The 288,358-nt window shown below is 42.0% G+C and overlaps 1 protein-coding gene across 1 annotated transcript; it reads left to right on the forward strand.

Annotated features, from left to right (window-relative positions):
• Window positions 1–12,613: 12,613 nt before the first annotated feature.
• On the forward strand, window positions 12,614–242,695 carry IQCA1 (IQ motif containing with AAA domain 1; the record flags this gene model as incomplete). Its single annotated transcript, XM_070933352.1, has 18 exons — window positions 12,614–12,949; window positions 19,744–19,863; window positions 22,853–23,044; window positions 59,327–59,398; window positions 65,674–65,879; window positions 112,229–112,313; window positions 114,600–114,740; window positions 119,492–119,567; window positions 121,882–121,988; window positions 130,405–130,497; window positions 130,975–131,045; window positions 136,371–136,453; window positions 142,681–142,788; window positions 145,628–145,827; window positions 171,863–171,949; window positions 173,497–173,674; window positions 222,227–222,465; window positions 242,540–242,695. Coding segments are annotated over 18 exons (2,550 nt in total), but the record flags the coding sequence as incomplete, so codon positions are not given.
• Between the last annotated feature and the right edge of the window lie 45,663 nt (window positions 242,696–288,358).

Here is a 288,358-nt window from a genome sequence, read left to right on the forward strand (position 1 = left end):
CCTGCTGGGTAATCTCAGACTGAGGTATCTAATTCACCAATAAGTGCAGGGAGTTCCTGAAATTGGTTGGGTCTACTCAGGGACTTAACTCTGCTTTCCATCTGATTACAAAAGGAACCGCAGAACGAGCAAAGGCAATAATGAAGCAATATATAAGATGTTACGTGGATTATCAGCAAGAGAACTGGGCGGACCTTCTGCCGTTTGCAGAAGTAGTTTACAACAATGCAGTACACCGCAGCACTGGCTTGACCCCCTTTCAGGTCACCAGTGGCATTGATTTTGTCCCCATGCCCAAGCTGCCAAAAGAACCACCTTCATCCATGACTCTAACTGAGTGGATGGAGTTGCTAAAGAAGGGATAGGAAAACAAAAAAGCACTGGCAGAAGCCGCTGAGGTGTATAAAAAACAAGGCGGGGGCACCGAGGGAGTCATCTTGTTGCAGCTGCCACTGTATAAGACCTGCTGACAGTGGCCACCATGAGAGGGTGACCGGGTCATTGCCCTCTGGGATAGCTGCCTGAGACTCCTCTCCACTGTCATGGGAGGACAGTGGAGTCCGGTTTGACCCCCGGCCGAAATGGTGGACTCTCTCCCCTGGACTTTTTTTAAACCATCATTAAGAATCCTTGGCCTCTTTCCATCTTCCCCAGACAGACTTTTGGAACCTTAAGATGTATTCATCCGCTGATCTCTTCGCACTGCGAGACTCCCCCCTCTCGCAGGCCTGGCCCTCCATGTTATCGAGGGCCTATCTTGATGACGGGTCTTGGAACCCCGAGAGATGGCATGCAGCGAAGAGGGGGTTGAGGGGTTTTCTACGTAAATTTTTAATGAAATTTTTAAGGGGTGGGAATAATGATTTTTTAAGGGGAACCAGGAGGAAGACCAAGGGGTTTGGGGGGACGAACCCACTAGGGTCAGAGCCGAGCCCGGCACAGGGGGACGGTTTGGAGGGTGCAGGTCGAGGGATTGGGGAGGGGCTGGAGGACTATCCGGAGGAGGAATTTTCCATCAGAACGTGAATGGGAGGGGCAGATATGGCGGGAGCAGGGGACCATATCATGTGTCGGGGGCTTGCACTTGCTATCTGAGAGCAATTGCTTGCCCCGGTCCCCAAGGCTCCGCTCGGACACTAGGTGGCTTAGATACTCAGGATCTGGGCCTTCGGCTGATGCTGTGCAATGCCAGGTCCGTGGTAAATAAGGCCCCCCTCATTCACGATCTTATTCAAGAGGGAGGAGTGGACCTGGCGGGCATTACGGAGACCTGGTTGGGCCCAGAGGGCGGCGTCCCTCTGGTCGAAATGTGCCCACCAGGCTTCAGAGCATTCCATCAGCCGAGGGCCCAGGGGAGGGGCGGGGGGGGTGGCGGTTATTATTAACGAGGATCTGGGTCCGAGGGAGACCACTGTGTCTCAGATAGCCGGATGTGAGTCCCTCCTTGTGAGGTGGGGTCATGGGGTTCAGATGGGCTTGTTGCTTATGTACCTGGCTCCCTGCCGCGTGGCAACAGCCCTACCTGAGCTACTCGACGTGATAGCCACGGTGGCAGTAGATACACCCAGGCTTTTAGTCATGGGTGATTTCAACTTGCCATCCGTTGGTGAAACGTCTGAGGTGGCTCGGGAGTTCATGGCTTCCATGACGGCCATGGACCTGACCCAGTTAGTTCATGGCCCTATTCACAGGGGAGGTCACACTCTGGACCTGATTTTTGTCTCTGGCCAGTGGTTGAGTGGTCTTGTTATTGGGGATATAGACATGGAACCCTTGTCATGGACAGACCACTCACTCCTTCGCCTAGATCTTCGAACTGCTGCCCCCCGCCGCAGGGAGGCGGATCCAATTAGATGGATCCGCCCCAGGCGCCTGATGGATCCTGAGAGGTTCCAGATGGAGCTTGGGCCATTTCCTGAGGTTCTAGCACATGACTCGGCCGAGGACCTGGTAGCCGCCTGGGATTGGGCGGCTGGTGGGGCCTTGGACCGAGTCGTGCCTTTGCGGCCTCTGACCCGGTGCTGATCCCGTGCGGCTCCTTGGTTCACCGAGGACCTGAGGGAAATGCGCCAGAAAAGACGCCTGGAGAGCGGTTGGAGGGCCAGTCTCGCTGAATCTGATCGAACACTGGTAAGGTCGCATATTTTTTATTTTTTTTTTTAATTTGATTTATATGCCGCCCTTCTCCGGAGACTCAGGGGTGGCTTACAGTGCGCTAAGCAATAGCCTTCATTCTTTTGTATATTTATACAAAGTCAGCTTATTGCCCCCACAAACTGGGTCCTCAATTTACCTACCTTAGAAAGGATGGAAGGCTGAGTCAACCTTGAGCCTTAGCGAGATTCGAACCTGCAGTAATTGCAGGCAGCTGTTCTTAATAACAGGGTGCTTTAGACCACTGTACTACCAAGGCTCATCCATATTAAGACCTATCTAGTGGCGATAAAGATGGCAAAGTTTAATTACTTTTCCGCCTCTATTGCATCATCAGGGAATCGTCCGGCCGCCCTGTTTAGGGTGACCCGCTCCCTGCTCCATCCGGGAGTGCGGGAGGATCCCTTGGAAGGCAGGGCAGAGGATTTTGGACAATACCTGTATGACAAAATCGCTCAGATCCGGGGGGATTTGGACTCTGACTGGGTAGATCAGGGCAGAGTGACGAGGAATAGTCTTGAGAATGTTATCTGGGAGAAGTTTGACGCTGTGACTCCCGATGATGTGGACAGGATTTTGGGGAGACTTAGTGCGGCCACATGTTTACTGGACCCATGTCCCTCCTGGTTGGTACTGGCCTCCCAGGAGGTTACACGAGGCTGGCTCCAGGGTGTTATCAACGCTTCATTGAGTGAGGGTCACTTCCCCGCCGCCTTGAAGGAGGCGGTGGTGAGGCCTCTCCTCAAGAAGCCGTCCCTGGATCCGGCAATATTGGCCAACTACCGTCCTGTCTCCAACCTTTGCTTCATGGCGAAGGTTGTGGAGAGTGTGGTCGCGCGACAGTTTCCACTGTCCTGTTCCTGGAGGAAACATCTTATCTAGATCCGTTCCAGTCAGGTTTCAGGTCTGGGCACAGCACGGAAATGGCATTGGTCGCGTTGGTTGATGATCTCTGGAGGGCTCGGGACAGGGGTTGCTCCTCTGTTCTGGTCCTGTTAGATCTCTCAGCGGCTTTTGATACCATCAACCATGGTATCATGCTGCACCGGCTGGAAGAGTTGGGGGTGAGAGGCACCGTGTTGCGGTGGTTCTCCTTTCTCTCCGACTGGTCGCAGTTTGTGTTGGCAGGGGGGCAGAGGTCGACCTCGAGGCCTCTCATCTGTGGAGTGCCGCAGGGATCGGTCCTCTCGCCCCTTCTGTTCAACATTTATGTAAAGCCGCTGGGCGAGATCATCCGTGGCTTCGGGGTGAGATACCACCAGTACGCTGATGACACCCAGCTGTACATCTCTACCCCAGGCCACCCCAACGATGCCCTTGAAGTGATGTCCCAGTGCCTGGAGGCTGTACGGATCTGGATGGGGAGGAACAGGCTCAAGCTCAACCCTTCCAAGACTGAGTGGCTGTGGCTCCCGGCATCCCGATATAGTCAGTTGACTCCATCACTGACTATTGGGGGCGAGTCTTTGGCCCCCACAGAAAGGGCTCGCAATCTGGGAGTCCTCCTGGATATGCAGCTGTCCTTGGAGGAACATCTGACTGCTGTAACCAGGGGGACCTTTTGTCAGGTTCACCTGATTCGCCAGTTGCGGCCCTTTCTTGATCGGGATTCCCTGTGCACAGTCACTCATGTCCTCGTCACCTCTCGCCTTGACTACTGCAACGCTCTCTACATGGGGCTCCCCTTGAAGAGCACCCGGAGGCTCCAACTGGTCCAGAATGCAGCAGCGCGGGTAGTGACGGGAGCAGCATGGCGCTCCCATGTAACACCGCTCCTGCGCGAGCTGCACTGGCTCCCAGTGGTCTTCCGGGTGCGCTTCAAGGTGCTGGTTATCACCTTTAAAGCGCTCCATGACATCGGGCCTAGCTATCTTCGAGACCGCCTGCTTCTACCGACGACCTCCCATCGTCCCGTGCGCTCCCACAGAGAGGGCCTCCTCAGGGTGCCATCAGCCAATCAATGTAGGCTGGTGATCCCCAGGGGGAGGGCCTTCTCTGTGGGGGCACCTACCCTCTGGAATCAGTTGCCCCAAGAGATAAGGAGAATCCAAGACCTTAGCGCCTTCCGCCGTGCCTTTAAAACCCACTTTTTCCAGCAAGCCGGGCTGGCTTAAGAAGAAATTTTAAATGTTTTAATTGGTTTGTATTTTTAATTTTGGGCCAAATTTATATATATTTTAATTGTTTTTTAATATTTGTATTTTATGTTTTTTAATTCTGGCTGTACACCGCCCTGAGTCCTCAGGGAGAAGGGCGGTATATAAATTTAAAATAATAATAATAATAATAATAATAATAATAATAATAATAATAATAATAATAATAATAATAACCTCCCACACATACTAGAGAAAGTGCATTCTGTCTTTCACTTAGCAAACTTAGCAGTTTGCTAAATCCAGTGGTCGGGTCAAGATTAAGGCTACAAACCTGACCGGCACCCAAGTGGTGCAAGGGGAGACCGATTATGAGGTTAAGAAAATTCTAGACTCTAGATTGTATAGAGATTGATTACAGTATTTAGTTCATTGGAAAGGGTACCCTTTGTCTGGAGCTACTTGGATTAAAAGATGGGATGGAAAGGCAAAGATATTAGTGAAACAATTCCATGATAAATTCCCTGATAAGACAAAGGGTCCCCCTGGGGGGGGGGAGAGGTGGTTAAGGAATATTAAATTAACCCCCTATGTTCCTCTCATTGCAGGACACAGTCATTGGTTGACTGGCAGCCTATTAGCCCTGGGGCCCATCTTTTTCTTTGGATCTTCAGCTGCCACACTTAGTGCTGTGGGAAACTGGGAGGGGGGGGATTGCATGGAGTTGCAGAGATATCTACCCATAATAACATTCCTTTCTCTGAGAGTCAAGGACATTTGACCTTGCACCTGGAGTGGCATTACTAGGAGGCATCTCCAGTTGGGATGGTGCATTGATTGGACCATGTGATGGATATGTGGGTGCAGGGGAAGGGATTTTCTTTTGGGTGGGGAAAACCTGGAAGCTTTCAGATTCGGGTTTTCCCAGATGTGCCAATATGACATCTCTAATAGAGTGGAACTTTGAGGAACTTTTAGCCTCGGGGTCTTCTTTTCTTGGGGGTGTTACTTGGAACCCTGACACTGTCAGCTCCAGGTGATTTGGGGCAACTTACATTAAAAAAGTAGGAACAATTTAAAAAAGAAACAGATCATGAATATCCAGAAGACAAGTTTTATTTAACAATTCAGATAGTCCTTGACTTAGAACCAGTCACTTAGTGACCATTTAAAGTTATGATGAATCCCTAAAAAAGGGACTTATGATCTGGAACCAACCGTCAGGTCCCTCTCCCATAATTATTTTGGGCCCATGCCAACTGGCCTGTATTCCAGTCATGTGACTATGTTTCTGCAGGAAACTGACATTTACTGCCAGTTTCTAGCAAAAATTGGCCATTGTGGACAATAGGTTTGCATCACGATCACATTTTCTCTATAACTGCCACATTTGCTTAATGGCTACCACAAAAGTCATAATATTGGGTGAGATCTTGTGATGATCTCTTTAATGACCTCCATGGCCGTAATTCTGATCTCAGTTACCATCATAAATCAAGAATTACCTATAAACCTGCCAATAAGCACCATTCTGCCCCAAAGCCTGGAAAAAGTAATGTTTTCGGTGACTTTCTGGATGTCTTCAGACTGGGAACCATATGGATTACGGGGGAGATGCTGCAAATAACAAGGCATGTGGGTTGTAGAAGATGACACCTATTTTACTAAAGGGATCTGAAGCACACAACTCTGCTTGATTTCTCTAAATAAACAAAAATTAGAAACATGTGGCTCCTCAAATTGCCAGGCCCTGTGCTATAGAGGTTTTATAGGTTTTGTTTTGTTTATCTATTTATTTATTTTCCTGCCTTTACTACTTTAAAAGTACATCAAGGCAGCAAATATGCATAATACAGGTAGTCCTCAATTTATGACCAGTTGCTTAGCAATGGCTCAAAGTGACAACAGATCCGCCACAAACTACTTACATCTTGATTTTGAATGTGTGATAGATAGACAGATACACATACACACACACACACACACACAATCATGTAATATCATTTCGGGTGCTTGCCAACTCAACTTCGCGACTGCAGCAACCTGCAACCATGTGGCCATGATTTTTGACAGTTTTTTTGCACTTCCAGTGTTTACCTCCTTTTTCTGTCAAAAAACGCCTATTGGATAAAATTGATTTTCTTAATAATTGCCACAAAAGTCATAAAACTGGGTATGATCACATGGTAACTCGCTTAACTATAACAACTTACAACTGCTGCACACTGTTGGCTCATATTTAGCTCGTTGTCCACTAAGACTCCAAGATCCCTCTCACAGTCACTGCTATTAAGCTTGGTTTCACCAAGTTTATATGTGTTCTTTTGGTTTTTCTTACCTAAGTGTAGGACTTTACTTTTCTCTACATTGAATTTCATTTTGTTAGATACGGCCTAGTGTTCAAGTTTGTCAAGATCCATCTGGATCTTAAGCCTATCTTCTAGGACAGTGATGGCTAACCTTTTTGCCATCGCATGCCAGGATGGGGAGGCGGGGGTCGCACGCGCCTGTGCCCACACCCATAATTCTATACATCCAACCCCCGTGCATGCATGTGCGACCCCCCCTACCTCTGCTCCTGGCATGCGATGGCCCGGTAGGCCCATTTTTCTTTCTCACCTGGCTCCAGGGTCTCTCTAGGAGTCTGGGGAAGGCAAAAACAGCCTTCCCCTACCACCCCAGAGGTCCTCCGGAGGCCGAAAACTGCCCATTTAATAACTTCCGTTGGGACCGGAACGCCCATTATTTGCTGTCCCCAGCTTCCAGGGCATCTCTAGGAGTCTGGGAAGGAGGAAAATGTCCTTCCCCACCTCCCCCGGAGGTCCTTCAGAGGCCAAAAATGGCCAGTTTGACAACTTCTGATGCCAGAAGGAGCTAAGTTTACATGCCCACTGATACGGCTATGCGTGCCACCTGTGACACATGTGTCATAGGTTCGCCATCACTGTTCTAGAGTGTTAGCTATTCCCGCCAGTTTAGTAGCATCTGCAAATTTGGTAAATTCCCCTTCTATTCCTTCATCTAAGTCGTTTATGAAGATATTGAAGATTACTGGGCCTAATATGGAACCTTGTGGCACCCCACTGCTTACTTTTCTCCATGTAGACCTAGGTCCAATAAGGACTACTTGTTGAGTACAGTTTGTCAGCCAGTTGCGAATCCATCTGGTGATGAAACTATCCCAGTTTTTTCTAGCTTAGAAAGTAGGTTGTGGTCTACTTTGTCGAATGCCTTGCTAAAGTCTATTATGTCCACAATATTTCACTGGTCTACTAATTTAGTCACTGTGTTGAAGAATACAATAAGATTGGTTTGGCATGATCTGTTTTTAACAAACCCGTGCTGGCTGCTAGTTATTACTTTACTCATTTCTAGGTGTTGGCAGATCTGTTTTTTTATTATCTTTTCCAGTATCTTCCCAGGTATTGATGTTAGGCTGGTTGGTCTGTAGTTTCCTGGGTCTTTCTTTAAATCCTTAAACTAGGCATTTTTTAAATGTTAGAATCTTAAAACTTTAGCTAAACTTGAGCCCCCAAATTTTAAATTTTAAACAATCTGTTAGAACATCTGTATCCCAAACTGGACGTTTTTCCCTTTTAAAAATCTCTGGTAAAACCCTCTACACTTTCATTCTCAATTTTTTGTAAACCTACTCATGGAAGAAGAAACTGATACTATTGTGATATGCAGAACATGTTCCATGTATATACTTATGTCCATAGAATACCCAAACTACATATGTACCAAATGTAAATTAATCAAGTTACTAGAAGAAAAAGTAAAGGGTCTAGAGGAAACTAACCACTCTGAAACTTGACCTACAAAATGAGAAACCCCAAACCTTGCATAAAGAATATGGCCAAACTGAACATAATAATGACCAAATAACTTTTAAAAGAGTTGACCCCTTAGAGGAAAAAGACAGATGGAAACATGTTACTCATAGAAAGAACACAAACCTAAATGTTGGAGATGTGACTGTGATGATGCAACTTATTATCATATATGATGGACTTGTAAAAAAAAATCAAAGCATTTTGGATAAAGATTTGGTGGGTGATGCAGAATATTTTAAAAAAAAAGATTGAAATTTACTCCGCATTTGTTTCTACTGGGTATAACTACGGACTGTACAGTTGTAGAGACTAAACTGATTTTGAACTTGATAACAGCAGCAAGATTGTTGATAGCACAACATTGGAAGAAGGACTTTTTGCCTATTATTGATGACTGGATATTGAAAGTAACTAATTTAGCTGAAATGGCTAAAATTTCAGCATATTTGAAGGATCACACACAAGAAAGGTATATACAGGACTGGAGAAGATGGATTGATTATATTCAAAATAAGTATCAGACTAAAAAATATCAAATAGCTTATGAATGATTTTTTTAACTGTATAAGCGCTATATGAGTGATATTAGAAGTATTATGTCTAAGAAGTAGGATTTTATCTATGGGGGGTTAAGAATTTTTTTTAGGGGGTGTTAGTTTAATGGTTGGTTAAGCAATTTAGTTTATTGTTAAAAGTTAATAGAAATACCTTGTGTTCTGCTCTGGGAAGTCGGGGAGGGGGAGGGGTGGTTGGGTGGGAGGGTTGTGGGAAAACTGTGTTTTTTTTTTCAACAATAAAACTTTTTCAATAAAAAAAAAAGAAAGAACACAAACCTAGTACAAAACCCCTGTCCAAACTAACCCACTCTGAAGCAGCCCCACTGGTGCTAAGCAATCGATATCATGGACTCTCACTAGAAGAAAACATGCATAGAGAAGAAGCACCATCAAATGTCCCTAAAAAAGTAGCACCACCAAATGTGATAGATAGAAAAACACCACAAACCTCCCTAGAAAAAAAAAAGGCAAGTGTTGGTAATAGGAGATTCAATTCTGAAGGGAACAGAACCTGCCGTCTGTAGACCAGACCAGAGAGCTATGTTGTCTCCCTGGAGCTAAAATCAAAGATGTGGCTGAGAACCTAACCAAAATAATAAAACCAACAGACTATTACCCCTTTCTACTACTACATGTAGGGACGAATGACACAAAAAAGGACTTGAAAACAATATTGAATGATTATGAGCAGCTAGGCAAGAAAGTCAAGGACTTAGGTGCAGAAGTAGTTTTTTCATCTGTACTGCCAATGAAAGGATAACATCCGGCAAGAGAACAAAGAATTCTAGAAGTGAACCACTGGTTAAAGGCTTGGTGTTGCCAAAAAACCTTTGGATTCCTGGACCATGGTCTGCACTACATCCATGATGGGCTTTTGGCAAGGGATGGGTTGCACCTCACAAAGAGGTGCAGTCGTTTTTTGAAAATGACTGGCTCAACATATCAGGAGGGTTTTAAACTAAAATTGAGGGGGGAGGGTAACCAGTCTTTAGGATCTCCAGGACTTAATTCCAAACAAAAACCCCTAGAAAGCAAGACAAATAACAAAGTAAGGAGGGATGGGAAGGAAGACAAACTCAAATACCAAATAGGAGACATAGGAAGCATACCCAGAGTCAGGCATAAAGACCTCAAGTGCCTATATACAAATGCACAAAGTTTGGGGAACAAACTGTGAACTTGAACTATTAATACACGAAGGTAGATATGACATAGTAGGAATAAGAGAAACTTGTTGGAACGAAACCCAGGACTGGAACATGCTGATAGAAGGATACAAACTCTTCAAAAAAACCCAGACTCCATAAAAGGAGGTGGAGTTGCACTGTATGCAAAGGACCACTATATTGCTATAGAATTGCACAAAACCAAAGACGAAAACCTCCTAGAATTCATATGGGTCAACATAAAAGACAGAAAGAATAACGTGACCATAGGTGTATACTGTAGGCCCGTGATGGTGAACCTATGGCACGTGTACCACAGGTGGCATGTAGCGCTCTCTCTGTGGGCATGCAAGCCATTGCCCCAGTTCAGCATGCCGGGGATGGGGGTCCTTCAGGCATTCTCCCTCCTCTCTCTCTCTCTCTCTCTCTCTCTCCCCTCTCTCTTTCTCTTTCTCTCTCTCTCTCTCTCCCTCCCTCCCACTCTTTCTCTCTCATTCTCTTTCTCCCCCTCTCTCTTTCTCTCTCTCTCCCACTCATTCTCTATCATTCTCTCTCTCTCATCTCTCTTTCTCTCCCCCCATTGTCTCTCTCATTCTGATTCTCTCTCTGATTCTCTTTCATTTTGTCTCTCTCTCTCTGATTATTTCATTCTCTGTCTCTTTCTCTCATTCTGATTCTCTCTCATCCTGATTCTGTCTCCCCCCATTCTCTCTCTCTCTCGTTCTGATTCTCTCTCTGATTCTCTTTCATTCTGTCTCTCTCTCTCTGTGATTCTTTCATTCTCTGTCTCTTTCTCATTCTGATTCTCTCATTCTGATTTTCTCTCATTCTCTCTGATTCTCTGTCTCTTTCTCTCTCATTCTCTGTCTTTCATTCTGTCTCTCTCTCTCTCACACACACACCCTCTCTTTCTCTCTCATTCTCTTTGATTCTCTTTGATTCTCTCATCTCTCTCCCACTCATTCTCTCTCTCATTCTTTCTCTTTCATTCTGTCTTTCTCATTCTGATTCTCATTTTCTCTCTGATTCTCTTTCTCTCTTTCTCTCCCACTTTCTCTCATTGTCTCTCTCTCACACTTTCATTCTCTCTTTCATTCCCTTTCTCTCCCCTCTCTCTTTCTCTCATCTCTCCCCCCTTTCTTTCTCTCTCTCACACTCTTTCTCATTCTCTCTCTTTTTCATTCTCTCTCTGTCTCTCTCTGTCTCTCTGTCTCTGTCTCTGTCTCTGTCTCTCTCTCTCTCTCTCTCTCTCTCTCTCTCTCTCTCATTCTCTCATTCTCTTTCATTTCATGGACCAGCCAGTGTCTTGGGGCTGAGAGGAAGTCAAGCATGGAGCAACAACAAGGGCCAGAAGAAATGGCTGTGAGATCCAACAAGAGATGAAGCTTTGCTCCCACTCTGGAATATGGAGCGAATTTCCATCCCCCCCACCTTCCCTTGCCAGGCCAGGCGAGGACTGACTGGGAAGGGAGGGTGAGGGGTGGGGACAGCCACTGGTGGGTTCAACAAACAGGAAGCTACAGCAGGGAAAAGAAACAGCCCAGGGTTCCCACCACCTGTTGCTTCTGCCCACCTACAGCGCCACCACCCCCCTCCTTGCACCATTACATCATTCTGGCCGGTGAGAGCTGCACTGCAAAGTTGCAAGTTGCATGAACCTCCCTCTACAGTGGAGATTTACAGCCCCACTGTGAGCTGCCTGGCCATATTCCCATATTCCAGAGATCTAGTCACAGGACTAGCCATTGCTTATCCCGGAGCAGCTCCTCCACCCGAGTGCGCCGCAGACCATCAAAATTTTCTTGCAGACCACCGGTGGCTTAAAACAATGCTGTGCATAGCTGCACCGGTTGACCCTTTTCCAAATTACCAGTGGCATGGAATTTGTCCTCATGCCTGAACTGCCCAGAGAACCCCCCTCTTCTGTGTCTTTGACAGAATGGATGGAGTCTCTGAAAAAGGGGTAGGAGAATACTAAAAAACCGCTGGCAGACGCTGCAGATGAATATAAAAAGCAGGCAGACAAACACCGTTCTCTTCAACCCTCCTTCCCTGTGGGAGAGAAAGTAATTTTTAGGTCCCTTTCCAATAGTTTAGAATGTTTTATATAATTCTGCGGATAGTCCATCTGGGCCTGGTGTTTTTCCATTTTTTTTTTAATTGCCTCTGTCAATTACATTATTGATACTCTTTCTTCTAATATTTCCTTATATAGTTCAGGTATTTTAGGTAAATCAGATTTCTCTAAAAATTGTTTTATCTTTCCATCAGGTTTTCCCAGATGTGTCAATATCTCTAATAAAATGGAACTTTGAGGAAACTCAAGCCTTTGAGTATTCTTTTGTTGGGGTTGTTACTTGGAACCTTGAGACTTAATCCTGAAAGAGATTAAAATGGGTTCAGATAATTGCTTTCCTCCAGGATCCCCTGGAGTTGTTGACCACCTTCTTAATTCTTTTTTTTTTAAAAAAAATAATGTTGGAGGCTGGACCATAATTTTCCAGAATCATTGGATTCAGTGACTACTTCTTGAAGAGGGGGTGTATGACTGTCTCCTTTGAAGCCAAATGGAACTATCTCCTCTGTCAAAGAATTAATCAAAAGATAGTATCAGATTTAATAGCCATAGTTCCATAAATCATGAATTCATGAAGTGTAGAATTTTATATAATCTGATAAGTACATTTAATTGAATTGAACTGAATTAGAATGGGATTTACTTCAAACTGACATCTATAAGATTTTGTTGTTAATTGTATGTTTAATGCATTAAATGCTTTAAGAACTAACATGTTTTTCCTCTTCCTGTTAGCACTTACAATAAAATATGGGCAGAAGCCCAAGAATCTCTCAACTGCTTGTTGCAAAAGGAGATTGAAGAGAAGTCCCCAAAGCCACTGAAAGACCGCCTGTTAATTTTTCAGATGCTTGCTACTTTCTACATCAAATATGTGCAGATATTTCACAACTTAGAATCAGCTTATGACCAGATTGTTCACCCACAAAAGCGCTTAATTATTCGTCAAGTGCTGGATGGTGTAATGGGTCGTATCTTGGAATTGAAGAATGAAATGGTAGAATTGGAATACTCAGAATACCATTACTTTGATGACATTTTACAGGATCTTAAATTATCCCCTGTAAGTATATTTCAGAAATGCCTATTTTCTTGCGTCCATCCAGTCCCAATATAGTGCAGCTTTTGTTTTTTTACTGTTTTGTTTTGTTTATTTATTTAAATTTATTTAAAAATCAGAGTTTTTTTATCAATGTTCAATTTCACTTGAGAAGATCATATAGAAAAACATCAGAATCTCACAGTTCTATAGTTGTTTGTGCTTCCAATTCTTGCAGTGCAAAATTTATATGATTTTCACCTCAGAAATACAGAGACCTAGATCAATATTTTTGTTATGATAAACGATAATTTCCAGAGGTTTTTTTTTTTAGAAATTCAGATTATAGTATTACTCTAAATATATATATAGAGTATGTACTCTGGTATATAGTGTAGAATATATGCTCTAGTATATAGAGTATATACTCTAGTATATATTCTATTATATAAACAGACATAGTACCATATAGAAAAATAATTATCAGAGGAGGCATATGCTCTTTCCATTTTTATTTCCACTTATCTTTTTAATAGAACAATTGTTGGTCTGTTCTGATACAGCTGTTTTAAGCTACTTTCATTTTGAAGTAATTTTGGAGCAGATGTTTGTTTAGCTGTTTGAAATCTAAATATGATTGTATCCCCGTTTGGGTGGAGGGATCACCAAAAAAGATTTTGGGAAGTTAGAATGAAATAAAACTTTCAGATGGTTGTGCAAGCATTCCATATTGTTTAAAAGTTAGACCCTCAGAATAGTTCTAACATCTTCCACTCAGCAGCTTAGAGATGAAAATTGGATTTAGATTGTGGTTTCCTGCATGAGTCAGCCCAGAGATACCTGGGACAAATCCATGGTTTTCCTAGAGCCCATGAATTTTTGAATTCTCCTGCCATGCAGTCAGACGCCAAACTAACAGACATGTCTTTGTTCACACATCAACATAGTCACAGCTGTCATCAGTTCTCCACTCTTAGTCCTGCTTTTTTAATCATCCTGCCAGGGTTTCTTCTAACATCTCTTCCTTGTTATTGCAGTTCAGCGTTGACACTGCCTTCAATTTTTAGCCACCCTTTTTTGTTTTCTGCTTGCTTAATCATTGTCTCAGCCTTTCCTTCCTAATTTTTCAGTACATCAGTGTCCGCTCTCAGTCTTCATGGATCAGCAAGACTGTGAATGAACATAAACATAGACATAGAACAGGGGTGTCAAACTCAATTTCATTGAAGGCCGCATCAGGATTCTGCTTGACTTCAGGCGGTCATGGCTGATTGGGTGAGCATGGCTTGGGTGGGTGCAGCCAGCTCATTTCTCGTGTTGGGAGGCACCTGTGTCCATTGTCTCCAGCAGAGGAAAGCAAGATCAGGACGAACACCAAGCCCTTGTCCACCAGAGGAGCCTCGCTATTCTTCTCAGGCCACGTGGAGGATCCCGGACTGTGGTGTGGGTTGCTGGAGTCCTGGGCTGTGGAGGGCAAGCTCCCAGTCCAGCCCTCGAGATCCCAGGGCATGGGACCACACAGCCCAGCCCAGCCCCACTTCCCCAAGGGGGGCACCTGGCTGTGCTTACCTCCTCCTTGATGCTGCTGCTGTTGTGCTCACTTTACTTGGCCAGGTTGTTCATGGTGTGTGTGTGATAGGGCATGGTGTGTGGGTCAAAGAGAGGCCTACTCCCTCTCCTTGCAAGGAGACCCTGCTTTGTAACCTCAGCTAGGATGGGAGACTACCAGGAAAGGAGGGCATAGCAAAAGGGCAGCAGGACTGCTGGTGGCCAAGTGCTAAGACACAACTTCCCTCAGACCCTCCTCCCTCCCCTCCTTCCTTTCTTCCTATCTTCCTTCCTTTTTTTCTTCCCTCCTTCTCATTCCCATCTTCCTTCCTTCCTTCTGGGCATTCAATGCAAGATCCCCGGATCATACAGCCAAAGATATTTGAAAGAAATATGCATTACGACACCCCCGAAGTTAGAAGATTTGATCCTGTTCCTGCACAGTTCATCAGAGTCTACCCAGAAAGATGGTCTCCAGCAGGGAATGGGATGCGATTAGAAGTCCTTGGGTGTGACTGGACTGATGTGAAGTCCACTGTGGAGACACTGAAGCCCACATTGAAGAGGGAGGAGATGAGCACTCAGTTTTTCACTGATGAAGAACCATCACAGATTGTGGTGATGGTTGTGTGGAGAATGGAGATTTCCAGGTCCCAATAGGATTTAATTGCAACTTTGATCTTCCTGAAGAGTTTTGTAGTTGGACACATGACACATCTACAGGATTTACATGGGCTTTTCATTCTAGAAATACCTGGACTAGCCATTTAGAACCAGGCAACGGGGCCTACCCAGATGGCAAGAGTTATTTGAGGTTGCAAAGTAGCGCAAGAAGAGAAGGACAACATGCTTGGCTGATCAGTCCCACTGTGTTCTTGCCCAAGAGTGCTGTGTGCCTGATGTTTTGGTACCAGCTCTCTGGATGTAGTGGGACTATGCTACAGATGCTGCGGGAGGCAACGCATGAAAACAAACCACTGTGGATCATCAGGGAAGACCAAGGGGAGGAGTGGAGAGAAGGCCAGATTCTTCTGCCTAGTTACGATACAGAATATCAGATTGTATTTGAAGGCACCATAAACAATGGGCATTCAGGAGACATTGCCATTGATGACATCCAAATAGGCACTGATACTTCTTTGGAGAACTGCATGGAACCTATTGCAGCTTTCCCTGGAGAACATACATTTGAAATTTCAGGGGGCACCCTTCTGCCAGGGAGCGAGTCCACAGTGGACCTAGTGTCAGTGCAGCCCATTCCATCCTACTGGTATTATGTTATGGCCGCAGGAGGTGCTGTTCTGGTGCTGGTCTCTGTTGCGCTGGCCCTTGTGCTCCACTACCACTGGTTCCACTATGTGGCCAAGAAGAGTGATCACTCCATCACCTCCAAGACCTTCCACTATGCCAACGGGGCCCTTCTGGCTGTGGAGCCGACTTTAACAATAAAACTAGAGCAAGATCGCAGCTCACATTGCTGAGAATGGAACAGGAACGCAATCATTTTAAACCAAACCAAACCAAACCAGACTTCAGATATGTTGCCTCAATTTTGCACTTTTCTCCTTGCCCAGCATATATCTGAACTCAAGATATCTCTTCCGCTTGGTGCCACAGGGATCCAGACGGGGAAATGGCGAGCTCCGCAAAGCTCTGCCAAAACCCCGTCTGCCAAGCTGCCGCCGACAGGTCTTCGGACCTCCCCTGTCTTGAAGGGACAGGGGGACAAGAAGGGACCCCTTAGGCGGCTGAGAGGAACGGGCAGGTTCCTCAGGGCTGGAGGGTTTCCCTTCACGCCGGTGGCAGTGGAACGACAGCCATGGCTGTCCCGAAACCGCGGCAACCGGGAACAAAGATCGTGCTGGAGGAGAGGAGGAGAAGCGGAGAACGGAGCAGGGAGTTTGAAAGCCAGGTGAGTTGACTTCTGCCCAGGTGAGAACTGCCCATAAATGCTGGACTACAAAAAGTGTGCCCCAGCCTTAACAGCGGCTGAGAAACATCGGGGCAAAAAGACTCAAATGAATGGTGGAGAAAAGACCTGTTGACAGATAGCGTTAATTATAGACTTTTTGGAAATGATTTTATTACAGATTTGGTTTTCTTTTTTTATTTTTCTGGCTATTTTTTGTGGCTAAACGAGATTGGATTACGTTTGAGAGAGAGGCAGGAGAAGAGGAAATAAATATGTTTTTAAAAGAAAAGATGGCTGCCAGCTGAAAAATGAAAATGTAAATTCCAGACTGCTTGTTACTTGAAAGAAAAACTTTGTTGCTTGTTACTTAAAGTGGATTATTTTGAGAAAAATTTCAAGAGGCTGGAGTTTGGACATATAATTTGTGTATTGGAGGATATTGAAGACCAGAAAGAAAAAACTAAATGGAATAATGAAAACTGATTTATTAAGCATGGCAACAAGAGAAAAAGGGTGTGGCAACAGAAGAAGAACATGATGATACCATATATGGAATAGTCAATTCAGAATTAACTCTATAGAATTTACAATTTTGAGGACATTGAAATGGAAAATAAATATACTCAGATAGATTGGAGAAGGAAAAAAATGGAATATAAAGTAACAAGATAACAAAATACTATAGTTTGAATTAAATGGATGTAATGGTGTCTGGGAGTTTGATCTTTGAATAATTTTAGGAGATACCTTCCTTCTTCTCTGGGCTCTCTCTCAATTCTATTTTATTTTTTTTATTTTTTTATTTATTTTTTTTGTCCCTTTCCCCCTCTCTATTTTTCCAAATTCTCTTTTCAATTTCTTTTCTTATATTTCTATTCTCTTTCCTATTTTTATTCTTGTTTTTTTCTTTTGTTTTTATTTTAACTATTATTAATATTGTTACTATCTCTCTCTTTTTTCACTATTATTTTTATCTAAGTTGATTTTATGAATATACAACAATTTGACTTGGAAAAAATGAGTATAAATGATTGAAAATTATGATTTTTGGATGTTTTAATACTTTTTTAAACTTGGAATTTTTAAGCTCTATTTACAGATCCAATAATTTAGAAGAAAATGTTCTCTAAGGTGCTGGATATTAAGAAGAATGAATTACTGACTTAATAATTACAGAAAATTGATTTTAAAGTGATTTAAAATGTTGATATTCACTGGAAATAAATATGGCACGGGAGAAAGTCTAGGAGAGAATAGGAGCTAAGATATTTGTCGATATACTTTTTTATTTTTAACCAGTTAAAGACATGGAGGAGAATAGATTTAAAAATGAATATGAGTAATATATTGTGAATTAATTTAAAGTTAAATAATTGAATAAGAGATGTAGAAATGGAGGAAAACATAAAGCTGGACAATAATTAAAATAAAATGTTATGAATTAGTTAATCAAATGAAGTTAGGAGTGGAGGAAACATGATTCTGGAGAACAGTGAAAGTAAAGCTGTGATCTAGTATTACAAATAAGGTAGGAGTGGAGGAAAGCATCATACTGGAGAACAGTTAAGGTAAAAACCCAAAGTGGCCCCCTAGGTGAGAGTCATGACTTCTCTTCAGTACTAGGAGCTGCAGGCTGCGGGGCACATAAAGTTTATTCCCCTTCCACCCCAACCCGTCCCTTAGGGTGAGGTCCGCCTGGTGTTCTTTAAACCAGGGATCATTAGAGAGCGCCACTTTTAGCTCTGCTGTCAACTTGTCTTCGGGGAGGTTGGAACCCTGGCGCGTTTGCGCTCTGGTGCAGGCTTGGGCGGCTGGCTGAGACTCTGAAATCATGGTGTGAACTATCTCTTCCCGTCGGCTGTCAAATTGGGGTTTGCGGGAGAGAGTGTCAGCCAGAATGTTCTTGCCCCCAGGGATATATTTCAGGTTAAAGTTAAAACGCTTGAAATATTGAGCCCAACGAACCTGCTTTGGAGAAAGCTTCCTCGGGGTCTTCAGTGCCTCGAGATTCTTATGATCAGTCCAAACCTGAAAAGGCTCCTCCACCCCCTCCAGGAAATGTCTCCAGGACAGGAGAGCTTTCTCCTGTTTGTCCAATCCACTCCAACTTAAAGCTTTATTATTGTCCACCTCCTTTAGAAGTCGAGACCAAGCAATTTAAAACAAAACAAATACTCCTTAAAATTTCTCACAGTTCTTGTAGTGATCAAGGTCATTGTTGTAATTTCCTTGAATTTTCAAGTCCGTCGTTGTAGTGCTTTCTTTCCACCAGCAGATGTCTCTCTCCAATCCATATTTCTCAGAATAACAAAGTATCCAGTTTACAAAAGTATTTTAAATCCACATAGAAAATACTTTCTCTCAAATTGCTTTTCCTTTTATTGTTTTTAATTTCTCCAAATTCAGTTTTAAATCCAGTTGTAAAATTTCCTTTCTTGGGCTTTAATATGTTAACCTCCTCTTTGTTCTTACTTCATACTTCAAAACTGTCAAAATTCTTTCAAATCTTCATTAAAAAATACTTTCCCGTGGGTTTCCTTTTCTTATATTGGTTTTAATTTCTCCAAGTCCAATTTTAAATCCAAATATAAGATTTTCTTTTCTGGGCTTTAATGCTTTGACTTCCTCTTTGTTCTTTTCCCTCCATTAAAATTCCCAAATGCCAATTAACCGCTTGCTTCCTTGCTAGGATCTTTTAAAGTTTTTTAAAAAAGAAATTCCCTTTTTTACCTGTGAGTTGGCCAATCACTCACTCGGTACCAGTACTCTGTCCTGCACAAAATCTTATTCCAGTTGCCGTAGCTTCAAAGCGGTTGTTTTTAATGGCCGTCGTCCCCGCCGCCAGATCGAAGAGCTGCCTCTGATCTTCTGAGGAATTGGCCTGTTCCTCTTGGTCGTCCGAGGCACCTCTCCTTCTTCACCGTCTGTACAAGATGGTTCCGGTCCAAAGACTCCCCAACAGCGGTTTGTCTGGCTTGATTTTTGCCGGGCTCATTGGAGCCTGCTAATTTCCAGCCAGTCTCACCACAACGCTTCCGGTTTCTCCTCAGAGGCTTCCCATTTTGACACCTCTCCCCTGTCGCTGCCTCTGTTGTCTCCCCCCTTGTAGCCCTGTGCTTTGACATATATTTTTTCCAGGGGCTATATATTATTATATACTCTCAAACAATTACAGAATAAAAGAAATAGTAGAATAATAATAGAAAGAATAATAGAAAACATTTGTTATTTAGCAATGACAAATTAGTATTAGCAATACTAATCCAAACACTGAGCCCTTTGTTTATAAGTTAGGAAGGAAGGCAATTACTATATGCATAACCAACAAAGTTTGTAAAAATATGTTTCTCTTCAACAGGATAACATTGAAATCCCTATCCCAAGGTACTTTATCAAGGAGAAAATTAAAGTATTAAAAGAGAGAGAGGGAATCCTTGCTCAGATCATGTTAGATGCCGGAATGTATGAAGATGAACCTGTAAGTATATCTATATAATAAAGTGAGGGATACAGGCAATCCTCATTTAGCAACCATTTGTTCAGTGACCATTCATATTCATCATCACAGTGATGATGAACACGGGGACTTTATGAGCAATCCTCAAAGTTGCAATCATCACAGTGTCTTGGTAGTCACATGATTGCAATTTTGGCACTTTGCAACTGGCTTGAACTTACAACAATTGCAGCAACTTCCTTGCCAGTTTTTATCAAGCAAAGTCAGTGGGGAAGCCAGTAGAGCAGGTCACAAATTGCTCCTCTGCTTTTTCTCCTAGGGAGCCCCCACGCAGCAGAGTAAGTGCAGATCCTAAAAGACAGGCAGTTGCCTTCTTGGCTACACTTGGACCACAGTACCCACCATTCCACAGCACCTGCCCACCTATACTATGGGGCCCATCCCCACTCACTAATGCCATCTACCTGCATTCATACTGCAGCACCCAGCTGCATTGCAGCTCCCACTCCCCACACAGCTGATTCTCACTTAACAATTGCAATGAGAACTGCTAGAATTGATTGCTAAGCAATGCAGTTATGTGATATCACACTTTATAATATCTTTGGTTGGGAGGGGGAAGTCTGAATACCATAATGATTTAATTAAAGATAATATGTCATGATGATCATAATTATGGGACTAGGCAGAAATTATTTCCTTAATATTTGTAATGCCCTTATACCATATGTGTGTACATATCCATACCAGTACCAAGCTTTAACTAGTGTCTTTTGTTCTTTAAACTTCTCAACTTTTTCTTTGATGGGAGCTCCATTCAATCATAAATTGTTTGGTCTTCCTGTGAATTTACTCATTCCTCTTTCATGTTTATTTCCAGTGCGATCCTCATTATTTCTATATAATCAAATCACTTCAGTTCATACCAGTCACTCGCTTCTGTGTTCAGTAACCATACATTCTTGATCCTTTCATTTCTTTTACTACCTATACTCCAAGTAAAACATTCTTACTCCATACAACTTTTATGTTTCTCTTGACAGCTATCATCCCATGTAAAAAGTGGGACAGAAGCACAAGTTTATGCAGGTATTTTTGTTTCTTTGAAAATAATACATTTCTCATACCAGTCCACATATAGCCTTGTCCACATACATCTTTGTACATTTTAGCATTTCTTCATGCATTTTTCCACTTTTAGAAAACATTCTTCCAAGGTGTACAAATTCATCTACGTTCTAATTATTACCAGGGACTTGATGAAAAACAGAAACATCTTGTTTTGCACACATGCTTATTATACATGGATTTCCCAAATGTTGTTCAGGTTTCCCTGTTGACCTTATCTCTTTGTTTTTACATTCACTAACTTTCCTTTTGTATAGGAGAACAGTAACAGCATTCTTCTGATCAGCAGGCATAGATACAGTTTTCACATACATATTACATGAATCACACAGCAGTTTCATAACTAAGCCACATCTATTTTTCCTGTTTTCATCATCCATGCCTATGTCCTTATCACAGAATTTATGCCATCATTTTCATCTATTGTTTCCTGGGCATTAACATTTATTAGTTTCAGTTCTATTTTCATCATATCACTGTCGTTTCCATACAGTCTCGAAAATACTCCTTTCATCATTTCCTCACTTATTCCAGATCTTTCCATTCAATCTGCATAGGCTCTTTTTCTTTCACTTTCACTTTCACTTTCACTTTTACTTTATTTCCATCTAAATTACTCTGCATTTCCTTTGCATCTTTCAGAATTAACTATTTCTTGTTCTCTTTAACTATATTCTTGGCAATAATCTTTTTTTCTCCATACAAATTATTAAGGATGTACAACTATTTGGATCTGCAGTGGGAAAGGGGCTTCATAGGGATATGGGCACACTTTGCTAATTCTGTTAGCAGCTCCTTAAATAAGTCTTGACTTTTCATGGACTTTTCCTTCATGGAGATAACTAGGGGATAAGTGGCAATGCTGTAATGTAAGAAGAAGTGTGTGTGTTTAAGAAAGCACCAACATGAGCAGCAAGTATGCCCAGGTGCCCTTTGAAGCATTTTCTACTTTACATCCAAATAGCTGTGCATCATTATACACTATACAGTATCTAGAATGGGAGATCCTGTTCATAGTTACTTATGTCTTAGTTATTCTAGGTTGCATTATTGCAATACACACAACATAGGATTGTCATTGAAGACCATCCAGAAACTACAAGTAGTCCAGAATGTAGCTGAGCCAGTAGTTTGGGGCATTCCTGGGCATGGCCATATGACACATTATTCTGTGACCTGTGCTGGCTTCCTACAGGGTTCTGAATATAATTCAAGGTATTGATTATCACCTAAAAAGACTTATATGGTACAGAGTCAGATTATTTCCAGGAACGCCTTGTTCAGTGTTGTTTGCCCATCCTGCATGCTCTAATAAGGTGGGCATACTCTAGATTCCTCCGTAAAACAATGTAATCTTATGGGACTTTGGAGGAATGGTCTTTACTATGATAGCATCTGCCCTTTGGAATAATCTCCTGACATATAGTTGGTCCTATGCACGCCTTTTAAAAGGTAGTGAAAACATGCCTTTTTTCCTCAGGCATTCAAATCAGGATGATAAATAACCTTGTCTGCAAAGGGCCTAATACATTTTAGTATCCAGTTGCCAAATAATTGTTAAATTTGGTTTTAGCTGGTATTATTTACTTTGGTTTTGGTTTTTTTGTTCTTTGGTCTACTATATACCATCCGGAATCATGTTGTTCAAGTTGGGTAGCCATACAAGAGCTCAGTCAATCTATTCCTTCAAGGACAGAACATTGAGAGTATAAAGAAGCATTCTAGACCCATTCCCCCCCCCCCCCCCACAAAGTAGGAAGAGGTAAATAATATATTTGGAATTATTCTGAGGTCAAAATGATACCTGTCAACAGGATTGATGTGGTGCGCTTACTTGAAATAACGATTGAGTTTTCTCTTAAACTTCCTTTTTATATTACAGAAAAAACCTGTGAAGGTCATGCTTTTAGAAGAAGCTGTTAGAGTAATTCAGATAGCTGAGCGAGCTCGACAGGGCCGACTCAGGGCTACATTCATGAAGCAAATCTTTCTTGAAGAAAAGAGAGAACGATTAGCCAGGCTTCAGGGTTCAAAAGGTCCAGATGTTGAAACTGCTGCAATGTGCATTCAAAGGGTAAAGCATACATACAAATATGTTCCATTGAAAAGTGGCTTTTTATTCAATTTCGTTTGAATGTGCTATCTATGGAGAATGTTCATATCTGTTTTTATATTATTGTTTGCCTTCATTTAATTAAACAAAGAAAAGAAAAAACAAAACATACGTATTTACTTCTCATACATATGTGTGTAAAATATGATACAATGGTTTCAGGAAAGGATTATTGTATTTCATTGTAATAATTGATAGATACATATTTTAAGCAGTTTGTTCTTAAGTTGTAATGTCAGGTCTTTAATCCTCTAAATCAGTGGTCCCCAACCTTTTTGGCTGTACAGACTGGTGGGGAGGGGAGGGGACGGGTTCACGCTCTCAATCTAATCCCTGTGCATGCACAAATGAAGCTTCATGCGCTGACCCATCATTTCTGCAGCCCTTATCCCAACGGGCCATGGACCAGGAGTTGGGGACCCTTGCTCTAAGTAATTGGAAACTTTAAGTTATCTTTTCCAAACTGAAGCATTATTAGCAATAAAAAGGGTACTGGCCATCCATTTCAATAGTCTAAGTGACATTTTCCATATAACAGGTAAGTAGTTAAAAGACTGTGAACTATGTTTGTGGTCTGCCAGCAGCCTGTGGAGCTGGCAGCAGAGTTGGACAGTGGGGAGGCTGGGGAGGAACATGGGCCAGTCCTGGTATCTGGAGAAGGCTCAGACGAGGGCTCTGCATCAGAGGCAGAGATGGGGCCAGGGCCATCTGGGAGTTATGTGCGGACTCCAGAGCCTCCAGAGTAGGACATCAGAGAGGCAGAGGAACAGGGGGAGCCTGTTCCTAGTGCGCACATGCGCAGAGTTGCCAGAAGGCAAGAACAGTTAAAACAAAAGGGACGACTCGGGAGTAAGGCTTGGAGATGATTGGCCCCTCCCATAAGACATAAAGGAAGAGCAAAGGCACGTGGGCCTTTGCAAGAAGCAACATTGTGGATGGTGTCGGTTTGTACTTTGAAGCTCCATTTTTGACTCTGTTTCCGTGTGGCCTTGCCAAGATAATTCCCAATTAGGTCTTTGGCAGTGTGTCAAAGAAGATAAAGGTGGGTGTTTACCAGCCTTATCCGAAAGACTGTGGCAGATTCTTGGTGATTCAGGACGTGCTGTGAATGAAAGGAATTCACAGCCGTTAAAGTAAAAAAAGGGGGTTTTGGGACTAGTTGTGTGCTTTTTACAATATCAGGAAGCCTAGGTCAGAACAAACTATTTACCTTACTGTGTTTCCCCCAAAATAAGATCTACCTCCAAAATAAGCCCTAGTTTGATTTTTAAGTGTGCGCCTAATATAAACTCTACCCCAAAAATAAGCCCTAGTGAAGGGTGGTGGGCATGGCCAGTACAGGAGGTGGTGAGTGCACGCGGGCTGTTGGTGTCTGGCAGCCTACAACAGCACAGGTGAGTTGATTACCTGTCCAAGGAGCAGGCAGAGGCGAGGTGGAGGCACGCAATCTGGACGTGCTGTGCGGGCCTCGGGGAAACGAAGAGTCAGTGGGCCAGAGTGGCGGGTGGCCATGGGAGACTCGTCTTCGCATGGCGGCACCGGCAGCAGATGGAGGCAGAGGCACGGGGGAAGGCAGATGATCCAGACGCGTTGCTTGGGCTGCAGGAAAGCTAAGAGTTGGTGGGCCAGAGCAGGTGGGCGGCCATGGGAGACTCATCTTTGCTTCTCTCCCCTTGCCTGCGGTCCATGCAACAGGTTGGAATTGTCTGCCTTCTGCCTCGCGCATGAAGACAAGCCTCCTGCGGCTGCATGCCCACTGCAGCCCACTGACTTTCAGCTTTCATGTAGCACATCCAGATTGTCTGCCTCCACCCCCCCTCCATGCCTCCGTAAGCCTCCCAGAGTGCACCAACCAAGAGACCAGTGGGCTGCAGCTGCTGCTGAATACCATCGGTCCCTGCACGCTTGCCGCCTCTTGTGCGCACGCCAGGGCAGGACGCCCAACTGGGCTGATCACCCTGAAATCATGTTTCCCCAAAAATAAGCCTTAGTGTTTATTTTGGAGCCCAAAAAATATAAGACCAGGTCTTATTTTCGGGGAAACACAGTACCTGTTATACCTGGGTGGGGGGGAATTAAACAATAGTTTTAATGAAGCATTATTCTCACTGCACTTGCAGTAACACAGTGAATTACACATTCCTTTTCTACTTTTTGAATATACACCCAAAATTTAGTACCTCAAAATATATCCATAATTCAAGATTGAGAAAACCAAAATTGACAAATGTATAATTGTGTTTTCAGAGCTGTCTTCAGAATTGAAGAATCCCGTAAAAATTAATAGAGTAATGTTCTGAGTTTTTTCCAAAAATATTTATGAGAATTCCACACAAAATCTAAACTAACCTGGAAATTACACTAATTTTTAGAATATTTTGTCAGAGCGCAATCAGCCCCGTTACCTTCCTGGGGTAATTGCCTGGATCGTGGCATTTTCCTTGTGTATACTTTGAAAAATAAAACCGGAATACATCTTCTAATTAAACTCATATTTATTTGTTATAAAGAAAATAAAATATCTAACTGATCTAATTAGTTACATTTTGAAAAAGTTTGTGCCGGCTATTTCTCAGCCGGACCTTTCTGGGCAAGAGAACAAAGGAAAAAATGTGAAGAAGGAATGTGGGTGGACATGCTCAGTTATAGCTTACTGATAAGGATTCTTGGCAAACTACGGAAAGTCTGACAGTCCAGAAATAATGAGCTCAGCTGGTAAATAAAAAAAAACGCAGTGACATGTTTACTATATCTCTCAAAAGGAAACCTATTATTACTGGTTCGTTGCACAGTCAACCAGATGTTTAAACTGGATTTGAAATTTTTATCAACCTGTTGAGTCCTTTCCAAGGTCCTGGGATAGGCAGATGTTGATGTTTGATGGTGTTAAAGGTATCATTGCAGGATGTTCTGATTAAAGTTGCCTTTTGCAATTGAGGAATGGTAATTTTGTCAATGCCGATGGTGTTCAAATGGTGCTCCAATTGTTTTGGGCCAAAGGGTACTATTACTATTGATACTACCTTTGCTTTCTTTTGCCACAGACATTCTATTTCTATTTGCAGATCTTTGTATTTTGTTATCTTCTCCTTTCTCTTCTGTTCTCTTATCTCTAGGTACTGCCATGTCCACTATCCAGACATTTTTATCTGTCTTATTGATAGTTGTTAAGTCTGGGATATTATGTGGCAGGTGCTTGTCATAACTTTTTGAATTCTAAAATCTTAAGGCACTTTACCTTCTTCATTTTCTACTACTCTCTCTTATTTTAATAGTTGTTCACCTGGTTAGCTGGTACAAGAAGATCGCACTATGAACAATGGCATGACAAACAAGCAATAATGGTCCATTGGAAGATCTACAAGAAATACCATTTGCCTGCAAGCAAGAGCAGTTTTTGCTTGCAGGCAAATGGTATTTCTTGTAGATCTTCCAATACACCATTATTGCTAATTTGTCATGCCATTGTCTAGTCAGTTAGTGCAATCTTCTTGTAACAGCTGATCAGGTGAAGAACTGTTTCTTTAGCTTCTTTGCAGAAGAATCACTTGCTGTCTGTTGCTATCTTCTCAGTTCCAGCTTTGTGTGCATTTGTTCTAATGGCCTGGTGTGTAGCCAGAATTAGCCGCTTTGTCTAATTCCTTCAACTTACCTGCTCTTAGTCATTGACAGGTCTTGTTATCTATATTCCCTGCTTTTTCTAAATATACATGTAATGTAATAGTTTGTGTTCCCATGCCTTTTTTCTGTTCTTCATTTAGTCTTTCTTGTAGGCCAGTTTGGTCTCTCCATTACTCAGTAGGCTTAATTTTCAAGAGGAAAAGAGTTGCAGTTGAGTTAAGTCAATTGCAAGCTAAGGGTGAAATTCTTCAGAGTAATTGGAGTCATGCCATAAACAGCTTGTAATTAATTTAAATGAGTTCAGGAAGTAGATCTCAATAACCATTAATGGAGCCAATAATCAGAACAAGATTTCTAACACAATGTCTTCAAATGTGATTGAATATGAAAATATTTTTGAAAAATGTTTAATAATTCAAATAATTCCATTTATCAGATATACTCGAGTATAAGCCGACCCGAATATAAGCCAAGGCACCCAATTTTACCACAAAAAACTGGGAAAACTTATTGACTCGAGTATAAGCCTAAGGTGGGAAATGCAGCAGCTCCTGGTAAATTTCAAAAATAAAAATAGATACCAATAAAATTACATTAATTGAGGCATCAGTAGGTTAAATGTTTTTGAATATTTATTTCACAGAAAAACAGTAAACTATCTCTGTAAGTGGAAAAGAGGGTAAACAAAAACAATATGGTATCAAAGTGTCTTTTGAAGCTACATCTAGTGCCAGGGTTTGTGTTCCTTCCTTCTTTCCTTCTTTCTTTCTTTCTTTCTTTCTTTCTTTCTTTCTTTCTTTCTTTCTTTCTTTCTTTCTTTCTTTCTTTCTTTCTCTCCCTCTCTCTCTCTCTCCCTTCCTCTTCCTTCTTTCTTTCTCTTTCTTGTCTCTCCCTCTCTTTTTTCTTTCTCTTTCTCTTTTTCTTTCTTTCTTTCTTCTCTTGCCCTTTTAGCATTTCTCTTGACACTTCTCCAAAATGCACTCCCAAGAAGCCACATCTCTCTCCCTCTCCCTCTCTCTCTCTCTCTCACACACACAGAGGTTGGATTGGATATCTCTCTCCCACCCTCCTTCCCTCTCTGCTTTAGGCTTAGAAATTCTGCCAGTGCTGTTCCTCATTTGGCAATGCCACCCCCCCCCATTCCCCCATTGCCTTCCCCAAACACCTCCCCCGCTTGCAAATGCGGCATGCCGTCCGGGTGGGAAATGCCTGGAACGCAATAAAGCCCACCAATTCACCTCCTGCTGGCAGGCTGGCTAATGGGATGAGAGGAGAGGCTCGCCCTTTGCCTGGCTTCCCTCCTGCTGCAGTCTCCTCAGTGCTCGCTCGTGTTCCCCCTCCCCAGTCTAGCATGATTGCAGGCGGAGCCACATTGCCTTTTGCAAGCCCGCTGTCGGAGAAGCCAGTGAGGGCTGGCTTTTTGCATAGTTTTGTCCAGCTGTCGGGAGCATGACTTCCTCCCCAGGCCCCCATCCGTTTCCCCCCCCCAACAGCCGGACAGTGGCCTTGGAAAGGGAAATGTGAGCTTCTGCATGCATCAACCTAGACAGGAGGGAGAGAGCGTAAGTGAGCCAGAGGCCCTTCCCTTCAGCCTTTGGCCAAAGCCCTGCGCCGCATCAGGAGGCTGAAGTTTGAATTTCTTCCCCCCTCCACCAAAAGGAAAGAGACGCCTGGGGTGTGTAATATGTGTGATTGCACATATGAACGAGCCCGTCTTCTTCGCAAATTCTCTCTCTCTCTCTCTCTCTCTCTCTCTCTCTCTCTCTCTCTCTCTCTCTCTCTCTCTCCCTCCCTCTCTCTCTTTCTCTCTCTCTCTCTCTCTCTCTCTGCTGGCTCCCTGAGCGGAATTGCCATAGCTGCCTGGAGCGGGTCCGGTTCCGACCCGGCAACCTCACTCGAGTATAAGCCGAGGGGGACTTTTTCAGCATAAACAAATGTGCTGAAAAACTCGGCTTATACACGAGTATATACAGTATATTTTTATCAATTCTTTTACTATTCTCTTTTTTTAATTCAGTATATTATAGTTTAAAGAAAAAGGAAATGGCTTCTGAACTAATGTTCTTTTCTTTACACATTATAAGAATCAGAATCAAAATAGAGCTGCAAGGGACCTTGGAGGTCTTCTAGTCCAGCCCCCTGCTCAAGCAGGAGATCCTATACCAGTGATGGCTAACCTATTGCCATCGCGTACCAGGAGGGGGGAGGCTCTGGAGGCTGGGGACAGCAAAAAACGTCGCTTCCTGTCAAACCGGAAGTTGGGAAACGGGCCGTTTCTGCCCTCCGGAGGGCCTTCAGGGGGGTGGAAAAGGCCATTTTCACCCTTCCCAGACTCATAGAGAGGCTCTGGAGCCAGGTGAGAGAGAAAAACGGGCCTTCTCACCACCTCCCAGACCCTCCAGAGGCAGGAAGCAGGCCTGTTTCCCTACTTCTGGGGGGCCCAGAAGGCCTGAAAATCAGCTGGCTAGCGCACGCTGAGCTCATGTGCCCACTGATATGGTGGCACATGTGCCATAAGTTCATCATCACGGTCCTATACCATTTCAGACAAGTGACTGTAGAGTCTCTTAAAAACTTCCAGTGATGAAGCACCCACAAAGTTTGAAGACAAGCTGTTCTACTGGTTAATTGTCCTTGCTGTTAGGAAGTTTCTCCTTAATTCCAGGTTTCTTCTCTCCTTGATTAGTTTCCATCCTTGTTTCTTGTCCTGCCCTCTGGTTCTTTGGAAAATAAATTGACCCCCTCCTCTTTGTGGCAGCCTCTCACATACTGGAATACTGCTATTATGTCCCCCCTAGTCCTTCTTTTCTCTAGACTAGCCAAATCCAAATTCTGTAACCATTCTTAATATGTTTTAGTCTCAAGGCCTTAAATCATATTAATTGCTCTTCTTTGCACTTTTTCCAAAGTCTCAACATCTTTTTTGTAATGTGGTGACCAAAACTGAATGCAGTATACCAGGTGTGGTCTTACTAAGGCTTTATAAAGCAGTACTAATACTTCACGTGGTTTTGATTATATGCCTCTGTTTATACAATCAAGGATTGTATTAGCTTTTTTGGTTGCTGCTGCACACTGCTGACTCATGTTTAAGTGATCACCCACTATGACTCCAAGGTCCCTCTTACAGTTATTGTTTTTGAGCTTGGTTCCACCTAATCTGTACTTGTACCTTTGGTTTTTCCTGCCCAGGTATAAAACCTTGGTTTTTTCCAATTAAATTTCATGTTGGATAGGGCCCATTGTTCAAGTCTGTCAAGATCTTTTTGGATCCTGAGCTTGTCTTCTAGGGTATTGGCTATTCCTGCCAGCTTACCATTATCTGCAAATCTGATGAGTTACCCTTCTATTTCCTCATCTAAGTCATCTATGAAGATATTGAAAAGGGACTAAGACAGAACCTTGTGGTACCCCACTGCATACTTCTCTATATAGATGTTTAGTTTAGTTCAGTTTATTGATTAGCCCATAGGCTGTATAAAAAAAAAAGAGTTCCAAACACCAATTATTATTAAAATCCTATAAAAACAATTTAAAATGAAATTGGAATAAAATACAATATTTTAATATATAGATAAATAAAATAAAATAACATTATATTCCAGTATCACCCCTACAATCTTCCCCAATTAGTCCAGCATATGCCGATCTCAACTGAACCATTTTACTCAAGTACTGTGCTGTATTAAATGTTGTTTTCAAATTCTGGTCTCACATAAGGTAAGTTGTTTTAATATGGGGTTCCCAATGGATCATTCATTTAGTATATGAACTAAGATACTTGTTTCTCATTCTCTTATACAGGCAACAATCAAATAGTATGTGAGCCAGGTCTTCTACCTCTGCTGCTCTGCAAATGCAGATGCATTCATTATATGGTATAGAATGGAATCTCCCATATCTGACCATTGTGTCAAGCTGTTCTAATCTCGCTTGCTTAAATATCTCCCTAAAATGTTTTGGCAATTGTAACTTTAAATAGCTGTCTATTTGAAAAGTACGTTTATATTTACTCAGCCATTTCAAGTTACCAGCATTACTAAGGATAGCTATATCATTTTGTGCTTCTATATCCATGATTCTTTGAGCAACTCTTTTTAGCTTGTTCTCCTGTTACACTAGAGACAGGAAGGCCACATCTTCTTACAAAATTTGTCAGTTTAGTAATCCAAGAGGTTTGTAGTTGTGAATTTATCTGCTCTAATAAACATAACTTGGGGAGTCTATCTTAGACTTAGACTTACACTTAGACTAACTTTATTGTCACTTTGAGTGTACATTAATCGGCATACATTAAAATGAAATGTCGTTGCATACAGCTCTCAAAGGTCTCCACCTCCAATATACACTACATAAACATGACAAAATAAGTAGGTAAATAAAAACAGAAGTATGCATATACCCCAGTGGTGGGTTTCAAATTTTTTACTACCGGTTCTGTGGGTGTGGCTTGGTGAGCGTGGCAGGGGAAGGTTACTGCAAAATCCCCATTTCTTCCTGATCAGCTGGAACTTGGGAGGCAGAGAATAGATGGGGGCGGAGCCAGTCAGAATTTTTACTACTGGTTCTCTGAACTACTTAAAATTTCCACTACCAGTTCTCCAGAACTGGTCAGAACCTGCTGGAACCTTCTCAGCTGTCCTTACCATTCTCTGAATGGACTAGGATGCGGAGTGGGTCATAAGTGGGATGATTCAGCCCGTCTGGCCAGTCACTGAGTCGGATAAACTTGGCCATGCCTACTCAGGCCTCCCTTCCTTCCAGTTTATTCGACTCAGTGGTTCTGACCAGTCGCTTTGCTGAGTCTCTCACTTCTAACCAAACTGAGATCGTGTTTCTACTGTTGGGGTTTTTTTTCAATTCACCACTGCTACGTTGCCTTCTAATCTTCAGAGGAACGTGAGTGCCTTATTTTTTTCTTCAGCCCCCATTCCTTCTAGTGCTGTGCGAGCGGGCCATTTCAGTCTAGGCTGGAAACGCCGCCGCCGCCTCAGCGCTCATCAGCTGAGGGGTGAAAAGCTTGGAATTCACCTTCGGGGGACAGGCGCCTTTCTCTACAGCTTCAGACTTCGCCGTCCCGCTCTGCTGTCAGTTCCACCTCAGCGCTAATCAGCTGGAGGTCGGAAAAGCCGAAAAGCACCTGGCAGCGTCCAGGGCTTCGTTCCGGCACTGCTTGTGGCCGCCGTTCTTCCCAGAGCTCAGGGAAGACGGCATTGTTATTATTATTGCTGTTGGCTTGGCGTGGGAGGTTTGTGGATACTTCCCCGCCATTTCAGTTGCCGCCATTTTGCAGCCGTTACTGTAGCCGCCATTTTGCGCGCCCTTGTCAATCGGCTGTTCAGACCTGCCTGAACTTTTTAATGGTAAGATTCTGTTCACTTATAATGCTGACTATTATCTGAATTTAAAAAAAAAAAAAAAGAACAAGAGGAAAATGGGATACGGAAAGCAGCAGGCCTGGGTCAAATGAAATTAAATTCAAAACCTTGGCGGCCATTTTGTCTGTCTCTGGAGTTTTTTCCCGGGCAGCCATTTTATCTTATTTATTTATTTATTTTTATTCATTTTATATTTTAAATTACTAACATTACAAACAACATATACAATATTTCACCCTGTGCTATACATAAGAAAAGAAGATTTGGTTCTTCGGATATATCCTCATGATCGCCAAAATCCACGTTCTCGGGGTACAGGTACTGAAGCATCCAATTTTCCCAGCGCATAGTCCACAAATGGTTTCCAAATTTTCCAGAAAATATCTTCTTTATAGTCACCATTTCTAATTTTAATATCACATGTCATTTTATCATTTAAAGCTAATTTCCACATTTCACAATACCATTCTTCTATTCTAAAATTCACATCTAATTTCCAATATCCAATTCTACTCATTATAATCATAATTCTAATCAATTCTTTCTCATATTTTGTTGGTTCTATTTCCTTAATTATCAACAGTAATATAGTTTCTGGTCTCAATATTATTGCTTTCCCCATCATTTCAAATATCATTTCCTCCAATTGTTGCCAAAACTCTTTAACTTTATCACATTTGTACCACATATGTTCATAAGTCCCTAATTCCATGTCACATCTCCAACATGGTTTACTAATTTTTTTATCCATCAATGACAATCTTAATGGAGTCAAATACCATTTCCAAACAACCTTATAATTATGCTCTTTAATCCTTACAGATAAAATCTTCATAATTCTACTCTTCCAATTCACGAGCCATTTTATCTTAAACATGAAAATAAATTTGACTTGGCTGGCTTATTTACTACAGCAGTCTCCTGGATGGACTTTGGACTATGTATATTCCTTTGTGGAACTAAAACTTGGGAATTATTGTCTAACCTTTTCACTAATTTCCCTTTGAATATTATTGGATATCATGATAATTAATGATGCCTTTGTCATTGTCCATTTATGTGCAGATCTCCTGCTGTAATACTGCCTGACCATCGCGATGGCAGACCAGTCATCTTGCAAGACTGATTCTGGCCGTAAGGCCTCTTCAAAATCAAAACATACAAAAAAGTCTCATCAGCATACTTCTGATCTGACTACACATACTCATAGAGATAAGACAAACCCGGAATCCGGTCTCGATTCAGGGGTTGCTGAGGAGGTTGATTTGACCAGAGCCTTCTCTCCAGAACGACAGGACAGCCTTCATGGCTCTCCAATTAGACAAGAGGAGGACCCCTTTGATTGCTCTATTCCTGTTCAGGATCCTCCACCAAGTAATCAACCTAAGTCAGATCTGGAGAATCTTCCTCAATCAGTACAGATGTTAATTGCCAGGGCCATCTCTCATGGCATTCAAGCAGGCATCAGGGAGCATCGCTCTGTCTCTCTTGTCTCTGAGAGCCTTCATTCCAGAAAATCAAGGGTTTCTCCTGATGCCAGCCTTACAGGGTCCCCTGATCATTCTCCTGTTAGATCTAGGGGCAGTGCTGATATAGATCTAGAGGATGAACCTCAAAGGGAGGTGGATTTATCGGATGACGAATCCACTGCTCCAGATGTGCCAGCCTTTACGGGTCTTTTCCCCCAGGGACTTTTTAAATCACTGCTTCACAAGGCCAAAGTCACCTCGGGCCTAATTGACACTGATTGTGTCCCATCAACTTCTACCGCTTCCACCAGTCAGGGCATATTTTCTGAACCAGTAGCTGAGCAACTGTTTGTCCCGGCGCCAAAACTTTTCACTGATGTGGTTCGTAAACAATGGACTAATCCAACTTCTCTCCCTATTCCTAGTGGCTATGATCGTAGAAATTACAACATGGATCCTGGCCTGACTAGTCTTTTGCAGGTTCCCGAGGTCGATGGCCCTGTGGCAGCGCTTTCGTCGTCGTCTCCTTTCATCTCGGGGGACACTTCTGAGGGACTTAAGCCGGAAGACCGTAAGTTCGATTCATCTTTCAAGAAAGCCCACCAGGCCTCAGCTTGGGCAATTCAGGCCGCTACTGCGGCCTCATTCTTTTCACGGTCATCACTATTGTGGCTCCAACAACTTCAGTCCCGCTTACCAGCTCAGGATGCCAGAGTCCATCAGGACTTGAATAAGATAATAGCTGCCACACAATTCACCTCGGATGCCACGCTAAATGTGGCCAAATTTGCCTCGCGGGCTATGGCGTCTTCAGTCACTTCCTGTCGCCTCTTGTGGCTCAAACCTTGGCACGCTGACCTCAAGGCCAAATGGCGCCTAGCATCTACACCATATTCTGGGCCTAAATTATTTGGTGATTCCCTTGAACTGTTGTTAGTGGAGGATAGGGATAAAAGGAAGGTCCTACCTTCCATTGCTAGACGAGCTGATCGCAGGGCTACCCCCTACTACCGCAGGCAACCGGCTCGTAATTTCTTCCAGGAGGGCCCCAGTCAGAGGCCTTACTCACAGGGTTCCTTTCGTTCCCAAGATAGAGGTTCCTACAGGGATAAACCCAAACCCTTCGCCCCTCAGAAACGGCCCTTTCGTGGAACTGGCGGACGTCAGTTCCGCCGCCAAAAATGACTCCCGCTTGATAGCTCCCATTAGGGGGAGGTTGAGCCTGTTTCTCCCCAAATGGGCTCGCAGTACGACAGACCAATGGGTTCTTCATACCATCGAATTCGGCCTCCCATTGGAGTTCCTCTCCCGCCCTCCGAGCCGCTTCATACCTTGCCCTGTCTCCAGCTCCCTCAACAAACGCCATCTGATGGAGCTCGCCATTCAGCATCTCCTGGACATAAATGCTGTGGAGGACGTTCCTCGAGAGCAATGGAGACAGGGGTTTTACTCGATCCTGTTCGTGATACCAAAGCGCTTGGGGGGATGGAGGGCGATTCTAAATCTAAAATCCCTAAACACTCATTTAGTCTACCGCAAATTCAAAATGAGTACGCTGAAATCTATCCTGGAGGGAATAAGACCCGGAGACTTCCTAGCCTCCATCAATCTCTCAGAGGCGTACCTTCATATTCCCATAGACCCAGCTCACCGAAGGTACCTCCGATTCAGCTACGCGGGGCGTCATTTACAATACCGGGCCCTTCCATTCGGCCTGGCATCAGCCCCGCGCAGCTTCACCAAGATCCTGGCAGCCTTGGTAGCACACCTGAGGTCCATTCCGATTCAAATTCAGGATTATCTGGACGATATTTTAATACAAGCCTCGTCCCTCGACAAAGCCAGAACCAATGTGTATCTCACATTGCAAATATTACAGAATCATGGGTTCCTAGTCAACAAGCCCAAGAGTCAGTTGGACCCACAAACTCGCCTAACTCATTTAGGAGCAGTTATAGACACGCAGGTAGGGCAGGTATTCCTTTTTCAGGAGAGGAAAGACAGCCTCAGATCCCTGATTCGGCATCTGTTACAAGACCCGACAGCTCCCACGCTAGACCTATCTCGCCTGCTGGGGAAACTAGTTTCATGCACAGACATAGTTCCCTGGGCTTGGCTTCACACCCGCGGTCTTCAATGGCTGCTGCTCCCTCATCAACGGGCATGGTCAGCGGCCTCCAAATCCAAGATCAGGGTTCCCCTATCAGTACGCTGATCTTTGCACTGGTGGCTATCCCCGGCTCTGAATAAAGGATGCGTCTTCTTGGACATACATCCACTGATTATGACTACAGACGCCAGTCTGACTGGCTGGGGCGTGCACCTGGGCTCTCAGGTCGCTCAGGGGCGATGGTCCATGGCAGAGGCAAGGTCAAGTATCAATCTTCTAGAACTCAGGGCCATTCGCCTGGCCCTTCTGGCCTTTCATCGGACTGTGCAGGGACAACACTTGCTAGTGCTTACAGACAATGTGTCGGCGAAGGCACACGTCAATCGCCAAGGGGGGACAAGGTCCAAGACCTTGATGCAGGAGGCTCTTCTTCTCGGGAGGTGGGTGGAATCTCACCTTCAGTCCCTCAGGGCGGATCACATCGCGGGGAAGGACAACCTCCAGGCGGACTTTCTCAGCCGCACCACGATAGACGCATCAGAATGGCGCCTCAGTCCCGCTCTGTTTCAGGACATCTGTCTCCGGTTCGGCCAGCCACAGGTAGACCTTCTCGCATCACCAGAGAACGCACAGCTACGACGATTCTTCACCCGCTACCCATCGCAGGGGGCAGAGGACACAAATGCTCTCTGTTGCCCCTGGCCTCGGGAGCTACTTTATGCGTTCCCGCCGATCCCATTGATTCCGCGGGTCCTTCGCAGGATTGTAGCCGAGAAAGCGGACGTCGTCTTCATCGCCCTTTATTGGCCAAGGAGGCCATGGTTCTCCGACCTCATAGCCCTCTCACCGATGGACCCTTGGCGTCTCCCTCCGGAGAAAGTGTCCCTCAGTCAGGAACAATCCTGCATCCAGAGCCCCAGTGGCTCAGCCTAACCGCTTGGCGCTTGAAGGGCTGCTCTTGAGGGAGGCGAGATACTCAGAACATGTCATCCGGGTGATGCAGGATGACAAGAGGGAGTCCACCATCAGACTCTACAACATCACGTGGAAGGTATTTATTTCGTGGTGCTCTGCGCGCGAAATTAACCCGTTGTCAGCTTCTGTTCCACAGGTGTTGGAGTTTCTCCATGATGGCTACAGCAAGGGTCTGGCGCATAATACCCTCAAGCGGCATGTTGCAGCTCTCGCCATGGTGTTGTCTCCCAGGGACGGCGTACCTCTGTCTCATCACCTTTCCATCCGGAGATTCCTGCGTGGGGTATGGAATCTGCGTCCACCCGTGGTACACCGATATCCCACATGGGACTTGCCACATGTATTGTCAGCCTTGACGGGTCCACCCTTCGAACCTCTCCGGACTGCCTCCCTTAGATTTCTAACCATGAAAGTGGCCTTCCTGGTGGCCGTAACTTCGGCTCGCCGCATTTCTGAGCTGGCAGCTCTATCTGTCAGACCAGACTTATGTGTGATACACCCAGATAGGGTAATTCTTAGACTGGACCCGGCATTCGTGCCAAAAATTAACTCACGGTTCCACCGTGAGCAGGAAGTTATCCTGCCTAACTTTTGTCCAAATCCATCTCACCCCCCTGGAACGCAAATGGCGGACCCTTGATGTTCGCAGGGCTTTAAAAATATATATCTCTCGGACCGCATCCTCAAGACGCTCAGAAGCCCTATTTATTTCCTTTCAACCCTCATCTTTGGGATCCAAGGTTTCTTCAGTCACCATAGGGCGTTGGATCCGAGCTTGCATTTCCAAAGCTTATGACTCACGATCTCTCCCCATTCCACGTCATATTACAGCTCACTCAACACGGAGTGCAGCTACTACCGCTGCTTGGGCCACGCAGGCCTCCCTCGAGGAAATTTGCCGGGCAGCTACCTGGGCCTCTCCTGTTCCATTCATCAAGCATTACCGTTTGGACACCTTTGCCTCTGCCGAGGCAGCCTTCGGAAGGAGGGTCCTCCAACAGGTTCACCTGGCACCTCGACATCGACCTTCGCAGACTTCCCGCCCGACGAATTAACAAGCTTGGGTATGTCCCACTTATGATCCACTCCACATCCTAGTGGGAGAAGAGGCGTTGGACTTACCGTGAACGCTCTTTCTCTAGGACATGCGGAGTGGGTCAGCCCCTCCCGTCTGTGATTTCTCTTGTATTTCTAGGCTTGAGACTGTTTTGCAGATCTGCCTTCGTCGAACAAACTGGAAGGAAGGGAGGCCTGAGTAGGCGTGGCCAAGTTTATCCGACTCAGTGATTGGCCAGATGGGCTGGATCATCCCACTTATGACCCACTCCGCATCCCCTGGAGAAAGAGCGTTCATGGTAAGTCCAACGCCTCTTCTCTCTGAGGCACTGCAGCCACCAAACCAAACATTGATGCAGTTTGTTAAAGCGCTCTCAATCATGCTTCTGTAAAAAATGGCCAGGACAGAAGGAGAAAGATGTGCTCTCCTCATCCGATGCAGGAAATGCAGACGCTGATTTGCTTACTTCACTAAGGATGATGTGTGGAGAGACCAGTTCAGATTGTTAGTTATCTACACTCCCAGATACTTAATACTGTTGATCACCTCTACAGCTGCATACTTGATATTGAGTAGAATATGACCATGCTGACTCTTTCTAAAAACTATGATGATTTTTATTAACATTTAGAACTAGGTTACTCAGTCTCCATTTCAGTGATTTTGTGCCAGTAGTTAAATGCTCTGATTTTAGGTGCATGAATTGTATAAATTCCCAATTCAGTTCTAACTGCTGCAGCAGATGTCCTTAGAGCTACACCCAAAATACATGTCAGGTGCTGGGACTGTGTTTGTTCTAATACTGTGATTGAGTATAGACCCCAAACGTCTGCTCCATAACATAGGGGTAACCTTAGCTTTATATAGCAATAGCACTTAGACCTACCATATTTTTCGGACTATAAGACGCACTGGTATATAAGATGCACAAAGATTTTGAAGAGGTAAGTAAGAATAAAAAGTTTTTGCTCTCCCCAGCCCCCAGGAGCACTTTGTCCCAAACCCTCTGGGCAACCCGTTTTTCACAAAAACAGGGTGTGCAGAGCAGTGGTGAAATGTAAAATTTGTTACTACCGGTTCTGTGGGTGTGGCTTGGTGGTGGTGGTGGTAATATGACTGAGTGGGCGTGGCCAACTTTTTTTTAAAATTTATTTTTAAAACCATTTTTTCTACAACCTCTTCGGCTGAAAAAGTTGTAAAAAAAATGCTTTTAAAGTCTCTGACGATCCCAGCTAACTTGCCTGATTGGCAGAAGCTTTTTTTTTTAAAGCCTCTGACGATCCCAGCTGACTTGCCTGATCGGCGAAGGCTTTTTTTCCTTTTAAAAACATTTTTTCTATAACCTCTTCGGCCAAAGAGGTTGTAGAAAAAATGCTTTTTAAAGCCTCTGATGATCCCAGCTGAGCCACGTGATCATCAGAGGCTTTTTTTTTTTTTTTACTTTTAAAAGCATTTTTTCGGCCAAAGAGGTTGTAGAAAAAAATGCTCTTAAAAATTAAAAAAAAGCCTCTGATGATTGCGCAGCTCAGCTGAGCAATGAAGGGGGGCAGGGATTTTTGCTACCGGTTCTCCAGACCACCCGCCTCCATCGCTATCGGATCGGGCGATCCGGTCCGAACTGGGAGCATTTCACCCCTGGTGCAGAGGGTTTGGGAGGTCTGCATAGTGCTCTTGGGGACTGGAAAGGGCAAAAACACGATGCGTGGAGGGTTTGGGAGGCCAAAAATGGGCCTGTTTTTTCCAAAAACAGCATTTTTCCCTCCCCAGCCCCCAGGAGCACTATGCAGGCCTCCCAAATCCTCTGTGTGCCCCGTTTTTCAAAAGAACGAGACACGCGGGGTGGGGCTTCGGGAGGCCAAAAATGGCTGTATTCAGTGTATAAGACGCAACAACATTTTCCCCGTCTTTTAGGGGAATATATATATATATATATATACATACATACACACACACACACACACACACACACACACACACACACACACACACACACTGCTCAAACAAATAAAGGGAACACAAGCAGAAGACATCCGAGTTCTGAATGAATGAAATAGCCTTATTAAATACTTTGTTCTTTACATACAGTAGTTTGTACACTGCTCAAACAACTAAAGGGAACACAAAACTACTGTATGTAACGAAGAAAATTGATACTGTACCTTTACAGGGAGGATACATAAGATATGGGTGTGGCCTACTGATGAAAGCAAATGAGCTAGAAATGGATCTATTTAGGTCTCCCACTTAGCAGTTAGAGCTTGCTAGCTTTTAGAAAGGAAAAAAAGCCCAGAATCGAGTAGATGTGATTCTACTGAGCTGGAGCTACAAAAAACCTTGGTTACGTAGGGAAAACCTGGCTAGAAGAAATATATATATATATGTGTGTGTGTGTGTGTGTGTGTATGTGTATGTGTATGTGTATGTGTATGTGTATATATATATGTTTTCTGAGGTTTTCGTGGGTGTTTGTATGTAGGTCTTTGGTTATTCGGGTTTTCTCCCGCGTAAAATTGGAGGTTTCTTGGCAACGTTTCGACGAAGTCTCATTCGTCATCTTCAGGCTGGTGTTCTCGGCTTCATGCTTCTAGTCTCCCAATGGGCAGCAGAGTGTTTGCTGGCTGCCAGAAAAAAAGCCTAGAAACTAGTGGATTGTGATTTCACTGAACTAGGGCTGCATAAAAATCTTGGTTTATGTAGGAAGAACCTGGCTAAAGAGAAATACATATATACATACATACATACATACATACATACATACATACATTGCAGTATATACTGCATTACAGTGCTTTACATTCCTCTCTAAGCAGTTTACAGAGTCAGCATTTGGGTCCTCATTTTACCCACCTTGGAAGGATGGAAGGCTGAGTCAACCTTGAGCCTGGTGAGATTCAAACTGCCAAATTGCGGGCAGCCGGCAGTCAGCAGAAGTAGCCTGCATTGCTGCACTCTAACCACTGCTCCACTATGGTTTAATTAATGGGGATAGGAACCCTGGGTACCTGTGATTCTTTAAGCAGTAAATTCAAACGAGCTTTTGCTCTTAAGTGTACTCCGTTGATGAGTGCAAAACAAAGATCCAGTCTTGGAAAAAGTTACGCCTAAATATACAAAGGTTCAATTATATATAAATAATAAAATATAAATTAAATATAATTCAATTAAATATACCTGTTCAATTGGTTCACCATCTAATTGCCATTGTCTCTGATGATGTTTTTCAAACACCATATTTTTTAATTTAGATTTACTAATAGTTAGAGAGTTATCCTGGAAGTAGGAGCTAAATCTTCTTAATAGCCTATACAGCCCCACCTGTGAATATGATAATAAAATATCATCAGCATAGAGCAAGATGTTACAATATGTATTTAGGATCATCAGCATATGTTCCATGGGATCCTTCATTAACCTTGGCAAATCATTGATGTATAAACTAAATAAGTTTAGTTTATACATCCAGCTGATGTGCAACGCCAGGTCCGTGGTAAATAAAGTCCCCCTCATTTACGACCTTATCCAGGAGGGGGGAGTGGACCTGGCGGGTATTACGGAGACCTGGCTGGGTCCGGAGAGGGCTGCCCCTTGTTGAAATGTGCCCACTGGGTTTCCGTGCATTCCATCAGCCGAGGGCCCAGGGTAGGGGCGGAGGGGTGGCGGCTATTATTAAAGAAGGTCTTGGTCCAAGGAAGGCCACTGTACCTCAGATAGCAGGATGTGAGTCCCTCCTTGTGAAGTGGGGTCGTGGGGTGCAGATGAGCTTGCTGATTGCGAACCTGGCTCCCTGCCATGTAGCAGCGGCCCTGCCCAAGCTGCTCAACGTGATAGCCAGAGTGGTGGTGGATACCCCCAGACTTATGGTCATGGGGGATTTCAACCTGCCATCCAACAGTGAAATGTAAGAGACAGCCCGGGAGTTCATGACTTCCATGATGGCCATGGACCTGACCCAGTTAGTTCAAGGCCCTACTCACACGGGGGGACACACTCTGGACCTGATTTTTGTCTCTGGTCAGTAGTTGAATGATCTAGAAACGGGATACAGTCACCAAGCCCTTGTCATGGTCAGATCATTCACTCCTTCGACTAGACTTTCGAGCCGCTACCCTCTGCCTCAGGGAGACGGAACTGACCAGGTGATTCCGTCCCAGACGTCTGATGGATCCGGATAAGTTCCTGACAGAGCTTGGGCCATTCCCTGAGGCTCTGGCTCACAACTCAACTGAAGAACTGGTGGCCGCCTGGGATAGGGCAGCCGCTGGAGCATTGGACCGTGTCGTGCCTTTGCGGCCTCTGACCCGGTGCCGATCTCAATTGGCTCCCTGGTTTTCCGAGGAGCTGAGGGAGATGAAGCGCCGGAAAAGACGCCTGGAGAGCGACTGGAGGGCCAGCCACTCCGAATCTGACCGAACACTGGTGAGGTCTCATATTAAGATCTACCTAGTGGCGATAAGAGCGGCAAAATCAAACTATTTTTCTGCTCTTATTGCGTCTGCAGAGAACCGCCCAGCAGCCCTGTTTAGGGTGACCCACTCCCTTCTCCATTTGGGAGCGAGGGAAGACCCCTTGCAGGGTAGGGCTGAGGATTTTGTGCAATTCCTGCATGACAAAGTCACTCAGATTTGGGAAGGCCAGCACTCCGATTGGGTAGATTCAGATGGGGTGACGGAGGTGGGTCTTGAGAGTGTTATCTGGGACGGGTTTGACCTTGTGACTCCCGAGGACGTGGACAGGATTCTGGGTAGGCTTAGCGCTGCCACATGTTTATTGGACCCGTGTCCCTCCTGGTTGGTGCTGGCCTCCCGGGCGATTACACGAGGCTGGCTCCAGGGGATTATTAACGCTTCTTTGAGTGAGGGTTTTTTTTTTTTTTTAATTTGATTTATATGCCGCCCTTCTCCGGAGACTCAGGGCGGCTTACAATGCGTTAAGCAATAGCTTTCATACTTTTGTTTATCCCTCTTTCAGGGAGGGAGGGTTTCTTCCCTCCCTCTCTGAAAGAGGTGGTGGTGAGGCCCCTCCTCAAGAAACCTTCCCTGGACCCGGCTGTATTAGCGAACTATCGTCCAGTCTCCAACCTTCGCTTTGTGGCGAAGGTTCTTGAGAGTGTGGTGGCGCAACAACTCCCCCAGTACCTGGATGAAGCTGTCTATCTAGATCCGTACCAGTCGGGCTTCAGGCCTGGGTACAGCATGGAAACGGCATTGGTCGCATTGGTTGATGATCTCTGGAGGGCTCAGGACAGGGGTTGTTCCTCTGTCCTAGTCCTATTAGACTTTTCAGCGGCTTTTGATACCATCGACCATGGTATCATGCTGCACCGATTGGAGGGGTTGGGAGTAGGGGGCACCGTGTTGCAGTGGTTCTCCTCCTTCCTCTCTGACCATACGCAGTTTGTGTTGGCAGGGGGACAGAGGTCGACCTCGAGGCGCCTTGTTTGTGGGGTGCCACAAGGGTCAGTCCTCTCGCCCCTTCTGTTCAACATTTATGTGAAGCCGCTGGGTGAGATCATCCGTGGTTTTGGGGTGAAGTTACATCAGTATGCTGATGATACTCAGCTGTACATCTCCACCCCGGACCACCCCAATAATGTCCTTGACATGATGTCCCGGTACCTGGAGGACGTGTGGATCTGGATGGGGAGAAACAAGCTCAGACTCAACCCTTCCAAGACCGAGTGGCTGTGGTTTCCGGCGTCCTGATATAGCCAGTTAGCTCCATCACTGACTATTGGGGGCGAGATCTTGGCCCCCTCAGAGAGGGCTCGCAACTTGGGTGTTCTCCTGGATGCACGGCTGTCTTTAGAAGACCATATGACGGCTGTGGCCAGGGGAGCTTTTTATCAGGTTCACCTGATTCACCAGTTGCGTCCCTTTCTGGACCGGGACGCCTTGCGCACGGTCACTCACACCCTTGTCATCTCCCGACTGGACTACTGTAATGCTCTCTACATGGGGCTCCCCTTGAAGAGCACTCGGAAGTTCCAACTGGTCCAGAATGCGGCCGCGCGGGTGATTATGGGGGTGACACGGCGTACCCATGTAACACCTCCTGCGCGAGCTGTACTGGCTCCCGGTGATCTTCCGGGTGCGATTCAAGGTGTTGGTTACCGCCTTTAAAGCGCTCCATGGCTTAGGACCTAGGTATGTACGAGATCGTCTTCTGCCACCGATAGCCTCCCACTGGCCAATACGCTCCCACAGAGAGGGACTCCTCAGGGTGCCGTTGGCCAAACAATGTCGACTGGCGACACCCAGCAGGAGAGCCTTCTCTGTGGGGGCACCTGCCCTCTGGAATGAACTGCCCCCGGAAATTCACATGATCCCCGACCTGCGTACCTTTCGCCGTGCCCTTAAGACTCTTTTGTTCCAACAGTCCGGGCTGGCTTAGAAAATGAATTTTAATTGGGTGTTTGTAGCTTTTAACATAAGGGCCAAATTTTATATATTTTAAATTGTTTTTAAATTTTATGGGTATATGTTTGTTTTAATATGGCTGTACACTGCCCTGAGTCCTTCGGGAGAAGGGCGGTATAAAAATTTAAATAATAATAATAATAATAATAATAATAATAATAATAATAATAATAATAATAATAATAATAATAACGAAGTTGAAATTAAACAAGGCATTTTCCAGGGCGATTCCCTTTCACCTCTACTTTTTATACTCTCAATACTACCATTGACAATCATTTTGAAGAAGATGAACTGTGGATACGAACTTGCGAAGAAAAGAATGAAAAACTCGCACTTGATGTACATGGATGATTTGAAGCTGTTAGGTAAAACAAAAGCTGATGTGAATTTATTAATTGAAAACACAAAAGAATTCAGCCAAGACATCGGTATGCAGTTTGGAATTGACAAATGTGCAACAATAGCAACCAAAGCAGGCAAGATCATAGAAGAGGATGGAATAAAACTAGAGAATGAAGAAATGATAAAGGCAGTAAAATCAGAAGAAGGCTACAAGTACTTGGGGATTTTAGAAGCCTCTGACTTAATGCATAATAAAGTCAAGGAATCAACTTCAGCCAAGTACATTCGGCGAATTCGTAAGATATTAATGTCCAAATTGAGTGGAGGAAACATCATAAAAGCCATAAATACCTGGGCTATACCTGTGATTAGATACTCTGCAGGAATAATTGACTGGACCCAGATGGAGTTAGACAATTTGGACAGAAAAACAAGGAAGCTTATGACAATGAATCATGCCTTGCACCCTAAAAGTGATATTTACCAAGAACAGAGGGTGGTCGAGGACTCCTACAAGTAAAGCAGACTGTGGAAGAAGAAAAACGCAGCTTGAATGATTACATCCAGAAAAGTGAAGAACCAATGATTAAGGAAGTAAATAAAGGAGGCTTTTTAAAGACAACTAAAACAAAAGCAGAATATAAGAAAGAAGTAATTGAGCAGCGAGCTGAAAATTGGAAAAGCAAAGCTCTGCATGGCCAATACTTGAAAACTATTGAAGGCAAAGCTGACTAGAAACTAACTTGGAACTGGTTAAGATCAGGAGTACTGAAAAAAGAAACAGAAAGCTTTATTTTGGCAGCTCAAGAACAAGCCCTAGCTACAAACTGCATGAAGGCAAAAATTCAACATGTTACCACTAACAGCAAATGCCGCCTCTGCAATGAGAAAGATGAGTCAGTCGACCACCTGATCAGTAGATACAGCAAAATTTCACAAACTGACTACCTACAACGCCATGACCGTGTTGCTAAGATCATTCACTGGAAATTGTTCCAGAAGTTTGGATTTGAGTACAGCAAAAACCACTGGGAACATCAGGTTGAGAAAGTTTTAGAGAATGAGAAACTCAAAATCTTGTGGGACTTTAGGATTCAGACTGACAGGCACTTGGTCCACAACACACCTGACATAACAATAGTTGAAAAGAAAAAAGTATGGTTCATTGACATTGCAATACCTAGTGATGCACGGATTGAAGATAAGCAGCAAGAAAAAAATCACAAAGTACCTTGCAAATTGAAGTTGAGCGACCATGGAAAAAGAAATCGTGTGTTGTCCCGCTTGTAATTGGAGTCCTTGGAGCAATACCCAAAGGGCTACCCCGCTATTTAGAAATTCTAAATTTGCCGGACTTGAACATTTTGACTCTACAAAAAACCACCTTACTCGGAACAGCTTACATCCTCCGACGATACCTTAACAGTTCCTAGGTCCTTGGTTAGGACTCGAGCTGCTGAGCTATTAACCAGCCTCAAAGGCTGTGAATCTCACTAAAGATTAACCAATAATAATAATATTGGAGCTGAGATATACCCTTGTCTTACCCCTTTATTTGTATGAATATTGTTAGTCAGAGCCCTATTAACCCCATACCACACTTTCAAACAGGTATTTGTGTAAAGGTCTTTAGTCTAGGTTCTATTTTAAGAGATGCCAATTTACTCCATAGTACTTTTCTGTTTAGAATATCAAATGCTGTTGTGAGGTCTGTAAAAGCAGCAAACGGGTCTCCTCTTATAGGCAAATTTGGCAATTAGATAGTTCAAGACAAAGCAGTTATCGATAGTAGGTTGGCTTTGTCTAAAATCTGATTGTCCTTCTGCGAAGATATGATTTTCCTCTACCCAGATTTCAATTCTATTCAAAAGGAATCTAGCATATATTTTTGGTATAATGTCAATCAGATTGATGGGCCTCTAATTATTAGGATCCTTTTTATTCCCTTTTTTGTATATGGGGACTATTGCCATCTTCCACCCATCTGGTATATGCCAGGTGTTATTTATATATGTAAAAAGACTTGCCAGTACTGGGCCCCACCAATCAGGGAATTTCTTAAATAATTCTGCTAGTAGAAAATCCTCAACTGGGGCTTTATTACTCTTCAGACTTTTAATGATGGATTGTATTTCTTTTACCGAAACTGGTGGCCAAGGGAAGGAGTTCTGGGGAATGCTAAACCACTGCTTAAAGACAATTTCTCTACAGGTTCCATGGAAGCAAACAAATATTGATAGTAATTCTCCCAGTCCTCAGCAGAGATTGGTATATCAAATGCAAACCTCTGTTCCTTTAGGACTCCTGCTACACAGTGCCAAAATATTACTGATATTTTAAAAAGAGATATTCTCTTTTTATATACAGCATCTCAGCTTGTATATGAGTGGTAGGACTCCTCTGAGCAAGTCTCATGGCTCCCTTCAATTTATTTTTCAACAACCGGCATTCAAAATCAAACCAGTGAGATCTACCTGCTTGAAAACTTTTGGCGGGGGTTTAGTTATTAAATGTTTCTTCAGCATATTGTAGAAATTAAAGAATGCTTTGGAGGCTGACAGCCAGTCAGCAGTAGATGACTGGATTGTTCTGGGCCAGTTTACAGAATTCTCTGTTTTAAGCCTGTCTGATACTGCCTTTGTATCAACTCTAGCCCAAATTAATCTTTTATTTTGGGTCACCTCTAAGTTTTTAGTGAGCCATCCGTCAGTAGTGTTATATGATCATAGATCTGAACGACCTTGTAACGTCACCTTACAGGCTGATGATCACTAAATATACTCTTTTGATACACAAAGAGATCTAGCACACTACTTGAGTGGGCTGAGTGGTATGTGTAAGGGTATATGTAGTTATTATCCTTACCTCCCAAAATTTGAAGATTACCTTTAAAAATTAAAGAGACTAGGAGCAGACCAGCAGTGTTACTTTTGTTATCTATCGAAAACCACTGAGGATGATTATCAAGATATTCCTTTGGGAATCCTTTCTTTTGAGCAAACTCATGCAGAGATGGACCTAATTTAGCATTAAAATCCCCAAGCAATATAATTACGGCTTGAGGATACAGTATGGATATATAATCTAGTATGACTGTCAGGTCCCCATAGATCCCTATGGGGACATTGCCATTCTGGCGAGGAGGGCCAGGATGCTCCTTTACAATCTTTTCCTGTTTCTGGTCTTTCTGTCACTTTGATATGCCTTCTTGGGAAAGGGAGGGGGAGGGATAGGCCTGGGACCATCTGTTTTGTCTCAGCTCTGAAGGAACGGGCAAAGAAGTGCCTTAGAACAACTTCTTATTGCCTTCTCAGCTTGAGTTCTCACACCAATCTCAAACCTGTGAATTGGCTTGCCTCGGATTGGACATAGGGGAGGGGTTTCTGCAACCTTTAATGATTCTGAGTGGGAATTTCAGATCCTGCCTTACTCTTCATGCTATCACTATCATCCAATACAAGTTTCCTTTTGAAATGTTACTTGTTTCAAGAGTTCTGCTTTCTTGAGTAGAGACAAGAGGCAAGTCCTTACAATGACTTCTAAACATGTCGAATAGTCAGAATTCTAGTATAGGGATGTGTTTGGAAGAATGTATACATTTATCAATATTAATTCAAACTCCTCATTAAATAGTTTCTCCCCCTGTCATTGCAATTCTTGCTTAATAAAAATACATAGTCCACCCAGAGGGTCACCCCTTATTTTTTATTTTTCAGGCGGGGGAAGCCCATCTGCTACACTGCTACACCCCACCGCGGGGAAGCGGAGCCTACAAGATGGGTCCGCCCCAGGCGCCTGATGGATTCTGATAGATTCCAGATGGAGCTTGGGGCATTTCCTGAGGATCTAGCACATGACTCGGTCGAGGACCTGGTGGCGGCCTGGGATCGGGCCGCTATTGGGGCCTTAGATCGAGTCGTGCCTTTGCGGCCTCTGACCCGGTGCCGATCCCTCGTGGCTCCTTGGTTCATTGAGGAACTGAGGGAGATGAAGCGCCGAAAAAGACACCTGGAGAGTGGTTGGGGGGTCAGTCTCGCTGAATCTGATTGAACACTGTAAGGTCGCATATTAAGACCTACCTAGTGGCGATAAAAGCGGCAAAGTTTAACTACTTTTCCGCTCTTATTGCGTCATCAGAGAATTGTCCGGCGGCCCTGTTCAGGGTGACCCACTCCCTGCTTCAACCGGGAGTGTGAGGACCCCCTGGAGGGCAGGGCTGAGGATTTCGGACGATATCTGTATGACAAAATCACTCAGATCTGGGGGGATTTGGACTCTGACTGGGTAGATCCAGGCAGGGTGATGAGGAACAGTCTTGAGAACGTCATCTGGGAAGAGTTTGACTCTGTGACTCCGGATGACGTGGACAGGATGTTGGGGAGACTCAATGCGACCACATGTTTACTGGACCCGTGTCCCTCCTGGTTAGTACTGGCTTCCTGGGAGGTTAAGCGAGGCTGGCTCCAGGGAATTATCAACGTTTCGTTGAGTGAGGGTCACTTCCCCCTGCCTTGAAAGAGGCGGTGGTGAGGCCTCTCCTCAAGAAGCCCTCCCTGGAACCGGCAGTATTGGCCAACTATCGTCCTGTCTCCAACCGAAGATTGTTGAGAGTGTGGTCTCACGACAGTTTCCACAATTCCTGGAGGAAACGTCGTATCTAGATCCATTCCAGTCGGGTTTCAGGCCTGGGCACAGCACGGAAACAGCATTGGTCGCGTTGGTTGATGATCTCTGGAGGGCTTGGGACAGGGGTTGCTCCTCTGTTCTAGCCCTGTTAGACCTCTCAGCGGCTTTTGATACCATCAACCATGGTATCATGCTGCACCGGTTGGAAGAGTTGGCAGGGGGGCAGAGGTCGACCTCGAGGCCTCTCATTTGTGGAGTACCTCAGGGGTCGGTCCTCTCGCCCCTTCTGTTCAACATTTATGTGAAGCCGCTGGGTGAGATCATCCGTGGCTTTGGGGTGAGATACCACCAGTACGCTGATGACACCCAGCTGTACATCTCCACCCCAGGCCACCCCAACGATGCCCTTGAAGTGATGTCTCAGTGCCTGGAGGCTGTGCGGATCTGGATGGGGAGGAACAGGCTCAAGCTCAACCCTTCCAAGACTGAGTGGCTGTGGTTCCCGGCATCCCGATATAGTCAGCTGACTCCATCGCTGACTATTGGGGGCGAGTCTTTGGCCCCCGCGGAGACGGCGCGCAATCTGGGTGTCCTCCTGGATACGCAGCTGTCTTTGGAGGAACATCTGACGGCTGTGGCCAGGGGAACCTTTTGTCAGGTTCGCCTGATTCACCAGTTGCGCCCCTTTCTTGATCGGGATTCCGTGTGCACAGACACTCACGCCCTCGTCACCTCTCGCCTGGACTACTGTAACGCTCTCTACTTGGGGCTCCCCTTGAGGAGCACCTGGAGGCTCCAACTGGTCTAGAATGCGGCCGCGTGGGTAGTTACGGGAGCTGCATGGCGCTCCCACATAACACCGCTCCTGCGTGAGCTGCACTGGCTCCCAGTGGTCTTCCGGGTGCGCTTCAAGGTGTTGGTTACCACCTTTAAAGCGCTCCATGGCATAGGACCTAGTTACCTTTGAGACCGCCTGCTGCCACCGACGACCTCCCATTGACCCGTACGCTCCCACAGAGAGGGCCTCCTCAGGATGCCATCAGCCAAACAATGTAGGCTGGTGACCCCCAGGGGGAGGGCCTTCTCTGTGGGGGCACCTACCCTCTGGAATCAGCTGCCCCCAGAGATAAGGAAAATCCAAGACCTCGGTGCCTTCTGCCACGCCCTTAAAACTTTCTTATTTCAGCAAGCCGTGCTGGCTTAACAAATTCTTTTAATAATTTTAATTGGTTTTGTCTTTTTAAATTTGGGGCCAAACAGAGATATTTTTTTTAATTGTTTTTAATGTTTGTATTACATGTTTTTATCTGGCTGTACACCGCCCTGAGTCCTCAGGGAGAAGGGCGGTATATAAATTTGAAATTAAAAAAAAAAAAAATCTCTGAAAGCCCTGAAGTTGTACTAATTCATCCTCTTCAGTTAACCAGGTTTCCTGGATGACTATTACATCAAATTTAGATAAGAAACTCACTAGTTCACTAGTAGTGAACCACTTCTTTCCAGCCACCTATGTTCCAAGTCAAATTTCTAAAGGATTCCCGTAAGCAAGCTATTCTGACTGGGTTGGTTGACTAGGGAATAAGAGTACTAAATGCCAACTTGCTTTTGGAGCTGGATTAATATTGACTATACTTCAGTGGTGAAATCTAAAATTTGTTACTACCAGTTCTGTGGGCGTGGTTTGGTGGGGGGGGTGTAATGTGACTGGATCAGCCAAAGAGGTTGTTAAAAAATGCTTTTAAAAGCCTCTGACGATCCCAGCTGACTTGCCTGATCGGCAGAGGCTTTTTTTCTTTTAAAAACCTCTGACGATCTCAGCTGAGCCACGCAATCATCAGAGGCTTTTTTTTTTACTTTTAAAAGCATTTTTTCGGCCAGAAGGGTTGTAGAAAAAATGTTTTTAAAAATTAAAAAAAAGCCTCTGATGATTGCGCGGCTCAGCTGGGCATGGGGGGGGGGGCAGTGATTTTTGCTACCGGTTCTCTGAACCACCCGCCTCCGGTCCGAACCGGGAGCATTTTCACCCGTGCTATACTTCCTGTGTAAACACAGTTATTATAAAATTCAATATTCCTCCTCATAAGTTGTAGTTGGTGCTCTTCTTTATCTTCTTTGATTGCTAGTATTACCCTGATTTTGGTCTGAGATTGGCCTTTCTACTAATGAATGAGGACTCTGACCATCCTTCTCATTATCTAGTTGTTGTAGTGGATGGTTAATTCAGACTTGTACTGTTATATCGTGCTGAGTATCCTTTTCCTTTACTTTTTGCTTTGGGCTGATATACCTTCTCTTTTTATTTGTTGGGGATTTTCAGAAAAAAGCTTGGTAACAATTCCACATAAGAGCAGCAAGAGAGAAGCAGTGTGTTCAGACTTTCTGTTTCATTAGTTACCGATTTCAACACTGAATTAATTTTTCCAATTTTTTTTAGAATCAGCTGTTGGTCTCCTGGGCAAAGGGTGGCAAACTGATGGATTAATTCTTTCTTATCATCCATAAACTGTAGCTGTCCATTAAATAGATCTGAGTTCTCTTTTTTATTATCCTTATTTTGTTCTATCCTTGGGTTAGGATGGGTTCTTTGCTTAGATGGGTTCTTTGCTTAGCCATTAATATTTTAGAATTTTCAGGATTGAAATCAGCCTCCCTTGCTGTCTTGGTTCTCTGTCCAGGCTTTAACAGAGGCTGGATTTTGATGGTATAAAACACCCATATTGGCCAAATAGCATATTTCCTTAAAAAGGTTTCAAGCCTGAATAACATTGAAGGAAGAACAATCTGCCCAAAGATTAACAATATTCTTTTCCAACCATGTATGCCGGAGAGCCAAGAAATCTCTGTTAATTCGTTAAGAGTATATCCTACAGCAGGGGTCACCAACCTTTTGGACCTCAGAGACCACTAAATTCATAATTTTAAATCCCGCAGACCACTAATATGATCTGCCTAATGACTGGTTGGGTGGTCATGGCTAGGTGGTCATGTGACTGGGTGGGCATGGGCAACTTGATGTCACTTGCATCGAGGAGTGCTTGCTGGCCTCTACTCGCCCCTCCCCTCCCAGCCACTCCTCGCCTGCCTGCTAGGGCTCCTTAGGGCCCCAACAGGAAGCAGTTGTTGGAGCTAAGCAGCCACCACAAGAAAAAGTTGGCAAAACAGCTGGCTCAGTTCAAATTGGATCTGGCCGAGAAGGAGGCTCAGCAGAAGCACCTCACTGAGGACTATGAGCATAGGCTTTCCAAGCAAAGGGAAGACCTGCTGGAGTGCGATGTCAGGTACTGGCGCCTTGGAGGCTCAGCAGGCTGAGATCGTCAGCCAGTTCCAGGCCATGAGACAATCCCACTGGAACAAGGGTCTCTGGCTCTTCGCCACCAGCAGCGCTTCCCTCTAGCCTTTGCCCAAAGCCCCGCACCAGGAGGCTGAAACAGACCCTGAATCGGAATTCCTACCCGCCCTCCGATCCACACAAAAAGATGCCAAAGAGTGAGACACTCTGCAGCAACACAAATGTTCATTGCACATATTCTGCCCAGGGGCCGTAGTTTGAGGACCCCTGATTTAGTGCAATATAAAAAATGCAAATAATTTTTCTGCGGACCACCAAAATTTTCTCACGGACCACCAGTAGTCCATGGACCACCAGTTGGTGACCACTGCCCTACAGTGTAAAAGGTGGGAGAGTTCAGTATTACTTGTCTCTTATGCCACCTGCCCCTGTTCAAAGAAATATCAGCAACTTGGAGTAGAATCCTGTGTCTCCGTAGAATTAGCCTTTCCTCCTTGTCTTCTCCATCTTGAAGCCCCCAATCCATGTAACTATCCGTGAATTAAGAGTAATTTTTGGAGCATGGGCTTTGCTATTTGCTTCCTTATCTAATTTAGAGATATAGTTTCCTATTAGAGACTTTAATTCTTTGTTTGCTTCCAAGAGCTGATCAAATATGATAATAACTGTGTGTGCTGTCAGGAGGCAATTCTTGGCAACCAAATCCAAGACTCCTTTAAAATTGCTCTTAGTATTATCTTTGTTCTCCCCACTGTCTCCTCATTTTCCAGAGAAAGGCAGTTATCCTCCTCCCACTCCAGTAAGGAACAGGGCTTATTTACAGAGGTTATGAAGAGGGAAAAGCAAAATAAGAAAACTTACTTGAAGTGTCCATTATCTGAAATAAGTCCTTTATCTTTGGTTGTCTTGGTTGCCACCATGTTGTGTTTAGGGTTTCCTCCCGACTATATTTCCAATTTATGCCTCCTTTTATTTTATTTTTTTTCAAGTCCCTTTTTGCTTTTACTGTTAGATTTTGTTTCTGCATTGTTGGATGGTTTAATTTTTTAAAAAACATACTCCCACTTCATCAGTGAATGTTTGAAGCTGATAAGTTCCGGAAGTCGTAGTTTAAAACCTAATCCTATCTAATCTTAAATCTAAAAACCTAATAAAAGAAAAATAACTTTAGATTAGTTTATAGTTAATATTAGATAAAAAATAAAGTATTTTACAACCATATAAAAGCAGCTAAAATAAGAGGATAGGGAGCTCACTAAAAAGCCTGTCACACCCATGTAGATGTAGTACTATTAAAGATTACTTGTTGAGTACGGTTTGTCAACAAGTTACAAATCTATCTGATGGTGATGGTGTCTATCCCACATTTTTCTAGTTTACCAAGAAGTAGGTTGTGGTCTACTTTGTTGAATGCTTTGCTGAAGTCTAAGTCCACAACATTTTGCTGGTCTACTAATTTAGTCACTTTGTCAAAGAATAAAATAAGATTGGTTTGGCATCATCGGTTTTTAACAAACTCGTGTTAGTTTTTAGTTATACCTTTATTTGTTTTCAGATGTTCACAGATCTGTTTTTTTATTATTTTTTCCAGTATCCTCTCAGGTATTGATGTTAGGCTAAGTTTCCTGGGTGAGTTTTTTTCCCCTTCTTTGAAGATGGGAACTAAGTCAGCTACTTTCCAATCCTCTGATAGTTCCCCAGTACTCCAAGATGTTTTGATATAATGGTTCTGAGATAACATCTGCCAGCTCCTTCAGAACTCAGGGATATAATCCATCAGACCCTGGTGATTTATACTCATCAAGATCAGACAGGCGTTCTCTTACCATTTTCTTGTTTATTTTAATTTTTATTTCTAGTCTATCTTTTACATTTATGTTTTTGGTAGGTTGAGCTATAGCAGTGTTGAAATCTAAAATTTGTTACTACTGGTTCTGTAGGCGTGGCTTGGTGGTGGGGGTAATGTGACTGGGTGGGCGTGTCCAATTTTTTTTTCTTTTAAAACCATTTTTTCTACAACCTCTTTGGCGAAGAGGTTGTAAAAAAATGCTTTCAAAAGGCTCTGACGATCCCAGCTGAGTTGCCTGATCGGCAGAGGCTTTTTTTCTTTTAAAAGCCTCTGCCGATCAGGCAACTCAGCTTGGATCGTCAGAGGCATTTAAAAGAAAAAAAGCCTCTGCTGATTAGGCAACTCAGCTGGGATCATCAGCTGACGATCCCTTTGACTATCCCAGCTGAGCCACACAATCATCAGAGGCTTTTTTTTTTTAACTTTTAAAAGCATTTTTTCAGCCGAAGAGGTTGTAGAAAAAATGCTTTTAAAAATTAAAAGAAAAAGCCTCTGATGATTGTGCAGCTCAGCTGAGAATGGGGGGGGGGGGGGAGGCAGGGATTTTTGCTACCGGTTCTCCGAACCACCCACCTCCATCGCTACCGGATCAGGCGATCCGGTCCAAACCTGGAGCATTTCACCCCTGGGCTATAGTTTCTTTTTGTGTGATGAGTTAAGCAGCTCTGCTTTCTCTCTACTGTCTGTTACTTCCTTGCCATCTTCTCTCTTTAGTGTACCAACTATTTCCTTGACTTTTTTCTTTTATATGTTAAAATAAACCTTTTTATTATCTTTGACTTTTTTGTAACTCTTTGTTCATTGTGAGCCTTTGCTTTCATGACTTATTTTTGCAGATTTGGGGTATCTGCTGATATTCTGCTTTAGTTACGTGTCTTTCTTTCCATTTTTTTGTACTTATCCTTTTTGTGTTTCAGTTTATCAGAGAGATCTTTGTGCAACCATGCTGGTTTCTTCTTGGATTTCTTGTTTTTGTTTTTTAGTGGTATTATGTGGGACTGGGCTTTATGAACATATTTTTCAGAATTTCCCACGTTTCTTGAGTTGTTTTCCCCTTAGAATTTTTATCCATGACAATCAGCTTTTTAAAGTTTAAAACACTGGTTGGATTATATTCTATTGCTTGTTTTTGCATTATATTGAATTCCAGTATGATGTGTTCACTGTCACCCAAGGTTCTGGCAAGGTTCTATCACTTCTTCCCTATTTGTAAGAATTAGGACCAGTATAGTTTTTCCTCTAGTTCCTTCCTCTATCTTTTGGATGACAAAGTTGTCAGCTAAGTTGGTTAGGAATCTGTTCGATCTCCCACTTGCTGCAGAATTTGTCTCCCAGTTGATATCAGGGTAGTTAAAAGTCTCCCATTACTGCTGTGATATGTTTCCTACGTACATCTCTTAATAGATTGAGAAAGAGTTCATCTATTTCTTCAGCTTGGTTGGGTGGCCTGTAGTATACGCCTATAGGAATGTCATTTTTTCCCCTTTCATATTTACCCATATGGATTCTAAGAGGTTTTCATCCTTGGTTTTGTGTATTTCAGTAGAGATGTAGTAATCTTTTATATATAATGCAACTCCTCCTCTTTTGTTAGGCCTGTTTCTTTTGAATAGTTTGTATCCTTCCATCAGTACATTCCAGTCATGAGTTTCATCCCACCATGTTTCAGTAATGGAAACTATATCATATCTGCCTTCATGTACTAATACTTCAAGTTCACCTGGTTTGTTCCCTAAACTTTGAGTGTTAGTTTATAGGCATTTGAGTCCTTTACTGGTCTTTTGTATGTTTCTTATATCTTTTACTTTGTAACTAGAATTTACATTCCTTTCCATCACCCTCTACTTCATTATGTTTTTCTTTTTTTCTTTCTTCTTTCTCTTTACTTTTTTCCTCCTTATGTGATTGGTTATTTAGTGTGTTTGGGGGGGGATTAGGTTGTATAGGTTGTGAAGATTGCTCCCCTCCCCCCTCAATTTTAATTTAAAGACATTTTGATAAGATGAGCCAGTCATTTTCCAAATATATTCTTTCCAGTTCTTATGAGGTGCAGTTCATCCCTTGCCAGTAGCCCTTCATCTAGGTCAGGGGTGTCAAACTCTGTTGTAAATCAGAGGTCCAGGCTTTTGCTCTGTTCCAAGATATCTCTCCCACCTTCGTAGAGAGCTTTATTTTTATACAGTTTTACACAATCAGATAAAAGACTGGACAGTAACAGTATTCTAATTGGATAGAAAATATTCACCCCCCTCTCAAGATGCCATCCTCTCTAGGTAAAATGATCTCATCCAAATCTGAGCCAAAAATGAAGTAAGCAGGCAAGATTCATGGAGCATGAGCCAGCAGTGTGCTGCTAAAGCCTGGCACTGTGACCTTTGACCTACTGACCTACAAAACTCGATTTCATTGAGGGTCACATCAGGGTTGTGTTTGACCTTGGAGGGTCAGGGTGGGTGTGGCCATTGTGGGTATGGGCGTGGCCATGGTGGCATTTGACACAGGCTCAAGGTGCATTTTTTCCCCTTTGTATTCAAAACAGCTATTCCAGACAAAGGGAGATTTACTTTCTGGCACAAATTCAATAATGTAGAGATTAAAGACATGTAGAGTCCCCAGCTGATATGGCTTGACTCTTTTGTATAGGAGCAGATCTGAATATGTGCATAATATTGTCAGAACAGAGATGTTCAAAAGCCTAATGTGAGTTAAGACAACCTAAACAACATCCAGGGTATTATATTTATACTTACTGGGTTAAATGATAAATTAACATTTAGAACCTTAAAATATTTTTAAACAAAACAGTTCATTTCTCTTTAATTCATCCATATCTCCTTTTTTGTCTTCTTCATGTATTAATCCTTCTGCCTTATTTATTGTACACTCTTTGTTATTGCTTGGGAAATATCAACTCAGGTTTCCCTTTTCCCTGTTGAATCTGTCCTTTGAAATATTAACTAACTCTATGTAGAATACTTTAGCTGATCCTCCCATTTTTAATTTTAATAGAGTTCTTTGAAAAATATTAAAATTTTATTCCAGATATCCATTGTAAAGAGGAACAGTGTACAACACAACAAAATCATCATAATATATTGGTAAATGTCTAGAAAGATTCAGAAAATATGCATGCTGTGTGGAAACATTTCCAGGTCCATTTGGACTACAACTGGATGCACAATTAAATCTCACTGACTTCAATGAGTTTTATGCATACCTGACAAAAGCTGCCTTCTATCTGCCAGATTTGCACACTATCCAGTCATAATATGATTTGATTTTGACTCTGTGTGTTCTGTAAATTCAGCCATTTGTGCTTTACACAGTAAATCACAATTTAGAAATAACTACTGGACATTTTCACATGACATATTGCATTTAAAAAAAATCTTATGGTTTGTGCATACTACCATATCCTACATCCAATCATGTTCTATATTTTAAGTTTTTAGGCTCACTATATTGTTTACAAACCATTATGGCAGAGATAACACAATCCAGTTGTAAGTCAAAACCAAGCAAATTACATTACAGCCAGAGATAAGTGAGCAAACTCTTTGGATTAGGCCTGTTCCATATTTTTAATTGGATGATACCAGGAATCGTGTAAAGCAGCTAATCAGAAGGAAGATAGAGTGCATGGGGCTGAGAAAGAAACATAAAACGCGTCCCCTGTGGCCCGTTTTCAGTCACCAGACTGCTGTAGGAGGCAATGGGGGCCAAAAATGGATCAAAAACGGCCCCCCTGCGACCCATTTTTGGCCGCCAGACTACTGTAGGGGACCAAAACAGCCCCCCGTGGCCCATTTTTGGCTGCCAGAGTGCTGTAGGAGGACATGGGGGGGCGAAAATGGGCCAAAAATGCCCCCCGTGATCCATTTTCCGCTGGCAGACTGCTATAGTAGACTGTGGGGCCTGAAAACGGGCTGAAAACGCCTCCCTGTGATCTATTTTTGGCCGCCAGAAGGCAGTGGGGGCCAAAAATGGCCCCACGGTCCCTTCATGTGGACCCCCCGCAACCCGTTTTGGCCAGCAGAGGCACCGCGAACCAGTCCTTTGTTATTTCCAGACCAGATTTAAGCTCCGAATCCAGCCTGCGGGCCTTGAGTTTGACACCCCTGATCTAGGTAATGCTGATCGTGGTATAGGAAGCTGAAGTTCTGTTGACAACACCAGTTTTTAAGCCAGTAGTTTGTTTCTAAAATCCTTTGCTCCCTCATTGGATGTTGGTCTTTTGTTGGAACTATAGATGAAAACGCCACTTCTGCTCCTAATTCTTTAACTTTCTTCCCTAGCTGTTATCTCTTGTTATTGTTTTCAGATTCATTGTTGTGTCATTGGTCCCCACATGTAGGAGAAGACAGGGGTAGTAATCCATGGGGTTGATTATTTTAGTAAGGTACTCAGTTACATCTTCTATTTTTGCTCCAGAGACACTATATACCTCCCTAGATTGTCTGCGTAGTCTGCAGTCAATAGTTTCTGTTCCCCTAAGAATTGAATCTACTATCACCAATATTCACCTTTTTTTTTCCTAGGGAAGTCTGAAATACTTTTCTTCCTATTGCAGGAATGCTGGGTTGTGCCTCTTTTTTTGGAACTATTGATGAAATGCTCTTTTGTGAATGTCTATATATTTTCATCCAGGAGGAGGCTATGAAAGCGATTGTTGAGTTCCAGAGGGGCTTCACTGGAGTGGGCTAGAATAGATAGTAGGGACTTTGGTCTTGGTTGTTTTCTTATAAGAATGACATATTTCCATTGGTCTTGCTCTTTAGGTACATATTTATGCTTATTTTTTATGGAAGGGAAGTTTGTTCCCTATTGTGTTCAATTTGGGTGTATACGTCTATAAAATTGTATGAAAGGAAATAGAAATGCTATAATAGGAATGGTTTAAAAATAAGTCTGCAAATGTCAAAAGAATCAACTTAGGATAGTCTCCAAATTATTTTATACCATATACTGAGAAAGAAAGAGGGATATTAGTCCTATTCTGTTTACATAATTTATACAATCTATTTTCAATTTCTTGTTTATTGTTTTCCCTTGTTGCAGTAAAAGAAACTAAGAAGGGCAATTAAAAACCTTTTGATTTTACACTACAGATTTGGCGTGGACACACCCAGTGGAAGAAAACTTTGAAAATTAGAGAAGAAGAAATGGTATTTCTAGGCATGGTAAATCTTTAAATGTTTTTTTATTTGAATAATAATTAAATTTAACTCTTTTGATTAATATAAAATGAATGTTGAAAAGGTATACTATGCAAGACAGTTGTTAAGAGCAAATCTTTATGCAAAAAAAGACAACATGTTGATACTGGAAATTTCTGCATCTGAATCAAATAAGAGTGGGACCCAGAAAACAGAGTGGCAGTAATGAATCTGGCAAGGTTCTTGGCCCATCTGGCTTTAAAAAAAACCCTGACATATTAAGTGCCCTTATTTATATAATAAATCATCTTCATGTGAATCCACATAGGCTTCCTTAAAAGCCATAAATGTTGGCTGACTTAACACTTTATTTCAAATGTGCCCAACCACCTAGGAAAAAAGACAGTATGGTGGTATATGGTGAAGGTGCTAGACTAGGATTAGGAAAACCCAAACTCTTGTGTATTCTTAGCTTCAGGGATTAACTTTGTGACAGAGCCAATTGTGCTTTCTCAGCCAAAATCTACTTTACAGGGATATTGTTGTGAGGAAAACTGGAAGGAGAAAGTATAATGTAGGCTACCTTAAACAAAACATAGGATATTAACCAAATAAATACACAGACAAATGCGGTAGGGCATTTATATGGGAATTAGAAAGAGTAAGAAGAAGCAACATTATCTATTTGCCTTCTGCTAAGCAGATGTTGCATCTACCAAGGCAGCCATTTTATGAAAAAAAACCATTGTTGATCAGGAATCTGATGAATTTGATGATTGCTCTTAAGTTAAGATGTGAGGCTAAAGTTCAGGCCTCAATAGTCCTTTGAGGTCACGGAAAGTCCCTAAGGAAACCACAGGCATGTGATCAGAATCACAGAAGATGTGCTTGACTATTTTTATAATTTCTATATTTCTACACCTTATCTGTTGTGTGCCAGCTTCCTCATATGTAACTAAGTGCAAGCAAAGAAATGTATAAATATCTGCCTCACACTGTGTTCAGCGTTCCTTCTTAGGAAGGATCCATCTTTATTCAGCTGAATAAGCACATTGGCTTATCAATACACATACCTGGACTCTTATCTGGACTCTGTCTTTTATTTTATTGAACCACATCTGTCAATCTGCATAACACCATGGCATGCTGTCAAAATTTTAAATAATGCCCCCTAACCCAGAAAAAAATACAGGAGATGGATTTAAAAGACATACTACTTCTACTACTAAAAGGTAGCTGAAGGGAGAGCAGAAGATGGTCAACTGTATATAAATATCTTCTATCAACATGCAGGAGTAGTTTCTATGCATGAAGTTTGATTTTTTTTTCATCCTCAACCCTAGAAAGTGTGATGACCTTAAATAAAGGAATATAATAATCAGCACTGCTTTGTTAAGTCTTTGTAAGTTACCTAATGTTATGCACTATACAACTATAAATAAAAGAGAAGTGGAGTTGTATTATATATGAAAAATAATTACACCTCTATAGAATGCAAAAATGAAAACGTTCTTCAATGCATTTTGGTTAATATAAAAGGAAAAAAGAATGATATTGCCATACGTGTATACTACAGACCACCAAATCAGAATAAATAGATAAAATTTTGCTAATCAGCTAGCTAAAGTGTTCAGGAAGAGCACTACGATAGTAATAGAAACTTTCACTTGCCATCAACTGGGAGACAAACTGCACCAAGTGAGAGATCAAACAGATTCCTGATGAACCTAGCAGAAAACTTTATCATCCAAAAAGTAGAGGAAGGAACTAGAGGGTCAGCTGTACTTCATTTAATTCTTACTAATATGGATGAAATGATAAAAGATGTCTATGCCCAGTCTAGCACAATACCATTGAGAAACAAAAACCAAGAATCAAATGTCAAAAATAATGTAAAAAGTTTCTTTCAAGTTTCTTTCAAAATATAAAAAATAAGATGAAAGTCAAGGAAACAATCAGTCTACTGAAGGGAGAAGTGGCATGGAAGTAACGGGCAGCAGAAAGGGGAACTGCTTTCTGCTGCCCATTACCTCCATGCCACCTTTCAACATATAAAAACAAGATTAAAATCAAGGAAACAATCAGTCCACTAAAGGGAGAAGGTGGCAATGGGCAACAGAAATGGGAACTGCTTAATTCATTCTTTGTATCTGTCTTTACACAAAATGAAAATATAATCCAACCTCACAAAAATAGTACTGTAAAAGACAGATTTGTGATGACTCCCTCAGATGCTTCCTCAGATACCTCTCCACATGTCAGCTCGGAGGAAGATGAAGCAGTTCCAGGAACATCAAGAGGGGAGTTGGTCAGTGGCTCCAAGCAGCCGGCTGAGAGTGATTTGGCTGAAGCACAGCTGCAGCAGGACAGCCCTGAGGCTTCAGGTGGGGAAAGCATGCAGCTGCAGCCTGTCAGCGATGAGGAAGAGGAACTGCCTTCTGCACTGATCCAAGAACACGTAGGGCAGAGAAAAGGCAGGAGCAACAAAGGTCAGCCAGATTACTCACAAGGAGGCAGCCTCACCCTTCTTGATGGGCTACACAAGAAATTGGCTATTTAGCACAGCAGGAGATGATGTTGATGTTGGGAACAACGTGTTTGTTTTCTTGCTGTGTGTTCTTGCCTTGAACTTTGGATCATGTCTTTTCAGCTGTTTGCCTTGCCTTGCCTTTGCCTGTGGATTTGCCTTTGCCTTGAGGACAAGTGTTGGCTTCATTTGAATAGTTTGTGAAACTCATTGAGGTTGAGCTGGTGCCATCTAGGGAATACCAATTCAGGCTCAGAAGCCTTAATAAAAATGCCTTGAACCCATGGTGTGTGAGGGAAGGACAGCACAAGATTAGGAATGCAAGTGAAAATTAGGAATACAAGTCAAAATAGGCAAGAAAATAGTAAGAAACCACCTAACCCCATTTCTCTTCTGCTTTTCTTAATGCTGTGGTGCTGCAATGTTTCCTGACCCTTCTGAACAAAGTCTGGATGCAGCTTCTTTTGTGTGCAGTGGGGAGGTTGCTTATGAAGCTGAGGATCTGGTCTGTGTGGGTAGGTTTGTACTAGACACAGGTTTCCAGTTCTCCATTTCTAGTCTCCTAATGTCAATGTCGCGGAATGGGAATTTTTGCCCATTTCCTCTTCATGTGTGAATTTAATCCCCGGGGGTATGTTGTTGAGTAGGTGGTGTGTTTCTTTAACGTGGGACCATTTGATGATGAGGAAGATGTCATTGATGTAGCGTATTCAGAATTTTAGTTAAATGGTGGATAGGGCTTTGAGTTTTTGCATGACTACTTCTGCTATTAGGCCTGATATGGGTGATCCCACTGGGTGCCTTGAACTTGCTTATAGATTTTCCAATTGAAATATGTATTGAGAGGCATAGGTCCAGAGATTTCATGGTGGTTTCTGTGAACATGGGATGTTCAATGTCAATTGAGCTGAAGAGTGCAGTGACATTGAAGGAGACCACAATTTCTTCCTTGTTGATCTTGGTGTGCTTGATGAGTTGGAGAAATTGTTCTGGGGAATTTATTGAGTAGGCTGAGTTGTTGACTAAGTGTCTGAGTTTCCTCTGCAGGGTTTTTGTTAATTTGTATGTTGGTGTACAAACTAGCAAAAACCTTGCAGAGGAAACTCAGACTCTTAGTTAATGCAGCACACAACAGCATCAAGAAAAGCAAAAGAGAAACAGCTGCTTGACATCTTTCTATTCAACGGCTATCCAAAGAACTTTATATTCAGACAAAGCACCCAAACCACAATGCACCACACAGCCAACCCACATGCAAAAACTAACCCTATCATACACAAAAGGGGTGTCGGAAATGACAGCCAGAATTCTCCAGCCCCTAGGAATAGTAATAGCCCACAAACCCACAGCACATTCCTCTAGAAACCAAAGACAAGATACAGAAGGATGAAAGACACAATGTAATTTATGATATTAACTGTAACAGTTGCAACCAATTCTATGTGGTACAAATATCACGATTAAAAATCAAAATACATGAACACCAGCTGTCAGTCAAATGCCAGGATCCCAAATCCCTAATCTCTACCCACACTGACACCAAACAGCATCAATTTGATTAGAACAACACTAGAATCATTGGCCATGCTATCACCCGCCACACGTATGAGTTCATTGAAGCCTGGAATTTCACAGGCAATTCCATCAACAGACACATAGACCTATAACCAGCCTATGAACTCCTCAGAATTCAACTGAGGAGTCAACCAGCAACAGCACCAACCCTCAACCAATTCATGCAACCAGCACTTCACCTCCCAGTGACCCTCACCTGACATGACCTCCCCATCATCATAACAAGACACTCACCTGATGTAAACCACACCTGACCCAGCACAAGACCCTCACCTGATGTGACCTCCCCATCACAAGATTTACCACACAAAGCCTTTATAAGCAGAAGAACACCAACACAAACATCCCCTAACTCTGCTGAAGATGTTACTTAGCCTGGCAATAAAACATTTGGAAACCAACCCACAAGCTCGGAGAATCAATCTCCACCCTCAACTCTATAATATACATTGGAAAACTTAGATGGTACGGGCACATTGTACACAGTAAAGAAAACTTGGTAGCAAGAACAGCCAGGCATCTGGACCCCGATGGCCAGCAATCCCATAGAAGAAGTGGATGGATCATATCAAGGAGAACATGAAATATGTGGCCATTGCTTCTGATGGAGATAACTTTGCCAACAAGCGGTCCCTGCCATAACGTGGGAATAATTCTAGGAAGAAGAAGCCTCTATAGTATACATTAAAATAGTACTGACTAATTTGAATAGTTTATCAACACCTAATATCTCCCAAATGTTCTCCCAGACCTACATTTTTACTTCTTCACGGAAGCTACTAGAAAAGAGGGAGGCAAGTTATTTCATAAGAGAAGGCCCTGCTATAGGATCTCTGTAAATGGAACTTTCTTGGAAATGGGACCTTCAGCAGGGTCTCTCTTCCAGATTTTGTTGGATGGGCAGATTATTAAATATAATCTAATCTCTTAGACAGTTTCAATATAAGAAAGATGGGTTTTTATAAGAAATATCAGAAATTTTGTGTTAGAGGTGGCAGATCCCCAAAACAAAATTAGAAATTAAGACGCTTCGCTTGAAATAAACCCAGACTCGCCACAGTGACATTGAAATTATCAGAAAGGGAAAGATAATACTGTGCCTGATTTATAAATCAGCATTGGAAGGTACACATGTAGTTCCAACCATCCTGATGGAATCAGTTATAAAATATCACCATGATTGAAGGATATAGATAAAATGTACCGGTGTTGAATCCTCTTTTTTGCATGAGAATTGTCTATTAAATGACAATATGGAAAAGGAGGAAAATGAAGATGATGTATAAATTGCTTGGTTTATGTCTGCTGAGCATATGAAGCTGTTTTACACAGAATCAGCCATATGAGGCTGTCTGCGTTAACTGACAACAATTTATTAAAGTCTCAGATAAAAATATTTCCTAGCCTTGAAATAGATACTACTAATTGAATGTATGATTCTTTGTGTGCAAACCTATCTTCTACTATTGATCTATGAATGCCATATGAATAGAAAGGCAGATCTAAATCAAAGTAATGTATAAGGAACTATGATGGCACAATGATTAGAATGCAGTATTGCAGACTGACACTGCTCACTGCCAGGAGTTCATTTCTGACTGGCTCAAGGTTGACTCAGCCTTCCATCATTCCAAGATCGGTAAAATGAGCCAGATTGTTGGGGGCTCTATGTTGACTGTAAACCCCTTAGATAGTGCTATAAAGCACTATGAAGTGGTATATAAGTCTAAATGCTATTGATATAGTAGTAAAAGAATTCTGCTATATATTATAGTAACTAACTTTGATTTGAGTTCTGTCACATGCAGTATACTGTATGAGTTATCAGTATAGCCGCCCTGAGTCTTCGGAGAGGGGCGGCATATAAATTAAAGTAAAGTAAAGTATTATTTTCAGAATCTTAATATAAAGAGTTCCCAAGTGAGAAACTAATGTAGAATATGAAATCATTCCTAATTGAAACACTGAAGGTAAAACAAGAAATGGAATAGGAGAAATAAAACCAGCAATCTTCTAAGTATTTGTCATCTATTATCCTGATCAAGACACCTAAATAGTCACATTAAAGCAAGTTGTTATATCCACTTCAGGCTGGATATAGCATCAACAAAGCTGAATTAGTTTCCTCTGATGTTAATAATAAAATAATTATGTTAATAAAACTGGAAATACAACATATGCAATATCTGTTTTTCAGATCCCACCGCCCCATTTCCAGAGACCTAGTGCTTCGTTATTACGTGCCCAGAAAGTTGATACTTTAAGGTGTGAAATTCAGGAGAAATATGAATCAGACTTCCAGAAAGCTCTAGTAAGCATCAAAGAGCGAGTGAAAGAAATTGAAGGACCAGACATCAAAGAAACCCTCCAAGACCAGATCCGCCAGTGGTTTATTGAATGCCGGTGAGATACCATTCTTTCTTTCCTTAACCTCTCCCTATCTGTAACCACACTTATCATAAGAGTCTGTAAACATCATTTCTTCAAGACAGTTGGAATCAAGACTGCTTCAGTACAGAGAACAGTTTTAAACAAACCAAAAAAATATGGAAATCACAAGTTGAATCATTATCATTTCTGTTATCACTGTTACCACAGATTCATGGATTTGGAGTATAATATCATATATTGTTGGAGTTCTTATGCAGAAATGTGTAACAGCTTATCCTTACTTATAAATAGAGTTGTCTTGCACAAAACTTTTTGTAAAGAGGTCAGTGCAGTAATCTGTTTCCTTCAGTATGTTGATAATTGTCATTGATACTGATATTTACCAACAAATATTAATTTGTAGATTAGCTTACAATATAGCTAGAACTGACTAAATAATAATTTCAGAATATTTTCAGGGAATTGTGTTTAATTAAAAAGGAAAATAAACAGACCCAAGAAACTATAGACTGATTAGCCTAACATCAATACCTGGGAAGATACTGGAAAAAATAATTAAAAAACAGATATTTGAACATCTAGAAACAAATAAAGTTATAACTAGAAGCCAGCACGGGTTTGTTAAAAACAGATCATGCCAAACCAATCTTATTTCATTCTTTGACAAAGTGACTAAATCAGTAGACCAGCAAAATACTGTGGACATAGTATAATTAGAATTCAGCAAGGCATTTGACAAAGTAGACCACAATCTACATCTTGATTTAGAAAAATGTGAGATAGACAGCATCACCACCAGATGGATTTATAACTGGCTGACTGGCTACTCATTCAATGAGTAGTTCTTAATGGTACTACATCTCCCTCATTGTAACCTAAGATGTATACTACCTGTGATCTTCTTGCACTGTGAGATTCCCCCCTCTCGCAGATCTGGCCCTCCACATTATCGAGGGCCTACCTCAAGGACGGGTTTTGGGACCCAGAGAGGTGGCATGTGAAAACCAGGGGGTTGAGGGTTTTTTTATCAAATTTTTTAGTTAAACTTTTAAGGGGTCCCAGGGAGGGGGAGGGTCGAATTAGAACTCGGGTTGTGGGTTTGGGGGAAAACCCACAAGGGGGAGGGTCGGGTCTGGCCTCGAAGTGCGGTGAGGGGGGTGGGGGACCTGGGGTCGAGGGGGGGTCAGAGCTCATCTGGATAGTGTTTCAAACATCAATACTGTGGGTGGGAGGGGTAGATATGGCGGGAGCAGGGGGCCATATCGTGTTAGGGAAGCGCGCACTCGCTGTTTACGAGCGATGGCGTGCTCCGGCCCCCAAGGCTCCACCCGTTCCCCAGGTTGCATAGACCCTCAGGGCCCAGGCCTTCGGCTGATGTTATGCAATGCCAGGTCCGTAGTAAATAAAGCCCCCTTCATTTGTGATCTTATTCAGGAGGGGGGTGCGGACCTGGCAGGTATTACGGAGACCTGGTTGGGTCAGGAGGGGGGCGTTCCCCTCATTGAAATGTGCCCACCAGGTTTCCGCGCATTCCATCAGCCAAGGTCACGGGAGGGGTGGGGGGGGTAGCGGTTATCATTAAAGATGGTCTGAGACCGAGGGAGGCCACTGTTCCTCAGACGGCCGGCTGTGAATCCCACCTTGTGAAATGGGGTCACGGGGTTCAGAGGGGTTTGCTGATCACGTACCTGGCTCCCTGCCACGTGGCAGCACCCTGCCTGAACTACTCAACGTCATTGCCGCGGTGGCGGTTGATACCCCTAGGTTTATGGTCATGGGGGATTTCAACCTGCCGTCCGTGGGTGAGGCGTCTGAGGTGGCTCAGGAGTTCATGGCTTCCATGACGGCCATGGACCTGACCCAGTTAATTCATGGCCCTACCCACACGGGGGGAAACATGCTGGATCTGGTTTTTGTCTCTGGACAGTGGTTGAGTGATCTTGAGATAGGGGATATAGTCATCAAGCCCTTGTCATGGTCTGATCACTCTCTCCTTCATCTCGACCTTCGAACCGCTGCACCCCATCGCAGGGAGGCAGAGCCGGTAAGATGGTTCCGCCCCAGGCGCCTGATGGAGCCTGATAGGTTCCAGATGGAGCTTGGGCCATTTCCTGAGGCTCTGGCACACGCCTCGACTGGAGACCTAGTGGCCCCCTGGGATAGGGCAGCCGCTGGAGCTCTGGACCGGGTCGTGCCTTTGCGGCCTCTGACCCGGCGCCAATCTCATTTGGCTCCTTGGTTCACTGAGGAGCTGAGGGAGTTGAAGCGCCAGAAAAGACGCCTAGAGAGTAGTTGGAAGGCCAGTCTTTCTGAATCAGACCGGACACTGGTAAGATCTCATATTAGGAATTACCTAGTGGCGATAAAAGCAGCGAAATATAGCTATTTTGCTGCTCTTGTTGCATCATCAGATAACCGCCCGGCCACCCTATTTAGGGTGACCCGCTCCCTGCTCCACCAGGAAGCGCGGGAGGACCCCTTGGAGGGTAGAGCCGAGGATTTTGTTCAGTATCTGTATGACAAAATCACTCAGATCCGGGAAGATCTGGACTCCGACTGGGTAGTCTCAAGGGGAGGGACTGGGGCAGGTCTTGAGAATGTTATCTGGGATGAGTTTGATCCTGTGACCCCTGAGGACGTGGACAGGATTCTGGGCAGATTGAACGCGACCACTTGTTTATTGGACCCGTGTCCCTCCTGGTTAGTGCTGGCTTCCCGGGAGGTGACGCAAGGCTGGCTCCAGGAGATTATAAATGCTTCGATGGGTGAGGGTGACTTCCCCGCCGCCTTGAAAGAGGCAGTGGTGAGGCCTCTCCTCAAGAAGCCTTCCCTGGACCCGGCAATGTTGGTTAATTATCGTCCGGTCTCCAACCTTCGTTTTGTGGCGAAGGTTGTCGAGAGTGTGGTTGCACAACAGCTCCCCCAGCACCTGGATGAAACAACGTATCTGGATCCGTTCCAGTCGGGCTTCAGGCCTGGGTACAGCACGGAAACGGCATTGGTCGCATTGGTAGATGATCTCTGGAGGGCTCGGGACAGGGGGTGCTCCTCTGTCCTGGTTCTGTTTGACCTCTCAGCGGCTTTTGATACCATCAACCATGGTATCATGCTGCACCGGTTGGAAGAGTTAGGGGTGGGGGGCACTGTACTGCGGTGGTTCTCCTCCTTTCTCTCTGACCGGTTGCAGTCTGTGTTGGCAGGGGGGCAGAGGTCGACCCCAAGGCCCCTTATATGTGGGGTGCCACAAGGGTTGGTCCCCTTTTGTTCAACATTTATGTAAAGCCGCTGGGTGAGACCATCCGTGGTTTCGGGGTGAAGTACCACCAGTACGCTGATGACACCCAGCTGTACATCTCCACTCCAGACCACCCCAACGATGCCCTTGAAGTGATGTCCCGGTGTCTGGAGGCCATGCGGATCTGGATGGGGAGGAACAGGCTCAGACTCAACCCATCCAAGACCGAGTGGCTGTGGTTTCCGACGTCCAGATATAGTCAGTTGACGCCATCGCTGACTATTGGGGGCGAATCGCTGGCCCCCACGGAGAGGGCTCGCAACTTGGACGTCCTCCTGGATTCACAGCTGTCATTAGAAGAGCATTTGACGGCCGTGACCGGGAGGATTTTTCATCAGGTTCGCCTGATTTGCCAGTTGCGTCCCTTTCTGGATCGGGACTCCCTACACACAGTCACTCATGCCCTCGTCACTTCCCGCCTGGACTATTGTAACGCTCTCTACATGGGGCTCCCCTTGAGGAGCACCTGGAGGCTCCAACTGGCGCAGAGTGCGGCCGCGCGGGAGGTTATGGGAGCAACATGGCGCTCCCAAGTGACACCTCTCCTGCGCGAGCTGCACTGGCTCCCGGTGGTCTTCTGGGTGCGCTTCAAGGTTTTGGTTACCACCTTTAGAGCGCTCCATGGCTTAGGACCTGGTTATTTATGGGACCGCCTACTACCACAAACAGCCTCCCACCAGCCGGTATGCTCTCATAGAGAGGGACTCCTCCAGGTGCCGTCAGCCAAACGATGTCGACTGGCGGCCCCTAGGGGGAGGGCCTTCTCTGTGGGGGCACCTACTATCTGGAATGAGCTCCCCCCGGAGATACGAAGGATCCTGGACCTGCGCACCTTCCGCACCTTTTTATTCCACCAGGCGGGCTTGGCCTAATCCTTTCCGTCTTTTTTATTATGTAAATTTTAATTTGTTTTAAATTATTGGGGTGTTTTAATTTGTCAGGGCCAAAACTATTTAATTCGATTTTATCTGGTTTTTTAAATTTTTTGTATCTATGTATTTTATTGTTTGGCTGTTCACCGCCCTGAGTCCTTCGATACAAATCAAATAAATAATAATAAATAATAATAATTGAGGGAAGTAAGCAGTGGGTTGCCATAAGGTTCTGTCTTAGGCCCAGTACCGTTCAATATCTTCATAAATGACTTAAATAAGGGAATAGAAGGGGAACTCATCAAATTTTCAGATGACACTAACCTGGCAGGAATAGCCAACACCCCAGAAGACAAGCTCAGAATCCAAAAAGATCTTGACAGACTAGAACAATGGGCCCTATCCAACGAAGTGAAATTTAATGTAGAAAAAAGTAATGTTTTACACCGGGACAGAAAAAACCAAAAATACAAGTACAGATTAGGCAAAACCTGCCTCAAAAACAGTAACTGTGAGTGGTACCTTGGAGTCCTAGTGTACAATTAGTTAAACATGAGTCAGCAGTGTGTGGCGGCAGCCAAAAAAGCTAATACAATCCTTGGTTATATAAACAGAGGCATAGAATCAAAATCACGTGAAGTATTATTGCTGCTTTATAAAGCCTTAGTAAGATCACTGTCAGGTCTCTATTAGTAAGCTGCCATTCTGAATTGGGGGGAGAACGGTGGGTGGAATGGTTTGCATGCTTTCACTTTTGCTGTAACTGCTTGGGAATTGAGGGGGGAGAAGTGGCCAACTGCAGTGACTCCCTCTCTGCTGGTTCCAACCAGGTATTCAAAGTCACAACATGCCGAGGACAACTTCTTCTCACCATCCAGTATCAGAGTTTCTCATAATACGTTTGTGGTAATTTATTGGCTACAGATGGACATGGGCTATTGGGGAGGGGGTTGAGGGGGGAAATTAGCCTAATGCTTTATGCCTGAATTTTAGACTCTGCCTGACTCTTCTGCCATCACTAATTCTCAGTCAAATTTCCTTTTGAAATATAAACTGTTTCAAGAGTTTTACTTTCTTGAGAAGGTAGCTGAGGCAGGTCTTTACATTAGGCAGAGTCTGAAATCTGATACTGCATCCAGTTTTGGTCACCACATTACAAAAAAGATGTTGAGACTCTGGAAAAAGGACAAAGAAGAGCAACTAAGATTATTAAAGACCTGGAGACTAAAACATATGAAGAACAGTTGCAGGATTTGGGTTTGGCTCGTCTAGAGAAAAGAAGGATTAGGGAGGACATGATAGCAGCATTCTAGTATTTGAGAAGCTGCCACAAAGAGGAGCGGGCCAGATTATTTTCCAAAGAACCCCAGAGGGCAGGACAAAAAACAGTGGCTGGAAAACTAATCAAGGAAAGAAGCAACTTGGAATTAAGGAGAAACTTCTTAACAGTGAGGACAACTAACCAGTGGAACAGTTTGCCTTCAGAAGTTGTCGGTGCTTCATCACTGGAGATTTTTAAGAAGAGACTGGACAGTCACTTGTCTGAAATGGTATAGGATCTCCTTCTTGAGCAGGAGGCTGAACTAGAAGACCTCCAAGGTCCCTCCCAACTCTGTTCTGTTCTGATTCTGATTCATTGTATTTGATACTAATTGAGAATAATGAGATACAGATACTAATTGAGAATAATGAGATACAGATTTTTTTTGTATTTTCAATTAAACTTCACTTTGGCCCTCTTGGGAAAACTTTGTCCATCATCAGGTTAGGTTGTCTGGCTTTCACTAAGGCGACCTTTTCCTTCTATTCGTTCATGAGAGAGTTTAGTTTCCCACAATAGCAATAGCACTTAGATTTATTTACTGCTCCATAGTGCTTTACAGCGCTGTCTGGGTGGTTTACAAATGTCAAGATATTGCCTCCAACAATCTGGGTCCTCATTTTACCAGCCTTGGAAGGATATAGATGATATAGTACTCTATCCATAGTCTGTGTGCATGTGTGCATATAATCTTACATTATTTCTTGCACAGTCTAACTTGACAAAACTATTTTTTTTCTTTTTTTTTTCTTTAAAAAGTTTTAACAATCATTACAACAATTTCCCCCCTCCGACCCAGCCCTGTCCCCCCGCTCCCCTCTCCCTCCAACCCCCCAACACCTACCCCCCCGGACTTCCCAGAGCAAAAACAGGGTATAACATAACAAACTTAAGCTAAAATAAGCTAACTTTCTGTGGTCTCCAAACTCCCCCTTACTCTTTAACTCCCCTTTCAATTAAATAAACATATTCAAAAAGGAAATATAGATTTCATTCATAAGCTATTTGAAACTTTTTAGTCCGATATTTGTTTGAATATAGTCAATCCATCTTCTCCATTCGAATATATATCTTTCATTTGAATGCTCCTTCAAATTCGCTGAAATTTTAGCCACCTCTGCTAAATTCACTACTTTTAGTGTCCATTCTTCAATAGTAGGCAAGTCTTCCTTCTTCCAGTACTATGCTACCAAGAGTCTGGCTGCTGTTATTAAATTTAAAAACAACTTAGTCTCTATAACAGTACAATCTGTAATTATGCCTAACAAAAAGAACTGTGGAGTAAATTTTATCTTCTTTTTGAGAATATTTTGAATAATCCACCATATTTTTATCCAAAATGCCTTAATTTTTTTACATGTCCACCATATATGATAATACGTGGCATCATCACATTCACATCTCCAACACTTAGGTTGCACACTTGGATACATACAGGCTAGCTTTTTAGGATCCAGATGCCATATATAAAACATTTTATAAAAATTCTCTCTTAAATTTTGGGCTTGCGTGAACTTCACATTTCTAACCCATTTTTTTCCCCATGTTTCCATCATTATTGGTTCTTCAATATTTTGTGTCCACTTTATCATACAGTCCTTAACTAACTCCGTTTCTGAATCTATTTCTACCAAAGCATTATACAACCTTTTTATGTGCATTTGACTTTGATTTCTAATCTGTTTTACCAAATTCTTCTCATTTTGCAGAAAACCAATTTTCTGATCTTCTCTCCATCTAGCTTGCAACTGTACATATTGAAACCATGTTCAAATTGTCCTTTCTTCTCTTAGTTGAGTCAAAGATTTTAATTGTAGTATACCTCTTTCCTTGTTAAGAAGCTCTTTATATGTACATCTCCACCCCAGGCCACCCCAACAATGCCCTTGAAGTGATGTCCCAGTGCCTGGAGGCTGTGCGGATCTGGATGGGGAGGAACAGGCTCAGGCTCAACCCTTCCAAGACTGAGTGGCTGTGGCTCCCGGCATCCCGATATAGTCAGTTGACTCCATCACTGACTATTGGGGGCGAGTCGTTGGCCCCCACAGAGAGGGCTCGCAATCTGGGAGTCCTCCTGGATAGGCAGCTGTCCTTGGAGGAACATCTGACGGCTGTAACCAGGGGGACCTTTTGTCAGGTTCGCCTGATCCGCCAGTTGCGGCCCTTTCTTGATCGGGATTCCCTGTGCACAGTCACTCATGCCCTCGTCACCTCTCGCCTTGACTACTGCAACGCTCTCTACATGGGGCTCCCCTTGAGGAGCACCCGGAGGCTCCAACTGGTCCAGAATGCAGCAGCGCGGGTAGTGACGGGAGCAGCCTGGCGCTCCCATGTAACACCGCTCCTGCGCGAGCTGCACTGGCTCCCAGTGGTCTTCCGGGTGCGCTTCAAGGTGTTGGTTATCACCTTTAAAGCGCTCCATGGCATAGGGCCTAGCTATCTTCGAGACCGCCTGCTGCCACCGACGATCTCCCATCGACCCGTGCGCTCCCACAGAGAGGGCCTCCTCGGGGTGCCATCAGCCAAACAGTGCAGGCTGGTGACCCCCAGGGGGAGGGCCTTCTCTGTGGGGGCAGCTACCCTCTGGAATCAATTGCCTCCAGAGATAAGGAGAATCCAAGACCTCGGTGCCTTCCGCCGTTCCCTTAAAACTTTCCTTTTCCAGCAAGCCGGGCTGGCCTAATTTTTTAAGTGTTTTTAAGTGTTTTGTTTATTGTTTTTAATTAATGGGGCCAAATTTATATATGTATATTTTAACTGTATTTTAATATTTGTACTTGATGTTTTTACTTGGCTGTTCACCGCCCTGAGTCCTCAGGGAGAAGGGCGGTATACAAATTCAAAATAAAATAAAAATAAATAAAATAAATGTAATCACATCCTGCCTTTGCTCTACACTTATATTCTCTATCGTGTGTCTGGGTATTGCCCACAATGGTAACTTCTCGTTTAGTTTATACTTATACTTTTTCCAGACATGCAATAGAGCATTCCTTAATATATGACTTTTAAAAGTTTTATCCACTTTCTTATCATATAATAAATAAACATGCCACCCATAAACCAAATCATATCCCTCAATATTCAATATTCTTTCTTCTGTTAAATTCATCCAATCACTCATTGCTGATAGGACAGCTGCCTCATAATATAGTCTTAAGTTAGGCATTTTGAGACCTCCTCTTTCACGTATATCCTGCATTATTTTTTGTTTTATTCTCGGTCTCTTCCCTGCCCAAACAATACCCTTCTGCCATACCTTCAAATTCTCATCTTTTTTAAGTATTGGTATCATTTGAAAAAGAAACAAAAACTTAGGCAAAACATTCATTTTTACTGCTGCTATTCTTCCTAACAAGGATAACTGTAATTTTTTCCAACTTTCCATCTCTCTCTGTATTTTTTGAAACAAAGGATCATAGTTATGCGTGAATAGTTTCGCATTTGATGTCATAATATAAACCCCCAAATACTTAACTTTTTTAACTATTTCAAATCCTGTTAATCTTTCTAATTCCTCTTTTTGATTTGTAGTCATGTTTTTAGTTATTATCTTCATTTTCCCTGCATTTATTTTAAATCCATATACTTGTCCATATTGATTAATTATATCCATTAGACCTACAACCGACTGTAATGGTTGGGTTAAAGTAACAACCAAATCGTCTGCGAATGCTCGTAATCTATAGTCATACTGCCTAATCTTAATTCCACTTATTTTGTCCGACCCACGTATCTTACTTAACAAAAATTCCAAAGTCAAGATAAACAATAATGGAGACAAAGGACATCCTTGTCTTGTTCATTTTTCTATGTTAAAAGTATCTGTTAAACTAGAATTAATTATTATTTGCACTGTTTGTTTCTGATACATTTGTGAAATGTTCTCCAAACTGCATCTTTTCTATTATTTTCAATAAAAATTGCCAATTCAATCGATCAAATGCTTTCTCCGCATCAAGAAATATCAGCACTGCAGGGATTTGGTTGTTCTTCCCCAAATACTCCAATAGGTTAACAACTTGCCTTACATTACTCTTCATTTGTCTACCATTTATAAAACCAGTTTGATCATTATGAATCATTTGTTGCATGATTGTCATTAACCTATTTGCTAATATTTTAGCAAAAATCTTGTAATCTGTATTTAAAAGTGATATAGGCCTATAATTTTTTGGCTGGGTGTGGTCTTGCTCCTCCTTTGGAATCAGAGAAATAAAAGCTGTTCTCCAGGATGGGGGTACATCTCCTCCAGATTGTATATTAGTAAATAATTCTTTGAGTGGTCCCACCATTTCTAACTGCAAATGTTTATAATAAGCAGCTGTCAAGCCATCCGTCCCAGGAGCTTTACCCACTTTCAACTGCTTAATTGCAAACATAATCTCCTCAGTGGTTATTGGTTGATTTAAACCCTCCCTTTGCTCTTTTGTAATTGTAGGAATATTCTCTTTCTGTAAATATCTATCTATTTCTGTACCTTGAATTTTATCACTAGCATACAACCTCGTATAAAATTCTAAAAATGCTTTTTTAATCATATTTTGCTGATAAACCTCTTTACCTTTATATTCTATTTTCTCTATAGTCCGTGACTTTTGTTTTTTCCTTAACAAATATGCTAACCACCTCCCTGGTTTATTAGCATTACAAAAAATATTATGTTTAGCATATTGCAAATTAGTTGCGACCTGATCTTCCATTAACATATTAAATTGCCCTTGCAATAAATTTATTTATTTTATTTTTATCTGCTGGATTCAATATCAAAGCTTGTTCTTTTTTTCTAATTTCCTCTTCTAAGTCCTTCCTTTTTTTTCCTGTTTGCGTCTATATTTATTATTCAAATATATCAAAATACCTCTCATATATGCTTTACTTGCATCCCAAACCATTTCCATAGATGTACCCTTATGCATATTTATAATAAAGAATTCTTTCATAAATTTTTTACATTCTTTTACATTTTCCTCATATCTAAACAGATTTTCATTTAACCTCCAAGACCTCTTAGATCCCCTTCCATACTCTAATTCCATCCAAACTGGACTATGATCCGTTAAAACTCTTGGACAAATCTTCGTCTTCTTCACCCTGGAAAAGAGATCATTTGTAATTAATATAAAATCAATCCTGGAGAAAGATTGATGTCTATCAGAAAAAAAGGTAAAGTCTTTTTCTTTGGGGTTTCTCTCCCGCCAGATATCTCTCAGCTCCATATCCTCCATCATTTCAAAAAACGATTTTGGCAATCTGGCACGCGTTGAAATGTTCTGCAAGAGCCCCTTCTTATCTTTTTTAGTGTCCATAACTCCATTTCAATCACCCAATAAAATACATGATTTATAATCCCATTGTAGTAACTTGGAATGTAAAAGCTTATAAAATTTTTCCTGTTGTTGGTTCGGTGCGTAGATTCCAATTAAAAGTATTTTTTCTCCTTTTATTAAAAGTTCAATTGCTATAAATCTTCCTTGATCATCTGCTTCAATTAATTTGGCAATTAAGTCTTTTTTTAGGGATATAACTATACCATTCTTCTTCTCGGGAGCTGTTGTGGCCCCGCCCTCTGAGCCTATCCCATCGGAGGAAGAAAGCTCCGAGCATGAGGAAGAGGAGTCAGCCAGGCCTCCCTCTCCAGGCCCCTCCCCTCTGGCACTGTCTCAGGTGCAGGCCGAGGGAGAGGAGATTAGCAGGGAGACAGGTGTCTCGGATGAGATTGAAGGAGAGACATCATTCCTGGACGCACGCCTCCAAAGGCGTGATAAACGATTGCAGCAGCTCAGGAGGCGTGCTAGGGATTAGAACTGAGTCACTGGACCACACCCCAGAGACTATATAATAGAGGGTGGTGGCCAGTGATCCCTGTGACGAACAAAAATAAACCTTGGATAGTCACTAAAGCCTCGTCCGAAACTGCTGAGAGGAATATTTATTTTTGTTGGACTCTTGTACGCTGAGTATATTATCTTTCTGTTTCTGTGGAAATAAAGCACTTGGCAGATGGTGTGTATATCGCTGCCAAGTTGGAGATAAAGACCTGGGTGTGTGCCAAGTGCTTCCTTAACCCTCGGCTGGCTGTGTTTGTGTGTGTGTGTGTGGACGGGGACAGATCATCTTGTTCGTCACCACATACTCCATCGTTAACCCACGATGGACCAACAGCTGCAGCAGCAGTTACAGCAGATGCTGGAGGCCAATCAGCTTCTGCAACAGCAAGTAGCACAGCTAACTGCCCAACTTGCTTTGGGAAATGCTCCTGCAGGTCCACCTCCTCCCCCTCCCCGTCCGAGATGCCCAGTGAACGTGCCAGATAGGTTTTCTGAGCAGCAGGAGATGTTCCCGGCTTTCTTGGGGCAATGCCAACTGTTCATGGTGATGAGGCCGGAGGATTTTCCGGACGACCGGGCTCGGGTGGCATTTGTTATCAGCTCCCTCTCTGGCACTGCCGCCCGATGGGCCACGCCCCTGTTGCTGCAAAATAGCCCCTTGATCCTGGACTATCAGGGCTTTTTGCAACACCTGCACACCATGTTTGAGGACCCCCTCCGGGTGCAGACGGCAGCGAGGCGCATCAAGGACCTCCGCCAAGGCAAGCGCCCCCTGCAGGACTATATTGAGGAGTTCCGACTGCTAGGCCAGGATTCGGCTTGGAATGAGGCGGCGCTGATGGATGCCTTCCAGGACGGCCTCTCCGACGAGATGCAGGACGAGCTGGTTCGGGTGGAGGCGCCACAGACCCTCAACGTGCTGGTGACCCAATGCCTGCGCATCGACGCCCGCCTGCAACGGCGACGGCCCCATCGGGCTCTTCCGGAACCACCGACAGAGTTGGCACCCCCGTGTTTCGCACCAACAGCGCTCCGGACAGCACCGCATTTTGTGGCGACGGTTGAGGAGCCCATGGAGCTCGAAGCAGCCAGACCTCAACTGACGGCCCAGGAGCGGATGCGAAGACGCCAAGGGGGGTTGTGCCTCTATTGCGATGAGGCTGGACATTTTGCTGCCTTGTGTCCCCGGAAGCGGAGTGGACCGCTCAAACCTGTTCCGGAGTCTCGGCGTGACCAGCCGGGAAACGGGCCAGGCCTGGCCTAGGGGAAACTCTGGGTCAGGCACGTGACCATGCCCCGCCGGAGTCGGCGGCTGTGGACTGTGAGCCCCCTCGGCACTTGATTTTGAACACCCGGGTGTTGTTGGCTAACCGGTCGGAGGGGCTCCAGGCGTACGCGCTGGTGGACTCGGGGGCCACCACGAACTTTATGGACCAGGCCTTTGTGACCCATTACAAAATCCCCTTGGTTCCAGTGGACCCTCCGTTGAGGGTCGAGACTATCAATGGGCGGGAACTCGTGGCAGGGCCCATCAAATTCGCTACCCAGTCCTTGCACCTCGCCATTGGGAGCCACGAGGAGGCGATCCAGTTTTACGTAATGGCGGATCTGCACTTTCCCTTGGTCCTGGGGATGGCCTGGCTTCGGGCGCACGACCCTCAGGTGGCATGGTCGAGAAACGCCATCTCGTTCCCGAGCCTGCAGTGTGTCGACCACCTTCGCCACAACTGTGCCGGCCAGGACGTCTCTGCCCCGAACGTCTCCTTGCCTCCGGAGCTGACGCCCTTCACCGACGTGTTCAGCGAGAAGGAGGCGGACCGCTTGCCCCCGCACGGACCCTACGACTGCGCGGTGGAACCGATGCCCAACGCGCCCCTGCCCTCGGGACGCCTGTACTCCATGTCGGAGCCCGAGCTGGCCACCTTACGGGACTTTCTGGAAAAGAACCTGGCCTGTGGGTTCATCCGGCCTTCGACCTCCCCGCTCTCGGCCCCGGTCCTCTTCGTTAAAAAGAAGACGGGGGACTTACGCCTGTGTTGCGACTACCGGCGCTTGAATGCCATCATAGTGCGAAATCGCTACCCCCTGCCGCTGATCCCGGAGCTGATGGAGAGGTTGCGGGAGGCCTCGATCTTCACTAAGCTCGATCTCCGAGGGGCCTACAACCTGGTGCGCGTGCGAGAGGGGGACGAGTGGAAGACGGCATTCGGCACTCGGTACGGACACTTCGAGTATACCGTCATGCCGTTCGGGTTGACCAACTCCTCCGTGGTCTTCCAGCACTTGATGAACTTGGATGACATTTTGATCTATTCCCGGACCCCGGAAAGTCACCTCCAGCATGTCCGCCAGGACCTGCAGCGCCTGCGGGAGCACCAGCTCTATGCGAAGTTGGAGAAATGCTACTTCTTCCAGACTTCCATAGAGTTCCTCGGGCACATCATCACCCCCGAGGGCATCGCGATGGACCCGCGCAAGGTGGAGGCTTTGCGCAGTTGGGAACCCCCGCGTCGGGTGAAGGATGTCCAGCGTCTGTTGGGATTCGCCAACTACTATCGGACCTTCATCCCGGGCTTCGCCACCCTGACCTTGCCGTTGACCCAGCTCCTTTGGAAGAAGGTCCCGTTCCAGTGGGGGCCCCCGCAGCAGCAGGCCTTCGAGGTCCTCAAGCAGGCCTTCGTCACGGAGCCAGTCCTGAAGCACCCCAATCCACTCCGTCCGTTCGTGGTTGATACGGACGCGTCCAACGTGGCGATTGGGGCGGTGCTGCTATAGGCTCCGGTGGATGGCGGCACTCTTTTTCCCTGCGCTTACTACTCCCGGAAACTCAATCCTTCCGAGCGCAACTACACCATCTGGGAAAAGGAGTTTCTGGCTATCAAGGCCGCGTTCGAGGCTTGGCGACATCACCTCGAGGGGGCCCGACACCAGGTGGAGGTGCGGACGGACCATCGGAACCTGGAGTACCTCACCACGGCCAGGAAGTTGAACCAGCGGCAGATCCGGTGGTCGTTGTTTTTCGCCCGGTTCAACTTCCACGTCATATACGTTCCAAGCAACCTCAACCAGAGTGCGGATGCGCTATCCCGTAAGCCGGAATACTTTTGCCCCAAGAACTCCCTTTCTCCCCGGACGGTGCTGCCAGCGGACTCCTTGGCCGCGGTCCAGGAAGCGGTGGACCTGCGGGCTCAGGTGCTGGAAGCGCAGCGACGGGACGACTGGTCGCAGCAGCGGAGAGCGGACGTCGGCCCCGTGTCCCCATGGACCGTGGAGGAGGGCTTGCTCAGGCACCGGGGTCGGCTGTACGTGCCCACGAGTCCGCTCTGAGCCCTCGTCATGAACCAGTGCCATGACAACCCCGCAGCGGGGCACTTTGGCTTCTTTAAGACTTTGAACTTAGTGACGCGGACTTTTTGGTGGCCTCGGGTACGGCACGACGTGCACGCCTACGTGACGTCCTGTGTGACGTGCCGACAGGCCAAAGCCGCGTCCGGCCCCCCTCCTGGACTCCTCCAGCTGCTGCCGACACCGGAGAGACCGTGGGGAGCCATCTCCATGGACTTCCTGACAGACTTGCCCCTGTCCGCTACGTTCACGACCGTCCTCGTGGTGGTGGATGCGCTCACGAAGATGGCACATTTCATCCCGTGCTGCAGCCTGCCCTCGGCCCGCACCACGGCTCGCCTGTTCCTGCAGCACATCTTCCGCCTCCAGGGCCTGCCGGACCGGGTGGTTTCGGACTGCGGGGCCCAGTTCACGGCCCGCTTCTGGAAAAGCCTGATGGCCGCGCTGGAGGTGCAGGTGTGCTTGTCGTCGTCGCACCATCCGGAGACTGACGGGGGCACGGAGAAGGTTATCGGCATACTGGAGCAGTACCTCCGCTGTTTTGTCAACCAGCAGCAGGACAACTGGGCCGAGTACCTTCCCCTGGCGGAGTTCGCCTTTAACAACTCCCAACACACCTCCACCCAGATGACCCCGTTCCATGCCAATGTCAGATACCATCCACGTCTTTTCCCGTTGACCATCATGGACTCCCCTGTTCCCGAGACCCGGGACTTCCTCTCGGAGCTGCAGGCGGTGCAGCAACTGGTGCGGCGGCAGCTGATCCGGGCAAAAGAGGATTATAAACAGTTCGCCAATTGCGCCCGCTGGGCGACGCCACCGCTGGAAGTTGGAGATCGGGTGTGGCTGTCCACGAAACACCTCCCCACGGACCGACCGGTGAGGAAACTGGCCCACCGCTTTATCGGTCCCTTCCCTATCGAGGCGGTCATCAACCCAGTGGCCTACAGGTTGACTCTACCCTGCTCCATGCGGTTCCACCCCGTTTTTTATCGGTCCCTCCTGGTCCCTGAGGCCCCCGCGAGCCATCTCTGCCGCCCGCCGATGCCTGCCCCCCCAGCCGCAGCCGACGAGGACGACGCCTCGACGTACGAGGTGGGCAGTATCCGGGACTCCCATTGGCTGAAGGGGCGCTTCCAATACCTCATCGCCTGGAAGGGGTACGGGGCCGAGGATTTCACCTGGGTGGACGCGTCTGCCGTTCAGGCCCCTGACCTGGTGCGAGCTTTCCACGAACAGTTCCCGTCCCGACCCCATCCCGACCGTCAGACCCGGGGGAAGGGCCCCGCGGTGGGGGATAGTGTTGTGGCCCCGCCCTCTGAGCCTATCCCATCGGAGGAAGAAAGCTCCGAGCATGAGGAAGAGGAGTTAGCCAGGCCTCCCTCTCCAGGCCCCTCCCCTCTGGCACTGTCTCAGGTGCCGGCCGAGGGAGAGGAGATTAGCAGGGAGACAGGTGTCTCGGATGAGAGTGAAGGAGAGACATCATTCCTGGACGCACGCCTCCGAAGGCGTGATAAACGATTGCAGCAGCTCAGGAGGCGTGCTAGGGATTAGAACTGAGTCACTGGACCACACCCCAGAGACTATATAATAGAGGGTGGTGGCCAGTGATCCCTGTGACGAACAAAAATAAACCTTGGATAGTCACTAAAGCCTCGTCCAAAACTGCTGAGAGTAATATTTATTTTTGTTGGACTCTTGTACGCTGAGTATATTATCTTTCTGTTTCTGTGGAAATAAAGCACTTGGCAGACGGTGTGTATATCGCTGCCAAGTTGGAGATAAAGACCTGGGTGTGTGCCAAGTGCTTCCTTAACCCTCGGCTGGCTGTGTTTGTGTGTGTGTGTGGACGGGGACAGATCAGGAGCAGATGCAACAAAATGTATACCTAACCTTGCATTTATTAAGTACTTTTGATCTTTACTTCTAATATGAGTCTCTTGTAAACGAATTACATCATTTTTAAACTGTTTCAAATAATGAAATATTTTTCTCCTCTTTTGTGGTGAATTTAGGCCATTAACATTCCAGGTCAAAAATCTAGTTGCCATTCTTGGCCCCCTGAAGCATTTGGAGCATATGCTGGAAATCTCCATGCATTTTACTTTTTGGCCTTGCTCCTCCCACTGCTTCTGTTTTTGTAGTATCTTGAATCATTTGAAGATGCTGCACTCTTAATTCTTCTTGATGCTTGGCTGCCTCTCGGGTCTGTCTTTGATCCTTAGGTTCTTCTATCTCCAAAGCTTGAACAGTAGTCGAAAATTGTATTAGTTCTTCTTGAATAATCAAGTCACCCTTTTGGGCCTCTGCCAACAATTCTTCTTTCTCCCCCTTTCTTTCTCCCTCTATTTCTGTCTTCCTTCTAGCTTCCTGGGGTTGTGGGCATCCAGCCTTTAATACATTGGTATAGAAATCTCTTGCCTTCCATACTGAATTGAGACGATATCTTTCTCCTGAATAATTCACCACTAGACCAGCTGGAACTTCCCATCTATACTGTATCTGATGGTTTCTCAGTTCTTCCACCAGAAAGGCATAATCCTTTCTGGCTCTCAACATTTTGGGGGGAATTTCTTTCAATGTTAAAACCTCCTGCCCCTGCACTTGAAGTTTATTTTTAAAAGTGACTTGTAGGATTTCATTGCGTAGTCTCTTTGTTGTAAAATAAACTACAATGTCTCTTGGTAGATGTTTCTGTCTGGCCACCCATGAATTGACACGATAAATTTTGTCAATTTGCCATTCAAAATTTGCTTTTTGATCTCCCATTATCTGTGCAAATGCTTCTGAAAATATCTCTCTCAAATTCTCTTGCTTATTTTCCTTGAGGCCTCTTATTTTCAGAGCAAATTCCATGTCTCTATATTGTATCATTATCGCATCAGCCTCTGCTCTTTCCATCTTGTCCTGGACCTCCCCCATTTTATTTTCCAAGTTCTCATTAGACTGCTTAATTTCTTCCACTTTTTCATCTATTGCTTCAATATGTCCTGCCAATCCTTGTACTGCCATGATAATATCTTCTCTAATTTCTTGGTTTCATTTTTGAATAGTCTCTTTGACTTGAGCTATCTCTTCAGCAACCTCTCGAGTTTGCTCCTGAAACATTGAAGCAATTTTTTTTCTGTAACAGAGGCTTGTGTTTTGAGGGCTTCCTGCAACATTTCAAATGTTAATATTGTTGGTTCCATTGGAACAGAAAGAGATTGCAATCTGGACGTTTGAGCTGGCGAAGTCCCAGCACTTTTGGGGACAATAGCCTTAATTTGTTTTGAAGCCATTTTTAGTTTCCAATTTAAATTTAATCAGCTGCCAGAACGGTAAATCCCCCAAATCCAGAAATCAATCTTTAAATAATATCAATCCTTTTTTAAAAAATCACTGCTGTAATCTTTGATCTTCTCCTTTTTTTTAAAGCACAAATCTCTAATTTTGAACAGGGGCTGCCAACACTAAAAGAAACTTCCTTTTTAACTTTTGCTTTCCCGCCCCATTAAAGCTCAATCGCCATCTTGGTTTCACTTTCTCCCCTTAATAAGTCAGAAGGAAGTAATACACATTTGGAGTTCAGTACTTGCAGATCTAATCTCTCCTGAATTTGCTCAGTCTGCTTCCGAATGATGTTTATTCCAAGCGTTGTTTGCAGGGGTGGTTGCGGCGTCTTCTTCTGCTTAAAGCAGAAACGTCCCGGATCCGGAGCTCTGTCGGGCTTCCAGGGAGCTCTCACCCTTCGAGCCCCAGAATTGTTCCTGGGGCTCCTTGGGGAGCTCTACCTACGCCCATCTGCTCTCTTCCTCCCCTTTTCCCGGGGAGAAAGTTTCCAAGCCGCTAGACAGCTGATTTGCGCTGTTCTAGTGGCTTAATGAGATCGCAGGGCTGGCGCTCAAGAAAAGAGCGTCCTCGGCGCCTGCGGTGCCACCAGAAGTTCACTGACTGTTGTCCTTATTCTCTTCCAGAGAAACATGAAATACTAAGCTAATGACAGGATTCGACAAACCAAATTTAATTCAATACTGTTTTGAACTCACTAGAGTTTTCTTCCAAGGCTCCCTATTCAAAGAGCTGCAGGAAAACTTTCAAATAGGTAGGAATGTAGGCCTCATATCTAGGACACCATCTCATACTTCTTCATCCTTCAGGCCGTTGTGGGTATCAGCAAAGCTCTCAGGTGTTAACACTGCTATCAGATCCATTGCTTAAAGCACACTTTTTCATATTTCTGATATTCCACTGCAAAATGATTTAAATTCTGGAAAGCAAGGCTACCTGTGACACTTCAGTGTGACAGCAACTTTGCTTTTGCACTGCAGCAGCAGGTGCCACTGCAGGGAGCTCAGTATGGTAGTGGTGGCAGCAACCCCTGCTCGAGTCCAGAAGAAAAGAACTTGTGAGGCAGTGGAGCAGGAGCTGCTCCACTACCGGCATTATTGCCACTTTTGGCGCTACCACTGCTATTGTCACAATTCTCCACCTCCTGCCATTGCCCAAAGCTGAGTCCTAAGCAGAGAGAGACCAATTTAGTACTTGGATGAGAAGACCATCAGGAAATCTCAAGTTTAGCCAAACTAAGAAATTGATAATAACAGCATGTGGCAAAAACTTATATTCTGCTTATATTAAGCAGTATATTGAAAACCCTAAAAAGTAATTGTATCACAATACTCATGGGGGACTTCAATGCAAAAGTGGGAGAAGGAAGTGATGCTCCTGTACTTGGGAACTTTGGCTTAGGAACCAGAAATGGTAGAGGTGACAGATTTATAGACTTCTACAAGGAACATAAGCAATATGTGATGAATATTTTTTTCAAGTTACCAAAAAGATGCATTTACACTTGGAAATCACCGGCAGATACACAAAATAATATAGTAAGGAACCAAATTGACTATTTTACAATAAACAAAGGATTTAGAAACTCAGTAAAATTAGCAAAGACATATCTAGGCACAGATGTACCATCCCATCATAATTTACTACTTGCCGAAGTCCAGCTGAAACTAAAAAAGATGAAAAACCCGAATCCTCCTAAACCAAGAATTGACAGTGACTTAAACATGGAGAGAAGATAAAAGAACTAGAAATTCATTTAAGAGAAACTAACAACCTAAATTATTATTATTATTATTTATTGGTTAATCTTTAGTGAGATTCACAGCCTTTGAGGCTGGTTAATAGCTCAGCAGCTCGAGTCCTAACCAAGGACCTAGGAACTGTTAAGGTATCGTCGGAGGATGTAAGCTGTTCCAAGTAAGGTGGTTTTTTGTAGAGTCAAAATGTTCAAGTCCGGCAAATTTAGAATTTCTAAATAGCGGGGTAGCCCTTTGGGTATTGCTCCAAGGACTCCAATTACAATCAGGACAACACACGATTTCTTTTTCCACAGTCGCTCAACTTCAATTTGTAAGTCCCGGTACTTTGTGATTTTTTCTTGCTGCTTATTTTCAATTCGTGCATCATCAGGTATTGCAATGTCAATGAACCATACTTTTTTCTTTTCAACTATGTCAGGTGTGTTGTGGACCAAGTGCCTGTCAGTCTGAATCCTAAAGTCCCACAAGATCTTGAGTTTCTCATTCTCTAAAACTTTCTCAACCTGATGTTCCCAGTGGTTTTTGCTGTACTCAAATCCAAACTTCTGGCACAATTTCCAGTGAATGATTTTAGCAACACGGTCATGGCGTTGTAGGTAGTCAGTTTGTGAAATTTTGCTGCACCCACTGATCAGGTGGTCGACTGTCTCATCTTTCTCATTGCAGAGGCGACATTTGCTGTTGGTGGTAACGTGTTGAATTTTTGCCTTCATACAGTTTGTGGCTAGGGCTTGTTCTTGAGCTGCCAAAGTAAAGCTTTCAGTTTCTTTTTTCAGTACTCCTGATCTTAACCAGTTCCAAGTTAGTTTCTGGTCAGCTTTGCCTTCAATACTTTTCAAGTATTGGCCATGCAGAGCTTTGTGTTTCCAATTTTCAGCTCACTGCTTTATTATTATTATTATTATTATTATTATTATTATTATTATTATTATTATTATTATTATTATTATTTAATTGAATTTGTATACCGCCCTACTCCCGAAGGACTCAGGGCCAAATAAAATACATATAATACAAATGTTAAAAAACCATTAAAATACAATTAAATAATTGGCCCGGAAAACAAAATTTAAAACACCCCAAATTCATAAGACAAATTTAAAATTTAAAATTTTTTAAAAATTTTTAAAAATTTTTAAAAACAATTGAAAAGAGAGGTTAGGCCATAATGAAGATGTAGAAGTGAACTGGAATAAATTTAAAAATGCAATAGTAGAGGTAACAAACTCAAAACAAAGAGAGAGATACCACAAGAAACAACAGTGGATAATGGATGAAATTCTTCATCTCATGGATAAAAGACGCTCTTATAAAAATAAAACAAAGAAAAATACAATGAATTGCAGAAAACAATTAGAAGAAAAATTCTACTCGCAAAAGAAAAGTGGTTTGCAAAGAGATGCAAAGAAATAGAAGAGACAACATATTCATGATAATTTCAATTTACACAAAAAAGTGAAAGAATTAGCAGATGTCTACAAAAAGAAAACCAACAATTTAGTTGACAAGGAGGGGAAAATCATCTTGGATGAGGATGAAAAACTAAAAAGATGGAAGGAATATATTGAAGAACTTTTTGAGGACACTAGGTATGATATTGATATGTGAAGTATAACAACTGGACCAAACATCACTATGGGGGAGGTTGAACACACAATAAAAATAGCAAAAATAAGAAAAGCCACAGGACCTGATGATATCCCAGAAGAAAGTTTAAAATTGCTGGAAGACAATGGGAAGAAATTTTTACTGCAGCTCTTCAATTGAATATATGAAACAGGAAAGATACCAAATGATTGGCTAAAGTCAACCTTTGTGACAATCCCCAAAAATAAATGCAAAGAAATGTACCGAATACAGAACAATAAGCTTAATGAGTCATGCCCTGAAAATCTTCCTGAGAATAATTCACACAAGAATATACAACAAAATTGAGGAGTGTCTAAGTAACACACAATTTGGTTTCAGAAACAATCTTGGTACACAGGATGCCCTATTCAGCAATCAAGTTCTTGTATAGCACTGTAGAGATGTCAGTCACAGTGTTTACATGTGCTTCATCGATTTTGAAAAAAACGTTTGATAAAATAAGACACAGCAAGCTATTACAAATCCTGAAACAAGTGGGGCTAGATGACAAAGATATCCAAATCATAAAGAATCTATATTGGCATCAGGTAGCAAATGTGAGACTAGGCCAAAAATACTCAGATGATGCAGAAATACGAAGAGAGGTCAGACAGGGCTGTATTCTGTCTCCGCTGTTATTTAATATCTACTCTGAGTCAAATTTTCAACGAAGCACTGGAAAACATTGATGCTGGCCTCAAAGTAAATGGTGTTCAGATCAACAATATAAGATATGCTGATGATACAGTTCTGCTTGCCAGTAAGTATGAAGACCGTCAGCTCCTCATCAACAGAGTCTCAGGAAAAATCTGAAAATAGGCTTGAAGCTTAATACCTCAAAAACCAAGATCACGGTCGTCAACAAACAACCCATTAATTTACCACTGATAAATTTGGAAGGAATACCATTAGAAAAAGTTGAAAGGATCACGTACCTCGGTTTTAATTTACATGAAAGCTGAGACATGATCAGTGAAGTAAAGACAAAGATAGAGAAAACTCGAACAGCATTCTTCAAAATGAAAAAGGTCTTCTGCAGTCACGACATAAACCTAAGACTGAAAATCAGGCTTGTCAGATGTTACATCTTTTCTATCCTGCTCTACGGAGTAGAGAGTTAGTCTCTGACAGAAAACCACTCGTGGCTGTCCTTGGTTGACCATCTGACAGCCGTGACAAGGGGGGCTTTGCACAGGTTCGTCTGGTGCGCCAGTTGCGCCCTTTTCTAGACAGGGATGCCCTTCATACAGTCATCCATGCTCTCGTCATCTCTCGTTTGCATTACTGCAATGCCCTCTACATGGGGCTGCCCTTGTGGTGCACTCGGAGGCTTCAACTGGTCCAGAATGCGGCCGCGCGGGTTGTTACGGGGGCTTCCCATTACTTCCGTGTTACACTTCTCCTGCACGAGCTGCACTGGTTACCGGTGGTCCTTCGGATCTGCTTCAAGGTGCTAATACTTACCTATAAAGCCCTTCATGGCATGGGCCCAGGGTACTTGCAGGATCACCTTCTCCCTGCCTCCAACCGCCCAGTGCGCTCACATAGGACTGCCCTCCTCCGGGTGCCATTGGCCAGACATCGGCTGATGGCACCCAGGATGAGGGCGTTCTCTGTGGGCGCACTGACCTTCTGGAATGGTTTACCCACAGGCCTCCGGATGGCCCCCGACCTCTGCTCTTTCCGCGGTGACCTGAAGACATGGCTTTTCCAACAAATTTGCTGACCTGATGGGAGCTTTTAACTTCATTCTGGGGCATTTTAATTGAGTATTTTAGTTGTAATTTTACTGTTTTATTGTTTTGTCTTTGTGAGACGCCCCGAGTCCTTCAGGAGAAGGGCGGCATATAAGTATAAATAAACTAAACTAAACTAAACTAATTGACTTGGTTCTCATGACATTTTAAATAGATCAGTTTAAGACATACCCCAGTCATTCCTGGCTCAGGATCCACTTAATACAAATTTATCCCATATTAGTTTTGGTTACAGGTAGTCCTTGACTTACAACTATTTGTTTAGTAAATGTTTGAAGTCCAGGAAAATGGAAATCCATACAAGAAAAAATCAGCAGCAGAAAATATTAGCTGTTTGGCATTAACTCAGGCTTTTCCCTTTAATCTGCATGATTGATCTATTACACTAACAATTCTATAAAAAGAAGATAAAATTAATTTAGCATGATATGTTTGTGACAAACCCATGCTGTCTCCTATTAATTGCATGATGCCTATGCAAGAGCTCACAAACATGCCGCTTAATAAGACCTTGTCCAGTAAAGACTTCAAGCTGACAGTCCTATTATTTCCCCAATTCTGCTTCTTCCTCTTTTTAAAAAAGTGATGACATTTGCTTTCCTCTAATCTCTCAGGGCTCTACCAGTCTTCCAGGAGTTCTCAGAGATAATAAACAATGATTCTAGTATTATCTGCTAGTTAATTCAGTACCCCAGGATGTGATCCAACTGGCCCTAAAAAATTGAATTCATTTAAATTAGCTTAGTTCTCTCGTATCGTTGCCTATTCGAAGCTGTAGTTTCCCCCTTTCCCTAGGATCATAGCTATGTCAGATATGCAAAATAGGAGTTAAATGTTCTTCCTTCACATTATCACTGATTATTAGTTCACCACTTTCTCCTCCTGATGTACTTTATATTCTGTGGCTTTTCTTTTATTTCTAAGGAAAATGCAAACCTCATGCAAACCTCAGCTTTAGTCCTTGTGAAAGTGTTCCTACTTTTTCTTATAGAAGAAACTGTCTTATATTCTTGTTTGCTTAAATTGCCTTCTTCGCATTTCCTGTATATATCTCCTTTTCTCTTCAGCATGTTAGAGAGCTTTGCATGTATCCCCACTAGCTACTGGGATTTCCCCATTTTTTTATCCTTGTAAGAACCATTGCTCCTTCAGTATCTTATTTTTATTTTTAAAAATAATTTCTTCCTGAACATTTTTCTTCTTCACAATTTCAAATCTTTGGATCCAAACCTATCTTCTTTTGGACATTAAATCATACAGTATTCACTTTTCTGCATTAAGATGTCTATTTCTCTGTTTCTTCTCCTTGTCCAGTGCATATTTTGAGACTTATTTTTCCCCCAAATTTTTTTAAATTTTATTTTACAATTATTAATTATTTTTTATTATTTGTTATTTTTGGATCACTTAATCCAGCCTATTACTTTGATATTTACATGTTCATTATTGGATGCATGTTCCTTTCAGACCCAGCACCAGGCATTGCACTATTTCCTGGGCTTCAGCCTCCCCTATAAGATACAGTGTATAGTTCCCTGGATCAGATTCTCAATATGCCATTCAAAGAAGTTTTTCTTAGTTCTTGTGAGATGTAGCTCTTCTCTTACCAACAATTCCTTGTCTCAGAAATGCATTCAATTAACATAGAATTCAGACTATTCCCATTGGCACCATTTGTGTAATAAGTTGTTTTTCATTATTTTCACCCATTATGCTACCTGATGTTTAGCCTTTCCACCCTCCCTTTTTTAATTAAAGGAGCATGAATTTTAAAAGGAACATGAATTCTGTCCAGTGCCAGGAACAATCTCTAGAGACACATTGGTACATGCTGGCACCACATTGGGAACTGCAAAAACAAATATTGGTTTAGATAACAAATTCCTAAGTCAAGAGAAAGAAGCAGGATAAGCACTGTAAAAAAAGTAATAAGAAGTAAGAAGAAATATATAATTATCATTTTAGATATAGTATTTATTAAATTTGAAACCAACAAATATCTTTCATGTTTGCTTTTTCTTACAGTTGTAAAACTCTTTTCATACAATATAAATCTTTCAATAGACAAAGGAAAAAATGTAATTATACCCTACTTTATAGAATATTGTTGGATTTACATAACAGAATAACAGAGTTGGAAGGGATCTTAGAGATCTTCTTTGTGGCAGCTGCTCAGATATGGAAATACTGCTATCATATCACACCTACTCCTTTTCACTAGGCTAGACATACCCAATTCCTGCAACCAGCCCCCTAAACATCTTTGTTGCTCTTTTCTGCACACAACATCTTTTTTATAATATGGTGACTAAAACTGGATACAGTATTCTAAATGTGTTCTTACTAAGTCTTTATAAAGCACTTGTATATAAGAGTACTGGGACTAAAACAGAACCTTGGGCTGCCCCACTGCTTACTTTCCCCCATGTACAGTAGATGTAGTTTCATTCAGGACTATACACTGAGTGTGATTTGTCAACCAGTTACAAATCTATCTAGTGGTGATGCTGTCTATCCCACAATGTTTTAGCTTGCCAAGAAGTAGGTTGTGGTCTATTTTGTCAAATGCCTTAATGAAATCTAAGTATGGTATATTCACTGCATTTCACTCTGTACTGTATTTCGCTGATCAAATGACCTTATGATCAAAGACCTTAAAAATATCTTCTGTGCTGTAGAAAAAGTTGCATACTTAAATGTGTGCTGAATATTTATCAATTTCTGACATTAATGAAAAAAAAGCTGGAATGGAAGAAATCAGCTTAGAAGTAGAGTCTAAAATGAAGGAAGTTGATTACAAGATCTATAATGTGGATAATAAAATGCAAAGGATTGAAAATGAAGTGACAATGATGCAATTTAAATTTATGGAATTTGCTGTAAGACTGAGGGGGATAAAGGAAAACAACAGAGATTTGAGAAGGATTTGTGCTGATGCTTTGGCTGTGATGTTAAAGGTTAGCCCTGAAGAGGTTTTGTCCAAAATTGACAAGATTTACAGAGTGAATTCTTGGGTGGCAAGGCAAAGGCAATTGCCCAGAGATGTAGTGATATACTTTACAGATAAAAGAATAAGAAGTGACATTTTGCAAAAGTCTTTTGTTTCTACCTTACAAGTGGATGGAAGGCAGATTGGGATTTATAAAGAATTGCCGCCTAAGATGCTAAAAGATAGAAAAGATTTTGGATTTTTGGTGACTGAACTAAAGAAACAACAAAATCCATATAGATGGGATGCTCCAGTTGGCATAAGATTGACGTATCAAGGAGAAAGATATCGATTAAATACTGTTGAAAAAGCGGAAGAATTTTATCGTAATGTTTTTAAAATTGGCCCAACATCTCCATGTATATTTTCAGCGTCAGGAATACAGGAGGGAGATAAAGAAAAGCAAATTGAACAAGAGATTGAAGCCCAGTGGAAGCAGATGGAGGTGGAGCCAATGGAAATACAAGGAACCACAGGGGGCTTTTTGGATGACCCGCTTTCGGATCATCCTTTAAAGGTTATAGGTGGACCACCTAAAAATACAAGAGAAGTGGCTTTGGGTCTTGATCTGATGTCCTACAAAGTTAAAGATCAGCATATAACTCGAACAGCATACAAACAAATTCCAGAAAAACAACAACAGCAGAGGTTCAAACCAGCACAAGGCAAGAAAAGAAGCAGGTTCCACAAAATTAGAAAATTTTAGACCAATATCTCTTTTGAATATGGATTTAAAAAAAAAAAAAATTTTTTTGTAAAGTTATTAGCCAACAGATCAATGCCAGTTATTCAAGAACTGACTCATGTTTAAGCAGGATTTATAGAAGGAAGATATATGAAAGACAATGTGAGGCAAATCATAGATTTATTGGACTATCTTGAGAAGAATAAACAGATCCCTGCAATGCTGCTGTTTTAGGATGTGGAGAAGGCCTGTAATTGAGTGAATTGGAACTTTCTATTTTAGATTTTAAGAAAGATGCATTATGTGTACGTTGAAGGGAATAGTCATGAGGCAAGAGGACTATGGAACAAGGGCATTTGCAGTTGATCTGGTTGTTACCCTAACATGGTCGATGGAATTAATAATCTAGATGAAAGACTTTACAGAAGATATCATATGGAATATAAATATAAAGTCACTCGGGGGTTTTTATATATAAAAGTACTCTTCAATGATGGGGGCAGATGACAACTAAAGACACTAAATACACTTTTGGAAGAAGGACTTGATGTGATTGTTTAGATTTCATAAATTATTATATATGGCAGACCTGCGGGAAAGTGGGTGAAACAAAATTGATATGGTATATGGTGATAGGCTAGGTTACTGATTGTTTAATACAGGAAAAGGGATGTTATGTTTATTATTGAAAAATGGACTCTGAAGGTGGCCAGTTTCGCAGAAATGGTGAAGTTATCAACATATATAAAAGACCGGACACAAGAGATCTATGTAAGGGAGTGGAGGACATAGATAGATTATGTATAGAATATATACTAAACTAGGAAGTACCAGATAATTTTTAGTTGAATGTTGTGTAGAAAGGTATAGTTTACAGGGGATAGTATACTAGAATGTCAGGAAGAAATGTATATCACACAGGGGGTAGAGTAGATGGGCGGTAAAGTATTATATAATATGATTTGGATTTGGATTTCATCCTGGGGAAGCCATGGGGGGAGGGGAGGGCAAGGGAGGGCTAGGGAGAGAAAGGCGGGGGGAAGGGGGGGAATTTGTATTTGTAAAACTTTTTCAATAAAAAAAAAAGCTTGATGACTTTGGAGGGGATCATTTGGAATCCTCCAGATTCATTTTATATACTTGATAATTTAGAGTAAATCCATATGTCATAAAACTAGACATATACAGCCAATGGAACTCAAGTGCCAAGTCACAAGGAACAATGAAAACACATTGTGCTAACTTTACTACTGAGTTGAAATGTATTATATTAAAAGTTACATAGTTTATATATTTTGCTCTTTTATGCTAAGTATTGGTTATAGTTAAGGACCATAGAATTTAACATAATTAAATAATTTTTAAAAATTGCATTGCAGTCTTATTATAAAAAATGGAAAGAGGGATACAAAACTAAGGCAGAATCCTGGCATATAGCCCAAATCTGCAAAGATGAAGTCAAGAAAACTAAGGCTCAGATTTATTTTATTTTATTTTTATTTTATATTGGATTTCTATACCGCCCTTCTCCCTGAGGACTCAGGGCGGTGTACAGCCAGATTAAAAAACATGCAGAACAAATATTAAAAACAATTAAAAGATATATAAATTTGGCCCAATTAAAACTCATTACCAATTAAAAACGTTTAAAACATTTAAAAAACAGTTAAAAATTTCATCTTAAGCCAGCCCGGCTTGTTTAAATAAATGGGTTTTAAGGGCGCGACGGAAGGCACTGAGGTCTTGGATTCTCCGTATCTCTGGGGGGAGCTGATTCCAGAGGGTAGGTGCCCCCACAGAGAAGGCTCTCCCCCTGGGGGTCACCAGCCTACATTGTCTGGCTGATGGCACCCCGAGGAGGCCCTCTCTGTGGGAGCACACGGGTCGATGGGAGGTCGTTGGTAGCAGCAGGCGGTCTCGAAGATAGCTAGGCCCTATGCCATGGAGCGCTTTAAAGGTGATAACCAACACCTTGAAGCGCACCCGGAAGACAACTGGGAGCCAGTGCAGCTCGCGCAGGAGCGGTGTTACATGGGAGCGCCATGCTGCTCCCGTCACTACCCGCGCTGCTGCGTTCTGGACCAGCTGGAGCCTCCGGGTGCTCCTCAAGGGGAGCCCCATGTAGAGAGCGTTGCAATAGTCAAGGCGAGAGGTGACGAGGGCGTGAGTGACTGTGCACAGGGAATCCCGATCAAGAAAGGGCCGCAACTGGCGGATCAGGTGAACCTGACAAAAGGTCCCCCTGGTTACAGCCGTCAGGTGTTCCTCCAAGGACAGCTGCATATCCAGGAGGACTCCCAGATTGCGAGCCCTCTCTGTGGGGGCCAATGACTCGCCCCCAATAGTCAGTGATGGAGTCAACTGACTATATCGGGATGCCGGGAGCCACAGCCACTCAGTCTTGGAAGGGTTGAGCTTGAGCCTGTTCCTCCCCATCCAGATCCGTACAGCCTCCAGGCACTGGGACATCACTTCAAGGGCATCATTGGGGTGGCCTGGGGTGGAGATGTACAGCTGGGTGTCATCAGCGTACTGGTGGTATCTCACCCCAAAGCCACGGATGATCTCACCCAGCGGCTTCACATAAATGTTGAACAGGAGAGGCGAGAGGACCGATCCCTGCGGCACTCCACAAATGAGAGGCCTCGAGGTCGACCTCTGCCCCCCTGCCAACACAAACTGCGACCGGTCGGAGAGAAAGGAGGAGAACCACCGCAACACGGTGCCTCCCACCCCCAACTCTTCCAGCCGGTGCAGCATGATACCATGGTCGATGGTATCAAAAGCCGCTGAGAGGTCTAACAGGACCAGAACAGAGGAACAACCCCTGTCCCGAGCCCTCCAGAGATCATCAACCAACGCGACCAATGCCGTTTCTGTGCTGTGCCCAGACCTGAAACCCGACTGGAACGGATCTAGATAAGATTGAATTAAAATTTCCAATAAATGCCAATAATAATAATAATAATAATAATAACAACAACAACAACAACAACAACAACAACAACAACAACAACAACAACAACAACAACCCATTCAAATATGGTGAATACAGAAAAAATGAAATTTAAGCCAGCTGAACCGTCGCCCGGATTAACAAGGGTTCCGTTGGATGCTATGGCTCCTGGGCATTCTACGCAAAATGAGTTACAGGGCTCAACTCCCTCTGCTAGGCAACCAGGGCATGGAGCTGACAAGCTACTGGAAGAAAAACCAAAAAGCGAAAAATCTGGACCAGGGAAGAAAACACCTCTATTATGAAAGCTTACTATCAGTCTGAACCAGCAAAACATGGATTTCAAAAAAGAATGTATCAGATTTGGAAGATGAACCATACGGACTGTGACACCAGTGAACAAAGGTTAATGGACCAACGACGTGTAATCCTAAACCACAAATTTTTCACTACAGAAGAATTAATAGCAATAGAAGAGAAAGCAATTAATGGTCTGAGTACAACAACAAAGAGGAGTAACATCAAGAATGATTTCCAGACTCAAAAGCAAATTGAGGAAGAAAGGGAAAAAGAGGATACTGAAATGGATGAAGATAAAGAACAAGGAAGCACTAAAGAACAAACACCAACAGATAGTGCTCAATTAGCTGGAAAAATAAAGCACCAAATGGAAGATGCTGAAAGAACCCGTTTGCCAAAGCTGAACCAAGTGAACCGGAAAGAATTGAGAAATGTACTAAAAAAGGTCAATGAGGCTGTGCAAACTATTCGAACCACTACATTAGCCGAAACTAACCAACTGATGTATGCAGCAGCTGTCATAACCACCAAAGAACTGGGGTTGAAAATACAAAAGAACCAAAGAGGCAAGAAGGGGAAGCCTAAGTGGAAAATTCGGTTAGAATTGAAGATCAAAAAAGTACGTGGAGATTTGAGCAACTTGAAGAACCTAAGGCAAGGTCAGCTAAAGAACAAGCAGGTCAAAAGCAGCCTGGAAGCAAGATACGATCTAAGGAATAAGGAGATTGCAATAGTAATTGAAGAGCTGAAGCAGAGGGTTGTTGCCATCGCTGAAAAGATTAAAAGGTATGAAAACCGAGTAACTCAGTTCAAGGAAAACTCACAGTTCAGAGCAAATCAGCACCAGTTTTATAAGAATTTAGAAAATGGAAATGGAGTAACAACAAATGAAAAGCCTGATAAAGAGAAAGCTCTGAAATTCTGGAAGAATCTGTGGGAAAACAACAAGAAGCACAACAGAAATGCAAAATGGATCAAACAAGTTGAGGACTCTATTAAAATGCATAAAATGGAAGACGTGAAAATAACAAAAGCAATGGTGCAAAGACAGTCAAGAAAAGTGAAGAACTGGAGTGCACCTGGACCGGATGAGCTGCATGGCTTCTGGTTAAAGGCACTTACAAGTCTGCACAAAAGATTGGCAACCCAGATGAACCAGATCCTAAAAACACCTGAAAATGATGGATGGATGACAACTGGAAGGACATTTTTGATCCAAAAAGATAAAGAAAAAGGAAAGGACCCTGGAAACTATAGGCCAATCACCTGCTTGCCAACAACATACAAGCTTCTTACTGGTATCATTGCAAACCAAATCTATGGATACCTGGAAAGAAATAACTTGCTTCCTGTAGAACAGAAAGGATGCTGCAAAAACTCAAGAGGAACAAAAGATCAATTGCTGATCGACAAGCTAATCCTAAAGAACTCAAAGAAAAGACGAACCAACCTGTTCATGGCTTGGATAGACTATAAGAAAGCATTTGATTCAGTTCCCCATAGCTGGATCAAGAAATGCCTGGAAATATTAGGCATCAGCAGCAACATACAAAAATTCATGGAATCTTCAATGAACCTCTGGAAAACAAAACTTATGGCTAATGAAGAAGAACTGGGTGAAGTTGAAATTAAGCGAGGCATTTTCCAGGGCGATTCCCTTTCACCCCTACTTTTTATACTCTCAATGCTACCACTGACAATCATTTTGAAGAAGATGAACTGTGGATATGAACTTGCAAAGAAAGGACTGAAAATCTCGCACTTGATGTACATGGATGATTTGAAGCTGTTTGGTAAAACAAAAGCTGAACTGAATTTATTAATTGAAAACACAAAAGAATTCAGCCAAGATATTGGTATACAGTTTGGAATTGACAAATGTGCAACAATAGCAACCAAAGCAGGCAAGATCATAGAAGAGGATGGAATAGAACTAGAGAATGAAGAAATGATAAAGGCAGTAAAATCAGAAGAAGGCTACAAGTACTTGGGGATTTTAGAAGCCTCTGACTTAATGCATAATAAAGTCAAGGAATTAACTTCAGCCAAGTACATTCGACGAATTCGTAAGATATTAATGTCCAAATTGAGTGGAGGAAACATCATAAAAGCCATAAATACCTGGGCTATAACTGTGATTAGATACTCTGCAGGAATAATTGACTGGACCCAGATGGAGTTAGACAATTTGGACAGAAAAACAAGGAAGCTTATGACAATGAATCATGCCTTGCACCCTAAAAGTGATGTTGACCGATTATATTTACCAAGAGCAGAGGGTGGTCGAGGACTCCTACAAGTAAAGCAGACTGTGGAAGAAGAAAAATGCAGCTTGAATGGTTACATCCAGAAAAGTGAAGAACCAATGATTAAGGAAGTAAATAAAGGAGGCCTTTTAAAGACAACTAAAACAAAAGCAGAATATAAGAAAGAAGTAATTGAGCAGCGAGCTGAAAATTGGAAACACAAAGCTCTGCATGGCCAATACTTGAAAAGTATTGAAGGCAAAGCTGACCAGAAACTAACTTGGAACTGGTTAAGATCAGGAGTACTGAAAAAAGAAACAGAAAGCTTTATTTTGGCAGCTCAAGAACAAGCCCTAGCCACAAACTGTATGAAGGCAAAAATTCAACATGTTACCACCAACAGCAAATGCCGCCTCTGCAATGAAAAAGAGGAGACAGTTGACCACCTGATCAGTGGGTGCAGCAAAATTTCACAAACTGACTACCTACAACGCCATGACCGTGTTGCTAAAATCATTCACTGGAAATTGTGCCAGAAGTTTGGATTTGAGTACAGCAAAAACCACTGGGAACATCAGGTTGAGAAAGTTTTAGAGAATGAGAAACTCAAGATCTTGTGGGACTTTAGGATTCAGACTGACAGGCACTTGGTCCAAAACACACCTGACATAACAATAGTTGAAAAGAAAAAAGTATGGTTCATTGACATTGCAATACCTGGTGATGCACGAATTGAAAATAAGCAGCAAGAAAAAATCACAAAGTACCGGGACTTACAAATTGAAGTTGAGTGACTGTGGAAAAAGAAATCGTGTGTTGTCCCGATTGTAATTGGAGCCCTCGGAGCAATACCCAAAGGGCTACCCCGCTATTTAGAAATTCTAAATTTGCCGGACTTGAACATTTTGACTCTACAAAAAACCACCTTACTCGGAACAGCTTACATCCTCCGACGATACCTTAACAGTTCCTAGGTCCTTGGTTAGGACTCAAGCTGCTGAGCTATTAACCAGCCTCAAAGGCTGTGAATCTCACTAAAGATTAACCAATAAATAATAATAAATAATAAAACATTTCTCAACATATAAAAAACAAGAAAAAATCAAATAAATAATTGGTCCACTAATGGGGCAAGCATCAGGGAGAAAGCAGAACTGCTTAATTCTTTCTTTTCTGTCTTCATCCAAAAACAAAAAATAGCCCAACCTATTACCCACTGGGTCCTATCCAGTGGTGGGATTCAAATAATTTAACAACCACTTCTTTGCCTTAATGACTGGCTGGGCAGGCGTGGCTGGGTGGTCATGTGACTGGGCAGACGTGGCCAACTCAACATCCCATATAACACCGCTCCTGCGTGAGCTGCACTGGCTCCCGGTGGTCTTCCGAGTGCACTTCAAGGTGTTGGTTATCACCTTTAAAGCGCTCCATGGCATAGGGCCTAGCTATCTTCGAGACCACCTGCTGCCACCGACGACCTCCCATCGACCCGTGCGCTCCCACAGAGAGGGCCTCCTCGGGGTGCCATCAGCCAAACAATGCAGGCTGGTGACCCCCAGGGAGAGGGCCTTCTCTGTGGGGGCACCTACCCTCTGGAATCAGTTGCCCCCAGAGATAAGGAGAATCCATGACCTCAGTGCCTTCCGCCGTGCCCTTAAAACCTTCCTTTTCCAACAAGCCGGGCTGGCCTAATTCTTTTTAAGTGTTTTTAATTGTTTTGTTTATCGTTTTAATTAATGGGGCCAAATTTATATATATATTTTAACTGTATTTTAATATTTGTATTTGATGTTTTTACTTGGCTGTTCACCGCCCTGAGTCCTCAGGGAGAAGGGCGGTATACAAATTCAAAATAAAATAAAATAAAATAAAATCACTCACGTTGAGGGGTGCCTTGCCTTGCCACGCCTCTCCTCGCCACACCCTTCCCTGCCTCACCCCTCCCCTCCCAGCCACTCCTTGTCTTGCCTGACTTCTCCTCTCCTTGACTTACGATCAAAATTGAGCTCAAAATTTATGTTGTTAAGTGAGAAATATATTAAGTGGATTTTGCTCCATTTCACGACTTTCCTCGCCACATTTGTTAAGTGAATCACTGCAGTTATTAAGTTAGTAATACAGCTGTTAAGTGAATCTGGCCTCCTCATTGACTTTGCTTGTCAGAAGGTTGCAAAAGGGAATAACATGACCCTGGGAGACTACAACCATCATAAATTGAATAAACTGGCTGACAAACCGTACTCAACGAGTAGTCCTTAACGGGTCTATGTCTACATGGAGGAAAGTAAGCAGTGGGGTGCCACGAGGTTCCATCTTAGGCCCAGTATTCTTCAATATCTTCATAAACGACTTAGATGAAGGAATTGAAGGGGAATTTACCAAATTTGCAGATGATACTAAGCTGGCAGGAATAGCTAACACCCTAGAAGTTAGGCTCGAGATCCAGATGGATCTTGACAGGGCCCTATCTAACGAAATGAAATTCAACATAGAGAAAAGTAAAGTCTTACACTTAGGCAAGAAAAATCAAAAATACATATATAGGTGAAACCAGGCTTAATAGCAGTAACTGTGAGAGGGATCTTGGAGTCTTAGTGGACAACCAGTTAAATATGAGTCAGTAGTGTGCGGCAGCGGCCGAAAAAGCCAACACAATCCTAAATTTCATTAACAGAGGGATACAATCAAGATCAAGTGAGGTATTAATACCACTCTATAAAGCCTTAATAAGACCACACCTAGAATACCGCATCCAGTTTTAGTCACCACCACACTATAGAAAAGATGTCGAAACTCTAGAAAAAGTGCAGAGAAGAGCAACCAGGATGATTAGGGGACTGGAGACTAAAACATATGAAGAATGGTTACAGGAATTGGGCATGGCTAGTGTAGTGAAGAGAAGGACCAGGGGAGACATGATAGCAGTGTTCCAATATTAGAGGGGCTGCCACAGAGAGGAAGGAGTCAAACTATTTTCCAAGGCACCTGGAGGCCACACAAGGAATAATGGATGGAAACTGATCAAGGAGAGATTCAACCTAGAAATAAGGAGAAATTATCTGACAATGAGAACAATCAACCAATGCTTTCCTTCAGACATTGTGAGAGTTTCATCACTGGAGACTTTCAAGAAGAGACTGGACTGCCATTAGTCAGAAATGGTGTAGGGTCTCCTGCTTGAGTGGGGGGGTTGGACTAGATGACCTACAAGGTCTCTTCCAACTCTGTAAATCTGTTAAAATTATCAAGGAGTGGTCTAACCTAGAAGCATGGAAAAAATTTCTGACAATGGGACAGCTTGCTTCCCAAAGTTATGGGTTTTCCATCTCTGGTGGTTTTTAAGAAGAGATTGATTGGAGAGTCCAAAATGGTATAGGGTCTCCTGTTTGAGCAAAGGATTGGTCTGGAAAACCTGCAAGATCCCTTCCAACTCTGTTATTCTGTCTAATCTAACCTATATACAAAGCAAGCATAATCATCTGTAATTCACCTTTGATGCCAGAAACTGGTTTTTCAGAAAGCCACTTGTAATCTTTTAACTAAATGCCAAATTTAATTTGGGTATTACATGTCATATCTTTTAGCAGTATCTCTGTATACAAATATTATGTTTCCTGTAATGTCAAAAATATGTTCAAGAAAAACCTGAAATCAACTTTAAGAAGAAAAAAAGAATGTCATTTGTTTATTAATTGTAAAATAATTTTACTATAGTAAAATTTAAAAAAGGAAATACATTGCTGTTAGATATGGTATAGACTGAGGTAGGAACCAATCAGTGGTCCCGCAGTCAGCACGGGAAAAACAAGCACGCATCAGTGGCTGAAGCCGCAGAAAGCTCCCTTTAAAAGGAGCTGCTGCGGCTCGGTTTGCATTGCTGTTACTGGAGCTAAATAAAGCGTTTGAATCAGCTACGAGTGTCCTGCTTCTTTTCTCCGCCCATTATTCAACACTGGCGACAAAGGTGGGATCTGAAGAACAATAGGATACCAATGGCTGAACAAGGATGCCACGTGGCAATCATCGGCCATTGACTTCAGAATCAACAAGTCGACACAAGATGTCTTCCATCATACCCACCGCTCCATTCAACCCCGCAGGAGAAGATTGGGATTCCTACATGGACTGTTTCCACATGTTCCTGGAAGCAAACGACCTGCTGAGCCTGTCCGAACAGAGAAAGAGAGCACTCTTTCTTTCTTCCTTTCTTCCTTCCTTTCTTCCTTTCTTCCTTCCTTTCTTTCTTTCTTTCTTTCTTTATTTATTTATTTATTTATTTATTTATTTATTTATTTATTTATTTATTTTATTTTATTTTATTTTATTTTATTTTATTTCTATACCACCCTTCTTCCGAGGGACTCAGGGCGTTGTACAGCCTGATTAAAAGCACAAAGACAGACAAAATTTAAAAATAATTAAAATTATTAAATAATTGGCTCAATTATAAAACCCCCAAATTTAAAATCCCATATTTAAAACCAATTAAAAATCTTTACATTGATAGCCTGGCCTGGCGGAACAACAAGGTTTTGAGGGCACAGCGAAATACACGGAGATCGGAGATCTTACGCATTTCTGGGGGCAATTCATTCCAAAGGGCAGGGGCTCCCACAGAGAAGGCCCTCCCCCTGGGTGTCACCAGCCGACATAATTTGGCCGATGGCACCCTGAGGAGACCCTCTCTGTGGGACCCTCTCTGGCCGGTGGGAGGCTACTGGTGGCAGAAGACGGTCTCGAAGGTACCCAGGTCCAATGCCATGGAGCGCTTTAAAGGTGGCAACCAACACCTTGAATCGCACCCGGAAGACCACTGGGAGCCAGTGCAGCTCACGCAGGAGGGGTGTCACGTGGGCACAACGAGTTGTGCCCATAACCACCCGTGCGGCCACATTCTGGTCCAGTTGAAGCCTCCGGGTGCTTTTCAAGGGGAGCCCCATGTAGAGAGCATTACAGTAGTCCAGTCGGGAGGTGACAAGGGCATGAGTGACTGTGCGCAAGGCATCGCGATCCAGAAAGGGCTGTAACTGGCGAATCAGGCAAACCTGATAAAAAGCCCCCCTGGCCACGGCCGTCATATGTTCTTCTAAAGACAGCCGTGCGTCCAGGAGGACACCCAGATTGCGAGCCCTCTCTGTGGGGGGTAAAGACTCACCCCCAATAGTCAGCGATGGCACCAGCTGACTAAATCGCGACGCCAGGAACCACAGCCACTCAGTCCTGGAGAGGTTGAGTCTGAGCCTATTTCTCCCCATCCAGACCTGCACGGCCTCCAGGCAGCAAGACATCACATCAAGGGCATCGTTGGGGTGGTCTGGGGTGGAGATGTACAGCTGAGTATCATCAGCGTACAGGTGGACTCTCACCCCAAAACCACAGATGATCTCACCCAGCGGCTTCACATAAATGCTGAACAGAAGGGGCGAGAGGACCGACCCCTGCGGCACTCCCCATGCGAGGCACCTCGAAGTCGACCTCTGCCCCCCTGTCAACACGAACTGTGAGCGGTCGGAGAGGAAGGAGGAGAACCACCGCAAAACGGTGCCCCCTATTCATAACCCCCTCAACCGCTGCAGCATGATACCATGGCCGATGGTATCAAAAGCCGCTGAGAGATCTAACAGGACCAGGACAGAGGAACAACCCCTGTCCCGAGCCCTCCAGAGATCATCCACCAACGCGACCAATGCCGTTTCTGTGCTGTACCCCTGCCTGAAGCCCGACTGGTACAGGTCCAGATAGATAGCTTCATCCAGGTGCCTGGGCAGTTGTTGGGCCACCACACTCTCAACAACCTTGGCCACAAAACGAAGGTTGGAGACCGGACGGTAGTTGGCTAATTCAGCCGGGTCCAGGGAAGGCTTCTTGAGGAGAGGCCTCACCACCGCCTCTTTCAAGGCAGCGGGAAAGCACCCTCACTCAGAAAAGCACTTATAATCCCCTGGAGCCAGCCTCGTAACCTCCTGTAACCTCCCAGGAGGCCAATACCAACCAGGAGGGACACGGATCCAATAAACATGTGGCGGCACTAATCCTACCCAGAACCCTGTCCACATCCTCGGGAGCCACAGGATCAAACTCCTCCCAGATAATGTTCTCAAGACCTACCCTCGCCTCCTCCCCTGGACACACCCAGTCCAAGCCTTCCCAAATCTGAGCAACTTTATCATGCAGGAATTGCACAAAATCCTCAGCTCGACCCTGCAAGGGATCTTCCCGCACTCCCCCCGGATGAAGGGAGTGGCTGGGCAGTTCTCTGCAGATGCGATAAGAGCAGAAAAATAGTTAGATTTTGCTGCTTTTATCGCCACTAGGTAGGTCTTGATATAAGATCTCACCAGTGTCCGGTCGGAATCGGATTGACTAGTCCTCCAAATGCTCTCTAGGCGTCTTTTCCGACGCTTCATCTCTCTCAGCTCCTCGGAGAATCAAGGAGCCAATTGAGGTCGGCATCGGGTCAGAGGCCGCAAAGGCATGACGCGGTCCAAAGGCCTGGCGGCTGCACTCTCCCAGGCGGCCACCAGGTGTTCGGTCGAGTCGTTTGCCAGGGTCTCAGGAAATGGCCCAAGCTCCATCAAGAACCTTTCGGGATCCATCAGGCGCCTGGGACGGAACCATTTGATCAGCTCCATCTCCCTGCGGTGGGGGGAAGTGTCAGGAAAGTCCAAGCGAAGAAGAGAATGATCTGTCCATGACAAGGGTTTAATGTCTAAATCCCCTCTACCAAGATCATTCAACCACTGACCAGAGACGAAAATCAAGTCCAGAGTGTGTCCCCCTGTGTGAGTGGGGCCCTGAACTAATTGGGTCAGGTCCATGGCCACTATGGAAGCCATGAACTCCTGAGCCATCTCTCACGCCTCACCTGCAGATGGCAGGTTGAAATCCCCCATGACAATAAGTCTGGGGGTATCAACCGCCACCCCGGCAATAACATCGATCTGCTCGGGCAGGGTCGCCGCCATGTGGCAGGGAGCCAGGTACGTAGTCAGCAAACCCATCTGCCTCCCATGGCCCCACTTCACGAGGAGGGACTCACATCCAGCTATCTGAGGAACAGTGGTCTCCCTCAGACTAAGACTTTCCCTAATAATCGCCGCCACTCCCCCACCCCGCCCCTGAGCCCTTGGCTGGTGAAATGCATGGAAACCTGGTGGGCACATTTCAACGAGGGGAACCCCCCCTCGTGGCCCAACCAGGTCTCCGTAATACCTGCCAGGTCTGCACCCCCCTCCAAAATAAGATCACAAATGAGGGGGGCTTTGTTAACAACCGACCTGGCATTACATAACATCAGCTGCAGACCCAGGGCCTGAGGCTCTTCCTCTTCCTCACCCACTGTGGAGCTGCCATTTTTAAAATGGCAAAAACCCTCACCCCACCGGCAGAGTTAAAAACCATGACCTGGCTGGCGCTGGAAAGAATAGTAAGGGCACATTATGCTCCGCAGGCATCTTCACTCATGTGGGGACACAAATTCTACCGGCGAGACCAAAAGGAAGCGAATTTGACCAATAAGACCAAAAAGAAGCAAATTCCATCAGCGAATTTGTCGCAAACCTATGAGAAATCACGACCGCCAATGAATTCTCCAATATGGATGAAACCACGAGGGACCGTCTACTGTTGGGGCTACGCGACCTCACCCTACAAAGCCGGTTACTAGCAAAGCCCAGAGTCACATTCCACAAAGCCATGGAAGAAGCGACAGCAACCGAGGCTTCACAAAAATCTGCAGCGGCGATGAAAAAAAAGAATAAACTGCCGCAAGCAAGAGAAGCCACCACCGAACACTATGAGGGCGCGGGGACGGACTCTGAGGATGGAGACAAGGAAGAGATACACCAACTCCATTCAGACCGGAAGGTGAGAAACCCAGAGAAGGAGAGAAAAGGATTCTGGTGTCCCAGATGCGAGGGAAACCACCCCAGGACGGAATACAGGTTCCGAGATGCCATATGCCAGCAATGCAAGAGAAAAGGGCACATTGCAAGAGCTCGCAGAGCACCCCATCTGGTTTCCTTCAGACCCCAGCAATCCAGCCCTCCACATTGTTCCAAGAATTCCTAGACGAATGGCTGAAAGCATCCATTCAGAAGAAACCGACACAGTGAGGACACCTTCTCTGAGAGAGGGGAAATGCACCAGACAATAATAGTGGGACATTTGAGCACAGGAAAGGTGAAGAAAATGGCAGCGAACATACACATCGAAGGGAGACCATGCAAGATGGAGATCAACTCGGGGTCCTACCTTTCCATGGTTTCCTGGACGACAATCAAGAATTTGGTACCGGGAATCACAACCCGCACACTCAAGCCGCAGAGACTGATACTGAAGGACTATCAGGGAAACCGAATTCCAGGTCATTTCAACATAACTTTTAAAAATTTCAAAGGACAACTTCCCCTTACGATAGTAGATCGGGACCAAACTAGCCTGCTGGGTTTGGAATAGGTCGAACCCCTAGGTCTAGCAGTGACAGGAATCAACTGAATTGAAGATGACAACTGGGAAGACGACCTCCTGATGGAATTTGCGGACGTTTTCGACAGAAAATTGGGCAAGTACACTGGTACCCCTATCTCTTTCAACTTAGACCCCAAGGTTGCCCCTGTCCGGATAAAGCCCAGGAGGGTCCCATTTGCTCTACGGCCCAAAATAGATGAGCAACTGGATAAACTCGTTGCTCAGGGGGTTTTGGAGCCAACTGATCATGCCAATTGGGAAACCCCCATAGTAACCCCCATGAAGCCAGATGGATCTGTGCGGAGACTATAAATGTACCTTAAATAAAGCGTTAAAGCAGAGTGCATATCCTGTACCTGTTGTGCAACACCTATTACATTCCCTGGGCCGAGGAAAAATATTCGCCAAACTCGACCTGGCCTAGGCGTATCAACAGCTACCTGTGGATGATGCCATGGGAGAGGCCCAAACTATTGTCACACATAGAGGGGCATTCAAATGCCAAAGGTTGCAGGTTGGAGTAAGCGTGGTCCCGGGACTGTTCCAGAGTCTAATGGAGTGCCTCCTACAGGGTATTGAAGGGGTAGTCTCATACTTTGACAATGTCCTTATATCAGCAATTAACAAGGATCAATTATGACAAAGATTAAGGACAGTGTTAAGACACTTTCAGGATGTGGAGCTAAAAGTAAAGAAGGATAAATGCCAACTGGCGGTAGAAAAAGTAGAATTCCTAGATTATTTGGTTGATGGTTCTGGCATACACCCCACCGCAGGCAAGCTGAAAGCAATCCAGGAAGCCCCAACCCTTACCAACAAGACAGATCTCCAAGCATTCCTGGGGTTATTAAATTTTTATAACATTTTCCTGCCACAGAAAGCGACGATTGCCGAACCGCTAACACCAGCTACTCGATAAGAAGGCGGATTGAACATAGGGACAGAAAGAAGCGAGCACATTTAGTCAAATAAAAAACCTATTAACATCCAACAGTGTTCTTGTCCAGTATAACGAAAACCTACAACTAAGATTGACGTGTGACGCTTCACATTTTGGAATAGGGACCATACTAAGCCATTGCATGCCGAACGGAAGAGAAGCCCGCATTGCTTTTTACTCCAAGATTCTATCCAAAATGGAAAGAAACTACAGCCAGCTGGACAAAGAAGCGCTGGCTGCAGTTGCTGGAATCAAAAGATTTCACAAATATGTCTACAGCAGGAAATTTGAAATGATAACCGACCACAAACCACTTCTGGGAATCATTGCAGGAGACCGACCCACACCGCACGTATTGTCACCAAGAATGATGAGATGGACGGAATTCCTCGCCGCATAAAACTACCAGGTGCTCTACAGACCCAGGAAAATGATCGAGCATGCCAATGCACTCAGCAGATGCCCGCTACCAGAACCAGTGGAAGACCCAGCTCTGGTGACAACCATATTTCTGATAGAGACTCTCGCGAGCACACTGATCACAGCAGCAGATATCATGAGAGCTACTGCGAAAGACAGGACATTGGCGCATATTATGAACTGGGTATGGAGGGAATGGCCGGAAACAGCAGTAGATGAAGAATTCAAGCCTTTTAAAACGTGCCAACTTGAACTATCAGGACTGAAGGGGTGCCTGTTATGGGGGGACAGAGGAATTATACCGAAAATATTACAGAGAGACATCCTAGAGACACTACATGAAGGACACCCAGGGATAGTTAAGATGAAAGCACTAGCTAGGAGCTAGATTTGGTGGCCAGGGATGGACAAGGAGATAGACACATGGGTAGTGACATGCACGCCATGCCGGGAATCATGGCCAACACCACACACATCACCCACACACGACTGGGAAAGCCCAAAGACACCACGGTCCCGCATACACATAGATTTCGCGGGGCCATGTCTTGGAAACACATTCCTAATCACATTCAATGCATATTCTAAATGGCTGGAGGTTAACATAATGACATTGACCACTACAGAAGCTGTCATAAAAGTATTGAGGAGACTATTCTTAACACACAAGTTACCAGATATAGTAGTCTCTGATAATGGGCCACAATTTATCGCAAACCAATTTGAAATATTTCTGGCAACCCAGGGAATAAGACATGCACTATCCGTGCCTGGACACCTGTTGACGAATGGGCAGGCGGAACGGATGGTGAGAACAACAAAAGAGACATTAGCCAGGATGGGACCTGGGGAAATTCAAGCAAAAATAGATAAACTATTAAGCATACAACATATAACACCAAGTGCAACCACCCACAAAAGTCCAATGGAGTTATTAATGGGAAGGAAATTGAGATCCCAGCTGGACAGATTACACCCCCAATACAATGCAGAAACCCCTGTAGATTCTACAAGCAAGTGTAGATCATTCCAGGTGGGGGATAGAATATACGCAAAGAATTATACCGGGAGTCCTCTATGGGTACCTGCATAAATAACTCAAATCACAGGCCCGTTATCCTACTGGGTAGAGATAGAGGATGGCCGAGGGTGGAAGAGACACATAGACCAGCTCCGAGGCCAGATAACAAGGAAGGAACACGATACACAGGCAGAGGCCTCAGAGCGAGAGCAAAGACACCACCGAGAAATAACAGAAGTAGACCAGGCCCTAAACACTACCAGACCAAACACACAGCAACTAGACTCAAACCTGAATAGAGTTTGCAACCACTTATCTGAGGTCCCTCGACAAGTTCCAGAAGTCGAAGACTCTTCACAGACACTCTCTGAGGACGAGGCAGTAATAATCCAAAAAGAAAGGGCTGCGCCGCCAGACGGGTTTGAGATGGTTCCAGGAGTTCCTACAGGAGAGACAACAGATCCAACCTTTCCGGCCGGAGCCGCCAAGTCAACTGAGTTGCGCAGGTCAGGTCGCACCCACAAGCAGCCCACCTACTTACGGGATTACGTTGCTTGAATGAATCCTGATTGGGTAATGCTATTCTAGAGGGGAGGGGTGTTAGATATTGAATAGACTGACATAGGAACCAATCAGTGGTCCCGGAGCCAGCGTGGGAAAAACAAGCGCAAGTCAGTGGCTGAAGCCATGGACAGCTCCCTTTAAAAGGAGCTGCTGCAGCTCGGTTTACGTTGCTATTACTGGAACTAAATAAAGCGTTTGAATTGGCTACGAGTGTCCTGCTTCTTCTCTCCGCCCACTATTCAACAATTGCTGTATAAGATAATTGCCCCTAAGCAGGATCTACTTTTCCAGTTCTTTAAAAATTATAGGCAGGGAAAATTTGACAAAGCCATTGTTCTTAGATTGGAGGAATGTGATTGCTCCGGTCAAGTCTGTCAACAAGAGGTCATTGAGAAATACAGTTAATTCTTGATATTCCTGGTAGTATGTTCTATAAAGTTGCTGTAAACACTGAATTAGCAGATACTGAACCATTATTCCTACTGTATGTGAAATATCAGACACTTGTTTGCAGCCTGAGAGCTGAAAGAAGACAGCACAGGATCACCTAGTTTGACCTCAGCTGGGAAAGTGCACATTGGGTGACTCAGATTTTTAACCATTCTACACACGTCTGCAAATTACTGTGTGAAAGCACTGTTTTGGGGGTTACAAATAAATTTTAGCAAGTAATTTGCAAATATGGAATTCAACAAATATGATGATTAATTTTGTAGAAATTAAGATTATCATCAGTGAATTTCTCAAGTGAATGGAACAAACACATTTTCATTACATTAGGTAATACTGTGATACAGCATTTGTAACTTGACATTTCTGAGCATAATTGTTATTGTTATCAAAAATCTGTAAAAATAAATTACTATAAATTAACATGTAGCATTTTAAAATATTTTAGGTTATTAAATGTGGGGGTGTGAGCTTGGTTGATTTTTTGCAGATGTTTCATTACCGAACTTGGTAACATTGTCAGTGCTAGTAGGGTTTGGTGTTTCCTCTTATTTTATATACTAATGGCTTGCCCTGCCAGTGTTGGTGGGAATGGTCTTAGATGTTGCTTAGGAATTATCCTTTTTTTTTTTTGAGGGGATCAAAAGACCCAACAACCCCAGAAGAGAAAACCGGAAGCATCTACAACATATAGTGTAATGACTGCAGCAACCATTATGTAGGGGAAGGCAGAAGACTAGCAGAGCACATCCATAAACACCAATTAACAGTCAGATGGAATGATAAAAATTCCTTAATTTCACAACACATGGAAAAACTTAACCATAGTTTCAACTGGGAAACTGAGCATCGTGGACCAAGCCAAATCCAAAAATGCTAAGAGAATTCTTGGAAGCCTGGCACTCAGACAAATTGGCCATCAACAGGCACATAAACATCTACATACCAATCAAAAGAGACAATCAAAAAGCCAAAGTGAAAAACTTCCTCACCAGCAATCAGCACCCAAATGAGCAGAGATTGATTTTAGAGATCCCTAAAAGTGATACTGCCATTCAAGTGAAGGAAGGGGGGACTTGGATTCGATTTACTAGCATGGCCTGTGTCATCAGATATTTTACAACCTATATCCTGGCGCCAAGGAAGCCTGAGATGTCACTGCGTTATTTTATTTACCAGCTGAGCTCATTATTTCTGGACTGTCAGACTCTCCGTAGCTTTGCCAACTTCTTATCAGTAAGCTACGTGTTTCCGTATCCACCCACATTCCCTCACACTCTTTCCTTTGTTCTTTTTCCAGCAAGGTCCGGCTGACATAGCCGGCAAGAATTACTTGCCAAAATGTAACAATTTACTTTTCTTAGATAGTGAGGTGTTTTATTTTCTTTATAACAAATAAATGAGTTTTATTAGAAACCTTCCTCGCGTTTCTTTTCAGATTATTGCAACTTGGAATAAGCCTCGATTCATCTCCTCCTCTAAACCAGGGTAATTAGTCCCAGAGCCAAACATGGGATTAATAAATCCCCTGACATGAGATTCCCTTTACCTGCAGGAATTTATATGATAGCCATGTGGGTTGTCTCACTTTAAAGGGAAGTGGTGGGAATGCATGTTTGTTCGGGTTCTCAAAGGAAATAGTAAAGAAAACATCTTCACACTTGTGTATTGGCTGAAATCTGCATTCTGACCTAAAGGGAGGGGTCTCTACCACTTTAATCCTACTACTTTGCCTAAGGGCATTCAGATTGTGCTTTAGCTGGATGGTTTTCACTTCTGCTTAATAAAAGAATCCTTTTGAACAACTACGTTTCAAGAGTTCGTACTTTCTTAAATTGGAAGGAGAGGCGATCCTTACAAACACCAAGATTAACATTAGACCAACAATCAAGAAGCAAACAATATCCAATCAAGGAATTGCCAAACAAGCTGACAGTAAATAACATCCCAGACAAGGAATTACTAATACCACTCCCCCTAGTACAAGCCACTAGTATATAAAATTAGATCAAACCCCACACCTTACTGATGATATTACCTAGTTCGGTGATGAAACGTCTGCCAGAAAATAACCAAGCTCAGAGAGCACTAAAGACTCCATAGTTCAACCCTGAGCTACAAATATCCTCTTCTATTAGTTATCAAGTACATTTAATTTTATATTTTATCCTATTCAAACAGGCACATTACAGGAAAATTTCCTGATTATCCTGATGAAGAACAAGGTGGCTCAGCAGTTCTTTTCTCAGAAAAAACACCAGAAGAGGTAGAGTTTATTTCAGTATAAATGTATATGGTTTTTACTGTTCTTTTAAAAAACAAATAAGTGATTCATGACTTAGGTATCCTGAAGCAAATTGCTACTGATTTCCTTTATTTCAATGTTATAGTGCCGTGATAGCGAACCTATGGCACATGTGCCACCTAGCCATAATGGTGAGCAAGTGAGATTAGCTCTGGCATGCACGCACACACCGGCCACCTGATTTTCGGGCCTTCTTGTTGTGATCTGCCAGCAGCCTGCAGAGCTGGCAGTGGAGTCGGACAGCAGTGAGGCTGAGGAAGAACATGGGCCAGTCTTGGAGCCTGGGGAAGGCCCGGATGAGGGCTCTGCATCAGAGGCAGAGGTGGGGCCAGGGCCATCGGGGAGTGAGGTGAGGACTCCAGAGCCTCCAGAGACTGATAGGAGTGAGGCAGAGGAACAGGAGGAGCCTGTTCCTAATGTATGCATGAGAAGAGCTGCCAGAAGGCAAGAACAGCTCAAGCAAAGAGGACAACTCGGGAGTAGGGCCAAGAGATGATTGGCCCCTCCCATAAGGCTTAAAACAGACCAGTAACGGCGTTTGGGCTTTGCCAGAAAACAACGTTGGTAACTTTGTCGTCTTCTTCATCTATGTCTTGTATTTATTTTTGTATTTGTGACTTCTGAACATTTGCCAAGAAAGGCCTTTGGCAGTTTGCCTAATTGGACCAAGATTTGCGATAGGACTGAGGAATTTGTGTTGGGAGGAATTTGCTTTAATTTAGTTGAACGACACTGGGAATGAAGTAATTCTCAGCTGTTCGAATAAAGTTTGTTTTTTTACTGACTGATTTTCCTACTACTTACTTGGGCCTAGGTCACAACACTTCTGGGCCCACTAGAAGTAGAGAAACAGGCTGTTTCCTGTCTCCGGAGAGCCTCGGGGGGGGAGGAGGCCTGTTTTTCTCTCTCCCCAGGCTCCACAGCCTTGCTAGGAGCTTGGGGAGGGCAAAAACAGTCTTCCCCACCCCACCCTCCTGAAGCTCTCCAGAGGCCAGAAATGGCCTGTTTACCAACTTCCAGTGGGACGTGTGCGCGTGACCACCCCTCCCCCCCGCTCCTGGCACACGATGGCAAAATGGTTAGCCATCACTGTTATAGTGCATTAATTTTTTGTTATACATTGAATATTTTAATAATGAATTACCGTAGTTTTCGGAGTATAAAATGCACCTTTTCCCCCCCTAAAAGGGGGTGAAAATTTAGGTGCGTCTTATACACCGAATGTAGCTCCACTCACCCACTGGCCTCCACCCTTTGGCCTCTGCCTCGCAGCAGTTACCTCCTTGCAAACAAACAGCAAGAAAAAACAGCTCCTTTCAGCTTCAGCACAGCCTAATTAGCACAAGTTGATTGGATTGGCCTCCCGACTCTCAGCTGATTTGCTCTCAGCTGTTTTGCACAAGGCTCTGCTTTTTGCTCCAAAGAGGTAAATTGCTGGAGCAGATTTTTTTTTCCTTGTGCTAATCAAGCTATGCTGAAAACGAAAGTGAAAGTAAAGCAGGCTGTTTGCTGTTTGCTGTTTGCTGCAACAAGGCAAAATTGCTCAGAGGCAGAGGGAGATTTCTTTTTCTTCTTTTCCTCACCAAAAAAGATAGGTGTGTCTTATACTCCGGTGCGTCTTGTACTCCAAAAAATATAGTATACTTGTAGCAGAGAATCATGAGATGGGGAGCAAATAAATTTGATAAATAAATTGATATTTAATAAATAAAAAACAAAATGACCTGATATAAATAATTAGTTCATTAATTATAGTAATTTCTGTCACTCTAAAAGGTGATAGTGGGCTTTGCATACATTTGAACACATCCTCAAAGGCCTCAATCTGGACATCAAGCAAAGTGAAACGGTGTGCTTTGTCTCTGTCAACAGTATATAAAATGTTGATTGAAGTTATTTATTCATTAGATTTGTACTCACTGCTATCTACCCATCCTCAGAAGTTTTATTATATAGTATTGCAAACAACAACAATAAAAACTGTAAGATATCTCTCCAAATTTATTTTTAAAAGCTCACTGAATCTAACTTCCAGCAGGAGGGAAGAGAAATTGATCTGTAACACATAGATCCCTACTGCGAAGAAGTGCTTGAAAAGCCTTTCCTCCTCTTCCCAGCACATTTAAAGTAAAATAGGAAACAATAATTAATAGGATGACCCCTAAGATCAGCTTATTTGTCTTCTTATATACAGTACTACCTTTAAGATGCTTTTAAAATGTAAACAGATGTGATTCTTTCTGTCAGGTTGCTGCTGAGCTAGCTGCTAAAGCAGAAGAAGAACAGAAAAAGAAAGGGAAAAAGGGGAAAAAGGAAAAAAAAGAAAAGGGCAAATCGAAGAAGAAAGGAAATGAGATAGAAGAAAAGAAACCAAAGAAGAAAGATGAGGCAAGTCACTCTGAATCAGAAATAATTATATAAATCCAGAAAAAAGATGGTAAAAACAATATTCTCTAATAGAGTTTTGAGATTATTTTATTTTGTTTTGTTAAATTGTAATTTTATGGATACATGTATCTCTCTGATCAGTCTGAAAGAGGAGAATCATGAAGAGCTAGTTGAAGATTAGACGTTCTTTATCACCCTTCTGAAACTTTCTGTGCTATAATATATGTTGCTAAAGGGTTCAAACTCAGTGTAGCTCATCTCCTCCAATCCTGAGTATGTAGTATTACTATATGTAGGGGTGGGTTTGTATGTGTTGCATATGTGTATAGGTATGTATGTGTATAATATGGAACATGATGCAATGTTTTTAACTATTTATACCCATTCCTTACCTTCAGAACACTATAAGTTCTTAAGGGTTCAACTAAGCCAATTCCAGATCTGACACAGCTTTTCTAATATCTGATTGCTTTGTGTGCATAAAAAGGTTGAAAATAATATATGAGAGTTTATAAGTCACATTTCTTAGGGTTGCCAGGTGTCCACTATTTGAGTGGACAGTCCACTTTTTTCACATTATGTTCACTATTTTTTTTCACAAAATAGTGGACATTTTTTTTATTCAAAAGCTTTATGATGAAATGGTACGTAATCTAAAGCTGTACAGTCTAAGAGAATAAGGATAGGAGAATCGCGTTTTATCTTTTTTTTCATAAGTCAGAATGAGACAAAGATCGAATGCTCATTGCAATAATCATATTTTACACAACAGCGCAAAAAATGCATTAAAGCAGTTATCTTTTGATATCGAAAATGTAGTGCTGAAGGTTTTTGCCGAATTTTTGAATTCTGCAAAGAAACGAGAAGAGTTGAAATCATTTTTTGAGTTTTGCGAGTCAGAATTCCATGAAGTTTTGCGCCATGTTCCAACACGTTGGTTAAGTTTGTTTAAAGCAGTCGAAAGACTTCTTTTAAACTGGATATCTCTAAAATCGTATTTTATTTCTCTTGGATCTGATGAGTGCCATAAGGTTATCTGGAACCTTATTTCGGATCAGGAAAATGAACTCGCAAAGGACAATGAACCAACAATTTCAGAATTGTATTTATATTTCACGCACTTCTTCATGTCAATAATGCAAGACACCCTACTGAAGCTGGAAAGCAAGAAAATTCTTGCATGTGATCTTCACATTATCATGTGTAAGCTGCGTGATTCTTTGTAAAAAAAAATACGATGAGCAGTTTTTTGGAATGAAAGTTTTATTTGCCTTACGTAAAAAACATTTGCCTGAGAATGCCGTGCAAAAGTCCAAGAAAGAAGCCATCAACATGTATCAAAGAGCCATTGCGTACCTAGAAAAGTGGTATAATTTCACTGATTCAGTATATGAGATGCTAAGTTGTTTCAATCTAATTGATCGCAATAATCCTCCAACTTTAGAAGAAATGACGAACATCTGGTTATTATCACTATGGCGAGAAGAACTTCCACCCAATACTCTCTTCGATGAAATTTCTGCCTTAGAAGAAGTTTATGTTCATCTGCAGGGCGATTCATCCCTTGATAAGTGGACATACTTTTTCAAGAAAGAGCCAGCTCCGAGTTTACTGAAACTGTTCCAGTATTGTGCATCAATTCCGGTATCAAATGCAAACGTTGAACGAATTTTCAGCGTCATGGGAAATTTGTGGACTGACGAACGTAACCGACTGCTTGTATCAGTTCGAAGTGAACTTTGTATATTTTTTAATATTTCTCAACGTTGTACTGAAATTAAAGAATTATTCCTTAAACACAAAGAATTGATCAAAGCTGCGCAGTCAAATAAAAAATACACACGACAGCAAAGTAAAATGTAATTTAATATTTTACATATTATTATAATATATTTGATGTTTTGAATTTTAAGTAAAGTTTTGAAGTGATTATTTTAAGTGTTAAAATGTTTGTAAGAAAATATATAATTTAATTGTAAATTTTTTTTATTTTTTTACTACTTAACACACACACACACACACACACACACACACACACACACCGCTTGTCCACTATTTTTTGGAAGCAGACCTGGCAACCCTACATTTCTTTAACATATTATAAGAAGCAGGTTTGATATGCAGTGTTCATGCATATTCTAAATAGTTTGAATTGTAAAAATGAAACAGACAATACAAATGAAGAATAGACTAATAGTAATGTATGGCTTAATTAAATTCCATGGATATGAAATTTAAGAGTTTTGTTTTAACTAATGTATGTTCAGGTTCGATTCTAAACAATTTGTTCTCAAAAACTTAACCAGAATTTTGACATGATGAGAGAATAATAGTTTAAACATTTCCAGAAGAAAAACATATCACAGAAAAAAACAACTGGAGTGAGTGTGATATAGTAATTAGGTGGATTATCCAGGTACAATTCCACTAAGCCACAATTACTGTGGCTTACTGTGGCTTTTGAGCCAAGCCTTTTCAACAAATCACAGGATTGTTTTGAAGATCACACCTCTTGTTTTGAAGATCAAACAAGAGGTGACTGCCTTGAGCACCTTAGAGAACAGGTTAACTGTAAATGTAATTAATAAATAAACTTGTAAATGTAATAAATAAATAAATAAATAAATAAATTTAATAAAGTCTCTGAAGCACTCCAAGAATTTGCTAAATCTTGCTATTAAAGTTTTCAGGTTTCATGGGCACATGTAACTTACTTGAGGCTTTTGTGCAGCTTCTTCTATGCTCCTCCTAATACATTAAAACTAAAACATGGACTGATGCTGGTTTATCACCATAATAAATATTTGATTTGATAAAACAAGTCTGTATAAGGTGGGATAGAATGAAAAAAAAAGAAAAATCAACATATGATGCCAAAAGACTCAGCTGAGGAGCATATTTTCTGCTTTAATGGCTAGGGAAGTTTCAGGAGCAGCTACCTCATCTCAGTTCTCTCTCACTTGGCCAGTTTGATCACATTAAAATTAAGAAAAAACATTGCATATTTGTCTTACTTGAGCCTCAAGAGTACCGAAAAATTCATCCAGTGCAGAAATGAGAACCATTTATATCATTCTCCTATTACTTTTACCAGATTGGCAGAATCTCTGAAAATTTATACAGATAAAAGTTTGTTTGTTTTTAATTTGATTTATATGCCGCCCTTCTCTGGAGACTCAGGGCGGCTTACAATGCGTTAAGCAATAGCCTTCATACTTTTGTATATTTTATACAAAGTCAGCTTATTGCCCCACAAACTGGGTCCTCAATTTACCTACCTTAGAAAGGATGGAAGGCTGAGTCAACCTTGAGCCTGGGCAGATTCGAACTTGCAGTAATTGCAGGCAGCTGAATGTTAATAACAGGCTATTAGTCTGCTGCGCCACCAGGCTCTCTTTTTCTGCATTTAAATTCTATTAGTATGGTAGAATTTAATTTAATAAAATAAAAATTTTAATTGTATTATAATGATTATATTATATTACCATAATTACCCTGTTTCCCCCAAAATAAGACATCCTCTGATAATAAGCTCAATCAGGCTTTTGAGCATATGGCAATAAGGCCAAGCGCTTATTTCAGGGTTCAAAAAAATATAAGACGGGGTTTTATTTTTGGGGAAACATGGTATTAATTTGATATAATTATTACATTTAATTTAATTTAATAATTTATGCTAAGGGGCACAATGGCTCAGTGGTTAAAGACACTAACCTTGTCAGCTGGAAATCTGGCAGCCCGGGTTTGAGACTCGAATACCATGCAATAGGGTAAGCTCCCATTCCGTTTCTGCCCAGCTCCTACTCACCTAGCAGTTTGAAAGCTTGCAAATGCGAGTAGATTAATAGATACCTCTTTGATGAGAAGGTAACAGAATTCTGTGATCCTTTGGCATATAGCCATGACCACATGACCATGGAAAATGTCTTTCGATAACGCTGGCCAAGAATTGGAGATGAGCACTGTACCCTAGAGTCAGATATGGCTGGACAGAGAAACTTTATTTTTTAGTATGATTTAGAAACAGTATCAACATATCTATTTATAAATAAAACAGAATAAATAAGATTTTAAGTATTACTAATAAAAATGTTACAGAGGCCTTTCTTTAAGTCAGCTAATATAAATATGCAATGAGATGAATAAGCATTGGGATTCTTCCGTATCTTTTTAGAAATTCTGAGACGGAGCTATTGGGGACAGTGGTTCTATCAGCCACTCCAACTTGTTACCTTCATCTACTTGGTTGCAGTTAATAGAAGCAGGACAGGCTAGACATTGCTATATCATTTCAAACAATAGGAAGTCTGATGCTTTTCACTTATTAGCAAAATCTGCTGGCTATGTGAATTTTCTAGTTAATACTCCAGTAACAGTGAGATCCCTGATTGCAGTTTCCTGCACACATTTAAACACAGAAAATGTAAGTACCTTTAGGAGAAGGACAGAGAGACAGCTCAGGAAGAAACCAATCTGCTTACAACCATACACATAAAGATTTTACCCCATATCCAAATATTATACCCAAATATTCAAAGTGAACTTAATGAAATACAGAATAAAGAGAGCAAGAGATTAAAGTATATCAGAATGCCTGGAATTAGAGAAGAAGTAAAATCTCATTCATGCAAATGTAGGGATCAATAATAACAACTGTTCTTTAAAACCAAGATTTGCAGTTTGAATCTGAAAATTTATTTACAACTGTGTTCCAAAATCAGTTCTAGCAAGATTTTATATTATTTATTAAGGAAGAAGAGGAAGGTTGGAAAATGTCCCCAAGTAATTTTCTCCCAATAATGGAAGAAGGAAACAACAAATACAAAGGCAAGTAGAGAGAAACTGAAACAGCTTTGAATATTTAGGCAGTTTATGTTTTTTGTGTGCTTTTTATTAAATTAAATTTTGTTAAATTAAATATATGGGTGCCTAAGACTGAAAACATGCCTCTTCTGCTTGGCTGAATCAAAAAGAAATTGTAAGGTCAATGTTAACTTTAAGAGATGACATAAAACAAATTTCACTGGTCCATTTTTAATCAGATATGTAAACAATAATCCCCAAATATAGATAGTAGAAATTGAAAATTAGTTTCCAAAGGTGAGACAAATGCTTTGCTATAATTTTTTAAAAAGCATTTCAAAAGCATTTTGAATTTTTTAAGTAGCATTTCAAAAGTTTACGTTTCAAATGTATGTCTGGGGATTTCATAGATTTTTACAGGATGGTATTACATAGTATTGCTTCATCAAAAGATTCAGTTTATCTGTAGACTTCATGGTAAAGAAGGAGCTAATTTTGTGGGATTTAAATGAAAGGCGATGTGTGCTAATAATCATGGTTTTATTAAATACTTGGACAGCAATACTGTAGAAATTTCCAGTTGATAGATATAACCCTTAGAGATTATGCACAGCTATAAAAGCCCATAAAATTTCATGGGAGGCTTGTATTATCAATGTTGTGACCAAGGCCCAAGTAGTGATTTGATGTCTTTGGCAACCTGCTAAAGGCTTTTCTTGGCAAAACTCCCACAAAGTTCAAGAGATGCTGACAAGAAGCACAGGAATCAACATTGCTTTTCTACAAAGAACCCAATGGCTCGTTGCTGCTCTTTTAAGCCTTATGAGAGTGACCTTCTTCTGGCCTTACTCCCATCTTCTGGTCTTACTCCCAAGTTGTCCTTTTTTCTTCAGCTGCTCTTGCCTTCTGGCAGCTCTTTGCATGCGTGCACTAGGAACAGGCACCTCCTGTTCCTCTGCCTCTCTGCTGTCCGCCTCTGGAGGCTCCGGAGTCCGCACATCGCTCCCAAATGGCTCTGGCCCCATCTCTGCCTCCGACACAGAGCCCTCGTCTGAGCCTTCCCCTGACTCCAGGACTGGCCCATTGTCCTCCCCAGCCTTCTCACTGCCCGACTCTGTTGCCAGGTCCGCAGACTGCTGGCGGACCACAACAACCAATTAAGAGAATGCCAGTATAGTTTGGTTTTTTGAATTTAGATAGGAATATCAAAAGATGCTTTCACATATCTCTGTTGTAATGGAAAGGGAGATAGAGACATGAGAAATATCACATTTCTCAAAAGGCCTTATAGGAGAATGCTTGTTTTTCACCTGCCAGTCAAAGGATCCATCAGTAAATTCAATTACTAGTTGTCTATGGAGTATTATATAACAAAGAAACACTCCAGTTATCATCATCAACATCATCAACATGTTAGTTTGAATCAGTGGTGGGATTCAAATTTTTTTACTACCGGTTCTGTGGGCGTGGCTAGATGGTGATGTGACTGATGGGTGTGGCTAGGTGGCCATTTGACTGGGTGGGCGTGGCTAGGTGGTCACAATCCTAGTTTCCCCTACGAAGATTCCCCCATCCAGACCTTTTGCAATCCCCCAAAGGGTCAAAGGAAACCAGATTCCATACAGCTCTGAACCCTTAAGGCAAACCAAATACAAGTGGTCCTCACTTAATGGCCGATTGCTTAGCAAGTGTTCACCCGCGCCGGTATCACCCCTCCACCAGCTCGGCCACCCGCCAGCCTGTGCCCTTTGGCCTTACGTTAGTGAGCAGAAGTACGCAGCAGCTAGATTCTGCAAGTAGTGGTGGGGCTGGGTGGGTGTGGTCAGCCATAATTTCTACTACCGGTTCACCCGAACCAACCAGGACCAGCTGAATCCCACCACTGGTTTGAGTATATAATTATATAATTAACTGGGGGAAATTCAAAATAACTTACATGCATAGTAAAATTAGAATGTGTAACCCACCTACAAATATGCACTTTTAATTAGATTACAGTTACATTTATTGGAGATGGCCTATACATTTTGCCCACCTAATGCAGCTTTCACTTCAAAAATGTTTTCCTATCCTTATCTACTTTCAAATATCCGAACTCTTTGCAGAAGCAGGATATAGACTCTACAGCGGGTATTGCTTAACCTGTAGCCATAATTGAACTTTAAAACTTCATTAATTATAGTTAATTTTCCATTTCAAAAAATCATTAAAATTTGATTTAATGAATTCAGTTACCAGAATCAGAACTACAATTTTTGTTATGCTATAAGACTTATTAAAAAACAAAAAAGCCAAGCACCCATTCTCTTCTCACTCTTTATCTTTTCTTGGGTGACAGATATTTGGAAGAACAGAGACGAGAAATGGAACTTTTCACAGGAGTATGATCCAGAACTAATCAAAGAAGAAAAAAGGAAAGAAGTGGAAGAAGAGATCAGAATTCAGGTGACTTCATCCTAGTAGGCCATTTAAAAGAGAAAAAAATGGCTGTAGTCAAAGAGGATTCCTATATAAAAGTAAAACTTATCCGGAATATGTAATTTAATAATTTATAATTTAATATCAGCCTGCCTTTATCTTTGAAACCTGTGCTACAAATGATTGAAATGATGGTCTCTGGAAGTTCCTTGTTTTACAGAAAAAATCAGGTGGCCTCTATATAAATATAAAATCTATATACATTTGATAAATAAACAAACAAACAAATAAAGTAAGCTTTGATATGAGTTGCTGACATCATGAAAATTTTTCATTCTTTCCAATTCCTTCTGATAATCATGTTACTTATCTAAAGTAGTAAAAGAATGTTTCAATTCTAGATTTTTAAAGACCCTGAATAGACTTTTCTTTATAATTATAATCATAATATTTAGTATTTAGTAGCATAATTTGTTGTATATGCATAATTTCTGGTCTGCTCTGCCATGAGAATGAGTTCATAGTATCTTTGATTGGTAGACTGAAATACAGCAGTATACTGTTTAGGCTGCAGATTTGTGTTCTTATGTATATATTGTAACCCTCTACAAAGTTTCTGGAAAGTGCAGCATTTTTGCCATTTAGCATAACTGATCTTAGCTGACCACATGAAAGTTAATGAGGGTCAGACCTGGTCAATTCCTGGATGAGAATCCACCAGGAAATTCCAAGACGGTGAAGTTGAAAAAACATTCAAGCCACCTAGTATGTTTCTGGCAGAAGTTTCAAAGCAGATTTTGAAATGTATGAATCAGATTCTGAATTATTGTAGCACAACAGCTTTCTTACATGTGTTCTGTAATCCACTTTGTGTCAACTCTAGAATTATGAATTCCATCTTTCCTGCTGGATCAATATTTTCGGCTCTCTTGCAGAAAAGGGATTGTGGAGCACTAAGTGATCTGATTGTGGAGCACTAAGTGATCTGTGTGTGTGTGTGTGTGTGTGTGTGTGTCATAGGCAGTAGTTTAAGGAAGTATATTTTATGAGTAGTGTACATGAGTGTGTGAAAGCGTACATAGAGGACCACATATATGCAATATATTACTTATTTGGAACCCGATGTGGTCTTCAAGCCAAAAAATTGATACATGTGATTTTTACCATCAAGGTGCTAGAAACTCCTAAGAGCCCAGGCTTCAGCCCTGGATGGTGACATAGTACATTTAATGCTGCAATCTAAGATTCACATAAAGCATGATATTTATTTATTCCATATCTGTCTCACCATTAGCCAAGCAACTCTTGGTATCCTTCTGGATACCAAAAGAGATGGGGCCAATCTGATTTCTACTGGGAGACTCTTGCAGACAATTGGAGTTGCCATTGAAAAGCGGCCCCTCCGAGACTTCCGGTTTGCAAGCTTCGGCGATGGCGGTGTTTTTTTAAAGACCGCCAGCCCCGCCGCCTGTAGAGCTGCCCCGCGAACGAGGAGCGGCTCGAAAACTCCGAAATCTTGAAGATTGTAGGAGAAGAGACAGCAGGGCACAGGTTGAGCCCCTGTAACCCCCCAGGGAATTGTTTCTGGGGAGAAACACAGGTGCGGCTCCCTCCCAACCTGCGGAGACTCCGGGCGGCGTGGGACGATTCTGCCTTCAGCAGAACAAGCCGGCAGCAGCAAACTTTTAAAGTGAAAGGAACCAACTTTAACAAACAGCGTAAATACCAACTTGAATCCAGAAACTTGAAAATTGCAAGTATTAGTGCTTTGTTGACTTTTTAATTCAAAAGAGAAAGCGAGTGAGTGAAAGTGATTTGAAAAAATATGGCGCCCAGCATTTGAGTTAACGAGCTAGTGAAAGTGGATTTGTGAAGCCTTCCTGCTTTGCTATAAAGTTACAAAGCTGCTACAAAGTTGCTCTATCTAAAGAAAAAATTTCTTTTTCTAAAATTTGACTTTGTTTTACTTCAATTTCATTTGATTAAATCTGGGGGACTTTTTTAGAAGTTTCTGTGGAAGAGGGAAAGGAAAAGGAACTTCCCTCTTCAGAAAAACTAGCTTACGTGGCAGGATGGCTTCAAAGAAGCAGGAAGGGAAGGCAACAGGGGGGGGATCCCCCACACACAAACATGAAACGCAGCTTCCCCCTGCTCAACAGTTACAGACTCAGAAAAAAGAATTTGATGTGGGAGATTTAAAAGAATTTATTTCTAAAACTTTGGATGATAAATTTCAAAAATCTCAACAGGAGATAGATGATAAACTTCAAAAATCACATCAGGAGATAGATGATAAACTTCAAAAATCACATCAGGAATTTATGCAGGAAATTAACGAAGTTAAAGACATGGTGAAACAGAACCAAAACAAGGTGGCCAAAAAATATCAGAAGTGGCATCTGGCCTGGCAGAATTTATTGGGAAAGTTGATTTTAAAGTTGAAGAACTTAAATCAGAAGTTAATGTTAAGATGAAAGACAATGATTATAAAATTGCTGATGTTGACAATAAAATGCAAAGAGTTGAAAATGAGATTGTTATGATACAATTCAGGGCAATGGAGTTTGCTATACGGCTTCGAGGAATTCGAGAAGAGGAAAGACAGGATCTGAGACAAGTTTGTTCTGAGGCCCTGGCCAAGATTATACAAGTTAATCCTGATGTGGTTTTTCACAAAATAGATAAAATTTACAGAGTGAATTCTTGGGTGGCCAGACAAAGACAATTACCTAGAGATGTGGTCATATATTTTACAGATAGAGAAATAAGAAACGATATCCTGCAAAAATCTTTTTATACTTCTGTGCAAGTGGGGGGCTCGCGAATTGGAATTTATAAAGAATTACCTCCCAAAATGCTGAAAGCTAGAAAAGAATTTGGCTTTCTTGTTAAGGAATTGCAAAATTTACAGATACCTTTCCGGTGGGATGCCCCAGTTGGTATAATTTTCAGATATAAGGGAGAAAGATATCGTTTGAATACCGTGGAGAAGGCAGAGCACTTTTACACTACTATTCTTAAGGAAAGAACACCATCTCCACGTACATCTACAGTTTTGGAGATTAAGGAGAGTGAAGAGAAGCAACCTCAACGAGAATTGCAAGAACAGTCTAAGCAGGAATTAGAGGAAATGCAAGGTGCAGAAGGAGGTTTTTTGGATGAGCCTTTGCTGGAATCTTCTCCAATCTTGGACCCGACTTGTATGATTGAAGTTAAGGACCAATGTATAACTCGAGCTCAATCTAAGTTACTTAAACAAAAGCAACAACAATAACAGGAAAGACAAGACAAGGAGGCAGTTAAGAGTACTGCACAAGAGATTGGAGCCATGGGAGGAGCGAGATCGAAGCTTTCGGATGACCTTCAATTATTTTGCTCTTTGCTCCAGAAAGAGGGAGATGATGCTTAAGTGTTTATCTTGGAATGTTAATGGGTTGAATTCAGCACAGAAAAGGAAGAAACTATTTACATATTTGAAACAATTTAATAATGATATAATTTGTTTACAAGAAACGCATATCACAACTCAAGATCAAAAATATTTGATAAACTCCAAACTAGGAACACATTTTATATCTTCAACTTCGCAAAAAAAGAATGGTGTGGTTATTTATGTAAATAAAAAGTTAACAGCTAAAGTTATAGAAGCAGATGAAGATGGTAGGTTTGTAGCAATTGAATTGTTCACAGCAAATGGTCAAATTCTTTTGATTGGAATTTATGCTCCCAATCAACAACAGGACTATTTTTATAAGATGTTACATACTAAAATATTGCAATGGGATTATAGATCTATTTTAATTATGGGAGACTGGAATGGAGTAATTGATTCTAAATTAGATAAAAAGAGTTTGGCAAAGTCTAGGATCAGATTACCACAGACTTTTTTTGACATGAAAGAAGATATGGAACTAAAAGATGTTTGGAGAATACATAATTCAAAAGAATTGGACTACACTTTTTTTTCTGACAGACACAGATCCTTCTCTAGGATTGACTTCATTTTGCTGACAGATGACTTACTTGTCAAGACAAAAAGAACAAAGATCTTTCCAAGAACTTTGACTGACCATAGCCCAGTATGGATAGAAATTGAGATAGGCAAGACTGAAAGACGCTCTTGGAGATTAAATGAGAACTTGTTCAGATACGAAAAAAATACAACAGAACTTAAAAAGCATCTGAAAGAATTTTTCGAAATAAATTTGAATAAAGGTACCCCAATTGAAATTGTGTGGGACGCAAGTAAAGCTTATATGAAAGGGGTACTTATCAACATGAACTCTAAACATAGACTGTTTCGACAAAAGAAAAGATCTGAACTGGAAATAGAAATAAAGAATAAAGAACAGTTACTTATTAAAAACCCAACAGATGAAAGAATATGTGGTGCTATAAAACTTTTGAAAGACCAATTCCAAATGCTTATGGCGGAACAAGTTGCAACAAACTTACAATATGCGAAGCACAATACATTTTGTAACGCTAATAAACCGGGCAGATGGTTGGCTTACACGTTGAGGAAAAAACAAAGTATACGGACTATTGATAGTATTGATATTGGAGGGAAAGAAATTTTTCAACAAAAATTAATTAAAGAAGCTTTTGTGGACTATTATACCAAACTATATGCTAAAGAGGAGGTGCAGAATGGACTTATAGAAAAATATTTAAACGATAAAAGAGTTACAAAAATTACTGATCAACAAAAGGAAAGAATGAATTATCCTATAACAGAGGAGGAGATAATAGTAGCAATTAAACAGCTAAAAACAGCTAAAGCTCCTGGCACGGATGGTTTGACCGCAGTGTATTACAAAACTTTGCAAGCTGAAATGGTGGAACAACTCAGAGATTTATTTTGCAATATTCAACAAGGGGGTAAAATACCCCCATCATGGACAACAGCTTACATATCTTTGATACCAAAAGAACAAGTCGGTCCTAAAAAACCAGAGAACTATAGACCAATATCTCTTTTGAATACAGATTATAAAATTTATGCGAAAGTATTAGCCAACAGGTTGATGCCAGTAATCCAAAAGGTGATTCATGATGATCAAGCGGGATTTATCGAGGGTAGACACATGAAGGATAATGTAAGGCAAGTAATAGATTTATTGGAATATCTTGAGAAGAATAAACAGATTCCTGCAGTGCTGGTCTTTTTGGATGCAGAGAAGGCCTTTGATAGAGTGGATTGGAATTTTCTACTAAAGACTTTAAAAAAGATGGATTTTGGGGATCAATTTATACAGGCGATTTCAGCAATTTACCAAGAGCAAAAGGCACAGATTATTATTAATGGAAGTTTGACAACAGAGTTTAAAATTGAAAAAGGAACAAGACAGGGATGTCCGTTGTCCCCACTTTTATTTATTCTAACATTAGAAGTCTTGCTAAATACAATACGGGACTCTAATATCTTGAAAGGGATAATGATTAGGCAAGAGGATTATAGAATAAAGGCATTTGCAGATGATCTGGTTGTTACCCTATCACAACCAATGGAATCAATAATCCTGATGAAGGACATTATACAAGACTATGGTAAAGTTTCAGGTTTTAGACTGAATCCAAAAAAGACTAAAATGATAGTTAAAAACATGACACAAGATCGTAAACATGAGCTTGAAAGGAGGGCAGGTTTTGAGACTGTACCTAAGGTAAAATATCTAGGAGTTCAGGTTGCAGAATCAAACATGAAATTGTTGCAAAATAACTATGAGGTGTTGTGGCGAGAGGTGCAGAAAGATATGGAGATTTGGAAAAAACTGCAGCTGTCTCTACTTGGAAGAATAGCAGCAGTTAAGATGAACATTTTGCCAAGATTTCTTTTTTTGTTTCAAATGATTCCGGTGCTTAAAAGTGATAAACAATTGAAAGTCTGGCAAACTGGACTTAATAAGTTTGTGTGGAACGAGAAAAAGCCGAGAGTGAAATTGAAAATTATGCAAGATGTTCCAGAAAGAGGAGGCCTTAAACTTCCAAACCTACAGTTATATTATGATGCAGCAGCTTTAACTTTAACAAGTGATTGGTTTGGAAGTAAAAAGGCTGGAATATTGAATGCAGAAAGTTTTGATCTTGAATTTGGATGGCATGCTTACCTATTTTATGATGACAAAGTTGATAAAGTATTTAAAAGTCATATACTTAGAGACTCTTTGATGCGAGTTTGGAAGAAGCACCGACTCAAATGGGATTATAAAATACCGCTATGGCTGGATCTTGGTCATACCTTGTGGAATACAAATATAATGTCACTCGGGGGGTTTTTATACAAAGAGGTTCTTTTTACAGATGCGGGCAGATGGCAGCTGAAGACATTGCAGACACTGTTGGACGAAGGGATTAATTTAACCTGGTTACAATATAATCAATTACAATTGAGATGGAAAGAGGACCAAAAAACTGGTATTATGTTGCACGAGGAAGAATTGGTTAGACATATAAAAGAGAAAGGTCCAATGCATATCAAAAGGCTTTATAATGTTTTGTTAGAAAGGGATTCAGAAACTGAATTAGTAAAAGATTGTATGATTAAGTGGGCACAAAATTTTGAAGAACCAGTGATGTTGGAAACATGGGAAAAAATTTGGGTTCAGAATGTTAAATTTACACAGTCGCAGAACCTGAGGGAAAATTTTTACAAAATGTTTTATAGATGGCATTTAGATCCTAAAAAGTTGTCATGTATGTACCCTAATGTTCAGCCAAAATGTTGGAGATGCGAATGTTTGGATGCTACGTATTATCATGTTTGGTGGACCTGTAGGAAAGTTAAGGCCTTTTGGATAAAAATTTGGTGGGTCATGCAGAATGTTTTGAAGAAAAAAATTCAATTCTCTCCACAATTGTTTTTATTGGGTATAGTTAAGGGTTTTACACCGGGTGAAACAAAATTGATATTGTATATGATAACAGCAGCAAGATTGTTGATAGGTAAATATTGGAAAAATGAAGCTTTGCCCACTATTGAGGAATGGACTTTGAAGATGGCCAGTTTTGCAGAGATGGCGAAGATTTCAGCATACTTAAAAGACTGTTCACAAGAGACTTATGAATGGGAATGGAAAAGGTGGATAGAATATGTTCAGAACAAACATCAAACTAGAAAGTATCAAATAGCTTTTATTTGAAAATAATGTATTAGAAATATTTTAAGGTAATGAGGGTAAAAAGAAAAACTATACAGGGGAGGGAGGGGTTCAAGTTTTTTTTTTTACATAAGTGTCATATTAAGGGTTTTTTTGTGTGGTTTTTTTTATCTTTTTTTATCAGTTATGAGTATAGGGAAGTCTGGGGGGAGGGGAGGGTTAGGGAGGTTTGGAAGTTTGGGGTGGGGGTGGGGGGGGATAAAGGGGTGAAAATGTAATTGTAAAACTTTTGCAATAAAAAAAAAAAGAAAAGCGGCCCCTCCTAGCCTCAAGTCTCTTTATTTCCTGAAAGTGGGGACTTAAGATTAACTTCTCTTAAGGTCACCAGATTGATCAAGCCAGTTCTACAAATACCTATCTGCCTTTATAAGCATGGGTCAGTTATGGCTTTATAAGTCAAATATACACTTTAAATTGTACACAGAAACTAACTAGTTATCAATGCAATACATAGAGGTAACCTGCACTCAGCATCAGGGGACCAGTTATCATAGGTCTGCTGCACTGTGAGCTAACTACAGTTTCCTAATATTCTTTAAAGGCAGTCCTATATAGAATACCTTGTACTGGCATTGAATTATTATAGCCAAATGAGTAGCAGTGCAGTAGTAATGACTTCCAGATCAAGTTACTGTCTCTCTAGTCACAGCTTTCATTTGCTTGAGCAGGAGCCAAGAGTCCAAAAAGCTTTCCAAATTGCAAAATTGCTCCTTTCCCTTTGCTTGTCCATCCAGAGTTTGTTTATTTACTTGTTTGTTTAAAAGGCTTATATGGCTACCCATCTAAAAACTTAACTCCGGGCAGCTCACAACAACAATAAAACCCAGAACCATAAAAACTGTAAAAACAAAACAATTATCCCTTTGGGATGCCCTATAATCAACTCGATACATTCTCATTCTGCCCTTGTACCTAGGTAATAATCCATGTCTTGATGGCCTTCTAAAAAACTAAAAGGATAGGGGCCTGCCAAATCCACAGGACAGGTGTTCCATAAAGTAGGTGTAGCCACAGCAGAGGTACGCTAGATCCCATTAGATGGCAAGATTTAAGAACAGGGACTTGGAACATGCCTACTCTATCCAATTTATTTTATTTTGATAATAATGCTTTATTCTGGAGGGAAGGTTATTACAGGCATAATTCTCCCTCCAAAAAAAAGTAATAAAATTGAATGTTTGTATATATGAGTGTTTATCCTTGGCATAACATTTATATTTTCTGGTTGCAGATTTTTTTTTAGCACAGTATTTCTTATTACCTCTATGTATGTGCTCATACAGGTTGATGAGTTAATGCGCCAGGAACTGAAGAATCTAAAATTAGCTGTGGATAGAGAGACAGAGAAAACTGGGGGAAAAGGGAAAAAAGGAAAGGTAACTATTTAGTATGGATTTAGTATAATATTGTATAAAAAGTTGGGAACATAAAATAAATGTGAACAAAATAAAAGTGCTTCTTATTATTTGTATGAAGACGTAGTTCATCAAAGAGAGTTGTACTCAAATGAAAATTTTTGCCATATGCGGAAGTACTACCTTTGCAAAGTATTTTTGCAAAGTATACTTTGCAAAGTATAAAGCAGGACAAGAAGCAATGGATGGAAACAAATCAAGAAGAGTACCAACTTAGAAATAAGAAGAAATTTCCTGTCTTAGAACAATTAATCAGTGGAACAGCTTGCCTTCAGAAGTTGTGGGTGCTCTATCACTGGAGGTTTTTTAAAGAAGAGATTGGACGACCACTTTTTTGAAATGGTATAGGGTCTCCTTCTTAAGCAAGGAGTTGGACTAGAGAATCTTCAAGGTCCCTTCCAACTCTGCTAATCTGTTATTTCTGTTTATGATCTTCAGAAAAAGAAAAAAGGGAAAACAGGTGGAAGAAAGAAAAAGTCAAAGAAAGATAAAGATCTGACATCTGATCGGTAAAGTTGCAGTTGCTCTTCTGAGATTCACACTGATAAGTCTTTAGATTCATTAACTCAAATTTGTTGGCTATTATGGAGAATCTAACACGGATTGTTTTTAAACTTCTAATAATGCAGAAAGAAATTTAGATAAAGACAGTCCAATTTGCATAAAGTTTATTTTAGATTAAATGTACAATAGTTTGTGAGAGTTTTTCATATGTATCAAATATGCATCAAATATTAAATTTTATTCTGTATAGTAGATGTGAAACATTTAGTAGTTTCAGATGTGTATCTGAGTTTTCCATCTATGTTTAAGGTACTTGAAATAGTATATGATATACAATATCCTTCTATAAGAACTATACATTTTCTCTTTTATTCCCATGGTCTAACTGCAGACTAGAATTTAGAATGGGTAATTTTAAGCCAGCCTCCTTTCTTTGTTGTCCTGCGTGATCTTTGTGCCAAATGGGATATTGGTTAGCTGCGTAAGAATTATTGCCCGAAAGCATCACTGTTATTTCTCTTTGAATTTTCTAAAATATCTAAATGGTAGGGCCAAATGTTAAATTAAATTTTCTACCAAAAAAACCCCCCTGCTGATATGTAAAATGTTAGTAGAGCCTTAGCCCTTGCCCATTGCATCAGTATTTACAACATTACCTATAAGTACATAAAAATACTCGTATAGATCACTTTCACAAATAATTCAGTGCTATATGTTTATACTTTATTCCAAGAAAAGACATTATGTCAGAGTTGGTTCTAGAAATCTGTAATTCACAAACTCTTTCTAAAAAGCAAAATAAACAGTTCAGAAACTTAGATTGGCACTGAAATGCAGTAGTATATTAAGAATAGCCCTGAAATAATATGAAAATATGCATGTGGCAGAGGCTTGAATCACATATGTATTTAAAAACTTTATTCCGTGTGTAAGAAATAATTATTGATTATAATTATAATTTGGATTCTGCTGCTTAACCCACAGTTCTGAACTAACATGCATAGGATTGCACTATATATAAGACTTTAGTGCTTCATTTTTCAAAACAGATAGTCCTCAATTTACAATAGTTCATTTAGTGACTGTTCAAAGTTACAACGGCACTGAAAAAAAGTGATTTATGACCGTTTTTACACTTACAACTAATGCAGCATCCCATTGTCACATGATCAAAATTCAGACAATTGGCAATTGACTCATATCATAGTTACAGTGTTCCAAGGTCATGTGATCACCATTGCAACTTTCTGACAAGCAAAGTCTAATTGGGAAGCCAGATTCACTTAACAAACATATTATTAATTTAACAACTGCAATGGTTCACTTAATAACTATGACAAGAAAGATCATAAAATGGGGCAAAATTCAATTAACAACCATCTCAATTAGGAACAGAAATGTTGGGCTCAAGTGTGGTTGTAAGTCGAGGATTACCTTATGCTACAATAATACTAAATAAATATGTCTGATTTCATAGTATTTATGCACCAACAGATGAAAAATATGGCAATTACAGTAAATACGCAATGGCAAACTTTCATTAACATCATGAATGAACTACTATTAAACCTAAAAATATTTTTAGGCAAGAACATTTAAAAGAGACCTCTAATAAATGAGAGAAAATACATGCTTTTGTTCTAATAGAAGAATATAGTAGTTCAGAGTTGAACTGTGGAGTCCTTGATGCTCTCTGAGTTTGGTTGTTTGCTTGAAGATATTTCATTACTTGACTAGGCAACATCATGAGTGCTAATTCTATTGAAATACCTGCAGAGACCATCAAGAATATGCACTTGGCATGCCGCAAAGAGGGGGCTAAGGGGTTTTTTAAAATTGTCTTTGTGTAAATTTTTAAGGGGTTTGGAGAGGGGGGTGGGGAGGGAGGGGGATAGGTCAGGCTTGGCACAGGGGCACGAACTGGGAGGTGTGGAGCTGGGTGGGGAGGGGCTTAGTGTAAATAAGGGGTGGGGGGGTTGTGTGGGTTTGGGGGAGAACCCACGGGGGATGGCCAGTCCGGCTGTTAATGGTGCCATAGGGGGTACGGACTCTGGGGGAAAGGGGACTGTTAGAATGCCCTCTACTGAGGGCTTCTCCATCAATACGCTGAGTGGGAGGGGCAGGTATGGCGGGAGCAGGGGGCCATATCATGTGGTGGGGGCACGCGCTCGCTATCTCTGAGCGATTGCGTGCCCCGGTCCCCTTAGCTCTTCCCGTTCCTCAGGCTGCTTAGAGTCTCAGGGCCCAAGTCTCCGGCTGATGTTGTGTAATGCCAGGTCCGTAGTAAATAAAGCCCCCCTCATTTGTGATCTTATTCAGGAGGGGGGAGCGGACCTGGCAGGTATTACGGAGACCTGGTTGGGCCATGTGGGGGGGGGGGGTTCCCCTCGTGGAGATGTGCCCATCAGGCTTCCGTGCATTTCATTAGCCGAGAGCTCAGGGTAGGGGCGGGGGGGGTGGCGGTCGTTATAAGAGAGGGTCTTGATCCGAGGGAGACCACTGTGCCTCAGATAACCGGATGTGAATCCCTTTTCGTGAAGTGGGGTCGTGGGGTGCAGATGGGTCTGTTGATCACGTACCTGGCTCCCTGCCACGTGGTGACGACCCTGCCCGAACTCCTCAATGTTATAGCTGAGGTGGCGGCTGATACCCCCAGACTTGTGGTCATGGGGGATTTCAACCTGCCATCCATTGGTGAAACTTCTGAGGTAGCTCGGGAGTTCATGGCTTCCATGACGGCCATGGACCTGACCCAAGTAATTCACGGCCCTACTCACATGGGGGGACACACTCTGGACTTAGTTTTTGTCTCTGGTCAGTGGTTGAGTGGCCTTGATATAGGGGATATAGATACTGAACCCTTGTCATCGTCTGACCACTCGCTCCTTCGACTTGACTTTCTGACCGCCGCACCCCGTCGCAGGGAGGCGGAGGCGACCAGGTGGTTCCGCCCCAGGCGCCTGATGGATCCTGATAGGTTCCAGATGGAGCTTGGGCCATTTCCTGAAACTCTAGCTCACGACTCGGCTGATGACCTGGCGGCCGCCTGGGATAGTGCGGCTGCCGGGACTTTGGACCGGGTCGTGCCTTTGCGGCCTCTGACCCGGCACCGAACTCACTTAGCTCCTTGGTTCTCTGAGGAGCTGAGAGAGATGAAGCGCCGGAAAAGATGCCTAGAGAGCGGTTGGAGGGCCAGCCGTTCCGAATCTGACTTGACACTGGTAAGGTCTCATATTAAGACCTACCTAGTGGCGATAAAAGCGGCGAAATCTAGCTATTTTGCCGCTCTTATTGCGTCATCAGATAACCGCCCAGCCGCCCTGTTCAGGGTGACCCGCTCCCTTCTCCATCTGGGAGCGCGGGAGGACCCCTTGCAAGGCCGAGCTGAGGATTTTGTACAGTATCTGGATGATAAAATAACTCAGATTCGGGAAGACTTGGCCGCTGACTGGGTTAGTTCAGACGAGATGACTGAGGCAGGTCTTGAGAGTGTTATCTGGGAGGAGTTCGATCCTGTGGCTCCTGAGGACGTGGACAGGATCTTGGGACGGCTGAACGCCACCACAAGTTTATTGGACCCGTGTCCCTCCTGATTGGTGCTGGCTTCCCAGGAGGTTACACGAGGCTGGCTCCAGGGAATTATCAACGCTTCTTTGAGTGAGTGTGTCCTGCTGGCCGCCTTGAAAGAGGCGGTGGTGAGGCCTCTCCTCAAGAAGCCATCCCTGGATCCGGCTGTTTTGGCTAACTATCGTCCAGTCTCCAACCTTCGCTTTATTGCAAAGGTTGTTGAGAGTGTGGTGGCGCGACAGCTTCCCCAGTACCTGGATGAAGCTGTCTATTTGGATCCACTCCAGTCCGGCTTCAGACCTGGGTACAGCACGGAAACGGCATTGGTCGCGTTGGTGGATGATCTCTGGAGGGCTCGGGATAGGGGTTATTCCTCTATCCTGGTCCTGTTAGACCTCTCAGCGGCTTTTGATACCATCAACCATGGTATCATGTTGCGCCGGCTGGAGGGACGGAGTGGGGGGCACCGTTTTGCGGTGGTTCTCCTCCTATCTCTCCGACCGGTCGCAATCCGTGTTGACAGGGGGGCAGCGGTCGACCCCGAGGCGCCTTGTTTGTGGGGTGCCACAAGGGTCGGTCCTCTCGCCCCTCCTGTTCAACATTTATGTGAAGCCACTGGGTGAGATCATCCGTGGTTTTGGGGTGGAGTTCCATCAGTATGCTGATGATACTCAGCTGTACATCTCCACCCCAAACCATCCCAACGATGCCTTGGAAGTGTTGTCCCAGTGCCTGGAGGCCGTGCGGGTCTGGATGGGGAGAAACAGGCTTCGACTCAACCCTTCCAAGACCGAGTGGCTGTGGCTGCCGGCGTCCTGGTATAGCCAGCTGACGCCATCGCTGGTTATTGGGGGCGAATCACTGGCCCCCACGGAAAGGGCCTGCAACTTGGGCGTCCTCCTGGACGCACGGCTGTCTTTAGAAGGGCATATGACGGCCGTGGCCAGGGGGGCTTTTTATCAGGCTCGCCTGATACGCCAGTTGTGCCCCTTTCTGGATCGGGACTCCCTACGCACAGTCACTCAAGCACTCGTCACCTCTCGTCTGGACTATTGTAATGCTCTCTACATGGGGCTCCCCTTGGGGTGCACCCGGAGGCTCCAACTGGTGCAGAATGCAGCTGCGCGGGGGATTATGGGAGCGACGGGGCGCTCCCATGTGACTCCTCTCCTGCGCGAGCTGCATTAGCTTCCGGTGGACTTCCGGGTGCACTTCAGGGTGTTGGTGATCACCTTTAAAGCGCTCCATGGCTTAGGGCCAGGGTACTTGCGGGACCGCCTTCTGCCACCAATAGCCTCCCACTGGCCAGTTCGCTCCCACAGAGAGGGCCTCCTCAGGGTGCCGTCGGCTAGACAATGCCGGCTGGCGACCCCCAGGAGGAGAGCCTTCTCTGTGGTGGCACCTACCCTTTGGAACAATCTACCCCCAGAGATACGAGTGATCTCCGACCTCCGGACTTTTCGTCGGGCCCTAAAAACTCATCTCTTTCAGTTAGCCGGTCTCTCTTGATTTTATGATTTTATGGTTGATTTTAAATTTTGATATGGATTTTAAATTGATAAATTTTAAACTATGGGCCAAATTTAATTATTTTAAATCTATTTTTAATCGCACTTTATGTATAAATATTTTATTTTGGCTGTTCACCGCCCTGAGTCCAAAAGGAGAAGGGCGGTATAGAAATTTGAATAATAAATAAATAATAAATAAATAAAATTTGTCTACAGACATGTTTGTGTAGCTTACTCTTTATTTCTTTATAGGACCATTGATTCTCTTTACCAAGAGCTGGTAGAAGAAGGAATATTAATAAGAAGTAAAAAAGTAAAACTCAGTGATTATGTTGGTAAAGTATAAACTTTATATGTTACTACGGACTATGTATTTATTTTGGAATTGCATTCATGCAATGTATTATATTGGATTTAAACATTTGTGACAGAATTGGGATTGGATAAATGAACTACAACACCAGTCATTTTAATTTCAGATAAAAGTTACTGAGAATCAACATTTTGATGACACAGATTAAAATGCAGATTAAAACAAATTCAGATGACCATCTCTTCAGGACTTTGGCGGCAGTTTACACATTTTAGTAAATTGTTCTTCCTGACAGTAGCAGCAGATCCGAAACAGAATTAATAAACTGATACATTATTTGTGGTCTTAACTTAAATATTTGGTAATCTGTAGTAATAATAATACAAAATTCCAAAGGGAAATTTTTAAAATACTTGCCAGTAACTTGGCCACCCCACTTTCACAGCTATTCATTAAATAGAAGTAGAAAAACTTGAAAAGCCCAGAGGAGTAGCAGCACCAGGACAGACAGAATGTTCCTCACATGTTGCTGAGTGATCTTTAAACATATCTAGAATCTGATTTGCCACATAGGGTAAGTTTTACTCAGTTCTTTCTTGTATTGATGCAACAACAATTGAATATTCCAATAGAGCGTATTTCTGAGTGAATGTAGAATAGATGATAGCAGGAACAGCACAAACATGTACACACTTAAGTGTTCAGCACTTATTATTGTAGTGGCATTCCTATCTCCAAATTTTAAGTACAATAGTCTAAAAATTAATGCTCACAAAAACTTTCCATACTTTGGAGGAGAATTACAATTATAAACTTATTATGTCGGGTATGTTGAGTGCCTTCTGATTCTATAATTCATCACTATTGGTTAACCTCAGTACTGAGCTCTTTCTCAAATGAATACACAATTTTATGCTGCATTTTGGTTGTGTTTCTGTGTTTTATCATTTTATTTACATATGAACAGTATTAATGCACTGTGTTTTAGATTTTTTAATTAGCATTCCATGATAAAATAGGGCCTTCAAATTTAATTCAAAAAATGTAGTATCTTCAATCTTTTAAAGCAATAGTGTCTTCCACGGGATGCAGCAGTTATGTAATTCCAGGTAAGAACATAGCTTAAAGGATATGCCTTAGTTGAAAGGATATGCCATGTTGGTGCTCCCATGTGTACCAAAATATATTTTCAGAATCACAAATGAAACAGCAGTCCCAATAGGCAGTTTAAATTTAGTGGTTATACTTATGGTTGCCTTGACAAGTCTCTGAATTTTATAGGTGGTCTCACATTTCATCTGAGATAAGAGTAGTTCATACTACAAGTAATCCTCACTTAAAAACAGTAATTGGGACTGGGAGCTCCATTGCTATGTGATGTCAAATAGGAGATAGAATAGCAGGGTTGGAAGGGACCTTCTAGTCCAACCCCTGCTTGAGCAGGAAATCCTATAACGTTCTGGGTAAATGGGTGTCCAATCTCTTTTTGAAAACTTCCACCCACAACTTCTGGAGGCAGGCTATTCTAATGATTGATTGCTCTCAATCTCAGGAAATTTCGTCATGGTTCTAGGCTGGAACCAAAAGATAGGTTCAAGACTCAGAAGGCTCTCGACACACTTGAACATTGGGCCCTATCTAACAATAAAATTCAGTGCAGAGAAAAATAAGATTTTACATTTAGACAAGAAATACCAACAGAATAGGTGGAACCTGGCTCTATAGCAGTAACTGTGAGAGGGATTTTGGAGTCCTAGTTGGCAATCATTTAAATATAAGCCAGCGGTGTGCTGCTGCTACCAAAACAACCAGTGCAATCCTAGGCTGCATTAACAGGGATAGCATCAAGATCATATGAAATATTAGTATTGCTTTATAATGCATTAGTAAGAACACACTTGAAATAGTGCATTCAGTTTTGGTTGCCACAATATAAAAAAGATGTTGAGACTCTGGAAAGAGTGCAGAAAAGAGCAACAAAGATTATTGGGGGCCTTGAGGCTAAAACATATGAAGAACAATTGCAGGAATTGGGTATGACTAATCTAGTGAAAAGAAGGACCAGGGTGATAGCAGTGTTCCGATATTTGAGGGGTTGCCACAAAAAAGAGGGGGTCCATCTATTTACCAAAGCACCAGTAGGCAGGACAAGAAGCAGCAATGGATGGAAACTAATCTAGGAGAAAACCAACCTAGAACTAAGGAGAAATTTCCTGACAGTGAGAACTATTAACCAGTGGAACAGCTTGCCTTCAGAATTTGAGGGTGCTCCATCACTGGAGGTTTTTAAGAAGAGATTGGACAGTCATTTGTCTAGAATGGTATAGGGCAGGGATCCCCAACCTCTGTACCTTGGCCCACAACTGGGCCATTTGGAATTGGGCACCATGAATGCCTGGCCAGAGTGCACACATGCAGCTCAACTTGTGCAAGTGGTGGGCTGGTGGGTAATCGAGCTCGTGCGTGCCAGCCCACCTCTCATGAAGGTTGAGCAGTGTACTTGCTAGCCTGCCACTTGTGTGGCCCAATTCCCCTCTCCCCCTCCCTCAGCCAGGCCACCAAGCCTCAAAGGCACTGATATAGGGTCTCCTGCTTATGCAGTGAGTTGGATTAGAAGATCTCCAAGGTACCTTCCAACTCTGTTATTAAGTATTCCTCATTCAGTGCCATCATAATCTTAAATAGTTGCTGAATGAGTGGACCTTAAGTAAGCGCTACCTATCTTATTTACAGTTCATCATGGAAGTTTAGAATCTATGTTTGTTTCTCATTCATGTTAAGAATGCATTCCAACTAAGTGGTGGGTTGCTACCGGTTCGCACCGGTTCAGAAGAACCGGTAGCGGTAGCTTGGGCTGGGTCGCTGAACCACTAGTGATCGCTGGCTGGCCACACCCCTGAATTGGTCCCCGCTTGCTGGCCCTGGCTGCCCGATGCTCACTTGCCCCACCCCCCCTCCACCCAGTCACTCCTCACTTCTACTGCGTGGGTCCTTGCTTGCAGCTTGCCTGCCTGAAGCACTGTGCCCCAACTGCCAGGCAGATCTGCAAGTCGCGCCGTACCTAGCTGCCCCTGCCTCTTCCCCACTGTCCTAGCCTGCCATCCCTACTCTCTTCCCCACTGCCTGTAGCCCTGCCATGCTTCCCTGCCTTCCACGAGGCCTTCCTGGCAGTCCCTGTGGCGAGCCCCGCTTGCGAAGGCCTTCCCTATTTCCTTCCCAGGTGGCCGCAACAAGTTTGTCTGCCTTCCACGTGGCCTTCTTGGTGTCCCCGTGGCCAGCTTGTGAAGGCAGGCAAGTGGGCCTGGCCACAGGGAGACCGCTGGGAAGGCAGGCAAGCATGGCAGGGCCACCTGGCTGTAGGGAAGGGAGCTAGTAGCCTATTTTCTTCCCCACAGCCCTGCCATGCTTGCCTGCCTTCCACGCTGCCTTCCTGGCATCCCCATGGCCAGCTTGTGAAGGCAGGCAAGCAGGCTTGGCCACGGGGACCGCTGGGAAGGCAGGCAAGCATGGCAGGGCCGCCCGGTTGTGGGGAAGGGAACTAACAGCCTACATCCTTCCCCATAGCCCTGCCATGCTTGCCTGCCTTCCACGCTGCCTTCCCAGTGTCCCCGTGGCCAGCTTACCACCCACTCCCACCCATTTTATCTTTCTTTAACGTGCCCAATTCCTTCCCTAAACCTCAGGAGGCGGCTGCTCCCATCATCACAGCCTGTAGAGGAAGCATCCTCTGCGCCGCAAAGCCCTCGCAGCGGCGGCAGGAGGGGGAAAAGAAGAAAAAAGGCTCAGCCTGTGAAGCTTCTCGAAGGAGACCTCCTTGTGTGTGTGTTTGGTGGGCTGAGGCGAGCCAGGCGAAGGCAGCCTGGCTGCAATTGGCCCCTTTCCTTCTCCTGCCACTGAACCTCCTCCCCTAAAACAGATGCGACGTGGATTGTTTTGGGGGGTTTTTTTAGATTGTTCCCCTAGGCCAAGGGTCTCCAACCTTGGCAACTTTAAGATTTGTGGACTTCAACTCCCAGAGTTCCTCAGCCAGCTTTGCTGACTGAGGAACTCTGGGAATTGAAATCCACAAGTTTAAAAGTTGCCAAGGTTGGGGACCCCTGGCCTAGACCACTTTAGGAGCAAACTGGTGGGTTTTGCTGGCGTTTCAGGAGGAAGGGAAGGGAGGGAAGGAAGGAGGGAGGGAGAGAGAGAGAGAAAGAAAAAGAGAAAGAACAAAAGAAAGAAGGAAAGAGGAAGGGGGGAGAGAGAGAGACAGAGAAGAAAGAAAGAGAAAGAAAGAGGAAAGGAGAGACAAGAAAGAAAGAGGAAAGAAAGAAAGAGGAAGGGAGGGAGAAAAGAGAGAGACAAAGAACGAAAGAAAGAGAAAGAGACAAAGAAAGAGAAAGAAGGAAAGAGAAAGGGAGGGAGAGAGGAAAGAAAGAAAGAGAAAGAAAGGAAGGGAGAGAAAGACAGACAAGAAAAAAGAAAGAAAAAGGGAGAGAGAAAAGAGAGAAAGAAAAAGATAGAGGAAGGAGGGGAGAGAGAGAGAGAGAGAGAGAGAGAGAGAGAGAAGCGAAAGGAAGGACCACAAACCCTGGCACTAGATGTGGCTTCAGAAGACGCTTTGAAACAGGACAGCAATCTAGGGCTGGGAGGGACCTTGGAGGCCATCTAGTCCAACCCCCTGCTCCAGCAGGAAACCTTATATCGTCTGGATTATTTTGGTGCCTCTAACAGGAAAATTGCCAGAAAGGAGAAGGTGTTTACTAGGACCATGCTGCCTTTACTCATGACCACAATTGAGTCCAAAATTTTGGTTCCTAAGCAAGAGTGTTGTTAAATAAGTTTCATCACATTTTACTCAATCCATGACCTCTCCTGGGTCTAACAGTCATGTGCAAGCTAGGGAAGAACATCTGAAGGTGTGTATAATGTTCTAAATGTACAGAAGTTATAGTTAAATGTGCAGCAGAAAGTGGACTCTGGGTGCGTTTTTCCAAATGTAGTAAGTGAGGTTGAATGTGTATAGTTTTAGAAGAGCTGTGTGAGTGTATATAGTAGATAATGTATCTTTTTGTGTGCCTATGCACACTCTATACTATGTAATATGTATGTAAACATATGGCATATATACATAGGATTAAATAGTATATTTTGGATGTTAAGTAGTAGTAAATAAATAGACAGGGAAATTGTATCTTGTTGAGGCCTTTGAGGCAAAGGGAGGCCAGGCACCCTAACCCTAACACTTGACCTGAGTGACATCAAATTGGCCTCGCCCACCCAGTCACATGACCAACCAGCCATGACTAACCAGTCACATGATCACCCAGCTATGCCCACCCAGTCACATGAACACCCGGTAACATACGCCCACATTCACATGACCACTAAGCTACGCCCACCATCACATGACCACCAAGCCACGCCACCATCACATGACCACCAAGCCACACCCACAAAATAAGCCATGCCCACAGAACCAGTAGTAAAAAATTTTGGAACCACCACTGCAACTAAGGAATTGTTAGGGTTGAAAATGTTCTATTTATGTTCCCTAACAGTTTCTATTTGTTTCTACTTAAGTAGACCACTGCTTAAGTATGAGCCAGCAGTGGGCTACAGCTGTCAAAAAAGCAAATGCAGTCCTAGTTTGCATCAACAGAGGGACAGCATCAAGATCATAAGAAGTAATAATACACTCTTATACTGCAATAGTGAGGCCACATTTGGAATACTGCATCCAGTTCTGGTCACCACGATACAAAAAAGACGCTGAGCCCCTAGAAAGAGTGCAAAGAAGGGCATCAAAGATGATAAGGGCTCTGGAGGTTAAATCATATCATGAATATTTGAGGGAGTTAGGCATGTCTAGCCTATTGAAGAGAAGGACTTTGGGTGACAGGATAGCTGTCTTCCAATACTTGGGGGACAGTTACAAGAGAAAATTAACTTATTCCCCAAAGCATCAGATGGCAGGACAAGAAGTATGGGTGGAGGCTTGTTAAAGAGAGATTGAAACCAAAAGCAAGGGGACAGTGAGAACAATTAATCAATGGAATAACTTGCCTCTTGGAGTTGTGGGTGCTTCATTACTAGTGGTTTTCAAAAATGGACTAGACAGTTATTTGACTGGGATAATATAAGGTTTTCTTCCTTGAGCAGGAGTTTGGACTAGGTTCTTTCCAAATCTATGATTCAATGTTCTACAGTATATTCTACTTTTTGAAACTAAGCTGTTTGTATGGTGCATTTGTTTTTTCCTTGTAGGTGAATACAGCTATCTGGGAACTACACTTAGACAGGTGGATGTAGAACCAATGCCTTCTCTTACAGATGTGAAGCAACTTATAGTCCTGTATGGAATATTGCCATTAGGTAAGTTCACAGGAGAACTAGCCAAAGGGCAGAATACCATGCTTGGGTTCCTCACAGTTTTATATTTTTATCAGCCATGACAATGTTTGATTTATTTCTTTTGAAATAATTCAATACGGTTCTTATCTCTTAAAGTATTTTCAGCTAAGATAAAATAATTGTCTAATTTAAAAAGTTTTAACTACAGCACCACTCTTTTTATAATTTTATTTCTATCATAACAGTTTGGCAGGTGCAGCATATACAAAAAAGCCATTTGGGGAAAACAACAAATTAAGTCTCCAATATTTAAATGAAATTTGAAGGAAAGCTGAGATTTTAATGTAACTTTGATAAGCCAGCTAACTTTCCACCCTTTCTTTTTATTTAGTTTAAAAAAAGATATACTTCTAGAAAAGATTATATCAATAAGTAGACAAAGAAAATTTCTCAAGTTATACAATTGGTATGTTCAATATACATTAATAAATTATAAAACATGCCAAACAAAGTACATTGAATTCTATTTATGACAGATAGAGATATAAAATATAAAACTTTGAGCTTAGGGCCATATCCTCAATATATTATTATTTATAAATACCAAGCTATTATTTATAAATACTTTGGAGAAGGCTTTAATGCTGGGAAAGGTAGAAGGAAAAAGAAGAGGAAAACCACCATCAAGTTGGGTAGACTGAATTACAATGGTGATGGGGGTGCTGTTGGAATTGCTGAAGGACGAAATAGGGACTGATCATCATGGAAAAAAATCTATGTGGTCTCTTAAAAATCAATTTGATGGCATGTAACCAATCAATCAGAAAAAAGAGAAAAGAGAATTTTAAAAAAGAAAAGGGTAAAACTAAATCTAGAAAAATATTTAATTTCAGACTTCCCCCTTCTTTGTTCTTTGACTGATTTATGGTACTTATTAATGTAAACTTCAGAAACCATACTTTAAATGTATATATTTCTCTTGCTGCATGATAATGTAATATATTGAGAAACTATTTTTACTTCAGTTTAATTAAACTACTGGCCTTTGAGGTTCTGGCCATTACACCATTCCTATAGCCATGTGATTATGATCCTGGTGCTTGGCAACTAAGTCACCCTAAGTAAGTTGCAAACCACCCACCCACGCTGGTCATATAATCGCCAATTTGCAATCTTCTCTACAGGCTTCTCACAAGCAAAGTCAAAGGGAAGCTGGCAGGGAAGGTTGCATGTCACTTCAGTAAGTCCCCCTAGCCTTCCTGCACTCGCATGGCATGGCATTGCTTCCCCTGGCCTCTCTCCACTTGTCTGACACCCTGTTTTCTCTGGCCCTGTTTTCCTTGGCCTCCTTTCTTGCATATGGCACAGAGCCCTGCTCCCCTCAGACTCCATTCTCAGATCCTTTACTGAGCCTCTCCCACCCCCTGCAGCTTCCCTCATAGCACCGTTGTGTTGCTTACCTGGGATTCTCCCTGCTTCCTTCTTAGTGATCTGCACATCTCGGAGTTACAATGGCAACAAAGACTGCCAAAGATTCTTGCTAAGTGATGCAGTCACATGATATTTCACTTTTCAACTGAATCACTTAGTGACAGCAATGCCAAATTCCATGGCTGTTGTAACTTGAGTAGTACTGTAAATATACTGTTAGTTTTGCAATTGCTGCATAGTCTCCAAGTTTAAGTTACCAATCAGATTTTTTTTTTTAATTTGATTTATATGCCGCCCTTCTCCGGAGACTCAGGGCGGCTTACAATGTGCTCAGCAATAGCCTTCATCCTTTTGTATATTTATACAAAGTCAGCTTATTGCCCCCACAACTGGGTCCTCAATTTACCTACCTTAGAAAGGATGGAAGGCTGAGTCAACCTTGAGCCTTGGCGAGATTCAAACCTGCAGTAATTGCAGGCAGCTGGTCTTAATAACCAGCTTAATAACAGGGTGCCTTAGACCACTGTACTACCAAGGCTGAAGTTTGTCAGGAAATCACATTGTGAAGCTCACATTTAACAGAATAACAGAAAGGGACCTTGGAGGTCTTCTAATCCAACTCCCTGCATAAGCAGGAGACCCTCTACCATTCCAGACAAGTGGCTGTTCAGCCTCTTCTTAAAAGCCTCCAGTGATAGAGGACCCACAACTTCTGAAGGCAACTGGTTTTCCACTGGTTAATTGTTCTCATTGTTAGGAAATTTCTCCTTAGTTCTAGGTTGGTTCTCTCCTTCATTAGTTTCCATCCATTGCTTCCTGCCCTGCATTCTAGTGCTTTGGATAATAAGTTAATTCCCTTTTCTTTGTGGCATTCCCTCAGATATTGGAACACTGCTATCGTGTCACCCCCTGGTCGTTCTTTTCACTAGACTAGACATACCCAATACCTGCAACTGTTCTTCATATGTTTTATCTTTGTTGCTCTTCTCTGCATTCTTTCCAGAGTCTCAACAACTTTTTTATATTGTAACCAAAACTGGATGCAATATTCCAAGTGTCAACCCTTCTTAAGTATTATCTCATTCCACACCCTGTTTAGACCTTAAAGAGGTGGCTTGAACAAAGTTAGCTTAGGATTCACTTAATTTAAACCAAAAAATACTAGTTTTCGCTAGGTCATTGAAAAGAAAGGCTTGAATTATTTATTTATGAGTTATTTAGAAAAAATATATTTTTAAAAAGCTTGCTTCATCTCCAGCCCAGAAATGAAAGTTCTCTTTTGATCCATTCTGTTGCCAAGCCTTTGTCAGTCCCATTAGTTGGTTTTTCCCATGTCCAGCACTTAGACATTACATTTTGGGCTATTAAAAAGCTTTCTTTAAACATATATTTTGAACAATTTTATCATTGTACTAATTTTATTCTATAGGTTCTCAATCTGTCCATGAGAAAGCTCCTCTAGTGAAAACCTTGCTCTTGGTTGGCCCTGTAGGAGTAGGAAAAAAAATGCTTATTCATGCTCTGTGCACGGAAACAGGAGCCAACCTGTTCAATTTATCTGCGGTAAATATTTCTGGTAAATATCCTGGCAAGGCTGGTCTTCAGTTGATGCTACATATGGTTTTTAAGGTAGGGTCCAGAAATTTCATTAATATTCACCTACAATAATAATGTTCAAGATTTTAGTAGACAATAGATAATTTATTATGCACTATTTCTATTTAATTATGAGAATGAATAATTATAACAATGAAAATCCAGACTATTAAAATAGTTTGTTAGCACTCAGTGTTTCCTGTCTTTCCAAAATCTTTTTACAGTAGTGTATACATTTTGAAATCTTCTTTTCTTTGACTGATTTAATCTTCAATCCTATAGACCTTGGGCAATAAAGATTTGTGGTTTTCCAGATGGTGAGAACATTTTGACCTCAGAAATCTTGTTTTGGCTCCTGTGGAAAACTGAGAATAGTTGCTTTTATGCTGCTAACAAAGAAAAATGAACTGCAAGACAGCCTCCGGCACTTCTGCAAACCAGTTACTAATCTATGACAGATTAAGAGCTAGGCTCAATTAATTGCACTCATGTGTTTCAGTGGAAGTAAGTTATATAGGAAAAATGGGGAAGAAAGAATGTCTGGGAAAATAAAAAATGTGAGGAGGGGAATGCTTCCTTGCTTTTGTCTTGGGGATAGCAGTGTTCCAATATTTGAGGGGCTGCCACAAAGAAGAGGGGGTTCACCTATTTGCCAAAGCACCAGAAGACAGGACAAGAAGCAGCAATGGATGGAAACTAATCTAGGAGAAAACCAACCTAGAACTAAGGAGAAATTTTCTGACAGTGAGAACAATCAACCAATGGGACAGCTTGCCTTCAGAAGTTGTGGGAGCTTCATTGCTGGAAGCTTTCAAAAAGAGACTGAGCTGCCATTTGTCAGAAATGATGTAGGGTCTCCTGCTTGGGCAGGGGGCTGGATTAGATGACCTACAAGATCCCTTCCAACTCATTCTATTCTACTCTACTCTACTCTATACACTTGCAAGAAAACAACATTCATCCTTTCTACAATGATATTATAGAGGGGTGTATATTGATCACTAAAAGAAAAATATTGTATTTAAAAAGAATTCCCAAAGACTTTCATATTGCCAACCCTCAGGGGGTGGGATTTAGCACCATCCCTTCTCACACATGATTCATTCACATGATTCTGCACACAGAAATAAACACAAAGATTGTGAGGTCCAAGCCATAAAATGCTTTTTGCAGAATATCGAAAAGGCAAGTTGGAAGGGACCTTGGAGGTCTTCTATTCCAACCCTCTGCTCTAGCAGGGGATATTATACCATTTTGGACAAATGGCTATCCAATCTTTTCTTGAAAATATCCAGTGATGGAGCACCCATAAATTCTGGAGGCAAGCTTTTAATTTACTCATTGACAGTAAGTTTCTCTTTAATTCTAGGCTGGATCTCTCTTTGTTAAGCTTCCATCCATTGCTTCTTGTCCTTCTTGTTCTAAAACACCTTCTGGTGTTTTAGAAAATAGGTTGACCCCCCTCTTCTTAGTGGCAGTGCCTTAAATATTGGAGCACTGCTATCATGTCTTCGCTAGTCCTTCTTTTCACTAGACTAGAACATACTCAATTCCTGCAACCGTTAATCATACGCTTTATCCCTAATCATATTTGTTGCTCTTCTCTGCACTCATTTAGAGCCTCAATATCTTTTTTGCATTGTGGTGGCCAAAACTGGGTACAGTATTCTTAATATGGTTTTACCAGTGCAATATAAAGCTATACTAAAACTTCACATGATCTTGATACTTGATATTAACCTATTCTATACCTGTACATTTGTTTTTTCTTGCATAAGTTTCAAACTTTTTTCTATATTTTTAATAGGTAATGACTATCTCTGCATTATAGCTAGAAACTTTCTGGTGACCATTGCCATAGGTCTCAATTAGCACACTTTAATGTATCACACAAAACAATTTGTCATATTATTGGAATTTACACTATTCTAATTGGTATTTCTATGGAAAATACAATAATTGTTTCCATCTCCAAGTATAAATTTTATATGTTTATTAATGAAATAAAAGTTTAAAAGAATATAATAAATTCAGTTTATTTTTAACAAAGTCAGAGCATTTTATTTTACATAAAGAAAAATAAAAACAAAAAAATTTAAATATCATTCCTATCTACTATATAGATAGATCGCATAAATGTTTAAAATAGATAGATAGATAGATAGATAGATAGATAGATAGATAGATAGATAGATAGATAGATAAGGGAAGGAGGAAGGGAGGAAGGAAGGGAAGAAGGAAGGACAAGCTGGAGGATAAACCCATACCCAAAGTGTATTTGCTGCCTTAATCATCATCATCATTATCAGAGTTGGAAGGGACCTTGAAGGCCTACTAGATCAACCCCCTGCTCAGGCAGGAGACCCTCAACCAGTGGAACAGTTGAGAATATATCTCCTATATTCTGTTGTAATTCTTCAAAATTAGTCTTTTCTTTTTTGAGCTTTTCTGAAGTAGGGAACTGAATATTCCTTTTCTCCATTTAGTGCACAAAGCAATGTCTAAAACTCGAATGGCAAATGCATATATGTTAGCCTCAACTGTATGCATGATGATTTCACATTAATTGAATTTTGGCTCACATTAAATGCGATCTGGTATCAATTTGTAATTTGTACTAATTCAAATATCGCACTATTCAAACTTGCACTAATCACAATCTTCCTGTATCAGTGGCTTCCTGCCAAATCTATTATGGCTGGTTAATAAATGAGCAGATACATTCTGGACCAACAATTCAGGTAATCATTGCTTTACAACCATTCGTTCAGCAATTGTTCAAAGTTACAACACCACTGAATTATGATAGTTACTTCTTGAAATTACGGCCATTCCAGCACCCCAATGGTCACGTCAACCAAAAATGGACATTTGGCAGACCACCCACATTTACACAGCTGTTCTGACCCAGCTCCCCAAACACGACAAACCCTCTGAAATTAAATCAATGATTAGGAGCGTCAGCAGCCCCACAAAAAAATTCTCTCTCACCGCAGGCTAACAAGTCTGTCCAGCAGGGAGATGAATAGTTGTCTGCCACATCTATTCATTTCCTCCCCCTGCCTTTTATCCCCAGAGCTAGGGTGGGGCTTCGCTAGCAATGGTGGCTCTTCTGTCCCAAGGACCGGCCCGTAGATTTCCATTGCTCTCCTCTGCCTTCTGTGCATCCACGCATCAGGCACTGGTGCCAGCTGTTCCTCCTCTTCCTCATCAGCCACTCCAGACGTGGGAGCTGTTGACTCTCCATCTAAGGGCTGACGGACAGCCCAGGCTCCGCCTCTGTCTCTCTCTCTGACAGCTCCATTTCCTCCTCCCATTCGGAGGTCTCAGATTGCCTTGATGCTGACCGTGACTCCCACGCCGCCTCCTCCTCTGATTCAGCTGCTGGAGGGGGTGGAGGCCAAGAGGCCACAACAACAGCATATGCTTCAACTCCCCCCATTTCTGGTCTTTTGGCTGCCCTGCACTTCAGTCATCCCACCTGAGGTGTGCCTCAGCAACAGGAGAAAAAAGACAAGCAGGTCATCTTAACACAGCTGAAAGGATATAGGTTAACACTACTATCTTTGAGAAATCTAACTTTCCTTATATGAAGACTAGAACTCAAATAGTTCGAAACTGATGTGTACAGTATTATTAATTAAGAAATTTAAGTGGAAAAGATTTATAAATAGCAGGACAGTTATACCTATACATAATCATTTCATTTCAGAGGGTGATACTATACTACTCAATTTTTAACCAAAATAAAAACAAGATAAAAAGTTTTGCTAACACACATTAAAGCCTAATGTGAACCATCACCCAAAATACAATCTAGATCAGGGGTGTCACTCGCGTCATCACATCGTCGCCACGTGACATATCACAACTTTTCCCCCTTCGCTAAACTGGGGTGGGCGTGGCCAGCATGTGACACATCCAGCCTGCGGGCCACTCCATGATCTAGATAGTTGAAGAAAATATTTTTCAATTATTTTGAAATACCTTAACTATCTTAACTTAGTAAGATAGTGGTAAGGCTAAGGAGCCATCTGCTGGTGACTAAAAAAAATTAACAACATAGCTCTGCTAATAAAAAATCAGTTATAAATTGATTACATAGTTCATTTATTCATAGATACTACCTATTCATGGTTCATTCAGATGAAGTATTCATAGCATATAATACATGGTCTGTTACATATTCACTAGCAATTTCAATTAGATACCAATGAATTATATGTGTCTTTGTTGGTTAAAAAAAAGAAATAGTCGTCTGACCACATTTAGATATGCTGCACTAAATAATATTCTTTGCTGTATAGATAAATCTGTTCCTTCACAGACATTCATATTAAAATATTATCAGAAAGTTAGTATAAATAAGTTGAGATTTGTCCCTGTTTTCTTCATATTACCAATTGCTAATTTAACTGCAAACCACAAGAGCTTTTTTCCTTCTGTTCCAGAAAAACAAAATGAGACTAATATTCTAGCATCTGCAATTAAGTATCTTGGTAGTATTGTACAGCAGATGTATACTGCTTTTTCTATTTTTCTTGCAGAGAAAAATATGTATACTTCAAAAGCTCCTCAGAAGTCATATTATTAACAAAGAAATGTCTCCCAAGGAGTATGTTCATAGCATTCAATTGATTCCTGCTGGGGGTATTTAAATAATTGAAGAATTAATAACTGAATTTATTCTCTACAGTTAAATTTTCTGTACTTTCTGTATATTAATCTTCTTTCAGTAACAGTGCTATCGAAGTCCCTAATTATATTGGATTATTTTTCAAACACTGTCTTGATATATCTACAAATTGATATTTATGAAATCTATTATATCATTTCCATTTGGGCAATAAGAATCATGCAGAAAAACAATAATGACAACAGTTTCTTATGTCCATTCCCTGTGTCTTTCATTTGCTTTGTTTAAATTGGCATATTTTCAGAATAAGATTTATTTTAGGATTTGGTATATTATTATTTGCTGCTTTTATATCCAATCCCAGATTTTCTGTAGGACTCTAGTGATTTTTATTTAGATTTCCCTTTATTTTATCCTCACCATATCCCTGTGATGTAGGTTGGACTAAGGGAAAGTGACTAACCTACCCAGTGTGTTTCAATGCTACTCTAACTATGTTAAATGTTCTATCTTACAGAATTAAAACATACAGTAGAATAGGGTTGGAAGGGCCCTTGGAGGTCTTCAGGTTCAATCCACTGCTCAAAGTAGGACATTCTGGATAAATGGTTGTACAAATGTTTCTTAAAAACCTCAAGTGATGAAACACTCTGAGAGGCAAGCTGTTCCATTGGTTAATTGCTGTCACTGTCACAAAATTTCTCCTTAGTTCCAGGTAGGATTTCTCTTTAATTAGATTCCAGATGTTACTTCTTGTCCTGCCTTCAGGTGCTTTAGACAATAGGTTGACCCCTTCTTCTCTGCGACAGCCCCTCAAACATTGAAAGACTACTATCATTTCACCCCTAGTTTTCTCTTCATTAATACCCAATTCATCATATGGTTTAGCCTCCAGACCCCTTAATCCTCTTTGTTGCTCTTCTCTACACACTTTCTAGGATCTCAACATACTTTTTGTATCATGGTGACCAGAATGCAAGGCAATATTCCAAATGTGGTCTCATCAGTTCAGTATAAAACAGTACTGTCACTCCACATGATCTTGAAACTATCCCTTTGTTGATGCAACCTATGACTGAATTAACTGTTTTGGCAGCTGCAGCACCATATAGAGGGTGTTATCTAAATATAGAAGATCTAAGCCTTTCTCTGTAAGCTGCTTCTTCCCTGCAAACATCAGGCAGGGCAATGCCAGCTAGGTCAGTAGTCACCAACCGGTGGTCTGCAGACCACTGGTGGTCCGCGAGAAAATTTTGGTGGTCCACAGAGAAATCTTTGCATTTCTCTCGAGGAGCCCAGCTGAAGTTTCCCGCACTGCTTGCGTTTCAGCGCTTTGACTTCCAGGGACAGAATGGGGTGCTTCAGGCACTTAGCTTGGCCACCTGTTAACAGAGAGAAGCAGCCGGAGTCAACCCAGTTTTGCTATCCACTGCGGACGCTAGATCAGCCCCCTGCAAACTCTCGTCTCTTGAGGAGCCCAGCCAAAGTTTCCTGCACCGCTTCAACGAATGCTCCTTAAGAGACAAAAGTTTGCCGGGGCCGATCTAGCATTCACAATGGACAGCAAAGCTGGGGTTGACTCTGGCTGCTTCTCTATGCTGTAGTGCTTCCTGGATGCCATTTACTGCTCTGAGCCCCAAGCGCTCCAAGCCCCAAGTGCCACTTCATTAGTCAGCACCATTATCTCGTTCCAGCCAGCGAGGGCTGTGCTCATTTTTGCATGTTGCACCACCTGCAAAGTTGCACATTGCACATGCCACCCCCTATGGTGGAGATTTCCAGCCCCGCTACGGGCCGGTCCCATATTCCAGAGTTGTGGTAGTCACAGGACTAACCCTTTGGTCACTCCGGAGCAGCTCCTCCACCTGGGTGCACCGGCTTTCAGCAGCTCCCTGGCAGGCCAGTGCACCAGGGTGGAGGAGCTGCTCTGGGATGATCAAAGGGCCAGTCCTATGACTACCACAGCTCTGGAATATGGAACTGACTTTCCCACCAATATCAGCAAGCCACCGTCAATCTGCCTGTCTTTGTTTTCATTCACTCAGGATGACCAAGCTTCTTGAGAGAAGGAACACAAAAGATGTTTTCAGGCTTTGTGCCTGAACCAGGCGCTTTCTCTCGGGCCTCCCACCCGGAGGCCTTGCAGAAGCAGACAGGTAGGCCCGAAAGGTGGCTGAGCCTCCCCTCCCCCAGTGGTTCGCAGGATTTAAAATTATGAACTTGGTGGTCTCTGAGGTCCAAAAGGTTGGGGACCCCTGAGCTAGGTGGTAGATCTTATCTAGAGGGGTAGGTTTAAGGCATCCGGTAATAATTCTGCTAGCTTCATTCAGAGCAACATCTACTTTTCCAGCATGTGCTGATTTATACCAGACTGGGCAAGCATATTCGCCGGAGGAACAGCAAAAGCTAGAGCTGTTGTCTTAAGGACTCTTGGTTTGGCATTTCAGGTACAGCTCATTAATTTCTTTTCTTTTTTTTGAAAAAGTTCTTTATTTTTTATTTTTCTCATAACTCATAACTGTCCCAGTCAATATCTCATCCAATTCTGATTTTCCAAATTAAAACCATACTGTTTCAAATCTTTATCATATCTTGATTTTATTTGCAGTCGTGTATACCAATCTGTCTCAATCCCTTGTTTTTCTAGTTCTTGTTTCTGTTTTAGTTATCCCTTCTCTGTTAAAATATCCTTATATCTCACAATATTTTTCATGTTAATCATATTTGGATGTGTCAAAGCTTCTACTGTTGAAAGCCACATTGGTATCTTCATATAATGTCTTTCTTTCACTCTTTCCCATGTTGTTAGCAAACCATTCCTTATGTAATGTCTCTGAAAATACCCATGTATCCTATTTTTCCCATACCAAAGAAAAACTTGCCACCCTAGTTGCAAATCATGTCCTTCCAGAGTCAATATTCTCATATTTCTCAATAAAATCCATTCTTTAACCCAGTTAACGTCGCCACTTGATAATATAGTTCCCAATTTGGTAGATCAAACCCGCATCTAGTTCTAGAATCTTGAAGCAGTTTAATTCTTGCTTTTTTCCCTTGCCATATATATTTCCACATCCTTTTGTTCAAATTCTCAAAATATTTTTTCTCCAATTTTATCAGTATTGTTTTGGGGAAAAAAACAAGATTCTTGGTAGTACATTCATTTTAATTAACACTATTCTTCCCGTTAGTGATAATTGCAAATTTTTCCATTTCTCCAAGTCTATTTCAATTTGATTTCTCAGTTTGTAATAATTATCTTCCTTCACCGTTATACACCTTGAAGTTAATTGAATACCCAAATATTTCACTTTCTTCACTATTTGAACATCTAACTTCTCCATTAGTTGTTTTTTTTTTGTTTTTCTCTCATATTTTTAACTATGATTTTTGTCTTGTCTTTATTAATTTTCAATCCCGCTACTTCTCCATATTCCTCTATTTGCTCAATTAACTTTGGACCTGTTCTGTCTTCCATGATAAACACTAAATCATTCACAAAGGCTTGTAGTTTGTATTCTTTTTTTTTTTATTTTCATTCCTTTTATTTCTTTATCTTGTCTTATCTTTCTGTTTAAAATTTCTAATGTCAATATGAATAGCAATGGAAATAATGGACATCCTTGTCCCTTTTCTAATTTCTGTCATTTCACCATTCACAATCACGTTTGCCGATTGGCCTTTATATATAGTTTTAATCATATTTATAAACCTATCCCCGAAGTCCATCATTTGCAAATGTGTAGTCATAAATTGCCAGTTCATATTATCAAATGCTTTCTGCGCATCCAAAAATAACAAAGCCATTTGCTTTTCTGGATGTGCTTCATAGTATTCCAGTGTGTGCAATATAATTCGAATATTATCCCTAATCTGTCTTTTAGGTAGAAAACCATTCTGATCCGGATGTATAAATTCATTTAATACTCTCTTCAATCTTTCAGCCATAATTGATGCAAAATTTTTCTAATCCTCATTTAATAATGAGATTCATCTATAGTTCTTTATTTGTTGTAGATCCGATTCTTCTTTTGGTATAAGAGTTATATATGCTTCCATCCACGAATTCAGAATTTTGGCTTTTAATAATAAATCATTAAATACTTGTAATATTACATTGCTTAATACATCTTGCAACATTTTGTATAGTTCTGCGGGCAATCCATCTGGTCCTAGTGTTTTACCATTTTCATGCATCGTTGCTCCGACATTCTTTACTCTTGGGACATCTTCACTTCGATTGGATTTCACTGAGTGCTCATCAAACTTTTTCTCCCTCTGCAGCCTAGTTCCGCCTCCTCCCTCTGCGCATGATCAGTTCTTTTCACTCAGTCAATGTGGTAGGACTGGAGTGCTAATTAGTCTGGTAGATTAACATTAATTAATTCATTTAATTGGAATTTTCAAAGAAATAATATACCTTTATTTAAATTAAGGGGGCTGCTGGAGGCGATTGTTACAATATCGGCAGTTTTTTTCTATTGATATCTAGTCTGCTGCCGCTTCTAAATAGAAAGCCGTTTGCCTCACTAATTGCTCAGCAGCGATCCGCTTTGAAGTGGATGCTGTTCTTTCAAAAGCAAATTACCGTGGTGTGAGAGCTGGTTAACTGACGTGCTGGGATAACCGCCTACACCATCGCAGCCTCTGTTTGCGGCATCGGAGTTCCTGCAACAGAAAGTCAGGCTCCAGGAAAGAAAATAACTAAAATTGGCAAGAAAACAAACTGCCACTTGTGATAGCCGGCTATTTATGATGAATAAATATTGAAGTCTTTGCCTGTCAGGCAAAGCTATCAAAGGCGAGATCGCATTACAAAAGCAATTATTTGAGAAAAAAATAAGACGCTTGTAAGCGCTATTTTCTTTATATCTGCATGAGAAAAATCAGTGAGCTCGAGCGCTCAGCAGTTTAACGGGAGGTTAGCTGAATAGAAATTTGAAAGCGCTGCCATTTTAAAGTACAAGAAATTCCGTTGGCTGTTTATCTCTATATACTGCGCAATTATCAACTGCAGACTGAAGAGGAAGTTAACCTCAGGGAAGTTTTTTTACAATTCATTATAATTAAAAAGAAATTATTAATTAAATTGATTGTTTTATATATATACATATATAATTTTGCATATTCTTTCTAGCCAGGTTTTACCTATGTAAACTTAGTTGTTCTTCAGCTCTAGATTCTGTGAAATCTCATTCACAAGTTCTTGGGCTCTTTTTCTGCTGACAAACTGCAACTCTGTGTTGCTTCCTGGTGAACCTAGGGCTGAAGAACAACTAAGTTTACATAGGTAAAACCTGGCTAGAAAGAATATGCACATAAAAGCCTATGAAAAAAGAAAAAAGATATATATAATTTTATATATATATAAAAAAATAATAATTAATTAATTAATTGCTTATCTATTTACATTAATTCTCCTGATTAACAAATATGGCAGAGGATGAATTATCTTCTGAATTAGAACAAGTCACTACTCCTCCTAGAGTACCTTTGCCCCAGCCTCTAAGGAAAAAACGAGGCAAAACCAAACATGTGTCTATTCCTTGTCAGGATAATAATGACACACAAACTAATAGTCTTAAAAGTTCTAATATGGAAAAACGTAGGCATAATCAATTAGAACGCCAATTTGAAAAGGCCCAGCGCGCAGCGCAATTGGTGCCTATTACATCTCAGTCTGAAGCAGTTAATCTTCAGCAATCTGAAAATACAATGCCTCAATTAAATGAGGAAGATTCAAATGTGTGGGGTCAAGATAGTATATCTATAGAACCACAAAGTCATTGTTTAATTGATGAGTCAAGGAGGCTCGCACCTCAAGGGCCTATGTGCTCAGGTCATTTACATATAGCTGACCATATGATTCATGGTCCACCTGAGGCCACTTTCACGCCAACAGCTGCTGGCCTGAGGGGAGAAGAAGGCCCAAATGGTAGTAATGCAATGGATTTTCAAACATTAGTTTCGCAGACAATTTCTCGCATATTTCAAGCTGGTCTGCAACAAACCGGCTATCCTTGTCAGTCTGGTACATCCACCAGCACTAACTGTCGACATCAGATACATCCCCAACAACAGCAACAATCTGTTAATTACTTTAATCAAGGAGATGAACTTGATTGTCTAGAAGAATTTGATATGTCAGATGAAGAAGAGGAAATGGTTTCAGAAAAGCCAGCATTCCAAGGTCTTTTTAATCCAGCCTTATTTAAGTCATTGTTGCGTAAGGCAAAATTAGCTACCAATTTGGGTGTCAACATAGAAAAAACATCTGAGTCAGGTAGCCAACTTGACCATAATAATACTTTATTTAACTTACCCAAATCGGATTTAGATTTTGTACCATGTCCAGATCTTTTCTCACAAATTATACAAAAACCATGGGAACACCCTAGTTCAACATCAGGACCAAACAGTTTTAATAAAAAATTATATTGTGTTGCTCCTGAATTGGATGAATTACTACAATTACCATTGATAGATGAACCTGTAGCAACATTAACTTCATCTTCTGTCTTAGTTAGCGAGGTTGGGGAAGGCCTTAAAGTAGAAGATAAAAGAGCTGACACGACATGTCGTAAGACTCATCAAGCTGCTGCATGGGCAATTAGAGCAGCAATTTCTTCTTCATTCTTTAACCGTGCCTCTCTTATATGGCTGCGTCAACTGAGGGAAAGATTACCACCAGGAGAATCTAGAATTCAACAAGACATATCAAAACTTATAGCAGTAGCAGAATATTCTGCTGATGCATCATTAGATGCAGCAAAATTCGCATCTAGGGCTTTTGTTTCATCAATTTCATCACGCCGACTCCTTTGGCTGAGACATTGGAGGGCAGATTCAAAATCTAAGTGGAGGCTTACATCAGCACCTTATAAAGGTCGTTCTTTATTCGGAACTTCACTAGATCCAATTCTCATAGAAGGAAGAGATAAGAAGAAGGTATTGCCTTCATTATATAGAAGACCGGACCACAGATTCTCGCCTTACCAACGTCAATCCTTTCGTTATGATCAAGGATCTACAAATGCCTTCACACAGCGTGGTAACCCACAACTCTATTCATATGGATATTCAAATGATAGGAACTCCTTTCGTGGAAGAGGAGGACGTCAACATTTTTTCAAGAGACCTTTTAGAGGTACCATGTCACGACAATCACGTAGAGGCAAGTGACTCGAAAGATGGCCTTCCCATTGGGGGCAAACTTCAACATTTCTTTCACCAATGGGAACTATCTACGACAGACGCATGGATATTACGTACAGTGACAAGCGGTCTCACTTTGGAATTTACCTCCCCCCCACCACAAAGGTTCCTACAATGTACATGGCACAACCATCCATCTCAAAGAGAGCTGATGAATACAGAAATTCAACATCTAATCCAGATCAATGCAATCGAACCGGTTCCAAAACATCAAATTCGAACAGGTTTTTATTCCAGTTTCTTTCTGGTACCAAAAAACTCAGGGGGATGGAGGGGAATTCTGAATCTGAGACAATTGAACAAGAAAATATTATACAGAAGTTTCAAAATTCACTAAAGTCATTACTGGGATGCATCAGACAAGGCGACATAATGCAATCAATAGATCTCAAAGAAGCATACCTACACATACCAATTCACCCAATGTACAGACAATATCTCAGAATCGAATATGCGGGCAGGCATTTTCAATACAAGGCAATGCCTTTTGGCCTTTCCTCCGCACCGAGAACATTTACGAAACTTCTGGCAGCGGTAGCGGCTTCTCTCAGATTAATTCCAATTCGTCTAGTATGTTACCTAAACGATATTTTAATACTGTCGACAACAGAGACTCAGGCATGTCGAGACAGACAGTTAGTAATAAAATCTTTACAAGCTCATGGGTTCACAATCAATATGGAAAAAAGTCACTTAGTCCCAACAACAAGAATTCAGCACTTGGGAGCTATAATAGACTCAACAAAGGGTATGGTATACCTATCTCAAGACAGAACAGTATCAAAGATCTGATTACTCAAATACTATCTCAAAAGAAAACTACATTACTAACACTGTCTTAACTTCTAGGCAAGCTAATATCAGCAATTGCAATTGTACCCTGGGCTCGATACCACTCTCGCAATCTACAGTGGTTTCTACTGCCATTTCAAAAAAGACAAACAGCGCACTCTCTATACAAAGTGTTAGTACCAAAAAAAGTCAAAATGTCTCTTCAATAGTGGTTAACTTCTGCAATTCAGCAGGGATCATTTTTTCTTCAATCAGAACCAGTAATATTGACAACAGATGCCAGCTTGTATGGATGGGGGGCCCATCTGAAGGGTCTACTAGCACAGGGAATTTGGTCTCCCTTAGAGAAGAAACAACCAATCAATTGGTTGGAATTAAGAGCAGTAAGAATGGCATTAAACCATTTTCATCATCTTCTAGTAAACAAGCATGTATTAATTCTAACCGACAACATGGCCACGAAGGCGCATGTGAACCGTCAGGGAGGAACAAAATCAAAAGATCTCATGGAAGAGACAGCGCAACTGATGTCTTGGGCAGAGACACATTTAATGTCAATAAAGGCAGAACATATATCAGGAGAAAAAAACCAACAGGCAGACTGGCTCAGTCGTGGAAAAATAGATCAGTCAGAGTGGATGCTTCATCCCAATGTATTCAGGGAGATAGTTCAGAGGTTTGGAAAACCAGTAGTAGATCTGTTTGCGACACCACTGAATGCACAGCTCCCAAGATTCTTTGCGAGGTTTCCAGTGGCAGGAGCAGAAGGCCACGATGCTCTAAGATCTCATTGGCCAGTAGGGCTTATGTATGCATTTCCTCCAATCCCAATTATTCAGAAAGTAATTCGGAAACTTCTGGAAGAAAGAGCAGAGATGATATTGGTAGCGCCATACTGGCCACGCAGGCCATGGTTTGCAGAAATACTACAACTATCGATACAAAATCCGTGAAGAATACCACCAGCAAAGATTATTCTCATTCAAGGAAAGGTTCAACATCCAAAGCCAAATTGGTTAAAATTGACCATTTGGCGATTGAAAGGATCAAATTAGCAAAAGATAATCTTCCTAAGGAAGTAATTTATACCATTCAAGCAGCCAGGAGACCATCAACAACACGTATTTATAATGCTACTTGGAATACGTTTGTAAAGTGGTGTATAGAACATCATGTTGATCCTACATCGGCTAATGAAATTGAAGTATTGTTGTTTCTTCAGGCTGGGTTAGAGAGAGGTCTTGCACCCTCTACGTTGAAAAGACAAGTAGCAGCACTAGCTACAGTTTTAGAAGGACGCAATAAAAAATCTCTTAGTCAAGACAAGAGAATTAAATCATTCCTAAGGGGTGCAATGAATTTAAGACCACCTAAGATTCACAGATATCCTTCATGGGATATCAATTTAGTATTACAGGCTCTTACAAAGTCGCCATTTGAGCCAGTAGCTTCAATAAGTATAAGATGGCTAACAATAAAATTAGCATTCTTAATAGCAATAACATTGGCACGTAGAGTATCAGAAATTGCAGTTTTATCTATTAGGAATGATTTGTGCACTTTTTACCCAGATAGAGTAGTACTAAGACTAGATACAACATTCATACCGAAAATAAATTCTTATTTCCATAGAGCTCAAGAAATAGTTCTACCAAATTTCTGCCCAGATCCAAAACATACATTGGAAAAAATGTGGCATACTCTAGACGTACGTAGGTCTTTAATAAGATATATAAAAAGAACTGCAACATTCCGTAAAACGGAAGCATTATTTGTATCCTTTTTACCTTCCTCGATGGGAAAAAAAGTATCTTCCAATACAGTAGGAAGATGGATTAAGGCATGTATATCAGCAGCATATGCTTCACAAGGGATAAAGGTACCTAGTAGAGTGTTACCTCATTCAACACGTAATGTAGCGACATCAGCTGCATGGGCCACACAGGCATCAATAGAAGAAATATGTAAGGCAGCTACATGGTCTTCTATTTCATCATTTGTAAAACATTATAAAATAGATTCCTTTGCGTCAGCTGATGCAGCATTTGGGAGAAGAGTATTACAATCAATAATTTCCCCACGACAACAGGAAAAAGACTTAGAAACCCACCTTAATAGGCAAAGCTTGGGTATATCCCAAGAGTAAAGAATGTCGGAGCAACGATGCATGAAAATGGAACATTGTCTCACCTGAATGTTCATTTTATGATCGTTGGCGACGACATTCTGACCCACCCTTAGGGTATTGGTATGGTGGTCGTGTGGGGTGTTTTTTCATTACTCCTTCTGCAGTTGATATTCCGCGAAAAGCATGAAAAGAAGTCAAGAAGTGACATCGTGAAAAGAACTGATCATGCGCAGAGGGAGGAGGCGGAACTAGGCTGCAGAGGGAGAAAAAGTTTGATGAACACTCAGTGAAATCCAATCGAAGTGAAGATGTCCCAAGAGTAAAGAATGTCGTCGCAACGATCATAAAATGAACATTCAGGTGAGACAATGTTCCATTCTTTTGTTTCTTAATTCCCTCCATCAATTCCATCATCAATATTCTTTCTTCTAACAACTTTTTAAATTCTTCTTCAATTGCTCTCTTTCCTTCTGCCACCATCTCTTGCTGGTATAAACTTTTATAATATTTCTCAATTATTTTTTCTTTTCCTCATTTTGATAGCATATTCTTCCATCTTGATCTAATAATTGATTTATCTTTTTTTCCTCATCTTATAGGAAAGGGGGGATTGATGTATTAAATGTTTGTCTGTCTTAAAAAAATAAAAAAAAATATTTTTTTAAAAAAATCCTGCTTAGTATCTTTTCTTTGTCCTCTTCCATTGCCTCTGCTAATATTTCTGCAATTTTTCTGCTAAATTCTCTTCTTTTTCTTTTTCAGTGTTCTGAAATCTTAAATAATAATCAGCTTTATCCATTTCAAGAGTACTTTCAGGGATTGGCTGATCATTGGTGTAAATATTAAAATGAGTTGGAGCCAATCAGTGGTGGGATTCAAAAATTTTTTTACTACTGGTTCTGTGGGTGTGGCTTGCTTGGTGTGGCATGGCTTGGTGGTCATGTGACCGGGTGGGCATTGCTTGACGGTCATGTGACTGGGTGGGCATGGCTCTGGTCATGTGATGGTGGACGTGTCTCTGTGACGTGACTGGGTGGGTGTGGCTTGGTGGTCATGTGACTGGGTGGCATGTCTGGGTCATGTGACTGGGTGGGAGTGGCCAACTTGACATCACTCATATCAAAGGGCACCTTGCCTGGCCTCTCCTCAAAGGCCTTAACGAGATACAATTTCCCTGTCTATTTATTTACTGAACATCCAAAATATACTATTTAATCCTATGTATATATGCCATATGTGTACATACATATTATAGTATAGAGTGTGTATAGGCATACAAAAAGATACATTATCTACTATATATACTATATGTGTATGTATACACACACACACACACACACACACACACACACACACACACACCTCTTCTAAAACTATACACATTCAACCTCACTTACTACATTTGGAGAAACACACTCAGAGTCCACTTTCTGCCACACATTTAACTATAACTTCTGTACATTAGAACATTACACACACCTCCAGATGTTCTTCCCTAGCATGCACATGACTGTTAGAGCCAGGAGATGTCATGGATTGAGTAAAATGTTAACAACATTCTTGCTTAGCAACCAAAATTTTGGGCTCAATTGTGGTCATACGTCAAGGACTATCTCTGCCTTCCTCTGCATGGCAGCCTTGTCCTAGTAAACTCCTTCTCCTTTCTGGCAATTTTCCTCTCTGTTAGAGGCACCAAAATAATCCAGATAATGTAAGGTTTTCTGCTGCAGCAGGGGGATGGATTAGATAACCTCTGAGATGCCTTCCAGTCCTGCTGTTTCAAAGCGTCTTCTGAAGCCACATCTAGTGCCAGAGTTTGTGGTGCTTCCTTCCTCTTCTTTCTCTCTCTCTCTCCCTTCCTTCCTTCCTTCCTCTTTCTTTCTTTCTCATTTCTCTTTCTTTCTTTCTCTTTCTTTCTTTCTTGTCTTTCTTTCTTTCTTTCTCTCTCTTTCCCTTCCTTTCTTCTTCTTTTTTTCTTGCTTTCTTTCTTTGTCTCTTTCTTTCTTGTCTCTCTCTCCCTCTTTCTTTCTCTTTCTTTCTTTCTTTGTGTCTTTGTCTCTTTCTTTCTTGTCTCTTTCTCCCCCCCCTCTCTCTCTCTCTCACACACACACACACACACACACACACACACACATCTGGTCTGGGCACATAGCTCTTCATGACAGAGCCCTTCCCGGGGAACAAAGCATGGCTTGGACAAACTGATCCAGTGAGCTCCAGAGCAGCAGCAGCGGGAGAAGGAAGAAAGCAAGTGGTGGCAGCAGCAGTGATCTGATGCCCTGGGGCTGCCCACACACACTGCACTGGAGCAGCAGTCTCAGCCCCAGTGGTGCGGCGGGTGAAAGAAGAAATCAAGCAGCAGCGGTGCTCCAGGAGGGAGGGCAGATGTCCCAGGACTGCCCATGCACACAGTGTCTCCCCCAAGGGCTGTCCACCCATCCGCTGCACAGCCCAGAAATGGCGCATCCCCGTCTACTACCATGATGGGGGTCTACTACCACCGTCATGGGCTGGAAGCAGGCAGAGGGACCCAAGGCAGAGGGGAAGGTAAGCGGATGGCAGTCACCCAAAGGCCCTGCGGAAGCCAAGCACGCCAGGCCCAAAAGGCGAGTGAGCCTCACTATGTCCCCCCGAGACAGCTCTTCAGCTGAGTGCAGTGAGTCTCCCTCCCCCACCGCCAGCGTCGGCCTTACATTCTAGATCTTCCACGCGCCTCCGCTGGTCTAAATATCATGCCCTTCAGATCCCAACAAAGCCAGCACGCGGCTGCCTGTGAAGGTAAGGCTGACAGCGGGTGGCCCTTGGGGGAGACGCCGTGCTTGAGCCGAGACTGCTACTCAACTGCAGTGCAGCCCCGGGACATCTGCCTGCCCTCCCAGGGCTGCCCATGCGCACCGCAGCAGAGCAGCAGTCAGTGACGGGAGAAAGAAGAATGTGAACTGCATGTGCAGCCACAGGACATCTGCCTGCCCTCCCAGAGCTGGGCAGGCCGGTCCAAAAGCGGTGCGTTTCCCGTCACAGGCTGGATACGTGACCCGATCTCAGAAGGCAAGTAGGCATGGGGGACTGCAGAGAAGGCCGTGTGGAAGGCAGGCAAGCATGGCAGGGCCACGTGGAAGGGAATAGGCTGCTAGCTCCCTTCCCCGCAGCCGGGCAGCCCCAACATGCTTGCCTGCCTTTCATGCGGCCTTCCTGGCAGTCCCCATGGCTAGGTCCACTTGCCTGCCTTTGCAAGCTGGCCACGGGGACGCCAGGAAGGCTCTGTGGAAGGCAAGCAAGTCGGGGACGCCTGGCCGTGGGTAGGCAGTAGGGGAGGCAAACTGGGACGGGTGGAGGACAGGAACAGCTAGCTAGGCCACGACTCGCAGGCTTACCTGACAGGCAGATCAGTGCCACTCAGTTGGGACATAGCACTTCAGGCAGGCAAGCTTCAGAGCAGAGACTGTGCGCAAGCAAGGATCCACACAGTAGAAGTGAGGAGTGACTGGGTGGAGTGGGCAAGTGAGCATTGAGCAAGCGTTGGGTGGGCAGGGCGAGCAAGTGTCGAGTGGGCAGGCAGGGCGAGCAAGCGGTAACAGGTTTGGGGGTTTTGCCAGTCAGCGATCACTACCGGTTCAGCAACCTAGGACAAATGTCCGCTACCGGATCATGCGAACCGGTGCGAACCAGCTGAATACCACCTCTGAAGCCAATACATTATCTTGTAGTAAGCCATTCCTTAGGATCCTCCATCTAATGGCCTTCTTTGGAACTCCACAAAAAACATACGGTTCTGAAGCAGATTTCTGATGATATTTGTGAATTTAAAATCTTTGGTCATATCAAAAACTTTCTGCTTCAGTCTTCTAAGTTTGATAGTATCATATGCAGCGGTGAGATCTATAAATACAGTTCCTGTTACATTGCCCTTTTGAAATTCATCTTCAATATACTGGGTTAGATTTGGGATCTCTGTGATGCAACTTTTTACCAGGTGAAATCCAGTCTGCTGCAGTGTGACAAGGAGTTCTACAGCTACAGTGAGGCAATGTTGTATTATTCTTTCAAAGATTTTATAGGTATGTCACAAGAAAGAAATTGGCAGTAGTTTTTAGGGCTATTGGCCTCTTTAAGTGCTTTTAAAACTGCTACAGTTTTAGCCTGTCACCAGATGCTAGGAACCTCACATTCTTCCAAGCATTCATTAAACATTTCTAGTAGCCACTGTCTTGCTTTCAGTCCAATTGCTTTAATCTGTTCAATAAGGATGTCATCCAAATCAGCAGCTCTCTATGACCTACTCTTCCTTATAGTCTCTCAGTTCTTCTGTAATAAACGGAGACAATAGGTTAGTCCTTTCCTCCTCCTCATTTCTACTGATCTTAATCTTGTGTTTTGATGACCTTTGATCTGGGTTACTCTTCTTAAGAAGCTGACTGGCTATTTGGTCTGCAGTCATGTTGGCATGACTAGCACGAGTTGGATCATTATTTAGGTGACTCTAATTTCCACACTTTGTGGTTACTTGTGCTCATGTTCAGTTCCTCTATTGTTTTAATCCAGCTTTCTCTCTTAGTTTCAGCTATAGAAATAATTAGCTGCTGTCCTGCATTTGCTGTGTCTTCTGCCATAGGATCAGCCTCAAAAGAGTAAGATACTTCTGCAATTTGTCCTTTGTTTCTGCTGTAAAGCCTTGAATAATAGTGAGCTTTGCAGCCCCTTGGGACTGATAGCCAGGAACATTTTTTAATGGATTCCACAAATTTGTTGTAATAGCTCAGTTTAGCTATTAATTGAGTAACAGCACTGTCTAATAGTCTCTGAAATTTAGGCCAGTCAGCTTCTTTTGAAGTTAAGTCTACATCTAAAGGGGATATTGTGAGGTTGAATTACAGCAGTAATCTGCCATATAATTGGTCAGTGCTGGGGATTTGGGATAGGTGGCAAACTACTTTGATACATTGCTGGATTATGGTCACTCACAAATATCAAGTTTATTCCCTGTGCCATTTTCCACTGTTAAATGAAACTGGTAATTTGTTGTCATGTAAAAGGGTCAAGTTATTCAAATCCGCCCACTGTATCACAACCTCCCCATTTCTATTGTCATCAGGATACCCCCAGATTGCCGTGACTATTAAGTCTCCAATTACAAAATTTATTTTATCCTTATTAAATATTTTACATTCATCACCCTTGATTTCAGTTAGTGGTGGTTTATACACTGAAATGACCATGCAGTTGTTCAGCTCTAGAGTTATTATTTCTATATTATTTATTTCTGATATTGTTGTGGACTGAACCTGGATACCACAAAAACTGCATTGCCATACTGTCGGTGGGGCCTCTCTGCTACAAGCTACATGCTCTATATTTTAGGTCTTTTCTGATAGTTGTTTCCTGTATACACAGGACATTGCTGTTTTACTTTTGGCACAAGTCCTGCAACAGTTCTGCAACAAACCTTAATGTTTACTGAAATATTAGTCATCTATGGACCTAAAATGGTCCTTTTTAGTATACACATAGTTTCACTATGTGGGTGGGAATGAGCACCTCACTACATTTTGGATGCCTTTGGATTGAAAGGATTAGCCAGCTATAAACTGTTGTCCAGGGGATGCCTGAATGTGTTAACAGCACACATTCTTCAGGGAGGCTTCTTTCATGTCCCCTGTTAGTTACATTTATGTATGTTAGTTACATAATTGTTATATGAATTTTGCAGATTAGTAATATACATTGGCCTTGTCTAAAACTGTAAATTATAAATTGTACAGAGTCAAGGAACTGTTTAAGTCCAGTCATTGGTAATTAAAACGTACCTCGGTTTTAATTTACATGAAAGCTGGGGCATGATCAGTGAAGTAAAGACAAGGATAGAGAAAGCTCGAACAGCATTCTTCAAAATGAAAAAGGTTTTCTGCAGTCACGACATAAGCCTAAGACTGAAAATCAGGCTTGTCAGATGTTACATCTTTTCTATCCTGCTCTACGGAGTAGAGAGTTGGTCTCTGACAGATAACCACTTGAAGAAACTAGAAGCATTTGAAATGTGGATTTACAGACGGCTGTTACGTATAAGCTGGGTTAACAAAATCACAAATGAGAAGGTGATAAGCTGCCTGGGAAAGCAAAGGGAAATCATCAAAGCCATTAAAAAGCTAAAGTTAGAATATTTTAGACATGTGATGCGACACCCAGAAAAATATGGCATCCTTCACGTAATCCTCCAGGAAAAGATTGAAGATAAATGAGGTCCAGGCAGAAGAAGAACATCAGGGCTTCAAAACCTAAGGGACTGGTTTGGACAAAACTCAGCAGCACTTTTTCATTTCTGTTAACAAAAATAGGATTGCCAACATGATCGCCAACGTCCGATGATGGATATGGCAGAAAAAGAAGTCATTGGTAAAATGAAAATGAAAGCTTTGATGATCCACAAGTATAATCAATGTGCATTTGAAGTGACCACTAAAAATATATTAAAGGCCACTAAAATGAATGAACTTGACATGTATTTCATTTAGGATGTGCAATGCACCCTAAGGACTTAGTCACACATGACACACATTTATGATGAAGGTTAATTATCATGATTATCTCTAAACTTTCCTCATGTGTGAACACATCCTAAGGATACATATTATTCCCCTGTAAAGCTAATGACAAATACATTAATTTTAAAGGATTTAGAATATACCTGTAACTTCACATAAAAGTTGCATTTTGAATGATGGTGATGATGACAAAAACAAAACAGTATTTGCATAGATTATTTAACAATGAATTGTTGATGTGCCCAGCTGAGAATTTTCTTATTCAAAAGTTAGAGGAGGGATCTAGAGGGTCTCCTATAGTGGAGTTAATTCCTACTAATAAGGAAGAAATGATTGAAAGAATGGAAGTTGTAGGAACTTTGCAGGAGAATGATCATATCATACTAGAATACAGAATAGCAGAGTTGGAAGGGACCTTGGACAAATGGTTATCCAGTTTCTTCTTGAAAACCTCCAGTGGTGAGTATCCACAACTTCAGGAGGCAAGCTGTTCCACTGATTAATTGTTTTCACTGACAAGAAATTTCTCCTTAATTCTAGGTTGGATCTCTCTTTGTTAAGTTTCCATCCATTGCTTTTTGTTTATCCTCAGTTGATACTTCTTCTCTGTGACAGCCCCTCAAAAATGTCACCCCTACTCCCTCTCTTAATTAGACTTGACATACTCAGTTCCCACAACTGTTTATCCTATGCTTTAGCCTCCAGTTCTCTAATTATCATTTTGTTCTTCTCTGCACTCTTTCTGGAATCTCAGTATCTTTTTTGGGGGGGGCGGGCGGGGCGGGGGGGATTTTGTACCAAAATTGGATGCAGTATTTCAAGTGTGATCTTACCAGTGCAGTATGAAGTGTGAAGTGATACTAACACTTCATATGATCTTGATACTATCCCTCTGTTGATGCAGCCTAGGATTTCATTGGCTAGTTTGGTAGCTGCAGCACACTGCTGGCTCATACTTAAGTGATTATCCAGTAGGGCTCATAGTTCCCTCTCACAGCTACTGCAATTGAGATAGGTATCACCTATTCTATACCTATACATTTATTTTTTCTTGCCTAAGTGTAAGACCCTTAGTTTTCCCATAACTGAATTTTGTTGGATAGGGCCCAGTGTTCAAGTCTGTCAAGATCCTTCTGGATCTTGAGCTTATCTTCTAAAGTGTTGGCTTTTCCCCCAGCTTCGTATCATCTGCAGATCTGATGAATTCCCCTGCTCTCTCCTCATCTAAATTGTTTATGAAGGTGTTGAAGAATACTAGCCTAAATCAGAACCTTGGGGTTTCCAACTGCATGTCATCCCCACCCCCAATGTAGATAGCAATAGCAATAATACTTATATACCTCTTCATAGTGCTTTACAGCCCTCTCTAAGCGGTTTATAGTCAGCATATTGCCCCCAACAATCTGGATCCTCATTTTACTGACCTCAGAAGGATGGAAGGCCAGATGTAGTTCCATTAAGGATTACACATTGAGTGTTGTTGGTCAACCAACTACGAATCCATCTGATCGTGGATTAGAACTAGTTTATGCTGTCTATCCCGTATTTTCCATTCTTATAAAGAGGTAGCCTATGTTCTGCTTCATCAAATGCCTTACTGAAGTCCAAATATACTATACCTACAGTGTTTCTCTGGTCCACCAATTTGCTCATTTTATCAAAGAATGCAGTCAGGTTTGTCTAACATGATCTGCCTTTATAAACCAGTGTGGCTTTGCTTGTTTCTAAGTGTTCACAGATCCATTGCTTGATATTTTTTCCAGAATCTTCCCAGGTATTGATGTCAGGCTGATTGGTCTGTAGTTTCCTGAATCCATATTTTTCCCCTTCTTGAAGATTGGAACTGCATCAGCTCTTTTACAGTCCTCTGGTATTTGCCCATGCTCCAATACCTCAGAAAGATTCTGTTCAGTGGTTCTGAGATCATCTGCCAACTCCTTCAGAACCCTGGGATGTAAAACATCTGGTCCTGGCAATTTGAACTTCTCTAGGGTGAATAGGTATTCTCTTGCCAAGTTCTTGCCTATTTTGGCCTATATTCCTGCTGTGTCTCCTCTAGTGCTGTTTTTGGTAGGTTGGAATATTTTTTTCCTTTTGCATGAAGACAAATTCAAAAAAGGAATTAAGCAGTTCCTTTTTACTCCCTGTTACCTGTCACCTCCTTGTCATGTTTTCCTATTAGTGGACCGATCATTTCCTTAACTTTTTTCCTGTTTTTTACTTGTTGAACAAAACTTTTTTTTATTTTTGTACATTTGTTACAAGCTTTAGATCATTCTAAACCTTAGCTTTCCTGACTTGGTCTTTGCAGATTTGCTGGAATTCTGCTTTACCTATGTGTCCCTCTTTCCATTTTTTGGGACTTGTCCTTTTTCTCTGCCAGTTTATCAGAAAGTTTTTTTATATAAACATGCTGATTTCATCTGGGATCTCTTTATTTTTCTTTCTCAGTGGTATTGTGCTACATTGGGCTTTTATTTTCAGAGCTTCCCAACCATATTTTCCTCTTTAAGATTTCTATCCATGGAATCCTTCCTAAGCTTCCTCTAATTTTTTTAAAATCAGATTTCTTAAAGTCTTAGGCACTCATTTGTCTTCATCCTATCATTTGTGCCTGCAATATTCCAATTCCACTATATATACTCCACTGTTGAGGTCAAATTTGAAATATTGCATCCAGTCTGGTCACCAAAATGCAAAACAAATGCAGAAGTACTAAAAAGAGTATAGAGAATAGTAACAAAGATGGTAAGAAGTCTGAAGGCTAAATCCTATGAAGAACGGGTAAAGGAATTAAGTATGTTTAGCATAACGAATGAAGAGAAGACTGAGGGAAGACATGATAGCAGTTTCCAGTTCATGAAGTGGTGCCACATGGAAGAGGCCATCAATTTATTCTCCATAAGATAGGTATGTTTAGCTTAATGAATGAATGAAGAGAAGACTGAGGGTAGGCCAAGAAGCAATAGATCTTCAGGGGAAGATCTAACCTGGAAATAAGAAGGAATTTCCTGATAATGAGAACTATTAAACAGTGGAACAGCTTTCCTCCCAGAATTGTGAATGCTCCATTGCTGAAGAAAAGGTTGGACAACTATTTGTCCAAAATGGTTTATGGAACCCTGCCTTGGGCAAGGGGTTGACTTGAAGACTCCAAGGTCCCTCTAATTCTATGATTCTATGATATAAAAACTTACTATTGCCATTATCTGGGTTGGAATTTGACTATCCTAAATAAAATAGATTCCTTGTTATTGTGCTTACCAAAACTATTTTACTAAACCAAGATCAACCTCTTTACCCTGTCCAACTTTCTTTTTTATTAAAGGTTTTAATTACAGTAGTAAAATCTAATACAAACTTAAAGAATAAAAAATAGGGGACAAAAAGGAAAAGGTGCAAAAATTAGAAAAAGATAGAAAATAGAAATACAAAAAGAAAAGTAAAAACATAATTGAGAGAAAAGAAATATATCAAGAAGTGACTTCCAATCTTCATTTCAACTATAAACAATTTTTGTAATTCTCAGTTCCCTTTAGTGTTCAATTTTTAAAATTGCTTATCTTTATTTTGTCTTAACAAAATTCAAAATACCTATTTCACATGGGAAATATTTATTATCAATTCCAAAATCTTATTCCAAGTTGATCTGGATCCTTAAGCCATATATAATTTTCTCGGAACAAATTCTTATTTAGCTTTTTATGTTTATTTTTTTTTTTAAAAAAAAATCTTAAACTTATGATTCAAATGTTCTTTCATTATGGATTGAGGGAAAAGTCACCCAGTGTTTTCAGACTTGTTGATCCCAAGATCTCTAATAGTTGAAAAGCAGTTAACAAGCAATTTCCAAATGTGATTTAGAAAAGAAAGTTTGTGAATTTACTATCCTTTGAAAGATGCTGACTATGGTTGTGAGAAGGTCAGCTATTTCTGCTGTCTCTTGGTGCTGAAAACCCACCATGGACTGCTATTCTGTGATCTCACAAAAAACATCTCTTCAAAACACATTCTCCCATCCTCTCCTTTTCTGCAAAGGTTTTGAAGTGATGGTCTACTCACCGGCTCTTTGTTCACGATGGTAATTAATTGCTTTTCACAGAGCCGTCTGCCATTTTCTACCAAATTCAACTTTCTTATCTCCTTTCAATCTCATTAGAAATTATGACCTTACTGACATTGCTGTCTGGGTCAGTGAAGCTACTGAATCCACTTTGCAACCACATTTCTTACAGCTGAGGGATTCCTATTAATTTTTGTGGTCAAAATTGATCTATGCATGCAAAGAGTATCTTTTTTTCCATTTGTTGAGAAGATTTATTATCGATGGAGGAGGTCAACATTTCATGGTGTTTGGAAACCGAGTGGAAGGTAGGGGTGAAGATGAATAAAATTTATCTTCTAAATTTTCTGTTCTTATTCTTAATACCTTGATTGTCACAGAAAGTGACAGCATCTAGCAAATCTTGAAAAAAATTAAGCAACGTCAGAACACGAGTTCTTAGTGCTCTTGGTTGTTTGCTTGCAGGCATGTCAAGCCTATGATGTTGCTTAGTTGGGTAGTGAAATGTAATGAAATGTCTGCAAGCAAAGAGCACCAAGATCTTACATTAACCCTGAATTACAGACATTCCTTTCTATTGGGAGGTCAGAACTGGTTAGTAGTTGGCTAGGAGACCATCAGAAGATTAGGTTGGAAAATTAAAAAATAGGCAAACCACTTCCTTATTTCAAAAAAACCTTTTTTTAATCTCTTAGGTTGCCAGACAGTTACAGCCTTCAGTTATATGGATTGGAGATACAGAAAAAACATTCTACAGAAAGGTACCTAAAACTGAAAAAGAGGTAAATCCTTTTTTATATATATATGGTACAAGCAAACAGGCAGCATAGCACATTAATTGGTAATTTTTCATTCATTTACTTATTTATTTGTTTATGGTTTTAGAGCACACAACATAAATTAGTCATAAATCTATTGCATGGAAATTATATAATAATAAATACAAACCAGATTATTTTTATAGTTAAGAAATATATATCCTTATTGAAGAAATGTAAGTAATTTTTGATTAACACAGAATTTTTCACTAGGCACAATAGAAACAAGACCAGATCAGTTTTAACAACAAATAAGAAGTCAAAGCAAATTTAAATTGTCACATGTTTAAGAGAATGAATTATAATTACTGAAAAGGCTGGCATTATTAATTTTGTAACACTGTGCTATGATCAGATTTTAAAATTAATCATTGAATCACAATGAGTTTAAAATATGTGAGTTCCCTATTATGCAACTATGTTTTTATTATTTTTAATTCTATTAAAAATTAATTAAATTAATTTTTAATTTTATTATTTCTTAATTCTCTTAATTATTTTTAATTCATATCTGTGATAAACTGCCAATCGGTAGTCAAAAAGCAGTCTTGATCCAAAGTGTTATCATTTGCTCTAAATTTAAGAAATTATTTTAAAAACAGTTCCAAGGTTTAATACCGAAAAAAATCATTCTTTGAAAAATGACAGAAATATTTAAATTGAATATGATGTTATTGCTGCCCTCTGCTGGCTAAAATGTTTGCCACACTGATAAAAAGTTGCTTGTTAAGTTTCTTCACAATCTGTGTGTTTTTGTAGCAGTATATATTGATGTTTTGATATATTTTGTAAACCTTATATCCAAAACTGCAAAAGAAATTTAAGCTTATATTATGGCAGATGCTACACTTAAATGAAATACAATCCATCACTACATTTTTTATTATCTTCTTGCAGATTCATAGAATTCATAGATATCTGAAGGTATTTACTTTTGTTTAAAGTTCTTTTGCAGTTTTACATACAAAGGTTATAAAAGCAGAATACAGAATAGATGGCCAGTAATACTTTTGGGTCCAACAGATATTAATAAATGACAATTTTCATGGGGAAATTCATTATATATATATAAATAATATAAATATATGAAGTTGAATATAAATATTTAAATTGCAAATACAATTTATGTATACATATATAGTAGAAGTTAAATCTAGGAGTTAAGATGATCTTTGGTTGTAATGCAGTTTTGCCTCTTTCCACAACTCTGGCACTGCATCTTTCTGTAAAAGAAAATTCATCAGAAAATTTTGAAGAGGTTGATCCTCAAAACATTTATAATATGAACCTGGCAATCCATCCTATAATACACACATCATGTGTGCGTATTATTAATTATATTGCTTAACTTGATTTAAACAAATGACGTGTGTGAAATCTACCACTGCATATTTCCTTTGTTACTGTGAAATCAAATAAGTTTGTTTTGGAATGCATAGCTCTAAATAAAAATCCTATATATCATGCTTGATCAAATTTAAGCCTGCATATATTTGTGTTTGTTCTGGAAGATGGAACCTAAACGTTTGAAAAAACAACTTCCCAAAATTTTGAAAACTCTAAAAATTGAAGATCGAATTTTAATCATTGGAACCACTAACCGGCCATTTGATGCAGACATCAAACCCTTCTGCAAAGTTTATAAGAAAATAATTTTGGTGCCACGGCCAGACTATGCTTCAAGATTTGGCAAGTATATGAAAATAGAACTAGTTCATGCAAAGATACCTCAAAATTTTAAAAAGTATTTATGCATTAAGTTTGCTACTCGAAAATTCATTACTGAATTTCAAACATACACACACACACATACAGATGCACACACATATACACACACACACACAGAGATGCACACACATATATACACACACACACACACACACATATACGTATATACCTATAATATACATATACATAATAATAGTCTTTCAGCTTCTAAGATTTGCATATACATTGTAGTTACAATGTATTATATTTGTAGCAGTATACATAGTAGTGTTTTCCCAATTTCTACTTTCTTCCTCTTAATTCTAACCCCTAATACAATTCCCATATTAAAAAATATTATGTATCTATCCATCATCTCTTATTCTTTATTTTTTAAGCATACATAATAATAGTCTTAACTTCTAACATTTACTTATACACAGGGGTGAAATGTAAAATTTGTTACTACCGGTTCTGTGGGCGTGGCTTGGTGGTGGTGGTGGGTAATGTGACTGGGTGGGCATGGCCAACTTTTTTTTTTTTTAACTTTTCAAAGCATTTTTTTTAATGCTTTGAAAAGCCTCTGCCGATCAGTCAACTCAGCTGGGATCGTGAGAGACTTTTCAAAGCATTTTTTTACCACCTCTTCAACCAAAGAGGTTGCAGAAAAAAATGCTTTGAAAAGCCTCTGATGATCCCAGCTGAGCCGCGTGATCATCAGAGGCTTTTTTTTTTACTTTTAAAAGCATTTTTTCGTCGGAAGAGGTTGTAGAAAAAATGCTTTTAAAAGTAAAAAAAAAAAGCCTCTGATGATCGTGCAGCTCAGCTGGACATGGGGGGGTGGGATTTTTGCTACCGGTTCTCCCCGCCGCCATCGCTACCGGATCAAGCGATCCGGTCCGAACCGGGAGCATTTCACCCTTGCTTATACATAGTAATTATAGTAATTTATATCATGTAACAGTATGCATAATAACATTTTCCCAATTTTTAGTTTCTAGCTCTATTTTCAAATCTTTAATAAAACAAATCCCATATTAAGATGTATTCATCTCTTGCCCTTTTTAGTATTTCAACTTTTATTGACTTTTTGATCAATCTCCCTTGCTCCTCCCTTGGGATCTTGTATTCCTCTACATTACTCATGTTTAATCTAAATATTTTCTCTGCCTCTTGTTGTCTGCTCTCTAAAATACCCATCAGTACCTCTTTTGTCTCTGCTAAGGGATCTTTCTCTTTGCTCTCTTCTACACTTTGGCCTCTTGAAAAATATCTTTATTTTTTCTATATTTCTCTTCTATAGCTTTATTTACTTGTGTCATTTGTTGATTTCTCTCCTCCCTTCTTTCTTCTACTCCTTCTGAATTCTCCTCTATTATCTGAATTTTTTCTTCATCTTCCATTATCATTTGCTGGAGGTATCCTGGTCTCATATCCGTATTGTGCATCAGTTCCATCATTACCCTATGATTCCTTATCATAGTTTCCTTGTGATCTTGAAGCATTAATAGTATTTCCATTTGGGGGTATATTTGTTCTTCCTTGTTGTAACATTTTACTTTATTTTTGTGGGCTAAAAGTTATTCAGTAATCCATCCAAGTCCCAATGTCCCAAGTGTTCAAAAACGTCACAAAGTCAATGTTAGAAGAATTTGCTCAGTCCCTGAACTGTTCCTCAAAGTCCACAGTGGTTGTAATCCTCAAAGTCTACTGTTTTGCTCCCTCTGGGTTATTCAAATATGTAAGTCTTGTTTAATTTTTCTTCTTTTGCCTCATAAAGTATTCTATCAAATATTATTTGTAATCCAGAATGGCCCACCAAATTTCCCCATAACTCAGTAATTCACAGAATCAGGTGTTTGGTTTCAAGGGCAATTCCTATCATTTATAATCCACATTACTTTAAAAAATTTCAAAAGGCTCACCAGTTAATCCTAAACTGCCAAAAAACCCCAAGTAAATAGAACAGGAAAAACAAAAAGACAGCCTTCCAGATGTTGTTTGCCTTTCATTTTGTTTCTCTTTTTATGACTTGACTTTCTTTTTTATCAACTCTAACTTTTTTCTTTTTCAAGGTCCTTTCCAGCCATATAACAATATAATACTGTGATGATGAACCTATGGCATGTGTGCCAGATATGGCACACAGAGCCCTCTCTGTGGGCATGCGCGCAGTCACCCCAACCCAGCTCCAATAACGTTTCTCTCAATAGCGTTTCACTCAATCAGTTCCAACTTCTCACGAAAAAAAAGGTCTCACGACGTTGGAATTGATTGAGTTAACTTTTTCACTCCCACGCTTCACAATGGGAGAGACAAGATCCCATCCTCCTCCTGAAGCCCATTACGATGTGGAGCCACAATGTGACCCTGTGTTGGCTCGGCTTGGCAAAAAAAAAAGCAGTTTCTTTTTCTGCAGAGCTGCTGGTGTTGGGATGCCCCGCCTTCCTGCTGACCAGCTGGGTTTCTTCAGGCACTTAGTTTGGAAACCTATTAGCTCCACCCCACCCTCCACCTCAGTGAGTGGCGTGCAAAAGTTCAGCTTGGTTCTCGAGAGACGGAGTTTTCAGGGGGCCGATTTAGCACCCAGGCTGGCTACAACACAAACATTCATTCTCGCCTTTGAGTTTCCTAGCTACAATGGGCAGCAAAGCTAGGTTTGTTCCCCTGTGTCAATCCAGCAGACAAAACAGGAAAAGGGGGCAGAGAGAAACAGTCCTGTTGCCAAGGTATGCACAGGTCAGAGGGGGGCAGAAATTCCAACTTCAGCCTCCTGGTGCGGCACAGGGCTTTGGGCGAAAGCTGTGGGGAAGCACTGCTGGCTTGCTCACACTCTCTCCCTCCCCAGTCTAGCTTGACGCAGTTCCAGGATAAGGTACTTAATGTCTTTGTTATTTTGAGTTATTAACTTCATTTCGTTTAGGTCTCCTCAATCATCCATTCAGAAACCAGACCTCCTAATCAAGTTTAAATGTCTCATCAATGTCCAATCAAATCAGTTAGTTACTTCAGGGATCCTCCATTCCTCAAGTCGTTTTTGTATATTCAATAGTATTTAGGGGTCCAGACACCAATTCTTTTTTTTAATATTCCAGTCTCCAGTGGTTAGAAAGTAAATACACATTGTTCAACAGTTATTTCCCTCCATTTCAATATTTACTCCCATTGTCCGGTGCGCTCACACAGAGCGGGCCTCCTCAGGGTACCGTCAGCCAGACAATGTCGGCTGGCAGCCCCCAGGGGAAGAGCGTTCTCTGTGGGAGTGCCAACCCTCTGGAATGGGCTGCCCACTGGCCTCAGGACAGCCCCTGACCTCCTCTCCTTCTGCCGTGAATTGAAGATGTGGCTTTTTCACCAAATGGGCTGAATCCGTAGGGGTGATTTTTAATAATTTTAATTAAATTTTTAATTAACTTTAATGTTAAATTGACTTTGATGTTTATGTAATTTTTTTGTTCCTTCTTGTAAGCCGCCTTGAGTCGGGGGCATATAAATTACATAAATAAATAAATAAATAAATAAAATAAATACTCCCGAGTCACAAAAATTTACTATCATCAGCAGATGGCACTCTTTATTTCACTCTACTCTCTGCTTTTATTGTGACTCTGCTGCTATTCCACTTTTATTTTGACACACCCAGTTTATTTCTCTTGCTTAGTTTATTTTAAAGTTCTGTTATTTGAAGAAAAGGTAGGTTTATAGTTCCAGCATCTTAATATGCCTTCTTAATATCATGCCTTTTATTTTGGGAATTCCATTTCTCACTTAATTTTTTTTTAAACAGATAGTTACTTCTTAAAATTTCCAATATGCTTTTTTTTCACAATAGTTGCACACCGCTGTAGCAAATTGTTCCAAAGGTATTCCCCTTAAATTTTTTGTGGGGTCCAACTTCAACTGTAAATCTTTTCTTGCCCAGACGAAACACCATTCAGCATTTCTCTACTCCTGCACAAACTTATCGTTCTGGCTGTTCCCCGGCTTCATGGCAGCCATTTTGACTGCTGCTGCTCCTAGTCTTCGGATGAGGGGATTTTCCAAGTCAGGGAGGGGAGATGCGGCTCCCCTCATCCTGCATTGGCTGATGTAATTGCTATGCCTATTCATTGGCTGACCTTGTTACCATGTCTTCCCAGTCATGAATATTCTGACACTCCTCCCTTCATGACTGGAAGAGACATAAAACCAATTAACTTAATAGTCTCCCCATGGTGCACTCCACCCAATGGCTTGGTCATTATATCTGTCAAATTGTACTCTGAAGAACAGTGAAGCAAGCTAATCAATTTATATTTTATGGCTTCCCTGGCATTACAATATTTTTTTTAAAAAATAATATTTATTGAATTTTCAAACATTAAAATACGCAATACAAAAAAATAGAAAAGAGCAAAAAATAGAAAACTATAACACACAACAAAAACAGACAGACAAAAACAAACACATTGAAGCTTAAACACTAATAACAGCTTTTCTACATCGGTATCTCTATCCTAATTAACTTCTATACACAAATTCTATCTATCACTATCTTAATTTACATCCTTATCTAAGTTATACTAACTTCTATTCACACTTTGGTTTTGTGACATAATATTGCTTACATTTTAGCTTTACTCTCCAGCCAGGAATACCATCTATTCCAAATTAAATAATACTCTGTGTCTTCCCTTTCTTTAATTTCCATGGATAATCTGTCATTTCTACGCATTCATATATTTTTTTAAATTATAATTTGGTTTGGGGGGGATATCCAGTTGTTTCCAATTCTGTGCTATGACGATCCTACTCGCAGTTAGTATATGTAATATGATACATTGTAAAAAATTTTCCATTTTCCCTTCCAAAATACCCAGGAAGAATAGTTCCCGTTTTTCTTTCTATCTTCCTCCCAGTTATCTCTTCCAGCCATTTTTTTATCTTCCACCAAAATTTACTAATTTTAGGGCAGGTCCACCACATGTGCTAGAACATCCCTTGGTTATGGCCGCACCTCCAACATTCCGGGGACCTGTTTGGGAACATCCTAGCCAATCTCGCTGGTGGCAGGTGCCATCAGTAAAACATCTTGTAAAGATTCTCCTTGTAAGCAGCTGACATAGTTAGCCTGTAGTTTCTTTCCCATAATTTATCCCATTAATCCAAATGAAAGTTGTATCCAAAATTTCTTGTCCCGCTAATCATTGTTTCCTTCACAGTTTCTTCTTCCATTTTAAATTTTAACAGGAAATTATACATTTTTGTGATCATTTTTTGCCCCGTCATAATATCTTATCCAATTCCAATTGTTTTCTGTATATACCATATTGTTCTCTGTCTTTTTTATATTTTGTCCTAATTTGCAGATATGGCCACCAGTCAATTTTTACTCCTTGTTTTTTTTAGATCCTGTTCTGTTTTTAAATTTCCAAGTTCATCTAATAGTTCCAAATATCTTACAATTTTATTTAGGTTCAGTACATTGGGATAAATTATGGCCTCCATCATCAATATCCAAACTGGAACTTTCATATAATAGTTTTTTCTTATAGTATCCCAAATGTTTATCAGAGCATTTCGCACCAGATGTCTCTGGAAATATGTATGTGTCTTGATTTTCCCTTCCCAGAGAAATGCATGCCATCCCAATTGAAGGTCATGGCCTTCCAGTATTAATATTCTCTTGTTTCTTAGTTGTACCCAATCTTTTAACCAAGTTGTTGCCGCCGCCTGATAATATAATTCCCAACCTAGAAGAAAAGGGAAAAGTTCTTTTTAAAGTGATTTTGATCTGTTCCCTCTCCTTAGAGAAGGGAAATTTTTGAGAGGATTCTGTGGTGAAAAGGGAGGGAAGACTTCCTTCTTAGAAAGAGTCAGACTGTGTGGCAGAATGGCTTCAAAGCAGACAAAGCCAGCCACTAAAGCTGCAGGGGGGGGATCCCCCACCCACAAGTCACAAGAGCAGCTATTAAGTTTGCAGACTCAGAGCCAAGCACAGGAGACTGGTTTTAAAGATTTGAAGGAATTTATTGCTGTGGCTCTGATGAATCAAAATGAAGTTTTGGACCAGAAATTTGAAAAATCTCAACAGCAAATTAAGGAGGTGGTTCAAGAAAAGTATGACAAGATGAAGCGTGACATACTGATAGTTGTGACTGGCTTGTCAGAAGTAGTTGTCCAGATTGATAAAAAAGTGGAAGAACTTAGTTCAGAAGTAGAATCTAAAATGAAGGAAGCTGATTATAAAATTTCTAATGTTGACAATAAAACGCAAAGGATTGAAAAGTGACAATGATGCAATTTAGATTCATGGAGTTTGCTGTAAGACTGAGAGGAATAAAAGAAAACAACAGAGAAGATTTGAGAAGGGTTTGTGCTGATGCCCTGGCTGTGATGCTAAAAGTTAATCCTGAGGAGATTTTGTGCAAGATGGACAAGGTCTATAGAGTGAATTCTTGGGTGGCAAGGGAAAGGCAATTGCCTAGAGATGTGGTGATCTACTTTACAGATAGAAGAATAAGAAATGACATTTTGCAAAAGTCTTTTGTTTCTACTATTCAAGTGGATGGAAGGGAGATTGGGATTTACAAAGAGTTGCCGCCTAAGATGCTAAGAGATAGAAAGGACTTTGGATTTTTGGTGATTGAATTAAAGAAACAACAAATTCCATTCAGATGGGATGCTCCAGTTGTCATAATATTGAGGTATCAAGGAGAGAGATATCGATTAAATACTGTTAAAAAAGCGGAAGAATTTTACTTCAATGTTTTTAAAACTGGCACAACATCTCCACGTACATCCTCAGTGTTAGGTATAGAGGAGGGTGAGAAAGAAAAGCAATTTGAACAAGAGCTTGAAGAGCAGCGGAAACAGATGGAGGTGGAGGCAATGGAAACTCAAGGAGCAACAGGGTTTTTTTTGGATGAACCGTTGCTGGATCTTCCTTTAGAGGCTATAGGTGGACAACCCAAAAATACAAGAGAAGTGGCAGTGGATCTCGAGTTGATGTCATATAAAGCTAAAGACCAGCGTATAACTCGAGCAGCTTATAAACAAATTCTAGAGAAACAACAACAGCAGAGGTCTAAGCTACCACAAGATAAGAAGGGAGTCAATGGTAAAACACAAAAATCCGAAGCTATGGGAGGAGCTAAGCCAAAGACTACCAGTCTGGAACAGAAACTTCAGCAAATGCTCTTAACGCTTCAGGAGACTACAAATGACAATTAAGTTTTTATCCTGGAATGTGAATGGATTGAACTCACCACAGAAAAGAAGGAAAATATTTCATTATTTGAGACAATTTAATAATGATGTTATTTGTTTACAAGAAACTCCTATTAGAATACAAGATCAAAAATATTTGATAAATTCTAGATTAGGAGCACAGTTCATAGCCTCAAATCTGGAGAAGAAGAATGGTGTAGTGATTTATATAAATAAAAGATTGCCAGCTAAAATGATAGAAGCAGATGACTGTGGAAGATATATAGCAATTGAACTTTATACATATAATGGTCCAATTTTGGTGATTGGAATTTATGCTCCTAATCAGCAACAAGAAAATTTTTATAAAATATTGTACTCTAAAATATTACAATGGGACTACAGATCTATTTTACTTATGGGAGATTGGAATGGAGTAATAGATCCCAAAATAGATAAAAAGAGTTTGGCAAAGCCATGTGTTAAATTACCACAGATCTTTTTTGATATGAAAGAAGATTTGGAATTGAAAGATATATGGAGAGTGCATAACCCAAAAGAATTGGACTTTACTTTTTTCTCAGACAGACATAGATCCTTCTCTAGGATTGATTTTATCCTACTTACGGCTGATTTACTTTTAAAAACAAAGAAAACAAAGATATTTCCGAAGACTTTAACTGACCATAGCCCGGTATGGATAGAAATAGAAATCGGAAAGAATGAGAAAAGATCGTGGAGAGTAAATGAAAACTTGTTTAGATATGAAAAGAATGTAAATGAACTTAAAAAACAAATGAAGGAATTTTTTGAAATGAACTTGAATAAGGGTACCCCTATTGAAATTGTTTGGGACGCGAGCAAGGCGTATATGCGGGGGGGTACTGATCTATATGAATTCTAAACATAAATCAAATCGACAAAGAAAAAGATTAGAATTGGAAGGAGAGATAAAGAAAAAAGAACAGTTACTCATAAAAAATCCAACAGATGAAAAATTACAAGGAATTATAAAACTTTTGAAAGACCAATTTCAAATACTCACAGCGGAACAAGCAGCAACTAATTTACAATTTGCGAAACATAATACATTTTGCAATGCTAATAAACCGGGCAGGTGGTTAGCTTACACACTGAGGAAACAACAGAGTACTCGGACTATTGGCAGTATTGAGTATGGAGGGAAGGAAGTTTTTCAACAAAGACTAATTAAAGAAGCCTTCTTAGATTATTATACCAAACTATATGCCAAAGACGATATACAGAATGAACTTATAAATAAATATCTAGAAGAAAGGAGAGTTATAAAAATTTCTAGTGATCAAAAGGAAAGACCGAGTTTACCAATAACAGCTGAGGAGATTATTGTTGCTATTAAACAACTGAAAACAGCTAAAGCTCCAGGAACAGATGGTTTAACTGCGGTGTATTATAAAACTTTACAAGTAGAAATGATTGAACATCTTAAAGACTTATTTTGTAGCATACAACATCCTTCATGGAAAGCAGCTTTTGTTTCATTGATACCGAAAGAGGAAGCAGGTTCTACAAAACCGGGAAAATTTTAGACCAATATCTCTCCTGAATACGGATTATAAAATTTTTGCAAAAGTATTAGCCAACAGATTAATGCCAGTTATTCAAGAGGTGATTCATCATGATCAAGCAGGATTTATAGAAGGCAGATACATGAAGGATAATGTGAGGCAAATTATAGATTTATTGGAATATCTTGAGAAGAATAAACAGATCTCTGCAGTGCTGGTGTTTTTGGATGCGGAGAAGGCCTTTGATCGAGTGAACTGGAACTTTCTATTAAAGACTTTAAGAAAAATGGACTTTGGGGATCAGTTTGTGCAGGCGGTTTCAGCAATTTATCAAGAGCAAACAGCACAAATTATCATTAATGGAAGCTTAACTACAAATTTCAGTATAGAAAAAGGCACAAGACAAGGTTGTCCGTTATCCCCGTTGTTGTTTATCTTAACTCTAGAAGTCTTGTTGAACACAATACGGGACTCGAGCACTTTGAATGGAATAGTTATAAGGCAAGAGGATTACAGAACAAGGGCATTTGCAGATGATCTGGTTGTTACCTTAACACGGCCGATGGAATCAATAATTCAGATGAAAGACATTATAGAAGAATATGGTATGGTATCAGGATTTAGACTGAATCAGAAAAAAACCAAGATGATAGTTAAAAATATGACAGAAGATCAAAAGAAGGAACTTGAAAGGAAGGCAGGCTTTGAAATAGTACCAAAGGTGAGATATATAGGAGTCCAAGTTGCAGATTTAAATATAAAACTGTTCCAAAATAATTATGAAGTGTTGTGGCGAAAGGTACAAAAGGATATGGAAACTTGGAAAAAACTGCAGCTGTCCTTACTTGGAAGAATAGCAGCAGTTAAAATGAATGTTCTACCTAGATTTTTATTTTTGTTTCAAATGATTCCGGTACTTAAAAGTGATAAACAGCTGATGGAATGGCAAAAAGGAGTGAATAAGTTTGTTTGGAATGAGAAAAAGCCAAGAGTTAAATTGAAAATTATGCAAGATGTTCGTGAAAGGGGTGGCCTTAAACTTCCAAACCTACGACTGTATTATGAAGCAGCAGCATTGACACAAGCAAGTGATTGGTTTGGAAGGACAAAGACTGGAATATTGAATATAGAGAGTTATGATCTTGAACTTGGTTGGCATGCATATTTATTTTATGAAAATAAAGTGGATAAACTATTCAACAGCCATATACTTAGAAACTCCTTGATGAGAGTATGGAAGAAGCACCGGTTCAAATGGGATTATAAAATACCGTTGTGGTTGGATCTTGGTCATATTATATGGAATACAAACATAAAGTCACTCGGGGGGTTTTTATACAAAGAAGTACTTTTTAATGATGGGGGCAGATGGCAACTAAAGACATTAAATAAACTGTTGGAAGAAGGGATTAATTTAACTTGATTACAGTATAATCAACTTCAACTGAGATGGAGAGAAGATCAAAAAACTGGTTTAATGTTGCATGAAGAAGAATTGGTAAGACAGATAAAAGAGAAGGGCCCAATGCATATTAAGAGGGTTTATAACGTTTTGTTAGAAAGAGATTCAGAAAATGAATTGGTTAAAGATTGTATGATAAAATGGGCGCAAAACTTTGCAGAACCAGTTATGATGGAAACGTGGGAAAAAATATGGGTTCAGAATGTTAAATTTATGCAGTCACAGAACTTGAGGGAAAATTTTTATAAAATGTTTTATAGGTGGCATTTAGATCCTAAGAAATTGTCATGCATGTATCCTAATGTTCAACCAAAATGTTGGAGATGTGATTGTTTAGATGCTACATATTATCATATATGGTGGACTTGCAAGAAAGTGAAGGCATTCTGGATAAAAATTTGGTGGGTTATGCAAAATGTTCTGAAGAAAAAACTCCAATTTTCTCCTCAATTGTTTTTATTGGGCATAGTTAAGGACTTTTCAAGGGGTGAAACAAAATTGATATTGTATATGGTGACAGCAGCTAGGTTACTGATTGGTCAATATTGGAAAAGGGATGTTATGCCTACTATTGAAGAATGGACTTTGAAGGTGGCCAGTTTTGTAGAAATGGCGAAGATATCAGCATACTTAAAAGACCGGACTCAAGAGACCTATGCATGGGAGTGGAAGAAATGGATAGATTATGTGCACAATAAATATCAAACTAGGAAGTACCAGATAGCTTTTAGTTGAATGTTGTGTAGAAATGTATAGTATATAGGGGGTAGAATAGTTTAATGTCATGTAGAAATGTATAGTACACAGGGGGTAGAATAGATGTGTGGTAAAGTATGATATAATATGATGTGGATTTGGATTTCACCTTGGGGAAGTCATGGGAGGAGGGGAGGGCTAGGGAGGGTTAGGGAGGGAAAGGGGGAGGAATGGGAAAATTTGTACTTGTAAAACTTTTTCAATAAAAATATATATATATATAATTCCCAACCAGGTTGGCCTTTGGTTCTGGAGTCTTGCAGATGTTTACGTTTTATCTGGGCTTTTTTCCCCAGCCAAATGAATTTACCTATCATTCTATTTAAATGTTCAAAAAATGGTTTCCCTAATCTAATTGGTATCGATTGAAACAAATATAGCAATTTGGGTAATACATTCATATTTATTACAGCTATTCTCCATACTAAAGATAGCTGTAGTTTGGCCCATGTATCCAAATCTTTCTGTAATTGTTGAATTAATTTATCGTAATTATCCTCCTTTACAGTAAAGCATTTTGCCGTAAGCCAAATTCCTAAGTATTTCACCTTTTTAGCAATTTGAATCCCCAATTTCCTTTCCAATTCTTCCCCCTGCCTTTTAGTACAATTCTTCATTAACAATTTAGTTTTTTCCTTATTCTTCAACTTTGTGCATCAAGATGGTTCCCGTCTCCAAAGGAACTTCCATAATAAATACCAGATCATATGTGAATGCTTGAACCTTATATTCTTCGTGTTTGATTTTCAATCCTTTAATTATTTGATTTTTCCTATTTTGTATTAATAGTATCTTCAGGGATAATATGAATAAGAGGGGTGACAAGTGACATCCCTGTCTTACCCCCTTAGCTATATCAATCTTCTCTGTCGTTTCCCCATTCATTATTATGTTGGCCGATTGTTTCAAATAAATTGCTCTAATTAAATCCATAAATTTCTCCCTAAATTTCATAATTTCGAATTGATTAATCAGAAAGTTCCAGTTTAAATTATCAAACGCTTTCTGGACATCTACAAACATCAATGCCAGCTACTTATCCGGATGGGCCTCATAGAATTCTAATGTATCCAGAATCGTCCGTATATTATCTCTTATATATCTATTTGGAAGAAATCCATTTTGATCCAAATCAATAATTTCAAAATTAAAATTTTTTGGCCCTTTCAGCTATTATTGTTGCAAAAATTTTATAGTCCACATTAAGCAGCAAGATTGGTCGGTAGTTCTTGACCTGCTGTGTGTTCGTGGATTCCTTTGGGTTGAGTGATATCAAAGCCTCTCTCCATGTCTGTGGTAATTTTGATTGCCCTAATCCTTCATTACATAAGTTCAACAATAACTTCCAGACTTCCAGAGGTCCTTGTATCTTTTTATAAAACTCAGAGTGGATGCCATCAAGTCCTGGTGTTTTATTATTTTTCTGTTTTTGAATAGCCGCCTTCATTTCCATCATAGTAATCCTGCTGTTTAACATTTCTTTCATTTCCTCTGATACTATCGGAAGATTCCTATCTTTTAAATATTTCTTTATATCTTCCTCCTCCACTTTCTCCTGGCTATAAAGTGTTTCAAAGTAGTTTTGGGCTATTCTCTTTTTTTCTTCTAACTGATGGTGAATATTCCCCTCTTCGTCTTGTAATTGTGTTATTAGCCTTTTCTCCTTATCCTTTTTTAATTTATAGGCCAACCATCTACCCGGCTTATTAGCATGTTCAAAGTATATCTGCTTTGTTGCCTTAAGTTTTTGCAACATTTCCTCCTGGGAACGTAGATTTATTTTATGTTTAATCAGAACTCTTCCTCTCTAATTTTTTTATCCAGGGATTCCTGCATCTTATACGCCAATTCCTCCAATTTCTCTTGTAATTCCAATTGTTGTTTCCTTTTTTCCTCTATTTCTCCCTGCCCAGTATACTATTGTTAGACCTCTGATATAAGCCTTGGTTGTATCCCAAAAGTTCTGAAGTGTCGTATCTTCATTTGCATTTTCTTTCAAGAAGAAATCCAACTCTCTTTCAATCCATTCTATATACTTTTTTTCTTTTTTTACTCCTTGATTCATGGTCCATCTCCTTCTTGATTTAGGTCTTCCTTTCCATTTTAATATCAATGGGCTATGATCTGCCCATATTTTAGTTGCTATTTCTATTTCATCTATATTTTTACTTAATTCCAAATCTGTCCAAATCATATCTATTCTGGACCATGAATCATGTTGGTTAGAATAAAAAGTATATTTTTGTGTGTGTGTGGATTTCGTTCTCTCCAGATGTCTTTTAGATTCAGCTCTTGCACCATATCAAAAAAAGTGGTCAGCAGTATCCTCCTCTGTTTTTTATTTTTCTTCCCCGATCTATAATCTTGTTTTGTATCTACGACCGCATTAAAGTCCTCCAATGAACAAATATTTTCAATTTCCAATTCCACTATTCTTTTATGTAATTTATAATAAAATTCCCCATCTAATATTTGGTATGTAGATAGCCACCAATAACATTTTTTTCTGTCTTATTATTATCTCAATTAATAAAATTCTGCCTTCCCCATCTGCATAAATTTGTTTCGGTTGTAGCCAATCTTTAATGTATAAAACTACTCTCTTTTTTTGTGGTACAAGAGCCGAATATAATTTTCCTAATTTAGGGGCTTCTAGTAAATGTCCTTGTTGCTTTTTAATATGGGTTTCTTGTAGACATGTGATATCTGAATTGTGTTTTTGTAGTCTAGATAGAATCTGTCTCTTTTTGGCTGGGAAGTTTAAACCATTTATATTAATCGAAATTAAGTTAATTTCTTCTTCCATTTTACCTTCTACTAATGGCCCTGGTTCCTTTCCTTAGTCTCGTTTCTGTTTGTGTCCTCGACTTTGTCCCTGTTCTTTCCCTCTGTTCTCTTTCAATCCTCTCCTATGATTCCAATTCCTACTCCTTCTTCCTGACTCTTATATTCTATCTCCTCTCCACTCTCCCTCTCTTCATCTATTGCTATATACTGGTCGTAAAATTCCTGAGCCTTCTCTAGTGTATCCAACCAAATCTTTTTGTCTTGCCATGTCACTAATAGGCCTTCTGGGATAAACCAACAAAACATTATTTTATATTTGATAAGTTGGGAGGAGAGAAAGTGGTAGCCTTTGCTCCCTTATCCTTCTGGGTACTTGTTTGAGAGTCATAATCTCTTTCCCTTTGTACGTCATCGTTGTATCTCTCGTTCTTCTATAGATTTCATCCTTAATTGTTTCTTTAGTAAATCAAATGTGTACCTCTCGTGGCAATTTATTTTGCCGTGCATAATTAATATGTACCCTATACAATTCGTCAATACCATTCTGCAGCTCACTCTTGTTCATCTTTAGATTGTCTGCCAACAACTCTATCATAAGATTCAGGAGGTCTTCTTCCTTATTTTCTGGTATATTCTGAAATCTTAAATAGAACACGGCCTTGTCCATTTCGAGAAAGGTTATTGCCTCTTCAAGTTCTCAATTTGTTGCCCTCAATTTCCTTTCTGTCTCCTCCAATTTTTTTTCTGTCTGTTCCATTCTTTCTTCCACTATCTTTATCCTCTGTTTGTTCTTGACAATTGTCTCTTGTATTTCTTCCATTCTGTCATCCAGTTTCCTTATGTCACCTTTCACTTCGCCCATGTCGTTCTTTAGTTCTTCATGGTTCTTTCCAATAGATTCCTGGGTCTTGAGAAGAACCTCCTGAATCATATTCAGAGTTGTCTGCATACTTTGCATATTCATTGCCTTTCCTGCCTTTTCTCCTCCCAACATGTCTCCTATCAGTTTTTGTCCTGCTGGAGAGGCAGTCATTTGTATAACTTTTTTTGCAGTTTTAGTTACTGATGTTGTACTTGTCATATCCAATTTCCCAAAGATCTTCTTCCACAAGAACATAAAAAATCTATTTCCTTTCTTCTCCTGAGACTATCTTTCCTAGCTTCTTTTGATTATTAAATGCTCCTTTTTTTATGATCTTGTCCACTTAATTTACCATCAATTTTGTTTCTTTAAAATTCATTAAATAAAGTACTTAAGTAATTAATTAATATAATTGATTCTATCTTCCCTTAATCTCAACGGTTATTATTACTCTAACTTAAATTAACAATACCTAAACAAACAATAATATATAACCTCAGTATAAAGAAAGGGTATTAGGTAGAAAGGCCAGACAATTAATATGTTTATCTATTTATATATAATATATTATCAATGTTTTCAAAAATTAAATAAGTAATACTAGATAATAACAATAACTAAATAGACAAAAGTATATTACTTCAAGCTAAAGAAAAAATATATAAATAAAGAGGCCAGACAATTTATTACGGTCTTTCCTCTTAAACAATAGATTAACAAAATTACTTAATTACTTTCAAGAGTCAATTGAATAGTAGACATTAACAATAAAAAAAGAGAAAAGAACAGGGAAAGTCTAGAGATATACCATGTTATTTGTTTCTAAATATAAATATACAATATACATAACTTCCTATTAATTTCTTCCAGTCTCCTTCTTTGCACTGTCCCAACCTCTTCTGTTTGCTACTTTCCAAGTCCTTTCTCCAAAAGGTCTGCTCCTATTTTTTTTTATTGAAAAAGTTTTTCAAATACAAATTTTCCCCCCCTTTTCCCCCCTCCTCCCTAACCCCCCTCATCACCCCATCCCCCTGTGACTTCTTCAAAATAAAAACCTAATACATAACAGATTATATAATATTTTACCATCCCCTTACTCCCCCCTCCAAATACTGACCTTTACTTCTAGTGATATTAATACTATTACTTCCCCCTCTTACTAAACACTTCAAAATAACATTCCATTAAAACACTATATGATAACTTCTGATTTAACACAGTAATATTATTATAACTCCCAATTTATCGATAGTCTGCCCTTTTTCCCCCCCTTCCCCATACTTATGTCTGTATATTAATATAACATTTCAAAACAATCTTCCACTTTAGAACTATATAAAAAATCCTACTTTAACATTTAATCTTTTGTGTATATTAATATAACATTTCAAAGCACCCTTCCCCATGAATTCTAGTTTTACATTTGTTCTACTCTATCCATTTCCTCCACTTCCCATAAATATGTCTCTTAAGCATCCCTTTTCTTAATCTATACAATCAATACACTAGCCTATCTCCACCCACTTTCCTACAAGATTACCATACACAACAATTCTTAATATCTTTATTCTTCTGCCCATCCTACTAAGAAAATATTCCCTTATATAAACAAAATCAATAACTTTAAACTTATAATCCATATAATATCTTCTTTGATGTCTTTCCACTGGATTGCTGACTCCATCATCCGGATTAGGGTAACATAACATCCCAGTTGCAACAGAGTATTCAAAATCCTCAGTTATCATCTGCCCCCATCAGTAATGAATATCTTCACATATATATATAAAAAAAAGAAAACAACCACCCGAGTGACTTTATAATTGTAATCCATATCTGTAATAGTGGCTTTCTTCAGGATTATTAATTCCCATTCTCATAATGGGGTAACATCCAGATCTTCTGCATGCCCCAGCATAACTCTCTTGCCTTATAGCTCAGCATAAATATAATACGTTGATCAATGAAAAAAAAAACCAAAAATAGATAATTCCAATCCAACAATTCAAGGCCCTTTTCACATCCCAAAATTACAGCATTGCAGAGGTCTGTCACTCTCCTCAGGATGATATCAACCACTACTTCGCCTCATCCATCTTTTCATGTATTCAGTCATGTATTTTTTCAAAGTAACTGGCTTTACTGTTGCTTAGTTTAGAAATTTTTATTTTTGTAAGACGTATTTCTTTTTTTCCTTTCTTTTTGTGGGTTTGATCTCCATCCTGATTTCCTTTCTGCCATTTGTGTATCAACTGGTCGATTTTCATTCTGTTTTAAAACTTGATCTTGTTGGTTTTGTTTTTGTGACTCATATTTCTTTTCTGTAAGTTGTATATCAGTTGGTTGATTTCCATGGTTATCTATAACTTGGCGAGTCATCACGTTAGAATCCGGTGCCACTTCTCTCTTATTTATAAATAATCCATCTGAGGTATCTGAAGAATCCAAGGGCAATTCATCTGCAAAGGCCTCTGTAACTCGATGTTTTTCCTTTATTTCTAACTCCTTCTGCTTGTCTTGTGTTGTGCATAAAGATGTTAAGTTCATTTTTAAAAATTTTTGGTAAAATTCTTTGGCTTTTTCAACAGTATTTAATTGATATCTTTCTCCTTGATATCTCAATATTATACCAACTGGAATATTCCATCTGAATAAGATATTTCTTTTTTTAAGCTCAGCCACCAAGAAGCCAAATTTCTTTCTTTCCAATAATATCTTAGGCGGGAGCTCTTTATAAATCCAAATCTTTCTTCCAAAAAACTGCAAAGTAGACTTAAAAGATTTCTGCACAATATTATTTCTTATATCTTTATCTGTAAAATAAATCACCACATCTCTAGGCAATTGCCTTTGCTTTGCAATCCAGGAGTTTATTCTATAAACTCTATCGATCCTACAAAATACCTCCTCAGGTTGAACCTTTAAAATCCCAGCCAGAACTTCAGAAGATATTTTCCTTAAATCCTCTCTGTTATTTTCCTGTAATCCTCGCAGTCTGATCGCATATTCAGTAAAATTATATTGCATCAATAAAACTTCCCTTTCAATACGTTGCTGTATGTTTTCTTCATTACAATCAGCTTCCATTTCAGGTTTTTCTTCTAAACTATTGTCTTGAATATTTATCAAGTCATTCTCAATTTTTTCTATTTTATTTTCCAAATTGTCCTCAATTTCCTCCACTTTGGACTCTAATAGATTAGTATTTATATCCAGCCTGATCATAAATTCTGAGAAACCATTAGCCATTTTTATAATCTTTCGATGCAAAATATCAAACTTTAATTGCACCAATTCTTTAGTTTCCTGCTTAAATTTCTCAAAGTTCTGATTCATAATCTCATCCCTTCTTACAATCTCCTCCAAAAGAAATTCAATTATATTAAAATCAGTTTTCTGAGACTGTAAGTTAAGAACTTGTTCATATAATTTGTGGATGGGGGAATCCCCCCCCCTGCTTGTTTGTCCAGCTTTATAAGCCTAAACGCCATATTTCCGCACAGGCAAACTTTTTAGAAAAGAAAAAAAAACCCAAGCCTCTTTCCAAACAGGATCAGTATCAAATCAAATCTCCAGGAAGGAGAAAACACAAAAGTGTAGCTTTTTCTTCAAATGTAGCCAGGAGCATTTATTCCGCTACTTTGTGGCTTAATAAGAAACGGAAGGACTTTCCCTTTTCAGCTTCCCTGCTCCAGTTTCGGCAGTCGCCATTTTAAAAGATCTTTTTTACTTTATTGAATATCCTTTGCAAAATAAGTATTAATACTTGCAATTTAGGGTCCAGGTCCAATTCCAGATCTCATCCTCTTTGATTAATCTGTTAGTTATCTTGAAAAGCTTGTCTTCGTAGCCTTGCTCTGCAAAAAGCAGAGGTCTCCCAACGCCCGGAGCAAACGGCGAGTGCTATAGGGAGCGTCATCCGCTCGCCCCCAAGAGTAAAAAAAAAAAAACTCTGGGGGCTACGGAGAGCTCTACCTACACTCACCTGCTCTGTCTCACATTTCCTCCTGGAAATGGAGTTTTTCGAGCCGCCTATCCGCTGTACAGGCGGCTCTTTACAGGCGAAGGGGCTGGCGGTCCCGAAGGACGGTCTGGTGGCTACGAAGAGCAAACCGGAAGCCGAGGTCTGCTCCTATTAATCTGCACTGTCACTGTAGCTGTCAATCCACACTCCAATCCTCGTCGTTACAATTGTTATATCCGCACTCTCCGATCTTTCACTTCCAGTCCCAGTATATTCAGTCACAGTCCTTACTGCAGTTTTCAACTTTCTTCCTCTCTTTTCCTTTCAACTCCTCTAAACTCCTTCTTTTCTCTTTTCCACCTCCTTCTCAATACTTCACTTCACCGCCGCCGCGCCGCTTTTTCTGTCTTCGGAGACTTCCTCATCACACCTTTTAGTTTCCACTGAATTAGGGAATTAACCCAATAACTCTCTCTGTCCCATCTTTGTTCACTGATGTATCAAGCTGTTTTCTTGCTTCCTTCACCATTCACATGGGCCGTCTCGCCTCCAGATCCGACCATTGCAGCCAGTCTCTTCCATGCCTAAATTTAAGGGGTTCTTCCATAATGGGGGATTGTGCAACTCCCCGTTACCCCAAGAATTCCCCCTCTACCAAGCCGACCTCTCCAGGGTCCGCTCTTGCCGGTACCGACTTCCAGACACAAAAATTTGGTCCAAGGTAGCGGAGCTCCGTTTCTCGGACTGCAACACCGTGACGTCATCCTGGAATCCTGGCATTACAATATTTAATGTCCACATGTTTACTTCTATTCTTTACTCTGTTGCCATTTTAATGCAGGCAGCATTATCGTCATACACGGTTACAACTTCATTTACCTTTACATTTAAATCCTGTAACAGCTGTATATACCAGGTTACCTCTGAACAGAGTTCAGACAAAGCAATAAATTCTGCCTCCACAGTTGAAATGGTGACAGTTGTTTGCTTCCTGGACTTCCAACCAATTAAAGCCCCTCCAAACGATACTAGAATCCCAGAATTGGACTTTCTGGTTTTTACATCATTTGCATAATCACTATCAACACAGCATTTCAATTTTAATTCTTTGGATTTTTTTGTATTTGAAGACCCAAATTCACAGTTCCCTTCAAAAACCTGAGAATGCTTTTACTGTGATACATCCTTTGCAATGAAACAAAGATCATCCACAAATGCTAATAGTTGACAATCCCCACCTTGTAACTTTCCAGTGTATATGCAACCATCAGCCTTGCAACTCTTGAACCCAAGACCCTTCAGTGCCTTATCTAGACAGATATTCCAATTCCTGTCCGACTGCTTCAGGCCATAAATGGCCTTGTTCAATTTATACGTCGTGTTAGGCTTTTTACTTTCATACCCTGGTGCTTGAACCATGTAAATTAATTCTGTATTGAGGAGTGCTGTGGTTATGTCCAAATGCCAAATTTTATGGCCATGTGCCGCTGCCAACATTAGTACGAGTCTGATGCTTTCACTCTTTACTGTTGGCGCGAATACCTCCTCATAGTGCACATTTTTCAACTGTGAAAAACCTTGTGCCACTAACCTTGCTTTACACTGGACCTCATTATTGGGCAGTACTTTCTTCTTATACCCACTTGCATCCTACAGCTTTGCTACCCTGTGGCAAAGTCATAGATGAGAACACGTTATGTTCACCCATGGATTTCATTTCTTTGTCCATGGCTTCTTTCCAGTTTATTTGTTAAATTTAAGCCAATACTTCCTTATAGTTTCTTAGCTCATACCACACATTACACACTTTAACTTTATTAGCAGAATACTTGTCAGGTGGAATCCTCTTGTTCCATCGCTCTGACCTGCGTGGCATTGACTGCTCCTGTGTTTTAACCCTCTCTTGCTTCATATCTTTTTCAGCTTCTTCAGTTTCTCCTCCCTGAATGCTGCCACTGTCACTAAGTGAGTTACCGTCACTAAGTGGATCACCATCACTAAGTGAATCATTCCAAAAATTTGCATCAATTCTTTTCCAATTTTGCTCTGCAAAACTAGCTGACCTGGAAATCACTATTCTTTTGCTCCCATCACTAAAGTGATAGCTTTTTGAAGCTGGTTCATAGCCCATAAACCTGAGCTTTCTAGACTTTTGTTGTCCATTTCTTCTGATTGCTTTTGAAATATGCACCCACGCATTACTTCCAAAAACTCTTAAATGTGCCAGAGATGGCTTTCTCCCATATAGCACTGCATATGGAGTATCATTAATGGAGGAACAGATCAGCAGACAGGTTCACACACACACTGGTTTCAGTTTCTCTTTTCTCTGCACACCCTAAGACACTAAGACACACCCTGGCTCCAGTCTGTCTCAGCTCCCAATTGGCTGACTTAGTTGCTATGCCTATTCATTGGCTGATCTTGTTACCATGTCTTCCTAGTTATGAATATTCTGACATATAAACCCACCTCCATTTCCATCACTCATCCCAGGTCTGCCTCTTATGTCAGTGAGGCAGATCTGGGATTATGTAAACAAAAATATTGCATTGTAGTGCCTACAAAATGCAAACTGTACTCAAAAGACTATAAGGATAGTTGTAATACTTTTGCCTAGGAGATAATCTACATGACTAGCTTATCCCAAAGTAAGTATGATCCATTGCCCCATTTCTTGTAGGTAAGAATGTGCAATCTTATTTTCCAAGAAGTAGGGAGGCAAGCTCCACCCCTCTTTTTCTGCTATGCATCAAAACACTGTTTTGTGCTGTCCAGTTTGCACCTACCTTTTTTTAATGTTCATTGATGAAACAGTGAAAATGTGGACTATTTTTTAGTCAGACGAAATTGAAAGCAATTCTGCCACTTTCTCCTTCTACCTGAAGTGACAGGAAAACTGTGTTTTTTACTTATAAAGAAGCAGGGTAATCCACCATTCAGGGGCTCTGGCTCATGTAGTTAAGATTACCCACTGTAACATCTACTCCTTAATGCTACCTTAATAGATATTGGTTTGATCCAGCATAGAACTGTACAACCTGAGGCTCCAGGATCACTTTAAAACCTATTTATAAAAGTGGAATACGTTAAGCTTCTTTTCCTGCAAAGTAATTCTGGTAATCCAGGCTCAAGGTTGACTCAGCCTTCCATCCTTTCTAAGGTAGGTAAATTGAGGACACAGTTTGTGGGGGCAATAAGCTGACTTTGTATAAATATACAAAAGTATGAAGGCTATTGCTTAACGCTTTGTAAGCCGCCCTGAGTCTCCGGAGAAGGGCAGCATATAAATCAAATTTTTTTAAAAAAAATCATGTGAATTCGTACACTATCATATATAATCTAACACACACACACACACACACACACAAATGCAATCCATAGCTTCTGGTTCAGATGTTGCAGTCAAATTGTAAGTAATTTTATGTTAGAAAGGGAGCACTATTGCATACATATTGACTAATCATGTTAATTTTAACCTAATATAATTTAAATATAAATTTATTTATTTATTATCATGTTTTTGTTTTAATTTATATGCTGCCCTTCTCCGGAGACTCAGGGCAGCTTACAATGCATTAAGCAATAGCCTTCATACTTTTGTATATTTATACAAAGTCAGCTTATTGCCCCCACAATCTGGGTCCTCATTTCACCTACCTTTGAAAGGATGGAAGGTTGAGTCAACCTTGAGCCTGGTGAGATTTGAACTTGCAGTAATTGCAAGCAGCAGATGTTAATAACAGTGTTTTACTCCACTGTACTACAGGCTCTAAATGTTTTGCAGTGACATTGCCCTCTTCTTGGAGGGAGATCCTTGTATGCCATGCAAAGATAAATAAAAATTATTTTCTTTAGATTCAATAAAAATGATGTAAGGGTTCAATTGGGAGAAGGGGGGCCCTTGAATTCGATTTATTAGTATTGCCTGTGTCAACAGATATTTTACAACCTATATCCTGGTGCTGCAGCGCCCTGAGATCTCCTTACCTTTGGGGAATGTTTATGATGGCCATGTGGGCTGTTTCACTTTAAAGGATAACGGAGGATAGTAATGGGAATGCATGTTTATCCGGTTCTCAGGGCAGCTGATAAAGAAAACATCTTCAAACTTGTGGATTGGCTAAAATCTGCATTCTGGCTAAAGGGAGGGGTCTCTACTGCTTTAATCCTACTTGTCTTGCCTAAGGATATTCAGACATTGCTTTGAATCTATTGCTGTCACTTCTGCTTAATAAAAGGTTCCTTTTGAAATACTCCGTTTCAAGAGTTTTCACTTTCTTAAGTCAGAGGGAGAGACAACCCTTACAGAAAACAACGTCTGTAAAATGGTCAACCCAGAGAAGCAATCTTCGCTCTACTGAGGGGACCTTGCAAACCATGTCTGAATGAAGCAGGAAACAGGGAGAAGCCGAATGTTTGGGGGAGACATCAACCATCACCCAGCCAGATGCCTGTTTCGTATACCCCATCGGAGAGGATGAGATAAAACTCTGGAGAATCCCGAAAAGCCCCGCTGATCAATTGGCATTGGGAAGAAAGATAGCTGGGATGAGAGAACCAGAGGAGTCACCCTCAGCCATGGCAACCGAAAACCAGGGTGGAAACTGGAGTTAGAAGCCCTTGCTGACCAGGGGGAACAAACCGAAGTACCGCTGAGGGAAGAGGCATATAACCCAATTGGTGATGGAAACTTTGGAAAATCTCAACATCCGAGGGGAACCAGAATGACAGCCAAGGAGTCCTGAAAAGGCAGCAGCTGCAGATGATGCCAGGGGGGCACTCCCCCCTCTGGAGGCCACCAATTGAGCAGATGATGCAGCAGTAGCGGCAGAAGACCTCGCAAACCCTCCCGTCTGGGCAGCACGCACACTGGCACCCATTCCCAACCCAGCCCCGAGCCCCAAGATTGATATGGTCAGAAACCTGTACCGAGCGGGGTGAGTGTAGAAGAAATCCCCACGCCAATAGAAGCAAGAGCCCCTAAAAGTATTCAGACATTGCTTTGAATCTATTGCTGTCACTTCTGCTTAATAAAAGGTTCCTTTTTATTAAAAGAGTTAGTTTATTGACTGATTAGTTTAAGCAAAGGGATTTTTAAGTGATATATTTAGGGGAGTGGGGGAAATGGATAGAATTGAATAAATGTTAAATTTGGATGTAGGGATAAGGCTGCTTTGAAATGTTATATTAATATATATAAAAGATTAAATGTTAAAGTAGGAAATGTTGTTGTAATAATATATAGATATAGGTTTGGCGGAGGAGAAAAAGGGCAGATTATTGCTAAAATGGGAGTTATAATAATATTATGCTAAGGGTCAGTATTTAGAGGAGGGAGTAAGGGAATGGTAAAATATTATGTAATTAGTTATGAATTAGGTTATTGTTGTGAAGAAGAAGTCACAGGGTTAGGGTTAGGGTTAGGGTTAGGGAGGGATGGGTGGTGAGGGGGGGTTAGGGAGGGGGGGGGAAAGGGGGAAAAACTTGTATTTGAAAACTTTTTCAATAAAAATAAATAAATAAATAAAAGGTTCCTTTTGAAATACTCCATTTCAAAAGTTTTCACTTTCTTAAGTTAGAGGAAGAGACTATAGTCAATTTTTTCTTGGTGGAATTCACATTTAGAAAGTTTAGCATAAAGTTTGGCAGAGCAAAGTTTGTTTAAGACAGCCCTGACTAGTTTTACATATTAAAATGTCGTTCAAGTAGACCAGGGCCCCCTTATACAAATGCTCGTGTAGCATTTCATTTATTAATTGCATAAACACTGCAGGGGTGCACCAAAGGGAGCACTTTGAATTGTTAGCACCCAAGGGGAGTGTTAAATGCCATTTTCTACTTTTCCTCCTCCTTATTTCTGATAAGGTAGTAAGCCTCCCTTAAATCCAGCTTTGAAAAAAATTTCCCTTTAGCGAGGTGTGCTAGCATATCTTTCATAAGGGGGAGGGGATACATGTTCTCCACACTGATTGCATTTAAATTTCTAAAATCAACACAGACGTTTTGAGCCATCTTTCTTTTCTCTAAATAACACTGGAGCTGCAATTTTTGGTCAGGCTGTTTTGATGAAACCCCTTGCTAGGTTTTTCTCAATAAATGCTCTCAGTTCTTCCAGCTCCCTTGGGGCATGCTGTACATCTTGGGTTTAGGGAATTTAGCGCCAGGTAAGATTTCTATCGCAGTCAGTGGCATAGTGTGTGTGGGGGAGCTCATCCGAGGCTTTTTCGCTAAAAACCTCAGCCAAATCCTTGTATTCTACGGGTATGCCCTTAGTTGGCATGGCGTGGCCAGGCATGGCTGTTTCTCGGTGCTCTCCCCCTCAGTTTCTTTATGTGGATTTTCGGCAAAAGTCATGTGCATCTGAAATTTTATGATGCCTTGCTTCCAATTAATTTTGGGGTTCCATTTTATCAGCCATGCAAGGCCCAAGACTAATGGCCATTCCATCCCAGATGCCACTATAAATGTAAGTATTTCCTCATGGCTCCTGATGCCTATTGGTAGATTCTCGGTGGCAAAAGAAACTGGTTCCCCCCCCCCCGCTATTGACCCATCTAGTTGGCACGAAGCGATGAGGTTTTTCAGCTTTCTTATGTTAATCCTCAACTTCCCTACTAGGGTTGGGCTGTTCAAACAGCAGGTGAACCCTGAGTCCACTAGAGCGGAGATATTTATCTCCCTGTCCCGATTTGGGATAAATAGTCTTAAGGGGAGGGTAAGCGGTTTAATTGGTTTGCTTACCAGTGGTTCATCTTCTGGATTGCTTCCTAATGAGTGTGATTCCTCTTGCTGAGATGCCAGAGTTTCCTCTCCAAAGAGCGGGGGGTGGGGGTGGAAATTCTACGATCTCCCTGCTGCTCAGGGCAGTCTCCTTCCCACGCTGGGCAGGTTTCGCAAGTCCCCCCCCCAGCAGGTGTTCTGGTTTCCGGGCAGGTGTTTGTGAACGACACTCTGCAGCTCGGTGTCCCTCTTTCCACAGTTGAAATAGGCTGAGGATTTCGGAGAAAATGCGATTTGTGGTATGAGGGGCTCTTGCTTCCATTGGGGTGGGGATTTCTTCCACACTCACCCAACTTGGTACTGGTTTCTGGCCATATCAATCTCGGCTTCTTTGGCACTGAGGTACCACTCATGTAGGTGATTCAGTGCGCCTCGGGCCACCGAGGTATTGTATAGATCATTACTCAGCCCATCCTTGAAACAGATCACCAAAATATCCTCTGGCCAGTTCACATGACATGCAACGTCCTGGAATTCTTCCATATACTCTGCTACTGGCCGTCGTCCCTGCTTCACCACCTTAGTGTCGCATGCTTTGCGATCTGCGAGGGGGTCCTCGAACCGTCGTTACAGGGCCATCAAAATCCCACAGTTCTGGTGCATCGGCGTTATGCAGGGTCACCACCCAGCTGGCAGCGGCTCCCTCCAGGGCTAGGGTCACAACTCGCACTCGGGATTCTTGGGTTTGGAAATCACGCCCATACTCTTGCATTTAGGTGAGCACGTTTGCCACAAAGAATCCTAATTGTTGTGGATCTCCATCAAACTTCACCCCAAAGGGGGACTTCTGGTGGTGACGTCATCGTGGAGAGGGTGAGGAAATGGGGCACCGTTTCTGGAACCCAAAAACTCTCTGTTAGAAGCTCTTTCAGGGCATTCTCAATCCTGTAGGGATCGGGAAACAAAAGGGGAAGCTCCGAAGCCCCCAGGCGACATGCTATCGCCAGGGAGGATAAAGGAGACACCCCTTTAAAGCTGGTGGAGAGGAAGTCGCCCTTTAAGGAAAATAGGAGCGATGACGGCCGTGCAGAGGGAAGCAAAGAATGAAGACAGCAGTTTCGAGTGGCAGATCGAAATAGACCCAGAAGGAGGAATTGGAAAATATGGAGAAGTGCGGAGTGACGTGGGTGCAAAAAAGTCAGACTAACAAGCGGCAGTGGATTAAAGGGGAAGTGCAGCAGGAGAGAAAAGAGAACAGCGCAAGGGAAGGAGGATCCCAGGGAGTGAGTCAGCAGAATAGGAGGAGTGACATAGTTAAGACCCCGAGACAGAGATGGAGACGGAGACGGAAAGAATTGGAGAGTGCGTAAAACCGGAGAAATTAAATAATTCTAAACGGTAAAGAAGAAAGTAAGGAACTTTTGAAAAATTTGTGGGACTTAAAAGTGTGATTGATGACTGTAACGGACTTAAGGAGAGAGACTAAGACTGGAAAGAGGACTGACATTATTGCACGATAGAAAATAACCACAATCACAACTAGAAGCAAGATTGGAGAAGGGAAGGAGCATCAAACAACAACAAAGAAAGAATAAAACATATACTCTTATTCCTATATACAAAAATATATACATAAACAGTAAAGTAATGGGGGGGGGAAGGGATTGTATTACAGTTATAATTATTTATTGCATTGTGAATTTATAAAGTTTGAAAAGGCGGAATGTAATAGAGGATAAGAAATTAAAGAAGAACAGATACATATTAATTTTAGAATAATGGAATAGAAAAGAAAAGTTAATTAACTATAACTACATTGATTGGAAATGTTGTAAAGTAATAATTGAGAATTTGCAAGATAATAATTATATTATGATATTGTTAGAGTGTCATAGTGCTATATTCCTGGCTTCTCCGTGGCTTTTTTGAGGCTCCTGGGGACTTTGGAGTATGGTGGGAGCCATGGTGGAAGTGGCGCCGGTGCTGGCAGTGGGCGCAGGGCTGTCGGCGGCCGCTGGACGATGGTGGAGGCGAGGGGGTGGCAGCTGGCTGCTACCGAAGAGGACGGTATGGTGAGAGGCTGCTGGCTTCTATCTTGGAACCCTGGACCTGCTAGGGGGCGGCTTATTTCTGCTGGCCCATTTTCCTGCAGGAATCTGGAGGCCCCATTTGGAGACTGGGGCTGTAGACTAGGGATATAAAAGGACCAAATGCTGGAAGACCTGGGGAGTGGGAGAGGTTGGAGGACGGCCGAGGGTTGGCCTTGGGCTGCCTCGGGCCGTTCCCCCCTCCCCCCTTTTTGTTGGCCTATATAGGCCTTATCATGGTCACCACCCCAGCTGCTTTCTGCCTTGCAAGCCATCTCCCTCCGTTGCCTTCCGTGTGTCATCTATCCCCCGGGTTTACTATTCTGCCTTCTAGACTGGCTCTATTCCACCTATGCCCTTGATGGTGTGGAGAATGGACAATTCTGATGTGGATTCTGAGGGAGTCCGGTTTCAACTGCCGTTTCCCTACCAGAGTGGATAGACTATCGAATCTCTCCATAGCCAACTCCATCTTGGCTAGCCATTGTGAGAGGATGGCCTGGAGAGAGCACCTTCTGAGTTTTTGTTGAAATGGCACGAGACTTCTTCCACTGTCCACTGAGAGGACAGTGGAGTCCAGTTTTCCCATGTCTTGAGTTGCTGCTTCTCCATTCCCTAGGACGATTAGACTATTCTATGCAACCTCAGCCAGATGATGTTTCACCCTTTCCCGATTCTTGGATGCACTCGGCCGCCAAACTCCTTGCGCTGCGAGACTCCCCCCTCTCGCAGGCCTGGCCCTCCACGTTATCGAGGGCCTACCTTGATGACGGATTTTGGAATCCCGAGAGATGGCATGCAGCGAAGAGGGGGTTGAGGGGTTTTTTATTTAAATTTTTAAAGAAAATTTTAAGCGGACCCGGGAGGAAGGGAGGGGTTGTAAAAGTGGACCTGGGAGGGTCCAGATAGCTACTGAGCGGGGTGATAGGTTGATTGGCTGCAGCAGAGGGGTCAGGAAAGAAAATTTATCCGGGGAGCAGGGGGATAACAAGAAGGGCAATGCAATTGAAATAATGAGTGGGAGGGGCAGGTATGACGGGCGCAGGGGACCATATCATGTGTCGGGTGTGCGCATACGCTGTTTACGAGCAATTGCGCACTCCGGCCCCCAAAGCACGACTCGTGGCCTGGGTTGTGCAGAGTCTCAGGCCCAGGGTCCACGGCTGATGTTGTGTAATGCCAGGTCAGTTGTTAATAAAGCCCCCCTCATCTGTGATCTTACATTGGAGGGGGGTGCGGACCTGGCAGGTATTACGGAGACCTGGTTGGGCCAAGAGGGAGGGGTCCCCCTCGTTGAAATGTGCCCACCAGGTTTCCATGCATTTCATCAGCCAAGGACTTATTGTCATGGGGGATTTCAACCTTCCATCCGCGGGTGAGGCGTCAGAGGTGGTTCAGGAGTTCATGGCTTCCATGACGGCCATGGACCTGACCCAGTTAGTTCAAGGCCCCACTCACATAGGAGGACACACTCGACTTGATTTTCATCTCTGGTCAGTGGTTGAATGATCTTGGTAAAGGGGACTTAGATATTAAACCCTTGTCATGGACAGATCATTCGCTCCTTCACTTGGACTTTCCTACTGCTTCCCCCTGCCGCAGGAAGACGGAACCGACTAAATGGTTCCGTCCCAGGCGCCTGATGGATCCCGAAAGGTTCCTGACGGAGCTTGGGCCGTTTCCTGAGACTCTGACACACGACTTGACTGAAGAGCTGGTGGCCGCCTGGGAGAGTGCGGCCACCGGAGCTTTGGATCGTGTTGTGCCTTTGCGGCCTCTGACCCGATGCCGATCTCAATTGGCTCCTTGGTTCTCTGAGGAGCTGAGAGAGATGAAGCGTCGGAAAAGACGCCTAGAGAGCATTTGGAGGACTAGTCATTCTGATTCCGACCGGACACAGGTGAGGTCTTATATCAAGACCTACCTAGTGGCGATAAAAGCGGCAAAATCTAACCATTTTTCCACTCTTATCGCATCTGCAGAGAACCGCCCAGCCGCCCTGTTTAGGGTGACCCACTCCCTTCTTCGGGGGGGAGTGCGGGAAGATTCCTTGCAGGGTCGAGCTGAGGATTTTGTGCAATTCCTGCACGATAAAGTCACTCGGATTCGGGAAGGCTTGGACTCCGACTGGGTGAGTCCGGGGGAGGAGACGAGGGTAGGTCTTGAGAATATTACCTGGGAGGAGTTTGATCCTGTGGCTCCCGAGGATGTGGACAGGGTTCTGGGTAGGATTAGTGCCGCCACATGTTTATTGGACCAGTGTCCCTCCTGGTTGGTACTGGCCTCCCGAGAGGTTACACGAGGCTGGCTCCAGGGGATTATAACTGCTTCTCTGAGTGAGGGTGCCTTTCCCGCTGCCTTGAAAGAGGCAGTGGTGAGGCCCCTCCTCAAGAAACCTTCCCTGGACCCGGCTGAATTAGCTAACTACCGTCCGGTCTCCAACCTTCGTTTTGTGGCGAAGGTTATTGAGAGTGTGGTGGCGCGACAACTGCCCAGGCACCTGGATGAAGCTATCTATCTAGACCCGTACCAGTCGGGTTTCAGGCAGGGGCACAGCACAGAAACGGCATTGGTCGCGTTGGTGGATGATCTCTGGAGGGCTCGGGACAGGAGTTGCTCCTCTGTCCTAGTCCTATTAGATCTCTCAGCGGCTTTTGATACCATCAACCATGGTATCATGCTGCAGCGGTTGAGAGGGTTAGGAATAGGGGGCACCGTTCTGCGGTGGTTCTCCTCCTTCCTCCCCGACTGCTCGCAGTTCGTGTTGGCAGGGGGGCAGAGGTCGACCTCGAGGCGTCTCGCATGAGTGCCACAAGGGTCGGTCCTCTTGCCTCTTCTGTTCAACATTTATGTGAAGCCGCTGGGTGAGATCATCCGTGGTTTTGGGGTGAAGTGTCATCTGTATGCTGATGATACTCAGCTGTACATCTCCACCCCAGACCACCCCAACGATGCCCTTGATATGATGTCTCGCTGCCTGGAGGCCGTGCGGGTCTGGATGGGGAGGAACAGGCTCAGACTCAACCTGTCCAAGACCGAGTGGCTGTGGCTGCCGGCATCCCGATATAGTCAGCAGGTGCCATCGCTGACTATTGGGGGTGAATCTTTACCCCCCACAGAGAGGGCTCGCAATCTGGGTGTCCTCCTGGACGCATGGCTGTCTTTAGAAGAGCATATGACGGCTGTGGCCAGGGGGGCCTTTTATCAGGTTCGCCTGATCCGCCAGTTGCAGCCCTTTCTGGACCGGGACGCCTTGCGCACGGTCACTCATGCCCTTGTCACCTCCCGGCTGGACTATTGTAATGCTCTCTACATGGGGCTCCCTTTGAAGAGCACTCGGAGGCTCCAACTAGTCCAGAATGCGGCCACGTGGGTGGTTATGGGCGCAACTCGTTGTGCCCGCGTGACACCCCTCCTGCACGAGCTGCACTGGCTCCCAGTGGTCTTCCGGGTGCGATTCAAGGTGTTGGTTACCACCTTTAAAGCGCTCCATGGCATACCACGGGTACCTTCGAGACCGTCTTCTGCCACCAATAGCCTCCCACCAACCAGTCCGCTCCCACAGAGAGGGTCTCCTCAGGGTGCCATCAGCCAAGTTATGTCGGCTGGTGACACCCAGGGGGAGGGCCTTCTCTGTGGGAGCCCCAGCCCTGTGGAATGAACTGCCTCCGGAAATACGTAAGATCTCCGACCTCCGGGTGTTTCGCTGCACACTGAAGACCCTGTTGTTCCGCCAGGCCGGGCTATCAACATAATAATTTTAAATTGGGGTATTTTAAATTTTTGGGGTTTTAAACCGGCCAGATCTATTTAATTATTTTAATTTTTAATCATTGTGTCTTGTGTTTTTAAATTGGCTGTACACCGCCCTGAGTCCTTTGGGAGAAGGGCGGTATAGAAATAAAATTATTATTATTATTATTATTATTATTATTATTATTATTATTATTATTATTATTATTATTATTATTATGTATATTTGCATAAATAGATAAATTGAGAATAACTGGAAACATAAGATAAAGATAAAGGTGTGTGTATCTAAAATTGTGTTGAATAAGCAAAAGGTAGAGAAAAAAATCTAAGTATATAAAAAAAACGGGAAGAAAGATCAATGATTAATATTTATATGTTAGTGTGGGAAAACTTCACATGAGCATTAAAAATGTCAACTATAACCACTATAGCGAAAACAGGAAAAAAAACCAACTGTAAATCCTACAACAGTGGCATCACCACTACAGCAAAGAACAATAGACATGATAGGAAAAGAAAAAGAAAAGCCAGAAACGACACTAAATGCTATGCAGAATATGTTTCAAATGATTCAAGAAATGCTATTAAAAACACACACAAAAAATGGCAGATAATCACGAAGAAATGGGAATGTTTCATGCAGAAATCAAAAACGAAATAGGAGAAGTAAAAGAGGACATTAAAAATATGAATGATAAAATTGGGGATATCCAACAAACAATAACAGAAAACAAACAAAGAATTAAAAAAGCAGAAACAAAAATAGACCAAGTAGAGACAAAAATGGAGGCAATGGTGCAAAAAGCTTTTCAACTAAATAAGGAATTGTCTGACTCAATAGCAATGCTTGAAATGGAGAAAGCTTCATACTTCTTGCGCTTTCAAAATATAATAGAAGAAAAAGATGAAGATCTGGGAGAAAAAATGGAGATAGTGTCAGAAATAATACAAAGAGACAAGTCAGAAATAAAAGGACAGTTGGACGAAATATACCGGGTACATACTAATTACATAAGAAGACATCGACTGGCGAGGGAAGTACATGTTAGATTCTCAAAATAAACAATTAGAGATGAAGTATACAGAAAATCAAGAGAAGAAACTTTGACATGTAAGGGTAAAGAAATCATAATTTTAAAACAAATACCTCGAAGAATTAGAAACCAACGCCAACAATATCAGTTCTTAACAACCCAACTGATCAGATATAAAATAATATTTAAATGGCTAACACCGGATGGGATTTTAATCACATGGCAAGACAAAAAGTATAAAGTAGACACACTAGAGAAAGCAAGAGAATTCTATAACTTGCACTTTACACAGGAAGAGAAACAGGAAAGTAAAAAAGAAACAGAAAGTAGAAGCCAGGAGGAAGAGCAAATAGAAGAAGCGAAGCAAGAGAGAGAAGTAAGAAAGAGTCAAGAAAAAGAACAAGAGGAAAGAGAAGGTGCGAAAGCAAAAAAACGGATGGAGACAAAACACACCAAAAAACAGCTACACTAGGCAATGGAAGAGGCAATTAAACTTCTCTCAGTAAACATAAATGGGTTAAACGCACTGAAGAAAAGAACGCAAACATTTACAAAACTATGAAAATTAGAAGCAGATGTGATATGCCTCCAGGGGATACATATCAAAAAAGCATACCAAAAAATATTAGAAAACCCAAAATTAGGAAAACTATATACATCTCTGATGCAAAAAAAAGAGAGAGAGAGAGAGAGGAGTAATGGTTTATGTAAAAGAAAGGATAGAATCGAAATTAATATATGCAGACGAGGAAGGAAGAACTGTGATGCTCAAGTTAGAAGTAGAAAAGAAATAATCACTATTAATAGTAATATATGCCCCTAACCAAAATCAACAGGAATTTTTTAAAGGAATGAATTAGAATATGAAAATATCTGCCTAATTGGAGATTATAACGCTATAGTAGATGCCAAAAAAGATTACAAAAGTGGTAAGAAAAATAAAAGAAAGAAACACTTCCAAAAGAATTCTTCAATATGGCCGCGGAAATAAATCTAAGAGATGTTTGGAGGGAAACACATGAAGATGAGAATCAATATACATTTTACTCTCATCCACACCAATCCTGGTCTAGAATAGATATGGCTCGGATGACTGCAGATATTAGGACAGGGGTAGAAACAATAGAGATAGGAGTAAATGAATGGGCAGATCACAACCCAATACTCATAAAATGGAAGGGGGAAAAAAGATTTAGGAGATGGACAATGAATAAAAAAATATGTAAAGAAAAAGGATTTAAACAAATGCTAGAAAAGGAATTACAATCATTTTTAAGATAAATAAAAGAGAAGATACTTCCTTACAGAATACTTGGGATACAACAAAAGCATACATAAGAGGACTGACGATTGCATATATAGAGAAGAAAAATAAAGAGAGGAGGCAACAGGTAGACAAACTATATGAAGAATTAAAAAACACAGAATATAAACTACAAAAAGATCCCCAAAATTAAAAATATAAAAGAGGAATGGAATATAATCAAACATAAATTAAATTTGATAAATCAAAAAGAAAAGCCCAGAAAATAAAAATGGCAAAACAAAACTATTTTGAGTTTGCGAATAAAACAGGCAGATGGTTGGCATATAAATTGAAAAAAGAAAAAGATAAAAGAATAATATACCAACTCAGAGACGAAAAAGGGGAAATTCAATATAGAAGAGAAGCTAAAAAGGAAAATATTCAGACATTCTTTTCAAATTTATACAAATAAGAAGTAGAGGAGGACAAAGTAAAACAATACATAGAAGGATCAGAAATGGCAACAATTACAGAAGAACAAAGAGAAATATTAAACAGACCGATAACTAAACTTGAATTTGAATTGGCACTGAAAAAACAATAAAACACCAGGGCCAGATGGGCTACCGGTGGAATTATACAAAAACGTACAGGAAATATTGGGAGAAACCGTGTTAGAACTATATAATGAGGCTTTGGAGAAGGCAAAAATTCTGACAACCTGGACAGAGGCAATAATTACTATCATACCCAAAGAAGATATGGACCACCAGTTAATTCAAAATTACAGACCAATCTCCTTGCCAAATACAGATTACAAGATATTTGCAGTAATTATAGCTGAAAGAATTAAAAAAGTATTAAATAATCATATACACTTGGACCAAAATGGATTTCTGCCAGGCCAACAAATCAAGAATAATATGAGAATAATAATAAACACATTAGAGTATTACGAATCACACCCGGAAAAACAAGCTTCACTGGTTTTCCTTGATGCCCAAAAAGCATTTGATAATCTAAATTGGAAATTTCTAATGGGGCAATTAAAAATTATGCAATTTGGGACAAAATTTGAAAAAATTCAATTTATACAAAACAAATGGCAAGAATAATTATGAATGATGATACCATAGACCAATTCAGCATAACAAAAGAGGTTAGGCAGGGATGCCCACTCTCTTCACTATTGTATAACTTAACATTGGAGATCCTTTTAGAAAAGGTCAGGGAAGACCAAGAAATTAAAGGGCTAAGGATAAGGAGAGAAGAACACAAGGTTCAGGCCTTCGCTGACGATCTTGTGTTTATAGTAGAAGAACCACTAGAGTCAGCACCAAAACTGTTTAAGAAATTAGAAGAATTTGGAGAAGTGGCAGGATTAAAAATAAATCAAAATTAGTCAAAATAACAAAAAATCTCAAAGGAACAAGAAAAAGAGTTGGAGAACATTATACAAATTCAGATAACTAAGAAAATAAAATACCTGGCTATCGGCAAGAGGTTCGTCAATAAAAGAAAACAATTACGATAAATTAATAACATAGATAAAGATTTAAACAATTGGAGAAATTTACAGATATCACTAATGGGAAGGATCTCTACCATTAAAATGAATATTTTATTTATTTATTTATTTATTTATTTATTTATTTATTTATTTATTTATTTATTTATTATTTAAATTTCTATACCGCCCTTCTCCTTTCGGACTCAGGGCGGTGAAATGCCAAAAATAAAACATTTGTACACAAAAGTTAAAATAGTTTTAAAATAATTAAATAAAGTTTGGCCTATAATTTAAAACATTTCAATTAAAATCAGTATCAATTTTAAAAACCAAGATCCGTTCCAGTTGGGTTTCAGGCCCAGGCATAGCACGGAAACGGCATTGGTCGCGTTGGTAGATTATTTCTGGAGGGCTCGGGACAGGGGTTGCTCCTCTGTTCTGGCCCTGTTAGACCTCTCAGCAGCTTTTGATACCATCGACCATGGTATCATGCTGCACCGGTTGGAAGAGTTGGGGATGGGGGGCACCGTGTTACGGTGGTTCTCCTTTCTCTCAGACCATTCGCAGTTCGTGTTGGCAGGGGGGCAGAGGTCGACCTCGAGGCCTCTTATATGTGGAGTGCCTCAGGGCCCCTTCTGTTCAACATTTATGTGAAGCCGCTGGGCGAGGTCATCCGTGGCTTTGGGGTGAAGTACCATCAGTACGCTGATGACACCCAGCTGTACATTTCCACCCCAGGCCACCCCAACGATGCCCTTGAAGTGATGTCCCAGTGCCTAGAGGCTGTGCGGATCTGGATGGGGAGGAACAAGCTCAAGCTCAACCCTTCCAAGACTGAGTGGCTGTGGTTCCCGGCATCCTGATATAGTCAGTTGACTCCATCACTGACTATCGGGGGTTAGTCTTTGGCCCCCGCAGAGACGGCGCGCAATCTGGGAGTCCTCCTGGATACGCAGCTGTCCTTGGAGGAACATCTGATGGCTGTAGCCAGGGGGACCTTCTGTCAGGTTCGCCTGATTCGCCAGTTGCGGCCCTTTCTTGATCGGGATTCCGTGTACACAGTCACTCATGCCCTTGTCACCTCTCGCCTGGACTACTACAACGCTCTCTACATGGGGCTCCCCTTGAAGAGCACCCGGAGGCTCCAACTGGTCCAGAATGCGGCCGCGCGGGTAGTCACAGGAGCTCCCATACAACACCTCTCCTGCATGAGCTGCACTGGCTCCCAGTTGTCTTCCGGGTGCACTTCAAGGTGTTGGTTATCACCTTTAAAGCGCTCCATGGCATAGGACCTAGTTATCTTCGAGACTGCCTACTGCTACCGACGGCCTCCCATCGACCTGTGCGTTCCCACAGAGTGGGCCTCCTCGGGGTGCCATCAGCCAAACAATGTAGGCTGGTGACCCCCAGGGGGAGGGCCTTCTCTATGGGGGCACCTACCCTCTGGAATCAGCTGCCCCCAGAGATAAGGACAATCCAAGACCTCGGTGCCTTCCGCCGTACCCTTAAAACCTTCTTTTTCCAGCAAGCCGGGCTGGCCTAACACTTTTTAAAAATGTTTTTAATTGTTTGCTATTGTTTTTAATCATGGGGTCAAATTTATATATATCTTTTTAATTGCATTTTAATGTTTGTAGTTTATGCTTTTCCTTGGCTGTTCACTGCCCTGAGTCCTTAGGGAGAAGGGCGGTATACAAATTTAAAAATAAAATAAAATAAAATAAATAAATATAAAATCAGGCCAGCCCGGCTAACTGAAAGAAATAGGTTTTAAGGGCCCAACGAAAAGTCCGGAGGTCTGGGATCACTCGTATGTCTGGGGGTAGATTGTTCCAGAGGGTAGGCGCCATCACAGAGAAGGCTCTTCCCTGGGGGTCGCCACCCGACATTGTCTGGCTAACGGCACCCTGAGGAGGCCCTCTCTGTGAAAGCGAACTGGCCGGTGAGAGGCAATTGGTGGCAGAAGGCGGCCCCGTAAGTACCCCGGCCCTAAGCCATGGAGCGCTTTAAAGGTGATCACCAACACCTTGAAGCACACCCGGAAGTCCACCGGAAGCCAATGCAGCTCGCGCAGGAGAGGAGTCACATGGGAGCACCCCGTCGCTCCCATAATCCCCCGCGTGGCCGCATTCTGCACCAGTTGGAGCCTCCGGGTGCACCCCAAGGGGAGCCCCATGTAGAGAGCGTTACAATAATCCAGACGAGAAGTGATGAGTGCTTGAGTGACCGTGCGTAAGGAGTCCCAATCTAGAAAGGGGTGCAACTGGCGTATCAGGCGAACCTGATAGAAGGCCCCCCTGGCCACAGCCGTCATATGCTTTTCTAAAGACGCCCAAGTTGCGGGCCCTTTCCGTGGGGGCCAGTGATTCGCCCCCAATAACCAGCGATGGCACCAGCTGGCTATACCGGGACGCCGGCAGCCACAGCCACTCGGTCTTGGAAGGATTGAGTTGAAAAATGTTTCTCCCCATCCAGACCCGCATGGCCTCAAGGCACTGGGACATCACTTCCAAGGCATCATTGGGATGGTCTGGGGTGGAGATGTACAGCTGAGTATCATCAGGGTACTGATGGAACTCCACCCCAAAACCACGGATGATCTCACCCAGCGGCTTCACATAAACGTTGAACAGGAGGGGCGAGAGGACCGACCCTTGTGGCACCCCACAAACAAGGCGCCTCGGAGTCAACCACTGCCACCCTGTCAACACAGATTGCGACTGGTCGGAGAGATAGGAGGAGAACCACCGCAAAATGGTGCCCCCCACTCTCAGTCCCTCCAGCCGGCGCAACATGATACCATGGTCGATGGTATCAAAAGCCTCTGAGAGATCTAACAGGACCAGGATAGAGGAATAACCCCTACCCCGGGCCCTTCAGAGATCATTCACCAACGCGACCAATGCCATTTCCATGCTGTACCCAGGCCTGAAACCGGACTGGAGAGGATCTAAATAGACAGCTTCATCCAGGTACTGGGACAGCTGTCGCGCCACCACACTCTCAACAACCTTCGCAATAAAACGAAGGTTGGACTCTGGACGATAGTTAGCCAAAACAGCCGGATCCAGGGAGGGCTTCTTGAAGAGGGGCCTCACAACCGCCTCTTTCAAGGCGGCTGGCAGGATACCCTCACTCAAAGAAGCGTTAATAATCCCCTGGAGCCAGCCTCGTGTAACCTCCCGGGAAGCCAGCACCAACCAGGAGGGACACAGGTCCAATAAACATGTGGTCGCGTTCAGCCGTCCCAAGATCCTGTCCACGTCCTCGGGAGCCACAGGATCGAACTCCTCCCAGATAACATTCTCAGGGCCTGCCTCAGTCATCTGGTCTGAACTAACCCAGTCAGCGGCCAAGTCTTCCCGAATCCGAGTTATTTTATCATGCAGACACTGTACAAAATCCTCAGCTCGGCCCTGCAAGGAGTCATCCCGTGCTCCCAGATGGAGGAGGGAGCGGGTCACCCTAAACAGGGCGGCTGGGCGATTATCTGATGACGCGATAAGAGCGGCAAAATAGCTAGATTTTGCCGCTTTTATCGCCACTAAGTAGGTCTTAATATGGGACCTTACCAGTGTGAAGTCGGATTCGGATCGGCTGGCCCTCCAACCACTCTCTAGGCGTCTTTTCCAGCGCTTCATCTCCCTCAGCTCCTTGGAGAACCAAGGAGCTAAGTGAGTTCGGTGCCGGGTCAGAGGCCGCAAAGGCATGACACGGTCCAAAGCCCTGGCGGCCGCACTATCCCAGGCAGCCACCAGGTCTTCAGCTGAGTCGTGAGCCAGGGTCTCAGGAAATGGCCCAAGTTCCCTCTGGAACCTATCAGGATCCATCAGGTGCCTGGGGCGGAACCACCTGGTTGGCTCCACCTCCCTGCGACGGGGTGCAGCGGTCAGAACGTCAAGTCGAAGGAGCAAGTGGTCAGACCATGACAAGGGTTCAATGCCTATATCCGCTGTATCAAGGCCACTTGACCACTGACCAGAGATAAAAACTAAGTCCAGAGTGTGTCCACCTATGTGAATAGGGCCATGAATTACTTGAGTCAGGTCCATGGCCATCATGGAAGCCATGAACTCCCAAGCTACCTTAGACGTTTCACCGATAGATGGCAGGTTAAAATCCCCCATGACCAAAAGTCTGGTCAGCTGATACAGCTGCCACCTCGGCTATGACGTTGAGGAGCTTGGGCAGGGTCGTTGCCACGTGGCAGGGAGCCAGGTACGTGATCAACAAACCCATCTGCACCCCACGACCCCACTTCACAAAAAGGGACTCACATCCGGCTATCTGAGGTACAGTGGTTTCCCTTGGATCAAGACCATTCCTTTAGACCATTCCTTTAGAATGACCACTACCCCCCCGCCCCTGCCCTGAGCTCTCGGCTGATGAAATGCACGGAAGCCTGGTGGGCACATATCCACGAGGGGAAACCCCCTCCCATGACCCAACCAGGTCTCCGTAATACCTGCCAAGTCCGCTCCCCCCTCCTGAATAAGGTCACAAATAAGGGGGGGGCTTATTTACTACGGATCTGGCATTACATAACAACAGCCGGAAACTCGGGCCCTGAGACTCTGAGCAACCCGGGGAATGGGGAGAGGGGCATGCAAATGCTTGAAGTTTTACCAAAACTTTTATTTTTATTTCAGGTTATACCAATAAAATTGGAAAAAAACTTTTTTGAAACATTGAATAAAATAACATCCAAATTTATATGGCAGGAGAAGTGCCCACGAAATAAACTTAAATTACTACAGGACACAAAAGACAGAGGAGGAACAGCACTCCCAGAATGGGAAATTTATTATCAAGTGGCTGGTTTATCCTGGTTAAAAGAATGGATGGAATTAAAAAATAATAGAATACTAACAATTGAAGGACATGAAATACAAGTGGGTTGGCATTCATTTCTCTGGGATGGAAAACACAAAACACATGCCTATTTCAAAAGACATATAATAAGGAATGCGCTACTACAAACCTGGTTAAAAATTAAAAAACAGCACCACACAAAAATACCGATCTGGCTCTCACCATTAGAAGCAGTAAAACATCCAAATTTAACCAAATTTTAAAAAGTAATAAGATATAAAGATCTAATAGAACAACAAGGAAAACTGAAACCAAAACAAGAGTTGGAATCGGATTTAAATAGAAAAATCAGGTAGGAGGATTAATGCTAGAAATATTCAATGAAGCACTACTGGAGACAAATATACCCAAAACATGGACAGAAGCACTAATTACACTTATATACAAGGAAGATTCAGACCAGCAATTAGTACAAAATTACAGGCCTATCTCTTTATTGAATTCTAATTATAAAACATATATGTCAGCAATTGCTGAAAGGTTAAAAATGATTCTAAATAAACATATGCATCCAGATCAAAATGGTTTTTTGCCAGGATGACAAATTAAAAATAACACACGTACTATAATTGATATATTAGAGTTCTATGAAGCACACCCAGAGAAACAAGTTTCACTGGTTTTCCTTGATGCCCAAAAAGCTTTCGATAATTTGAATTGGAGATTTATGATACAACAAATAAAGAATATGGAATTTGGGTCTAAATTTGAAAAAATGATTGAAAAAATATATTCAAAACAAACTGCAAGAGTAATTATGAATCAAGATATGACAGACAGATTTGAGATAACAAAAGGAGTAAGGCAAGGATGCCCACTTTCCCCACCTCTCTTTATACTATCACTGGAGCCACTCTTAAAAAAAAATTAGGGAAGACTGAGAGATAAAAGGATTGACGATTAAAAATGAGTACAAATTGCAAGACTTAGCAGACTATATGGTCTTTATAATTGAGGAACCTCTAAAATCAGGCCTCAAATTGATTAATCAAGTTGAAGAATTTGGTATAGTGACAGGTTTAAAAATTAATAGAAATAAATCCAAATTGTTAACCAAAAATCTCACAAAAGAACAAGAGATAGAATTAGAAAAAAGTATGAATATTCAGATAACAAAAAAAAGTAAAATATTTAAGGATTTGGTTAACAGCAAGAGGCTCCTCAATCAAAAAAGAAAACTGATAAATTAATACTGCAAATTGGAAAAGATTTGGAAAATCTTTTTTGTAGGTTTGGGGGTTAACCCACAGGGGGAGGGGTCCAGCCCAGCTGTCAGTGGGGCCACGGAGGGTGCGGATTCCAGGGGTAAGGGGGACATCAGAGTCCATTCTATCGAGGGCTTTTCTATCAATGTGTTGAGTGGGAGGGGCAGATATGGCAGGAGCAGGGGGCCGCATCATGTGGTGGCGCGCACTCGCTATCTTCGAGCGGTAGCGCGCCCCGGTCCCCATAGCCCTTCTCGCACCCCAGGCTGTTCAGACTCTCAGGGCCCGAGCCTTCGGCTGCTGTTATGCAATGCCAGGTCCGTGGTAAATAAAGCCCCCCTCATTTGTGATCTTATTCAGGAGAGGGGAGCGGACCTGGCAGGTATTATGGAGACCTGGTTGGGGGGGTTCATGGGGGGGTTCCCCTTGTGAATATGTGCCCACCAGGTTTCCGAGCATTCCATCAGCCGAGAGCTCAGGGCAGGGGCGGGGGGGGTGGCGGTTATTATAAAGGAAAGTCTTGATCCGAGGGAGACCACTGTTCCACAGATAGCCGGATGTGAGTCCCTTTTTGTGAAGTGGGGTCGTGGAGTACAGATGGGCTTGTTGATCACGTACCTGGCTCCCTGCCGCGTGGCAACGGCCCTGCTCAAGCTGCTCAACGTCATAGCTGAGGTGGTGGTTGGTACCCCCAGACTTCTAGTCATGGGGGATTTCAACCTGCCATCTGTCGGCGAAACGTCTGAGGTGGCTTGAGAGTTCATGGCTTCCATGACGGCCATGGACCTTACTCAGTTAATTCATGACCCTACTTACACGGGTGGACACACTCTGGACTTAGTTTTTGTCTCTGGTCAGTGGTCGAGTGGCCTTGATACAGGAGATATAGTCATCGAACCCTTGTCATGGTCTGACCACTCGCTCCTTCGACTGGACTTTCTAACCGCTGCACCCCGCTGCAGGGAGGCGGGACCAACCAGGTGGTTCCGCCCCAGGCGCCTGATGGACCCTGATAGGTTCCAGATGGAGCTTGGGCCATTTCCTGAGACTCTGGCTCATGACTCGGCTGAGGACCTGGTGGCCGCCTGGGATAGTGCGGCTGCCGGGGCCTTGGACCGTGTCATGCCTTTGCGGCCTCTGACCCGGCACCGAACTCACCTAGCTCCTTGGTTCTCCGAGGAGCTTAGGGAGATGAAGCGCCGGAAAAGATGCCTGGAAAGTAATTGGAGGACCAGCCACTCCGAATCTGACTGAACACTGGTGAGGTCTCATATTAAGACCTACCTAGTGGCGATAAAAGCGGCGAAATCTAGCTATTTTGCCGCTCTTATCGCATCATCAGATAATCGCCCGGCCGCCCTGTTTAGGGTGACCCGCTCCCTCCTCCACCTGGAAGTGCGAGATGACCCCTTGCAGGGCCGAGCTGAGGACTTTGTGCAGTATCTGTATGACAAAATTGCTCAGATTCGGGAAGGGCTGGCCTCTGACTGGGTATGTCCGGACGGGATTACTGAGGCAGGTCTTGAGAGTGTTATCTGGGAGGAGTTCGATCCTGTGGCTCCCGAGGACATGGACAGAGTCCTGGGACGGCTGAACGCGACCACATGTTTATTGGACCCGTGTCCCTCCTGGTTGGTACTGGCTTCCCAGGAGGTGACACGAGGCTGGCTCCAGAAGGTTGTTAACGCTTCTTTGAGTGAGGGGGTCCTGCCGGCTGCTTTGAAAGAAGCGGTTGTGAGGCCCCTCCTCAAGAAGCCCTCTCTGGATCCGGCTGTTTTGGCTAACTATCGTCCAGTCTCCAACCTTCGCTTCATTGCAAAGGTTGTTGAGAGTGTGGTAGCGCAACAGCTTCCCCGGTACCTGGATGAAGCTATCTATCTAGACCCGCTCCAGTCCGGCTTCCGGCCTGAGCACAGCACGGAAACGGCATTGGTCGCGTTGGTGGATGATCTCTGGAGGGCTCGGGATAGGGGTTGCTCCTCTATCCTGGTCCTGTTAGACCTCTCAGCGGCTTTTGATACCATCAACCATGGTATCATGTTGCACCGGTTGGCGGGATTGGGGTTGGGGGGCACCGTTCTGCGGTGGTTCTCCTCCTACCTCTCTGACCGGTCGCAATCTGTGTTGACGGGGGCAGCAGTCGACCCCGAGGCACCTTGCTTGTGGGGTGCCACAAGGGTCGGTCCTCTCGCCCCTTCTGTTCAACATTTATGTAAAGCCGCTGGGTGAGATCATCCGTGGCTTCGGGGTGGAGTTCCATCAGTACACTGATGACACCCAGCTGTACATCTCCACCCCAGGCCACCCCAACGATGCCCTTGAAGTGATGTCCCAGTGCCTGGAGGCCGTGCGGGCCTGGATGGGGAGAAACAGGCTCCGACTCAACCCTTCCAAGACCGAGTGGCTGTGGCTTCCGGCGTCCCGATATAGCCAGCTGACGCCATCGCTGGCTATTGGGGGCAAATCACTCGCCCCCACGGAGAGGGCTCGTAACTTGGGCGTCCTCCTGGACGCACGGCTGTCTTTAGAAGATCATTTGACGGCCGTGGCCAGGGGGGCTTTTTATCAGGTTCACCTGATACGCCAGTTGCGCCTCTTTCTAGATCGGGACTCCCTACGCACAGTCACTCAGGCACTCATCACTTCCCACCTGGACTACTGCAACGCTCTCTACATGGGGCTCCCCCTGGGGTGCACCTGGAGGCTCCAGCTGGTCCAGAACGTGGCCGCGCGGGGGATTATGGGTGCGACGAGGCGCTCCCATGTGACACCTCTCCTGCGCGAGCTGCACTGGCTCCCGGTGGTCTTCTGGGTGCGCTTCAAGGTTTTGGTGACCACCTTTAAAGCGCTCCATGGCTTAGGGCCGGGGGTACTTACGAGACCGCCTTCTGCCACCAATAGCCTCCCACCGGCCAGTACGCTCGCACAGAGAGGGCCTCCCCAGGGTGCCGTCCACCAGACAATGTCGGCTGGCGACCCCCAGGGGGAGAGCCTTCTCTGTGGCGGCGCCCACCCTCTGGAACAACTTCCCCCCAGAGATACGTACAATAACAGACCTCCGGATTTTTCGTCGGGCCCTGAAAACCTATTTATTTCAACTAGCTGGGCTGGCTTGAGTTAAATTTTAAATTGATTTTAAATTGGGTTGTTTTAACTTACGGCCAAAATATTTAATTATTTTAAACTGTTTTTAAATTTTGTATGTTCTGTTTTTTACTTTGGCTATCCACCGCCCTGAGTCCTGTTTGGAGAAGGGCGGTATAGAAATGGAAATAAATAAATAAATAAATAAATAAATAAATAAATAAATAAATAAATAAATAAAATTGGTAAAATCTACAAATTTCATGGCTGGGAAGAGTGGCGGCAATAAAAATGAATATCCTGCCCAAAATCTTATTCCTCTTCCAGGTTATACCGATAAAAATAGAAAAAAGTTTTTTTGATTTACTAAACAGATTGACCTCAAAATTTATATGGCAAGGGAGAAAACCTAGAATTAGATTAAAAACATTACAAGACACCAGGGACAGAGGGGGAGTGGCATTACCGGATTGGGAGATTTATTATCAAGCAGCATGCCTAACATGGTTAAAGGAATGGATGGAGTTGGAAAATAAAAGAATTCTAGTAATAGAAGGACACAATCTACAGGCAGAGTGGCATACCTTTTTATGGGGTGAAAAACATAAATCTCATGGATACTTTAGAAGGCATATAATTAGAAATTCATTATTAGTAATTTGGAATAAAATCAAAAAGCAACACTACACAAGAATACCGTTTTGGATTTCTCCCAATGAAACAATTACCACCCAAATTTAATAAATTGGACCAAAATAATTAAATACAGGGACAGATTAAATGATTTGGGAGAATTAAAAACAAAACAACAACTGGAACAGGATTTGAAGAGGGAAGTTGAATGGTGGATGTACTTACAAATAAGATCAAAATTTATAGAAGATACAAAGACGGATCAGGTACAATTAGAGCAAAATGAATTGGATAAAATTCTATATAGGAGGGAACAAAAATTAATTAGTAAAATATATAAATTTTTATTATGGTATAAAATGGAAGAGGAAATAGTGAAAGATACTATGATTAAATGGGCAAGGAATTGCAATCATGTAATAGAATTAGAGAAGTGGGAAAAGATGTGGAGAACAAATATGAAATTGACAATATCAACGGCATACAAGGAAAACCAGATGAAAATGTTTCATAGATGGCACTTTCCACCAGCTAGAATAGTGAAGATGTTCCCTAGTAATTCACCGAAATGCTGGAAATGTAAGAATAATTATGGAACATATTATCATCTCTGGTGGACCTGCCCAGTGGCAAAGAAATTCTGGGCGAAAGTTAAAAAGTGGATAGAGGAAATAACTCAGAATTCAATAAAGGGAGAATCTGAGCAATTTTTACTAGGGATTTCTATAGAAAATTATACCAAGGAAATATATTATTTGATACTACATATATTGACAGCAGTCTGCAAAGCCTATGCGCAAAATTGGAAGAAGGAAAATCCACCATCAGAAGATTTAATTAGGAAAATTTTAGATTGCGCAAAGATGGACAAATTAACAAAGCTCGAGAAAGAGGAAACAGAATATTACAAAGTGTGGTGTAGATGGTATGAATGGCTGGAAAATAAGAAAAATGAAAAAGAGGAATAAAGAGGAGAGGGGGGGAAAAGTGTTGAAGATCAATGTATAGGGTAGACAAAATAAAGATGGAAAATAAGTATTGAATAAGATATGGTTAAAATATGTGTAAATAGTATTTAGAAAGAAAGGATCATTTTGAAATAGCTGTAAGAAAAAGTTTGTGTGTGTGTGTGTGTTTTAATGTACTCAAAAAAAATTAAATAAAAAAAAATAAATAGAGAAATCGACTGGTGGACTTACACACAAATCCAATCTAAATATAAGGAACATACAAAAACATATGAAATTCAAAGAGAGAAACAAGAATTAGACAAAATTATATTAGAGTCAGAAGAAAAGCTAATTAGCAAAACTTATAAATTTTTACTATTTACTATTTATAATATAAAATGGAGGAAGAAATAGTGAAGAATACAATGATCAAATGGGCGCAAAATTTTAATTATACAATAGATTTGAAGAAGGGGGAAACAATGTGGCAAGTGAATGCAAAATTAACACTATCGGCGGCATACAAGGAAAATCAGCTGAAGATGTTTTACAGATGGCATCTGTCATCGACAAGACTTGCAAAAATACACCCAAACAATAGTGCAACATGTTGGAAATGTAAGAAATCCTAAGGAACATATCATTTATGGTGGTGGACGTGTCCAGCAGCAAAAAAAAATTGGGCAAATATTAAGAAATGGATAGAACAAATAACAGATCAACAAATAGAAAGGAAGTCAGAAATATTCTTGTTAGGAATTTTTACAAAACCATATTCCAAAGAAATAAAATATTTGATGCTACACATCTTAACAGCAGCACGAATAACATATGCAAAACATTGGAAGCAGGAAAGAACTCCAACTGAGGAAGAACTGATAGCTAAGATTTTAGAATGCGCTGAGATAGACAGATTAACAAAAGAAATTAAGGAAAAAAGAGACAGATTATTATAGAATATGGAATAAATGGTATAATTGGCTCAAGACTAGAAATAATAATTATAAGGAGAGAAGATTAGAAGTGCAAAATATATACATAACAAATGTATGGAGTGGAATAAAAATGTATATAACATGAATGTAGAAATGTATAATATTAAAGATATAATTAAAGTATATAGATCTCTATGGGGGGAGGGAAAAAAAAGAAAATGAGGGGAAGAAGGAGTAATAGATTAAGATATAGAGAAAGAAGACTTACAACTTATATGTTGTATGTTGTATAAATGTCATATATGTGTTATAATAAAATTATACAATTAAAAAAAAAACAAGGGAGGAAGTTCCTCTTTCTAGTTGTGGGGCTCAGGGCTGGTTGGGAATGGGTGCCAGTGTGCGTGCTGCCCAGACAGGAGGATTTGCTGGGTCTTCTGCCGCTGCTGCTGCGCCATCTGCTCGATTAGCAGCCTCCAGAGTTGGGGTGCCCCCCCCCAGCATCATCCACGCTGCTGCCCTTTCAGCGCTCCTTGGCTGTCGTTCTGGTTCCCCTCGGATGTTGAGATTTTCCAAATTTTCCATCACCAATTGGATTATATGCCTCTTCAGACGATCCTCCTTCAGCGGTGCTTCGGTTAGTTCCCCCTGGTCAGCAAGGGCTTCTAGCTCCAGTTTCCACCCCGGTTTTCGGTTACCGTGGCTGAGGGTGACTCCTCTGGTTCTCTCATCCCAGCTATTTTTCTTCCCGATGCCAATTGACCAGGGGGGCTTTTCGGGATTCTCCAGGGTTTTACCTCATCCTTTCCGATGGGGTGTACGAAACAGGCATCTGGCTGGGTGATGGTTGATGTCTCCCCCCAGCATTCGGCTTCTCCCTGTTCCCTGCTTCATTCGGACATGGTTTGCAAGGTCCCCTCAGTAGAGCGAAGATTGCTTCTCTGGGTTGACCGTTTTGCAGACGTTGCTTTCTGTAAGAGTTGCCTCTCCCTCTGATTTAAGAAAGTGAAAACTCTTGAAATGGAGTATTTTAAAAGGAACCTTTTATTAAGCAGAAGGGACAGCAATGAAGTCAAAGCAATATCCTTAGGCAAGACAAGTAGGATTAAAGCAGTAGAGACCCCTCCCTTTAGCCAGAATGCAGATTTTAGCCAATAAACAAGTGTGAAGATGTTTTCTTTACCAGCTGCCCTGAGAACCGGATAAGCATGCATTCCCATTGCTATCCTCCATTATCCTTTAAAGTGAAACAGTCCACATGGCCGTCATAAACATTCCCCAAAGGTAAGGAGATCTCAGGGCGCTACTGCGCCAAGATATAGTTTGTAAAATATCTGTTGACACAGGCAATGCTAATAAATGGAATCCAAGCCCCCCCCCTCCCCCTTCTTCCAATTGAATGGCAGTATCACTTTTAGGGATCTGACAAATTACCTCCTTCATGAAGAAAATACATCTTAGCAAAGGAAGGGTCTTAGTCATATTAATTTTCACATCAAGTATATTTTAGTATATATTTTATATACTATAATATAGTATATATTTTAGTATATATATTCACGTCAAGTATATATTTTAGTTGCAGAAACTATTTTAAAAGTGATGCCATTTGATCCCAAATGAGAATGGCTACAGTCAGAGCAGACCTAAACTATCAGATGAACTACTGAGATTATTTTTCAGGGAAAGAAGCTTAATGTATCCTACTTTTTAAGTGGGTTTTAAAAGTGGATTGATTCTGTATGAATTGTAGTTGGCTATCAAATCACTCTGACCTTCCTGAAAAATATGCGGATATCAAAAATTTTAATAGTTTTAAAATGAGACCATTTGTAAAATCAAATAGTTAAAAATAATTAAGCTGTTTTGCTTATCACCTACTACTATGATTATTATTCGGCCTTCTAACTGTTGATTTCTTTGCTTTTAACAGTTTTATGGAAACACTTCATTCAGCAAAATGGAGGGTTTCTCTCCAAACAACTAAATATCAGTTGCCTGGCACAGGTTTCTGATGGTTATGCTCAGGGACCCATTCTCCGAGCAGTTCAAGCAGTCCTAACTGAAAGACGCCGAATGCAGCTAAGTAAGAAGCCACTGACTGCTGTTGAATTCCTAACTTGCCTAGCAAGACAGGATCCAGTGTACAAAGAAGAGGAAGAAACATTTAAGGTTAAGAAATTTGCCTTTTTTGTCTGTGGAGGAGTAAGTAGTATTCAGAACGTTGCTGCTTTTGCTCAATACATTCAGAAGTGTGTTTTCTAATGAATTGTATTTATACGATCTGAAGAGAAACCAAAGTATGTGGGAACCAGCAAAGATCTGAAAGACCTGACTTTTCCTAAGAGTAGAATAGAATTAATATCTTCTCCTCAGCACTCCTACAGGACAGGTATAATAAAACTCCAGTAGCTGAGCGAATGTGTACATGTGGCAGTGGGGAAGTTGAAGATAACTTACATGTCCTAGTTTGCAGCAAGTTCTATAGGATTATCAGATCAACGTACATTCTTTCATTATTAGAGAGATTTCTAGGGAGGTCAAATAATTGATCTTCCTAGGGAAAAAAAACTTTTTTTAGGAAAAAAAATTAGGGGCTTAGACAACTTAGATCTAAACCAACTTCCGTCTGACCTAAGCGTAGCACATAAAATTATCTGCTACAATGTCCTACCTGTTAATACTTCAGCTTCTAACTCAGTCTTAGATTCATCAAGTTTCGATTTTCCATGCAAGATTGTAATCATTTCCTTTTATTTCCAAGCACATCATCTTCATCATTTCCTTAAATTCCTGTGCCATTTTATTCTTTCTGGATTGATATTGTTCCAATTTAAATCCACATTATAATCCTTCTTTTTTAATCATCAAAGTCTAATTGCTTGTAGACACACAAATCCTCCTTAGTTCTCACAGCTTATCATTTTAAAAGTTCAGGGTTTTATTTTTTTTCTCACTGCTTCAAAGTTTTCCCTCAGAACAGAAAGTTTATTGTCATACTCTCATTTCTCCTGGAGATGTCTCTCTACAATCCACAATTCCACTGAGCCAGTTAAAAAATATCCATTTTGTTTGTAATTTAAAAAGGGAAAAAGGAAATTTTTCTCATTTCTTCTTTATCTTTTATATCCAACCAATCTGTTTATAATCCAATCCAAATCTGAAAAGTCCAAATTCCAACTTAACATTTTCATTCATATTCAACTTTAAATCTTTAGTCGGGCTCTCCTATAGAGTGCTTGTCACTTCCATATTTTTTCTCTATCAGTTGTCTCCCCCATCACTATTTAGACGCTATTTCCATGCCAGGGTAATTCTAAAATTTTCCAATTTTTCTTTTATTACCTGTGAGTTGGCCAATCACTCACTCAGTACCAGTACTTTGTCCAAATCTTCACTCCTTCACAATGCTTATTCTGGATGCTCTGGCTTCATGGCGATTCACACTGATCGCTGCCCCCCATCGCCGGATCGAAGAGTTTTCTCAGGCTTTCCGAGGAACTTGCCTGTTCCTCTATAGCTACCGAGCTGCCTCTCCTTCTTCACTGTCCCTACAGGACAGATCCAGTCCAAAGACCCCCCCCCCCCGGCGACGGTTCATTTGGCTGGGTTTCGCGAGGCTCATCTGAGCCTAGTATTTTCCCAACCAGTCATGCCGCTAGCTTCCAGAAACTTCAGCAACAGAGTGGTCAATGCCTGGAATGTACTACCTGACTCTGTGGTCTCTTCCCCAAACCCCCACAACTTTAACCTTAGACTGTCTACGGTTGACCTCACCCCATTTCTAAGAGATCTGTAAGGAGTGTGCATAAGTGCACCAACGTGCCTACCATCCCTGTCCTAATGTCCCTTTTTATTCATATCCATTTCATGTATTCATAATCATGTTTATATTTTATCTGTTATCTTATATATGCTGGACAAATAAATTAAAAAAATAAAAAAATAAATTTCTACATGAACCATCTTCTTCAGGATTCAAATCCAGCTACCACTCATGCAATAGCAAAATTATGTGCTGCTGCAATGATAATAAAGAAAAAAATGCCTACAGATTCTTATTCATATTATTACTACTTCTTTACTACTATTAGTAGTAAAAATTATTACTAATAATAATTTTTAGAGAATGTGCTTATTTTAATGTTTAACTTTTGTGCTGGTCTGTGACCATAATAAAGATTGATTCTGATTCTAATGAATTGGAATCAATTTCATCTCGTTCCAACAACATAGATTATTAAACAGTCAGGAAGTCAGAATACAGAATAGAGCTAGAAGGGAACTTGGAGGTCTTCCACTTTAGCCCTTGCTCAATCTGGAGTTCCTGTACCATTCCAGACAAATGGCTATGCAAAAACTCTTCTTAAAACCTCCAGTAATGGAGCACCTCCAAGCCATTTCACTAATTGATAGTTCTAACTGACAGGATATCTCTCTTTATTCTAAGGATATCTCTCCTTGATAAGTTTCCATCTAGTACTTCTTGTCCTGCCCTCAGTTACTTTGGAGAATAGGTTGACCCCTCTTCTCTGTCCCCTCAAATACTGGAATACTGCTAACATGTCACCCCTGCTTCTCTTTGTTAGACTAGATGGCAGTATTGCAGTATTCAAAATGTGGTCTTAACAAATCAGTATGAAGTGGTAAAAAAACACTTGACCTTGATATTATCCCTCTGTTGATGCAGCCTAGGATCTCATTGGTTTTTTTTTGGTAGTTGCAGCACACTGCTGGCTCATATTTAAGTGTTTGTCTACTAGGACATCAAAAAACCTTTCACAATTACTTCTGTCAAACCAGATATCACCCATTCTGTATCTGTGCATTTGTTTTTTCTTGCCTAAGTGTAAGACCTTACATTTCTCACCACCGACTTGCATTTTGTTGGCTGGTGCCCAATGTTCGTCTGTCCAGATCCTTCTGGATCTTGAGCCTGTCTTATAAATTGTTGGCTATTTCCCCCAGCTTGATGTTGTCTGAAAATCCTCTTCTATCCAATCATCTAAATCATTTATGATGTTGAAGAATACTGGGCCTAAGACAGAACCTTGGATTCAGTTCAGTGGTGGGATTCAAATAATTTAACAACCAGTTCTCCGCTCTAATGACCAGCTGGGTAGTCATGGCTAGGTGGTCATGGGACTGGGTGGTCATGGCCAACTTGACGTCACTCATGTCAAGAGGTGCTTCACCTTGCGGAGACTCTCGTGACTGTGGGGATGCTGCAACGTAAGTGTGAAAAACAGTCATAAGTCACTTTTTTCAGTGCCGTTGTAACTTTGAATAGTCACTAAATGAACTATTGTAAGTCAAGGATTACCAGAATAAAAATACAAAAAGCTTCTTTACTTGCAAAAGCTGCCCTAAATACTAATCATTAGATTAGAAATGGAGGAATACACACTGAAGATCAATGACAGTCACAGTCATCATGGAAACCTAAACCATTCTGTCTGAATACAGTACCTTCCTTTTCATCAGCAATACTTGCAACCCAGAGTTACAAATCAGGCAGGGTGATTTAACTATTTTAATTCCTTGAGGAATTAAAATAGTTAAAATGCAACAATAACTATCAGCAGCCAACTCTTGCTCATAAAGTGAAACCCTTTAGCAGAGATGTCATTTAAGCTCTCCAGAAAGTGGGTGGGCATACTTGGGCCCACCCAAGCTAAAGAGACAAATTAACAAAGTATATAGGGGACCCAGGTTCAAGTCTCTGCCCTCCCAAGCTTGTCAGGATCACAATAAAATTAGTACATGCCACAGATATCTAAATAAACTTCAAGACTGTGTTAGAAGAAATATTCATCTGGTTCAGTTCCAAGCTGGGAGAAACACACTGGAAACATGGAGGCTGATTGGAAAGATGGTTTAATGATGAAGCAGAACCACATGAGTGGTTCCACATGGGTGATTCTGTTGCAGCTGACCACATGGAGTTGAGAGTAAGGGGTTTTTATACCTTCTCTTGGGCTTTGAACTTGAGCTTCCTGTTCCTGTGCAAGAACGTGTATTCTATTGACTGTTGTCAGACTCCCATGGGGCCATGTACCTGGCTCTGTAGGTTGTCTGAGAAGTTTGGTTGAAGTTTGGACTCTCTGAGATGATATAATGAAGAGACGTGTTGGGCAATTCCTATTGTGTCTTTATGTCTTTTCTCCTGTTTTGGATCTTGAGTGAGGGCTAATCCCATTCTGCCTTTGTTCAGACCTTGCTGCAGGAAATTTTTGCCTTATGAATAGAGCTATCTATCTCTTTATCTCTTAAGTGCTGACATCTGATGTGGGCTGTTAAGGAAGGTGATGACTGCTCTCTCCCTCTAAGAAAACATGTTTCTCCATTTCTCATCCAGGGAAATATACTCTTCCTTTTTAATATTTCTCAAAATATTTAATTCTTCTAGGAGAGGGTTGGGTGCTAACTTTCTACAATTAGTGCCATGTTACTAAGCCTTATTATCAGAGTCCAGGCACAAGACAAGAGCAGTCTTTTTTTTTTAATTATTATTATTATTTTATTTATTTCTTTACAACAAAATATTTATTCATACACAGATCGCAACGGGAGCTTTACAGAATATATTAACTTCAGTCAAGATATACAAATAAAAAATAAAAAAAACTACACTAGCCTTATCCTTTTTTTTATTCTATTATTCAACCAAGTATACCATTGGTCCCAGCATTGAAAATATACGGAGTCTTTTTGATCTCTCAAAATTTTTGTTAATCTGTCAGCTTCCGCATATTCGATAATTTTTCCCAAAATCAGATCTTCAGCCGGTAGGTCTTTCCCCTTCCAATGTTGAGCAAAACATATTCTTGCTGCGGTTGTGATATATGTAATCAAACACCATATATTCGTGCCTATCTTATCTGGCCTAATATTTAATAGATAGTATTCTGGTTTCAATTGTAATTTATATCCCGTGATTTCTAATATCCACCTCTGTATAGATCTCCAAAATTCGATTGCCTTAGGGCAAGTCCACCATACATGATAATAAGTACCTATCTCCCCACACTTCCAACAATTTGGAGAGAGTCCTGGAAACATTTTGGCTAATCGAGCAGGAGGGAGATGCCATCTATACACCATCTTATACAAGTTTTCTTTATAAGTAGTTGCCATCAGAAATTTCAATTGTTTCGTCCAAATTTCTTCCCATTTTATCAATTCAATTGAGTAACCAATATTTCTCCCCCAGGCAATCATTGAGTCTTTAACAATCTCATCCCCTATCCAATAAGTTATTAAGAATTTATAGATCTTAGATAATATTCTTTCCTCCTTTCCTAATATAATACTATCTATTTCTTGCTGGGTCATGTCTATACCACTTTTTTCCTTGTCTTTCTTATATTTAGAGCTAATCTGGGCATAGGACCACCAATCCAATCTTATTCCTTGAAGCTCTAACTCAATTCTTGTTTTTAAGCAGCCTTGGGCATCCAACAGTTCCCAATAGGATAGGTGTTTTTCTCTATTATAAAGCGAGCTATATGTTATAGCTTCTAACGGGACCAACCAAGAAGGAGTCGAAAAATAGAGTTTACCCTTAACTTTCCTCCATGTATCAATTAGAATATTCCTTACATAATGTCCTGCAAAACTCATATGTTTTTTAACCTTATCTTGCCAAAGAAAATAGTGCCAACCCTGTTGTAACCCCGAACCTTCCAGAATCAACAACCGTCTTCTTCTCAGCAGGATCCATTCCTTACCCAAACTAAATTTGCATCCTGATAATAATATTCCCATTTTGGTAAGCCAAATCCCCCTCTTTCTTTCACCTCTTGAAGCATTTTAAGTTTAATTCTGGGCTTTTTGTTTTGCCAGATAAATTTAACAACACGTTGATTTAACTTTTTGAAAAAAGTATTGTCTAGACTAGCTGGTGCTGTATAAAATAAATATGTCCATTTTGGGAGGATATAGGATTTTATAATCGCGATCCTACCTAATAAAGATGTGTGAAGGTTCTTCCATTTCTCTAAATCCTGTTCTGTTCGCTGGAGTAATTTCAAATAATTATCTTCTTTAATTGTTGTGCATTTGGCTGATAATATAATACCTAGGTATCGTAATTTATTAACAATTTGGAATCCCAAATTCACTTCTAATTCCTTCCCCTGCTTTATTGTCAAATTTTTAGTAATAACCTTAGTTTTTTCCTTATTTATTTTTAAACCCGCTACATTTCCATATTTTCCTAATTCATTAATCAAATTTGGACCCGATAAAGTGGGGTCTTCCAATATGAATACTAGGTCATCAGCGTATGCTTGTACCTTATATTGTTGGTTTTTAATATGCAATCCTTTTATCCCCGAATTACACCTTATTTCCCTCAATAAAGGTTCTAATGTTAAAATAAATAGCAACGGAGAAAGCGGGCACCCCTGTCTAGTTCCTTTCTCAATATAGATTTGTTCAGAAGCATCTCCATTAATTAGAATCTTAGCGGACTGCTTCGAATAAATTGAACGAATTGCCTGAATAAACCTTTCCCCAAATTGCATATGTTGTAATAAACCCACTAAAAAACTCCAACTCACTTGATCAAAGGCCTTTTGCGCATCCACAAAGACCAAAGCCAATTGTTTATCAATATGGGTTTCATAATGTTCTAAGACGTTCATAATTATTCTCACGTTATCTCTAATCTGCCTGCAAGGAAGGAAACCGTTTTGATCTTCATGTATAAATTGACTTAGGAAACCTTTTAGCCTTTCTGCTAGCACTGCCGCAAATAGTTTGTAATCTGCATTAAGAAGCGAAATAGGTCGATAATTCTGGATCAGGGATAAGTTGCTGCTTTCCTTCGGCAAGAGGGTTATTAATGCTTCTGACCAGGAATTCGGAATCTGTCCCTCCTGGATTACCCCATTAAATAGTTCTGTCATATAGGGACTTAGGACTTTCCAAAGTGCCTTGTAATATTCTATTGGGAGGCCATCTGTACCGGGAGTCTTTCCTGTTTTTTGTTTTCCCATAACCCTTTCAATTTCCCCTTCGGTTATCTCCCTGTCCAATATTTCCCTAGACATGTCCGATATTTTGGGTAGATCAGATTCTTCTAAATATTTCTTTATTTCCTGCTCAGATTTATCCTCTTTTCTATATAAATCGGAATAAAATTCCTGCGCTATTCTTTTCTTTCCTTCTTCCCCTGTAATCCATTCACCATTCCCATCTCTCAAGTTATGAATTCTACTCCTTTCCTTTTCTTTTTTTAATCGGTATGTAAGCCATATTCCCTGTTTATTTGCGTTTTCAAATTGCCGTTGTTTCATCCACCTAATTTTTTTTTCTAAGTCCTCTTGGTCTAATAAGTTAATTTGATGTCTACTAATTTCAAATTCATATTGAGTTCTCGATTGTTTGGGTCCTGTTGCAACATAGCCTCACTTTTGGTCAAGTCTTCTAATAATTTATCTCGTTTAGCCCTCTCCTTCTTCCGTTTTCCCGCTATATAGTTTATCACTAAACCCCAAAACACTGCTTTAGCTGTTTCCCAAACATTTAAAAAGTTCGCATCTTCCTTATTATTTTCCTGAAAAAAAAAATACCATCTCCTTCTTTAAATAACTTAAAAATTGTTCATCTTTGAGGACCCTTACATCCATTCTCCACCTGGGCCTTGTTTTCAAGCCTCCCCATGTTATCCATAGTGGATTATGGTCTGCCCACTCATTAATGCCTATTTCTATTTTCTGTGTTCCCTGCCTCAGTTCCCCTGACATCCAAACCGCATCTATCCGCGACCAAGATGAGTGCCTGGCGGAGAAATATGTGTACTGTCTATCTTCCGGGTGTTTTTCCCTCCAAATATCTCTAAGTCCAAATTCCTCTTGTATTTGATGGCAAATAGTAGGCAATCTTTTCTTTGCTGATCTCTTTTTTCCCTCCTGATTCTTATTTCCAGATATATAATCTTTATCCTTATCATCTATGGCGTTGAAATCCCCCACTATACAAATATGTGAGTAATCAAGTTCTACCAATTTGCTATAAAGATTCTGAAAAAAAGCTTTTTGATTCCCATTAGGTGCATAAATACAAACCAATATGCTTTTTTTTCCACAAATTTCTACTTCAATTATCAAAAGTCTCCCTTCTTCATCTGCAAAAATTAGTCTCGAGTTTATATGCTTTTGAACATAAATCGCTACTCCTCTTTTTTTAGTTTCCGCTAGAGATGTATATAATTGACCCAATTTGGTATAATTCTGTTAGTGTGTGTGTAAAAAGTATTTGTTGCTTGTGCAACAAGCAGAACAGAAACACACAGGGAAGGAGATAAACGTGCAGCTCGTGTGAGAAAAATACTTTATATACAAGATAATAAGCAGTCTCGGTGTAGGTAAAACAGTCCAAGGTCATAAACAGTAATATCAGTCCAGTAAGTATCTTCCCTTACAAAGTCTCCCCAAACAGACTTTAGTAACTCTCGGTATACAGTACCATATAACGATCCAGTCTAACACCAATCAGCAGAAAGACGCAGGAAGCAACATGAACAGGAACAATCAGGAATCAAAGAACGCTTCTCTGCGCTATTTATGCACTGTAGCCTAATTACAGGGTTCAGCAAACCCTGATTACGTGGCTCAGTTGTTTCTTAAAGAAACAGATATATTGCCTGACCAACAAGTTAGGAGTAAGCTACAAGCTGAACCTAACATTCTCCCCATTGGGCAGGACAATATACACAATAGATACAGAAACAAACATACACATCCAAATCATACATTGTACAGTGGTATCAGTTACATTTCAGATTCTCAATCCAAATCTTTCACAACAATTGGTGTGTTTAATGGCACCTTGCGCTTTGGTAAAATTATCGGCAATATTGTCCTCTGATGCGCAATATTCCAATGTAATCATGTTATCCTTAACACATTGCCGAACATTCAGATAACATATATCAGTGTATTTAGTCCTTGTCTTTACAGCAAGATTCGTTGCCATTTTAATGGCTGCCTGGTTATCTTCATAAACCGTAATAGGATAGTCCATTTTGAATCCAATATCTTCCATCAACTGTTTATAATAAATCAGTTCAGTACATATAAGTGATAGACAAGAAAACTCCGCTTCCATGGTAGACAAACTGATGTGTTTCTGGCGAATTGATCTCCATCCAATCAGGCAGTTATCCAACATGATTGCTATTCCAGACGTAGATTTTCTGGCAAAACTGGCATCAGCATATGCCTTTAACACCATATTGGCATTTGGTTCTAAATACATAGCAAAATGTAACGTTCTTTTAAGATATCTAAGAATACGTTTTGCAGCTTGCCAATGCCTATCAGTAGGCTCTGAACTATATTGTGCTAGTTGATTAACACTAAAAGCTATATCAGGCCGTGTCCAGTTGCTCAAATACGACAAACTGCCTATTAATGATTGATACAGTTCTTTACTGAACTGTGGACTCTGCAAACTATCCTGCTGGAATTCTTGTGTCATAGGAGTCTTGGCAGGTTTATATAATTCCATCCCATATTTTTCAACAATTTGCAGATTTTATTAGATTGTGAAATTTTAAATCCTCTAGATGTTTTCAGGATATCCAGCCCTAGATAATGCCGTATATGTCCTAGATTTCTAAGTTTAAATTTTGTTTGCAACTGACCGATAATCTCTCTGGCCTCAGCGTCAGTTCTGGTAATTATGGCAATGTCGTCTGTAAAGAGTAACAAGAATGAAACACATCCATCCTGTTCTTTTTTAAACAGACATTTATCTGAACCCAATGTTATGTAATTCCTGCACTATACATTGGTTCCACTCATAACCTGATTGCCTTAAACCATATAGGCTTTTTTGTAGCCTCCAACACTCAGTGCTATCCTGTGTATCATAACCAGGAGGTTTCTTCATATATATTGTATGTCTTAACGGAGCGTTCAAGTAAGCTGTCTCGACATCTATATGAGTAATAGAGCATTTATTTCTAGCTGCCCAAACCAGCATCGTTCTCAAAGTGCTCGCTCGTAAACTTGGAGCAAAAACCTCATCATAGTCTCTATCTGTCTGTGAGAACCCTTGTGCAACAAGCCGAGCTTTATGGGTTACTACCCCATCTACACCTTTCTTACCTTGTAGACCCACCTACAGCCTATAAGTTTCTCATTTGGTGGTATTCTTACAACTTCATAGACACCAAGCCTCTTCAACGAATCAATTTCTCTATCCATTGCCTCTTGCCAGGCTTTTTGCTCCTTTTCTGGATATAATTTTATATCATGATAACTGGATGGTTCGATATCTACTTGGCAAACCACTGTGGCTTTATAGCGATCTGGTGGATGCCGGTCCCTGGAAGATCGTCTAGGCATAACAGGACTAACATCAGGTATATTGGGTTCATCCTCCCCTAACCCTGATTCCTGTTCCTGTTCTTCAACCTTAATAGATGGTTTATCATCCATCTCAGACGAACTATCATCAGGAATATGGTCTACCTTAACATCCATATCTGTAAAACCATAGTCTGCTTTTTCTAACCTGTCCCAGCCTTCATGTTCTAGGAATTTAGCACTAGCGCTACACAAAACTTTTGTTGTTCCTGTTTCCCAGAACCTATAGGACCTATGGTTAGCCTCATAGCCAACAAAAATCATTTTCTTTGCTCTCTGTTGGTCCTTCCTTCTCTGACTAACCGGTATATGCACCCAAGCTGGTGCACCAAAAGTATGTATATAACTTAAATCAGGCTTCCTCCCGTGCCATAAAGTAAAAGGAATTTTTCCTGTAGAGGAGTGCACCACATTATTTAAAATATGATTGGCACATAGTATTGCTTCTCCCCACAATTTATCAGGTAAACAAGCATCAGCCAGCATAATCCTAGTCATAGCTTGTAGGGTCTGGCCTCTTCGTTCTATATATGCATTATGTTCCGGCCGAAAAGGGGCAGAACGTTTATGCTGTATCCCAGCATCCTTCAAAAACGTAGCCAACTGATGGTTAGTAAACTCAGTTCCATTGTCAGTAACAATGCATTTCACCTTAAACCTCTGCTTCCTTTCTACAAAACGAAGCCAGTTTGTGATACATTGGAACGTATCACTTTTGGACTTCATAAGGTAGCAAAAACCATATCTGGTAAAGTGATCAACTATACTCAAAATATAGCATGCTCCCCCTAAACTGGGTTTCTTTGGCCCTATTAAGTCTAAAAAGACTACCTCCAAAGGTTTAGTTATTTTAAACCCATTGCAGCGGTTTGCAGGTGTAACTTTACTTTTATGCTGGTTACAAGTATTACAGTTCAGGTATTTGCTGCAAGCCCTTAACTTAATGCCTTTAGACTGCTTAACAGTCGAATGCAACAACCTGAAATTCAGATGACCAAGCCTTCTATGTAGTAAATGTACGCATTCATTATGCAGCTTTACATTTCCAAATTTAGCTTTTGACTGAACTAACAGTAATGACTTATCCCTAATGACAAATAAGTCATTTTCTAATTCTGCAGTAACTACAGTGCCTTCACATTCCAGCAAACATTTGTTGTTTTTAAAAGTTACTGTAAACCCAGAATGTAGTAATGACTTTACAGATAAAAGGTTATATTTCAAACTAGGGATATAAAGCATGGGTAAAGGGTGCTTACTAATAGAACATTGAACAAGTCCCTCCCCAGCTACAGTCACATTCCAGCCATTAGCTAATTTGACCTTTTTAGTACTTTTCTTCATGTTTAGAAACAGTTTTTTTGTTATGGATTGAGAGGCACCGCTATCAATCACCCACCAATCATCTCTTATATTAATAGATGAACTGGTTGCTAAATTACACCCTTTCCTGGGTTTAGCAGAGTTTCTAGCAGACACTTTCTTATTATTACAATATTTTGCAATGTGCCCCTTAGCCCCACCTGCATAACAGCGTTTAACAATATTGACATTCTCATATACAGCTTCCACTTTTGGTTGCTGTTGCATCCTTAACTGGTCTCGTTCTTGCCTACGTTTGGCCTCATCCAGTAACCTACCAGTTATACTGGCCAATGTTAGTTCATCTCTAGACAATACTTCTAATGATGAAACAAAAGAGTCATAACTGTCATCCAACGATGAAAGAATAATATAAACTTGCTGCAGTTCAGTAAACACAAGGTCTTTCTCATGTAGCTCCTGGAAAAGCCCTGTCATGGAGTCCAGGTGAGCCATCATGTCTCCTCCTTTCTGAAGATGTAAGCGAAATAATTTCCGTGTCAGGTAGATATGGACACCCACAGAGTCACGAATGTAGAGCTTCTTTAGCTTTGTCCAACACCTCGCAGCAGACTCTTCGTCCCGGAAATGGACAAGTTGCTGGTCTCCCAGTGTCAGGCCAATGATGCATAAAGCACGCTCGTTGTCCCTGTGAAACTTCGCTATCTTTTTGGCATCTTCTTCGTCAGCAGCAGTCAATGCAGTTATGTCCGGTGGATTATTAACCATGTCCCACAGTCCTTCTTTTCGCAAAAGTAGACAGCATTTTGTGGACCAGGTAACATAGTTTGTACCATCCAACCGGGTTATGGTAGAATAACTTGTACCTTGCTCAAAAGCCATCATCTTGACTACTACACCCACTGCCTGCACTTCTCACTTCCGCAAAAACAAATTAAAGAGCCCTGGAACGTTCTGGGCCCATAACCAATGTTAGGGTGTGTGTAAAAAGTATTTGTTGCTTGTGCAACGAGCAGAGCAGAAACACACAGGGAAGGAGATAAACGTGCAGCTCGTGTGAGAAAAATACTTTATATACAAGATAATAAGCAGTCTCGGTGTAGGTAAAACAGTCCAAGGTCATAAACAGTAATATCAGTCCAGTAAGTATCTTCCCTTACCAAAGCAAACAGACTTTAGTAACTCTCGGTATACAGTACCATATAACGATCCAGTCTAACACCAGTCAGCAGAAAGACGCAGGAAGCAACAGGAACAGGAACAATCAGGAATCAAAGAACACTTCTCTGCGCTATTTATGCACTGTAGCCTAATTACAGGGTTCAGCAAACCCTGATTACGTGGCTCAGTTGTTTCTTAAAGAAACAGATATATTGCCTGACCAACAAGTTAGGAGTAAGCTACAAGCTGAACCTAACAAATTCAATAAATAGAGATGATCTCAAGTGTACTTCTTGAAGGCATATAATATTCAAACGTGCTTTTATTAATTTATTAAAGATCTTTTTTCTCTTGTTCGGGCTATTCAGCCCATTAATCTTAACTGACAATAATCAAATTTCCTCCCCCATCCCTTCTCCCTTCTGTTGCCCTTACTTGCCTTCTACTTGAAGTTTCTTTTTTGTTTGTCTTGTTTCTCTCTGATTTAGTCCCTCGGCTCCTATTTCTGCCTGTATCTGCGTCTGTCCTTTTCCTTTCTTTCTCCCACCTAGCTGTTCTGGTTCCCCTCTCTCTTCCTCCTCTAATAATTCTTCCCCACTCTTCCCCTCTGACTCTTCTCCCACCTCCGCTTTTAAAGGGTTCAAATGTCTTATAAAAAATTCTCTAGCATCTCTAAGGTTATCAATTCTCACTTTTTTGTCAGCCCAAGTAAATTGTAACCCTTCCGGTAATAACCACCTGTATAGTACTTTGTGTTTTCTTAATTGAGTGGTTAAGAAATGATAGTTTTGTTGTATTTCCTGTACCCGTCTGGGGAGTTGCTTCAATATTATCAATTGTTTGTCCTTATATGTCACCATTTTGTCTCTGGACTTCAAAATCACTTCTTCCCTAAGAGCTTTTTTTGATAGTCTAACATGAACCTCTGTCGGAAGTCTCTGCCTCCTAGTGTAACTTGTAAATACACGGAAAACGTCGTCTATATCTCTCAGGACATCTTTCTTAGTTATCTCCAGAATCCCAGCCAAAATATCCACTACAATATCTCTTAAAGGCTCCCCCCGTTCTTCCACCACATTTTTTATCCTCAAGTAGAAGGCTGACCTTTCCATTTCAAGAAATATAATTTCTTCTTCCAGGGCCCTGTTCACCGAGAGCTGCTCTCTTTCATTTCCATCCAGTCTCTCCTCACATCGTCCCACTCTCTTCTCTACATCTTGAACTTTACTCTCCTGTTGTGTCATCACCCCCTGAACACCTTTCAGCCTCTCATTCAACATTTTGTTATCGTTTCTAACAGCTCCCAGCTCCCCTTTAAGGTCTAACGTTAAGTCCTCTAAATTTTTGGAAATATCTTCTTGATTTTTGTCATCACCTCATACATTGCCTGCAGCATATTTTGTAGACTTAATAACGATGGAGGTTTCCCTGCAGCGGCTAAGTCCTCCAGAGATTTAGATGATGATGAAGATGATGATGTAGGTATGGCTGGAGTAGCAACCGTTGGGAGTGTTAAAACTTTTTTCCCCGGTTTTGTGGTCGTTACAATTGTTGCACTTGACATCTTGTTTATAGGGATATTCCAGATCACTTTCAAAATATATTAATCAGCTTTTAAGTTAGTCAATTCAGCAAATATGTTATATTCCAAATCCTTCAGGTCAAGTCTAGTCAATAAAGATAATAATCAATGGGGGTAATTCATCCAAACACGTATAATCAAATACCAAACAGATTCAAATTTCTTCTCTCCTAAGAACACAATATATAGTGTAATTATATAGTTCGCCACTAGAGGGGGGTAAAGTACTGTTCCATACACACACCATCTAATAATAGAAAAGAAGGGAGAAGAGTATTTCTCTACCAAGGGATATATCTGTCCATTCGACCACCGTTCTTAATTTAATTCTTAATTTATCCACGGGGAGGGAGGAAATAAACCATCCAACAATACTTCCCATCAGTCGAGTACAAATCCAATATTTCTTTCAGTCAGCACAATTTAATAACGGCTCGAGGTTCCTGGTGTAATAAATTAGCAGCCGCTTTCCTCGTCTTGGCTCCAGTCGTAAAAGGGCACTCAGAACGTTCCTCCACCACCACAGCACTCACAATAGGGAGATCAAAAGGATCAAAGGTCCGTCACAATGTAGACTAATTTATATTAGAAGAGGGCTCCTTGCCCGTCTACAATCGGGCTTCCCTTCCAAAATAGGTAGTCATCGCTTTGGGGCCGCCATTACTGGTGCCGTCTTCCCAGCCTGTGATAGGAGAGATTCGCCTTCGCGCGTCGGATTGCCACTCTACACGCGCTCTCTGCTCCTCTCCGCTTACGGCCGCCTCTCTGGGGCCGCCACCGGCACAGAAAAACCGCCCAGGCTGGAAAGTTTACAAGAAGGGGACAGGAGCGATCTCCATTCCCGTCTTGCTTGACACAATGATGTAACTGGAAACCGACAACAGCAGTCATCAGGTCATAGAAAAGGTCCAAGGCAAGAAGCGGTTCCAAAGGCACAGTGAAGCAAAGGCCAAAAGTAGTCCACAAGAGAAGGGCTAGGTCCATGATGGCAAACCGATGTCACGCAGTGCCCTCTCTGTGGGCATGCGAGCCATCGCCCCAGTTCAGCTGCACTGCGCATGCGCACGTGCCACCTGCCAGCCACCTAGTCTTCAGGTCTCTACAATGTGTATGCGCAGGGGGCGGGGCGTGGGGGGAGCGTGTGCATGAGCAGGGAGTGGGGTGTGTGCAGGGGGCATGTGCGCATGTATGGGAGTAAGGGCGTGTGCAAAGGCACAAACGTGCATGCGGGGGCGTATGCAGGGGGCGTATGCACGTGGGGATGGGGCACATACGCGGGGCTGTGCGCGCATTACATTTTGGGGGCACGGGGGCACACATTTGACTCGGTTTGGAAAAGGTTAGCCATCACTGGGCTAAGTCGAAGAGAAAAGGCAAAGAGCAATCTTTCAAGCAAGGCAAGGCAAGGCAAGGCAAACAGCAACAGACACAAGTCAAAGCCTGGGGAGTGTAAGCCAAAGCAAACAATTGTTCCTGGCAAAAACTAACTCCTCACGGCTTCTCCTAACTTCGCCACTGTCCCTTGTGAGGAGGGTTGGGGTGACTTCCTCCCATGTAGTCTTGCACCCCTTCCCTGAGCTTGCCTACACCCCGCTCTCTTTGCCCTTGGATCAGTGGAGTAGGCAGCTATTCCTCATCAGAGGAGATATGCTGCCTATCAGTACCACTGCCTGTCAGCAGCTGATCATCCCAATGTCTGTGCAGGCAGGCAGGTGTCCATTTGGTTGACCATCTCCCCCAATGCCAGAGGGGCCCGGGACATCGTTTTCCTCAGCCCCTGGCCTCTCCAAACATCTCCAAGGGAGATGTGCCATTCCTGTTGGATGTCCCAGTTCCAACTGCTCCTCCTCTGAACAAAGGCCCAATGGGGCCAAGACACTAATCCACACACAGGTCATCCTCCCCCAGGACCCTGTGGACTAGGTACTTGTACTTGTAGAATATATGAGCCATGCACAGTCCTTGGCATTCACCCATATAAAGTCCTCCAGTCCATAGCCCTTCAAAGCCACCAGATACTGGAGGCTCATCCAATGTGAATCTCAAATGCTGTTCACCTCATACTCCTGAGGTCCCTGTATGGTCACAGGACCCAGTGCAGTGGGACGATGGAACCATTGACACAGGCACTAGTAATGACCAGTGTAACACCGGATAGATCCTCATATTTCAAGGCAATGTTAGCCGGAAGGTGACAGGATTGATCACAGCTTCGACAGGAAATGGGCCTAGATAATGTTGATTCAGTTTTGAGATGGTTGACTCAAAGGCAGGTGCCACAGGGAAAGTCAAACCTGATCTCCTACAGTTAGCAGAGGAACATCTGTGTGGTGATGGTCAGCAAACTTCAGTAACTTGGTGCATAGCCCAAAGCTCTTGGAGGAAAACATTCACCACAGGCACAGGAGAGTCTGGTGGGGCTAAGGGAAAGAGGTGCAGGTGAAAACCGTAACTGGTGAAGAACAGGGTCACTTGGGTAGAGGTGTGTTGCAAATTGTATGCAAACTCAGCCAACACTAGCATGTCCGCCCAGTTGTCCTCCTGTTGATTCACAAAGCACCAGAAATATTGCTCAAGGATGGTATTCATTCTTTTACTATACCCTTCAGCAGTGGTGAAATTAAAAAAATTTCCCTACCGGTTTTGTGGGTGTGGCTTGGGATGGGTCCTGTGACTGAGTGGACATGGCCAACTCAACATCACTCAGCCACGCCCACTCAGTCACATGACCACCACCACCAAGCCACGCCCACAGAACCTGGTAGGAAAATTTTTTTAATTTCTATTCTGCCTATTTTTCCCTGTCGCGAAATGCCTGCAGCTGCAGCCTCTTTTTTTCGGTGCCCCTGGAGGTGCTTCTTGTGATGAAAGATGCAGCTGCTGCAGGCTTCTTGTAGCGAAAGTTACCAGAGCCGCTCCCCTTCTTAAACGTGCTGCCGCCATCGCTGCCCTGTTCCATGCACTGGCCACGCATGCGCACACCATTGCCTGCTGCCGCTGATGAATGAATAAATAAATGGTATGCGCATGCGCGGCCAGTGCATGGAACTGGGGCGATGGCGCGTTTAAGAAGGCTCCGAGGAAGGTAAGGATGCATCCCGTGGCAGAGAGAGAGCAAGCAGCGGCTCTAAGGCAAGGCAGGAGCCAGGGAATTGTTCTGACCTAGGCTTCCTGAGTCAGTAAAACACACGAGTAGTCCCAAAAACCTCTTATTGCAACAACTGTGAATTCTGTTCATTCACCAATGAGTCCCAAATAGTTGTAAAGAGTCCTTCAGGATAAGGCTGATAATCACCCACCTTTATCTCCCTTAACACACTGCCAAAGACCTAATTGGCAAAGCCACATGGAATCCAGAATCAAACAGAGCTTCAGATTTTAAACTGAACAGAATTAACAACATTGCTTCCTGCAAAGGCCCACGTACCTTTGCTCCTCTTTTAAGTCTTATGGGAGAGGCCAATCATCTCCAAGGCCTACTCCCGAGTCGTCCCTTTTGTTTCAACTATTCTTGCCTTCTGGCAGCTCTGTGCATGTGAGCACTGGGAACAGGCTCCCCCTGTTCCTCTGCTTCACTGAGGTCCAACTCTGGAGGCTCCAGAGGCAGCACTTACCTCCCAGATGGCCCTTTCTTTGCCTCCGACGCAGAGCCCTCGTCTGAGCCTTTCCCAGACTCCAGGACTGGCCCATGTTCCTCCCAAACCTCCTCACTGTCTGACTCTGCTGCCAGCTCCACAGGCCATCAGCAGACCACAGCAGGAATGGTGCATTCCCAAACCCGGTTGAGGTGGGCAGTGAGTGGGCGGCATGCAATTTTTAACTAAATGTTCCCTTTATTAGGAGCATAGGCAGCCCTGGCCAAGAGTCTCTCCCTCACACACACAGCAGGCTAACTAAGTCTCTAAGTGCCTGTGGAAAGCAAAGTTCGTCCCCTTTCCGCTGAAATGGCCCCACCTTCCAAGACTTCCTTTATTTATTTATTTATTTATTTATTTATTTATTTATTTATTTATTTATTTATTTATTAGTTCAATTTATATGCCGCCCTCCAAAGACCAGGGCGGCTTACAATGCACTTTATTTTATTTATTTTATTTTATTTTATTGAATTTCTATACCACCCTTCTCCCGAAGGACTCAGGGCGGTGTACAGCCAGAAATAAAACCATGACAATAGAAAAATTAAAAACAAGTTAAAACAATTAAATCAATTGGCCAAAAATTCTAATTAAACAACCCATTAAAAAAGTAAAAATATTATTATTATTTAGGCCAGCCCTGCTTGTTGGAATAGTAATGTTTTTAGGCCACGGCGAAAGGTATGCAGGTCAGTGATCCTACGAATCTCCAGGGGCCCCATTCCAGAGGGTAGGGGCCCCCACAGAGAATGCACTTCTCTGAGAATGCACTTCACTTATAGCAATAGCCTTCATTCTTTTGTATATACCTGCTTATTAGGGCTTTTGGCCCCCCATAAGCAGTGTTTCTACAAAGTCAGCTTATTGCCCCCACAATCCAGGTTCTCAATTTACCTACCTCGGAAGGATGGAAGGCTGAGTCAACCTTGAGCCTGGTGAGATTTGAACTCGCACTAATTGCAGGCAGCTGACAGCTAAGTGCTACATAACAGCACTTGGTCCGCTGCACCACCAAGTGTCTCTCTATCCAAACTCATAAAGGAAGTCTTGGAAGGTGTGCTTGCTCTTATCCAGGAGCACACATACACACACACACACACACACACACACACTCAGAAAGCACGCCCAACTCTCAGCACCGCAGATTCCAAGAAAGAATTCCGATAAAGTTCCTGACAGAATTCAGAAGTTCAGAATATCAGTGGCTGACCAACAGTGAGACGAATAGTTGTCTGCCACACCTATTCGCCTCCGCCCCCTGCCTTTTATCCCCAGAACTAGGGTGGGGTTTAGCTAACAGTGATGGCTCTTCCGTCCCAAGGACCACCCCATAGCTTCCCGCTGCTCTCCTCTGCCTTCTGTTCATCTGTGCATCAGGCAGCAGACATAGTTGTCCGTCCTCTTCCTCATCAGCCACCTCCAGACCTGAGGGCTGTTGCCTCGCCATCTAGGGGCTGATGGATAGCCCAGGCTCTGCCTCTGCCTCTGTCTCTATCTCTGACAGCTCCATTCCCTCTTCCCCCTCGGAGCTCTCCGGTTCCCTTTATGCTGGTCTCAACTTCCTCTCCGTCTTCTCATCTGATTCAGCAGCTGGAGGGGCCAGTGGTCAATAGGCCACAACAGTGGGCTTGATAATTTTAGTAAGTTGACAGAACTTATTGTGTGTTTTTATTGGCTGCCTTTTCAAATTTCAAAGAGAAATCTCAAATCTTGGAAATGAGGTTGATCACAAAGATAGCCACAGAATCAGATACACTGTAACTGCTTCAGTAATACAGCTAGGTGCTAATGGTAATGAGTCACTTCAAGCAAATGATTGTTCCCATCCTTTAATAACATTCTTGGGGGAATTCAGAGAATGATAAGGTACCTCAAATTAAGGAGAAATGTACTAACAGAACAATTAACCAGTGGAACAGTTTGCCTTCAGAAGTTGTCGGTGCTTCATTACTGGAGGGTTTTCAGAAGAGACTGGACAGCCACTTGTCTGAAATGGTATAGGATCTCCTGCCTGAGCAGGGGGCTGGACTAGAAGACTTCCAATGTCCCTTTCAGCTCTATTCTGATTGATTGGCCTAATATTCTAGAAATGAGCTGCTCTCAAAGCAATGTTATGCATGTATTTTTAGGCTTTATAAAAATATTTCTATCTAATTTTCTAGGTTTGGTATGCAAAGACTCCTCTAGGAAAAGCACGAATCAAGTCACTGACAGAGAAGGAAGATACTGGAAAGGGGAAAGGAAAAGGAAAAGAAAAAGACAAGGGAAAAGAAAAGGATAAGGGGAAGAAGAAGGAAGGCAAAAAAACCAAAAAATAAAAATGGTCTTAATAGTCATTGTAGTTATAATGTAAAGGAGAACCTTTTCTTGGAATGCAAGTTTTCTACTTGATACCAGTAAACAGATCATATGTAAAAGTACTCTTTGAAAAACATAGAACAAAACGTGTATGACATTTAAGTTCCTTTAAACCACTGTATTTTTCTTTTATTATTTAAGCTATTTTAAAGTTACTTAGTATGATTTATCAGTTTTAAAAATCTAGTAATTGAAAATCTGTCTACAAATTTTAAGTCACATATTTTACAGTATTTATGCTTATGAGTTTTGTCCAGTGAGTGAGAACAATATCTATTCAAATCAATCCATATATAACTTAGAAGTGGTTTATTTCTTCTTTTCCTGGTTGGACATGAGAACTATGTAATAACCTGTTCCACTGGTAATCTGCATGTATTCTCTGTCCAGGTAGTTCAAAAGAAATGGGATAGGTTTTTCCTTAGCCCTACAGGGAGTTGCAGGCTTGTGCATAGAAGACGACTATATATTTATAACTTACAAAATTTGTAAAACACTGATAAATTATTGTTTCCAATAAATTTTTTAGAATTTAAAAGATTTATTTTTTGGAGTTATTTTAAAATACTGTTAGCTGCTGAATGATATTGGCCCTTGGATGAACTTTTCTGAGAATATATTTTCAGGTATATATGCCCTGCTGAGACTGGTGCATAACATAGGGGTCTTCCTGAACTCTCCATTCCTAGTGGCAGCAATGGCCATGAAAGCCTTTCACAAATTCAGCTTGTGCACCAGTTGCACACATTTCTGGAACAAGAGACCCGCCTCACAATCACTCATCGTATGGTCATCTTCAAGTTGGATTATTACAATATTGTCCAAATAAGGCTGCCCTTAAAGATCACCCAGAAATTATAGGTGATCCCAAATGTGCAGGGCAAGCAGTGATGAGCATGCCCTGATATGTGAACTGCATTGGTTGCCATTTGGGTTTGAAGTCATTTCAAGATGCTGATTATGATCTATAAACTCTTACATTGCATAGGGCCTACTATCTGAGGGACCACTTGTCTATTTGCTCCAACACAGCTCAGTTGCTTCAGGTCCTTTCAATTAAATCAAATCCTCAACCCCTGAACTGTGGCCCACTACCAGGGCAAGCACCTTCCATTCAAGTGCTCTCTGCTCACACAAGTGGAATTTCGAGCACAAGTGACCTCCATTCACACGCAAAGCTCCATTTGTGTGAGTGGAGAGTGCAAGCACTCACCCTAGTGTGGGTTCTACTTACCTTTAGTATGGTTCGCAACGAGATCACTTGTGCGCATGCGCAGATCACCGATGATGACATCCAGGGTGGTGGAAGGGGCCTCCCGCCAGTTTTACTAACGGTTCTTGTGAACCAGTCCAAACCAGGGGCAACCCACCACTGCCTCACACCAATGGATCTGTGTACGTGTGGACCTGCCATTCACACACACCCTTCCACACCGGACCAGACCACCAAGATGGAATGGTTGGGCACTGCTGAATTAAATGATGCTCTCTAATGATCTGCAGGAAGCAGACCTTCTCTTCTCCCACCTTTGGAACAACATCTCCCCTCATATATTGCTTGTGCTCTGTGCCATGTTGTACATTGTTTTCAAATTGTGAAGCTGCCAGGGTTATTTGGAGTTGGGCAGCCTAAAAATTTGACAAATAAATAAATATTACACTTGATCTTAGACAAAAAGCAATAAATGTTTTCATATATTAATGGTAATAGTATTAAAAATGCTTGAATTATGCTATTAGGAAAGAGGTTAATATGGTAGCAACACAAGAATATATTGATCCTTATGGACATTTATTATTATTAATCTAGCATATTAGATTGTGATTTAATTCTTATTAATTTTATTTAGCCTATAAAATGATTCTGATTTATTTCATAGATGTTTTGCAAAATTGTATAATTAATATATAATCATTTAATTCTAGGAAATTACATCGATCTATTGATGTATCAGAGTAAGTATAAGAAGATCTCTCCTAAAAATATAGTTATAATCAAAATTAGAAGGTGCTCTAGGCTTATACACAAAAGTTTAATTTGATAGATGTGTAGTGTAAATTTCATTTTAGGATTTATTTTTTTATATTCACAGAATGTGTTCCATACTAGATTATTTTAATTTCCTCTTTATTAATTAGAATATGTTTTAGATTCTTCTGTTCATCTTATTGTTATATCTGATCATCTGAATCCTTCAATTTAAAAAGTTTAAATCTGCCCAAGATAAGTGGTATTTTAACACTTGTTACAAAAGGAGGGATTTTTTTTTTTAATTTGATTTATATGCCGCCCTTCTCCGGAGACTCAGGGCGGCTTACAATGCGTTAAGCAATAGCCTTCATTCTTTTGTATATTTTATACAAAGTCAGCTTATTGCCCCCACAAACTGGGTCCTCATTTCACCTACCTTAGAAAGGATGGAAGGCTGAGTCAACCTTGAGCCTTGGAGAGATTCGAACCAGCAGAAATTGCAGGCAGCTGTGTTAATAACAGGGTGCACTAAACCACTGTACTATCAAGGCTCTTTTAAGTTAAAGAAGAAATTTTGATTAAAGAAAGCTGCAGAAGATCCTATGGAGCTGGCCTATCATGCAGTTGTATTAGCCAAGTTACAGATGGGAAATTTTTATGATGACCAGGTAGCTTTTTCATTGAATAGATTAAACCATTGGGAGTCTGATGAAAAAGCTGGTATGTTGTTGACACATCAATTAAAGCAACATCAACAGAGCCTAATTTCTAAAATAATTATTGTATTAGAATGTAGAACCATAGGATTGGAAGGGACCTTGGAGGTCTTCTAGTCCAACTCCCTGCTCAATCAGGAGAAACCTATATGATTAACAATTATTAATTACTAACTATTAATAATCATTAGCAATTAACTTTTTTTCTAAATCATCATATACTTTGTATGACAACATACAAACATCATATAGTTCGTATGATAATAGGAAGCCAATTCTTGAATCATATAGATATTCAATTTTTATCATAGGATAATATTGATATTACTTGATTCTAACAGTTTGTGCAAATTGATTAACCTCCTGGTCCTAGAATGGTACGAAGTGTTTGCAGATTTCCTGGACTCTGTACTATTGGAAGTTTATAATGAATCTTTTAAAAGGTTAGTATACAGCCTCTTTCATTTTATGAAGCTTAAATAAAATTGATTTTAAAACCAGATAAAAATCCTAAATTCAGGTTTACTTCATTAATGTGGATACTGAGGCTCCGATTCTTTTACTTCATTGGCTAGATAGTTGCAGAAATTTTATTACATAGAATCCAACCATTCCAGTAAGGGTTTAGTAAAAATGGTGAAGATTTACATTTATTAATAATTATACTGGAAGTAGCTAAAGACAGATTGGACTCTGAATTCTTTCAATGCAAAAAAAAACCCCCTTTGGTTTGGTGCAGATTAATTGTTTAAAGCAACTGATGATCAGATACAGTGTTTCCAGATATTTTGTTCATTGGATTGAGACATATTATTTGCAACCTTGTATGAGAGCCATGACAAATCAAGCTATTTCAAATTCCTTTGAGTTACAATGTGGTACTTGGCAGGTATGTCCATTTTTGTATTTGTTTTATAATTTGATCCTTGAACCTTTAACAGCCTTTAGGTTTAATGGGTATTATCTCAGCAGGGAGCTAATGCAGATTACTTTTATATGCCAATTATGTATTAACAATTTTGGATAAGTACTTTTCTGTCTAATTTCATACACATAGTATAGTATTTTGAAAAGTACTACACACTGAACAAACAGTTGAAAATGAACTCAGTTAAACTGTTTATGGGCTTTAGGCCCAAATCCTTTTGACAAATGTGATCAACAGAATCATTGTGGCATTTGATTCCTGTGGGCCTTATATCAAGCTTTGCTGCTTTTGAGAAACATTCAGTGAAAGGGAATTTTAGGAGGGAAATGAAGTCTAATTATTTTCAGTAGGAATTCTAAAAGACAAAGCTATTTTTAATAGGGGGTGTGATGACTTAATGGTTTAAAATGTTGAGCTTGTCAGCTGGAAAATTGACAGCTTGGGTTCAAGAACCAAGTACTTGCCCTAGCTCATGCCCACCTAGCCATTTGAAAACATGCAAATACAAGTAGATAAGTAGGTAACACTTAAGTGGGAAAGTAACAGCGTTCTGTGCGCCTCAGCATATAGTCATGCTGGCCATCTGACCAAGGAAATGTCTTTGGAAAGTGCTGGATCCCTTGGCTAAGAAATGGAGGTGAGCACCATTCCCTGGAGTCAGACACGACTGGAGAGGGGAAACCTTTACCTTTAATTGTTTTAATAAGTATGAATTTACTTATATTTCCTTGATTCATTTTCTATTTATTATTCATTTATTCATTTTCTATCTTTTTTTATAAAAAAATTTAGCAACAGTTTATGTTAGTGGTTGTCATTTACATGTAACACATATAACACATTTTCATATATAGAATTCTTTCATGTATGAAAAACAAGTATCTTTCCTACTATATTCAAATGAATGATCACCAACACAAAATTTTGTGTGATTTGCATTGAAGCCAAGAATACAAAATAACAGAATTGAAAGGGACTTGGAGGTCTTCTAGTCCAACCCCCTACTTGAGCAGGAGTCCCTATACCCGTGATGGTGAACCTATGGCACGCGTGTCACAGGTGGCACATGGAGCCATATCAGTGGGCACGCGAGCTCAGCTCCAGCGCACATGTGCGCATTGGCCAGCTGATTTTCGGGCCTTCCAGGCCGACCAGAAGTCAGGAAACAGGCTGTTTCTGGCCTCTGGAGGGCCTCCGGGGGGCGGTGGGGAAGGCCGTTTTTGCCCTCCCCAGGCTTCTAGAAAGCCTTTGGAGCCTGGGGAGGGCAAAAAATGGGCCTATCGGGCCCACTGTGCCATCATGTGCCACAAGCGGGGACAGTGCAGGTGGATCACGCGTGCATGCATGGGGGGGCGGAGCGCATAGAATTATGGGTGTGGGCACGCGCATGTGCGACCCCCCCACGCTGCCCACGCTTTTGGCACACGATGGCAAAAAGGTTAGCCATCACTGCCCTATACCTTTCCAAGGTTAAAACTGTAGCACTCTGGTTGCATTGTTTAATTTTTTTCACCTTTCTACAATCTGTGACATCTAAACATCTGCTCAAGGTAGTCCTAATTTTAGTGGCTGGTTGTTCCCAAATAATATAAAGAAAACTTTAAGACAACAAATTTGATGTGATGAAATGTGATGTGTGAAATGGGAATCAGCAACAGGGTGAGAAAATCATAAAACCCTGAAATTGTATTATAAGCCAGATTTTAAAATTTGACTTCCAATTTGCATATCGAAAATTATGTGCTCCAAGAATAAACCCAGAATAAATTACTTCATGTTTAAATACAAATCCTAAAAGATTCAAAGATCCCAAAAAAGTATAAAATATCCAAAAGATATTTTATACACAGAAATTATTGTGAGGACATAATTTATAATTTTAGCCAGGCTAAAATTATTGATGATAATATATAATTATTTTCATAATTGCAGACTCAAATTCATTTCAGTTTTTTCTGTTTTAAATTCAGTGTAAGTCTGTCTGTGCATGTATAAAAAAAAGCTGACCTGATTTTCTAATATCCATTGAAATCAGTTCATATATTTACTAAAAGCAATGATATTTGAACTCTTAATGTTCCTCTTGGTGAAATGCCTGCACAAAGCAGTACCTAGCCATGGGCATGGTGGGAGAGGAAAGAGAACTGCCAATCAAACTTGTAGCTGGAATTAAATGCGTATCTGTCTCCCAGCTGCGTATCAACAGCCCTGCCCGGGCTGCTCGATGCCCTATTGGGGCTGGTGGTGTCAGATCTCTAAAAGTGATACTGCCATTCAAGTGAAGGAAGGGGGGACTTGGATGGCCTGTGTCATCAGATATTTTACAACCTATATCCTGGCGCCAAGGAAGCCTGAGATTCCCTTTACCTGCAGGAATTTATATGATAGCCATGTGGGTTGTCTCACTTTAAAGGGAAGTGGTGGGAATGCATGTGTGTTCGGGTTCTCAAAGGAAATAGTAAAGAAAACATCTTCACACTTGTGTATTGGCTGAAATCCGCATTCTGACCTAAAGGGAGGGGTCTCTACCACTTTAATCCTACTGCTTTGCCTAAGGGCATTCAGATTGTGCTTTAACTGGATGGTTTTCACTTCTGCTTAATAAAAGAATCCTTTTGAACAACTACGTTTCAAGAGTTCGTACTTTCTTAAGTTGGAAGGAGAGGCGATCCTTACAGAAAGCACAATCTGCAAAACGGTCAACCCAGAGAAGCAATCTTTGCTCTACTGAGGGGACCTTGCAAACCATGTCTGAACAAAGCAGAGAGCTGGGAGAAACCGATTGCTGGGGAGAGACAGCAACCGCCACCCAGTCGGATGCCTGCCTCGTGCGACCCATCGGAGAGGATGAGGTAACCCTGGAGAATCCTGAAAAGCCCCGCTGGTCAATTGGCATTGGGAAGAAAGATGGCTGGGATGAGAGAACCAGAGGAGTCACCCTCAACCGTGGCAACCGAAAACCGGGGTGGAAACTGGAACTAGAAGCCCTTACTGACCAGGGGGGGCTGACCGAAGCACCCCTGAGGGAGGACTATCTGAAGAGGCATATAACCCAATTGGTGATGGAGACTTTGGAAAATCTTAACATCCGAAGGGAGCCAGGACAACAACCAAAGAACACTGAAAGGGCAGCAGTCATGGATGATGCCAGGGGAGGCACCCCCTTCCTGGAGGCCGCCTATCGAGCAGATGGTGCAGCAGCTACGGGAGAAGACCCAGCAAACCCTCCCCCCCAGGCAGCATGCACACGGGCGCCCATTCCCAACCAACCCCGGGCTCCTCAGCTGGAAAGAGAAACTCCCCCTCTTGGGGTGAAGTTTGATGGGAATCCGCAACAATTAGGATTCTTTGTGGCACATGTGCTCACCTACATGCAAGAGTATGGGCGTGATTTCCAAACCCAAGGCTCCCGAGTGCGAGTTGTGACCCTAGCCCTAGAGGGTGCCGCAGCCAGATGGATGGTGACCCTACATAATGCCAACGCAACAGAACTGCGGAATTTCGACCATTTCATGATGGCCCTGCAACGTCGGTTCGAGGACCCACTGGCAGATCGCAAAGCACGTGACCGCATTAAGGTGGTGAGGCAGGGGCGACGGCCAGTAGCAGAGTATACTGAAGAATTCCGGGACCTCGCGTGTCGTGTGCACTGGCCGGAAGATATTTTGGTGTGCTGTTTCAAGGATGGACTGAGTGATGATCTATACAATGCCTGCGTGGCCCGAGGGGCACCGAATGACCTACATGAATGGTATGTCACCGCCGAAGAAGCTGAGATCGATATGGCCAGAAACCAGTATCGAGCAGGGCGAGCATGGAAGAAATCCTCACCCCAATGGAAGCAAGAGCCCCACAAACCACAAACCGCATTCTCCCCGAGATCTTCAGCCTGTTTCAAATGTGGAAAAGAAGGGCACCGAGCTGCAGAGTGTCGTTCGCAAACACCCGCCCGGAACCACCCACCGGGGGAGGGTCCTGGAAAACCGGGTCGGCGTGGGAAGGAGACTGCCCTGAGGAGCAGGGAGACCATAGAAGTCCCATCCTCTCCCCTCTTTGGGGAAGAAACCCTGGCATCTGAACAGGAGGAATCACACTCATTCGGAAGCGATCCAGATGATGAGCCACTGGTAAGCAAACCAATTAAACCGCTTACCCTCCCCTTAAGACTATTTATCCCAAACCAGGACAGGGAGATAAGTATCCCCACCCTAGTGGATTCGGGGTGCACCCGTTGTTTGATCAGCCCAACCTTAGTAGGGAAGTTAGGGATTAACGTAAGAAAGCTGAAAACCCCCATTGCTTTCTGCCAACTAGATGGGTCAATAGCAGGAGGGGAGCCAGCTTCTCTGGCCACCGTGCCTCTACATATAGGCATTGGAAGCCACAAGGAAAGGCTTACCTTTATAGTGGCACCTGGCATGGAATGGCCATTGGTTCTGGGCCTTGCGTGGCTAAAAAGATGGAACCCACAAATCAATTGGAAACAAGGCATCATAAAATTTCAAAGGAAGGTGACTTTTGCTGAGTATCCACATAAAGGACTTGAGGGGGCAGAGAATCGAGAAACAACCATGCCTGGTCATGCCACACCAACTGAGGGCATACCCATAGAATACAAGGATTTAGCTGAGGTTTTTAGCGAAAAAGCCTCAGATGAGCTCCCCCCCCCACCGTGCCACTGACTGTGCAATAGAAATCTTACCCGGCGCGAAACTCCCTAAACCCAAGATGTACAGCATGTCACCGAGGGAGTTGGAAGAGCTGAGAACATTCATTGAGAAAAACCTAGCAAGGGGTTTCATCGAGCCAGCCCGACCAAAAATTGCAGCCCCAGTGTTGTTTAGAGAGAAAAAAGATGGTTCAAAACGCTTATGCGTTGACTACCGGAACATTAATACTATCAGTATGCAGAACGTGAATCCTCTCCCCCTTATGAAAGATATGTTAGCACACCTCGCTAAAGGGAAAATTTTTTCAAAGCTGGACTTAAGGGAGGCTTACTACCGTGTCAGAATTAAGGAAGGGGATGAGTGGAAAACGGCATTTAACACCCCCCTCGGCTGCTACCAATTCAAGGTGCTCCCCTTTGGGTTACAAGGAGCCCCTGCAGTGTTTATGCAGTTAATAAATGAAGTGCTGCATCAGCATTTATATAAGGGGGTTCTGGTCTATTTGGACGACATTTTAATCTAGACGAGACCAAAGCAGAACATGTAAAACTAGTCAGGGCAGTTTTAAACAAACTCCGTGCTGCCAAACTTTATGCCAAACTTTCCAAATGTGAATTCCATCAAGAGAAAATTGACTATTTGGGATACCGCATTTCACACCAGGGGGTTGAGATGGATCCTCTAAAAGTGCAGGCTGTACTTGATTGGGACCCTCCACGCACACGTAAACAGTTACAGAGCTTCCTGGGGTTTGCTAACTTTTACCACCAGTTTATCCCTGCATTCGCTCAGATTGCTCTCCCCATCACCAAGCTCTTAAAAACAAAGGGGGAGGACAACCCTAAACCAAAGCAACCATTGAACTGGACTATGGAATGCCAGGCAGCATTTGAAAAACTTAAACGGCTGTTCTCAGCAGAACCAATTCTAAAACACCCGGACATGGAGAAACCATTTGTCATACAAGCAGATGCCAGCGATGTGGCAATAGGAGCGGTCCTGCTTCAGAAGAATGAGCAAGACCAACTACAACCCTGCGCTTACACATCCAAAAAGTTGAATGAGACTGAGCAAAGGTGGGCTATTTGGGAGAAAGAGGCATATGCAGTTCGTTGGGCATTGTTAACCTGGCGGCACTTCCTAGAAGGCAGTAAGACCCCTTTTGAAGTCTGGACTGATCATAAAAATCTAGAAGCCCTAAAGACCCCAAGGAAACTCTCCCCAAAACAAGTACGATGGGCTCAGTACTTTAAACGGTTTGATTTTACTCTAAAATACCTCCCGGGGGGGGAAAAACTTTCTGGCGGATGCGCTATCCAGAAAACCGCAATACATTCGTGCAAGGTCAGACGTAATCAAACCTATAGTACAAAACAGTCAACTAGCCGCTAAAGTAGTCACCAGATCCCAGAAAAAACAAGAAACAGTGACAGACAATGACATCACCCAAAATTTTAAACAAGCATTGGCCACTGATGAATGGTTTTTGAACAACAAATCCAGCTGTCTGATGAAAGAAGACTTGGCTTGGGTGGGGGGGAAGTTGTATGTCCCTGCAAGCCAAAGACTATGCTTAATGGTACGGTGCCATGACTCCAAATTAGCTGGACATTTTGGATTTGTGAAAACTTTACACCTGATTAAAAGACAATTTTGGTGGCCATCACTAAAAAAGGACATAGAAAGCTATGTAGCTAGCTGCCCCATTTGTGCAGCAGCAAAAAGACGCCAGGGGAAATCCCCAGGTCTATTGCAGAAGGTAGCTGAACCTGCAGCGCCTTGGAGAGAGATTGCTATGGATTTCATCATGGAATTGCCAAACAGTGAGGGAAATACTGTTATTTGGGTTGTGACAGACCTATTTTCAAAACAGGCACATTTTATACCCTGCCAAAAGATCCCAACTGCTAAACGTTTAGCCAAATTATTCCTAATACACATTTATCGACTTCATGGTGCTCCACAAAGGATCATATCCGACAGAGGGGCTCAATTCACCTCCAACTTTTGGAGGGCGTTTTTGGGCTTACTTGGTACTGGCCAGGGGTTGAGCACCTCTTTTCATCCGTGTACTAATGGCAATTCTGAAATTTTGAACTCGGTACTAGAACAATATTTAAGATGTTTCATTAATTTTCAACAGGATAACTGGACCGAACTTTTGCCTTTTGCTGAAGTTGCGTTTAATAATGCTGTACATTCAAGCACTGGTTTTACCCCTTTTAGAGTAGCAACAGGCCAGGATTTCAGCCCCATGCCTGAACTACCCACAGAAGAACCCACCATCCCCTCACTTAAGGAGTGGATGGATAATTTGCGAAACACGTGGCCAGTGGTTAGATTAGCCTTACAGGAAGCTAGAGAAGCTTTTAAGATTCAAGCTGACAAGAAAAGGATGGAACCCAAACCTTTTCATATTGGAGACAGAGTATACTTATCTACAAAATTCTTGAAATCATTACAACCATCAAAGAAACTAGGGCCAAAGTTCGTTGGACCTTTCCCCATCACTAGAATCATAAATCCAGTAGCAGTTGAACTACTTTTTCCAAAGACACTCAGGCAGATCCACCCAGTATTCCATATCAGTTTACTCAAACGAGAAGTAACCTCATCCCTCAGACCACCTGCATCTACACCATCTGTTCCCATCATGATTGAAGGTGAACAACACTTTGAAATCAAGGAAATCCTTGATTCTAGGATCCACAGAGGGAAAGTCCAATACTTAGTTGCTTGGAAACATTTACCATCAGCACACAATGAATGGGTCGCTAAACACCACGTTAGGGCTCCAATCTTACTGAGAAAATTTCACTCCCAATACCCTAACAAACCTTGTTGATCTACCATCATGAAATCTTGAAATCTTGTGTATATTTGTTTTTGTTTTTTTTTACAGGTGGACCCTTTTGTTTTCTAAGGAGGGTAGCATGTCAGATCCCTAAAAGTGATACTGCCATTCAAGTGAAGGAAGGGGGGACTTGGATGGCCTGTGTCATCAGATATTTTACAACCTATATCCTGGCGCCAAGGAAGCCTGAGATTCCCTTTACCTGCAGGAATTTATATGATAGCCATGTGGGTTGTCTCACTTTAAAGGGAAGTGGTGGGAATGCATGTGTGTTCGGGTTCTCAAAGGAAATAGTAAAGAAAACATCTTCACACTTGTGTATTGGCTGAAATCCGCATTCTGACCTAAAGGGAGGGGTCTCTACCACTTTAATCCTACTGCTTTGCCTAAGGGCATTCAGATTGTGCTTTAACTGGATGGTTTTCACTTCTGCTTAATAAAAGAATCCTTTTGAACAACTACGTTTCAAGAGTTCGTACTTTCTTAAGTTGGAAGGAGAGGCGATCCTTACAGGTGGTGGAGTTTCCCAATTTATTGTGCTGGGGGACTTCAATCTGCCATCCCTGAGTGGGGCGTAGGGGTGGCTCGGGAGTTCATGGCCTCCATGGCGGCCATGGACCTGATTCAAATTGTTCAGGGCCCAACACATGAGGGGGGCCACACGCCCGATCTTGTTTTTGTCTCAGAGCAGTGGCGGGTGGAGTTCGGTGGGGGACTGACTGCCTGACTGACTGCCTGACTGATCCCCTGTCATGGACCGACCACCATCTTCTCCAGTTGGGCTTCCAGTACACCACCCCTCCTCGCTGGGAAGCGGAACCGACCATCTGGTTCTGCCCCAGGCGCCTGATGGACCCGGAGAGGTTCCAGACGGAGCTTGGGATGATGCCTCTATCTCTCTCCCATGCCCCAGTCACAACCCTGGTGGATGCCTGGGATGAGGCCGCTGCCGGGGCTCTGGACCTGGTCGTGCCTTTGTGGCCTCTAACTCGTCACAGATCCTGGTTGGCTCCTTGGTTTACCGAGGAGCTCCGGGGGATGAAGTGATGTAGGAGAGGCCTAGAGAGCAGTTGGAGGGCCAGTCGTTCCGAATCTGATCGGTCACAATTGAGATCATTTACACGGGCCTATTTGGTGGAATTGGCGACGGTGAAACGTCGCTATTTCTCCGATGTCATCGCATCCGCAGAGAATCGCCCGGCTGCCCTGTTTCAGGTGTCCCGCTCCCTCTTGTACCAGAGGGCGGGGGAAGACCTGATGCAAGGGCGAGCTGAGGAGTTTGGCCAGTATCTGCAGGACAAGATCGCTCAGATTCGGGACGGCTTGGACTCTGACTGGACAGGGTCAGACGGTGAGGAAGTGGCGGGTCTTGTGCTTTGGGAAGAGTTCGATCCTGTTATCCCAGAGGAGGTGGACAGGATCATGGGGAAGTTGAGTGCGGCCACATGTGTACTGGACCCATGCCCCCCCTGGCTGGTTTATTCAGCTCGGGAGGTGACACGTGGATGGATCCAGGCGGTGATAGCTGCTTCTTTAGAGGAGGGAAGCTTTCCTGCCACCTTGAAGGAGGCAGTGGTGAGGCCCCTCTTCAAGAAGCCTGCCCTGGATCCAGCTGTTTTGAGCAACTTTCATCCGGTCTCCAACCTTCGCTTTCTTGTGAAGGTTGTTGAGACTGTGGTGGCATGTCAGCTCCCAGTGGTCCTGGATGAAGTGGAAACCCGTACCAATCGGGTTTCAGGCCCGGATGCAGCATGGAGACGGCATTGGTTGCACTGGTGGATGATCTCTGGAGGGCTCAGGATAGAGGTCATTCCTCTGTTCTGGTCCTATTAGATCTTTCGGCGGCTTTCGATACCATCGACCATGGTATCCTGCTGCGGCGCCTCGAGGGGTTGGGAGTGGGAGGCACCATTTTACGGTGGTTCTCCTCTTACCTCTCGGGTCAGACCCAAGCTGTGTTGGCAGGAGGGCAGAGATCGACCATGAGGCCTCTCAGGTGTGGGGTGCCTCAGGGGTCAGTTCTCTCACCCCTTCTGTTTAACATTTATATGAAACCGCTGGGGGAGATCATTCGTGGTTTCGGGGTGAGGTATCATCAGTATGCTGATGATACCCAGCTTTTTATATCCACCCCGAACCAGCCCAGTGATGCCCTCGACGTGATGTCCCGGTGCCTGGAAGCGGTATGGATATGGATGGGGAGGAACAGGCTTCGGCTCAACCCTGCCAAGACTGAGTGGCTGTGGATACTGGCATCTCAGTTCGAAGGTGAGATTCCATCGCTGACTATAGGGGGTGAAATTTTTCCCCCTGTAGACAGGGCACGCAACTTGGGTGTCCTCCCGGATTCACGGTTGAGTTTAGAAGATCATATAACAACCGTAACCAGGGGGGCATTCGTCTGGTCCGCCAGTTGCGCCCCTATTTGGACCAAGATGCCCTATGCACAGTTACTCATGCGCTAGTTACCTCCCGCGTTGGCTACTGTAATGCTCTCTACATGGGGCTGCCCTTGAGGACCACTCAGAGGCTTCAACTGGTACAGAATGTGGCCACGCGGGTTGTGATGGGAGAGTCCCGATACTCCCATGTTACACACCTCCTGCGTGACTTACATTGATTGCCAGTTGCCCTCCGGGTGAGATTCAAGGTGCTGGTGATGACCTATAAAGCCCTACATGGCTTAGGCCCAGGATATTGGGGGACCATCTGCTGCCAGTAACAGTGCCCATCACCCGATGCGTTCTCACAGGGAGGGCCTGCTCCAGGTGCCGTCAGCTAGACAGTGTCGGCTGGCGACCCCTAGGGGTAGAGCTTTCTCTGTGGGCATGCCCACCCTTTGGAATCAACTCCCCCTGGGGCTCCTGACCTTCGCACCTTCCGCCACGAATTAAAAACATGGTTGTTCACATTGCCCAGCCTGGACTGAGAGGGTTTTTAGATTTTGGGGGTTTTAATATAAATTATATACGTACATTATGTATTTTATAATTTTAACCTGGTTTGTTTTATTGTTGTGAGCCGCCCTAAGCCCTCAGAGATAGGGTGGCATATAAATTTTATTAATAAATAAATAAATAAATAAATAAATAAATAATAAATAAATAAATAAATAAATAAATAAATAAATAAATAAATAAATAAATAAATATAAAAAATGCATACATACATACTAGTGGTGGGTTGCTACCAGTTTGCACCGGTTCAGGAGAACTGGTAGCGGTAACTTGGGCTGGGTTGCTGAACCGCTAGTGATTGCTGGCTGGCCATGCCCCGAACCAGTCCCCGCTCGCTGGCCCTGGCTGCCCAATGCTTGCTTGCCCCGCCTCCTCCACCCAGTCACTCCTTACTTCTACTGCGTGGGTCCTTGCTTGCAGCTTGCCTGCCTGAAGCACTGCACCCCAACTGAGCGGTCCTGATCTGCCTGCTAGGTAAGTCTGTGAGTTGCGGTCTACCTAGCTGCCCCTGCCCCCCACCATCCCAGCCTGCCTCCCCTCCTCCCTTCCCCGCTGCCCGTAGCCCTGCCATGCTTCCCTGCCTTCCATGTGGCCTTCCCAATGGTCCCTGTGGTGAGCCCCACTTGCGAAGGCCTTCCCTATTTCCTTCTCGGGTGGCCCCGACAAGCTTGCCTGCCTTCCACATGGCCTTCCCGGTGTTCCTGTTGCCAGCATGTGAAGGCAGACAAGCAGGCCTGGCCACGGGGACCGCCAGGAAGGCAGGCAAGCATGGCAGGGCTGCCCGGCTGTAGGGAAGGGAGCTAGCAGCCTACTTTCTTCCCCACATCCCTGCCATGCTTGCCTGCCTTCCACACTGCCTTCCCTGCATCCCTGTGGCCAGCTTGTGAAGGCAGGCAAGCAGGAGTCCATGTGGAAGGCAGGCAAGCATGGCAGGGCTGTGGGGAAGGGAGCTAGCAGCCTACATCCTTCCCCATAGCCCTGCCATGCTTGCCTGCTTTCCACACTGCCTTCCCCGGTGTCCCCATGGCCAACTTGCCACCCACCCCCACTCTGCTTACCTTTCTTTAATGCGCCCCACTTCCCCAAATCTTGGGAGGCAGCCACTCCCATCATCACGGCTTGTGCAGAAAACGTCCACTGCGCCACAAAGCCCTTGCAGTGGCGGCAGGAGGGGGAAAAGAAGAAAAAAAGCCTCGGCTTCTGAAGCCTCTCAAAGGAGACCTCCTTGTGTGTGTGTTTGGCGGGCTGAGGTGAGCCAGGTGAGCATGTTAAAGAAAGGTAAAAGGGAAGTGTGGTGGTGGGTGGGTGGGGGAGAGAGAGAGAAACAGGCTGTCGGAGGCTGGAGGCCCCTTTTTTTCATTCATTCCATGTTCCTCCATGAAAAAAAAAAAAAAAAAAGCCCGATGTGATCTGGAGCTGAATGTCATTGGAAGCAATGCTGTCAGCCTGGAACATTTCATTTAAGTCTTTAACTGGGTGATGAATTGAACCTCCTCCCCTAAAACATGTGGCGTGAATTGTTTTGTTTGGGTTTTTTAGCGAGTTGGATTGTTCCCCTAGGCCAGGGGTCTCCAACCTTGGCAATTTTTAGACTTGTGGACTTCAACTCCCAGAGTTCCCAGACAGGGAAATTGTATCTCGTTGAGGCCTTTGAGATGAGACCTTTGAGGTGAGGAGAGGCCAGGCACCCTAACTCTAACCCTTGACCTGAGTGATGTCAAGTTGGCCTCGCCCACCCAGTCACATGACCAACCAGCCATGCCCACCCAGTCACATGATCACCCAGCTACGCCCATCCAGTAGTTCACCTCTCGAGCCCTCACCTCATCTGTCATCTCCCATCGTCTCCTCTGGCTTCGCCACTGGAGGGCTGACATCAAATTAAGTAGCGGCTGGCATCTGCGCCGTTTAAAGGCTCCAACCTCTTTGGTGAGGCGCTGGATCCTATCCTCATTGAGGATAAAGATAAATGCAAAGTGATGCCCTCTTCGTATAGACGGGCGGGCCGGAATCATGAACACCCAGTCACATACGCCCAGTCACATGACCACCAAGCCACACCTACCATCACATGACCAAGCCACGCCCACCATCACATGACCATCAAGCACACCCAAAAAATAAGCTGCGTGAAATTAGTGTCTTGTCTACTTGTATAATAGGGGTTGCCTTATTACAGTGGAGGAATGAAGTTTTAATGCATGTTCCATTCATTTTGTTCCTTGGATCAAGGTTAAGAATAAGGACACATTATAGCTCACAGCTTTTCAAAGCAGCTTTTGAATTCTGTATGCAGATGAATTCCATTTTGGCTTTTTATTTTATTTTTAATGTAAACTCTCTCGAACAAGACAGAGAAGCCCTGCATCAATAAGCAGGGCACAGTCTTGTCCTCTTTCCCAATAGTCATCCTTTGTAAGCCACTCAAGACTTCAGTTGAGATCTCAAAGCCCAATGAATTGCAGGCTTGAGCATTCCCTTCACAGACTCCTGAGTGGGCTCATTGTTTAAATGCCCATTAAGAACACCAAATATGCCTTTTTTCTCAAACAAATACAAAACGCTCTAATACAAAGTAAAACTGACTGTTCTATTAATGTTCATCTTTCATCAGGTAGTTTATAAAAGGATGGAAATTTTATAATTGACTTTTCTGCCAGTAGCAAATGTCATTTTTCCTTAATCCTTCATAATTCACTAAGGTGTTTCAACTGCCTCCAAGGCTCCCACCACAACAGTACTTACAAATTAGCACACTTTTTCGCTTTTCATTAAACAATACAGAAATCTTCTCATATTAGGGTTTCTCGCCTCATTATTGAAAGTACTAGTACTTTGGAACTTCTGGTAGCAAATTATAATGTGCTCAGCTAGTGTCTATTGTAAAATATGCACTTCAAAAACTATCACATACTTGTTCCTCTTTAAGCACTGGAAAAATTGAAGTGTATTCTGAAAAGCTTTGTGGAGTCTGTCTAGCTTTGCAAATCATTGCTATGCTATGCCAAGCTCTCTTTCATTTTCTACAGGCACTGTGCCATTATTGTTCTTTAAAAAATCAAAATGGATTGTTTCTTGCTGTGATGAAAAATTACTTAAGATAACAGGCCATATGAAAACCCCAAATCATTTTGGGCTCTTCTCTTTACAGTATTATTTGCCTCGTACATTTCTGGCACTATGCTATCTCCTGAATTAACCACCTTGCCTAGTGAGCAGGTGATATTTCAGAAATTTCCCATATAGTCTATTTTGATCTTCACCTGGAGAAAGGAAGGATGCAGTTGATTCTGCAAAGATGGCATCCACCTAGCAGCCATAAGTCTGTCAGAACCAATGCAGCAGACAAAGAGAAAAACATTAAGTGTGGCTTTAGCTAAATGCTCAGCTGGTATTTCCTTTAAACATAACACGTTGCTAGAGTTCACATGGGAAATAAACCTTGCTAGTAGTATATTCCTGCTAGCGAGGTTTTTTTCAAAACCAAAAGAACAAGCAAACTCTGGTGATATTCCAATATTTGTCAAAAGAAAATAGCATGTGCTTCCACTATCTTGTCACAGTTTCAATAACCTCTTCCTGGATTCCATTTTCTCTCACTCAACAAATTATTTCTAAAGGAAGACCCACTAGCACAGCCTTCCTTCCTGAGTGGCTAGTTGAAGTGTTTGCAAAGTTCTCCAATGTTTGACTCACAAAACTTCATTAAGGGTGAAGGGGAAAGGCCTCTGATAGACAAGTTGCAACTGAGATTTTGAGAGGTAAAGGTGCTTTATGCTTAACCTGCATGGTGGCTATTTCATGTCATTTCTAAGAAACAGTGTTAGAAACCAGAATATCTTGCAGAATTATTTTAGCTATCTCTTCTTTAAGAAGAAGCCTTTTCTGAGGATCTGGTAACATCACTGCCGAAAGGCACTTTCTGCTTTTTATTTAGTTACTAAATTGCTGGCTACTGAATCTCTCAGCAGATTAGAGTAACATATTCTAATTAAAACAATTAAAAGCAACATTAAAAACAATTGAAAGCTGACTTTAAAAGGTATCTCTTAAAGGATTTTTTTAAAAAATAATTTTTATTCAACATTTACATCTTTAACATCCTTGTTACATTTTTACAGCTTTCTGATACCGGCATCTTTGATAATATCTATAACCAACTATATATACATACATTTTATATATTACTTATTAATTTCTATATTCACTACAATTTATACCTATCTATTACACAATAACTATTTCGTTCCTCTATCATATCTTCTCTTATGTTTATACATTTATACATTAATTTTGGATTGTTTCTCCAACCAGTTATACCATCTATTCCATGTCTCATAATAAATCGTTTCCTCTCGGTCCTTTGATTCCATTGTTAATTTATCTGCTTCTGCACATTCTAGCACCTTTTTTATGATCATCGTATTTGATGGAGCAAATCTTTGTTTCCAATTTTGTGCAAATGAAATTCTGGCAGCCGTAATTATGTGAAGTATAAGGTAATAAATTTCTTTCCTAATCTTCTCTTTTATAATTCCCAATAAAAATAGTTCGGGTTTCATAGCAATTTTTTCTCCTGTCATTTCCTCTAACCATTTTTGGATTTTTAACCAATATGCCTTTGCTTTGGGGCATGTCCACCACATGTGGAAATATGTCCCATGTTGATGATTGCATTTCCAGCAATTTGGTGCATTTTGGGGGGATATCTTGGCCAATCTCGCCAGAAGTAAATGCCACCTATAAAATATTTTGTAAATATTTTCTTTATAGGCGGCCGACAACATCATCTTATAATTTGTTCCCCATAATTTTTCCCAATACTCTAATTCAATATTATACCCAAAGTTTTTCGCCCAAATTATCATTGTTTCCTTTACCGTTTCCTCCTCCATTTTGAATTGAAGGAGGCATTTATATATTTTGGTAATTATTTTCTCATTGGTCCCAGTTAATATTTTGTCCATTTCTTGTTGGTCAGTTTGGAATCTATATACTTCTAAATCTTTTTTATATTTTGTTTGTAGTTTTAAATAGGGCCACCAATCAATTTTAATTCCTTCATCCAATAATTTTTGTCTAGATTTCAAATTTCCTAATCCATCTAACAATTCCTTATATGTTACTATTTTGTTAAGATCAATTAAATTAGGGTAGACCAAAGCTTCCATTGTCGACACCCATTTTGGGATTTTTGGATAAAAGTTCCTTTTAATTTTCATCCAAGTTTCCAATAGTACTTCCCTCATTTGATGCCTCTGGAAATACTTGTAGGCTTTGTCTTTTCCATCCCAAATAAAGGCATGCCAACCTTTCTGCAAGTCATGGCCCTCAATTGTTAAAATTCTTCCATTCTTTAGATTTATCCATTACCCTGAGCCATGACATTACTTCCTCCTTTTTCCAGCACCTTAAAACAACAGGACACAAAATTGACTTTGAAGGAACCAAATTAATCTCCAAAACTAAACACTTCAACAAGAGAATAATCATGGAAGCCATCAAAATAGAGAAACACCCCCATAACATGAATAAACGCGATGATACCTCCCACCTACCGGACATCTGGAAACTAGCCCTAGTCAACAGAAGAGTCCCAGCCACGAAGATTAACACCGGACACAAGATAACACCAATCATCTCTGCTTCTTCCTTAATGTATAGGCCAACCATCTACCCGGTTTATTGGCATTACAAAATGTATTATGCTTCGCATATTGTAAATTTGTTGCAGCTTGTTCTGCCATAAGCATTTGGAATTGAGCTTTCAAAAGTTTTATAGCACCACGTATTCTTTCATCTGTTGGATTTTTAATAAGTAACTGTTCTTTATTCTTTATTTCTACTTCCAGTTCAGATCTTTTCTTTTGTCGATTCAGTTTATGTTTAGAATTCATATGAATGAGTACCCTCTCATATACGCTTTACTCACATCCCACACAATTTCAATTGGGGTACCCTTATTCAAGTTTATTTCAAAAAATTCTTTAATCTGTTTTTTAAATTCTGTTATATTTTTTTTCATATCTAAACAAGTTTTCATTTAATCTCCATGATCTTCTCTCAGTCTTTCCAGTCTCAATTTCTATCCATACTGGACTATGGTCGGATAGAGTTCTTGGAAAAATCTTAGTTCTTTTTGTTTTAACAAGTAAATCGTTTGATAATAAAATAAAATCAATCCTAGAAAAAGATCTATGTCTATCAGAGGAAAAGGTATAGTCCAAATCTTTTGGATTATGTATTCTCCAAATGTCTTTTAATTCCAAATCTTCTTTCATATCAAAAAAGGTTTGTGGTAGTTTAATCCTTGACTTCGCCAAACTCTTTTTATCTAATTTGGAATCAATTACTCCATTCCAATCTCCCATGATTAAAATAGATCTGTAATCCCATTGCAATATTTTGGTGTGCAAAGTTTTATAAAAATGATCCTGTTGTTGATTAGGAGCATAAATTCCAATCACAAGAATTTGGCCATATACAGTGTGCAGTTCAATTGCTATAAACCTGCCACCTTCATCTGCTTCTATAATTTTAGCTGACAGTCTTTTATTTATGTAAATAACCACACCATTCTTTTTTTCCGAATTTGAAGCTATGAAATGTATTCCTAATTTTGAATTTATCAAATATTTTTGATCTTGTGTTCTGACATGAGTTTCTTGTAAGCAAATTATATCATTATTAAATTGTCTCAAGTATGTAAATATCTTCTTCCTTTTCTGTGGTGAGTTCAATCCATTCACATTCCAAGATAAAAACTTAACCGTCATATATACCTTTTTGAAGCGACGAGCAGAATTGCCGGATATCTTCCGAAATCTTCGGCTTTGCTCCCCCCATGGCTTCACTATCTTGTGTGGTACTCTTGACTCCTTTCTTATATTGTTGTGCCTTAGCTCTTTCCTGTAATTGCTTTTCTTTGAGTTGTTTAGAAATTGCACGAGTTATGCGCTGGTCTTTGGCTTCAGCCATTCGAGCTAGGTCCAAAGCCACATCTCTTGTAATCCAAATTGGAGAAGATTCTGACAGAGGCTCCTCCAAAAAACCTCCTGTAGCACCCTGCATTTCCACTGGCTCTGATTCAACCAGCTTAAGCTGCTCTTCCATCTCTTGCTGAGGTTGCTTCTCCTTATCACTCTCCTTTATCTCCAACACAGTAGATGTACGTGGGGATGGTGATCTCTCTTTAAAAACAGTATAGTAAAAGTGTTCTGCCTTTTCAACAGTATTCAGTCAATATCTTTCTCCATTGTACTTCAAAATTATGCCAGTTGGAGCATCCCACCGAAATGGAATCTGTAATTTTTTTTAATTCATTTACTAAAAAACCAAAATCTTTTCTATCTTTCAACATCTTAGGTGGTAGTTCTTTATAAATTCCAATTTGAGCTCCCTCCACTTGCACAGAAGAAAGAAAAGATTTTTGCAAAATATCATTTCTCATTCTTCTATCTGTAAAATATATCACCACATCTCTAGGCAATTGTCTTTGTCTGGCCACCCACGAGTTCACTCTGTAAATTTTGTCTATTTTGTAAAAAATCTCTTCAGAATTAATTTTTAACAACACAGCCAAAGCATCAGCACAAATCTGTCTCAAGTCTTGACGATCATTCTCCTTAATGCCTCTAATTCTTATGGCGAATTCCATAGACCGGAATTGCATCATTGTAATTTCGTTTTCAACTCTCTGCATTTTATTATCCACATCTGAAATTTTGAAATCAGTATCCTTTATTTTGACATTCACTTCTGATTTAAATTCTTCCAATTTAGAGTCCACTTTAATAATAATTTCTGACAGGCCAGACACCGCATTCGATAATTTATCAGTCACCTTGCCATAGTTCTCTTGCACCAACTTTTTCATTTCATTAATTTCCTGCTTAATTTCCTGTTGAGATTTTTGAAATTTATCATCCATTTCCTGTTGAGATTTTTGAAAATTATCATCCAGAGCCTGAGTAATAAATTCTTTTAAACTTTCAAAATCAAAATCTTTTTTCTGACTCTGCTGAGCAGGAGGAAGCTGCTGTTCAGATTTGTGTGTGGGGGATCCCCCCCCCTGCTGCCTTGCCTTCCTGTTTTTTAGAAGCCATTCTGCCACGTAGATTAGGTTTTCTGAAAAAGGAGATCCTTTTTCCTTTTCCACCACCACAAAGTCCTCTAAAAAAATCCCCTAGGTTTAGTCAGATTGGGGATAGAATTAAACTGAAGCGAGCTTAGGCTTATTTTAAAAAGATTTTTTTTCCCTTCTTCTCCTATTCCTGTTTGTTACAAGCAGCGCAACTTTGTAGCTTGTTAGAATAGCTTTACAAGACCACTCTCACTCTCAGCTTGTTAACGCTGGAGCCGGGCGCCATTTTTCCAAGCCGCTTTCACTCGCTCAGATTTTTGCTTAAGTCAGAAAGTCACAAGAAAGATAATACTTGCAGTTTCTTGGTTTAAAGGTTCAGGTTGTTTTTTCCGCTAATTATTGAAGTTAATTTCATTCAATTTGGATGTTTGCTGCAGCCGGCTTGCTCTGCGGCAAGCAGAGTCGTCCCACGCTGTCCGGAGTCTCAGCAAGTTGAAAGGGAGCCGCGCCTGTTTCCTCCCCAGTAGCGATCTTCTGGGGGCTCACAGGGGCTCGACCTGCGCCTTGCTTACTCTTCTCCTCAAATCCTTCAGATTTTGGAGTTTTCAAGCCGCTTCTCGGAATCGAAGCGGCTCTACAGGCGGCAGGGCTGGCGGTCCTTAAAGAGGGACCGTCTTTCACCGGAGGCAGACAAACCGGAAGTCAATAGTTCTCCCTTCTTCATCTGCATAAATCTGTCTCGGTTTTAGCCATTCTTTTATGTATACCGCAATACCCCTCTTCTTTTTTTGTGCCAGAGCCAAATAAAGTTTCCCTATTTTAGGAGATTCTAGGATGCCATCTTGCTGTTTTTTGATGTGTACTTCCTGTAGACATGTGATATCCATATTTTGTTTTTGGGGTTTAGAGAATACTTGCTTTCTTTTAACCAGAGAGTTCAGCCCATTTATATTGATTGACATTAACTTAATTTCTTCTTCCATATTCTTATTTTTTGGTGTTCCTAGTTCCTCTTCTCGGTCTTATCTCCTGTTGCATCCTCATCCTCGCCCCCTCTCTTTCCTGATGTTCTCTTTCCGTCCTCTATCCTGCTTCTTGGTCCAACTCCTTTTCTTCCAATTGTTGTTCTTCCTGGCTTTTACTATCTGTCTCTTCTCCACTATTCTGTTCCTCATCTGTTACTAGGTAGCTCTTGTAGTACTCCTGGGCTTTGTCCAGTGTATCAATTCTGATTTTTTTTATCCTGCCAAGATACCAGTATACCCTCCGAGATAAGCTACTGAAACATTATCTTATACTTGACAAGATGTGAAGAGATGGTGGTGGTTCTGCCTTTGTTCTCTGATTCTTCTGGGTACCTGCTTGAGGGTTAGGATTTCTCTCCCCTTGTAGATCAGCGGAACATCTCAAGTCCTTCTATAAATTTCATCCCTGATTTTTTTTTTTTTTTTTTTTTTTTTTGCAAACCTTACATTTGGGTTGCACAGATCGGGTTGCACAGATCCTCATGGCCCGGGCCTTCGGCTGATGTTATGCAATGCCAGGTCCGTGGTAAACAAAGCCCCCCTCATTTGTGATCTTGTTCAGGAGGGGGGAGCGGACCTGGCGGGTATCATGGAGACCTGGTTGGGCCAGGAGGGGGGTCCCCCTTGTTGAAATGTGCCCACCTGGTTTCCATGCATTTCATCAGCCGAGGTCACAGGGTAGGGGCGGAGGGGGTGGCAGTTGTTATAAAAGAAGGTCTTGGACCCCTGCTACGTGGCGGCAGCCCTGCCCGAACTGTTCAACGTTATAGCCGGGGTGGTGGTTGACACCCCCAGGCTTATGGTCATGGGGGATTTTAACCTGCCATCTGTCGGTGAAACGTCTGAGACAGCTCGGGAGTTCATGGCTTCCATGATGGCTATGGACCTGATCCAGTTAGTTCATGGCCCTACTCACATGGGGGGGAAACACTCTGGACTTGGTTTTTGTCTCTGGTCAGTGGCTGAGTGATCTCGATATAGGGGATATAGTGATTGAGCCCTTGTCATGGTCGGATCACTCTCTCCTTCACTTTGACCTTCGAACCGCTACATCCTGCCGCAGGGAGGCGGAACTGATGAGGTGGTTCCACCTCAGGCGCCTGATAGATCTGGATAGGTTCCAGATGGAGCTTGGGCCATTCCCTGAGGCTCTGGCTCACGACTCGACTGAAGACCTCATGGCCGCCTGGGATAGGGCGGCTGCTGGAGCTTTGGATCGGGTCGTGCCTTTGTGGCCTCTGACCCGGTGCCGATCCCACTTGGCTCCCTGGTTTACTGAGGAGCTGAGGGAGATGAAGCACTGGAAAAGACGCCTGGAGTGCAGTTGGAGGGCCAGCCTTTCCGAATCCGATCGAACACTGGTGAGGTATCATATTAAGACCTACCTAGTGGCGATAAAAGCGGCAAAATTTAACTATTTTTCCGCTCTTATTGCATCATCAGATAAAGGGCCCGGCCGCCCTTTTAGGGTGACCCGTGCCCTGCTCCATCTGGGAGCGCAGGAGGACCCCTTGGAGGGTAGGGCCGAGGACTTTGTGCAGTATCTGTATGAGAAAATCGCTCAAATTCGGGAAGACTTGGACTCTGACTGGGTAGATTCGGGAGGGGTGATGGAGGCAGGTCTTGAGAATGTTACATGGGAGGAGTTTGACCCTGTAACTCCCAGAGACGTGGACAGGATTCTGGGTAGACTTAGTGCGACCCCATGGTTATTGGATCCGTGTCCCTCCTGCTTGGTGCTGGCTTCTCGGGAGGTTACACGAGGCTGGCTCCAGGGGATTATTAATGCTTCATTGAGTGAGGGTGACTTTCCCGCCACCTTGAAAGAGGCGTGGTGAGGCCTCTCTTTAAGAAGCCTTCCCTGAACCCGGCAGTGTTAGTAAATTATCATCCAGTCTCCAACCTTCGCTTTGTGGCGAAGGTTGTTGAGAGTGTGGTGGTGCAATAGCTTCCCCAGTACCTGGATGAAACGGTTTATCTAGATCCATTCCAGTCAGGCTTCAGACCTGGGTACAGCACGGAAACGGCATTGGTCGCGTTGGTTGATGATTTCTGGAGGGCTCGGGACAGGGGCTGTTCCTCTGTCCTGGTCCTATTAGACCTCTCAGTGGCTTTTGATACCATCGACCATGGTATCATGCTGTGCCAGTTGGGAGAGTTGGGGGTGGGGGACACTGTGTTGCGGTGGTTCTCCTCCTTTCCCTCTGATCGGTCACAGTCTGTGTGGCAGGGGGGCAGAGGTCAACCCCGAGGCGCCTTGTGTGCGAGATGCCAGAAGGGTCGGTCCTCTCGCCCCGTCTGTTCAACATTTATGTGAAGCTGCTGGGGAGATCATCCATGGTTTCGGGGTGAAGTACCACCAGCACGCTGATGACACTCAGCTGTACATCTCCACCCCGGGCCACCCCAATGATGCCCTTGAAGTGATGTCCTGGTGCCTGGAGGCTGTGCGGATCTGGATGGGGAGAAACAAACTCAGACTCAACCCATCCAAGACCGAGTGGCTGTGGTTTCCGGCGTCCCGATATAGCCAGTTGGTGCTATCACTGACTATTGGGGGCGAGTCATTGGCCCCCACAGAGAGGGCTCACAACTTGGGTGTCCTCCTGGATACACGGCTGTCTTTAGAAGAACATCTGACGGCTGTGGCCAGGAGGACTTTCTATCAGGTTCGCCTGATTCGCCAGTTGTGTCCCTTTCTGGATCGGGACTCCTTATGCACAGTCACTCATGCCCTCGTCACTTCCCGCCTGGACTACTGTAATGCTCTTTACATGGGGCTCCCCTTGAGGAGCACCCAGAGGCTCCAACTGGTCCAGAATGTGGCTGCGCAAGTGGTTATGGGAGCGACATGGCGTTCCTATGTAACACCTCTCCTGCGTGAGCTGCACTGGCTCCTGGTGGTCTTCCAGGTGCGCTTCAAGGTATTGGTTACCACCTTTAGAGCGCTCCATGGCTTAGGAGCTGGGTACCTACGAGACCACCTTCTGCCACCGGTAGCCTCTCACCGGCCAATACGCTCCCACAGAGAGGGGCTCCTCAGGGTGCTGTCAGTCAAACAGTGTTGACTGGCAGCCCCCAGGGGGAGAGCCTTCTCTGTGGGGGAACCTGCCCTTTGGAACGAGCTCCCCCCAGAGATATGGAGGATCCCAGATTTATGCACTTTCCACCGTGCCCTCAAGACTTCTTTATTCCAACAAGCTGGGCTGGCCTAACTCTCTCTAATTGCTTAATTTTAATTTGCTTTTTAAAAAAGGGGTGTTTTAATTAGTATGGGCCAAATTTGTTTAATATGTTTTAAATTTTGTATTGTATGTGTTTTATCTTTGGCTGTTCACCGCCCTGAGTCCTTCAGGAGAAGGGCGGTATATAAATCCAAATAAACCTAAACCTAAACCTAAACCTAAACGTGTACTTCCCGTGATGTCGTACGTAATTAGTGTGAACTCTGTAGATTTTGTCAGTGCCATTCTGTATTTCATGTTTATTCATCTGTAACGTGTCAGCCAACATTTCTGTCATGAGGTTCCCTAGATCTTCCTCTTATTCTCTGTTATATTTTGAAATCGCAAATAAAAAGAAGATTTTTCCAATTCTAGATGTATTATTGCCTCCTCCAGGTCTCTGTTTGCTGCCATCAATCTTTCTTCCGTTGCTTCCAATTTCCTTTCCGTTTGCTCTGTTCTTACCTCCACTGTCTTTATTCTCTGTTCATTTTTGGCTCCTGTATTTTTCCCATTCTGTCTATTTTCCCACAGAGAGGGCTCGCAACTTGGGTGTCCTCCTGGATACACGGCTGTCTTTAGAAGAACATCTGACGGCTGTGGCCAGGAGGACTTTCTATCAGGTTCGCCTGATTCGCCAGTTGTGTCCCTTTCTGGATCGGGACTCCTTATGCACAGTCACTCATGCCCTCGTCACTTCCCGCCTGGACTACTGTAATGCTCTTTACATGGGGCTCCCCTTGAGGAGCACCCAGAGGCTCCAACTGGTCCAGAATGTGGCCACGCAAGTGGTTATGGGAGCGACATGGCGTTCCTATGTAACACCTCTCCTGCGTGAGCTGCACTGGCTCCTGGTGGTCTTCCAGGTGCGCTTCAAGGTATTGGTTACCACCTTTAGAGCGCTCCATGGCTTAGGAGCTGGGTACCTACGAGACCACCTTCTGCCACCGGTAGCCTCTCACCGGCCAATACGCTCCCACAGAGAGGGGCTCCTCAGGGTGCTGTCAGTCAAACAGCTACCCTCTAGTTTGCACAGTCACTGTCACTTCTCTTCACTCTCAGAATATCCATGTCTCCATCTCTATCAGAAGTTCTTTTTTTTTTTTGTATTCATTCTTTCTGAACCGCTCACCACAGTAGCCAGTGTCTCCAAATAATTAGCCAGATTCAGTCTCTGATATTCAGTCAAAATACACAATTCTCGGGCACAGCGCTCATTTGAATCGTCAATCACACCCTCCTCTCCTTCTGCTGTATGTACTAATTCTGTCTTCTCATGATTCCACTCTCACCACTAAGGTGCCACTTTTCCCACCTTAGAGACTCTCGTCTATCAACTTGTAGGTTTTACCAGTTTAGAGAAGTAACCCAGTAACTCACTCTGCCTTGTCACTCTCCACGGATATTCCTCGCTGTTTCCCACTCTTTGCTTCCTCCACCATTCGATCAGGCCGTCACACCTCCGGACAAGGCCATAACAGCCGGTCTCTTCCACGCCAGATTCAAGGGGTTCCTCCTGCTGCAACAGGGATTGCTCTTCTCCCTGTCACCCCCAGAGTATCCCCTCTATAACACCGACCCCTCCAGGGTCTAGCTTCGCCTCTACCGGCCTCCAGTCATAAAAATTCGGACAAAGAAAGCAGAGCCCCATTCTCCTGTACCGCACTACCATGACGTCACCTCGGAAGTCCTAGATCATTTAATCACTTAGTGCCCTCTTCCTGTTTCCTACATATCCTGTAATCCCTTAGTTTATAACCCTATAGACCTATCTGCCCTGTGCTTTGATTTACCTTTGGGAAATATGTAATGGGGGAGGGCCATCTGTTTTGTCTCTGCTCTAAAGCCTCCTGAAAAAAGTGCCTGGGAACAGATCCTTATCGCCTTCCCAGGACGACTGTTTTCACAACATACTCGTACCTGTGGATTGGCTCACTCAACATTGGACTGAGGGGAGGGGTTTCTAACTCCTTTATCCTAATGGAATTGCATAAGGGGAACTTAGATCCTGCTTTGCTTTTGTCTTGCAATCACTTCCTTTCAATAAAAGCTTCCTTTTGAAATGCTGCTGTTTCAAGAGTTTGTGCTTTCTTGAATTGGGAGGAGAGGCAGGACCTTACAGTAACCCTCCGACAGGCGTGTCTCCCATCACGTCAAATGGCTGCCAGACAGACTTGGTATTCAGCAAGTGGCCTGCACTAACAGATTTACAGAGTTATAAGGAACCTTATAGGTCATCTAGTCCAACCCCATGCCCAGCATACCCTACACCATTTTTGACAGATGGCAATCCAGTCTCTTCTTGAAAGTTTCCAGTGATGAAGCTCCCACAACTTCTGAAGGCAAGCTGTTCCATTGGTTGATTGTTCTCACTGTCAGATAATTTCTTCTTATTTACAGGTTGACTCTCTCTTTGTTCAGTTTCCATCCATTATTCCTTGTCTGGCCTTCAGGTAGTTTGAAAAGTAGCTTGACCCCCCTCCTCTTTATGACAGCTCCTTAAATATTGGAAGATTGCTATCATGTCTCCACTGGTCCTTCTCTTCATTAGACTAGCCATGCCCAGTTCCTGCAACCATTCATCATATGTATTAGCCTCCATTCCCTGAATCACCTTGGTTGCTCTTCTCTGCACTCTTTCTAAAGTCTCAACATTCTTTTTACAGTGTGGTGGCCAAAACTGGATGCAGTACTCTAGGTGTGGTCTTACTAAGGCTGTAAGGTCTTGCATCTCCAATCTTCCCAACAAAGCAGGTCTCTTAAATCTGCAGTGGTTCCAAAAAGAGCTTTTATTGGAAGGTTTGTAACAACAAGAGATCTAGGCAAGAACTGAAGCTTCTCACTTAAAACCAGCTATTTAAAGCAATGCTAACCAAACCCCTTACACATCATTGCAGGGAAACAGAAACTTCAGATAGAGATTAGCACAGTAATGCAGGAAACAGAAACAGGAAACAGAACAGAAACTTCATGTACAGACCACTCCATTTCTCCCCCCCCCTTCCTCCCCAAAAAATGCCAGGTGGGTGAGGTTTGGCAATATTTTCTCTATAAGACACACAGACATTTCCACCCACTTTTTTTGGAGGGGAAGTGCATCTTATAGTGCGAAAAATACTGTAGTTTGGACCCTACCCAAGCCAATCCATCTTGGATAGAAAGACATTTTTGTGGGCATTAAACCAGGCATTTTCCTTCAAAGCAACTTTGAAAGGTGCTGCTATGGTCCCAATCACTGGTGGTTTTCCTTTCTTTCTTTTTTTAATTATTATTTTATTAGTTTTAAAAGTAAAACAATGGACATTGCTCAATGTCTCTGGTTTCTAACATTTACGTCAAAATCAAGTTAATAAGTAATCTATTCCTTGCTCTATATACAAATTTACATATCTCCTACTTCATTATATATCAAGTATACAGTATTTTACTTCCTAACCAATTATGCATGCATTTAATAAACCAATATTACATTCACAAGTTCAATATACATTGATATATTAATATACATTGATACATGTATATGTAAATATATATATATATTTACATATATATAAATATACATTTCCAGACATTCGTTATCCCTTGTTTTTGGCATTCTTCCTCTTATCTAACCAATTATTAAAATTTATTCCAGACTTCATAGTATTTTGATTCACTTTTGTCTTTGAGTTCTAATGTAAGTCTGTCCATTTTTGCACAGCTGTAAATTTTGTATATTACTTCTTCTTCTGAAGTTATTTCTTTACACTTCCATTTTTGAGCAAATGCTAGTCTTGCCACGGTAAGTATAGTAAATAGGTTGAATTTTTGTCATATTTGTCATCTGTCATGCTCAGTAAGAAAAATTATGGCTTAACTTCTATTTTAAACATTAACATCTCTTCTAACCAGCTCCTTATTTGCTGCCAGAAACTTTTGGCTTTTAAGCACTCCCACCACATATGGTAATATGACCCTAGTTCCACCTCACATTTCCAACAAATTGGGGAGTATTTTTTACTAATTCTTGCCAATCTTGTGGGTGGGAAGTGCCACCTGTGGTCTTAATCCAAATATCTAAAAGTGCCCTCCTAATATAATGCCTTTGGAAGTACTGATGAACCTTATACTTCTCTTCCCAGATGATAGCGTGCCACCCTGTTTGAAGTTCATGTCCTTCTAGTGTCAACAGTCTTCTATTTTTGAGGTGTTGCCAATCACTTACCCAAACCAGGGCTGCAGCTTGCCGATATTTCTCTCAATTTGGAAGACCAAATCCTCCTCTTTCTTTTGCTTCTTGTAATAATTTTAATTTAATTCTTGGCTTTTTGCCCTGCCATATAAATTTTGCTATAATTCTATTCAAATTTGTAAAAAAATCTTTTTTTAGCCAGATTGGTATACATTGAAATAAATATAAAATTTTGGGTAGCACATTCATCTTAATCATAGCAACCCTCCCCATAAAGGAGAGTTTCAATTTTCCCCTCTTTCTAAATCAATTTTAATTTGCTCAATTAGCCTATCATAATTTTCCTCTTTAAAGGTCATGCATGTGGATATCAATTGAATCCCTAGATATCTAATTTTTTTTAACTATCTGAATATCAATTTTTCCCACTATATCCTATTTGCTCCTCCATCATGTTTTTTACTAACATTTTTGTTTTGTCCTTATTTATCTTTAAGCCGGCTACCTCCCCATATTCCTCCAGTACTTCCATTAGCCGTACGCCCGATTGTATTGGCCCTTCAATAATAAAGACGAGATCGTCTGCGAACGCTTACAATTTAAAAATTTTATTTCTGATCTTCAAACCTTTAATTTGGATATCTTCTCAAATTACTCTATTCAATGCTTCTAACAATAAAATAAACAGTAGGGGTGATAGTGGACATCCCTGTCTTGTACCTTTCTGGATTTGGAAGTTCTTTGTTGTTTCCCCATTAATTACCTCTTTTGCTTCTTGTTCCAAGTAAATTGCTCTGCACATCCTTATAAATTTTTCCCCAAATTGCATATACTTTAGTTGATTTAAAATGAATTCCCATTTAACATTATCAAATGCTTTCTGTGCACCAGCAAATATTAGTACCATCTGTTTTTCATTGTGAGGCTCATAGTATTCCATAATATCTAATATAATCCTAATGTTATTTCTTATATATCGTCTGGACAGAAAGCCATTTTGATCAGAGTGGATAAAATTTTCTAAGAAATTTTAAAATCTTTTGGCCATAATTATCATGAAAATTTTGTAGTCTGAATTCAATAAAGATATCTTTCTATAATTTTTTACATATGTCAGGTCAGAATTTTCCTTTGGGATCAGAGTAATTGTCGCTTCTTTCCATGTGGTTGGAACTTTTGCCTCGTTTAAAACATCAATATAAACTTCTAACAAAATAGGGCTTAATATTTCCTGATGATTTTTGTATATCTCTGTCGGTAATCTGTCAGGACCTGGGGCTTTATGTATCTTTTGCTTCTTGATTGCCTCTAATATTTCTAATGATGTTACCTCTTTATTTAATATCTCCTTATTTTCTTCCGGGACTTTGGGCAATCCCGTTTTCTGAAAATATTGCCAAATTTTATCTTCCCCTATCTCTTCTTTGTCTTCATATAATTTTTTAAAAAAACTCATAAACTACCGTTTTCTTCTCTTCGCTTTGGTACATTAATTCTCCCTCATCATTGTGTAGTGTGCTAATCCCTCTTGTATCCCTCTGTTTCTGCAATCTATATGCTAGCCACTGTCCCGGCTTATCTCAAAAATTTTTTGTTTGATTCCTTTTATTTGCTGGGCCAGCCCCTCCTCAATAATATTTAGTTTATGTTTAATTTCTCCTAATTGCCGTTTTAGCTCTTATTTTTGTGGCTCTTTCTGCAGTCCCTTCTCAACTCTATTCAATTCTCTTTCTTGACTTTTTTGTCTTTGTTTCTTTTGTTTATTTTCCTTGGCCATATACTCTATCACAACTCCTTTCATAAAGGCTTTTGTAGTATCCCAAAGATTTTGGTTGTTTGTATCCTTTTTTTTTTTTTTTTTTTTTGTCTTGGAAGAATAAGCCCATTTTTTTCATTCATTCTCAATTTGAACTCATTTTGATTTAAGATTGCCTTTTTCAACGTCCATTTTTTCATCTTTTGCCCTCTCCATTTAATTCCAATAGGATTATGATAGGCCCATGTATTTGTGTCGATTTCCGAATCAAGTTCTAATGATACCCATGCTATGTCAATGTCCTGGACCATGCCATGTCATGCGATGTCCTGGACCATGTATTATGTCTGCCTGAGTAGAAAGTGCATTGTTTCTCTTTCCTATTCCTTTCTCTCCAATTATCTTTGATACCTAGCTCCTCAACCATTCAAAAAAACATGATGGGCAATATCTTTCTAGTGCTTTTCCTCTTTTTGTCACTCTTATAATCTAGATCTCTATCTACTATTGCGTTGAGATCTCCGATTATACAAATGTTATCATATTCCAATTCTTCAATCATATTATGTAGTTTTTTATAGAATGTCATTTGGCCCTCATTCGGCGCATATACTCCCACTAAAATTATTTTCTTCCCTTTTAATATTATCTCTATTATTAATATTCTGCCCTCCTCATCTTTACATATCTGTTTTGCTGAGATTCCTTCTTTGATATATATCGCAATTCCTCTTTTTTTTTGTTGAGATAGAGCTGTAAATATATTCCCCAGTTTAGGACATTTTAAAACCTGTTGATGTGACTCCTTTATATGTGTTTCCTGAAACACTATTATATCTAAACACATCTTACTCAATTTGTTAAAGTAATTTTTCCTCTTAATAGGAGAATTTAAGCCATTAACATTTACTGATAGAAGCGTTATTCCCTCTTGTACTTCTTGTACTACTTCTGTCTGGATCTTGTCACCCTCCTCTGTCTAATTTCTTTGTATTCTTTGTGTTTTCTTTCATCATCATATCCTTCTGTATCCATTCTTCCTTCCTTCCCATTTCCTCTTTCCTTTGTTGAGGCTTCTGACACCTCTAGTGTCTGTTCTTTTGCTTCACCTTCTTCTCTTATTTATCTTTCCTCTAATTCATTATCATTACCGAAATTTTGCCTATAAAATTCCTCTGCTATATCTATTATATCAAGGCTAAGTCTTTTTTCTTGTCAGGTTACCATAATACCCTCTGGTATCAACCATCTAAAGTTAATGTTTAATTGTGTTAGTTTGGAAGTTAGAGTTTGGTATGGCCTTCTTAGTTCTCTCACTCTCCTAGGAACTTGTTTTAGACCCACCAGTTGTTTCCCTCTATGCTCCAATGGATCATCCCTTGTCCTGTGCAGTATTTCATCACGAATCGACTTCTTCACAAACCTAATATGCACTTCCTTCGGTAGATTATTCCTCCTTGCATAATTCATATAAATTCTATAGATCTCGTCCATTTCGTTCGCCATTTCCTCCTTGCCAATTCCTAAAGCTCCCACCAGGAAGTCCGCCATCATGTCTGGTAAATCTTCACCTTTATTTTCCTTCACATTTTGAAAGCGCAAATAGTGGTCTGCTTTTTCCATCTCTAACTGGATAACTCAGTTCGAGATCCTTATTGGCTTGTATTAGTTTCATGTTCATTTCATCCACACGTTTTTCTTCCCTTCCTATTCTGTCTTCCATCTCCTGTTTTCCGTCTCTCTTCAAGATTTGCTCTTGAAAGCATTCAAATTTATCATCTGTTGATTTTATCTTTTCTTTGAGTTCTCCAGTATCGTTCCTCACTTCTTCTCTCTCTCTTTTCAGATCTTTGTGGTTTTTTAATATTACATCTTGCATGGATTGCAGTATTAATTGTAAGTCCTTAAATGAGTTGGATCTTTCTATTTGCCTTACTTCTTCTAATGATCTTTGTCCTACTGGGCTCAGCTCCATTGTCGTAGTTTGGGCTGCCTGTCTTCTTCCTGTGCTGATCCTCGTTAAGTTCGGTATACTCATCATCTCTACAGCCAACTTAAACCAACCTCCCCACTTATTTATAATCCTCTTGCTGCCCTCCAGTACTCCCTATTTCTTAATTTATTCCTTTCCTATTTATCACCAGATCTATCTTATTTCTATATCTATTATATACTCTCTTAACACACTAAGACCAATAACTTGTAATTTCTGAGTACTTGTATCAATCCACGATTCAAAGTTATCAATCTACCACATCAATCAATATTCAAAATTCATTAGCAGTAACATACGTGAATCCTCATCTGTAGCATTAATACCATTAATATTAATATCAATGACATCATCAATAATTAATACGAATAATAATAAGAGCACTTTCCAGTATATATTAAAATAACAAGTTATACAGTTATAAATATTACTACTACTACGATTATGTTCACTATAGCTTATGAATTGATTGGTAGCAAACTATTTCTCACAGTTCTTTTTTTTCTTTTTTCTTCTTTCTTAAATATACTTTCCTTTAATCAGTCCTTCTTACAAACCTTCTTACAATAGTCTCTTTCCCTCTGCAAGACTTCCTATTTCTCCTTAGTCAGCAAACATTTCCTTGCCTCCTACTGCATTACTCAGCATTTCAAAGTCTCTTCATAATGTCAGTAACCTCCAAGTTGTCGACTCTTTACTCTTCGTCTCTGCCTTCTAGTTGTCAGTTTTTGTCTCCAAGATAGTAGTAATCAGAAAGGCTATGGAAACTTCCATAGCCTTTTAATCCTTCTTTGTCAACCCAATCTGTCCAAGTACAGAGATCCCTTTCACACCCACGCTTGCCTTCACCACTGTCTTTTGAAGGAGACTGCATATGTCCTCCTTCACTCTGGGGCCTCTTTCTTTCTCTACTCTTTTAGAAATCCTCCAAGTCTATCTTCCACCCGGATCACTTCTTCGAGATTGCCAGAAATGCTTTTTACCAGATTGCCATTGTCCCGCTAGTTCACAACTGTCGTTGTCCAACTGCCCGCTGTTATTACCTTTCAGCCACCATTACAGGCTGCCTCCTTTCCCTGATCAGCTTCTCTGAGGCTTCCTTGCCATCCGCTATCTCGGCTGCCGCCGAGAGCTATGCTACAAAGCGCCTCTCTCTTCCGATCCCCCTCCAAGGAATCTGGGACTCCACAAAGTCCGCCAATCGAAAAGAATTCGCTGTAAAAGCAACTCTCTTTAACAGAGATCCACTTTCCACAGCTTTCCTCCTTGACAGCTGTACCCCCCCGGTGGGTTTCCCTTTCTCTTGTGCTCTCGTGGTTACTTGAGCTGCTAACTGGTGCAATGGGAGCATCGGTTTCACTACTTCTACTTTACAGCTATTGTATTGAGGCATTCTTGACAAAACATCCACCAGGAAACCCCACACCCCCCAGTAAGTAGTGCAATGTAAAGTTGAAATTTTGAAAGAATTGGGCCCATCATGCCTCTTTAGGAGAGAGGTTTTGAGGTGTTCTCGGGGCTTCTAGTTTTTTTTTTTTAAAAAAAAAACAGTATGTTTTATTTGCATTTTTCTTTTCACACCATACATATTTTGTGGACAGTGTATTGACTGGATCAAGTCATTTCTAAACAATGCTAACAATAATAATATAAATAAGTATGTGTAATCCTAATCTTCCAACTTCAACAATACTATTCTCTCCTCATAATCCTTTATCATTTTTCCCATTAATTCATTTAAACATAGATAACATTCCTTTGCGCCATGTATTTGTTATCCTCTACTAAATTACTATTATTTAATATTTTAAAAATTACTCATTATTCCATCATAACTTTAATATTCCAATTTGGCCATTAGCAAAATGCCTAGATAGTTGCATATTTGTTTTTTCTTCCAATTCACTGTCTTGATTTTTTGTGAGATTTTTTGTTATTATTTTTGTTTTATTTTTATTAATTTTAAGCCCCGCTGCCTCGGTGAATTCTTCTACTTTTTGAATTAATTTAGGTCCAGATTCTAATGGTTCTTCTAATATGAATACTAAGTCATCTGTGAATGCTTGGATTTTGCACTCTTCTTTTTTAATTTTTAAGCCTTTTATATCTTGATCCGCTCTAATTTTTATCAGAAGTGTTTCTAAGGTTAGGACAAATAAAAGAGGAGAAAGCTGGCATCCTTGTCTTATGCCTTTTGTTATGTCAAATTTTTCTGTAATGTCATAGTTCATTATTGCTTTAGCTGTTTGGTTAGTATAAATTTTTTCTACCATCTTTTCAAATTTCCCCCCAATTTTCATATTTTTAGTTGTGTAACAATAAATTTCCAATTTAAATTGTCAAATGCTTTTTGGGCATCTAGGAAAACCAGTGCAGCTTGTTTTTCAGGGTGTGCTTCATAATATTCTAGAGTATTCATTATAATTCTCATATTGCTTTTTATCTGTTGTCCTGGTAAGAAGCCATTTTGATATCTGTGGATGTGTTCGTTCAAGATTCTTTTAATTCTTTCTGATATTATCTATGCAAATATTTTATAATCCGTATTTAATATTGAAATGGGTCTATAGTTTTTAATTTGTTGATGATTTATATCCTCTTTTGGAATAAGGTAATAAATGCTTCTGTCCGTGTTATTGGTAATTTGGCCTCCTCAAGAGCTTCATTGAATATTTCTAATATTATCCATTCTAATGTTTCTTGTGTATTTTTATATAACTCGACAGGGATTCCTTCTGGGCCTGGTGATTTGTTGTTGTTGTTTTTTTTCAATGCAACCCCTAATTCTGTTGTGGTTATTGCTCCAGTTAGCATCTCTCTTTGCTCTTCTGTGATTTTATTCATATTCAATGTCTCTATGTATTGTTTAATTTTATCCTCTGCTATATCATCTTGAGAATATAATTTTGTAAAGAAATTTTATATTATTTACTTTTTTTCTTTCCTTCTGTACTGTATCACCCCTGTTTCATCTTGTAATTGATGTAGTATTCTTTTTTCTTTTTCTTTTTTAAATTTATATGCTAACCAATGTCTTGTTTTGTTTGCATGCTCAAAATTTTTTTGTCTTGCCTACTGAATTTTCTGCGCCATTTCTTCTTGTATAGTCAAGTTAAGTTTGTGTTTTATGTAGTCTCTTTTTTCTTTTATCTTACTATTTTGGGGCTCTTTCTGTAGTTCAAATTCTGCTTTTTAAGTTCTTCCTGTAGCTTTTGTAAGTCCACATATATAAGCTTTTGTGGTGTCCCATAGGTTTTGTAATGATGTGTCTTCTTTTTTATTTACCGTAAAAAAATAATATCAATTCTCTTTCTAGCATTTGTCTATATTTTTTATCTTTTAATAAGTTTTGGTTCATTGTCCACCTCTTTTTCTTTTTCTGCCCTTTCCATTTTATTTTTAGCGGATTATGGTCTGCCCAATCGTTGGTTTCTATTTCTATTTCTTCTATCCTGTTTCGCAGTTCTGGTGTCATCCACGCCATGTCAATCCTTGACCAGGACTGGTGTGGATATGAGTAAAATGTATACTGGCTATTTGTCCCATGTGCTTCTCTCCATGCATCCTGCAGATTAAGTTCTGATATCATTTCAAAAAATGATTTTGGTAATATGTTTTTCTTCTTATTTTTCTTATTGCTTTTATAGTCTTTTTTAACATCCACTTTTGCATTAAAATCCCTGATTGTGCATATATTTTCATATTCCATTTCTGTTATTTTATTGACTAAAACATTAAAACAGGAATATTAAGGATCCTGACGTGAAGTGTATAAGGACTAAAAATGGAACTTAGAAAAGCAGAGAAAATCAATACCTTTTACTGAAACTTTACCTGGGAGATTGGATAACATTATAACTTTCACAACTATACACAGCTCGACTGAGGAGCTGGTGGCCGCCTGGGATAGGGTGGCCACTGGAGCTTTGGATCGGGTCGTGCCTTTGCGGCCTCTGACCCGGCGTCGATCTCACCTGGCTCCTTGGTTCACCGAGGAGCTGAGGGAGATGAAGCGCCAGAAAAGACGCCTGGAGAGTGGTTGGAGGGCCAGCCATTCTGAATCTGACTGAACACTGGTAAGGTCTCATATTAAGACCTACCTGGTGACGATAAAAGTGGCAAAGTATAACTATTTTGCCACTTATTGCATCATCAGATAATCGCCCGGCCACCCTGTTTAGGGTGACCCGCTCCCTGCTCCACCAGGAAGCGCGGGAGGACCCCTTGGAGGGTAGAGCCGAGGATTTTGTACAGTATCTGTATGACAAAATCGCTCAGATTTGGGAACACCTGGACTCTGACTGGGTAGATTCAGCGGGGAGGACAGAGGCAGGTCTTGTGAGTATTATCTGGGAAGAGTTTGATTCTGTGACGCCCGAAGACGTGGACAAAATACTGGGCAGACTGAGCGCAGCCACATGTTTACTGGACCCGTGTCCCTCCTGTTGGTGCTGGCCTCTCGGGAGGTTATACGAGGCTGGCTCCAGGGGATTATAAATGCTTCCTTGAGTGAGGGTGTCTTCCCTGCCACCTTGAAAGAGGCGGTGGTGAGGACTCTCCTCAAGAAGCCTTCCCTGGACCCGGCAGTGTTGGCAAATTATCGTCCAGTCTCCAACCTTCGCTTTGTTGCGAAGGTTGTTGAGAGTGTGGTGGCATGACAGCTACCCCAGTACCTGGAGGAAGCTGTCTATCTGGACCCGTACCAGTCGGGCTTCAGGCAGGGGTACAGCACAGAAACAGCATTGGTCGCATTGGTTGATGATCTCTGGAGGGCTCGGGACAGGGGTTGTTCCTCTGTTCTGGTCCTATTAGATCTCTCAGCGGCTTTTGATACCATCGACCATGGTATCATGCTGCAACGGTTGAGGGGGTTAGGAATTGGAGGCACCGTGTTACGGTGGTTCTCCTCCTACCTCTCCTACCACTCACAGTTTGTGTTGGCAGTGGGGCAGAGGTCGACCTCGAGGCGCCTCGCTTGGGGGGTGCCACAGGGGTCGGTCCTCTCGCCCCTTCTGTTCAACATTTATGTGAAGCCGCTGGGTGAGATCATCCGTGGTTTCGGGGTGAAGTACCATCAGTACGCTGATGATACTCAGCTGTACATCTCCACCCCGGACCACCCCAATGACGCCCTTGAAGTGATGTCCCGGTGCCTGGAGGCCATGCGGATCTGGATGGGGAGAAACAGACTCAGGCTCAATCCATCCAAGACCGAGTGGCTGTGGTTTCCGACATCCCGATATAGTCAGTTGGTGCCATCACTGACTATTGGGGGCGAGTCATTGGCCCCCACGGAGAGGGTTCGCAACTTGGGTGTCTTCCTGGACTCATGGCTGTCTTTAGAAGAGCACATGATGGCTGTGGCCAGGGGGACTTTTTATCAGGTCCGCCTGATTCGCCAGTTGCGCCCCTTTCTGGATCGGGACTCGTTAAACATGGTCACTCATGCCCTCGTTACTTCCCGCTTGGACTACTGCAATGCTCTCTACATGGGGCTCCCCTTGAGGAGCACCCGGAGGCTCCAGCTGGTCCAGAATGCAGCCGCGCAGGTGGTTATGGGAGCAACGTGGCGCTCCCATATGACCCCCCTCCTGCGCGAGCTGCACTGGCTCCCAGTGGTCTTCCGGGTGTGCTTCAAGGTTTTGGTTACCACCTTTAGAGCACTTCATGGCATCGGACCGGGGTATTTACGAGACTGCCTTCTGCTACCAACAGCCTCTCACCGACCAGTACGCTCCCATAGAGAGAGGCTCCTCAGGGTGCTGTCGGCCAAACAGTGAAGAGCCTTGGTAGTACAGGGGTTTAAGGCACCCTGTTGTTAAGCTTATTAAGACCAGCTGCCTGCAATTACTGCAGGGTTCGAATCTCGCCAAGGCTCAAGGTTGACTCAGCCTTCCATCCTTTCTAAGGTAGGTGAAATGAGGACCCAGTTTGTGGGGGCAATAAGCTGACTTTGTATAAAATATACAAAAGGATGAAGGCTATTGCTGAGCACATTGTAAGCTGCCCTGAGTCTTCAGAGAAGGGCGGCATATAAATCAAATTTAAAAAAAAAAAAGTGTCGACTGGCGGCCCCCAGGGGGAGAGCCTTCTCTGTGGGGGCACCTACCATCTGGAACGAGCTCCCCCCAGAGATACGGAAGATCCCGGACCTGCGCACGTTTCGCCGTGCTCTCAAAACTTTTCTATTTCAGCAAGCTGGCCTGGCCTAACTCCCCTCTTTTAAATTTTTTAAATTTTTAATTTGTGACTTTATAAATTGGGTGTTTTAATCTGTGTTTCGGCCAAAATATTTAATAATTTTAAGGGATTTTTAATATTTGTATTATCTGTATTTTATCTTGGCTGTTCACCGCCCTGAGTCCTTCGGGAGTAGGGCGGTATAGAAATTTGATTAAATAAATAAATAAATAAATAAATAAATAAATAAATAAATAAATAAATATATAACTGGATTTTTATAACTGAGAATACTGAAAACATTGACAAAAGTGACAAAAGGAACTAAAGAACGGTACAAGAGATGCCATCTAGTGGAATCCATTAATGGACCATATGTTAGAATAGAAAAAAAAATAGAAAGCAAGACTAATGCAACATTGTAATGTACTGACATAAGCAGGGATTAAACAAAAGGAAGAAATGGTGTCAAATAAGACAGAAGTTTTATAAATATAGGAACAATGGAAATTAACAAACTAATATAATTCAGCTATAACAATAAGTAATTATATCGAGACAGTAATTGTGTCAGCACTTCAAGCTGCATTTACTCTAGTGCTGACATAAGAAGGAGAAGCGGAGGCATCTGGAAAGGGACGTTTGACTTTTCACCTACTTATTTTCCCTGGAGATAATATCCCCTAGGAGATGGGATGGGAGGGGGGAAATTTCTTTGAGCTGGAGCAGTAGATTAGGGGTAGAATGACTTGGAAGATGGCCAATGAGTGCAGGGGAGTGGGGAACGGAAAGGGAGGGTTTTGGGTCTGGAAGTCAGTGTTGGCTTCGATGGAGTTGGATTTAGAATGTCGTGCTTAATAAATAGGAGTTTTTCTTCAAAGACTTTGTTTGAAATGCAATTTATTTGAGACGACCTCAAAACCTGACAGAAAGCCAACACTCCTTTCCAAGCCAAACTGGCTGACCTCCAGATCTCCAGCTCCCTGCCAGATGTATGGAGTGAGTGGAGAAGAAGTCCGGATGCCATGGCGGAAAGCAAACTGTCCGAAGAGAGTTTAATTCAGGCGACTGGAAAAGAGCCAATCTTGATCCCAGCCAGTTTGGATGCTACGGAGCTTCAACCCCTCCCTCCTCCAGCGAAGCTGCAAGACAGCCAAGGTCAGATGATCGTGCCACAAACCAAGAAAAAAAAAGATGAGTATTGGTGGGCTTTGCCAAAATCCGCAGGGGCTGAGTTTCCCTTTCCGAACGCGCAAGGGAAGGGGAAACCCCTGAGTGAATTGGGGAGGGCAGACTGGCTATGGGACTGGCAGCAAGCCAGGCACCAAAAAGCTTCAGGGAAGCCACTCGAGAGCCCCATAGACGAATTGAAGGAGAAATTTGACCATGCCATCATTCGGGAGGAGGGGCCATCGTGTAGGCCAAAGGAGAAGGGGGAACCAATTTGGTCTGCTGAACCAAAAGGCCGTAGACTGAAGCACAGCCCTCCCCCCTCCCATAGCAGAAGGAGAGGAAGCCCAAAAATGCATCTATGAGTTCCCCCCTTACAAAGCAAGCAGAGCAGCCTAGATAGGACATCACCTCCCTACCCTAGAAGGAGAGATGAGGAAGAGGACCAGTGGCACCGAAGGCAGGCTTACAGAGTCCCGCAGTGGGAGGAGAGGGCAGCGAGGGAGGACCCATCCCATTTCAGAGGGAAGTTCGATGGCGATCCAGACCAGCTAGCGCAATTCCTCGACACAGCTGAGATCTACATTGAGCGCTATGGACACCTCTACCCATTTCCCAGAGCCCTAGTGAGTGCCATTTCAGAAGGGTTGGAGGGAGAAGCAAGGAGGTGGTCAGCAGCCCTCTACAAGAACAGGGTCCTCCAGATGGGTTCTTACAACTACTACGAGCCCAGTTCGAGGAGGCAGAGGAGGACCCCTATGTGGAGGATGAGCTCAGGAACCTAATGCAGAAAGGGAGGCCCATCAGAGAGCATATCTGTGAATTCAAGAGAGTCATTGGGACCTTACCTCCCTTACCTGAGCGACTACTGGTGTATTCATTTAGAACAAGCCTAGATAAGTGAATCGCCCAAGTGACTGCTTATCAGGACATCCCAAACCGACTCTCTGAATGGTTCCGAGTAGCGATAAAAGTCGACAGAGGGTTGCGGGCCAACGACATGTCAAAGCAACCAGATGGAAAGCAGAGAGGCCAACCGGAACAGGGACCACCCAGTAGATGAGAAACCACAGCACCACAGCCTACCCAGAGGCCAGTCGCCCCATGGAGCCCACTGAGGTGCTACAGGTGTGGGGGAATTGGCAGCAGCGTGTGGAACCCCAAGGCCGAGGTCAGACCCACCGCCCAAGGCATGACCGGAACGAGGGCCCAAGTGTGCCACCAACGTGCCACGGAAAATCCCCCAGGGTCCAGAGGTCTTCGCCCACCTAACCAAAACAAGGGGGATCCCAGATGATGGAAATCAATCCCCCGAATCGTATGACAGCGAGGATGAGGGTGAAGACGACCCAATGGTGAGTGGACCCATCCACCCTTTTCTCTTCCCTATACGCCTAACGGCCCCAAAAACAGGGACCCAAGGGACTTTCCAAGCCCTAATAGATTCGGGCTGCACGAGGTGCCTGATTAACCTACCCACAGTCCTAAAATTGGGGATCCGAGTCAAAAAGCTCAACCACCCAATCCGATTTGAACAAGTTGATGGATCTCTAGTGGGGGGAACTTACGCCACACACCTGACCGAACCAGTGAAGCTGGAGCTAGCAGATCACTGGGAAACGATTCGGTTCATAATAGCCCCCAAAATGACAGATCCAGTCATACTGGGACTCTCTTGGCTAGACAAATGGGACCCCATCATCTGGTGGCAAGAGGGAACCCGCAGGCTGAGGATAACAAAGGGCCCCCAACCCCTGCCGCTCCAACCAGATGAGACTCCCCCCACGCAGGGGCCCCAATCCCTGCCGCCACAGCAAGGGAAGATGCCACCGACACAAGGGTCCCTCCGTAAGGGTACACCAGAGCAACTGGCGGCCGCATCTGACAGCTCCCATGAGACAGAACAAATCCCAGAGGAGTACCAAGACCTTGCAGAGGTGTTTAGCGAGGCCGAGTGTGACGTTCTGCCCCCCCACCACGAGGCCGATTGCGTCATCGAGATCATCCCTGGGGCGAAACTACCTAAACCTAAATTGTATGCCATGATGCCCCGTGAAATGCAAGAAATGCGGAACTACATAGACAAAAACCTACAAAGGGGTTTCATTGAGCCAGCCAAACCACGGGTCGTGGCACCGGTCCTCTTCAAAGAGAAGAAAGATGGCTCTATGTGCCTGGTGGTTGATTTTAGAGTTATCAATGTTGTCTGCCTACACAACTTATATCCCCTTCCCCTCATGAAAGACATGCTAGCCCACCTGGCCAAAGGGAAAGTTTTCACCAAACTAGACCTCTGCGAAGCCTACTACCGGGTACGCATCAGGGAAGGAGATGAGTGGAAAACAGCATTCAACTGCCCCCTAGGGAGTTTCCAATTTAAGGTGATGCCATTTGGACTGCAGGGAGCCCCAGCGGTGTTCATGCAATTGATAAATGAGGTTCCACATGAGCACCTCTATAAGGGGGTCCTCGTCTACCTAGATGACATTCTCATTTACACGGAAACCATAGACGAACACATACCCCTCGTCCGCCAAGTGCTGGAAAAACTGCTGGGGGCGAACTTATATGTCAAGCTATCAAAATGCAAGTTCCACCAGTCACGGCTAGACTACTTAGGCTACCGAGTGTCAAACGAGGGGATAGAAATGGACCCAGCCAAAGGACAATCAGTCCTAAACTGGCAACCCCCTCGCACCCGCAGACAACTGCAAAGCTTCCTGGGGTTCGCGAACTTCTACAGACAATTCATCCCCTCTTTTGCAAGAATTGTCAAACCTTTGATGGACCTCCTAAAAACAGGGAGTCCAGCAACAAAACCCCACCCAGGACAACCTCTACAGTGGGACCTGGCCTGGCAACAGGCATTCGAAACACTAAAAGAAATGTTTGCAAAAGAACCGGTCTTAAAGCATCCTGACCCCGAACAACCCTTCGTCATCCAAGCAGATGCCAGCGATGTGGCAGTGGGGGCTGTGCTACTCCAAAATAACAGCTAAGGGAATCTACAACCTTGTGCCTACACATCCCACAAACTCACCAACACAGACAATGGGCGGTGTGGGAAAAGGAAATGTTCACAGTGAGATGGGTGCTGTTGACCTGGCGACCCCTGGTAGAAGGAGGCCAGGGACTGTTCAAAGTTTGGACTGACCATAAGAATCTGGAGGCCCTCAGGACCCCATGGAAGTTGTTGCCCAGGCAAGTCCAGTGGGCCCAATACTTCAATCGTTTCAACTTCGAGCTGAAGCATATCCCAGGGGGGAAAAACTTTCTGGCTGATGCCCTTTCCCGAATGCCCCAATACAACAGTGAGCAGGAGCAGGTAGTGAATGCCATCATCCCCTCTGCCCAAGGAGTAGGTCAAGTAGTCACCAGACGGCAACATCGCGACCAGCATGGCCAATTAGCAAGTGACTTAATAACAAGACTCAAAACGGAGACATTGGTGGACCCCTGGTTCCGAAACAATCAACATCTCTTGACAAAAAGGGATGACCTAGCATGGAAGGGGACAAAACTCTATGTCCCAGAGACTCTACGCACCTGTTGTGGCTCCGTTGCCTGAGCCTGGGCTATCGACAGATGCAGACTCTGAGAGTGAGGGAGAGGAGTTGGCAAGGCCTCCCTCTCCAGGACCCTCCTCTCTGGCAATGCCTCCGGAGGACACCGAAGGCAAGAGATAGGCCCAGAGCCAAGCATGTCCCCGCAGGCATAGGTGGACAGCGACGAAGGAGATAAGTGCTGGCTGGATCCTCGACAGCGGCACAGGGAGAAGCGTGCGCAGCAGAGGGGAAGGCATGCCAGAGATTAGCTGAGTCACTGGACCACACCCCACAGGGTATAAATGTGGGTGTGGTGGCCGGTTCAGTTTGTGACAAGCAAAAACTAGAAATAATCCATGATCTCTGCATTACTGGACTT

The sequence above is a fragment of the Pituophis catenifer genome, unplaced genomic scaffold, assembly GCF_029215685.1.
Source record: "Pituophis catenifer annectens isolate HBS135680 unplaced genomic scaffold, rPitCat1.0.hap2 SCAF_1, whole genome shotgun sequence".
NCBI classification, from domain to species: Eukaryota; Metazoa; Chordata; class Lepidosauria; order Squamata; family Colubridae; genus Pituophis; species Pituophis catenifer.